This window comes from Schistocerca gregaria, chromosome 6, assembly GCF_023897955.1.
Source record: "Schistocerca gregaria isolate iqSchGreg1 chromosome 6, iqSchGreg1.2, whole genome shotgun sequence".
In the NCBI taxonomy this organism is placed as follows: Eukaryota; Metazoa; Arthropoda; class Insecta; order Orthoptera; family Acrididae; genus Schistocerca; species Schistocerca gregaria.
The window spans coordinates 390,560,076-390,848,433 of record NC_064925.1 but is presented as its reverse complement, the minus strand read 5'-3'; the positions used below and the strand labels follow the sequence as shown (position 1 = coordinate 390,848,433).

General features: G+C 44.5%; 1 protein-coding gene across 2 annotated transcripts; it reads left to right on the top strand.

The window, feature by feature from the left end:
* Positions 1–57,040: 57,040 nt before the first annotated feature.
* Positions 57,041–285,118, top strand: LOC126278149 (phospholipase A1-like). 2 transcript variants are annotated; one of them, XM_049978043.1, is made up of 8 exons: positions 57,041–57,146; positions 116,750–116,846; positions 157,682–157,830; positions 193,213–193,349; positions 211,485–211,620; positions 248,635–248,820; positions 253,711–253,888; positions 280,011–285,118. In XM_049978043.1, the coding sequence occupies exons 1-8, from the start codon at positions 57,101–57,103 to the stop codon at positions 280,138–280,140; spliced, it is 1,059 nt and encodes a 352-aa protein (XP_049834000.1). In that variant the 5' UTR covers positions 57,041–57,100; the 3' UTR covers positions 280,141–285,118. The 2 variants fall into 2 exon arrangements, with proteins under 2 accessions (XP_049834000.1, XP_049834001.1); XM_049978044.1 differs by lacking the exon at positions 248,635–248,820 and having other exon boundaries at positions 57,083–57,146; positions 280,011–283,513.
* The last annotated feature ends 3,240 nt before the right edge of the window (positions 285,119–288,358 follow it).

Below are 288,358 nucleotides of genomic sequence, written 5' to 3'. Positions count from 1 at the left end.
ATTTTCTATTGAAATTTCGGGACAACACTTTTCTGGAGAAGTCGGACAACATATTACTACCCCCACCCCCCCCACCCCCTCCACGCGCACACATACATCGCCCGTATTGACCACGAGGATAAAATTCGAGAAATTAGAACAAATACAGAGGCGTACGACAGTCATTTTTCCCACGCACTATTCGCGAATGGAACAGGGTTGGAGGAATCAGAGAGTGGTACAGAAAGTACCCTCCGCCACACACCATTAGGTGGCTTGCAGAGTAAGATGTAGATGTAAATGTATTACTTCTTTACTAATCACAACACATTTCGCAGACAGGATCCGCATGTATCACTGGATGTATCTGCAAAATGTATGATGCATAGTTCAAGTGATATAACGTTATAAACATTGAGCTGCGTGAAAATGAAGTTGCAAGGCGAAATTCGCTAGGGATACAGGTGAAATACGTGTTCAAATATGAGTGAAATATGTTAAATATGTGAAAACTGCGTACACAGACAAATCAGAAGATAAAAAGGCTCTTCCTAAACCCTGGGTCGATTCTACCTAACTTCGTATAGTGATTGTCATAACGGGAAGAGAGAATGGCAGGAGGAGATGGACATACTGAGAGGTGGTAGGAGTTAATTGACACACATGAGGAGGGGCTGATCAAGGTGGACAATGGGAGGATTAGAGAGAAAAGGATAGAGTTACGGAAGAGGAGCAGATGGATAGAGAGAGTGGGGAGCAGGAGATGGACAAATGGAAGATGTGGAGGAGATAGAGAAGGGGGAGGAGGAGATAGACAGGGAGAGGGGAGAAAGAGATAGGCAAAGAGAAGAAAGAGGAGGATATGGGCAGAGAGAGATGGGGAGGAAGAGATGGACAGAGACGGAGTGGGTAGGAGTTGACAGACAGAGGGAGGGAGACAGACAGATAGGGTGAGGAGGAGGAGGGAGCTGGACAGAGAGACAGGGGAGGTGGAGATGGTCTTAGAAGGGATGAGAAAGAGATGAACAAGGGGGAGGAGGAAATAAGAGGGAGAGTATGAGATGGACAGAGGGGGAAGGAGCAGATGGACAAAGAGAGCAGGGAGGAGATGAGGAGGGAGGGGTGGAAGGAGGGGATGGACTAATAAAAGATTGGAGTAAGCATATATAAGGAGTTTCATGTATAAATGTATAAAGGTAATGAGATCTCAGTATTCCAAACAAAAATTTTACGTATGGAGTCAAAACAAGCAAAATAACAAATGGATAATTTCAAGGGAGCCTTAGTAACAAATTTATAGGCTCGACGAAACAGGTCGCTAAAACACACACACACACACACACACACACACACACACACACACACCACCACCACCACCACCACCACCACCACCACCACCATCAAGTACCTAATCTATGATACAAAAGTTATTTATTTTCTGCTCATTGTTCTTGATATCACAATTTAGACAAATGTTTGCGTAAACGATACATTCAGTGACAATAGGTTCGAATTCTTACGAACACTTGCACATGTTGCCATTCTTACCATAGTTTTCCCTGCCGATGCGATAGAAGTAACGCTCAGGGTTTTGATTTCTGCGTTAGCTAGCCACCTGCAGATCTTAGTTGTGATGAAACCAAATTGCTCTCGGCAGTTGGGAAGTGTAGTGTTCTGGCACCACCTGCTGTCGAGCAAGTTGACCTTTTGGAGGCTCACGAAATTTCGTCAACTGCTGATGGCCGTAATAGCCAGTCGTGGGACCGGATGCTGGCCTGGTTTCGCTGTTTTTTTACTGATAACCGTCGAAGGCAACGTCGAGCGCCCGCATGTGGTTTACCTGCAGGTAATTGGACCATCATGCACTTCCACCTTCCTGTCCTGAAGCTTTGGAACTGAGTAAGAGCGAGCGTGGCACATGGCTTGGAGGGTGAGCTGCAAGGACGAAAACCTTGCCTGGCGCATGAATGCCCTGCCGATTTCGCCAAATGATCTTAAAAATGATTTCAGAGGGGCTCTTCAATTATTTCATTACGAATTGTGTACATCTACATACATAATGCACAAGCCACCATATGGTGCATGGCTAATTATTCCCTTTCCTGTTCCACTCACTAATGAAGCGAGGAGAAAACAACAATCTGAATACTTCATTAAGAGCTCTGATTTCTCTTATCTTGTCTCTGCTGACCTTTGGCGAGATTTACGTTGGTGGCAGTAAAATATTTCTGCAGCGGTTTCCTAAACTTTCCCAATTGTGTTTCGCCAAAATAATGTCTTATTCCCTCTAGGAATTGCCATTTGACCTCACGAAGCATATCCGTATTACTTGCATGGCTATAAACCTACCAGTAACCAGAACTCGAGCAGTACTCGAAAACGGATCGCACAGGTGTTCTGTATGTTGTCCTCTTTATAGATGAGGTACACTTTCCTAGAATTCTACTAATAAGCCTAAGTGAACCATTTGTTTTCCGTGCAGCCGATATTACCTGTTCATTCTATTTCATGTCACTTTGCAACAAAACGTCTTGGTATATGTGACATGACTGTATCAAGCACATCACTAATAATGTATTCTAACACTAGAGGATTGTTTTTCATATTCTTTTGCATTACGAGGTGCATTCAAGTTCTAAGGCCTCCGATTTTTTTTTCTAATTAATTACTCACCCGAAATCGATGAAACTGGCTCTTTACTTCTCGACGTAATCGCCCTGCAGACGTACACATTTTTCACAACGCTAACGCCATGATTCCATGGCAGTGGCGAAGGCTTCTTTAGGAGTCTCTTTTGACCACTGGAAAATCGCTGAGGCAATAGCAACACGGCTGGTGAATGTGCGGCCACGGAGAGTGTCTTTCATTGTTGGAAAAAGCCAAAAGTCACTAGGAGCCAGGTCAGGTGAGTAAGGAGCATAAAGAATCACTTCAAAGTTGTTATCATGAAGAAATTGTTGCGTAACGTTAGCTCAATGTGCGAGTGCGTGAAACAGCACACGCGCAGCCCTTCCTGGACGTTTTTGTTGCAGTGCAGGAAGAAATTTGTTCTTCAAAACATTATTGTAGGATGCACCTGTTACTGTAGTGGCCTTTGGAGCGTAATGGGTAAGGATTATGGCCTCGCTACCCCAGAACATGGACACCATCAGCACTGGCGGTTACCTGAAATTTTTTTGGTGGCGGTGAATCTGTGTGCTTCCATTGAGCTGACTGGCGCTTTGTTTCTGGATTGAAAAATGGCATCCACGTCTCATCCATTGTCACAACCGACGAAAAGAAAGTCCCATTCATGCTGTCGTTGTGCGTCAACATTGCTTGGCAACATGCCACACGGGCAGCCATGTGGTCGTCCGTCAACATTCGTGGCACCCACCTGGGTGACACTTTTCGCATGTTAAGGTCGTCATGCAGGATTGTGTGCTCAGAACCCACAGAAATGCCAACTCTGGAGGCGATCTGTTCAACAGTCATTCAGCGATCCCCCAAAAAAATTCTCTCCACTATCTCGATCATGTCGTCAGACCGGCTTGTGCGAGCCCGAGGTTGTTTCGGTTTGTTGTCACACGATGTTCTGTCTTCATTAAACTGTCGCACCCATGAACGCACTTTCGACACGTCCATAACTCCATCACCACATGTCTCCTTCCACTGTCGATGAATTTCAATTGGTTTCACACCACGCAAATTCAGAAAACGAATGATTGCACGCTGTTCAGGTAAGGAAAACGTCGCCATTTTAAGTATTTAAAACAGTTCTCATTCTCGCCGCTGGCGGTAAAATTCCATCTGCCGTACGGTGCTGCCATCTCTGGGACGTATTGACAATGAAGGCGGCCTCATTTTAAAACAATGCGCATGTTTCCATCTCTTTCCAGTCCAGAGAAAAAAAATCGGAGGGCTTAGAACTTGAATGCACCTCGTAAGTTACATTTTTCCATATATAGAGCAAAGTGCCATTCACCAGAACAAACAGAAAATCTGTCCTGGTAGTCTTGTATTCCCATACAGTCACTCAACGACGACACATTCACGTACACTGCAGTGTCTGCAGCAAACATTCACAGACTTATGCTGACTGTCCCTGTCAGATCGTTTATATATATTCTGTCACACTTCTCTGCCGTGCCCTTATGGTACTCCGCCTCTGAAGAAGACTCCTGTCGTGTCATAACGTAGGATAATGCTTAGCTGTGACCCTAAAAATGGCTTGTATGTAGATGTTTCCAATGTGAAAGTATCAGCCATCATTTCTTGACGCCCAGAGTACGCCCGATTGCTTTTCTCAATCGGAATCTTCGGAGAGGCTCCCTAAAGAGTGCTGTTGAAGATTTGCCAAAATGCTACAGAATGAACTACCTTGAAACAAACCCATCAAAGACAAGTGTGTACTTTACATCTGAGAAATAGGGAAACCACCTGCAAGTTAAAAATAGAATGATTAGGGCTTAAATTGGAGCACAGTGACATTCCCAAATACCTAGGAATAACACTTGACAGATCTCTAACGTTCAAAAAACACTGCATGAATTTGAAATCAAGTCTCCACCAGGAACAAACTACTGAGAAGACTGGTGGGATTGGCCAGCCGCGGTGGTCTCGCGATTCTAGGCATGCAGTCCGGAACCGCGCGACTGCTACTGTCGCAGGTTCGAATCCTGCCTCGGGCATGGATGTGTGTGATGTCCTTAGGTTAGTTAGGTTTAAGTAGTTCTAAGTTCTAGGGGACTGATGACCAAGGATGTTAAGTCCCATAGTGCTCAGAGCCATTTGAACCATTTGAACTAGTGGGATCATAGTGGGACGGTCAAGCTGAAACCATCCGAACTTCTGCAATGACGTTATGATACTTCACTGCAGAGTATGTGTGTCCTGTTTGGCACAAGTCAACACATTACAAACAGGTAGTTATTGTCCTAAACGACACGTGCAGAATTACAACAGGCTGCTTGAAGTCATCCACAGTCGAAAGGCTCTGTAATCTTGCAGGAATTGCACCGCCTTCTGTCCAAAGAGGAACAGCAGCAAAAGGAAAAGAACGAAATTGGATCAGGAAAAAACGTATCCCGTGCAACTGCAACAACCCTACCCACAACGGCTAGTGTCCAGGAAAAGTTTCGTCAGAACATCGGAGAAACTAACAACCACTGCAACTATGGAGGGCTGAGACGTCCCACCCTCCTGGTTCGAAAAGATTTTCAGACTCTTTATCCCTGGTCATGATGAGAACTGACCAGTCTGGAAGTCCTTGAATAGGCTGAGGTCAGGAGTTAGCAGATCACAGGTTAGTCTGGAAAATGGAGATACAGTGAAGAAAACAAAACCCAATGTGACTGTGGGGAAGAACAGATTGTTCAAACACATGCTTCAGTGTCCACTGCATCCAGCCACCTTCACAAAAGATGATCTTCACCAGGGAACGGAAGATCCACTCTAAGTGGCCAAATTTTGGGTAAAGATTATATAAACTTTGCTGATCTGTCAACAATCGCATTCACTTCGTTTTATATATACTTCTGACATGAGAATAATAGTAATAACATGGGATAGAGGGAAGAGAGGGTTACAGGTCAGTCTACAATTGTCGAGCGGTTAGGAGCAAATGCAGAAAGACATACTTCCGGTAATGGTAGGATGATTATTTGGATCAGCACCAAAAACTGTCTCAAGGCACCTACGAGAGGTGCGGATTCTGGTATTCGATATGGCGCTTGCAGTAGGAAATTCGAGGAACTCAGGGATCTGAATAACACTACTTACTTGCTTTTAGACTGTTACACTGAAAGCTAATTCTAAACAATAGAAACAGCAAAGGTTGCAACTGGTTGCACAACAGAAGGCAGCTTTTGAGTCCGTGGGGTGAGAGCTAACGGAAACTAACTAGCAGCACTGTAAAGTACAAACTTTGAGAGCAGCACTTCAGGTGGAAAAACGAGACTTGACAGAAACTTCCTGGTAGATTAAAACTGTGTGCCCGACCGAGACTCGAACTCGGGACCTTTGCCTTTCGCGGGCAAGTGCTCTACCATCTGAGCTACCGAAGCACGACTCACGCCCGGTACTCACAGCTTCACTTCTGCCGGTATCTCTGGTTCGCAGAAGAGCTTCTGTAAAGTTTGGAAGGTAGGAGACGAGATACTGGCAGAAGTGAAGCTGTGAGTGCTGGGCGTGAGCTGTGCTTCAGTAGCTCAGATGGTAGAGCCCTTGCCCGTGAAAGGCAAAGGTCCCGAGTTCGAATCTCGATCGGGCACACAGTTTTAATCTGCCAGGAAGTTTCATACCAGCGCGCACTCCGCTGCAGAGTGAAAATCTCATTCCGAGACTTGACAGAGTTTGCCCAAGGTTGGTGGCGAGCGACATAAAGTTGGCGTCTCAGAGGTCTGATTGAGAACTCCCTGAATAAAAAAATGGCTTTTTTAAAGGATTGTTGTGGCGGACTATTTATCCCTATCTATAGTGGGCCCGCCAGTCCACCGACACTTTATAGTCGTCGGCCAATCTGTCGTGGGGCAGTGCAACCTCCCTGATGCCCCTTGCCAACCGCGTTTAGGTACCTTCCCTCCTCCTACCCTGTAGTTGGGTATGTTTCTGGCCTTTACATTAACAAATTCCAACTTTGGTAGCAATAGCGCTTAGCTGAAAGCTAAACGTCACTACCGTTCCTACTATGGCTAGCAACAATAGCGTTTTACGTCACCTGGCCCCGTCCTGAGGTCCCTCGTGAGTGGGGACCGCCGTTGCAGCAGTTTTAACGACTTCCCATCTCAGTCTAACCTGTGTAAACCCACTGCTATGCTGCAACGGTTTTGACGGAAGAGGGAGAAATAGGTGGTACGGTAATAGGTTCCCCCCCCCCCCCCCCCCTCTACTAAAGTCGTCCATTTACATATCGCTCTACAAACGGCGCAATGGTCATAATACATCAGATGGCTTTGTGTTTTTTGTTAGAGTAGATCAGATTATCTTTGTGATATGGAATCTGTTTACAGAGTTAGTAAGTTTTTCACACTGGACAGTGAGGCAGGCTGTGAAACTATTCGAGGAGTACTTTGGTATTGCAGAAGAGCATGTTATTTATGGGCAAACAAAGCAACAGTTGACAGAAGAAGATGTTTTCATAGCAGGTTTACTACACTTTTATAGATGAAGGGGCATCAGAAGAAGAAAATGTTAGTGGCATGGCAGTGAAGGATGAAACAATGTCATCAGTAGCGGATTTAGGGACGCAGCTAGATTAGAGATTAGATTAGATTAATATTGTTTCCATAGATAATGAATACGACACATCGTAATGATGTGGAACGTGTCAGGTTAATAAAAGACGTCTGTACAAGATATTACATTACACAGAATATTGCATGACACTAATGTTTAAGTTTTTTTTTCTCCTTAATTTATATCTAAAAGTTCAGCCAATGAGTAGAAGGAGTTGTCATCTAGAAATTCTTTTAATTTATTTTTAAATGTTAGTTGGCTATCTGTCAGGCTTTTGATGCTGTTTGGTAGGTGACCAAAGACTTTTGTGGCAGCATAATTTACCCCTTTCTGTGTCAAAGTCAGATTTAACCCTGCATAGTGAAGTTCATCCTTTCCCTGGTGTTATAGCTATGCACACTGATATTACTTTTGAACTGGTTTGGATTATTAACAACAAATTTCATAAGTGAATATATATATACTGTGAGGTTACTGTGAGGATCCCTAGATCCTTAAATAGATGTCTGCAGGATGACTGTGGGTTGGCTCCAGCAATTATTCTGATTACCCGTTTTTGAGCAATGAATACTTTTCTACTCAACTATGAATTACCCCAGAATATGATGCCATACGAAAGCAGTGAATGAAAGTAGGCATAGTAAGCTGATTTACTGAGATTCTTATCACCAAAATTTGCAATAACCCTAATAGCATACGTAGCTGAACTCTGACGTTACAGCAGACCATCAATGTGTTGCTTCCAGTTTAACCTCTCATCAATTAGACACACCTAAAAATTTTAAAAGTTCTACCTTAGCTACAGACTTCTGTTCAAAGTATATATTTATTACTGGAGTTGTGCCATTTACTGTACAGAACTGTATATACTGTGTTTTATCAAAATTTAAAGAGAGTCCGTTTGCTGAGAACCACTTAATAATTTTGTGTAACACATTGTTTACAATTACCTCACTTAGTTCTTGGTTTCTGCATGTTATTACTATACTTGTATCATCAGCAAAAAGAACTAACTTTGCAACTTCATCAATGTGGAATGGTAAGTCATTAATGTATATCAAGACAGTAAAGGACCTAAGACCGAACCTTGTGGGACCCTGTACTTGATAGCCCCCCCCCCCCCCCCCCTCCCTCCAGTTTGAGGAATCAGCTGCAGCGGTTCATCTTATCAGCCATCACTTCCAAGAAAACGAATGGAATTTCCAGAAGGACATCTGTCTGGTGCGTTCAAGATACGGACAAAACAACGAAAGGAAAAATATGGAAATGTTGTTCCTCCTTGTCTCTGCCGCACTGGTTTAGCAATTGATACGAGACAGCGCCTGAAAATTACAACGATGTTGGTACAGAAAAGGACAAAAAGATAGCAAGACTTAGGTACAAAACTATGAAAACATGCTTAAACGTTGTCATTCATCAAACGTAAGACTTCTACAAGATATGACAAATCGTGAATTAGGTGAGTAAACAGACAGGAAAACGCTGTAACACATGATTGTACATTGAGACATTGGGGACTGAAAATTAAGAAGAAAATTGACCTTCACAAGTCACTGCAGTTCAAAGCTCCCAGCTCGTGTGGACAAAGAAATTTAAATGTAATAATAAAATTATTCCATGAATTTTCGTGATTGCAGCCGGATAGGGTTGACTTCTTGTGTGGCAAGAAGCCGACGTTATATAGCTGTAATCCCGAAACTTCATGAATACTTTCCTCTGGGAAAATTTCAGGAATCGCAAGATTAAAATTGTCTGTCACAAAATAACCCACAAAGTTAGCAAGAGGTTGATTGAAGGGAAAGCTAATGTCCAACAAAAAGTTATCTTTTCTCGAGAGATGTGTGTCTCCATATAAAGTAATTAATGCCGATCAATCAAGATCTGATAAGGAGTTACGATCTGAACGGACTCAAGCAGTGAAAGGAAGCAAGCATGTCTTTGGTGCGATTGGATCCATAGCGGCAGGCACACACACTTATATGATAATTCCTGGAATTGTGATGGATGATACACTGACTGCTACCCCATTGGTATGCCCTTGTAACGGAGCCTACCGGCCATTTTCCTGCAATTATGAATACAAATTTACCGAAAATCAAGACGTTTGCTAGGAATTTAAAAGTATTCGTAGACCAAGTAATATGGTCAGAAATGCAGAAGAAATAACTAAAGCTCTTCTTTTAGATGACTCCTCGACAGCCAATAGAAATGACGAACTATAACTTTTCAGTTCCTGAAGGCGGTGAATTTATCAAGAAGCCAATTCCAGGAAAGTGCGCAGGCATTGTGCAACCTGCCGATGTTTCCTTCTTTGTCCATACGAAAAATTTGTGAAGTTTATTACAGATACAATTATGGTATCTTCTGACAATGATATTAAATATGGCATAGAGATCACTTCTTAGGCCTCCAATTGTTTGCGTATTTCGAGTTCTCGGCGGCATGACGCTCCATCTTCATCAAATCTGCCTTTTTTTTCAATGCGGCTAGATCAAGGCCGTTCCTGGTGTGCTTCAAACATCCTTGGAGTATTGCTTCGGAGAACTACTAACGGAAGTGTGTTTCGAGAAGAGCTGTGACCAACCTGCTTTCATCAAATGTGCACACTGCGAGAACTTGTCTATGCACTGACCATGCTGTTATTGCTGACTTGCGTATTGCCGGCCGGAGTGGCCGTGCGGTTCTAGGCACTTCAGTCTGGAACCGCTACGGTCGTAGGTTCGAATCTTGCCTAGGGCATGGATGTGTGTGATGTCCTTAGGTTAGTTAGATTTAAGTAGTTCTATGTTCTAGGAGACTAATGACATCAGAAGTTAAGTCCCATAGTGCTCAGAGCCATTTGAACCATTTGACTTGCGTATTTTTTTGCCTCCGATAGTGTAGTCGGGTAAATAAACTCTGTTGTATGGTGTTTCACGTCATATTATTATTTGTCTCAAATAATCCATCTGTATAATAAATCATCCATACTTACAGTATTCTCATCGCAGGTTTGTCGACTGACTTCTCCTGTTCTAATAGTCCATAGCAGCTATAATTTTGTTCGTGTAATCGTATGAAAAGTCTGTTGTTGTATTAACTGCACTATCTTTGAACAGAATTTGCGCGACAACATATCGTGACTTCCCCTTGTGAGAGCGCACTCATGACGCAGCCTACCATTTATTTCGAAACTGTCCAAACTGGGCTCTTGGCACTTGCCTAGGCATGGTTGTTCGTATCTGAAGTAATGTTAGCGTGATATTCAGGTTGCGAGCTAACATCCTAAAGATGATCGGGCCCACATGCGGTTCCTCTTTGTCGAAATGTCTTGGCTCAAACTCGTCTAGGGATTGAACCGAACATGTAGCATTGCACGCCCTAAATTAGACACTTGTGAACCTTTGGTTAAATTGTCTAGCTGCTAGTAAGTTTGCGAAATTGTATGAAACATACAAAGTTAATATAACATATAATAACAGTAATAATAATATCGGGAGCAAAATTAACGACCCATAAATGATGTATGCCACACAGTTGTGATTTGGTTAGAATAATGTCTATTCAGAAAGCAAACTAATGGCGAAAGTGGTCGTATTTAGAGTTACTGTTAAACTCGAGCGCATATCCATTTGGCACAGTTCGATTCACAATCGCATCGCGAAATACAATTCCAATACTTCACCTCGTTATCTACTCGAAAAGTTAGAGTTGACACCAGGCGCGCGGCTGCTCACCGTTCAGAGACTAAGTTCCGCGATACCACACAACGCGAAATTTTCTAAGTCGTTTCACTTCCTAGTTAAGTAAAGACCGACTGTCCGCTTTCGCGTCTCAGTCCGAACTGTACCCTTTGGTGTCTAGACCAGCACTGTCTCTCTGCCCGTCTGTGGCCGCATCTCTCTCGTGCCGAGCATCGTCGCTCAACTGACTAGTGCAGTTCCCTTCCCTGAAGCCGTCCATCTGATTGGCTACAGTGTATTCTGCATTATTTTACATTTCAACATATTTAAATACTCAGAGTCTGACCACTTTCACGTTCTAAATAAAATAACAATAATATCCACTACACAATAAACGATAAATTCATTTACATAAATCCAGTACAGTTTTCTTCTTAACTTTGAATGTCATGGACTGTAGCCTTGCACCAATGTGCGTTCTGATAAATAAATAAAGAACGAAAGTAGCTATTATGTACGAAACTTTACAACAGATATACTATTACCTAATGATTCAATAAGGTGTCATACTGTCATCGTTCAATGTGTTTTGTGTGTAGGAAACGATGATCTGACGCTTAACTGAAAATACTGTTAGTTAAAATTTACTACATCTTTTAAACAAATAAATTTACAGAGCTGATATTTACAACATTTGTCATTTTAATGATACGCTTCTATATGAAATGTCGATCGTTAAGATAGACCAAAGCGTTCAGATTTTAGCATTCAGGTCTTTGTTACAAAACTTGTTAATTTCACTAAACTATTATAGATATGATCTATATTCAAGTTTTTTAGGAGCACCACGAAAAGTTAAGAAAGATGGTAGATTAAAATTACTGTGGCTTCATTCCCTGAATTACTATGTAATTAAATAGTTTTCATAAATGTTTCCCGTCATGGCCGATCTTAGGTCCGCCATATTTAACACTGTTACGCCTCACTGGGCACAAACGGCTTCTACGGGGTTTCCCTATGATGTAGGTTCTCGACCGTCTCACCTGCACACTACAGCGCTGATCAGCCTGGCCTCATTGAGCCTGTGGATTTCCACATCTCGTGGCGAATCTGCGTTCTTTGTGGCACACGGTCTTGGACGACAGGATTTGTTTCACAATTCCTGGAAGGTTGTCTCTTTCGGTCATATTCTTAAATGAGAGCGAAATACTTGTTAACTCACGAGGTCCTTCTTGCGCTCTTAAATCATGCCATACTAATGATCAAGGCAAGCGATCAAAGGCTTTCTCTGGATCAATAAATAGCTGCAACAGTTTTTGTTTCTTGCTGTCGACCTATCTTTATTACAGCGTATATCTGATTTGTTGTGCTTTTGTTTAATTTGAAACGATGTTAATTTTTAGTTATTGTTAATAATTGGAGAATTCGCTCATACATTATAACCAGCAACCAACCAACCAAGAACAAGAAGTCTCCTGGCACCCGAAGGAACGAAAGGAAAAAAGAGTGACAAAAATTGAGCAGAGATTAGGAAAAGCTACTAAAACCGATCAGTCAAATGACTTCTGTTCCCTTTTTGTCTTCTAGTAATAGTCAACATAAACAAATTAAGTCCACTGCTGCTAAACAAGACTGAACTTCTCGATTCAGTGGTATTCGAAGTACAGGTTAAAATCGCTTTTTAAATCACTCTTTTGCTGCTGATCGGTGAGAACGCCCGATGGCAGGCGATATTGCTGGCAAGAATGACAGAGACATATCGCTCGTGTGTCGGGCCTTTAATGGACTCGTCATCGGGGGACTACTTCATCTGTCAGGCCACGGGCTACCCAGATGCGTAAGAGGCCATATGCGAAATTATGCTTATTGCTAGAAATTATTTATCACCGAAATGAAACGCAGCATTAACCAGTGACGCCTATAGTGTTGTCTCTACCGTGCACAATATTGTTTGATATCCAAATTTGGCAGCAACCTTTACCTATCTAGTGCTATAGAGATGTGAATCCAACAAACGCTGGGCACACTGTTCTGGGATTGAGGATACGAACTAATTTGACAAAAATACGATAAATTTAACTAATTGTCACCAGAAGCACCAATTTCGTATCGCATGTTAACATACAGATTGAGTCAAAAGACAAATCAGCATAAAGAGAAAAATAGATCTTAAAGCATCCAATCCATTTATAATGTGTAAGAAATTCTTATGGAGATGTATTATTTCGTGTGACACGTGCACGGAAAGCGAGTATTTCAGTACACCATGGTGACATACTCAGCTGGTTGAACATTATCAATACAAGTTATACAGAAGCAGACCTGGCATGGGAATTTTATAGGAGAGTGGAGAACTAGTAGGAGTCCGATTTTCCTACACTTACAAGATTTACAAAATGCGGACTCCTCCAAGACAAACTACTTCAAACAAGGCGTAACAAACAGTTTAGATAACTGATTTGAAAATAAAATTATCCTGGATATAACTGCCAATTTAAAAGATTTGCATATTTATACGTATTTGCCCGTCGGGCGTCATCAGAAAGGTACAGCAGATTTTACTCCTGTGTTTTGAGGGTCATTGACTGGCTGAATTCACATGTTCGTTGATGACTTACCTTCTGACTGCTATCGTTTTGCAGTCCATTTACTGTATTTCACGTGTTTCCTAACCTTTGCTTACTAGGGACGGACACATTTGTGTTGCTCGCTAATCGTCTCGTCTCAAACTGATGCTAAGCAACGGCGTGGGTCGTAGCCGAGATTCCTGTATTGTTGAAAAGTTGCGGCATCTCCAAAAAAAAAAAAAAAAATGGTTCAAATGGCTCCGAGCACTATGGGACTTAACATCTGAGGTCATCAGTCCCCTAGAACTTAGAACTATTTAAATCTAAGGACATCACACACATCCACGCCCGAGGCGGGATTCGAACTTGCGACCGTAGCAGTCGCGCGGTTCCGGACTGAAGCGCCAAGAACCGCTCGGTCACCATCGGCTGGCGCGGCATCTCTCGATCTGTTGTTTATTCTAAGAGGACACCTGGAATATAATCACCGCACAGTTATGGAAAATAAACGATAATAAGACGTAAGAGAGATATATCCTGACATATGCATAACCGTTCTGACGTATCTAGCAGAGCCTACAGCTGTTGCAAAAGGAAGCGTTCTTTTTCGAAACTAAAATATTTAAAAACTAGCTTCATGGGCTTGGGGTTGTAATGAAACCGGTCAGTGATACACTTTTCTCTTTAATGTTCAGTTTCTTACATTCAATAAGGTCATTACCCAATCACTAACATTCTTTACACAATACTAAATTTTGATTTTTATTTATTTTTAAACGGATAGTCGAATATTATTTTGTTCATACTCAAACATAAACAAGCCAATGAAAAGCTATTTCAGACTATAAATTGAAATATTAAAAAAATGTGTTAAACACATTTTTACAATTCTGAAAAACCCCGGTATTTAATATTAATATAGTATTATTATTATTATTTCTATGGCCCTTTTATATTCATTTAAAAATATTTATAATGGTATGTTATATTTATTATACTAAATTTACCTTCGCTTCTATAGATCCCTGTTAAACAATATGATTTAATGATCAGTACTTCAGGGGCCAGCAGCCATCTTCTAAATCTACACCTACATGGCTACTGTTTAAATCACACTTAAATGTGTAGCGGAAGGTTCAGCGAACCACCTTCAAAATAGTTCTCTATTATCCCAATCTCGAACAGCGTGCAGAAAAAACGAACACCAATATCTTTACGTGCGAGTTATGATTTCCCTTATTTTATTATGATGATCATTTCTCCCTATACAGGTCGGCGTCAATAAAATATTTTCGTATTCGGAGGAGAAAGTAAGTGATTGAAATTTCCGGAGAACGAAAAAGCCAGCCGGAGTGGCCGAGCGGTTCTAGGCTCTACAGTCTGGAACCGCGCGACCGCTACGGTCGCAGGTTCGAATCCTGCCTCGGGCATGGATGTGTGTGATGTCCTTAGGTTAGTTAGTTTTAAGTAGTTCTAAGTTCTAGGGGACTGATGACCTCAGCAGTTAAGTCCCATAGTGCTCAGAGCCATTTGAACCAAGAACGAAAAACGCCTTTTTTCTTACTGAGGTCTGCCCCATGTCCTGTATCATGTCGGTGACACTCACTCCCTTATTTAGCGATAATACGAAACGTGCTGCGCTTTTTTGAACTTTCTCAGTGTACTTCGTTAATTCTATCTGGTAATGATTCCAGACCATGCAGCAGTACTCAGAAAGAGGACGGACAAGTGTAGTGTAGGCAGTCTCTTTAGTAGATGTACAACACTTTCTAATTGTGCTGCCAATAAAACGCAGTCTTTGATTCGCCTTCCCTACAATATTCCCTATGTGTTCTTTCCAACTTAAGTTGTTCATTATTGTAATTTTCAGGTATATAGTTGGATTTACGGTCTTTAGATTTGGCTGATTTATCATGTAAACTAAGTTTAACAGACTCCGTTTAGCACTCATCTGGATAACCTAACACTTTTCGTTATTTAGGGTCAGTTACGAATTTTCGCAGCATACAGATATCTTTTCTGAATGGTTTTGCAATTTGTTTTGATCTTCTGATGACTTTACTAGACGATAAACGACAGCATCACCTGCAAACAAGCTAAGACAGCAGCTCAAATTGTCTCCTAAATCGTTTGTGTAGATAAGGAACAACAGAAGGCCTATAAAACTATCTTGAGGAACAACAGAAATGACTTCTATTTTAGTGGCTCACTTGTTTGCAACTCTTGGTCTAGTGGCTAGCGTTGCTGCCTCTGGATCAAGGGGTCCCGGGTTCGATTCCCGGGCGGGTTGAGGATTTTGTCTGTCCAGGGACTGGGTTTTTGTGTTGTCCTCATCATTTCATCATTATTACCATCATTCATGGCATTGACCAGATTGGACTGTGAAAAAAATGGGGACTTTGTACAGGCGCTGATGACCGCGCAGTTGAGCACCCCCCAAACAAACATCATCACTCGATGACTTTCCATAAATTACTATGAACTGTGACCTCACTGACAGGAAATCACCAGTCCAGTCATATAACTGAGAAGATATTCCATTAGCACGTAATTTCACTACAAGCTGCTTGTGTGGTACACGGTCAAAAGCGTTCTGGAAATCTAAGAATAAGGAATCAATTTCAAATCCCTTGTCAATAGCAGTCAACATTTCGTGAGAGTAAAAAGCTAGCTGTGTTTCACAGGAACTATTTTTTCTAAATCATGTTGACTGTGTGTCAATAGACTGTTATCTTCGAAATAATTCATAATGTTAGAACACAATATATGTTCCAAATCGTGTAATTTAGTGGATTACTCCCACTACCTCTCTTGAATATTGGTGTGACCTATACGAATCTTTCGTCGAGCGAGAGGTTGAACATGATTGTTAACTAAGGAACTATTTCATCAGCATACTCTGAAAGGAACCTCATTGGTATACAGTCTAGACCGGAAGATTTGCTTTTATTAACTGATTTAAGTTGCTTCACTAATCAAAGAATATCTACTTCCAGTCACTCATGTTGGCAGCTGTTTTTGATTCGAATTCTGGAATATCTATTTCGTCTTCTTTGGTGAAGGAATTTCGGAAGGCTGTGATTAGTAACCCTGCTTCGGCAGCAGTGCCGTCTGTAGTATTTCCATTGCTATCGCGCTGAGAAGGCATTGATTGTGTCTTGTGCCTAGCATAATTTACATTCGACCTGAATTTCTTTCGATTTTCTGCTAGGTTTCGAGACAAAGTTTCGTTGTGGAAATTATTGTAACATCTCGCATTAAAGTCCGCGCTAAATTTCGAGCTTCTGTAAAAGATCGCCTGTCTTGGAGATTGTGCGTTCGTTTAAATTTAGCATGCTGTTTTCGTTGTTTCTACAACAATGTTCTGACCTGTTTTGTGTACCAAGGCGCAGATCCCAAAGAGCCCCATTCACAATATAGTTGGAATACGCCTAATGTAACGTGATGTAAAAATATAACAGACTGACGTTCATGGTACTTTTTATATATTTACACATTAGTTCTGTTAAACGTCTTATAAACACGAGAAATGCACACTTTTTTCAGTCATTTTTCAGTCACTTGGTAGTGTTCGCAGGATGAAAGGCTCGACATATTTGAATGCAGAAAAGAGAGATAATCTTGCAACGTACTCACTGTACTACTTGACCCGTATACCTCATGGTTAGTATACCATCGTGGTTAGTGCGTTATTCGGTTTTAAAGACTTCAGCTACCTCTTGACACCGGGATGTTTACATGTGTGGCGTCCACTCGCATGTTCATGTCTCACATTGGCACAGTGTCACGAACTTAGTACGTGATTTAGAAGCAGGATTTAAAATTTCGGGTATGCTTGCGTCGTTGCCTGTTTGGGCACCAACCTAGATCCACGAGTGACTGACTAGATTATTTTGATTATCTAAGCGATTTTATATGGATCAGAATTTTCTCTCTTTGTTTGAAATGTCTTTTGTTAATGACTGCAGTAGTGTTGTACGACTTGTTCATGACAAGTAGGTGTTGTGGGAACTGTTAACGGTCCCAGGAAAAAGGCTTTCGTGTTTCTGACTAGTACCTGGAAACTTGACACTTGTTATCGAAGCAAGGAAAATGTCCTGAAAAGCACAGGACACAGATAATGCTAAGTACTCTAGAAAAACTGTTAAGAAGCTAAATTTATCTTGTTCGTTTTAGTCGTGCTTGAAAGCGGTGAAAGCGTTTGAACAGGAGCGAATTCTTGAAGGATCACCAGGTACCCACAGCTAGTTCTCAGGTTCCAGGACATTCAGATTGAGAGTGCGAACGCTGGTGTATTAATAAATCTTTTCCTAGAGCCTAATTATTTGCCACAAATAAAAAATGTTTTCAGCCATCAAAAACATCTGGCATGCCCTACTAGTTTCTGCTTATTATTGTTATTGTCGACTTAAGTCCGAACTTGTCTGATTAAGCTTTCACCGATAATAAGGAAACTTTCCTTGCTAGATCCACGGTGTAATCAGATCCATAATTGCATTTGTCATTCAATGGATCGCATTATGAAGAAAGAAAGGCCCTCATAAGTGAATTCTGGTGTCGGTTCCTAGAAGATCATTAACGAATGATATCTGGGATATGTTATTGTCTACTGAATTCATAGTATTGCTCCAGATTAACCCCAATTGTATTTGCTCTTTGCAAACACACACACAAGGAAAAAATCTCACATTAACGAGATTAATAAAATACAGAACTAAAAGGAAATACAAGCCGTGAACATCGAGACAACTTAACTGAGTTTTATATCTGCTTGGCATGCTCACAAGGAACGGATAATCCAAGAGTGACAGACATCTCAGTAGGTTGTCCCGCTGAAACGCATAATCAAATTCGGTGCATAATGATTGCTTCCATAGTGATATAAAACAAGGTACTGGTTCCACATGTACCCATTCGGTTATGGATAATCCCTCTGTTACAAGAGGAAACATCAAGCCGTTTTATCTAAACATGTTTAAAAGAAACGAATCGAAAACACCTAGCCATTCTCTTCTCGTGACACCCAACGCAGCAAGCTATTCTCAACGGAATCGACGGCTCAGAGCGATAAGACTTGAATCTGCTACGGCCTGCTGGCAGCAACAGCTCATCAGTTATGGAGTGATGAGCTGATTCTTGCATGCAACTGTGTACCTCTTGTCCGCGTCTTCCAATCGAGTGTTTCCCTCTGCATCCCCTGACCAAGTCTCCCCAAAATGTTACATTCGTCTCCACTACAGAGACTCCCGCAATAGCCCGTACGAACTTTACTCCTTCAATGTGAAGGCTCGCCCAAATATCGTCTAGTGAAATTTGAGAAACGAAGCTTCAGCATCCCACGTAGCAGATACAGTGACGGAAAAAAAATCACAGTACCAAAAATAATTAATGTAGCATATCAAGTTTCGGGAGTACATTTGTCTAGGTAACACATTTAAATGATCAACATTGCAAGAACACAGGTTAACGTAAGCGCGAAATAAGCCATTCCAAAATGAAATGCTGGTAAATTAATAAGCCGTGTAACCGCCAGGGTGCTGCATGCAAGCGTACAAACGTGCTTGCATTGTGTTGTACAGACGCCGGATGTCAGTTTGTGGGATGGTGTTCCGTGCCCGTTACACTTGGTCGGTCAATACAGGCACGGTTAATGCTGTTTGTGGACGACGCTGGAGTTGTCGTTCGATGTTGTCCCATATTTGTTCGACTGGAGACAGATCTGGCGATAGAGAAGGTCAAGGCAAGATGTCGACACTCTGTAGAGCATGTTGCATTATAACAGCTACATATACATATATTACTCCGCTAGCCACCAAGTGGTGTGTGGCGGAAGGCACAATTCTCGCCAAAGTCATATTCCCCCCCCCCCTCCCCCCTTCCCCCCCTCCCCACTGTTCCACTTACGGATCGCGCTAGGGAAAAACAACTATCTGGACGCCTCAGTACGAGCTCTAATTTCCATTATCTTTGAATGGTGATCATTGCGCGATTTGAAAGTTGGTGGTAATAATATATGCTCTACATCTTCGGCGAAGATCGGATTTCGGAATTTGTGAGCAGCCCCTTCAGTTTAGGGCATCGTCTATCTGCAAGTGTATCCCACTTCAAACTTTCTATGAGATTTGTAACGCTCTCGCGATAGCTAAATGAACCACTGACTAATCTTGCCGCTCTCCTTTGGACCTTTTCAATCTCTTGAATGAGATCCAACTGGTAAGGGTCCCATACAAAAGAACAATATTCTAAGACTGGACGAACCAACGTATTGTAAGCAATTTCCTCTGTTGAAGGACTGCATCGCTTCAGGATTCTGCCAATAAACCTCAGTCGAGAGTTCGCCTTGCCCGTTACTTGTGTAATCTGATCATTACATTTTAGGTCATTTCGAATAGTCACGCCCAGATACTTGACAGATGTCACCGCATCCAAAGACTGGGCATTTATTTTGTACTCGTACATTAATGGGGATTTTCGGATGTTATACGCATTACGTTACACTTACTGATATCCAGAGATAACTGCCAGTCATTACAACACGCATTTATTTTCTGCAAATCCTCATTGATTTGTTCACAGCTTTCATGTGATACTGCTTTCCTGTAGGCTACATCATCATCGGCAAACAGTCTAATGCCGCTGTCAATACCATCAACCAGATCGTTTATGTAAATCGTAAACAGCAGCGGACCTATTACGCTGCCCTGGGGCACACCTGAATTTACGCTTGTTTCTGCGCGGTGTGCGGGCTATCATAATCCTGTTGGAAAACACCCCCTGGAATGCTATCCATGAATGGCAGCAAGACAGGTTGAATCACGAGACTGACGTACAAGTTTGCATTCAGATTGCGTGGGATAGCCACGGAAGTGCTCCTGCTATCATACGAAGTCACACCCCAGACCATAACTCCAGGTGTACGTTCAGTGCGTCTAGCATGCAGCCAGGTTGTTTGCAGGCCCTCAACTGTCCTCCTTCTAACCAACATACGACCACCACTGGCAATGATGGGGTCAGGGATTTTCACCTGCCTTTAGATGACTGGGTGTTTGTGCTGTCCTCATCATCATCATTCATGACAAGTGGCGAGATTGGACTGAGCAAAGGTTGGGAGCTGTCATTGAAGTAACCGATTTGTAACGGCTCGTTGCGTCGCTGTAAATGTCACTGTGATGAATATAATTGGGAGAGCCTGTCAGAATAGCAGAGACATTAAAAGCCAACTCTTAGAAATTTGGCAAAGGGAATGGGATTCATCTGAGAGAGCTAGGCGGATACATACATGATTTCTTACCTTCCATTCAAGAAAGACTTAAAATGAAGTATTTTCAGCGAGCAAAAGGGATAGTGCATTTCCTAACTGGTCACGGAACCTGACCGTTGTATATGCACAGGATGAGTAAAAGGCCAGGGCCAGCCTGTGATTGTGGAGCAGAGATGGGCATCCTGGAACGTACAGTCTCTGGGTGCCCTAACAACGCACAAGTTGCTTAGGGAGAGGCAACCCATTGAAGAAAAAGACGTTTATGGTGCTTTTCGTGATGTTGAGGAATGTAAAATTTAGCGTAATCTAAGAAAAGATTTCGATCGACGCTTGGTTAACTTATTAGAGAAAAATGTTGCAGCGCGGCGAAAGATCGGAGAGGAAAGTCGTGTGTGCTGAGAGGCATACATTGTCAGTAATTGAAATGGGTCAAAGTACGATAATGTTTTCCATCGATGAAGGCAGGCCAGTCTCTGTGGAGACCGCTCCTTCTCGGGATGGTTTTAATTACCAGACTGACTGTGAAGGTTACAGAGGCAGAGATGTAAGCGACGGAAGACTTCCCCACCTAGCGAAATCTAGGAATAGGATGGAGTCGACAGGAACGGACCTTAGTTGATGGTTTGCCTCCTCTTGACCTTCCGACTTAACCTAACTTGAGTGAATTAGTGTTTGGGGCTGCTCTTGATGGTGGGTTAGCTCAAGTGAGCACCTGTAGACTAATAATTAAATTGTTAATCTTTTGTTATTGGATATTAAAATTATTTGTTATTAGGCTGGCAGTAGTGTGTGCTAGGTGCTAAACCCCGTCTACTTCCACGTAGTCAGGGATGGGTACTGGCCTCTTCAAGGAGCTTGCTAAGAGATGGGAAATGTTGTATAGCAGAGAAAGATTGTAAAGTAGAACTGCTGTATACATTCAAATGAACTAAAAAGTAGATATGCTTAGTCGTAATACAGTTGAGAGTGTCTTCATCGTTTTCTAGAAAACAGACCAGTAGTGTTTTGTTAGACAAAAAAAAAAAAAAGATGTCAATGTGGGGTCAACTGCTGCTTAAATTGGTGCTGCAGATGTAGAGCCATGCACCAGAGCCCTGCGCTGAACCAGGTGATCTTCCCTCTCGGTAGTGCTTTGTTACCGTCTGGAGCCCGGTCTTTTGCGACCGTACATTCTTGTGTGTGCCAGTAATAGTGTAAGTGGCCACATTCGAGCTAAGTATTTCTGCAGTATCACAGCGTCTTGTAGCTCTATCACACGACATCGTGAAAACTCAGTAAGATGTTGATAATGGGGCCTTTGTCGCCTTAACTGCATTCTTGAGCGACTTCCAACTCATCACGGCCAGTTTCAAAGGTAACTAACGCTCACGGCTAATCGCTGCCACTCGTATGCGACTGACACGAAATTTCAATAGACATCATCTTTCAGATGTAGAAAGACGCCCACCAACTTTCTTTTATGTCACACATTTCCTCCTTGGTGCTGCGATATTTTTTCCGCCAGTGTATTTTTTTTCAGCCACCCAATGAGGTGCTTTCCACCGCCATGAGAGAGAAATTTGTTGTTCACGTAGTTTACGTCCGGATGGTGTCATTCCTGCCCCACAAAAGAGGAGATAAACACTTACAGCCGGCCGCGGTGGCCGAGCGTTTCTAGGAGCTTCAGTCCGGAACTGCGCGGCTGCTACGGTCGCAGGATCGAATCCTGCCTTGGGCATGGATGTGTGTGATGTCCTTAGGTTAGTTAGGTTTAAGTAGTTCTGAGTTCTAGGGACTGATGATCTCAGATGTTAAGTCCCATAGTGCTCAGAGCCATTTGAACCATTTGAACACTAACAATAACCGATACAAAGCCTTCAAACATGAAGACACCGAGATTGCTTCATTTTGGCAGGTTGACTTCCGAGAGTTTTCTCGAAAGGCCTGTCAATGAAAACGCATCAGCAAGACAATTTATTTCGCATCAGGCAGACTCACAACACTGATCCCAAACGGATGCGATGCTTTGAGTGCAGCGCCAGATGAAGTTCGCAATTCTAAGGACTTGGAGCTGTACGCGAGCTCCTGGCGCCACAGTGACCAAGTGGCGTGGCTGGCGCATCCCAGCTCTGATAAGCGGTCGGGACATTGCCCTCATCTAAGGTCGATCTCTTGTCACAAATCGCCCCAGCTCTATGGACATGCCTGCCGCCCACAAACGGTTTTCGAGGCTGCCTTTTCCATGATCCATTCATTTTTTCTACGGAGATGTATGAGGGGAAGTCAAAAAGCAAATTGACTTTTGAGAAAAGTAATATTCTTTCTAATGATAGAAAACTGAAACATACATTATTCTGCTAAATAACCTCCCTGCATTTGGACGCACTTTGTCAAACGTTTCACGAGTTTTTTGATTCCGTGGTGTAAGGTGGCTATAATTTCGCACCTTACAAGCACTCATCTACATACTTTGCCGTGATTTACAACCGGAATTAGGTATCATTTGATAGGTTGTACATTGTAGATATGAATATTTAAAGAAGACTGACATTGTCATTTGCACCTTGTAAATAATTGTTAACGCTTACTGCATGAAAGGTGACGGAGTGTCTTTATTATCAAAATGGCGTAATGAATGACTGCCTATACTAGTAGAGGTTGGAACGCCAGTGGAAATGAAATGGCTGGCGTAATTCAAGCCCTAGGTAGAAAAGCCCGCACAGGTGTGTTGGTCCTGCTTCACACAGGAAATGCCAAGACGGACGGTCAGGGACCCGAGCGCGGAAACATAATACAGCGGCGGCTGGCCGGTTTTGTAGTGATGGCCGGTAGGAAAACCAGATAACAGTTCGGAAACTCTGAAAATCTTGGACAAAGCAGAGAGGAATGAGGAAGCGTTACCTCGGAAATTGCAGGCTGGGTTATTTCCGAGGATTTTTACTCTGGGAAGCGTACCATTGGATGAATATAGGTATTTCCTCGCAAACTCTCCGCGCTGGAAGAAAAAAGATTAAAATATGGTTGGTTGGCGTTCGTTCGGAAGAATCTGTAGAGAGGGAGAATATTCTGTGGTTTCTAGAATATGATTCGCCTTTTGAGTTACGAGGGAGGGGAGCCTAGCTTTCCTGGGAAGCCAGCAGTGGAGAGAAGAGGTCTTTCGTTTTGAGCCGCCGAGTTTGACAGTCGCCCAGTATTAGCTTTTGTTGGTACAGACGGACTAGCTGTCTTTGCTCTCAGGAGATTTTATAGTTAGAACGGTTAAGCATTATACTGTTGCGAACTTATACATTCTGGACTTCTTCTTCAGGTAGGGAGTCGTCGTTGAGTATGCAGCGTTCAGTGATTGAGAGCACTTCTTCTGTCTATACTCGCTTAGAAACGCTATCTAAATTCCGACCTTGCGGCTGGGAGTTCGCGTTTCTTGCCTGCAGAACACAGAGAGCAGAAGACAGTATCAGAGTATATTAGTCAGAGGACCACCTCTTGCCGACCTAGTGTTTGAAAGAATTTATTTTGTGGCTAGGGTTCTTTCATCGTTATATGCGTGTACGAGAACCATCACTCCGAAGCACCGGACGCAGTACATACGGTGATATTGCTAATTGCTTCGGCTTATTAGGGCTGTAAGTCTAAGCACCTGTGGTCACGTAGATTTTATTTCTACTGAGTTTGCACAACACTGTAGATCATCTGAGAAAGTAGTGTCTTTTAGTGTCTGGTACATAGATGATGTCAGTCATCTCGTGGTATTTATATTAGATCACGTAGCCATAAAACGGAGCAGATTTGGGCAATTGATCAATAATATTTGTTAGGAAATTCATGTATGTCTCTTTATGTCCATGGGACATTGGTATATAAACATTTGTAATATACAAAGGGATTTTAATATACAATAAATCTACAAGCAGAAACAGCATTTATCATTTTATAGTTACTTGTTCCCTTAATCATTAATTTATGCTTATGTTGTAATTTATATGTTAAAGAGCAAGAAGGAGGAGATTTCACCATTAAGGGATCCTGAGATCTGCTCCAGCGGATAGTCAGACAGGGCCAAATCTTCATTTTCGCGTTCAATTTTCCGTTGCGCACATTCATTTTACACCCGCCTAGAGTAGCATCTCGGAGATGAAGAAAAAGTTTTTTGGTTGCACCTGTAACCAACGTTGCACTACATCAACGACTTCTTCATCGGTTGCTAATCTTCTTCCCTTCAGCCCTTCCTTCAAAGGTCCAAACGTATGGAAATACGCTCGGAGTCAGGTCTGGACTGTATGGCTGGTGTTCCAGAAATTCGAATCGCAATTCCTTTATTGTTTGTTTCGGCCGTCCATTTCGTAGAATATGGGCGAGCGTTGTCTTTCTGCAGGATGACATCTTTCCACAGTTTTCCGCGACGTTTGAATCTGATCGCAGGTTTCAATTTAGTTCGCAACACATCACTATAGTTCTCACTATTCACAGTTTCGCTTCTTTGGGTGAAATGAACGGCTACAACATCTTACATGTCCCAGAATAGTGTTAGCATAATATTAGCAGCTGGTGGTTGACGTTTAAATTTCTTAACTTCTGGTGATGATGAGTGTTTCCAAACCATGCTCGCAGCTTCACTTTTCGGTTCATGATCCCATGTTTCGTCTACTGTAACGATTTGCCGCAAAAATCAATTTCCCTCGCTATGATAACGAGTCAAATGTTTACGAGAGATGTCCATTCTTAGCGCCTTATCCTGCGCTGACAATTCTTTTGGTACCCATCTTGCACACACTTTCCGAAAGATGGAATACACTGGACCATGAATGGTATGTAAAGTATTCGCGATTTCGTCTGTTGCGATTCGTCTGTTTTCCATCACCATACCATCAGTAACTTCGAAATTATTCTCAGTTGTTGACGTCGATGGCGTGACCGATCTTTCTCGTCACACAGAGAAGTTCTTTCCTGTGTGAAGCGCTCTATCAATTCGTAGATCTTAATTCTCGATGAACAGCTGCCGCCATACACCGTTTGCATTAGACGAATAATTTCCGCAGGTTTAACACCTTGCGCAAACAGAAAGCGAATCACTGCCCTCATTTCCTTCTTGGTGCAAATAGACAATGGAGTTCTCATGTTTCACAGTCTGCTACAGTAGAACGACTAACACAGGAATAAGAGTGACACGTTATATAGAATTCTTGCGTGCAACTATTCTACAGTCCTGGATAACTAGCGTGTTACCAAGCCCTACGGCGAGAAATTGCAAAAGTTCCTTTGCATTCGGACTTACCCTAGTACATCTCATTAAATAAAGAAACGTGCAATTATATAATTAGATAAAAAATTAAATGAAGTAGATGTCAGTGGCATGGTCCTTGCAGTTCTTATCATTATGCATGATACTAACAAACAGATTTCTATACATCGGCTGGATCACCACACAGAGTTCCATAAGTCGGAACAACTATAATGAAACATGGAACTATCAGCCCAATACTAGTGTCTTCATCTCTGTATATGAATTACAACCTACATTATTTTGGAACCTAAGCCTTAGTCTTCCTCTAAAATTTTACCTTCCCTCACTTGCATCCGTTACCAAATTAGCAGTTAATTGATGTCTTAGGTTGTATCCTATCAGCCTACGCTTTCTTTTTGTCAATTTCTGTCATAAAGCTCATTTCTCTCCGATTCAATTTGGTGCCACTTCATTAATTATCTGATCTACCCATTTAATATTCAACCTTCTTCTGCAGTTCCACATTCCAAAAGTATCTCATATCTTTCTGTCCGTAGTGTTTATTGTTCACTTTTCACTTCCATGCTAGGCTACACTTAAGAAATTTATAATCTATGTTAACAAATTTTTATTTTTCAGACTGTTTTTCCTGCTATTGGCAGTCTCTGTTTTATAATGGGCGATCAAAAAGTTTCTGTTGAGGACTTTGCTGCAGCTTATGTGCAACTTAGCACGACTCCGATGCACATATACACTGAAGAGCCAAAGAAACTGGTACAGGTGCTAATAAGCATAGGGCCCCCGAGAGCACGCAGAAGTGCCTTGACACGACGTGGTATGGATTCGACTCATGTCTAAAGTAGTGCTGGAGCGAATTGACACCATGAATCCTGCAGGGCTGTCCATAAATCCGTAAGAGTACGAGGGGTTGGAGATCTCTGCTGAACAGCACGTTGCAAGGCATCCCAGATAAGCTCAGTAATGTTCATGTGTGGTGAGTCTGGTAGCCAGTGGAAGTGCTTAAACACAAAAGACTGTTCCTGGAGCCACTCTGTAGCAATTCTGGACGTGTGGGATGTCGCATTGTCCTGCTAGAATTGCCCAAGTCCATCGGAATGCACAAAGGAGATGAATGGATACAGGTGATCAGACAGAACGCTTACGTACGTGTCACCTGTGAGTCGTATCTATACCTATCAGGGATCCAATACCACTCCAACTACACACGCCCCATACCATTACAGAGCCTGCGTCAGCTTGAAGAGTCCCCTGCTGACATACAGGGTCATGTATTCATGAGGTTGTCTCCATACCCGTACACCTCCATCCGCTCGATACAATTTGATACGAGTGTCGTCCGACCAGACATGTTTCCAGCGACCAACAGTCTAATGTCGGAGATGGGCCCAGACGAGGCGTAAAGCTTTGTGTCGTGCAGTCATCAAGGGTAAACGAGTGGACCTTCGGCTCCGAAAGCCCTTATCGATGATGTTTCATTGATGGTTCGCACGCTGACACTTGTTGATGGCCCAGCATTGAAATCTTCAGCAATTTGTGGAAGAGTTGTCTTTCTGTCACGTTGAAGCGATGTCGGAGATTTGATGTCTTACCGGACTCCCGATACTCACGGTAAACTAGTGAAATGGTAATAAGGGAAAAACCCCACTTCATCGCTACCTCGGATATGCTGTGTCCCATCGCTCGTCCGCCGACTACAACACCACGTTCAAACTTACTTAAATCTTGATAATCTGCCATTGTAGCAGCAGTAACCAATCTAACAACCCTTGTTTCATTATATTCTGCCTATTTATCTGTCTCTGTATTTGAATACGCATGCCTATACCAGTTTCTTTGGCGCTTCAGTGTATAAGAACTGACATGTGCGCAAGGGATTAGCGCGCCATTCGAGTCTTTCTGACGAACATGCGGTAAACGCCGAAACGTGAAGTATGGCGACGTTATTGTCCAAATGTGTCCAAACTGCACCAATGTACTACTGTTTTTTTCTTTGCTGCCGAAGGATAAACACTGATTCACATTCATCAGAGAATGAAGACTGTCTGTGGGACAGCATGTCTGTCGCAAACCACCGTAGTGGAATGAAGCACCAAGTTCATTGCTGGTTGCGACTCGACCCAAGCCATCTGTGAAGCCGGCCTCATCCATTATGGCGACTCAAGTGGGAGAAACATGTGCAACCGCCGCATAGTCCTGATCCCTCCCGATGCGATTATCACGCCTTTGATCCCTAAAAGGCCTTGAAGAATCGACGATTCCTATCGGACGAACATGTGCAGCAGGCAGTTACGGACTTCTTCAAGCGCCACGACGCAGTGTTTTGCCAAACGGGTATCTTCAACCTGGTGCGGCGGTGGCATGATTTCCTCGATGTTCAGGCCGATTTTGTCTGACATACCGATTCTGGAGTGTCTAGTCTTCGAACAGAAACTTTTTGATTGCTCTTCATGTACAACGACGATGCCCACTTTCATTTGGATGGGTTCGTCAATAAGCAAAATTGGTGATTTGGGGGACTGAGAATCCACATTTCGCGATCGAGAAGTATCTTCGCCCTCAACGGGTGACTGTGTGGTGTGCAATGTCTAGGAATAATCGGTGCGATACTCCTTGATGGCACAGTGAGTACCGAATGATACTTGAAGGTTCTGGTTGATGGTCTCATCCCCGTTATAAAAAGTGACCCTGATTTCAACAACGTGTGGTTCATGCAAGACGGAGCTCGACCTCATCGAAGCAGGAGAGTGCTTCGGGGATCGCATTCTGCCTCTGGGGTACCCTTAGGCGACTGGCTTGGGCCTCCATTGGCCGCCATATTCTCCGGATCTGAACACGTGCGACTTCATTTTGTGGGGCTGTATTAATGACAAGGTGTACAGCAATAACGCAAAAACCATTTCTTAGCTGAAATCAACCACTCAGGTGAACGACAGCAGCGATGTTCCGACACTTCAGCGGGTCAAGCAGAATTTCGATATTTGTCTGCGCCACATCATCGCCAGTGGTGGCAGGCATATCGAACATGTCATAACTTAAATCCGAATATCTGTTGTGGCGTTTACATGTTGAATAAAATGTGTGTAGGCCGTAGCTTGTAACTAATTTCATCTTTTTGACCCATATAGTTCAATAATTGTTACCAGAATGAGACTTTCACTCTGCAGTGGAGTCTGCGCTGATATGAAACTTCCTGGCAGATTAAAACTGTGTGCCGGACCGAGACTCGATCTCGGGACTTTTACCTTTCGCGGGCAAGTGCTCCACCATCTGAAATACCCAAGCACGACTCACGCCCCGTCCTCACAGCTTCAATTCTGCCAGTACCTCGTCTCCTACCTTCCAAACTTCACAGAAGCTCTCCTGCGAACCTTGTAGAATTAGCACTCCTGGAGGGAACGATATTGCGGAGACTTTGCTTAGCCATAGCCTGAGGGATGTTTCCAGAATGAGATTTTCACTCTGCAGCGGATATGAAACTTCCTGGCAGATTAAAACTGTTTGCCGGATCGAGACTCGTACTCGGACCTTTGCCTTTCGCGGGCAAGTGCTCTACAGGTTTGGAAGGTAGGAGGCAAGCTACTGATAGAAATGAAGCTGTGGGGCTTGTAATCTCTTTTCAAGCCAATAATCGCTCTCTTCACCTTATCTCCCAGGTCGTTTGCCATCACTGACAGATATAGTGTCATCGGCGAACCTCAGAAATTATATTTTTTATTCCTGAAATTTAAACCTTTTTTCAAATTTCTTCTTGATTTCCTTTACTGCTTGCTCAATTTACGGATCGAATAACATATTGGATTTGCTACAACCCTGTCTCACCTCCTGCCTGGCTTTCACAATCTTCGAGTCATAGGATTTAGGTCCAGTTTTTACACTTACAGGCACATCTATCATCTGAGAAACCGCTATGAAGTGAATGGCAGAGGATATTTACCACTACTGCACATGTTAGGACTTTTTCCCGTCCCATTCGTGTATGGAGCGCGGGCATGTTGATTGGTAAAATGCTCATGTGCACGCTGTAATTAATCTGCGGCATATAATGGATCGGCACTTATGTCCCAGATATCTACATGATTTGTTTTATTCTTGCTGTGACTCAGTGGTATTGTATACGTATGATACTACTTTTCTTCGTTTTGTGAAGTAAACAGTTTCACATTTCTGTTCATTTATAGCAACTTGCCAATGGTTCCACCACTTCAAAAGGTTATCAAGGTCTGACTGAATATCTGTGCAGCTTTCTACATCTACAACGTCTCTCCACAGGATACCCCGTACCGGTATTATAATCCGTTCATCATAAGAATAAACCAGATGTAAACATTGCACTATGTATTCTTTCGCGTTTGCTGGAACCTAATTGGATTTCCATTTCACTTATGACTGCAGCCAAGCTGTCCGAAGTACTGTTAAGTACGATACGAAGGGTACGTTTTGTGCTGTGCGTAGTACTGTTAAGTACGATAAGAAGGGTACGTTTTGTGCTGTGCGTCACGCGCACATCGTCTTAGCGATACTACGGAACAACAGCTTCACCGCGCATTTATTTTAGACAGCACTGGCTGGTCAGTTGGAACAGATAGCCTGCAGTGAAGTGGCCATACACTGTAAATCTCCCACAATACGCTTCTTAGACGATTAGACGAAAAAGCGCAACACTTTAACGGTTTTAGCTAACATACTGTTGTAATTGAAAACAAGAATGATGAAAATTGCTGACTTAACCACAGGGTAATTTTTCTGCATAAGCTGTGTGCAACGTAAGAGAGTATTGAAGAATTCACCCTATAGTTAAATATTGAAACCACTGAAGATATTACGTACAGTCAGTCGTCTGGTAATCACTTAGCTCCTTCTTTATCCGAATTCGAGAAATACATTTCAGTTCTGGAAGTGTCACCTGCTACGTTGAAAGAGCCTATCAACAACAGAATCGACGAAGCCAACCAGCCGCAGCATTTTCTCTTCTCCTTTTATGACGAGCCGTTCGGCAGTGACGCGTGAAAAAGCTGAGTCCGTTAGTTCCAGTGCGTCTGGCAGCTTAAAAGTCTTGTTACTTCTCGGGCCAAATCCCGCAGCTTGGCTCCAGATCAGTTTCTTTGGGTCACATTGTAATGGTACAGTACCAAATGTAAAAATGCAGCATTTGTATGATGTGCTCGATGCTGCGAAAATGATTGTTTTTTATTTTTCTACGATACTTACCTACATCTGTGGTACAAAACGATGGACATAGTCCAAATAAAGAGGATTTGGTTTCTCATTTTTGCCTTAAAAATTAAATTGTTATGTTTTCTTAATTGTAACATCTGAGGTCATCAGGACCCTAGAACTTAGAACTACTTAAACCTAACTAACCTAAGGACGTCACACACATCTATGCCCGAGGCGGGATTCGAACCTGCGACCGTAGCAGTTACGCTGTTCCGGCCTGAAACGCCTAGAACCACTCGGTCACAAGCTCCAGCCTTTGTTTTTGTTGTTGTTGTTGTTGTTATTATTACTTTTTTCTTTAGGTATGACGGTATTTCATCTGCCTCTTAGTTGGTGCATATCAAGCAGAACATATTATGTCAAATAAAACTCAATTTAAGTCACTGTTTATGAGAGAATGTCGTGTGTAGGTCCTTTGTGTCAACTTTGGTCTTTCACTCCATTGAGCAACCGAGCTGACGTCTTTTCTTCATTCAGTTTTGAATCGAAACAAGTTTCTTATTTTTTTCTTATGTAGCGATTCCACGCAACAGCCTTTATCTCCACCACAACTCGTGAGACGTGCAGCTGCTAAAACTTTCATTTCAGACAGGACTCAGGGACCCACAAAACGACGTAAGTTAAGTGTATACTGGTGTCGCCGTGTCTACAGTCATATATGAAACCACTTACGTACAACTCATTCAACAAAAGGAGTGGCGCAACCCAGTGTCGTTGTGTAAACTAGGCTTAAGCAAGCTGAAATGTCGCTACAACAAACAACTTACTACAGGGAGAATTTTGATGGGTAGTACGCTACGAATCGTGTAACACGAATGTGATGAGACTTCAGTATTTTATGAGGTTAAGCACTTCACAGGGCTGCACTGTTCACATTCTGTATAATATTCCTTGAGGCCACACACAAATGCAGTCACTACAGTACACCAAATATCCGTTCGTGGCAGTATAATTAATCAAATAGTGTCATACATGCGGCGCAGGGGATGCACGCGGGTATCAGCGCGTGTTTCTCTCGATTCGATTCACCTTCATACATTTTGCGAACCCCTGTACTATTGCGTGATGTGTACATGCGAATGAACATCATTAAACACCGTCTAATACAAAAAATTGTTCAAATGGCTCTAAGCACTATGGGACTTATCTGAGGTCATCAGTCCCCTAGACTTAGAACTACTTAAACCTAACTAACTTAAGGACATCACACATATCCACGCCCGAGGCAGGATTCGAACCTGCGACCGTAGCTGCAGCACGGTTCCGGACCGAAGCGCCTAGAACCGCTAGGCTACAGCGGCCGGCATGTACAAAATTAACATCTTTTCACGACCCATTTTATTCCTTAGCTCTGTCATGTGAGCCAGCCCATCTTTCACTCCATTACTTACCGATTTCTCGTTGCCCTTGGCGCAAACCATTTCCAATAGCGCGCCAAACAAAAGGGAACTAAGTACGCTGATCCATTTGTCGCGGGTAACATTCATTCCACATTTCCTACAAACGTGATGTCATTTTGACGTCATACACAGTGTCGTCAACCGCAGGACCTGCTGTCGACTTTCGTTATCGTTCGATGCGGGCTTCTCTCGTACAGGTAACAATTCAAAAGACTTTGCGGATACATGACGTCACTTTGTCGTCGCATGCATTAACGAAGATTTGTAAAAAACACGTCTTTCTTGTTATGATTTATTATAATTGTTATTATAATTAAACGTCATATGCCACAACACAGAATCCAAAATTTCGCAACGTAAGCATAGTGTGTAATTGCGAAGCAGACCGGTGCTGGTTCGCGCCACGTCCAATTTTAGTTTTATCCTTTATACAAGATTCTGTGGCATCCTTCTTGTATGACCAACGTTCGATACCACACTTGTTAGGGGTTGCAGTTATCGACCGCGGTTCGTATTAGTATCGTTGCACCCGCGAATCGCGACCAGCGCCGCTCCGCGGCTTGTACCAAGTTTCTAGAGAGCTCTCGTCCACTCTTGTTCGGGACGTAAAGTAGTAAATTAGCATAGCCTTCAGCTGATAGGAAGCAACCTCTGACAAGGCGCTTAGCAAACGTATGGCCTGAGTGAGGCCTCAATAGCTATTTTTTTTGTAATTATATGTATGCAGCCGTGAAGAATCCTGTACAACCAGCTCAGTACAATATATATTATTTTTTATTAACGACATCCAATTATTTTAGTCGATGCAGATCCAGACCATGCAGCCAGCACCTTATCGAAGTTACTGACAAACCTGCTGTGATTTATACGTTTCTGTTTAGTATTGACAATCAGTCAACATTGGAGACGACTCGTTCGTCATCATAACACTTATCAGCTAAACAGAAGTATGTTCTGTAATATTCGATCTTTCGTACATATAAGAGTGTTCCCTCAGGAGTGAGTTGTCTTGTCAGTAATTTACAAATGAAGCATGAAACGCGCAACGACGAGTGAAAGAAACCACCACCTAATACAAAGCATAGAAAAGACTGACACATTTGCAAAAAAAAAAAAAATAAAAGGTAACTTAGTTTTAGCTATCTACAATAAGGTGACAAAACTCCTGGGATAGCAATATGCCCTTATACAGGTTGCAGTTACTACTGCGTACGCGTACGCCAGGGTAGTGGATTAGCGGAGCTGTCATTTGTACTCAGGTGATTCATGTGAAAAGGTATCTCACGTGGTTATTGCCACACGACGGGTACTGACAGACTTTGAAAGCGGTATCTTAGTTGGAGCTAGACGCATGGGATATTCCATTTCGGAAATTTTAGGGAATTGAATATTCCGAGATCCACAGTGTCAAGTGTGTGCCGACAACACCAAATTTTAGGCAGTACCTTTTACGATGAACATGATTGTGGTGACGGCCTTCACTTAACGACCAGGAGCATCGGCGTTTGCGTAGAGTTTTTAGTGTTCACAGACAAGCAACACTGCGTGAAATAATCGCAGAAATCAATGTTGGACGTACTACGAATGTATTCGGTAGGTTAGTGCGGCTAAATTCGGAGTTAATGGGTTATAGCAGCAGACGTCCGACGCGAGTGCTGACAGCACGATATCGCCTATAGCGCCTCTCCAGGGCTCGTGACCAGATCGGTTGGACGTTAGACGATTGGAAACCATGCCCTGATCAGACGATTACAAATTTCATTTGGTAAGAGATGACGGTTGGTTTAGAGTGTTGCGCAGACCCCGCGAGGCCCTGGAGCCAACTTGTCAACAGTGCACTGTGCAAACTGGCGGTGGACCCATTATGATGTGGGCTGTGTTTACATGCAATGGACGGGGTTCTCTAGTCCAAATGAATCATTGACTGGAAGTGGTGACGTTCAGCTACTTGGAGACCATTTTCAGCCGTTCATGGAATGCATGTTTCCAAACAACGATGTCATGTCCCTGAGCCACCGGTGTTCGCGATTGGTTTGAAGAACATTCTGAACAGTTCGAGCGAATGATCTGACGACCCTGTCAAATGGTTCAAATGGCTCTGAGCACTATGGGACTTAACATCTATGGTCATCAGTCCCTTAGAACTTAGAACTACTTAAATCTAACTAACCTAAGGACATCACACAACACCGAGTCATCACGAGGCAGAGAAAATCACTGACCCCGCCGGGAATCGAACCCGGGAACCCGGGCGTGGGAAGCGAGAACGCTACCTCACGACCACGAGCTGCGGACACGACCCTGTCGTGAATGCTGTCGAACATTTATGGGACATAACTGAGAGGTCACTTCCTGCACAACATCCAGCAGCAGCAACACTTTCGCACTTGTGGACAACTATAGAGGCAGCAGACGACTTCCAATGACTTGTTGAGTCCATGCTAAACCGAGACGCCGCATTCCGCGGGGCAGAAGGAGGTCCGACACGGTATTAGGAGGTATCCCATTATTTTTTTCACTTCAGTGTGAAGAGAATAAAAGGAAATTTTCGAGCAAATCCTTTTAGGACATTTATTTTTCAGACCAGAATGTCTTCAATTAAAGTGCTTATTTAACCAGCAGTATGATGGTTTTCGTTATTTTTTTGCAACAAATTGTACCAATACGGACGCGTTTTCTAGAACTCCCCAATGAGGTGATGTTTTGCAACAGCGTGTATTCATAGAATGTAAGTTAAATGAGCTGCCACTCTGATTCGTCAGCTAGAATGGCTGTCCATCCATTTTAATTACAGACCAACTCCTGAAACTAGTTTTCAAAGTTTCTAAAAATAAACTTTCGTTGTTGAGACACTTTAATGAGCAATGTTGAATATATACATAAGTGTATTCAGTGCTGGCCGGTTTCAGTTGCTATTTGCCTGTAAATCAATGTGTCGCGTCACGTTTGGGTTGATGAAGTCATATTAGGAGAAATAGTTAGCACAAATTTTTCAATAAGTTTTTGAATAATTCTTGCAAGCATTTTAATCTCTCCCTTGTCCACTGCACAATCCGCATGAATCAGAACTTTACAAAAAGAATGTTCAAATGTGTGTGAAATCTTATGGGACTTAGTTGCTAAGGTCATCCGTCCCTAAGCATACACACTACTTAACCTAAATTATCCCAAGGACAAACACACACACCCATGCCCGAGGGATGACTCGAACCTCCGCCGGGACCAGGTACACAGTCCATGACTGCAGCGCCTAAGACCGCTCGGCTAATCCCGAGCGGCCCAGAACTCTACACATTTGTAAACAACGTCACATCGAGATTAACCTAGCCAGCAGTAAAGGAAAAGCGCAACCTCCAATTCTCTCTAAGTGAAGCGAATTTTGCTGTTTTGAACGTAATGAGCGCTTTGCATGTTGTTAACGTTGCGATCAATAAGTCGATAGACTGTTCTTTCCGTCTTCGATTTACTTCGATACAGAATCAAAATACGTCACGTTTGCACGAAATCTTGTGACATGCTTGAACGCAATAAGCCGGCTGCACACACGTATCTAATGAGCCTCCACAGCTTGTGTCTTGGTGTAATGGCATCGTAAGCTACCGTTCACAGTTGCACAGCTTTCAGTATGGCGTCAATTGAAATCATATGAGCGGATATAAATGTTATGTGTAGGTTATGGCCTTAGAGCTTTGACAAGAATTAAATACAAAGAACACAAAGTCCAAATGTTGGATCCGAAAATAGATTTCGCACAGGAAAAAATCAGGGGAAACAAATACGCTCATAAAAGAAATAACACTCAGAGAAGAAAATGATGTCTGCAATGGCAAACTAACCAACAGCTGGCATGTAAATATCATCGGCAAATTCGCCGCTCTTCCAAGATTTTAGAATGTTATTATATTCCTTGCTACAGGCATTTCGAATAACTAATTTTTAGTTTACAAGCTGCTGCATCACACTCTGGAACTATTTCTTGCATAAAATCCACAATTTGTACAATGCTTGGTCTCACAATTTGCGAAGTCTATCCGACAAGCTTTTGTGGTCACATATATTAAGTTTCTTTATTCATTCAAGAATCTTTTAACACTGTGGGATACGTCATAGACTTGCACACACACACACACACACACACACACACACACACACACACACCCTTCTGCAGAAAACCATAGGTTGCTGTTCTTGTAGTTCTAGAAGTTGCAGAGGTGTATCTGCCGACCATTGTTTACACTTGTTTATAAAAAAAAACACTGAAATGGAATGGCATGCAGCAAACAGAATTCTTGTGTTTCGAAATACTGCCACCAGGGAGCAGTGGTGGTAGGTAAGCGTGGCAAGAAAGTACAACCCAGCTGAACTTTTTGTTACGCCACTAAAAACTGGGAGATGGTACATGCAACTGGAATGAAACTAGAGTATGCCACGAGCTGTGGCGACACTTCTGTTGCGTGCGTGAAGCCGTCTGTACAGCAGCAATTGTGTGTGGCATGGATTTGAGGCATCGGTGGTAGATTTCTGTAGGTATGTGGCACCTAATGTCTGTGCACAAGTCAAGTACTTCCAGTAAATTACGGATCGGTCGTTTGTGGGCGCGAATCTGCCATCTGGTAGCGTCCTAGGTGTGTTCCACTGGGTACAGATCAGGCTTATTTGTTGGCCAAGACTGTAGTATCACAGCTTATCGATACTGTCATAGCCAGCACCTCGATGAAGATCCCTGTGGGCGGCGCGAGCGGCGCTTTGAACATTGCCACTAATAGGATGACATGGTCAGTGTGGAACCTCCAGGCCGGCGACCAAAGACGGCACCAAGACGATGTTATTTGCGACGGGCACTTGGGCACTTTCTTCTAGTTCGAGATTAGTTCTGTGTTGCTAGTTGCTGCCAAACGCTACACCGAGCTGTTGCTAGCTAGCTCTGCCGGCAAACATTCGGTGAACTTGCAAGAGGAGACTACGACGTTGGGATCACGGATTTACTCCAAACTTTATATATCCTCAGTAGACCATTAAAACAACAAAATGTGCAAGTAGTAAGGTGCATTACTCTGGCAATTCCGAGAAAATCGCAAAAGATGTTTTACGCGTCTGTTATGCAACTGATGTATACGTGCATAGGTGTCGAACGTTATAACTCGTGTTGGTCAAGTGATACCGGCACAACTAGCTCAGCGTGTTCAGGCAGAGGGTTACCTGCCCTCTGTTGCAAAAAACTGAGTTAACGGTCAACGATGAACTTGAACGGGCGTCATGAGACATCCGCGCCAAACAAATGCAACGGACAAAATGAGATTTAAAAAAAAAAAAAAAAAAGTGATAGCGGTTGAGCTTCATACGACAAATGTGTATGAGGCGACGGTTCGACTCCTGCTCAAACCTTCATTTTTGTAGCACAAGTGTAAATTCTGTGATATTAAAAAAAATGCACCTACCTATTCATTCTTGCTATGTTAGCAACGGCTCACCGCTCCGCAGGTTAACTGCCAAATGGGGCCTGTCTCTGTGTCTGCAGCTCGAAGTGTCAGAGTGCAAAGTAGTTCCGGGTACCTTACCAGATCGCATGTACAAGGGATTTCGCAAATCTCAACAGGCGTATATTTTCAGGAAAACTATGCGTTTCTTCATTTACTTGTCGATAGATGTAAATATGTTTGATCCAACTATTAAATTTAATTAAAATTAGTAAGTAGTGAAGTAACACAAAATTCATTAGAACTTCATGCGAATACGCGTGTTTTTTTTCATTGTATTACCTCTCAGATGTCTTATAATTTAAATAATATGGTCAGTGATAAAAAAATATAGATAAAAAATTAAATGTGAGAGGGAGTCGAGCTGTCGCATCATACACGGCCGTCTTACAACACTTTTTTATTGCCCGCATCTCGTGGTCGTGCGGTAGCGTTCTCGCTTCCCGCGCCCGGGTTCCCGGGTTCGATTCCCGGCGGTGTCAGGGATTTTCTCTGCCTCATGATGGCTGGGTGTTGTGTGTTGTCCTTAGATTAGTTGGGTTTAAGTAGTTCTAGGGGACTGATGACCATAGATGTTAAGTCCCATAGTGCTCAGAACCATTTGAACTTTTTTCTTTTCGTGGTTGATCGTTGTATTTGGTCTTTACGGACGTCACATGACATCCGTTGAAGTCGTTGTTGATCCGTTCACTCATTTTTTTATTACAGAGGCCAACCAGCTCTCTGACCGAACACCCTGAGCTACATTTTTTTCTTAATCTCATTTTGTTCGTTTTAGTTCGTTGCATCTGCTCGGGACGGACGTCGCAAGACACACGTTTCAGCTCGTCGTTGATCCATTAACTCAGTTATTATTATTATTATTATTATTATTATTATTATTATTATTACAGAGGGCAGCTAATCCTCTGACCGAACACGCTGAGCTACCGTGCCGGCCACGCTAACTACTTGCCCGCCATGAACTCTAACGTTTTGTACCTACCCACAGATGCATCAGTTACATAACAGACGCGTAAAACTTGTCTTGCGATTTTCTCGGAATTGACAGAGCGGTGCACCTTACTATCTTCACATCGTGTTGTTTTAATAGCCGACTAAAGGTGTACAAAGTTTGAAACAAATCTGTGATCCCAACATCGTGGCTTCCCCTTGTTAGAAGCACGCCCGTGTCGGGCCTCTGCTCATAGCTAGCTACGGCTGCCACAAGCTGTCAGCTACCCACGACTGCCACAAGTTGTCAATAGTGCAGTAGTTATTCAGCAACAAGTTGAGTAAAATTTCATTTAGAGAGCACTTGCGTCAAATAATCTTTTGCTTTCCTGTACAGATTCCTGTGAGGACAGATCACTTCGGCCACCTTCAAACAATGGTTCAAATGGCTCTGAGCACTATGCGACGTAACATCTGAGGTCATCAGTCGCCTAGAACGTAGAACTAATTAAACCTAACTAACCTAAGGACATCACACACATCCATGCCCGAGGCAGGATTCGGACCTGCGACCGTAGCGGTCGCTCAGTCCCAGACTGTAGCGCCTAGAACCGCACGGCCACTCCGGCCGGCTCGGCCACCTTCCACCCATTCATCATTATTAATGAGGACATTACATTTGGCTCCTCGGAAGACGATTGCCGACTCGCATCATAACGAAGACGTCAACGTGAGTTCGCTAACGTGATCTTCAAACTGCCGTAGCAATGTTCTGGCTTTGTGATACGGCCACATGACCTTGCTGAGGGTGCTATCGCTGTCGGGGTAGACAACAAGTATGAAGGGAAGCAGGTAGTCTGCAATACTGTTTATGTAGGTCACAGCTGTCCTGTTGGCTTGTATAACTATGGGGAAACCCAAGTAAAAATGACCCTTCATTGTATAGTACTGCATCACCTTCCCTCCCGGCCTTGAACTGCGTTCATGGCGCGACTCATGTTTCGAGCAGGCACCCATCTGAACAACGGCGTATCCGGCTGACGTGGTGTAAACAGAAACGTGGTTCGTCAGACGACACACTTTCATCGATCCACGGTCCTGTGCCGACTACATTCGTAATTAAAGATGCCATTAAGTCACATTTTGCTTCCGATTTTCACGTTCTGTGAGGACGCGTGGGCGTCCAACTCCTTGTCGCCTTCGTGGTTTCACTTCCCATAGACGCTCTCGACCGTAGCTCGCGAGCATACGACCGGCTTCAATCTGCCATTGTCAAAGTCGTTCAGGTTAGTGGATATTCCCGTCTGCGGCTCGTCTCATCTTTAGAACGATTCCCCACTGGTCCCTGCTCCGCTTAGTATTTACTTCTCTAACAGCATCACGTGCCTGCAACGCCAGCAGCCGCCACTCCATTCCCGCGGTGGGCAATGGTCACCGTCTTTTGTCTCATAATTGTACTAAAGAAGTACAAGCAAACAATTGTTTTCGTTATGGAGTCTGTGGGTTGGCAATAGATGGAGACCAACACCACCTAGATGAAAAGACCACAATAGAATCCTTAAAATCAGAAAATTCTATTGGATATGATAATATATCAACAAAGATGATTGAGCAGTGTGCTTCTGAGCTTAGTGACATTTTAAATTACAAAGGGCGCTCAAAAAGTTTTGCACAGTCGTCTCTAATTTTTTTATATTTTTTGCAGGAGGAGAATGAAATTTTTTCTGAACATGCTTGGACCATGCACCTTTACTGTATGGTTAAATGATGATGGCATCCTCTTGGGTAAAATATTCCGGAGGTAAAATAGTCCCCCAATCGGATCTCCGGGCAGAGACTACTCAAGAGGACGTCATTATCAGGAAAAAGAAAACTGGCGTTCTACGGATCGGAGCATGGAATGTCAGACCCCTTAATCGGGCAGGTAGGTTAGAAAATTTAAAGGGAAATGGATAGGTTAAAGTTAAATATAGTAAGAATTAGTGCAGTTCGGTGGCAGGAGGAACAAGACTTTTGGTCAAGGTGACAGGCGTAAAATACAGGGAGGGAAAGGCTATTTACAATTTGTACGGAAACCAGATGGCAGTTATAAGAGTCGAGGAGCATGAAAGGGAAGCAGTGGTTGGGAAGGGAGTGAGCCAGGGTTGAAGCCTCTCCCCGATGTTATTCAATCTGTATATTGAGCAAGCAATAAAGGAAACCAAAGAAAAGTTCAGAGTAGGTACTAAAATCCATGGGGAAGAAATAAAAACTTTGAGGTTCGCCGATGACATAGTAATTCTGTCAGAGACAGCAAAGGACTTGGAAGAGCAGTTGAACGGAATGGACAGTGTCTTGAAAGGAGGATATAAGATGAACATCAACAAAAGCAAAACGAGGATAATGGAATGTAGTCGATTTAAGTCGGGTGATGCTGAGGGAATTAGATTAGGAAATGAGACACTTAAAGTAGTATTGCTATTTGGGGAGCAAAATAACTGATGATGGTCGAAGTAGAGAGGATATAAAATGTAGACTGGCAATGGCAAGGAAAGCGCTTCTGAAAAAGAGAAATTGGTTAACATCGAGTATACATTTAAGTGTCAGGAAGTCATTTATGAAAGTATTTGTATGGAGTGTAGCCATGTATCGAAGTGAAACATGGATGATAAATAGTTTGGACAAGAATATTAAATATCAAATATTAAATGCTCTGAATAACCGGACATCACCCATTGGTATTTTTTGTGATTTCTCAAACCATTTTCCTGGTTTTCTCCTGAGTCATAACGGGTTTGGCGTTGTCATGGTGTAGTCTGAAGGGCTGACCCTGAAGCTGTAGTCTGTGGATCTTGATGGCACGTCGCAGCTTGTCCAATGACAATCACACATCTGTCATTTTGGATGATTTGATCAATAGTCTCCTTATTCACTTCACTCACTGCTGTCGATGGTCTACCACATAGTGGATTGTCCAGTAGAGATAAATCGCCTTCTTTAAACCACCGCTGAATACTGCTGCGATCAACTGCGTCCTCTCCGTAAACAAGGCGCAACTTCCTGTGACTCGATGTGGCAGAGTCATCGCCGATCTTAACGAATAACTCCATCACCGACCGTTGTCGCAACCTGACATATACTTCACGGTCCATTATGGCTCACCTGTAAATAAAAGAAATTGCTTTTCTGTACCAACTTATAGCTAAATGTTCCAAGTATGTTCACAAAAAATTTCATTCTTCTCCTGCAAAAAATTAAAAATTTACAGACGACTGTGCAAAACTTTTTAAACTCAGAGGAACATTTCCTGAATATTTGAAATATACTGAAGTTAGCCGTTATATAATAAAGGAGATAATGAAATACCGTCAAACTTCCGTCCAATTTCACTTTTGCCCTTATTCTCAAAAACTTTAGAAAATATAATATACGGTCGTCTTCTCAACAATATGCCACATAAAAATATTATCCAAGTCACAATTCGGATTTCTAAACGATTCCGATGTTGAGAAGTCTATCTAACATACACTGAGAATGTACTTGATACTTCAATCAAAAAGTTAGAGGTTCCTGGTACATTTTGTGATCTGTCAAAGGCATTTGGCTATGCAATTCGCAATATCCTTTTAAGTTAATTAGAATATTACGGTGCAATACGAAATGCTAAAAAATGTTTCGAATCCTATAACTCTGACAGAAAACAGAGGATGTCAATAAAAAAGAGATGTATGTTAAGCTATCAGTCAGCATCCGACTGGGAAGCAATAATATTTGTGTCCCCCAAGGTTCCATCTGAGGGCCCTTACTTTTTCTGTGTATATCAGTGACCCTTCATCAGTAATATTACCAGATGGTAAATCAAGTATAGCCTCAGACAGGTGAGCAAAAAGAAATTTTAATGGAATGATTCTTAGCCAATTCTCTATCACCAAACCTTGAAAAAACATAATATATGCATTTCAGAACTTGTAAAAGGTTCCCACCTGTATATGCCTAAATATGACGACAAGCAATTCTTGGGGTTACGGTTTGATAATAAATTTAAGTGGGAGGAGGATACCACTGAACTACCAAAGAACTAAACAGTTGCTATACAACATGTTGTCAGACATAGATGATATAAAAATTAAAGCCTTCCATAATGTCATACAGGATTATTTTTTGGGGTAACTCACAAGCCAAGCTAAAATTTTCTGAGCCCAAAAACGTGCAATACGAATCATTTGTGGTATACAGTCAAGAAGTCCTGTAGAGGGCTGTTTAAGGAACTAGGGATACTAAGAAATATAAATGTGCCATTAAAATAATATCTTTTTTCATATCAACAGCTCTGGTCATGGAATCAATACTAGAAAAAAGAATAACTTTCACAAAGACTTAAAGTCACTTACTTTGGTTCAGAAAGGTGTCCACTGTTCAGCAATACACTTTTGCAATAGCATGCCAGCAGTCATAAAAAGTTTAACTAATAATAAAATTTAGCCTGAGAACAGTCTAAAGGATTTATTGGCGGCAACTCCTTCTACTCCACTGATGAATTTGTTAGGGGAGCGGATTGTTGCCTGTATGTTATTAATAATATCACATAATGTGTACAAGCTGACTTCTGTACAATCTTCGTGGAGTAATGTGATCAGTAAAAATAAGTGCTATAATTTTTTTTTAATTTTATTTTTTATTTGATTATATGTGACTGCAAGAGCCTAAGAATTACCATATGCACCTAATTGTATTGAACATTTAATATTTGGTGAAAAGTTTTACATTCTTTTAAATGTAAATATGCTTAAGATATTTTTTACTGGTTACACATGCGCAAGGGCAATTTCATTTGGGATCTGTGGTAGATACATTAGCATATCTGTCCTTATTTTGTAAATATTTATTGCATATTCTTGTTTTCTGGCATGTTCCACATCCCAGAGGATCTCTTCACTACGGATTAACTAGAATGGAAAGTATATCTAATCAAATCTACAACAACTGCGAGCATTCGAAGTTGTGATGTCAGCGAGAAGCGGCGAAAGTCAACAGCTGTCTTGTGTTGTATCAACAATTTGTTGGGTATAAAAACTTGTTAACTATGAGTTTGTTACTAGATCGTTATTTAAGTACAGTGAAGTCAAATGGAGTGTTTCAAAGCTGTGTTTGTGTGAGTTTAACACAACATAGTATACGTTTATGCAGTTTCATCTTCATTACGATTACGAATTGTTGCGCGCGAATAGCTAATGGATACTACACAGCGGGAGGCAAGATACGCGTATTCAGGATTCCTAAACACGATATAATGAGACAGAAATGGATCCATTAAATCTCAATGCAGAATCTCATAGTTACTAATCAAATCACTGATAAGTTTTGTTTTGAATGTAATTTGATAATGTGTATTTTAGGTTATGGTATATTATTATTTACTGGATCACTTGGCTACAATATATTACAAATAATATACTTTACTGCTCATTTTTGAGTGGTGTAGCAAGCATTTCAAAGCTAGCTACATTATCAGGGAAGTATCACGAGAACTGCTCCATTTTCAAAAGCACAGCATGATTCAAATTCCGTGCCAAGCGTTTTTCCGATCTGTCCAGCCTACCAATTTTCAACGGGACGACCATCCAGAAGGGACCAAAAGGAAAAGGCAGCGGTATTGCAGGGAATCACCAATATTTGTGCAGCCATCCATAATGTGCATTTAAAAAAAATAATGTAACAGCATTTATGAACTGAAAGATGATGTTAATGTGACATCTTTACAGCAGAACTGAGCGAAAGTAGTGAAACAGGAGTGTATTATTTTTATGTGTATCGCTCTATTGGCGCAGCCCCATTGTTGACTATTTATTGAGATTGATAACTTTTTATTTTTTATATTTATTATTATTATTATTATTATTATTATTGCTTGTATGTTATTAATAATATCACATAATGTGAATATTGCGTACAATCTGACTTCTGTACAAATTTCGTGCAGTAATGCTATCTCTGTAAATAAGTTCTGTAAATTTTTTTAATTATATTTTTTATTTGATGATGCATGTCTACAAGAGCCTACTAATGAGCTTACTAACGAGCTTACTATTATTATTATTATTATTATTATTATTTATTTTTTAATTGCTTTCACTTGACCAAAATCATGTCGTCTCAATTTATTCTTCTTCTTTTAAAACCTACGAACTTCTTTGGCCTAGCTACAACGATTGTATGCAATATCTTGAAACTATATCATCGACAAATTATTAATTGTGTGTGTTGTCTTACCGTATCTACCAGTTACTTACAAGGATCATGTATATAGACGTCTAGTGTAATAAGACATTTACTTTTTTCCCTTTATTTTGTTTTTTGGCATTTGGCAATTGCCAGCCAGATGCCAAAAAATCTAGTCACTGAGTTTGTTCTTGGTGTTGTACTGATAACAGAAAACTGTGTGAATAGAACCGACTATGATGTGCATGCCTCAGTATTACGTATCGTATGAAAATATTATTTTGATATGTGTGAATGTTTTACTGAAGAGCTACTGTAGGCTGCATTTAAAATGCCATAGATGTTTTAACAATTCACACGCACGGAAATATTACCTTTTTTCAAAGACGTCAGCAGTTTTACTTAAAAACGTGCAAGTAATATTGTACATACTATGTACAAAATTAATCGCACTTATGAGTTCTTAATTCTTTATGTCTCATTTCCACATAAACAGTTGTATGTGTTTTCTCTTTTAGCTAACGTTATTCAAGTAGCAAGTCACACAATTCTTTTGATGTTGGCTGCTTTATATTACGAACACCACTTGACTATGCGATACGGTAGTTTGGTCTTGTTGCTAGATGGTGTTGTGCAGACATCCAGTAAACATCTGTGAATTGCCAACAGCATCGCAGCTGCGGCCATATTTGAAAACAGTACTTTCTTTTTACCTACGTGACGTGCTGCAGAAGTTCACATGTAATCTTGTTGAGTGAATGCTGAAGGGTTCTTTCTCCTTTTTAAGGGCATTTGTGGCATTTATCCGCATTTAAATTAGGAGCCAGTACCACATGAGATGACCACAAAAATTCGCGTACATGGCAGTGTGGCGAAAACGGACATTCCATTGCGAAGACATTCTTTTGAACATTAGTAGCAACCATTTTTATCGACTATTGAATAAAAACTTCTCCACGCATTATGGTCTTTTGAACTGCAAGTAACCATATTGCTGCTAAATATTTTTTAATTACTTTCACTTGACCAACATCATGTCATCTCAATTTATTATTCTTCTTTAAAAACCTGCGAAGAACTTCTTTGGTCTAGCTACAACGATTGTATGCAACATCTTGAAACTATATCATCGACAAATTATTAATTATGTGTGTTGTCTTATCGTATCTACCAGTTACTTACAAGGATCATGTATATAGACGTCTAGTGCAATAAGACACTTACTTTTTTCCCTTTATTTCGTTTTTTGGCATTTGGCCATTGCCAGCCATATGCCAACACATTTGCATAATATAATTCTGCTATGCACTTCATTGATAGATAATTACAAAAACGTGTAATAAGTTGCTGTTGTCATTGGAAGGGGTTCATTTGGCTATTCGACCGGGTTTACTCGGTCAGCATGATGAAGTCTCTAAACATTCCGTGCCCCAAGTAAGATCTCATTTCCTAACTGACAGGTGGACCGCGCAGATCTAATTTACTGCACATTAAGGTTACTGCTCTTTGTCCCCCTACGCTTATCTCTCTGGAGACTGATGAAGAAACAAAACTGGAATAGAAAAAATAAACTTAAGAGACGAATTATGTGCGCACAGTATGTGCAATAATACCACTACGTTGCTGCTGTTGTCTTTAGCCCGAAGATTGGTTTCCTGCAGTTACCCTCGCCACTCTATCCTGTGAAAGCCCCTTCATCTCTGCATAACTACCGCAACGTAAATCCCTCTGAACTTATTACTGTATTCAAGCCTTAGTGTCCCTCTACGATTTTTATCCCTCGCACTTCCCTCCATTACCAAATTAGCAATTCCTTGACGCCTCAGGAAGTATCCTATCAACCGAGCCCTTCTTTTAGTCAAGTTGTGCGTAAATTTCTTTTTTCCCAGTTAGTACAGTAACTGTTCATTAGTTATCCGATTTACCCGTCTAGTCTTCAGAATTCTCCAGTAGCAACATATTTCAAGAACTTACATTCTCTTCTTGCCTGAACCGCCTATCGGCCACGTTGCGTACGAGGCTACACACCTTCAGAGATGACTTTAGGACACTTAAATTTGTGTCAGATGTTAACAAATTTCTCTTTCTCAGAAATGTTTTTCTTGTTATTCACAGTCAGCATTTTATACCTTCCCTAGTACGGCCATCATGAGCTATTTTGCTTCCCAAATCACATAACTCATCTATGTACTAGGTACATTTCTTCTTCTTTCTGAACTTTAATTTTCTTTCCAGATTTCTCCTTGGTTTCCTTCACAGCCTGCTCATTGTATACACTGGATGACATTAGGGGTAGGCTGCTTACGTCTGTCACGCCCTTCCCAACAATAGCGTCCCTTCTTGTCCTTCGACCCTTATAACTACAATCTGGTTTCCGCCTAAAAGCGTAAAATCGCTAAACGTATTATTACAAACAGTGTTGTAACATTTATTAAAATTTAATTTAAAATATTGCACAATATTTTTGCGACATTGCACGCGTTAAATGCTTCAGTTGATTCGCTTTTGGCAAATGTTATGTTTTAGGGGGTCACTTTCAGAAAGCTGTAGCTTTACAGCTAATCACGATTGGACACATTTGAATAAAAACTTCTTCGGTTGGTAAGTGTCCACTGTAACGTCTCTCGAATTGTCACTTCCAATGTCCCCTATACAGGTTGTAAGAGGGCGTGCTGGATAGTAACGCCTACGAATTTTTTATATGAAAATTCTGAAAGATTTTAAAATAAACTTTATTAGCATCCTGCATCAGTATTCTCCTTGTCTACGTATTTATTTCTCAACACACTCACTCTGACCGCGGACACATTTCATCTAAAGGGAGACTAATTTGTTAATACCGTCACTGTAGAATGTTCGACTTTGTTTACAGAGCCACCACCTCATCTCTGGGTGCACCTCATCATCATTATCAAAGTGGCGTCCTTTTTTCCCTTTATTGTCACACTCCTGGAAATGGAAAAAAGAACACATTGACACCGGTGTGTCAGACCCACCATACTTGCTCCGGACACTGCGAGAGGGCTGTACAAGCAATGATCACACGCACGGCACAGCGGACACGCCAAGAACCGCGGTGTTGGCCGTCGAATGGCGCTAGCTGCGCAGCATTTGTGCACCGCCGCCGTCAGTGTCAGCCAGTTTGCCGTGGCATACGGAGCTCCATCGCAGTCTTTAACACTGGTAGCATACCGCGACAGCGTGGACGTCAACCGTATGTACAGTTGACGGACTTTGAGCGAGGGCGTATAGTGGGCATGCGGGAGGCCGGGTGGACGTACCGCCGAATTGCTCAGCACGTGGGGCGTGAGGTCTCCACAGTACATCGATGTTGTCGCCAGTGGTCGGCGGAAGGTGCACGTGCCCATCGACCTGGGACCGGACCGCAGCGATGCACGGATGCACGCCAAGACCGCAGTGCCGTAGGGGACCGCACCGCCACTTCCCAGCAAATTAGGGTCACTGTTGCTTCTGGGGTATCGGCGAGGACCATTCGCAACCGTCTCGATGAAGCTGGGCTACGGTCCCGCACACCGTTAAGCCGTCTTCCGCTCACGCCCCAACATCGTGCAGCCCGCCTCCAGTGGTGTCGCGACAGGCGTGAATGGAGGGACGAATGGAGACGTGTCGTCTTCAGCGATGAGAGTCGCTTCTGCCTTGGTGCCAATGATGGTCGTATGCGTGTTTGGCGCCGTGCAGGTGAGCGCCACAATCAGGACTGCATACGACCGAGGCACACAGGGCCAACACCCAGCATCATGGTGTGGGGAGTGATCTCCTACACTGGCCGTACACCTCTGGTGATCGTCGAGGGGACACTGAATAGTGCACGGTACATCCAAACCGTCATCGAACCCATCGTTCTACCATTCCTAGACCGGCAAGAGAACTTGCTGTTCCAACAGAACAATGCACGTCCGCATGTATCCCGTGCCACCCAACGTGTTCTAGAAGGTGTAAGTCAACTACCCTGGCCAGCAAGATCTCCGGATCTGTCCCCCGTTGAGCATGTTTGGGACTGGATGAAGCGTCGTCTCACGCGGTCTGCACGTCCAGCACGAACGCTGGTCCAACTGAGGCACCAGGTGGAAATGGCATGGCAAGCCGTTCCACAGGACTACATCCAGCATCTCTACGATCGTCTCCATGGGAGAATAGCAGCCTGCATTGCTGCGAAAGGTGGATATACACTGTACTAGTGCCGACATTGTGCATGCTCTGTTGTCTGTGTCTATGTGCCTGTGGTTCTGTCAGTGTGATCATGTGATGTATCTGACCCCAGGAATGTGCCAATAAAGTGTCCCCTTCCTGGGACAATGAATTCACGGTGTTCTTATTTCAATTTCCAGGAGTGTATTTTCATACCTTACAAATTGTAGGACACCAGTGGCCTGTCACGCCGATCTTCGGCCATAGAAAAACAGACAGTGAACAGGAAGACATAAAAACAGACATACAGGAATGGTATAAAACAGGAGACATACATAAGAAACGAAACGAAGGCGTTCGCTGAAGTCACTGGTGGGACAAGTAAGTTCAGCACTGCACGAAAACGTAGACAAAACAGTTGCACACGGGAACGAAGGAGCACTGAAGAAGAAACATGGGTGACGATCTTTGGCGCAGTAGGCACACTATTGCACTAAAGAGGGGGGGGGGGGAGCTGCCACAGGGAATAGGGGAGGGTAGGAGGGAGGTGGGGAGGATGCCAGTGGGAGAGAAGAAGGGAAGGGGAGTGGAGAGGGTATGGTGGGGTGTGGAGACCTGTGGGTGGGGGAGGGAGGGGGAGGGAGGAGGGAGTGAAGGGAAAGATGGAGTCTTAGGAGGAAAAACTCAGGAGAAGGAAGGGGAGGGTAAAGTGTCGTCCTCAAACTTATTCTTTAAGTTTTGGAAACAGATGAAAATCGGATGGGAGCAAGTCAGGATTGTATGGAGGATGATCGAGGACAGTGAACCCAAGGTGTCTGATAGCTGCAGACGTCGCGGCGCTCGTGTGGTTTGGCATTCCCATGCCGAAGGAGAGTGTGCTCCATGTGTGGACAGTCAGAAACATGATTACAGCACTCCGTTTCTCACGCGCCGTCATGCCGCCAATTTACACACTACAATTAGGAGCCCTCTAGAGGCAGAGGGTTGCAACTTGCGCCAGCGCAGCGGGAAAGTCGACAGAGTAGTATGCTTGGCGGATAATACCCGAACCGATATCGAGAACAGAATAAAAAAGAAATATAGAGGCATTATTTTTCAGCTCGCGCTCGTATAATAATGAACAGCGAAAATTTACATAGGTATAAATAAGCAATAATATAAACAAAAACGTTTCTGTTATAGTGCTTCCGCAAACAGGTCGTTTGCGAGATGACTGCGATTGCGTGGTTACCAGCCACTATTCACCACAGTAGAAAATATTGCCCTAGTTATTGCTAAAATATTGAAAACGTGTACTATTCGATTCAGTCTCCATCGAATGGGATTCAAATTTCACCTACGAACCATGGTTGGGAGATCCGACAGATGCAGAACAGGGTCACAAACACATTTGCCCGCTGATGTAATTCGACATTTCTCCCTCCACTATTGTCCAGTATGGACCAGCAGAGACTGTATCTTGGTCTCCAAGGTCATGTGACATCATTCCTCTGGATTTTTATGTCTGGGGTCATCTCAGAAGTGAAGTGCACAGCACTCCCGTTGATACGGTTGGAGGGTCGGAGCAACGAAATTTAGTCTTGTCGAGATTTGTGAGATGACTGGAGGGATTCAAAGAATCTATAACTCACTGCAGAGATGAGACCAGTATTGAATCAAAATGTGAAAACAACACGTGGAAGACATTCTTTAACAGGTATGTGTGTACAGTGAACTGTGAAATATAACGTGCTGAAGTAGTATTGTACGAAGCGTGTTCAGAAAGTAACGAGAATTATTTAATTTCGATTGTTGTACTAGACTGATTAGCGCGTTTTTTTCTTTTTGTGTTTTTAGACGTGTCTGAAAAGTATCTGCACCGTGTTAACCATATCAGTCAGTCTGCTGTTACATGTCAGAAAAGGTTATATTTTTGGTAGTATAGGCGATTATACTGGACAATAGATTTTTCGAACTCTCAGTGTAGTGTCCTGCGGTCGGCAGGAAAGAACTAACAGTCAGTTTGAACACACTTTATTACGGTTAAAGAAAAGACTCCTTCTTTGCATACAGAAAGTTTTAAACGCAGAACAAACAGAAAAAAACGACAACTCTGTGGTGCCAAAACAGATAAGGAAACAAGGCAATGGAAGAAACTACTGACCAAAACTACTCTACAACATACAACGTGCTACTACAAGACTACGGTTGAGTGAATACAAGGCTATGGTCGGCTTAAGTACTGGCTGGAGCGGCTCATAGCAGTTGGTAAACACTGCCGGTCTGACGGTCTAGGCGTGCTTATAAGGCCAGGTCGGCGGAGTGCTATATCAGTCATATGAGTTCCGATTGGTGGAACACTGTCACATGTTGTCTAGCGAAGTAATTCCTTGTTTATTTGGAAAGTCTGTTATTGTTTCTGTCCGCTGGTGATGTTCCTCTCCGCGATCCTGAAAGGGGGTCGGCAACCCATCTTGCGAGTCGGTTCTGCGGGCCCTCTAACAATAAGGGGCCGCTACGACACTCATTTGCATGATATTTATTTACTGATTCTTCTACTGATTTCGGTTATATTACATACTTTTAAGAGAGATGGGACAAATATAAGATTTCAAATGGATGCTCGAGTGTTAAAAAAGATCTCCCTGTAGTGTTCCACAAACAGAAGAGCTTGAAATGAATTTCGGTCTCTCTCCAAACTTGCAGCCGAAGTGTTATACTCTACATTGCAAGAAAAAACGTGTGCTGAGCCATAGTGTAAAAGTCTCAAATTACCGAAAGCTGGAAGAGCTACAGAGAAAAATAAGTTTGTTCATGTGCACAATATCTCAGTTCTTCTCTAAGTATTACATTGTACAGTCCAGACGACTGGCGTTTATTTGTAGACGGTTCAAAACACAGTCTGAAGTGTGTTGTACTACATAATGGAAATATCTTTGCACATGTACCAATTGTTCATATATATATTTACGGGAGGAGCATAATGACATGAAGACTACGAATAACTGGTTAAGTTGCTGCTAGGTTAACAGGATTTACGAAGTATCCCTGCTTTCTTTGCTTGTGGGACAGCCGAGCAGCACTGGAGCCAGAAGGAGTGGGCCATACGTGAGACTCTACAATCCAGTATGCCAGTTGTTGTCAATGATTCAATTGTCAGTCGAGGAAAAACAATTTCCCTTGTGCTACACATCAGACTGGGTTTGATTAAACAGTTAGTTAACGCGTTAGATAGAGGCAAGGAATGCTTACAACATGTGATCTGCACTCTTCCTGCTTTGTCCCTTGAGAAGATCAGGACAGGAGTCTTTAGTGGAAGCCAGGTTCAGGCGTTTGCACGTCATAAAGATGGATACCAAAAAAAGACTGCATGGGTGTTATTCGTGGCAGTAATGGAAAACTTCCTTGGTAATAAAAATGCTGCTAACTATGGAAGTTTCATAGGTGATACGTTGTCAGCATTTCTAGTCCTGAGATGTAATATGAGTGTCAAACACTATTTCCTATAGAGTCAACTTGATAAATTCCCTGACAGCTTAAAGCAATGATACCGTGGAAAAAATGAAAGAACTGATTATGAATGATCACCGAATCAGAATAAGAGAAGTCGCTGATTATGCTAGCATGGTGATTGGCTCAGGCCACCACATTTTTTCGTGTGTTTTGGGAGCGAAACGGGTGATGGCAAATTTTCTTACAAAATTTTAAAAACTTGAATAAAAACGGTGACGAATGAAAGTTGCTCAGAAGTTGCAAGATGAAGGAAGGAAGTTTGGAGTTTAACGTCCCTTCGATTACTTGGTCATTAGAAACGGAGCGCAAGGTGGAATTTGGGCAGAAAACTGGCCGTGCCTTTTACAAAGGTACCCCTCCCAGAATTTGCCTTAAGCGATTTACAAAATCAGCGAAAAGCTTGAGGATGGCAGAACGGGGATCTCAACTGTCCGCCTCACGTAGGCGAGTCCGGTGGCCAACTCCTTCTACTCCACCGACGAATTTCTTAACAGAACCGATTAATGCGAGAGATAAAACAAAACAAAATTAAAATTCAGTGCCAAACTGCGACAACAGCGAGTACACCGCGTTACGCGGAATAAAAAGTCATTTGTATAACAGAAATTACACAAAGTACATGTAATATGTGTGTCCAGAATGCGAAAAAAAGAAGGATCAGTCACAAAAAACGTGAATAACAACAAATATTTACGCAAAACATATTGTCATACTAAAATCGCGCTTTTAAAAATCACGGGATGCTTTAACTCGAGGATAAAATTCCCTTCTACATCGTTGGTTTGCAGATGAAAGCTATCAGTGCATGACACCACACAGATGGTCCTGCAAAACCATTGAACGTAAAATCCAGGCAAGAACGAAACCGAAGAAAAATTGTCTTTAGGCCTCGTTTTGTTAAATCAGCTACAACCTAAAATACGTTCATTTTTTACAGTTTTTCATTAAACAAAACCCACTGGTGATGGCGCAGAGATGCCGAAACATGTTTGAAGAGCTGCAAATCCGAAAGATGAATATTTGAAGATTGCTATACTGAGATCTGCTTGTGCTAAGAATATTTGTAATGCCTACTTGAAGTGTCGAGTGGCTACAAAGTTATAGCCAGCAGTGTCAATCATAACCATGAAAACCAAATTAGCCAGGAGTCGAACTGACGAAAGTTGAGCAACTTACGGAAAAGAAAAGCACTCTAAGATATTTCGTGCAGGTTGGGTAAGCTGATGCGTCAAGAGCTGATGAAGAACGGTGAGATCGAAACGCTCACACAGGAGGACGAAAGCTGCATTCGATGCAAAATACATCTTGCGCAATGAACATTCTACCTAAACTTTCCCCGTAGCGAAAACGAAACGCACGACAATACAAAGCTCCTCACACTGAAGACGAGTCGTAACGAACAGTTTTTGATGACGAACGACGATGTGAACTTCTTTATATTTTCAATACCTACAAATTTGAAGGTACTGAGTGAGCCGTCGCAAATATATGTGAATAGTATGTTTAAGAATTATCCACGGTATTTCGCACAATCAATCACCATTCATGGTCTGATATATAGTGTCTACGTGCCATTTGTATTCGTCGTCCTGGCTGATAAAGGGTCATGTTCATAAAATACAGTGTTACAGCATATGTTGCGCAAAATTCTCATGGCCACGACATTCAACCTGTGGAGGTTTTTTTCGTTTTTAAAAGTGGCATTAACGAAGCAATGAACAGCACTGGATCAAATTCAAGTATCAGTGGCTGTTGGTTTCACCTTGGCCAGTCTCGGTGGTGGAGCATACAGGAGCTAGGCCTGTCGAATACGCAGCTCCCAGCACGCCAGAGAATAAATTCTGCGGTGTGCCTTTCTTGAATCTAGGTGAGTTGATGGATTGTTTCACTGATGATTTAGAGGCAATTATTCCTGATGACTCTGTGTGGGGAAGAAGGGGGGCACATGCTCAAACAGAAACCTGCAATAGTAAAATATACTGACTACATTTTCGACGCGTATTTACGCCCCTTGAAGCCTTGTTTCAACTAGCTGTCTGGGCCTAACACTCGCCCACCTGCAACGGTACCACCGACGGTTGTGAAGCTTTCTGTTCTAAACTGAAGGATCCGTTTTATTCTGTCCATCCTTCTGTCTACAGTCTTGCGGAGATTCTGCTTGATGTGCAAGCAGACGCATACGTGAAAATCAGGAGTGCGAACAGTGCCAAGCGGCGAAAACAAAACTGTTGAGAAGGAAGATTTTAATGGGAGGAGGTGGAAGACTTGAGGAAAAGAGTCAAAGATAGTTTAAAAGATCTAATAATTAAATTTTTCCGGAGACATGTAAGTCTCGATGCTATCTAAGATAATGAGGGAATCTGAAGAAGGGAACTACATTTGTGCCACGGCAGAGACTCGATCCCAGGTCTTCCTGTTTAGTAGACGGAGATGCTAACCATTACGCCACTGCGGCACTATAGTCAGCATTGTATGTACGGAGAAAATAAGCTAAAGATATGAAGTTGTGTTGGCGAGGGCATTCAACTTGGATTGTTCGTGCAGCTTTTTGCGAATAATGCTGTAGTAGATCGAGAGGTTGAAGAGTTCCTAGATAACAGAACGCAGCATGTCATTCTCAATGGAGAGAAGTCTTCCGAAGTAAGAGTTATTTCAGGTGTGTCGCAGGGTAGTGTCGTAGGACCGTTGCTATTCACAATATACATAAATGACCTTGTGGATAACATCGGAAGTTCACTGATGCTTTCTGCGGGTGATGCTGTAGTATATCGAGAGGTTGTAACAATGGAAAATTGTACTGAAATGCAGGAGGATCTGCAACGAATTGGCGCATGGTGCAGGGAATGGCAACGGAATCTCAATGTAGACAAGTGTAATGTGCTGCGAATACATAGAAAGAAACATCCTTTATCATTTAGCTACAATATAGCAGGTCAGCAACTGGAAGGAGTTAATTCCATAAATTTTCTGGGCGGTCGCATTAGGAGTGATTTAAAATGAAATGATCATGTAAAGTCGATCGTCGGTAAAGCAGATGCCAGACTGATTCGTTGGAAGAATCCTAAGGAAATGCAATCCGAAAACGAAGTAGGTTACAGTACACTTGTTCGACCACTGCTTGAATATTACTCACCAGTGTGGGATCCGTACCTGGTGGGGCTGATAGAGGAGATAGAGAAGATCCAACGGAGAGCAGCACGATTCATTATAGGATCATTTAGTAATCGGGAAAGCGTTACGGTGATAATAGATAAACTCCAGTGGAAGACTCTGTAGTAGAGAAGCTCAGTAGCTCGGTACGGGCTTTTGTTGAAGTTTCGAGAACATACCTTCACCGAGGAGTCAAGCAGTATATTGCTCCCTCCTACGTATATCTCCCGAAGAGACCATGAGGATAAAATCAGAGAGATTAGAGCCCACACACAGGCATACCGACAATCTTTCTTTCCGCGAACAATACGAGACTGGAATAGAAGGGAGAACCGATAGAGGTACTCAAAGTACCCTCCGCCACACACCGTCAGGTGGCTTGCGGAGTATGGATGTAGATGTAGATGTAGAAAATTGACTATAGCGCTACGGTGGTGTAATGGTTAGCATTTCTGTCTAGTAAGCAAGAAGATCTGGGCACGAGTCCCGGCTGTGGTACTAATCTTAGTTCATTTCTACAGCTTCCATCATTTGTCAAAAGAGATAGCTACAGGTAAGTTTTTGTCCCAAGAACAGAGGAAGAAACCGGCCGACTTATTTTTGACGATGTAATGTTTGTCTATGATGTGTCTGTTGACTATTATTTTAGTTGTATTTTCGGTCGCGGAATGGGAAACCATCAGCCAGTCTCCTCGCGATGTCTCCCTGGAACGCTAAGTGGCTGACTAATTCTCTGCCCGCCTTTCGCACGTCCCAATTTTACCCCTTTTCCGCAATAATTAAGAGGCCGAAGACCTGACTTCATTAAGTGATTTAAGCTGTTCCGCTGGTTTTGGTTCTATTATCTTCTTCTATTACTTCCGGCGGTGTCAGCTTTCGCTATTAGGGCCAATGTCCACTGTACATCGTGAGTAGTACATTTCTTTCAGACTTCCTCGAGGTGCTCGCTTATGGCGAGGATCTCACTGAGAACTCGTGATGGAGTTCTAGAATTTCGATGAGTTCTAGAATTTCACCACAGTAATGTTACGGCGTGCCTGCGGATAAAGGGGTGCGCGACCACAGCGCCGCGGACCGTACCCCCACCACAGACGCCGCCAGTGGGGACGGGGTACCTTAGCGCAGCGTCGCTGGCGGCGTGAAGCCAGTGGGCCACGGGACTGGCGCCAGTCGGTACACATGCCGGCCACCCGCCGACTACTCGCCGCGCTGCTGGCGCTCGCAGGTAAACTGTTTGACTGATTGCTTTTTACTCGCCACCTCAGTTATTGAATGTGTGTATGCATATATGTGTGGTTGAGAATGCCGTATCAAGACAAAACAAAAGAGCTACGTTGTGAGGGAATATTTCAGTGATGGAGGGGCGAGGGGTATTTCCTGTTTGCACGAATATTCTGTCTTGTTAAGCGCTATTTCTAATTTGTTCTGTTTTCTGTTATGGAAGCCGTGTTATTATCGTTATCGTATACCCATGTTTATTATCAACAAAAGAGCTACGTTGTGAGGGAACATTTCAGTGATGGAGGGGCGGGAGCATTTCCTGTTTGCACGAATATTCTGCTTGGTTTAGCGCAATTTCTAATTAATTCTATTTTCTGTTATGGAAGCCGTGTTATACCCATGTTTATTATTTTTATGACAATGTAAGTTATCAATACATGTAGACTGCCGGCGTGTGTGGCCGAGCGGTACTAGGCGCTTCAGTGTGGAACCGCGAGACCGCTACGGTCGCAGGTTCGACTCCTGCCTCGGGCATGGATGTGTGTAATGTCCTTAGGTTAGTTAGGTTTAAGTAGTTCTAAGTTCTAGGGGACTGGTGACCTCAGATGTTAAGTCCAATAGTGCTCAGAGTCATTTGATTTAGTACATGTAGATTACTCAGTAAATTACTGTTATGGGAAAAAAAGCGGTAAATCATGTACCCGGAAACCGAGAGGTCGCGGGATGGAATCTTGGCCGGACCACGGATTTTTCAATCTTCGTTTTAACCTAGCATTCACTTGTTATCGATGTGAGGGACTGCCAGAAACGACACGTGACACGTGGCTTGGACTCCACGTTAGACTGCAGTTCCCCTTTCCCCGTTTGGATAGCTGGGGTAGGTTAGGGACACGCAAGTAGCCGAAGTGGCGTCCTATAGAAGACTCATATTAGGCCACTGAGACACAAGAAAGCATTATTATCACCTCTTTAAAATGAAGCATGTATTTTGAGCTGATCGTAACTCTGAGTAATCTTAATGTCTAAAAATTTTCTGATACACGTTTGTCGTAACTTGTTGGCTGAAAAAAAAACCACCATTCAAACTTTTAATTAATTCCACGGATTATATGTTAACTGTTACATCCAGTGAAAAGAAGCTTCATGGTTTTTAGAACCAAAATTATGGTGCAAATCACCATTGTTCGCTCTCTCAATCCGTCTGTACAAACATGAAGAGATTTCTTCCACAACCCAGTGTCAAACAGAGCTCTGAAAAATAACTTTATGATGTCTATAACGTCCAGATACACTCTGGTCTTATTTCGTGGTTTCTCTGATCCTTGGTATCTCATGTATTTGCAACAAATGTATCGCCGCACTGGGCATAATCCATGTAAAGAGCCAAGATATGTGTTGTGTTCTAAATTTATAATCAAATGATGCTCTGGTTACGTACAGAAAAGGAAAAAGTATTACAGGGTGACACAGAAAAACGGAAACTTTTGAAACACCCAGTAAAAATAGAAAAAAATCCAATAGAAAAATTCTACTGAACCACCACAACTTGCCTTTTAAGAGACGGTAATCTAAATTATCAGTGTTTGAGAATTACATCCTGTAGAACATCTTGAACATATTCTGAGTTCGAATATAATAGATTTTCTAGAGATCGAAAAACTTATGTTCACGAATCAGCACGGTTTTTGAAAGCATCACTCATGCGAATCCCATTTTGCCCTTTTCTCGTATGTATACTGTGATCTATAGATGAACAGCAAAAGGCAGATTACATACTCGTATTTCAATATTTCTGGAAAGCATTTGACACGGTGTTTCACTGCAGACTTTTGACGGTACGAGCATACGGATTAGGTTCCCAGATATGTGAGTGGCTCAAAGACTTCTTAAAGAATGGAATTCAGCACATTATCCTCGACGGCGACAGTTCACCAGAGACAAGGGTATTGGCAGGAGTGCCGCTGGGAAGTGTGATAGGATTGCTATTATTTTCCATGTACATAAATGATCTGGCGGACAGGGTGAACAGCAATCTGCAGCTGTTCGGTTCAAATGGCTCTAAGCACTATGAAGCTTAACATCTGAGTTCATCAGTCCCGTAGACTTAGAACTGCTTAAACCAAACTAACCTAAGAACAACACACATATCCATGCCTGAGGCAGGATTCGATCCTGCGACCGTAGCAGGCGCATGGTTCCGGACTGAAGTGCCTACAGCCGCTCGGCCACAGTGGCCTGCCGCTGTTTGGTGAAGGCGATGTGGTGTGCAGGAAGGGGTCATCTATAAGCGACTGTAGGAGGATACTTAGACCGAATTTCTGTTTGGTGAGATGAATGGCACCTAGACGGTTCGTGGAGTTTTTGGTAGGGAAGAATTTCCCAAACTGCGTGTTTTCCGGGAAGTGAACAAGTGCTCTGCAAAAAACAATTAATACAACTTTTTCGACGTTTTGACAAAATTATTTTTTACAATTTTATTGTGATTTATACGTTATTATTTATGATTTAAAATTGAAGTAGGCATAATCACTGAATAACACAGAAAATAGAACTAATTAGGAGGAGGAGGAGATTAGTGTTTAACGTCCCGTCGACAACGAGGTCAATACAGACGGAGCGCAAGCTCAGGTTAGGGAAGGAGGGGGAAGGAAATTGGCCGTGCCCTTTCAAAGGAACCATCCCGACATTTGCCTGAAAGGATTTAGGGAAATCACGGAAAACCTAAATCAGGAACAGTAATGTAACTACCGGGATTTCCCTGTCCATTACGTCAATTAGCATCACTGTTCGTTGTGAAGAACTGTGAAAAAAAGAAGTAAGAACCTCACAAAAGTTAGCAAAAGGCAAAAATTCTAAAGTCCATATTCAGAATCGTTCTTTGGGCTGAAAACAGCTTAAATGTAAGAGCATAACAACGAATAAATAAGCATGTCTAAGATGCTCCCTCAAAAGAGTCTGTACGCCTGGACGACGGCCACACGCAACAGCTGCACCCTCGTAGCTCTGAGAAATAACTGCTTTATCTGAATTGTCCATGATATGTAGTAACGTTTCTTTAAGCCATTGTGCTAACGTGTTTGCATCATGTCCATTACGACTGTGGAACGTCTAAAACATTTCTAGAAATTTCCCCTAGATAAAACGTACCTGATAACCATGGAAAATTGCGAAATTGTTGAAATATCGGTTATGTTATCGACGATAACTGATACAAAATCAGTGGCAGCAATTTATTTTCATGCTCGGTAATGACAAACCTCCAGTATACACGAAATGCAAGCTCAAAAGTACAATAAAATTTAATACAGTCCACAGTTTTAGAGTAAACGTAAAAATATTTGTAGATCTTATCATTGTGTCTTTCAGTTGATTGTCTATAACCAACATCCAGTTGTGGTCTAATATCTTGTCTCCCTAAAAGATTGTGCTCTATCTGTGCAGTTACGTGTGATATGGACCGCTCATGTTTCTTTTATCTTCTGTGTTTAACTGTTCGAGATCGTCATCGTCTCTTAGTCTCGAAGGCTTTTCGCACCCAGCATGTTCTCTCTGTGTGTCTCTCTCTCTTTCAAACAAAAAACACGGAAACAATACAATTTGTTTCTGATATTACAGTCACATACCCAATCTACTCTCCTGTAAATGTGTGGTCTGAAATTTCTTACAGCTTCTTTACTTGTCATTTTAGTTTTCTTGAATAACTTGATTTCCGGCGTCAGGCAACCTTAAGTCCTTAATATGGAGGACATCTTGAAGCGACTGGGAAAAAAATTATTTTCCCTAAACCTTTGCGTTGAATTATCAGACATATTGACTTTTTACTGTACGCTGTCACACCTTCAAATTCACAACTGTAAGTCGAATCTTCCCGCGTGACAAACAGAGAGAGCTGCTCACAGTATTGGTAACTTAAATGCAACAAATAAGAGAAAACTTCGTTGCTGACCAGGCTCTTGTTGTTATTGCAGTCCCATGAATATAACAGCTCGCAGAGATCAACGACACAACAGATACTATAAGTTAGAGAATAGTGTTGATATGACTAGGTTGGTTCATAAGTCCATAGCGTTTTCGTTTTGCTTGTGGGTATTCCGGTTGCAATGGGTTTTTATCGTTTGTCAGTTTTTATTTATGAAATGAGTTTACATACTGCCCGTTTGTCATTTCGAGTTAGTGAATGGAGCTGTGGATGGTAGAAACTGGAGCGCCAAGTGGAGAATTCGGAACATTTCCGACACATGCTTCTGTTTGAGTTCAACAGAGGGTTGACAGCAGCGCCTTGTATGGGGATAATGCCACTGGACAGAGTACGACAAGAAAATAGTTTTCTCGTTTTAAGGAAGATCGTTTCCACATTAGTGACCCTTCACTTACAGGATGACGTTGAGGTTTCACGAAAATCGTTTGAACACATTAATCCACAATGATCCACGTCACTGTACTCGAGAACTGGAAGATGTGATGAACTGTGATTATTCCAGAATCGTGCGACATATTCATGCAGTGAGGAAGGTCCAAAGATCGGGTATGTGGGTATCACATGCTCCAAGCCAAAACCACTCGAGCGTGTGAGCATCACATGCTCTAAGCAGGTGGCCGTGTGTGCTTTTCTGCTTGCTCATCAACTGGCTCGTGAACAACATCGACCATTCCTATCTAGCTATCCATTATCGGTACTGGTGGTGAGAAATGGTGTCTTTAAGGAAACACGAGGAAATAAAGAGGACTGGTTGAGCTCAAAGAAAGCAGAAACTATCCGTACGAAGACTGAATGCATCCATAAAAGATAATGTTATGCATCACATCTACATCCACGTCTACATCTACGTGATTACTCTGCTATTCACAATAAAGTGCCTGGCAGAGGGTTCAATGAACCACCTTCAAGCCGGCCGCGGTGGCCGAGCGGTTCTAGGCGCTTCCGTCCGGAACCGCGAGACTGCTACGGTCGCAGGTTCGAATCCTGCCTCGGGCATGGATGTGTGTGATGTCCTTAGGTTTAAGTAGTTCTAAGTTCTAGGGGACTGATGACCTTTGATGTTAAGTCCCATAGTGCTCAGAGCCATTTGAACCAATTTGAACCTCCTTCAGGCTCTATCTCTACCGTTCCACTATCGAACGGCGCCCGGGAAAAACGAGCACTTAAATTTTTATGTGCGAGCCCTGATTTCTCTTATTTTATCGTGATGATCATTTCTTCCTATGTAGGTGGGTGCCAACAGAATGTTCCAGCAATCGTCGGAGAAAACTGGTGATTGAACTTTCATGAGAAGATCCCCTCGCAACGAAAAACGCCTTTGTTTTTATGATTGCCACTCCAATTCACGAATCATGTCTGTGGCACTATCTCGCCTACTTCGCGATAATACGAAATGAGCTGCCCTTCTTTGTACTTTTTCGATGTCATCTGTCAGTCCCATCTGATGCGGATCCCAAACCGCGCAGCAATACTCCAGAATGGGGTGGACAAGCGTGGTGTAAGCAGTCTCTTTAGTAGACCTGTTGCACCTTCTAAGTGTTCTGCGAATGAATCGCAGTCTATGGTTTGCTCTACCCACAACATTACCTATGTGATCGTTCCAGTTTAGGTTATTTGTAATTGTAGTCCGTAAGTATTTAGTTCAATTTACGGCCTTCAGATTTGTGTGACTTATCGCGTGATGGAAATTTAGCGGATTTCTTTTAGTACTCATGTGAATAGCTTCACACTTTTCTTTATTCAGGGTCAATTGCCTCTTTTCGCACCATACAGGTATCTAATCTAAATCATTTTGCAAGTCGTTTTGATCATCTGATGACTTTACAAGACGGTAAATGACAGCCTCATCTGCAAACAATCTAAGACGGCTACTGAGATAGTTTCCTATGTCGTTAATATAGATCAGGTACGATAGAGGGCTACAACACTTCCTTGGGGTACGCGGGATATTACTTCTGTTTTACTCAATGACTTTCCGTCTATTAGTACGAACTGCGACCTTTCTGAGAGGAAATCATGAATCCAGTAGCAGAACTGAGGCGATATTCCATAGGCACGCAGTTTGGTTAGAAGATGCTTGTGAGGAACGGTGTCGAAAGCCTTGTGGAAATCTAAAAATATGGAATCAATATGACATCCCCTGTCGATAGCAGTCATTACTTCTTGAGTATAAAGAGCTAGTTGTGTTTCGCAAGAACGATATTTTCGGAATCCGTTCTGACTGCATGTCAATAAATCGTTTTCTTCGAGGTACTTCATAATGTTTGAAGTTCGCCCCCGGTAGCTGAGAGGTCAGTGTCACAGAATGTCAAGCCTAAGGGCCGGGGTTTTATTCCCGGCTGGGTCGGAGATTTTCTCCGCACAAGGACTGGGTGTTGTGTTGTCCTAATCATCATCATTTCATCCCCATCGATGCGCAAGTCGCCGAAGTGGCGTCAAATCGAAAGACTTGCACATGGCGAGCGGTCTACCCGACGGGAGGCCCTAGTCACATGACATTTACATTTTTATAATGTTCGAATACAGTATATGTTCCAAAACCCTACTGCAAATCGACGATACTGATATGGGCCTGTAATTTAGCGGATTACTCCTACTTCCCTTTTTGGGTATTGGTGTGACTTGCACATTTTTCCAATCTTTAGGTACGCATCTTTCTGTGAGCGAGCGGTTTTATTTAATTTTCAAATATGAAGCTATTGCATCAGGTGGTCCCCGAGTTCTAATGATCACTGCTCACATTTATTGCCAACAACTACTCATCTTACAGACGCAATCCAAGAACAATGAACAGGAAGACTGCGTGAAGTGAGGCTACTCCACGCTAACGCCCGCCCTCAATCTTCTGGACTGACAAACGACACTATACAGGAGCTGAGTTGTGAAGCCATTCCGCAGCTACCTTATTGACCTGCTTTTGGGCCTTCAGATTTTTTTCCCTTTTTCGCTCTCTATAGAAAACCTTCAAAGAACTTCATTTCCGCATGAAAATGCGCTCCGAACCTAACTCGACGAGTTCTTCGCCTCAAAACCATTTGACATCTCCAGCCACGAAATCGAAACCCCAGCTTTGGAAGAATGCTGTATACAGTGAAGAGAATACACTACTGGCCATTAAAATTGCTATGCCACGAAGATGACGTGCTACAGACGCGAAATTTAACCAACAGGAAGAAGATGCTGTGAAATGCAAATGATTAGATTTTCAGAGCATTCACACAAGGTTGGCGCCGGTGTCGACAACTACAATACGCTGACATGAGGAAAGTTTCCAACCGATTTCTCATACACAAACAACAGTTGACCGGCGTTGTCTGGTGAAGCGTTGTTGTGATGCCTCGTGTAAGGAGGAGAAATGCGTACCATCACATTTAAGACTTTGATAAAGGTCGGATTGTAGCCTATGGCGATTGCGGTTTATCGTATCGCGACATTGCTGTTCGCGTTGGTCGAGATCCAATGACTGTTAGCAGAATATGAAAGCGGTGGGTTCAGGAGGGTAATACGGAACGCCATGCTGGATACCAACGGCCTCGTATCACTAGCAGTCGAGATGACAGGCATCTTATCCGCATGGCTGTAACGGATGATGCAGCCTGGTCTCGATCCCTGAGTCAACAGATGGGGACGTTTGCAAGACAACAACCATCTGCACGAACAGTTCGACGACATTTGCAGCAGCATGGGCTATAAGCTCGGAGACCATGGCTGCGATTACTCTTGATACTGCATCACAGACAGGAGCGGCTGCGAATGTGTACTCAGCGGCGAACCTGGGTGCACGAACGGCAAAACGTCATTTTTTCGCATGGATCCATGTTATGTTTACAGCATCACGATGGTCGCATCCGTGTTTGGCGACATCACGGTGAACGCACAATGGAAACTGGTATTCGTCATCGCCATACTGGCGTTATCACCCGGCGTGATGGTACGGGGTGCCATTGATTACACGTCACGGTCACCTCTTGTTCGCATTGACGGCACTTTGAACAGTGGACGTTATATTTCAGATGCGTTACGACCCGTGTCTCTATCCTTCATTCGATCCCTGCGAAACCCTACATTTCAGCAGGATAATGCACGACCGCATGTTTCAGGTCTTGTACGGGCCTTTCTGGATACAGAAAATGTTCGACTGCTGCCCTGGCCAGGACATTCTCCAGATCTCTCACCAATTGAAAACGTCTGGTCAGTGGTGGCCGAGCACAATACGCCAGTAACTAATCTTGATGAACTGTGGTATCGTGTTGAAGCTGCATGGGCAGCTGTACCTGTACACGCCATCCAAGCTCTGACTCAATGCCCAGGCATATCAGTGCCATTATTACGACCAGAGGTGGTGGTTCTGGGTACTGATGTCTCAGGATTTCTGCACCCAAACTGCGTGAAAATGTAATCACATATCAGTTCTAGTATAATACACTCCTGGAAATGGAAAAAAGAACACATTGACACCGGTGTGTCAAACCCACCATACTTGCTCCGGACACTGTGAGAGGGCTGTACAAGCAATGATCACTGTAGCACCTAGAACCGCACGGCCACTCCGGCCGGCTGTAATACAATTAAATTTACATGTGTGTGATGACCTTAGGTTCGTTAGGTTTAATTAGTTCTGAGTTCTAAGCGACTGATGACCTCAGAAGTTAAGTCGCATGGTGCTCAGAGCCATTTGGGCCATAATTGTATTACACTTAGAGTCGGTCCGGAATCTTCTTATCACAAAGCACACCAGTCACTGTCCGGCATCGATGCCATGCGTTGTTAACCCCGTTTATTATTTCATAGTTCTCTCGTTTCTGAAATCACATACTGCGTTGGCAGTGCGTGGCTTAAATGGCGGGCGAAGACTGGAGTGCTCTGTTATAAGAAGATCCCGGACCAACTCAAATCGAAAGTATACCGCTCTGCATTCCGCCCAGTTGCCTTGTATGGTGCCTAATGTTGCCCCGCAACAAAAGAAACAGGATGACTTGCTGTAATGGAAAGCAAAATGTTTCGGTGAACACCTATCCTGAAAGTTCGTGAACATGCGACGAGTGACGGAATTCGCAGGCGGTTCGGAGTGACACCTGGCGTCGAGAGGATGAGGAAAATCTGTCTACCGCGATGTGGACACGTACCTCGAACACACAGCAAAACGCAGGTTTCCGTTGAAAGTCGAAGATAAACGATATTTTCGCAAAGCGAGGCAACGTTGGTTGGATACTTAGATATCTTCCGTATACTCGTATAGTGAGTTGACAAAAGTAATGGGATACCAATATACAGGGTGGTCCATTGATGGTGACCAGGCCAAATATCTCACGAAATAAGCGTTAAACGAAAAAAACTACAAAGAACGAAACTTATCTAGCTTGAAGGGGGAAACCATTGGCGCTATGGTTGGCCCGCTAGATGGCGCTGCCGTAGGTCAAACGGATATTAACTGCGTTTTTTTTTTTTTAAATAGGAACCCACATTTTCTATGACATATTCGTGTAGCACGTAAAGAAATATGAATGTTTCAATTGGATCACGTTTTTCGCTTTGTGATAGATGGCGCTGTAATAAACACATGGCTCACAGATTTAGACGAAAAGTTGGTAACAGGTAGGTTTTTTAAATTAAAATTCAGAACGTAGGTACGTTTGAACATTTTATTTCGGTTGTTCGAATGTGATACAGGTACCTTCGTGAACTTATCATTTCTGAGAACGCATGTTGTTACAGAGTGATTACCTGTAAATACCAAATTAATGCAATAAATGCTCAAAATAATGTCCGTCAACCTCAATGCATTTGGCAATACGTGTAACGACATTCCTCTCAACAGCGAGTAGTTCGCCTTCCGTAATGTTCACACATGCATTGACAATGCGCTGACGCATGTTGTCAGGCGTTGTCGGTGGATAACGGTAGCAAATATCCTTCAACTTTCCCCACAGAAAGAACCCCGGAGACTTCAGTTCCGGTGAACGTGCGGGCCATGGTATGGTGCTTCGACGACCAATCCACCTGTCATGAAATATGTTGTGCAATACCGCTTCTACTGCACGCGGGCTATGTGCCGGACATCCATCATGTTGGAAGTACATCGCCATTCTGTCATGTAGTGAAACATCTTGTAGTAACATCGGCAGAACATTAGGGAGGAAATCTGCATACATTGCACCATTTAGATTGTCACCGATGAAATGGGTGCCAATTATCCTTCCTCCCATAATGCCGCACCATACATTAACCCGCCAAGGTCACTGATGTTCCAATTGTCGCAACCATCGTGGATTTTCCGTTGCCCAATAGTGCATTTTATATCGGTTTACGTTATCGCTGTTGGTGAATGGCGCTTCGTCGCTAAATAGAACGCGTACAAAAAATCTATCACCGTCTCGTAATTTCTTTTGTGCCCAGTGGCAGAACTGTGCACGACGCTCAAAGTCGTCGCCATGCAATTCCTGGTGCACAGACATATGGTACAGGTGCAATCGATGTTGATGTAGTATTATCAACAACAACGTTTTTGAGATTCCCGATTCTCGAGCAATTTGTCTGATACTACTTGGGCATCATCATTTGTTGCAGGTCATGGTTGACGTTTCACATATGGCTGAACACTTCCTGTTTCCTTAAATAACGTAACTATCCGGCAAACGGTCCGGACACTTGGATGATGTCGTCCATGATACCGAGCAGCATACATAGCACACGCCCGTTGGGCATTTTGATCACAATAGCCGTCCATCAACACGATATCGACATTTTCCGCAATTGGTAAACGGTCCATTTTAACACGGGTAATTATCACGAAGCAAATACCGTCCGCACTGGCGGAATGTTACATGATACCACATACTTATACGTTTGTGACTATTACAGCACCATCTATCACAAAGCGAAAAAATTGGTCCAACTAAAACATCATATTTCTTTATGAACTACACGAATATGTAATTAAAAAAATGGGGGCTCCTAATTAAAAAACGCAGTTGATATCCGTTTGACCTATGGCAGCGCCATCTAGCGGGCCAACCATAGCGCCATCTGGTTTCCTCCTTCAAGCTAGACAAGTTTCGTTCTTTGTAGTTTTTTTTCGTTTAACGCTTATTTCGTGAGATATTTGGCTCGGTAACTCAATGGACCACCCTGTATACATATATACATATACAGATAGCGGTATTGTCGCGTACATGAGGTACAAAAGAACAGTACATTGGCGGAGATGTCATCTGTACTCAGATGTTTCATATGAAAAGGTGTCCGATGTGATTATGGCCGCACACTTCGACCGCGGAACAGTGGTTGAAGGTAGACGAATGGGACATTCTGTTTCGGAAATCGTTAGGGAATTCAATACCGGAGATCCACAGTGTCAAGAGTGTCCGGAGAATGCAAAGTTTCAGGCCTTACCTCTCACCAAGGGCAACGCAGTGCCCAACTGCTTTCACTTAACGACCGAGAGCAGCGACATTAGCGTAGAAATGTCAGTGCTAACAGACAAGTAACACTGCTCGAAATAACCAGAGAAATCAATGTGGGACGTAAGATGAACGTTTAAGCTAGGGAAGGGCAGCGAAATACAGCGTTAATGGGCTATGGTAGCAGAGGACCGACGCAAGTGCCTTTGCTAACAGAACGACATCGCCTGCAGCGCCTCTCCTGGGCTCGTGACCATAATGGTTGGACCCTAGAAGCCTGCAAAACCGTGGCCTGGTCAGATGAGTCGCGATTTCAGTTGGCAAGAGCTGATTGTGGTGTGGGCTGGGTTTATATGGAATGGACTGGGTCCTCTGATTCAAGTGAAGAGATTTTTGACTGGAAATGGTTATGTTCGGCTACATGGAGACCATCTGCAGCCATTCTTGGACTTCATGACCCCGAACAACGATGGAATTTTTATTGATGACAATGCGCTATGTCATCACGCCACAATTGTTCGCGATTGGCTTGAACATTCTGGGGCGAATGATTTGGCCACCCTGATCGCCCAACATGAATTCCATCGAATATTTATGGGACATAACCGAGAGGTCAGTTCGTGCACAAAATCCTGCACCGGCAACATTTTCGCGTCGGCCGCTGTAACCGAGCGGTTCTAAGCGCTATAGTCTGGATCCGCGCGACCGCTACGGTCGCAGGCTCGAATCCTGCCTCGGACAGGAAGTGTGTGATGTACTGAGGTTACTTAGGTGTAAGTAGTTCTAAGTTCTAGGGGACTGATAACCTCAGAAGTTAAGTTCCATAGTGCTCAGAGCCATTTTGAGCAACATTTTCGCAGTTGTGGACGGCTATAGAGGCAAGGTGGCTCGTGGTTCAGTATTTCTGCAGGGGACTTTCAACGACTTGTTGAGTCGATGCCACGTAGAGTTTATGCACTGCGCCGGGAAAAAGGAGGTCCGATATGATATTAGGAGGTATCCCATGACCTCAGTGTATTTGTTTGCTGCATTGTAATCGTAGTCCACTAGAGCAGCTTTTACGGAGACGCAACCAAGTTCAGGGGGTACAGACACACAGTCTTCCGAAGCATTTTTGAGCACGTTTTCCGAAAACTGTCTTGAGCAACTAGTTTGACAGCCCACACGCAACGAAAATATTTTAGACCTTGCAGCTACAAACAGTTGACTTAATCGATGGCGTCAGAATAGAGACAGGTATTAGTGACCCTGACGTCGTGGTAGCGACTTTGCTTACTACAGATAATAAATCAGTCAAGAAAACTAGGAGAGTATTTATGCTAGAAAGAGCAGATAGACAATTGTTAGCATCCCACTGTGTGCGCCGAGAAATTGGATTAAAGACGGAAAAGACCCACCTTGGTTGAACAACGAAATTCGAAAAATGCTGAGGAAGCAAAGGCTGTTGCACTCTTGGTTCAGAAGAGAAAGCGAAAATGACAACAGCCAAAAGCTGATAGAAGTTTTTGCGTCTGTAAAAAGATCGATGCGCGAAGCAAACAACTGCCACAGTCATAGCTTAGCAAAAGATCTTGTCGAGAATCTTAGAAAATTCTGGTCCACACAAAATCGCTAAATGCATCTAAGGCTTCTATCCAGTCGCTTGTTTACCTGTCTGATGTGGCAGCAGAAAATGACAAAAAAAAAACAAAAAAAAACACGAAATTTTAAAATCGACATTTAAGTAATTGTTCACGCAGGAAAATCATACGAACATACCATCATTTACAGACACTGGTATGGAGGACATTGTAATGAGCATCCCAGATGTAGAAGAACGACTAAAAGAGTAGAAAGAAAATAAATCACCAGATCCAGATGAAATCCGAATTCGGTTTTACAAAAAATACCGTACTTAGCTTGCATTTATCGCAAATCACTCGTCCCGTGGAGGGTTCAAAGGGACTGTAAAAAGGCACAGGTGACTCCTGTGTGTAAGAAGGGTAAAAATTGGGACACACAAAATTAAAGACCAATGTCTTTAACATCGGTTTGTTGCAGAATCGTTGAACATATTCTGAGCTGTTGTTGTTGTTTTCTTCAGTCCGAAGACTGCTTTGATGCAGCTCTCCATGTTCCTCTATCCTGTGCAAACCTCATCTCTCAGTAACTACTTTAACCTACAGCCTTCTGAAACTGCTTACAGTATTCATCTATTGGTCACTCTTACGATTTTTACTCTCCACTTTGCGCTCCAGTACTAAATTTGTGATACTTTGATGTCGCAGAATGTGTCCTACCGACCGAATCTTTCTTCTACTCAGATTCTTCTACAGATTTCTTTTCTCCTCAGTTCTATTCAGTATTTTCCCAATTGTTACTTGATCTACCCATCTAATCTTTAGAATATAGCCGGCCGGGGTGGCCAAGCGGTTCTAGGCGCTACAGTCTGGAACCGCGCGGCCGCTACGGTCGCAGGTTCGAATCCTGCCTCGGGCATGGATGTGCGTGATGTTCTTAGGTTAGTTAGGTTTAAGTAGTTCTGAATTCTAGGGGACTGATGACCTAAGAAGTTGAAGTTAAGTCCCATAGTCCTCAGAGCCATTTGAACCATTTTTTTAGAATATAATAAATTTCCTTGAGAGGGAAAAGTTTCTGTCCACAAATCAGTACGGCTTTAGAAAGCATAGCTTGTGCGAATATTAGCTTGCACTTTTCTCACATAGTAGCCTGCGAACCATGCATGAAGGGCAACAGATAGATTCCATATTCCTAGATTTCCGTAAGGCATTTGAAACGGTGGCACACTCGCGACTGTTAACGAAGGTACGAGCATACGGAATAGGTTCCCAGGTATGTGACTGCCTCGAAGACTTCTTAAGTACGAGCGGTATTCCAAAACTGAGGTCCGTCTGGTCATAAAAAAATAAGATTAAGTGAAAAGTTTTCCATAGACAATAATATTTTACCACATATCTTCTTTACTTTTCCACATAATCGCCGTTTATAACTACACACTCTCTGTTCTACTGCACCAGATCAACGAAAAGTTTGAATCTTCTCGACGGTTTTGGCAACGATTTGAGGATGTTTTGTCATGGAGGAAGATTATGGCAGATTACAGTTTCCCATTGAGTGATTGTAAGAGTATACAAGGTGAATTGACAAAATTTCTACTTGGTGTGGTGAATAGCAGATAGCTTTAAATGCAGAGAAATGTAAGTTAATGCAAATGCATAGGAACAAAAAAATCCTAAATGTTCTAGTACAACAATAGTAGTGTGCTGCTTGACACAGTCATGTCGATTAAATACACTACTGGCCATTAAAGTTGCTACACTAACAAGAAATGCAGATGATAAACGGGTATTCATTGGACAAATATATTTACTAGAACTGACATGTGATTACATTTTCACGCAATTTGGGTGCATAGATGCTGAGAAATCAGTACCCAGAACAACCACCTCTGGCCGTAATAACGGCCTTGATACGCCTGGACATTGAGTCCAACAGAGCTTGGATGGGGTGTACAGGTGCAGCTGCCCATGCAGCTTCAACACGATACCACAGTTCATCAAGAGTAGTGACTGGCGTATTGTGACGAGCCAGTTGCGAGGCCACCATTGACCAGAGGGTTTCAATTGGTGAGAGATCTGGAGAATGTGCTGGCTAGGGCAGCAGTCGAACATTTTCTGTATCCAGAAAGCCCGTACACGACCTGCAACATGCGGTCGTGCGTTATCCTGCTGAAATGTAGGGTTTCGCAGGGATCGAATGTAGGGTAGAGCCACAGGTCGTAACACATCTAAAATGTAACATCCACAGTTCAATGTGCCGTCAGTGCGAACAAGAGGTGACCGAGACGTGTAGCCAATGGCACCCCATACCACCACACCAGATGATACGCCAGTGTGGCAATGATGAATATACGCTTCCAACGTGCGTTTACCGCGATGTCACCAAACACGGATGCGACCATCATGATGCGGTATACAGAATCTGGATTCATACGAAAAAATGACGTTTAGCCATTCGTGCACCCAGGTTCGTCGTCGAGTACACCATCGCAGGAGCTCCAGTCTGCGATGCAGCGTCAAGGGTAACCGCAGCCATGGTCTCCGACCTCACAGTCCATACTGCTGCAAACGTCGTCGAACAGTTCGTGCAGATGATTGTTGTCTTGCAAACGTCCCCATCTGTAGACTCAGGGATCGAGAAGTGGCTGCACGACTCGTATAGGCATACGTATAAGATGCCTGTCATCTCGACTGCTAGTGATACGAGGCCGTTGGGATCCAGCACGGCCTTCCGTATTACCCTCCTGAAGTCACCGATTCCATTTTCTGCTAACAGTCATTGGACCTCGACCAACGTGAGCAGCAATGTCACGATACGATAAACCGCAATTACGATAGGCTACAATCCGACCTTTATCAAAGTCGGAAACGTGATGGTACGCATTTCTCCTCCTTACACGAGGCATCACAACAACGTTTCACCAGGCAACGCCGGTCAAGAGCTGTTTGTGTGTGAGAAATCGGTTGGAAACTTTCCTCATGTCAGCACGTTGTAGGTGTCGCCACCGGCGCCAACCTTGTGTGAATGCTCTGAAAAGCTGGTCATTTGCATATCACAGCATATTCTTTCGGTCGGGTAAATTTCGCGTCTGTAGCACGTCATCTTCGTGGTGTAGCAATTTTAATAGCCAGTAGTGTACCTGGACGTGACGTTGCGAAGCGATATGAAGTGGAACGAGCATGTGTGCGATTCGGTAGGCAGGGCGAATGATCGACTTCGGTTTAGTGGGAGAATTTTAGGAAAGTGTGAGTCATCTGTAAAGGAAACGTATTGTTGAGTACTGTTGGAGTGTTTGGGATCCGCACCAGATCGGATTAAAGTAAGTCATCGTAGCAATTCAGAAGTTGGCTGCTGGATTTGCTACCGGCAGTTTCGAACAACGCACAAGTATTACGGAGGTGCTTTGGGAACTCCTACAGGAATCCCTGGAGGGAAGGGACGTTCTTTTCGAGGAGCACCATTGGGAAAATTTAGACGTCCGGCGTTTGAGGCTGACTGCAGAACGGTTCTACAGCCATAAAGGTACATTTCGCATAAGGACCATGAAAATAAGAGTGGAGAGATTAGGGCACGTGCGGAGCCGTATCGACAACACTTTCTCCCTCGTTCTATTTGAGAGAGGAACAGGAAAGGAAATGGCTACTAGTGCTACAGGGTATCCCTGCGACACACCATACGTGGGTTGCGGAGTTGGGTACACTCATATTTGGAGAAAACAGAACACCTCGAATAATTAGAGGCAGGCCGTTCATATTCACAGGACATGTCCATTAGTATGTTCTGCAAAAATGATTAGCATTACAGTCACCTCAGTTCAGCATGTGTCATGTTGCCTGATAGGCAGAGGGTCCGCCTTAGGCCTTAATAACTTGTTCCATGCGTGATGGCATCGAAGCGTATAAGGCGCGAATGGCGTCCTGCGGTATAACTATCCGTGCTGAATTCTCCTGGTTCCAAAGATCGTCTGTGGTTGTTGGCATTGAGTCACAGCGCTGCACCCGTCGTTTCGTCATATTCCACACATTTTCGATTGGACAAGTCTGCTGATCTGGCGGATCAGGCCAGAAGGCTGACATCCTGTGACACCAGAGAGGCACTTGTTCATGCAGCGACACGTGGTCGTGCATTGTCTTGTTGAAAAATGGCGTCCGGATGTTGTGCAGAAAGCATATGGCTACGAGTTGCAGGATGTCATTCAGTAGGCCACACTGGTTACAGTGCCCTGGACGTACACCAACTGTATTTTATATTTGTAAAAAATAGCACCCCACGCCATAAGGCCTTGATTTGGCACTATATGTATTGTGCGAATGCAGTCACTGCAATGAGCTCTCCCTATCTGCGGCGAGCCAAAATGCGGCCATCATTTTCAAACAAACAGAACCTTCATTCATCCGAAAACACTGTCTGATGCCATTCCTGTCCCCAGCGACGTAGTTCCTTACGCCATTGCCATCTAACATGTTTCTGCACATTCGTCAAAGGTAGGCGGAGAAGTGGACGACGCTCACGTAAGTGGTTCAAATGGCTCTGAACACTATGGGACTTAACATCTGAGGTCGTCAGTCCCCTAGAACATAGAGCTACTTAAACCTAACTAACCTAAGGAGATCATACACACCCATGCCCATAGCAGTCGCCCGGTTCCGGACTGAAGCGCCTAGAACCACTCGGCCACAGCGGCCGGCCACTCAAGTGACCCTTGCCGTAATAAGCGACGGACTGTCACACGTGACAGTGTACGATGTGTTACATTGTTCCACTATTGCGCCAGAGCCGAGGAGGACTCAGAGCTGTCCTGCAATGCCATTCGAATGAGGTGCTGATTTTATCGTTGGGTGGTCTGGGTGGTGCAACCTGACCCATCTCGCCATGTTCTACGGCCCTCCGTGAACCATTCTTCCCACACGTGTTGCCCTGCCGAAACACTTCGTCCCACAAGTGTAGCAGTTTTTTGGATGGATTCATCACATTCACTCATGCCAATAATGCGCCCTCTCTCAAACTCACTGATTTGACGGCACTGTTCGTGCCTACATCTGCGAGACATCCTGTACGTTTTATCAAGTCACACTGGTCCCTTACCTTCAGTTTATAGCGACAAAGAGAGCCGGATTTGGTTGTTTGTGAGAGGAGACCAGACAGCGAGGTCATCGGTCTCATCGGATTAGGGAAGAACGGGGAAGGAAGTCGGCCGCGCCCTTTCAAAGGAACCATCCCGGCATCTGCCTGGAGCGATTATGGAAATCACGGAAAACCTAAATTAGGGTGGCCGGACGCGGGATTGAACCGTCGTCCTCCCGAATGCGAGTCCAGTGTGCCAGCCACTGCTCCACCTCGCTCGGTCATGAGCCGGAGGCACATCCTACCGGTACGTTGTGTTGCGCCGTAATATCGATGTTGACCTTGAACCCTGAGGGCCGACATGGTTAAAATGCTAATCATTTCTGCAGTACATACTAATGTAGATGTCGTGTGAATATAACGTCCCACCTACAGGGAGGTCGTAAATTCCCGTTACAAACTTCTAGGACATGTAGAGGGTAGCGAGTAGATAACATTTTGAATAGGAACCCATGTCCGGAACCGTATAGTTTCCGTTCTACGACAGTTTCAATGCAGATGATTATCTCATCCACACCCACGTGAGGAATGTACTTAGGCGCGACCCAGTACAATTGTTGCAATCCATTTGCAAAGAAAACTGAGTCGTTCCGTTATTACTTACGCATTTGCATTACAACGTACACCTTATGGTTTATATTAGTCGACAACAACAAGAACCCAGATCCAACGTACCGATGCATTACAACAGCGGCTCGATGTGGCGACCACAAACATTGTTACACACATTGTACCTCCGAAGCATGTTCAGGTACACTCTCTCCATCAAACCTGGTGTCTCTTCAATGTCATGTGCAGCGGCCAGACCTCGTGCCAGCAGATCTTTCTCTGTCTCTACAGGTGTATCATAAATTAGGCTCATCATACGACCCCACCAGGGTCCATAGGGGCTAAATCCGGGGATCGTGGCGGCCACGCGGTTGAACCACCACGGCCTATCCATCTTTCACCCTACCGTCTGTTGAAGATATCTCCGGACAGCCAGTGAAAAGTGAAGTTGTGCTCCATTATGCTGAAACTACATTTCCTGACGGTCATTCAGTGGCACAGCATCCAAGAACGGGTCCATTACGTGTCGTAGGAAGACTAAATATGCGGGACCCGTGAGCTTGGATGGAAGGAGGTATGGTCCAATCACATGACCGTCCAGAATACCTGCCCACGCGTTAATTACAAACGTGCATTGAAATCCCTGAATATGTGTGGCATGAGGGTTTTCGTCCGCCCAGACATGGCTATTTCGAGCATTCAGATCACAATCCCTGATGAATCATCTGTGAAGAGAACTCGACGTGGAAACAGGGGAGCGACGATGCAACGGTGCAGGAACCACGTGCAGAAGGCGACACGTTGTAGAAAGTGTGCTAGAGCCATAGCGAGTACCCTTTGTAAGTGGTACGGATGAAATTGTTGCTCATGCAGGTCGTCCAAGATGGTAACGTGACTAACAGCCTTTGCACGCGCAATTGTTCGCGAACTCGTTGGCGGGCTATCTTCAATGCGACACAGTACACGTTCTTCTAATTCAGGAGTGCGGTGTCTCCGTGGAGAGCACCACAGTCCTGCCTCCTCACGGTGAAGGTACCCGTTTCTCGTAGGCGTTGAGGAACTTGGGTAAACAATTTGTGCGATGGAGTGTGACGGTGTGGAAAACGTTCGTGGCGGCCAGCGGTTTTAGGCGCTTCAGTCTGTAACCGCGCGACCGCAACGGTCGCAGGTTCGAATCCTGCCTCGGCCATCGATGTGCGTGATGTCCTTAGGTTAGTTAGGTTTAAGTAGTTCTAAGTTCTAGCGGATTGATGACCTCAGAAGTTAAGTGCTATAGTGCTCAGAGCCATTTTTGAAAACGTTCGTGATACTGCAGACTAGCAGCTCTTCCGTTACCTCCAGCTTCGCCATGCACCAGGAGCATGTCTGTGTATTCCGCAAACGTGTACTGCACCATGTTTCCTCTATCGGTGATGCACAGGTATCGACTCGCAGACAGTGACATCTGGGGATCGTTTGAAGAAGTACACGTCATCGTGTCTACCCTGTTGCATATCAGGACAGGGAACTCTGAGACGTTTCTCTTGCCATAAGCAGACGTTGACGAGGTACACATCTGAACTGAAACTGTCTTAGAACGGAAACGATAAGATTCCACACATGTGTTCCCACTCAAAATGTTATGTACTCACTACCCTCTACATGTCCTAGAAGTTTATAACGGTAATTTCCGATCACCCTGAACAATCGTTCAAGGTGTTCTCTTTTTTTCTGAACATGAGTGTAGGTAGAAGTAGATGTAGGTAGTTATGGTTCACGTTCATTGTCTGCCGCGCTGGCAGACGTCACTCCTAGTACTTCCGAATCACCGGAAGTCAACGGGGACTTAGTTGCGTCCACGCGGCCTTCCTTGGCAACGCGACAGCTGAAAGCGGCCTTGACGTGGCCCCACAGCCAGGTGCGCCAAGAGGTGCGCCGACAGACGACTACTGGCTGGGCGCCCGCCTCTGGCTCTGGATTTTCTGACGCAGTTACCTCTGGGTAGACAGCGTACCTTGGCTGGTAGAGGGGGGGGGGGGGGCACAGCAGCTACATTTCTTTGGAAAACATTATTAACCCATAGCGTTCGACCGGCTGCGCAGCGCCGACAGCGTAAATATCGTAACAGACTCACAAGTTGGTCATCGGCCGACACAAACTTCAATTCGCTATAACTCGTATATCGGAATTCTCACCGCCATATTTTTTTTGTACTGAAGTGTTATGACATCGGTTGGCAAGCGATGTAGCTACGAAGAAACGCATTTGTCGAACCCATGCCGCTATTGTTTCGTTTTCACGTCTCTCGTTCACTCCTAAGGACGAAGGAGGTTTTTGGAACTATAACAATAAAAGTCGCGGATTGATGTGATAATCGGAAAACAATATTGGAGACATTGTGTGAGTGATGACAACAGTAGTTCACAAAGAAGTGAGAGTGAAGGTAAAAATACAGAAATTGCTAGAGATAAACACGCATAGCTTACAAACAGTACTAGTAAAGACCAACACTGTGCTTTGTACAGCTTTATCTGCCTGTTGGAGGTAGCTGTACTGTAGTCAATCGCTTTATTCGGCAAAATCTGGATGTATCGAGGGTCATTCCGAAAAAAATGCACACTATTTTTTTAAAATCCATCATTATTCTAAATGTTTGAAATTTTTACAGTGTGTAGATACATCCTTTAGGAACAATATTTTCATTTCTCCACATAATTTCCATCCCTCTCAACTGCTTTACGCCATCTTAGAACCAGCGCCTTTATACCGGCACGGTAAAATTCTGGACCAACCTGGTGGAGCCACTGTTTGGCAGCGTGCACAAGGGAGTCACCATCTTCAAACCTTGTTCCACGAAGAGAGTCTTTCAGTTTCCTAAAGAGATGATAGGCACATGGAGCCAGGTCAGGACTGTAAGACGGGTGTTACAGTGTTGCCCATCCGAGTTTTGTGATCGCTTCCATGGTTTTTTGACTGACATGTGGCCGTGAATTGTCGTGCAACAGCAAAGCATCCTGCTTTTGCCGATGTGGTCGAACACAACTCAGCCGAGCTTGAAGTTTCTTCAGTGTCGTCACATATGCATCAGAATTTGTGGTGGTTCCACTTGGCATGATGTCCACAAGCAAGAGTCCTTCGGAATCGAGAAACACCGTAGCCATAACTTTTCCAGCAGAATGTGTGGTTTTGAATTTTTTTTCTTAGGTGAATTTGCATGATGCCACTCCATTGATTGCCTCTTCGTCTCTGGTGAAAAATGATGGAGCCATGTTTTAATCACATGTCACAATTCTTCCAAGAAATTCATCTCCACCATTCTCGTACTGTTCCAAAAGTTCGCTGCATACCGTTTTTCTTGTTCCTTTGTAAGCCACTGTCAACATCCTGGGAACCCACCTGGCACAAACCTTTTTTACGCGAACACTTTCAGTATTCTGCAAACACTTCCTTCCCCTATCCCAACGTAGCTTGACATTTATTCGTTAACTCTCTGCACATTGTCTCGAGTGTGTGCTGTACGAGGCCTGCCGCTGTGAGGACAATCCTCAATATTGCCGTGTCCGCTTTCATCACGTAACCTGCTTGCCCACCGACTAACTGTAGTGCGAGCGACAGCAGCATCTCCATACACTTTTTTCAACCTCTTGTGGATGTTTCCCACTGTCTCGTTTTCACAGCACAGGAATTCTATGACAGTACGTTGGTTCTGACGAACGTCATGTGTTGCTGCCATCTTGAACACATGCTGTGACGGCGCCACTCACGGGAACACGTTGAACTAAGTTTGAAAACAAGCGGGAAGGATGTATCTACACACTGTAAAACTTTCACACATGCAGAATGAAAACTGTATTTTTATAAAAATAGTGTGCATTTCTTTTGGAGTGACCCTCGTACTTCCAAGCAGAAACCCAACTGGAGCCACAAGGGACACAGAGTGGTAGTTCTGAAAGCCCTGGTTGGACATGTCTGGAATACAAATGGAAGAAAGAAAGGGAGACCATCTAGTATCGTTCATGAGGAGAGACTGTCGTAGAAGCCGCACTGCTAAGGTCATCAGTCCCTAAGCTTACACACTACTTAACCTAAATTATCCTAAGGACAAACACACACACCCATGCCCGAGGGAGTGGTAGTTCTGAAAGCCCTGGTTGGACATGTCTGGAATACAAATGGAAGAAAGAAAGGGAGACCATCTAGTATCGTTCATGAGGAGAGACTGTCGTAGAAGCCGCACTGCTAAGGCCATCAGTCCCTAAGCTTACACACTACTTAACCTAAATTATCCTAAGGACAAACACACACACCCATGCCCGAGGGAGGACTCGAACCTCCACCGGGACCAGCCGCACAGTCCATGACTGCAGCGCCCTAGACCGCTCGGCTAATTCCGCGCGGCTTCATTTTCTCCACTGGAAACAGTAACAGTTTGGATTTTGCTTTAACGGGAAGGTAAAAGGTGGTAGAACTCTTTACTACTGTAATAGACATTCCAGAAAACCAGAACTCCAACTGTGACAACGCATCGGGAAGTACCACACCTTGAAGAAATGTAAGGTCTAAGTAACGAAATGCCCAGAATAAAAGACGAAACATGAGATATTCAGTGTAATAATGTAAGTGTAATTAGTTTTATTGTTTATTTTGAAAGACGCTAAGCTCTCCCGGCTTGTTCCTTCCATTTTTTACCTCGATTCGACTTTTTTTCGTTAAGTTCCCGATTTGTGACGGCCAATTAAGGTCACTGGAGTAATGAAATCTGGAATGAGAGCTTTGATTTTCATTACACAGAAACTGAGTGACGGGGCTGGCACACCTTGTTTGGCGTGGGACGATGCGTGGCGCCACGGCTTCCTGTGCGACAAGAGCATACGGCCCGCTCGTCGCACCACAGGGGGATGCCCTGCGTTTTCGCCTTTTGTAGCGATGCGAGCAGGGTGTCTGGGATGCGGGCAGCGTCGGGGCCGGACACCTCGCAAATCGTTTAGTGCTCTGGGGCCCGCCGCTTTCTTACCAGACGACGCCGGATGGCAACATTGTGTGCGTCGGTTTGGAGAATTTTAATGTCTGCCTCCACGAGGAGCGAATAGAGGTCATTCTCAGTGCAAATACACTCCTGGAAATGGAAAAAAGAACACATTGACACCGGTGTGTCAGACCCACCATACTTGCTCCGGACACTGCGAGACGGCTGTACAAGCAATGATCACACGCACGGCACAGCGGACACACCAGGAACCGCGGTGTTGGCCGTCTAATGGCGCTAGCTACGCAGCATTTGTGCACCGCCGCCGTCAGTGTCAGCCAGTTTGCCGTGGCATACGGAGCTCCATCGCAGTCTTTAACACTGGTAGCATGCCGCGACAGCGTGGACGTGAACCGTATGTGCAGTTGACGGACTTTGAGCGAGGGCGTATAGTGGGCATGCGGGAGGCCGGGTGGACGTACCGCCGAATTGCTCAACACGTGGGGCGTGAGGTCTCCACAGTACATCGACGTTGTCGCCAGTGGTCGGCGGAAGGTGCACGTGCCCGTCGACCTGGGACCGGACCGCAGCGACGCACGGATGCACGCCAAGACCGTAGGATCCTACGCAGTGCCGTAGGGGACCGCACCGCCACTTCCCAGCAAATTAAGGACACTGTTGCTCCTGGGGTATCGGCGAGGACCATTCCCAACCGTCTCCATGAACCTGGGCTACGGTCCCGCACACCGTTAGGCCGTCTTCCGCTCACGCCCCAACATCGTGCAGCCCGCCTCCAGTGGTGTCGCGACAGGCGTGAATGGAGGGACGAATGGAGACGTGTCGTCTTCAGCGATGAGAGTCGCTTCTGCCTTGGTGCCAATGATGGTCGTATGCGTGTTTGGCGCCGTGCAGGTGAGCGCCACAATCAGGACTGCATACGACCGAGGCACACAGGGCCAACACTCGGCATCATGGTGTGGGGAGCGATCTCCTACACTGGCCGTACACCTCTGGTGATCGTCGAGGGGACACTGAATAGTGCACGGTACATCCAAACCGTCATCGAACCCATCGTTCTACCATTCCTAGACCGGCAAGGGAACTTGCTGTTCCAACAGGGCAATGCATGTCCGCATGTATCCCGTGCCACCCAACGTGCTCTAGAAGGTGTAAGTCAACTACCCTGGCCAGCAAGATCTCCGGATCTGTCCCCCATTGAGCATGTTTGGGACTGGATGAAGCGTCGTCTCACGCGGTCTGCACGTCCAACACGAACGCTGGTCCAACTGAGGCGCCAGGTGGAAATGGCATGGCAAGCCGTTCCACAGGACTACATCCAGCATCTCTACGATCGTCTCCATGGGAGAATAGCAGCCTGCATTGCTGCGAAAGGTGGATATACACTTTACTAGTGCCGACATTGTGCATGCTCTGTTGTCTGTGTCTATGTGCCTGTGGTTCTGTCAGTGTGATCATGTGATGTATCTGACCCCAGGAATGTGTCAATAAAGTTTCCCCTTCCTGGGACAATGAATTCACGGTGTTCTTATTTCAATTTCCAGGAGTGTATTACGACTGAAGTGGCAGTACAGAGCGAAAAAAATCGAGGGGAAAGGGTTAACATTTGTGAGAAGTAGCGTGCGTATCACAACCTTGAAGACTGTAAGAAGAGTACCAGACGCAAACTCAGTAACCTACAGTCCAGTTCATTTGTTGTTTGACCTGCTGAAGATCTGCAACTCTATGTACCGTTGTGAGCAGAGGGATTTTGAGAGATATGACATTCTAAATGTCCGTCGCAAGCAACTCTCTCCGTAATGTTCGCTTGGAAGTGGTTGAGGTGGTTCTGCTGTCACTGACGAGAATAATTACTGTTAGATTTGAAACCTATCTTCATTGACGTGGCGTCGTTCTCGTCTCTGGTCCTTGTCGATTAGTATGTTTGGAGAACCACTGTTCTTAAGCTGTGTCACGTGGCTGTGAGTGGTGCACCATTCCATGCAGACACGTTAGACAGGCTGCTTTGATACACCAACAAATCAGGCTTTTTCATTTATGACGTGGTCATGGACGCATCCAATCACGGTCCCTCTCACCGTCAATTCATATTACTGCGCTACCTTCCTTAAAACTGGCTGGCACATACGTACCACTACACTTTCATCACCTACGTTGGGGTGAAGGGTCAGTTCAACTCTATCTGCAGTGCTCTAGAGCACCAGTGTGCTCTTTAGGAGGTGACAAATGCTTTGCCCCGTGAGTTTATCAAGCAAGTCATTAAACAGCATCACTTCTTACTGTTCTAGATCCCCCCAGGAACTTCTCATGCCAGACGAGTGTAGCCCCAAATGTTTGCGTGGTAGAGTAATTACGGTCTTCACGTACGTGGAAACGGTGTTTGCGCAGCAGTCGCCGACATAGTGTAGCTGAGTCGGAATAAGGGGAACTAGCCCGCATTCGCCGAGGTGGATGGAAAACTGCCTCAAAAACCATCGACAGGCTGGCCGGCACACCGGACCTCGACACTAATCCGCCGGACTGATTCGCGCCGGGGACCGGCACTCGTTACCGCTCGGGAAGCGGCGCGTCAGACCAGGCCGCTAGCCGGCAGGGCAACTTTACCTTACTCACAATATTCTGCAATAAAGCCCGCTGCCGACATCAGTCCTCGAACGTTTGGTGCACGGACATGCCATAATCGAAGCTACTCCATTGCTCACTGATCGGCTATTCAAAGATGCGCACGAAGCTCAGAATAAGGATATCCGGCGATATCAAGACGCTTTTACAACCAAATATTTCCGTGAGAAAACTATTCATGTCGCGTTGCATCCGTTTCTGATGTTTACGGATCCAGTCATCTCTAACAGTCCAGAAAGTGGCAATTGAAGAATATAAACAGATGCCAGCTAAAGTAAAAGGTTTGTTTATCGAACCATCTCGTAGTGGACAATCCTTCTGAAAGCAGTGATGGCATAAGGGACGAACGTGACTATGATTTCGATTGGAGCCGGCCGTGGTGGCCGAGCGGTTCTAGGCACTTCAGTCCAGAACCGTGCGACTGCTACGGTCGCAGAATCGAATCTTGCCTCGGGCATGGATGTGTGTGATGTCCTTAGGTTACTTAGGTTTAAAGTAGTTTTAAGTTCTAGGGGAATGATGATCTCCGATGTTAAGTCCCATAGTGCTCAGAGCCATTTGAACCATTCCGATTGGCAACATTTCAATATGGCAATTTCGACATACCGACCTCACAATACTTTATACCCGAAGTTTTACTCGAATCCGCTAAATTTATAATTTTTGATCCGCCAAATCCGATTCGCCATTTTTAATTTTATAATGAAGACATCGGAATCTTAATCGGCCGCCCAAAGAACACAGTTTTGTAGTATTTTATATCAGTTTTTGTATTATGCCCACGTTGTGAAGCGAGTTAGCCCACTGCGTCACCAGGTTGCGAATAGGCTACCTGCTGGTCATGTAGTACCATTGTAGAGTGCTGCAGTGGTAGGCATTTCTCTTATAATGTTCCACAAGGTAGCGTACTCGATGCAACTGCATGATGAAGCATCGCCTCGAAAGTGGAATGTAAAACTGCTCCTTTCTCATCGTCGTTAGGCTCAATACCTTGCTTCGCCCTACATGTAGAACGAGTTTACATGCAAATCGTCAAGGAAAGTGTAAGAAAAAGAGCGAAAGGTCGTTTCACTGCCGGTTTATCGATACTTCGACGCTTCTTGTTGACTGGACCGTCCTGAGCATTTTTCTGGTCGCATGTGACACTTCATTATTCCAGCGACCCACTTTTGCTAGAAAAGGGACCAGTTCCTCTACATGTTCAATATCGACTCTAGTTGAACACACCAGTACCAGAGGTCTTTCTTCATCCATTGTTGTTGTTATGTTCTTCAGTCAGAAGGCTTGACTGGTACCGTTTTCACAGCTCTCTACGTAAGTCTATCCTTTGAAAGTCTTTTCGTTTTTGCATATCTACCCAACCTACACTCACTTGAATCCGCGTACTGTAGTGAAGCGTGCGTTCCCCTCTACAGTTTTCATCTCTCGCCCTTTCTTTGAGCCTCAGAATGTGTGCCATCAACCATTCTCTTCATTTGGTCACGTCGTACCGTTAATTTCTCCGCACCCCCTCCCCCTGGTCGATTCAGTACCACTATCTATTCATTCTACCCATTCTTCTATAGCACCACATTTCAGAAACTACTACTGTGTTATCTTCTAAATTGCTTGTCATTCACATTTCACACCATTCAGTAGCCAAATATATCCAGAAAAAGCTTTTTACCACTCACATTTTTATTCTATGTTAAAATATTTTTCTTTTATAGAAAATATTTTCTTTCTGTGGCAAGGCTGCATTTTATATCCTCTCTACTTCGGACATCGTCAGTTATTTTGCTACACAAACTTGGCCATTACCTTCAGTTTCTGATTTCCTAATATAAATCCTCCATCACCACCAGCTTTAATTCGGCTCTATTCCATTATCGTTTTTTTTAATGTTCATCTTATAAAAAAAAACACCTTTCAAGACAGTATCAGTTCCGTTTAATTGATCTTCCAAGTTCTGTACTGTCTCCTGGCAGATTTATGTCATCGGCAAACCTCAAAGTTTTTATTTCTTGTCCTCCAGCTTTAATTTCCCTTTCTAAATTTCTCCGTGGTTTCCTTTACTGCTAACTGTATGTATAAACTTAATAACATGGGGGTCGGAACAACCGAGCCATGAGCTGACTTTCAGTGTCACACACAATTATATCTGTATCTCTTATTTTCGGACTTGAGTAACAATAAGAGGTAAGAAGCACGGTAAGATCTTCATCAGTGATGTAATTTGACACAAAAGTAAATTAGTATTTATCCTCAATTTTATCATTTTCTTTTGTGATGTCATTATGGCCAAAGAGTGACCGGGCAGATCATTTTGGTCCATGGTAATGAAAGACGATGTGGAGTGGACATAAACTAATAGAGAGGAAAAATAATCATTTTTTTCAGTTCTTTCCTTTTTTCTTTTTCTATTCAGCTGTATTTGCTGCTGCCTGTGTCACGCTCTGGTGAGAACTGCTACGTAGTTAGTGCCAGTAGTACACGAATGGATGGAAAATAGCCTCAAATTCCTGCTACGTATAATCATCCGGTGTAAAACATGATATTATGTTGCTAGGCGATCAGATCCAAGCCTTGATGCCTACTCTGTATGAGGAAACCTTCAGATTCAACATTCGTTGTGCGCTCGGCTTCGTTACTGGGTCACTGTATTCAGGCAAATATTTCATGTGGAGGTCATTGTATTCAAGCAAACAGTTCATGTGGAGGTCACAGAAATATTTTTAACAAAGCATTACACACAGCAGCTGAGAGCCAATAGATATTACTATTTCAACGGAAGTCATTACTCGTCCACCTACCAGAAAGAGTCGCACAGGCAAAGTATTTGTTAGGTCAGTCTTATCGCGCCCTCGACGGGATAGTGTGCCCCACTGCAGGGATGACGTCATGTACGTGCGCCTATTACTGAGAAAGCGAAGTCCACATTGTCATCTATCGTTATCATGTAGCCACTAAACAGTTTTTGTACGAAAAGACGCACTATCTACTTTTTATCAGGCCGTTTGCAATCTTCTAGTTTCTAGCTTTGCAATTTTCTCACTCTACTTCCGGGAGATAGCGCGTCCCGCTTTTCCGACACAGCCGCACTTTATGATATAGTGTTCAGCCTAAATAAAAGACGCCACGTGTTCCCTATTACATGTACCTAAGCCACGTTAAAGGTGCAATACCACTCGTTATCTGGCGAAACCTAAGGTAATAACATACAGCTTTAAAACTGGCCATTACACACCAAATTTACTTTTAAAACTGGAGCGCAAGCAAATAACTCGCTCTCTTCTTACTTTAACCCATACTCGTCGAACGCTTGTTGTTGAATACGGCGACATCTTTTACTTGCTTTTCTTTGGCAGTGCTCTTACCTCTGGAATTTTTGTTGGTGACTCTTGCTCACACGTTCGTCCCCGTCGTTAGATGTCTTCTCAGCGGCCATGACGTCACTTTAGACTTCAGTAGGAAGTGGACATATGTCGATGGGAAGCCAAACACGCCACCCTTTTCTTTCACCTACAACAAGCATTTGATTGTGTGGACCATCCAATACTTCTGCATAAATTGAAGTATTAAGGCAAGATTAGGGAAAGTACTCAACGATAGCTCGCTCCAAGAATGAGATTTTCACCTTTCAGCGAAGTGTGCGCTTATATGAAACTTCCTGGCAGATTAAAACTGTCTGCCGGACCGAGACTCCAACTCGGGACATTTGCCTTTCGCGGGCAAGTGCTCTACCATCTGAGCTACCCAAGCACGGCTCAAGCCCGTCCTAGCAGCTAGTTGGTAGAGCACTTGCTCGCGAAAGGCAAATGTCCCGAGTAGGAGTCTCGGTCCGGCACACAGTTTTAATCTGCCAAGAAGTTTCATATCAGCGCACACTGCGTTGCAGAGTGAAAATGTCGTTCTCTAAACATCCTCCAGGAGGTGAAATTTGGAAGGTAGCAGACGAGGTACTGGCAGAATTGAAGCTGTGAAGATAGGGCGTGAGTCGTGCTTGGGTAACTCAGATGGTAGAGCACTTGCCCGCGAAAGGCAAAGGTCCAGAGATCGAGTCTCGGTCCGGGACACAGTTTTAATCTGCCAGGAAGTGTCAGCTCACTTCAAATCAGCAAAGTAGGAAACAGAACGTTTGCCTCCAGTGTCAACAAACAGGGCAGAGGTTTGAATCTCACTAGGGTCATGTAGAGTGGTGGTGTCACAATTTCTGTTCTGCGTCCGTTGGTTTTTTTGATACGAGTATGTATCATTGATATACAACCAAACATGGCAGATGATACAAAACAGTTACTGTTTCAAGATAAGTCTCATTGTAAATTTATAGTAGACGTGCTATGTAGTATAAATGATCTAACTAACAGAGAAGTTATTAACACCAGCATGTGGCTTTGAGAAAACAGATTAACGCTTAACTGTAACAACACGTATAACGTACTGTTTTAGACACGGACGCTTGTAAAAATTCCATGCTTGTCACACAGTCAGTGACGACGACTATTTAAAATTCTTATAAGTGAGGATAGATGCAGAGCTTTCTTGTAACTGTCATGTTCAAGATCTTGCGGAGAAACTAAATGCTGATATCATGTTAATTCACTTTTCTCTTGCTTTTTGGTAGAGCAACTTAACAATACATTCTTAAGAAGAAAAAAGAACACACACCACAAAAGGATTATTCGAATGGGACAGAAATCGGTAGACGTGATGTGCATGTAGAGACAAATAAATGATTACAATTCGAGAAAAATTGGATGATTTGTTCAAGAGACAGCTATTCACAAACTGAGCAAGTCAGCACTGCGTTGGTCTGCCTCTGGCCCTAATGCAAGCGGCCAACCAGAATGGCCGATCGGTTCTAGGCGCTACAGTCTGGAACCGCGCAATCTCTACGGTTGCAGGTTCGAATCCTGCCTCGGGCATGGATATATGTGATGTCTTTAGGTTAGTTAGGTTTAATTAGTTCTAAGTTCTAGGGGACTGATGACCTCAGCAGTTAAGTCCCATAGTGCTCAGAACCATTTTAACCCTTTGATTGGAGGAGTCGTTAGATGTCCTCCTGAGAGCTGTTGTGGGAAATTGTCCAATTGGCGTTTTATATCGTGAGAATCGCGAGTTGGTTGGAGGGCCCTGCTCGTAATGCTCCAAACATTCTCAGATTGGGAGAGATCTAGCGAACTTGCTACCCAAGGTAGGATTTGGCAAGCATGAAGACAAATAGCAAAAACTCTCGTGTGTAGGCGGGCATTATCTTGTTGAATGTAAGCCCAGGGTAGTTTGGCATGAACGGCAACAACGCAGGGTGTAGGATATCGTCGACGTACCGCTGTGCTGTAAGTATGCTGCGGACAACAAGCAAAGCGGTCTTGCTGTGAAATGAACGGCAACAACGCAGGGTGTAGGATATCGTCGACGTACCGCTGTGCTGTAAGTATGCTGCGGACAACAAGCAAAGGGGTCTTGCTGTGAAATGAAATGCCATCCCAGACCCATCACTCGTGGTTGTCAGTCCGTGTAGTGGGCAACAGTCTGGTTGGTATCTGATTACTGTCCGGGGCATCTCCAGACGCGTCTTCGGCGTGGAATCTCAATTGACAGGAGGAGAATTAACGTCAGTGATGAGTTCCGCTTCTAATAGAGCCCCGATGGCCAGAAAAGGCGTGTCTGGAGACGCCCAGCCCGGAAACCAACCTGTTTGTCGTCTGCCATCCGGCCTGACAGCCAGGAGTGATGGTCTGGACTGTTATTTCACTTCATAGCACGACCTGTCTGGTTGTCAGCCGCGGCACCTTCACTGCACAGCATTACGTTGACGATATTCTACGTCCCGTTTTGTTGCGCTAGATGGGAATTCATCTTTGGTTTACATTTCAGGAAGAGTAACCAAGCAGACACAGAGAGAACAGCAGTGAGACTGGTGCTCGGGTAGACACGGTAGATATCGAAGGGGTGATGGTTCTGGGCACACCCTGTCTAGTCCTTCGCCACGGGAAAGGCCACTCTACTTACCCTATGCTCTGTGGCTAAGTCACCGGTGCCCTCGTGGGACCTGTAGTAGTAATCAAAGGCACCCTGACAGCAGCGGACTACTTGCACATTACTGCAGGCCACCTACATCCCTTCGTGCATGACGCATTCGCTGGCGAAGATGGCATCGACGTACAAGATAGCTTACTATATAATTCTTCTCTAAAATCTAAGCTCTATTCATAAATCTGAGATTGATTGGGACCAAATCCATTGCTTCAGGTGAAAACTCCTTTACTAGTCGCCATCCCAGACCATCACTCGTGTTTATCAGTCCGTGTGGTCGGCAACAGTCTGGTTGGTATCTGATGACTGTGCGGAGCATCTCCAGACGCGTCTTTGGCGTGGAATCTCAAGTGACAGGAGGAGAATTAACGTCAGTGATGAGTTCCCTTCGTGCTTGACGCCTTCCCTGACGACGATGGCATCTTCGTACAAGATAGCTTACTATATAATTCTTCTCTCAGATCTAAGCTCTATTCATAAATCCGAGATCGATTGAGACCAATAGATCTATTCCAAATCGATTGCTTCAAATGAAAACTCCTTTGTTCGTCACAACCTAAATCCTGCATAATAATATGGTTCAAAATGGCTCTGAGCACTATGGGACTTAACATCTGAGCCCATCAGTCCCCTAGACCTTGGAACTACTTAAAGCTAACTAACCTAAGGACATCACACAAATCGATGCCCGAGACAGGATTCGAACCTGCGACCGTAGCGGTCGCGCGGTTCCAGACTGTATCGCCTAGAACCGTTCGGCCACATCGGCCTGTTGCGTAATAATATTTGCTTCTGATGTAAGGTAACACACTTTCGGTCACTACATAAAATTAACTGAAATTATCCGGCCCTTTCTCCTATCAGTCTTTTATTTATATTTATTTTATCAGCTTTCTTCGTGTGGCTGAAGTTTGTCTTTTGCAAATTATCCGCAACTTTAGTAACATGTATTGGAAACCAGAACTACATCATATTCACAGTGACATGATAGGTTTTGTGACGGATAATGTCCACTAACTAATGCTACAAAGTTTGTAACGAGAACACTAGTCATCTTACTTTTGAAACTTTTAGAGAATAGTCTTTTGAAGCAACTGATATATTTCAATCGAAGGAAAATACCTCACTTCTGGCGGCTAAGTCCACTTAGAAGACGATGTTTTAATTGCTTTTAATGTAATTTAAACCTCGGTAGAGACATATAGATAACTTTCACAATATTTTGCAGGACGAATTCCATTCATCTTTTGTAATCCTTTCATAAAACTGAGTCTTTGATATACAGGGTGATTCACGAAGATATACAAATAATTTAATACGTTATTCTACAAGTAAAACTAAAGAAAAAAGTTTATATAAAAACAGGTCCGCAAATGTTTGCTTACGGAGTTACGGCTGATAAAAGATTTTGCCTGAAATTTAGCAACTTCGGCAATATGAGGCCATTGCACAACTGTACGAGGTCAAAGAAAGGCAGAATTTCCATTTCTTTTGTTGTTATTAATCTGGTGAATGTAACAAGTCTCAAACGTGTATCTGTAGTATTTTTCCAGAACATCCAGGGAAGTAAAGATTATTATACAAGTAAATTTGTTTACTTTCCATTAAAAATTTGGAATCTGTCCTTGTTGGCAACCGTTAGTGAGTTTTTTCAGTCGTTTCCTGACCTTGAACCAATTTAGTCTTCTGTACTATTCAGTGAAAGAACATAACAACAGTGTATTATAGTGAAACCACACAGTAACTGTTGCAGTTTGTAGATTATTTATGAAATAGGGATGCCTTTCAAATTTACGACAGAGGAATACGCCGATATGGTGTTTATTTATGGTAAATGTGATGGTAATGGCCGGCCAGAGTGGCCGAGCGGTTCTAGGCGCTACAGTCTGGAACCGCGCGACCGCTACGGTCGCAGGTTCGAATCCTGCCACGGGCATGGCTGTGTGTGATGTCCTTAGGTTGGTTAGGTTTAAGTAGTTCTAAGTTCTAGGGGACTGATGACCTCAGAAGTTAAGTTCCATAGTACTCAAAGCCATTTGAACATTTGATTGTAATGCTACGGCTGCAGTTAATGAATATCTCCTACGTTGCCCAACTCGGAGGGTTCCAAATGCACAACCATTAGTGGAGTATTTCGAATGTACGGGAGACAGGTTCTCTGCCTAGCGTTCATAATCACTACAAGCGCTCGATACGCCAAGACGATTACGCGGAAATTATGGATGCTGTTCAAAGGAGCTCGTGTACCAGTACACGACGTATGTCTCAACGATTAGGCATTTCACAGTCTAAGGTATGCCGTACACTGAAGTACAATTATCTGTATCCTTACCATTTAACAAAAAGTGCATCATTTACATCCGGGAGATCCTGCCCTTCGCTTGGAGTTGTGCAACTGGTTAAATACTAATCGGCAGCTACGCAAATGCATTTTATTTACTGATAAGGCACAGTTTACTAGAGATGGTATAAACGATGTACATAACGAGCACGTATGGTCTGCAGCAAACCCACATGCAACAGTGCAGCGCAATTTCCAGCACCGGTTGAGCATGAATGTGTGGTGTGGTATAATCAACTCACACATTATTCGACCATTCATTTTCCCAGGACGTCTAACTGGCGAGACGTACTTACAATTCCTTCAAGAAGAAATGCCCCACTTGCCCGAAGATGTTCCACGTGCTACGCGACTGCAAATGTATTTTCTACATTACGGCGCGCCTCCACATTTCATCAACGCCGTTACTACACATTTAAATGAACATTTCCCCCAGAAATAGATTGGTCGTGGTGCTACACGTCTCTGGCCACCCAGATCGCCCGGTTTAACACCATTGGATTTTTATGTCTGGGAGTGGATGAAGACACAGTCAGGACAAAGCCAATGCCGGCCAAAGTGGCCGAGCGGTTCTAGGCGCTACAGTGTGGAACCACGCGACCGCTGCCTCGGGCATGAATGTGTGTGATATCTTGAGGTTAGTTAGGTTTAAGTAGTTCTAAGTTCTAGAGGACTGATTACCTCCGACGTTTTATCCCATAGTGCTCAGAGCCATTTGAACCATTTTTGACAAAGTCAATACATTTGAAACATTAGTTGCTCGTATAACGAAAGCAATAGACGAAATTAAGAACAACCCTATGAAACTAAAACGAGCAACAAAATCTGGTCATACGTGTGCAGCTAAATGAATTGAAATCGGTGGAGACATTTTTGAACACTTACTGTGAATGTGTTGTGAAATTGTATGCACTGTACGACTTCCTTAACACTGAGCTTAGTTTTTTCCGGTTTAACATGAATTCACGTGTGCTATGGTATCCATAAAAGCATATTATCTGACACTTTAATAAAGTTTCAGTTAACGTTATTACTATCAATTAAATTCTCCTCAACTTCTGTTGAAAACGTTGTGCAATTGTCTGGAAATTAAAAAAAACAAATAAGGCCAAGTAGTTAATAAAAAAATTAACGAAATGTCTTCTTTGCTTCTCTGGATGTTCTGAAAAACTACTACGGATACTCGTATGGGACATGTTTTATTAGATTCACCAGATCAATAACAACAAAATAAATGGAAATCCTGCTTTACTTCGACCTCGTACAGTTTTTCGATGTATTCATAGTATCGAAGTCGCTAAATTTCAGGCAAAATCTTTTATTAGCCGTAACTGCGCAGCTAGAAATTTTTGGACTTATGTTTTTTCTTTAGTTTTAGCTGTAGAATAACATAGTAAAACATTTGCATATCTTCGTAAATCACCCTGTATATCCTGATAATATTTTGGTATTTTTTCCTAGTGACTTCAGTTTTTATAAGTTTTTAGTCTTTCACACCCCTTTCAACCTGATTCAATTAATATATGACAAACACTATTTGCATGTGACCAGAACGGACGGATGGATTGCCAGTGACATTTGGATACACTGAAGTATCCGTAGTATTAGCCATCAATATGGTTTACACGACACTTAATTTGAATCGTTAATACGTCGTAATTCTGACTTTTCTGTCACCATGGGAATGACGTCACTAGAATAAAAGACGCAGCCTCGGCTGAAGGGCGGTCTTTTTTCGCTGCAGCCCTTTCGTGGAAGGTTGTTGTGCTGAGAGTCTTGACAGACGACAGATGATCGTATGTTTCCAAGATGGCAGTGGATTGTTTTTACCAAGGATGGAGGTAAAACTCTGACTCACTCATGCAGCAAGATACATGAAGGCATATATCTCATAATGTGCTTATGTACAGATCAATAATAAACAAAGATCAGTCGAGGATTCAGTTTCTCGTCTGTAAAGATGTAAGGTCACCTCAGACTCACGTGCGAACCTTTTTATCTGAAACCTATGACAACGAAAGACTACAAAATAATAATATGCACGGGAGTTATGCATTGGGGCTCGAATTTATACCGTTTACGATAAACAATGAGTAGCCCTGTGACACTGTATGTCACAAAGCCACAATCACACTACAGCGGTTTGAGGAGCACAATAGTGAATTCACGTTGAAGTCCTGACCAACAAATTTGCCTAATCTGAACCTGATGCAGCACATCAGGACACCAACATTCACCAGATCAGCGTCCATTAACAACCAGTCCGTAATTTACGAGAATTTCGTGACCTGTGCTTAGAAATGTGGTACTAAATTTCTCCGAAAAAAATGTAAAGGACGTATCGAATGCACGCCATGTATAATCATTGCTGCTTTGCGTTACAGAGGAGGACTATTGAGCTGTTGACAGATTGTAGTAATTTTCTGCCCTGATAATGAAATTAATGTAGTTTAGCAATTTGAGGTTAATTAGGACAAATTCTTCCCAGACAATTTATTCCAGCATTTGAACTACATTGGCATACACCAAGAGGAAGAACGAGCTAAAAACTCACTTCCGCAATGTAATGCGGAATAAACTGTTTGGGACAGTAAACATAAGCGATGATCTGACAGAAGTGCAGACGCAGACCTACCTTTAAATGCTGTATACTTTAAGTCCAGGAGTACATTCTCGACCTGTTAAAGCTACTTGTCCTTACCTATAACTCAGCTGCACTCGTGCTGCACTCACATACTCGTTTGTGCACCTAATTTAACCTTGCATGAGCACAAGAAGACTCCGGAAGGGTTTGGAATACCGTTAAAGAAAGAGCAAGCGAATCTGTAAAATCAAATATATTATTGAGGCCCTTTGTCCTCTAAGTTGGTGTACTACGTTACAGCATTTATGCAAAGCTCACAGTAATACTAATCGGAATTTAGAGAGCTTGCGAAACTGAAACCCATTAAGATTGACAATTCAACGCTATCGAATTAGCTACTTACACATAACATCACAATCACTTTGTTGCTCTGCCAAGGAGTTTTAAACATGAACCGCCAGGATAGTTTTGGAATCTTCTGGCAATGAGACTCAGGATTTCTCAAAGACAAAACACAAACTACCCTAAACCACACAGTAGCGACCAGACAACCATGATCAACATTCTACAGCAACACTGAGTAAGTACACAACTCGATAATTAGCCCTGTCTAACCTACCGACATTTGGTTGGATCTACATCTACATACATACTCCGCAATCCACCATACGGTGCGTGGCGGAGGGTACCTCGTACCACAACTAGCATCATCTCTCCCTGTTCCACTCCCACACGGAACGAGGGAAAAATGGCTGCCTATATGCCTCTGTACGAGCCCTAATCTCTCTTATCTTATCTTTGTCGTCTTTCCGCTAAATATAAGTTGGCGGCAGTAAAATTGTTCTGCAGTCAGCCTCAAATGCTAGTTCTCTACATTTCCTCAGTAGCGATTCCGAAAAGAACGCCTCCTTTCCTCTAGAGACTCCCACCCGATTTCCTGAAGCATTTCCGTAATATTCGCGTGATATCAGACCTACCAGTAACAAATCTAGCAGCCCGCCTCTGAATTGCTTCTATGTCCTTCCTCAATCCGACCTGATGGGGATCCCAAACGCTCGAGAAGTACTCAAGAATAGGTCGTATTAGTGTTTTATAAGCGGTCTCCTTTACAGATGAACCACATCTTCCCAAAATTCTACCTATGAACCGAAGACGACTATCCGCCTTCCCCACAACTGCCATTACATGCTTGTCCCACTTCATATCGCTCTGCAATGTTACGCCCAAATATTTAATCGACGTGACTGTGTCAAGCGCTACACTACTAATGGAGTATTCAAACACTATGGGATTATTTTTCTTATTCATCTGCGTTAATTTATATTTATCTATATTTAGAGTTAGCTGCCATTCTTTACACCAATCACAAATCCTGTCCAAGTTATCTTGTGTCCTCTTACAGTCACTCAACGAAGGCACCTTCCCGTACACCACAGCAACATCAGCAAAAAACCGCACATTGTTATCCACCCTATCCAAAAGATCATTTATGTAGATAGAAAACAACAGCGGACCTACCACACTTCCCTGGGGCACTCCAGATGATACCCTCACCTCCGATGAACACCCACCATCGAGGACAACGTACTGGGTTCTATTATGCGTGATACGCTTTGTTCAGTGAACCTATCTCCATCTAAGTCTGACGATATTGTTGTCAGCAAAAATGTATTTTGAAACCCCAATTAAAATCAGTGCCTACGCGAGTTTACGATTTGGGGCTTATTTAATTGAAATGAAGTAATACGAGGCTTAAGGCGGGCTGGCAGTTGACAGAGTCTGACCTCAGTCAAGTTCCGACGCGGTCTCCTTCATAAAATGGTCCATCGCTCTTACTGGTAACATTTGAGAATACTGTGTAGTTTGAGAAGCCAAATTCACGATTATTTTCCTTTCAAATTTGTGGTGTCCTAAATCGGTTTCATCAGTGGAACCTCTTCCGGGACTTTCTCTGAAATAATTCTCGGTTCATTCTTATTCTTATAAAACGTATTTTAGTGCTAGATTACTTTTCTTTCCTTGGTCGTCCATTCGTTAAAGACGCCCATCTACTGGTCTCCATGGGGAGTCTGCTCTCTGAAATTGCGCTAACTTTTAGTTTGTGCCTTTTTTATCGTTACGTTAGCCTTTCAAAAAATTTCCATAAACGTGCTGAAGCCAGCCGTGGTTACGTAGCGTCTTTCGGCGTTCTGCCGCATCACCAACGCGAAAGTGGTCGCCTCTTACCTTCAGGCAATACCACAAATTCTGATTGCAGTGTTTAATTAAAATTGAAATATGTCGTGATCTATAACTCCGATCACTATGCGGTCTTCGCCAAACTTTCTTAAATAACCGACAGTCCCAAAAACTTTCTGCTCCATCCTTTTCCTCCTGTTAATCTATTCTCACTCTTCCAGAAACAAATACTTCGCAATGAGCGTGGTCAGGGACTGCACATATTACTGTCACGTCTCAGATGTGTGTCCTGAATATCAAAGGGGGATTGCATAATGTCTTTGAGAGAGAGGATCTATTAAACTCTGTATTGTTAGACAATGCACTGAACGGTTGCAATATGCCTGTATTTCATCAGTATAGATACACTCATCAAAAAAGGGTTTGCGTCACCTCGATTTAGAGAGTTTCGGAAGGCGTACAGAAAATTGGAATAGATATCTACATAAACATCATTTCCGCTCTTCTTGTTGTTGTGGTTGTGGTCTTCAGTCCTGAGACTGCTTTGATGCAGCTCTCCATGCTACTCTATCCTGTGCAAGCTTCTTCATCTCCCAGTACCTACTGCAACCTACATCCTTCTGAATCTGCTTAGTGTAGTCATCTCTTGGTCTCCCTCTACGATTTTTACCCTCCACGCTGCCCTCCAATACGAAATTGGTGATCCCTTGATGCCTCAGAACATGTTATACCAACCGATCCCTTCTTCTGGTCAAGTTGTGCCACAAACTTCTCTTCTCCCCAATCCGATTCAATACTTCCTCATTAGTTATGTGATCTACCCATCTAATCGTCAGCATTCTTCTGTAGCACCACATTTCGAAAGCTTCTATTCTCGTCTTGTCCAAACTATTTATCGTCCATGATTCACTTCCATACATGGCCACACTCCATACAAATATTTTCAGAAATGACTTCCTGACACTTAAATCTATACTCGATGTTAACAAATATCTCTTCTTCAGAAACGCTTTCCTTGCCATTGCCAATCTACATTTTATATCTTCTCTACTTCGACCATCATCAGTTATTTTGCTCCCCAAATAGCAAAACCCTTTTACTACTTTAAGTGTCTCAGTTCCTAATCTAATTCCCTCAGCATCACCCGACTTAATTCAACTACATTCCATTATCCTCGTTTGCGTTTATTGATGTTCATCTTATATCCTCCTTTCAAGACACTGTCCATTTAGTTCAACTACTCTTCCAAGTCCTTTGCTGTCTTTGACAGAATTATAATGCCACTGGCGAACCTCAAAGTTTTTATTTCTTCTCCTGCCCTCCTTGTTGCTCATAAAAACCACACATTGCATGTTGTACCATCATACAGCGAGACCTTTAGAGGTGGTGGTCCTGATTGCTGTAACACCGGTAATATCTAGCACCACGTCATCATGCATTGATGCATGCCTGTATTCGTCGTGACATACTATCAACAAGTTCATCAAGGCACTGTTGGTCCAGATTGTCCCACTCCTCAACGGTTGATTTGGCGTAGATCCATCACAGTGGTTGATCGGTCACGTCGTCCATCAACAGCGCTTTTCAGTCTATCCCAGGCATGTTCGATAAGGTTCAAGTCTGAAGAATATGCTCGCCACTCTAGTCGATCGATGTCGTTACCCTGAAGGAAGTCATTCACTAGATGTGCACGATGGGGACTCGAATTGTCGTCCATGAAGACGAATGCCTTGCCAATATGTTGCCGATATGGTTGCACTATCGGTCGGAGGATGGCATTCACGTATCGTACAGCCGTTACGTCACCTTCCACGACCACCAGCTGCGTACGTCGGCCCCACATAATGCCACCCCAAAACAGCCTTGCTGCACTCGCTGGACAGTGTGTCTAAGGCGTTCAGCCTGACCGGGTTGCCTCCAAACTTGTATCTGACGATTGTCTGGTTGAAGGGATATGCGACACTCATCGGTGAAGAGAATGTGATGCCAATTCTGAGCGTTGTGCCCAACTGTACCGTGCTGCGTGTTGTCATGGTTGCAAAGATGGATCTCGCCATGGACGTTGGGAGTGAAGTTGCGCATCATGCAGCCTATTGCGCACAGTTTGAGTCGTAACACGACGTCCTATGGCTGTGCGAAAAGCATTATTCAACATGGTGGCGTTGCTGTCAGGGTGCCTCCGAGCTATATTCCGTAGGTAGCGGTCATCCTCTGCAGTAGTAGTCCTTGGGCGGCCTGAGCGAGGCATGTCAACGGTAGTTTCTGTCTCTCTGTATTTTCTCTATGTCCGAACAACATCGCTTTGGTTCACTCCGAGACGTCTGGACTCTTCCCTTGTTGAGAGCTCTTTGTGGCACAAAGTAACAATGTGGACGTGATCGAACCGCGGTATTGACTGTCTATGAACAGTCAAAGCGACTGTGTCTGTGATACAATATCAGCAGTCAACGTCTATCTTCAGGAGCTCTGGGAACCGGGACGATGCCAAACTTTTTTTGATGTGTGATTTTCATCGTATGAATTGATGAAGATGATATTTAAAATAAGTCAATTACCGATAGGTTGGTTTGTCTGCTCCTTTTAGGATGATGGAATCACTGCTGTGGAAGCAGGGGCATGGGCAATTCATTTAACGATTTCTTTTGTCATAAAGGGACCACTGATCATCTGTTAGCGACTACTCATCCAGAAAAAAATTGCAGTACGACATAATTGAACCTGTTCAATTTTTAAATTCCATAATTATAAAAAGCGAATCAGATAGCTCACTTTTCACATTCACAAGTGGAAATGAAAAGTGACTGCACTGTAGCAGTGATTTTATACAAACAAAGTTTTATTCGCCACATAGATATTACAATATCGTATTTATCTGTCCACTCCGGGCAAGCGACTGTCAATTAAAATGTCTCCCCTGTATGGGAATATACGTAATGGCGAATGCGGGTTGTAGACACACGATTGATGGCATACGGAAGTTTGGGTCTAACAGTGGATCGTTGTCGTCATTCCATTATACAGCAGATGATTGTCCATATTTGGAACTGTAGATACATTTCATGTACGTAGATATGTGGTGTCTTGAATACGACCACAATCATGGGCTCACGGAGCTACTGACAGCTTGTCTTGACCAACAGTTTCAGTAGCTTCCATTCTTCTGTAGATGCAGTGCTACTCAACAATCTTCAGTGCTATGAGACACATTTCCTCTCTTCCTTTTACTGTGGTTATTGTTAAGAAGCGGCTTACACCATCACCTCCTTCACAAGAGGGCTGCGATGTCACCAACAGGCATAATTTTTCTGTCACCGGTAGTGTTTTCAAATTTAATGGAGCACTATTGAATTTATTATTTTTTTATTTTAATTATTTCTGAGGCTATTATGTGCTCCGTGGCACGTTACATAGTCTCGTGGTATTGGAAGTGAAGGACTGCACAATATATCAGAAAGCAGTCTCCACAAGACAAGTGTCGCAAGAGCCCAGGTTCATCATTGTATTACTCACATACTTTCAGTAATTTAAGAATGAAAAGTTAGAGTAGTTGTAAAAAATCGTTGCTATCAATGAGGAACAAATCGCAACCAGCCATGTTATTGCTTCAGTGGTTCAAGGATGTTGCGTCGGATAATGTTGTGAAAGCTGCACACTATTTCAAAGAGACAGCTGCCCGTCGTCTTCAGGTGTCTACTGACGTGTTGCTGCAGTGGCTCGGCAGTATACACTAATGGCCATTAAAATTTGCTACACTACGAAGATAACGTGCTACAGACGCAAAATTTAACCAACATGAAGAAGATGCTGCGATATGCAAATGATTAACTTTTCAGAGCATTCACACAAGGTTGGCGCCGGTGGCGACACCTACAACGTGCTCACATGCGGAAAGTTTCCAACCGATTTCTCATACACAAACAGCAACTGACCGGCGTTGCCTGGTGAAACGTAGTTGTGATGGCTAGTGTAAGGAGGAGAAATACATACCAACACGTTTCCGACTTTGATAATGGTCGGATTGTAGCCTATCACGTTTGCGGTTTATCGTATTGCGGCATTGCTGCTCGCGTTGGTCGACATCCAATGAGTGTTAACAGAATATGGAATCGGTGGGATCCCAACAGCTTCGTATCACTAGTAGTTGAGATGACAGGCATCTTATCCGCATGGCTGTAACGGATCGTGCAGCCACGTCTCGATCCCTGAGTCAACAGATGGGGACGTTTGCAAGACAACAACCATCTGCACGAACCGTTCGACGACGTTTGCAGCAGCATGGACTATCAGCTCGGAGACCATGACTGCGGTTTCCCTTGACGCTGCATCACAGACATGAGCGCTTGCGATGGTGTACTCAACGACGAACGTGGGTGCACGAATGGCAAAACGTAAATTTTTGCGGATGAATCCAGGTTCTGTTTACAGCATCATGATGGCCGCATCCGTGTTTGGTGACATCGCGGTGAACGCACATTGGAAGCGTGTATTCGTCATCACCATACTGGCGTATCACCCGGCGTGATGGTACGGGGTGCCATTGGTTACACGTCTCGGTCACCTCTTGTTCGCATTGATGGCACTTTGAACAGTGGACGTTACATTTCAGATCTGTTACGACCCATGGTTCTACCCTTCATTCGATCTCTGCACTACTATACATTTCAGCAGGATAATGCACGACCGCATGTTGCAGGTTCTGTACGGGCCTTTTTGGGTACAGAAAAAGTTCGATGCTGCCCTGGCCAGCACATTCTCAAAATCTGTCACCATTTGCAAACGTCTGGTCAATGGTGGCCGAGCAACTGGCTCGTCGCAATACGCCAGTCACTACACTTGATGATCTGTGGTATCGTGTTGAAGCTGCATGGGCAGCTGTACCTGTGCACGCCATCCAAGCTCTGTTTGACTCAACGTCCAACCGTATCAAGGCCGTTATTACGGCCAGAGGTGGTTGTTCTGGGTACTGATGTCTCCGGATCTATGCACCCAAATTGCGTGAAAATGTAATCACATGTCAGTTCTAGTATAACATATTTGTCCAATGATAGCCCGTTTATCATATGCATTTCTTGTTGGTGTAGCAATTTTAATGGCCAGTAGTGTATGCGCTGGCTCGCCAGAACAGCTTAGTCACCAAGGGGCTGTAACGTCATAGTAGACGTGTCACAGAGGACGTCGGCATCCAGGATCCCCTGCCAGAGAAATGTGACAAAGTCTTCGTAGGTGCAACGAGGGAAAAGCCTGGCAGCAAATCGCTGTCCAGTGTGCAGTGGGCAGTGTGTTGGCACCCAAGTTAAGTGCCCAGACTCCGAATCCCCCTCTGCGTTGACTCTGATTCGTCCGTCTGCGGCCGAGTATGCGTTAATGCCGCCAGTGATGGTTAGAATGCCTTGCTCAGTTGGAATCCCGTGTGTCTTTTAATCAGATCGTTATATGTATTTCGACTGCTTCTTTAATGATGGAGTACTAGTACGCGAAGGCGGACGAAAGGATCTTTGTCTCTCCCTAGTTCGTGCTATGTCGTGTGTAAAGACATTGTCCAACAGCAGCAGCTTTTTCTGGCTGCCTTAATCTGGCGTTACATCTATGTTCAGTGCCTCTATATTTAGTCATAAAAGTCTGTTCAAGACTGGAACACTGTGTGGGACATAGCATGAACTACGGAAAGACAACGATCTTTTAATGCGGCTGCATGTACTGGAGCACACATTCCCAACACCACCGCCGGCCGGTGTGGCGGTGCGGTTCTAAGCGCTTCAGATTGTCACCACGTGACCGCTACGGTCGCAGGTTCAAATCCTGCCTCGGGCGTGGATGTGTGTTAGGTTTAAGTAATTCTAAGTTCTAGGGGACTGATGACCTCAGAAGTTAAGTCCCATAGTGCTCAGAGTCAGTTGAACCATTTTTTTGAACCCAACACCGCCTGCGCGAGCAATGGGCTGCGATTCGCGGACACGCTTTTGCCGAGTCGCGCTTGCGAATACCGTGACCCATTTCTCCGGCAGGGGGCTCTGGATGTTTACGTCCTCTATGATATGCCTACAATGACGTTACAGCCCCACCCCTTGGCGCTTGCGCTTTTCTAGCGAGCCACTGCATATATTGGTGAACCATTGCAACAACTCATCAGTAAGCATCTAAGGATATCGAGCAGCTGCCTTGTTGAAATGCTGTGCAGCTTTCACAACATTTTCCGAAGCGATGCCCACGAAACACTGAAGTAGATATTTACGCTCGGAATGTCTCAAACAACACGGCCACATTATTTTTAAACCCAGTAGTTTATTTTCTTGTAAGGACACTTCCTGCCACTATAACTACAACATTAAAAAGTGGCAATTGTTTTCTGATGACGCTGTAGTGGACAGGAATGTCTGGAGGCGGACACATGGTGGCTTGAGTAGAATTTCCATTTGGTGTGACGATAGGTAGGTTGTCCTAAATGTGGGGAAACGTAAGTTAATGAAAATGAAGGGAAAAAATATCCTTCAGTGTCTGCATACAGAATTAGCGGAATGCTGCTTTACACAGTGTACAGATCGAGAATTCAGTATCCCCTAGATTAAAGGAAATCGAGGAATTCGTAGGCAGGCTGCTAGATTTGTTACCGACAAGTTCTACCGATACATGAGTATTACAGAAACGTTGCATGAATTCAAATGTGAATCCCTGGAGGGAAGAAGTTGTTTTCTCGAAAGACTATTGACGAAGATCGGAGAAGTGGCATTTATAACAGACTGCAGAATGAGCCTACTGCCAGCAACTTATATCACACATAGGTATCCCTACGGCAAAATGAGAGAAATTCGGCATACATTATGACCACCAACCACCGCTGTGCTGGCATAAGCTGTCGCCAGTACACCAGTTGGCAAAGACGAAACGCGAAGATCCGTAAGTAGGCGCTTGATCAAGCGCGCCTATCACAAGAGAGGTCAGAGACACACCGACAAGTAATACGCTGCCATTTTCCTCTCGACAGCATGTATTTAGACCTCCGCTGCTGACCGAAGAACCTCACACAATTGCTCTACTCACTCATCCAGTTTGGCATCTGTCAGTCCACACGCAAAGCGGATTAGACCGTAACAGGCTACGACAGTACATAGTGACCAGATTAATGATTATAGTGGTACTTGCACTTTACTGTCAGTGAAACTTAGGTTTGTAATAGTAAGATTACTGATATTGTTTGCAAGAGAAGAGTATTACTGCTGAACTTGTACCACAACACATGGACTCTATTCAAGTTAAGTTTTCAGTTCATGTAAATAAAGAACCGTATTAACCCACTCGTGCGTTTGTGTTGTAGAAAGAGGATACCGGCCACCCATAACAACATCCTCTCCCTTGCTTCCTTGTGGTACAAGACTACAAACGCGATGTTGGATGCCACCTGATGATGTTGCGGACACATGATGCGCTAACGAAAGTATGTAAACTGAGCAGGCACGGATGGGGGCTGCTCTAGCGAAGATATATAGCGACTTTAACAAAGGGCGGATTATTATTCCTGTGCAGAGCCTGTGAACGAGTATCTCGAGAACGGCGAAGCTCGTCGAATGTTCACGCGCTACTGTCGTGAGCATCTATAGAAGGAGGCAGAAGGATAGCAAAACTACCGCTAGGCGCTAAATGGTTGGACACCCACGACTCTTCTCAGGAGGTGGGATTCGGAAGCTTGTCTGCTCTGTAATGTAGGACAGATGGTGATCTGTGGCCTCTCTGCCGAAAGAACACAATGCTGGTGCATGCGCAAGTGTTTCGGAAACGTGTCAGTTCTTCTAGTGAATCACATATTTGCTGCTCTTAAGTCGCTTCTCGTCCCCACAACGGTGTCATCGAGGTAAACGGCCACAGACACAGGCAGGCGGGAGCAGTATTATGCTATGGGAGACATTCTTCTGCGCTTGCATGCGACCTGTGGCGGTAATCGAAGACAAGCTGACAGCTTAGAACCACCTGCATACCTCCACACTTGATGTCTTCTCCAATGGTGATGTCATCTTTCAGCAATATAATTGTCCTTGTCCCAGAACCAGAACCGTGCTACAGTGGTTTGAGGAGCATTAAAGTGAACTCTCATGATGTCTCGGCGGCCGAATTCGCTTGATGTATATTCTACAGAATCCATCTGGGTCGCAATCAGACGCCATCACCGCGTACGCAAATCAGCGGACATTATTTATGCGAATTACGTGACCTGCGCGTAGACATCCAGTGCCACATACCTCCAAAAACCTACCAACGAACTGCGGGATCTCTGACATGCAGAATCAGTTATGTATTTCGTTCCACGCACGGACAGACAACCTGTTAAGCAGATGGTAATAATATTTTGGCCCTTCCATGTAGGCAGTCGTTGTATCCCTGCCCGAACTGGAAAGAGAATCACTAACGCTGTCACTGTGCACTCTTCGCCATGCACTGTGTGGTGTAGTCAACTAAGCTTAGATGAAATACACGGTTGAGGGATTCCTCGCGTCTCCAACTCTATTCCAGATTCCATTAATCGCCGCACGGAGTGGCCGTGCGGTCTGAGGCGCCAGGTCACGGACTGCGCAGCCCCTCCCGCCGGAGGTCCGAGTCCTCCCTCGGGCATGGGCGTGTGTGTTGTTCTTAGTATAAGATAGGTTAAGTAGTGTTTAAGTCTAAGGACCGATGACCTCAGCACTTTGGTCCCTTAGCGATTCACACACATTTGAACACTTTTTCATTAATCTTAGTGGCTGACGCATTGCGGTGTACCAGTCCGTGGGCAACCAATGATCAAATGTTCTCAGTGGGTGGGAGATCTGGAGGAAACAGACAATAGCCAGACATTCTCTATACCAAGGTACACCTGTATAGCACTGGCGACACGTAGTCTTGCGTTACCTTGTTGACTGCGAAGATAGGACACAACCACCTGCATTAAGAGTACCAAGATCTTGCTATACCGGCCACGTTAAATTTAAGGGTCATTTTCTTATACTCTGTATGCACTATGAAGATAAGTTTTGTCAAAATTATTTCAATAAATTAATTATTATTTCAAATATATATATTTTAGCTGGAAAAATTGAAAAACTTTTCACTAACTTCTGTTGGTACTTCTTTTCGTTAGGGCTTACATAGGACCACGAGGCTCGTTTGACTCTTTACATGTGTCTTCAATTTCGTCTTATGCCAAAAAGCATTCATTCTATGGCTGTGAGCAAGCTTTCTGTCCTATGTCCACTTTGTCCCCAGTTCTGTGATCTTTTTGTTGGAAAGGGACACTGGGAATACTGGTACCTCTTGTAGGGTTTTCTGAAGGAATATGGACCTGTGCTGTATGGTTTCAAGTTGATCCAGGTTGAGGTGACACATTTGTTCTTGGATGCTTTCCCTCTGCACGTCATGGTGAATATCCCATTCCTGAGTCTGCATGAGTTCATTTGGACCATAGAAGGCTAGTCACCTTTTCGTCACTGATGTGATTATGTCTTCTTGGAGATGGTACAGCTCACTGCTGTGTCTGATCCTGTAGGAGCCAACCCCATCTCTCATTGCCCCTAGTATCCTGCTTAGCATTTTCAATTCCTTGGGCTCCAGTTTCCTGAGTGGACCCTTCCTATTCATCAAGAGGCATTCAAAGGCGTACAGTATGGAGACCCTTACTGATGAGTCGAAATGTTTGAGTTTAAGGTTCTTAGAAACGTCCTTGGAGATGTAACTTCAACTTAGTACGTCTGGTATCTATCGCCAAATTCTCACCCTCATTTGCTGAAATCCATTCTCCTAAATATTTGACCATAGGGACTTCGCGAATAGTGGTGCCTTCTAGTGGAACTGCAGATGGAACTCCCTGTAGTTTAGTAATGAACTCAGTTTTATGAATTATGACCTTCGAACCGGTCTTCGCTGCTATGCTGTAGCGGGTATCTAGTAAGTGAGTAACCTCCTCTATACTGTTGGCTAGCAAGACCACGTCATCTGTAGTGACTAGATGGGTTACACTGAGGTCATGTTTCTCGTATCCAATCTTCCGTTTGCACTAATCTTTAATGTCAACATATTACAAAAAGTCTAAGGTAAAATGTGTAAATCGATTTTCTGGACTGCCCCTGAAAATGTTATGTCCTTAGCTATAAAATTTCGCCTCAAAATATTCCTTATATGACAAGAACGCACATTTTCAGTAAAGGAAATTTAAAGTTTGAAAAGAAGTTTGATGCAGTTTCGGCGGGAAGGTAGGACTTTCTGATTCACTTGATAGCTCTTTATCTCTGCTCCTTTCAGAGGCTTTCGTACTTTGTCTGGATTGTCGCTCCATATTTTTCTGTTGTCTGTCAGCCGTTCTCTTCCACTGATTGTCTATGAATGACATATCATTAGTCATATATTTTCCAGAGTACGTAACTCATAGGTGACACATAAATGCTTAGTGCCAACCATATGCTGTTGAAAGCACTGTGGAACAGGGACCTTGAGCTGTGAAGAATTAGCCATTGAGTAACAATGGATCTGTGGAACGATCAAAGATATTTTATAAAAACAGTGATGGCATGGAAAGGGCGAAGAGGGAGTTCCGACGTTTGGATTAGTACATTTTAAGGGACTGGATCTGCTCTAAAAAAAGTACCGTCAAGGCCACCGAGATGTGCACATACTCCGCAGAATATAGAAAATGTTCGCGTTTCAGTTTTATGGAGCCCACGGCATTCAGTTCATAAGGAAGCAGTGTGGGCACAGTGTCTCGAGAGAGTATTCTACGAATTCTCCATTTCCATTTAAAATTTCACCCATACAAATTGCAGATTGCGCAACTGAAGAAAAACAATTACCAATTGCGATTAGAATTTTTTTAGCAAATTGTGACGAACGTGAACGAGGACAATGGATTCCTGGACAAGCTGTGGTTGTCAGATGAGGCTCATTTTCATCTGACAATTTTCGTAAATAGGCATGTCTACCGTTATTGGGCAGACCGAAATGCTAATGAAGTTCAGGAACGCCTGTCACACGTTAGCATGTTGTGTAGTTTTGTTATACGGGGTCATCAGACCTAACTTATTCGGAAAATAGGAGTGGGTCACAGGAATTACGTTGCAACCTTTCTTTGCACCTTCATTGAACAATATTCTACAACTTCACTAAACCTGGTTTAAACGGTATGGTGCGACATCGTACACTGTAAGGCAGTCAATGACACCTGTGAGAGAACTCTTCAGTAACTGTGGCCTCTCAAGACTTGATGACATTCCTTGGCCGCTCCAAGATAACCGGATTTTTGCGTCTGTGATTTTTTTCTTATGGGGCTGACTTAAGAGTTGGCCTACACGACTCGGCCAAGAACACTGGATGAACTGAAACAAAGAATTAAGAACGAAATTCGTGGGATCCCAGCTGAGATGTAACGGTAATCGAGGAGGAACCTTAAGAGCAGATTGGAAGAATGCATAGTTACAGGAGGACACTATGTACACCTACACTGGTGTCTAATTCAAGATATATTCACACAAACTGTCAACGGATGTCCGTATGATCGTGTTCTGTGCGGAAGATGGCATTCCGGTCAATAGAAAACCACACCAGCGATGACTTCAGGGCACCTATGAAACGGGATAGTCGCACATCCACAATCGCTATGTACACATCGCTATGTACAGACGGTGCAGTATGGCACAGAGAAGACAAATGCCAGGCGTTCTGCAGTGAAGGGCCATAGGAAGAACGGAAACAAGACAGTCGCAAACTGATGTGGCCTGATGGATCAATGTGAATCATTCTGTTGTTCCTCGGATGTGGCGACAGTTTACAGAGATCGAAACTGTATCCCAAAGACCACTGCAGGGCCACCCACGTGCGACTTCAGAAAGAGAAGACCGCTATTTATGAATGGTGGGCTCCATGTGGTTCCCAAGTCGTGCAGCGTCCGTAAACCACAAAATTACCAAATATGCAGCAACCAGTCGCAAGATCATGTTTTATTTATTCACTTTTGCAAATCGATTTCAACTGATTAACAGCCATCATCGGTGCTTTCAACCAATATGTGCCTTGAGTGGTAATACTGCCTTAAGCAGAGGTCAAACATAAAGCCTTTCTGTTTGACCTCTCAGGGCACATATTGGTTGAAAGCACCGATGATGGCTGTTAATCAGTTGAAATAGATTTTCAAAAGTGAATAAATAAAACATGATCTTGCTATTGGTTTCTGCATATTTGGCAATTTTAGACCGTTATTTGGCTGTAAGGGTACGACGGTGCCGCCTTAGTACTGCACAGCAACAGCCATGTGAACTCGCAGCATCCACTCGTTGTGCTGTATCGAGGCAAACTGTGTACAGAAGGTTCTACATCTACATCTACATTTATACTGCGCAAGCCACCCAACGGTGTATGGCGGAGGGCACTTTACGTGCCACTGTCATTACCTCCCTTTTCTGTTCCAGTCGCGTATGGTTCGCGGGAAGAACGACAGTCTGAAAGCCTCTGTGCGCGCTTGAATCTCTCTAATTTTACATTCGTGATCTCCTCGGGAGGTATAAGTAGGGGGAAGCAATATATTCGATACCTCATCCAGAAACGCACCCTCTCGAAACCTGGCGAGCAAGCTACACCACGATGCAGAGCGCCTCCCTGGCAGAGTCTACCACTTGAGTTTGCTAAACATGTCCGTAACGCTATCACGGTTACCAAGTAACCCTGTGACGAAACGCGCCGCTCTTCTTTGAATCTTCTCTATCTCCTCCGTCAACCCGATCTGGTACGGATCCCACACCGATGAGCAATACTCAAGTATAGGTCGAAAGAGTGTTTTGTAAGCCACCTCCTTTGTTGATGGACTACATTTTCTAAGGACTCTCCCAATGAATCTCAACCTGGTACCTGCCTTACCAACAATTAATTTTATAATATCATTCCACTTCAAATCGTTCCGCACGCATACTCCTAGATATTTTACAGAAGTAACTGCTACCAGTGTTTGTTCCGCTAGCATATAATCATATAATAAAGGATCCTTCTTTCTATGTATTCGCAATACATTACATTTGTCTATGTTAAGGGTCAGTTGCCACTCCCTTCACCAAGTGCCTATCCGCTGCAGATCTTCCTGCATTTCGCTACAATTTTCTAATGCTGCAACTTCTCTGTATACTAAAGCATCATCCGCGAAAAGCCGCATGGAACTTCCGACACTATCTACTAGGTTCGGCAGAGTTTCCTTTTCTCTTCCTGTATGAGTACCTAAGACACATTTTAACTGAAAGGAACGACTAGGTTGGAGTCGTCGACTTGCCACCTGGACGGTCGAGTAGTGAGTGGGCCAAAGTTCTTTTCACAGATGAGTCCCAATTCGGTCTGGGGAGTGACTCTCGACAGATTCAAACCTGGAGGGAATATTGAATACGATTTCGGGACAAAACATTGTGGAAAGAGACCGATCTCGAAGAGAAACCGAAATGGTGCGGACGGGGATTATGCTGACTCGAACATCTCTACATGAACTTGTACGGTTGAATCGGCAAAGTTTAACTGCTGGCAGGTAGCGTGATGAGATCTTGAGACCTCAAGTGCGGTTGCTGCGAGGTGCTGTGGGCCCAGACTGCGTGCTGATAGACTATAATGCTCGACCTTATAGAGCCCGAGTGGATGATGGTTCCTTGGAAACGGAAGATATTGCACACATGGCGTGGCCTCCTCGCTCTCCCGATACCATACTTCATACTTGTTCCCATAGATCATATCTGAGATGCACTAGGGAGACGGCTTGCATCACGTCAGCATCCACCATCCACACCCCAAGACTAACGAGCAGTTCTGCAAGAATAATGGGCGTTATTGCCTCAACAAGGCACTGATGACATCATTCGCAGCATGTCGCATCGTTGTCAGGCCTATTCTGCTGCCAGAGGTGGTCAAACCCCATACTGAGCACATTAAAAATCGTCGGCATGTGTGTGTAAATCCGCTTGGTTGGAAAAAAACGACATTTTTGTTTACCGCTATGCATGTTGCATTAATTTACATTATGTATTCTTTACATTGTTTCTACTTTGCTATCACCTGTTTATATTATTTTGTGGCAAAATAAACGCAACTTTGAAAAATTTCCGGTTGTTGCTTTAATTTTGGACACCAGTATACATACATATTTCGCAAGCCACCGAACGGTACGTGGCGGAGGGTTCCCTGCACCACTACTAGTTATTTGCTTTCCCATTCCATTTGCAAATAGAGTGAGGAAGAAACGACTACCTGTATGCGTCCGTATGAGCCTCGATTTCTCGTGTCTTATCTTCGTGGTCCTTACTCAAAACGTGCCTTGGCGGCAGTAGAATCGACGTGCAGTTAGCTTTAAATACCGGTCCTCTAAATAATCGCCAAGCGTTTTTCTCCAGCGATATTCATTTTAGTTCCCGAAGCATCTCATTAATACTGCGTGTAGTTCGAACCTACCGGTAACACCACCTCTGAATTGCTTCGATGTCTTCCTTTAATCCGACCTGTTGCGGATCCCAAACACCCGAGGAATACTTAAAAATAGGTCTCACTGCCGTCCTGTATATGGCCTTTTTCACAGATGAAACACACTTTCCCAAAATTCTCCCACTAAACCGAAGTAGACCACACGCCTGCACTACCGCAATTTTCACATGCTCGTTCCATTTCATATCGCTTTGCAACGTTAGGCCCACATATTTAAGCTAGTTAACTGTGTCAAGCAGGACACTGCTAATGCTGTATCCGAACATTACCGGACTGTTTTTCCTACTCATGCGCATTAACGTACATTTTTGTCCACAGCTCGTGGTCTTGCGGTAGCGTTCTCGCTTCCCGGTGTTGTGTCGCCTTCGTCGTCATCATTCATCCCCATTACGGTAGAAGGGAAGGCAATGGCAAACCACCTCCACTAGAATTTTGGCTAGTCGGCGGTCTGGGTCTCCCGCATCGTTCCCTACGCTCCTCCGATTATGGGACCACATCATCATCATTTGTACATTTAGAATTAGCTGCCATGCATCACATCAACTACAACGTTGTTGTATACTCCTACACATCATCATTTGTACATTTAGAATTAGCTGCCATGCATCATATCAACTACAACGTTGTTGTATCCTCCTACACTTCATCATTTGTACATTTAGAATTAGCTGCCATGCATCATATCAACTACAACGTTGTTGTATCCTCCTACACATCATCATTTGTACATTTAGAATTAGCTGCCATACATCATATCAACTACAATGTTGTTGTATCCTCCTACACATCATCATTTGTAATTTACAATTAGCTGCCACGCATCACATCAATTACAACGTTGTTGTATCCTCCTACAGTCACTCAACCTCGACACCATCCCGTACACCAGAGTATCATCAGCAAACAATAACAGGTAGCTATCCACACTGTCCGCTAGATTATTTATGAGTATTGAAAAAAACTAGAGGCCCTATCACACTTCCATGGAACACACCTGACCATACCCTTGTCTGTGATGAACACTCGACGTCGAGGACAACGTAATAGGGTCTATTACTCAATAAGTCTTCGAGCAACTCCCATGTCTGGGAACCTTTTCCATATGCTCGTACCTTCGTTAACAGTCTGCTGTGCGGCGCTGTGTCAGATGCTTTCCAGAAATCTAGAATAGTGTGATCTGTCTGTTGCCCTTCATCCATAGTTTTCAGTATAGCATGTAAGAAAAGGACAAACTGAATTTCGCGCGCATGCTACTCTCTAAAACCGTGCTGATTCGTGAACAAAAGCTAGCTTTTCGGCCTCAAGGAAATTTATTACATTCTAACTGAGAATATGGATATAATATTCAAAATTATATAATATTATATACCGGTATATAATATTATATACGAGGTTTGGAACTTAAAATCTGCTAACGGTATACTACGCCTTCCACATCGCTAGCAACGGTTTCTAGATAACGCTGGTGACTTCTCTGAAGGGCAGTAACAGGTGCAAACATGTAACTGTTTTGTATCGGTTGTGCACAAATAGTTGCCGCTATTTAAGTTCCAGCCCTCGTAATATACACTCCTGGAAATTGAAATAAGAACACCGTGAATTCATTGTCCCAGGAAGGTGAAACTTTATTGACACATTCCTGGGGTCAGATACATCACATGATCACACTGACAGAACCACAGGCACATAGACACAGGCAACAGAGCATGCACAATGTCGGCACTAGTACAGTGTATATCCCCCTTTCGCAGCAATGCAGGCTGCTATTCTCCCATGGAGACGATCGTAGAGATGCTGGATGTAGTCCTGTGGAACGGCTTGCCATGCCATTTCCACCTGGCGCCTCAGTTGGACCAGCGTTCGTGCTGGACGTGCAGACCACGTGAGACGACGCTTCATCCAGTCCCAAACATGCTCAATGGGAGACAGATCCGGAGATCTTGCTGGCCAGGGTAGTTGACTTACACCTTCTAGAGCACGTTGGGTGGCACGGGATACATGCGGACGTGCATTGTCCTGTTGGAACAGCAAGTTCCCTTGCCGGTCTAGGAATGGTAGAACGATGGGTTCGATGACGGTTTGGATGTACCGTGCACTATTCAGTGTCCCCTCGACGATCACCAGAGGTGTACGGCCAGTGTAGGAGATCGCTCCCCACACCATGATGCCGGGTGTTGGCCCTGTGTGCCTCGGTCATATGCAGTCCTGATTGTGGCGCTCACCTGCACGGCGCCAAACACGCATACGACCATCATTGGCACCAAGGCAGAAGCGACTCTCATCGCTTAAGGTGACACGTCTCCATTCGTCCCTCCATTCACGCCTGTCGCGACACCACTGGAGGCGGGCTGCACGATGTTGGGGCGTGAGCGGAAGACGGCCTAACGGTGTGCGGGACCGTAGCCCAGCTTCATGGAGACGGTTGCGAATGGTCCTCGCCGATACCCCAGGAGCAACAGTGTCCCTAATTTGCTGGGAAGTGGCGGTGCGGTCCCCTAGGGCACTGCGTAGGATCCTACGGTCTTGGCGTGCATCCGTGCGTCGCTGCGGTCCGGTCCCAGGTCGACGGGCACGTGCACCTTCCGCCGACCACTGGCGACAACATCGATGTACTGTGGAGACCTCACGCCCCACGTGTTGAGCAATTCGGCGGTACGTCCACCCGGCCTCCCGCATGCCCACTATACGGCCTCGCTCAAAGTCCGTCAACTGCACATACGGTTCACGTCCACGCTGTCGCGGCATGCTACCAGTGTTAAAGACTGCGATGGAGCTCCGTATGCCACGGCAAACTGGCTGACACTGACGGCGGCGGTGCACAAATGCTGCGCAGCTAGCGCCATTCGACGGCCAACACCGCGGTTCCTGGTGTGTCCGCTGTGCCGTGCGTGTGATCATTGCTTGTACAGCCCTCTCGCAGTGTCCGGAGCAAGTATGGTGGGTCTGACACACCGGTGTCAATGTGTTCTTTTTTCCATTTCCAGAAGTGTATTTATTTTACGAGGGCTGGAACTTAAATAGCGGCAACTATTTGTTCACAACCGATACAAAACAGTTACATATTTGGATTACTGCCTCTTAAAAGGCAAGTTGTGATGATTCAAATGCTCTCAGCAAAAGTTTCCTCCTTTTTTTTCTATTTCTATTGGGTGTTTCAAAAGTTCCTGTTTTTCTGTTTCACCATGTAATATTTCCTTTGCTATATGTGACAATAACATAATATACTCGTAAATTCAGAATATAATCCACATCTTGCATCTTTACTTAGTTTATAACCAGTGCGACAGTACATTTGGTGCAAATATAATATATACCAAGGATACGAGAAAGCTCTACACATAACCAGAGTCTATCAACATCTGTCATGGACATCGTTATTTTTCAGAGCTCTGTCTGACGCCGGTAGTGAGTTATGGAAGAAATGTCTTCGTGGTTGTAGAGAGAATCTGACTGACAGTATGAACAACGGCGGTTTGGACAAGAATTCTGATTCTCAAAACCATGACGATCCTTTGCACTGGATGTCACAGTTGGTATATAAATTGCGGAATTATTCAAACGTTTGACTGGCAGGTTTTTTCAGGGAATATTTCGCGGCTAAATGTGTCACAATATTTTTGGAAAAAATATAAATTTCAAATATTGCTGATATGTTTATTATGGGCCTTAGGCCGTGGTCCAGGGCATAATTCTCTGCCTAAAGTTTCGTCTTCCAATGCACACACCGTCAGTGGCTGTAATGACTCAGAAAGCTGTTACAGACTCAGCCAAATTCATCAAGCTGAACAGATTATATCTACGCAATGGTCGGTTCCTGACGTCATCAGACTGCTACTACTTTAGCTGGTGGAGTCGCTCCGACATGCTCGTAATGGGGAACAGTTGGCAGTGTTTTTTTTTTTTTTTTTTTTTCGTTAGCACTAAGGCACACAACATGCCTAATTTCAATCCTTCTCCTTTTCTGTTGAAATTGTTTTTGTGCTTTGTTTATCTATGGCCTCTCTGTAGATCCTACCATAGTAAATGTTACATCTTGCTAAAACCAAGGTACTTGAGACTTAACCAACGTATTTTACAGTAATACATAAAGTATCAATACTCTCCATTCAGTTCCATCAAAAACAGTTACAACTCACAGTGGAATAATCAGAAAACTTACTGTTAATACCACCAATATCTTTCCATGCTGCATGCCTGCAAATTTCTCAAAAAGTGCTTTTTAATGTACAAGACACTGAATCCCGTCTTGTGGATCGTTGTAATTTTTCGTTCTTTTACTGTCATCTAAATATTTAAATTGTGTCTGCGTGGTATTGTAACGTCATTTCATGGCAAATAAGTACTATCGACCGCTTATGCGAATTGAGAATTGTCATCCCTCTCTTCTGTCAGTCCCATTCATTTTAAAGGATTGTGACGTTAGATCGCTAGACTGCCTCTTTTTTGTAAACAGCCACTGGACCTGTGAATGTCCTCCATACCACGAACAAATAGCAAAACAGTGCTGACACCGCGATTCTGCCGAACTCAGAGAGTTGTGCTGACTGAAAAACGCCGCACCGCAATGTTACATGAAATGTGGCGCTGTTCCGAGAACTTCCGAGAAGGGCCGAGCAAACCCGAGTGACATGCCGGGCCTTCGCCCACACGCGGCCCACAGACGCTGCACGCTCGAACTTTGACACGCCTTGGCCGGCCCTGTTGTATGACTTTCAGAGGGTTTGTCCTCAGTCCATATACTCCACATTCTTACGACTCGTAGGATGCCGGCCGTTCCGAGCAGCGACATTGCGGATCGACAAACAGCAGCTTCGACACTCGGAACGACAGCATGTGCTGGCAGGCGTCTCTCCTTCTTACACCAGGGTAGCGTCATCATCTCACCAACTACGAACACTTCAATGCGATTTCCGAATGAAAAACTGGCTGTGTAATATTTGTTTCTATAGGAAACGTCGATGGCTTCACTCCCACTGGCGTTGTGTGGTTGTGCTGGAATGCTACCCATTTGCATATGTGAGCATGTAATACATCTTACCCCAAACTGACGTTCGCTGCATTCCGCCGTCGTGGTGTTCCAATTATATAGCCCAGCAGTGTACTTAAGAAACGAACTTCAACGGAGGTCCGTTAGTCGTGACAACCTGCCACAACGTCCGCTGCCACCACCGAAAAGGGTTGTATTGTATGTATTGTATTAAGTGGGGACCTAGAAACGACGGAGAGGCTCCGTCCCCGCCGCAGCAGCAGTGATCCATAACCCCAAGACGACTACCGCAGTCCACTTCACCCCTCCGCCGCCCCACACCGAACCACTCTTTCAGGGTTACTGTGAGGTTCGGACCCCGGTGGAGGCCCCCCCCCCTCCCCCCCCCCACCCCCCCCCCCGCCCCCCACCCCACTCAGGGAACGTCCTACACCAGACGAGTGTAACCCCTATGTTTGCGTGGTAGACTGCGCTTACGTGGAGAACTTGTTTGCGCAGCAATCGCCGACATAGTGTAGCTCAGGCGGAATAAGGGGAACCAGCCCGCATTCGCCGAGGCAGATGGAAAACCGCCTAGAAACCATCAACAGACTGGCCGGCTCACCGGACCTCGACACAAGTCCGCCGGGCGGATTCGTGCCGGGGACCAGACGCTCCTTCCCAGTCCGGAAAGCCGTGCGTTAGTCTGGGTGGGCACCGAAAAGGATACTCGTTAACATTTCTGAACCTGCTAAAGGAACTCCAGCGTTCAGTTTCTTCAACGTGTTGTTATGAAAGTGCAGTAGCTAGAATAGTCTGCAAACTTGGCAGAAGATGCCAATAAAGAGGGATTGTTTGTGTTTTGGCAGCAACGGCTGGAGTGCGACCTGAATGGGTGATTGGTCCGTGCACCCTGGAGTTGTCCACCAACTGCAGCAGCAATGTCGTCTTCTACCTCTTTCACAGGTAAGCTACCGACATGTCTTTAAATCTTTGTTTTTTTATGTTGGACTCAATCGATTGTTGACGTTCCGAAGATTGGTATGGTACCGTCCTCCATCTCTCTCCAGGGTGGGGATTTTCTCCGCCTGGGGACTAGGTGTTTGAGTTGTCGTCATCATTTCATAATCATTCGTGAAAGTGGCGAGATTGGACTGTGTAAAGATTGGGAATTTGTATGCGTGCTGATAACGATGCAGCTGAGCGCCCCACAAACCAAACATCATCATCATCATCATAATCATCATTATCATCATCACCATCATCATCCATTTCTCTCTACCTTCATCCACTCTCCTCATCTCTGTGTACTTGCTACACGAATTGCTCTCTACAGGGTGAAACCAAAGCTACGGCCAGACCATCATGAAACGTTCCTCAGATGTAGAGTAAGAAAATATGTTCATGGACATGGATCGGGAAACGCTTTATTTCCGTGTTAGAGATCAGTTTCTACAAATCTTCAGCAGTTTATTCACGTGAAACACACAAGAAAAGAACAAAACAGCACTGTGTGAAACACTTTCCTAAATGAGATGTTAAAAATGCCCTCCGTTAGCGAGGATACATCCATCAACCCGTCGTTGCATTGAATCCCTGATGTGTTGGTGCCTCCATGGAGAATTGCATGTTGTTTCATAGCCTTCCACAATATGGGCACACCCTGTACATTTTTACCGTGGTTCTGTATGCATGCCCTCACAAATAAAAAAACTAGTGGGGTTGGGTCCGGAGAGGGTGGAGGCCAAGGAATTGATCCACCACCAACCATCCGTCTGTCACAGAACCTGTTATTTAGGAACCTATGAAATTAACACTCAGATAAGGAGGAGCTTCATCGTGCACGAACTGCATGTTTTGTCGCACTCATAAAGGCACAAGTCCTATTAGAACACGTGGAATATTTTTTAAGTCAGCATAGTAAGTTTATCCTTTGAGCCTGTGTGCAAGAACATGAGACTCTAACAGATAGTCATCAACAATGTTTTGTCGAAAAGCTGACAGAAACTCCTTGTTGATGACTTGATTGTAGAATTTCCTCAGGATCCTCGACAGCCCCTACATCTGCATCTACTCTCTGCAAGCCACCTTGCGGTGTGTGGCGGAGGGTGCTTTGTGTACCACTGTCGCACAAGCGCTACTGTTTATAAAGCTATTGATAATGTTACAGTTGCTGCAGGGACTATGCTTCCAAAGGATAAAGTTGGAAGACATTAGCTGTTTCACTGCTTTGGATGGACCCCGTGTTTTTGCAGGAGAGCTATTGAATTATTGAATTTTAGTGTTAATAAAGCTGATACCTTTTCACATGGTAGCGGCTGGCTGACTGCTGCCATTGTTCGGCGTGTAAGTGTTAATGAAACTGGTTGACTTGGTACAGGTCTAAACATTCATGGTGGTGTCTGTTTATTCTATATCGTGTCTCCCTACCACTTTCGCGCAACGACGTTCTGAGCGTGTTTTTTTAGGGAATTAACTAGTTTGAACCTGGGACCTGTTTCTGGTAAGGAGACGCCAGACCACACATGACATGTAGAGTTCAGAAGAGTTCAGTGAGACTAGTGATGATATAACCAAATACTTAATGATCTCAGCGTCAGCTCCACTGCACTCCCTGTAAAAGAATCTTAATACTAACTAAATTTAGTGGAAGGGGTTCAAAGCTTTCCTAATTTTAGTTAGCTGGTAAAATAACGTCGAAAAAGCAGTTAAGTTTACCATTGGAAATTTTATTCTACTCACAAAACATTGTTTATAAATTGCACATTGATAAAAGGAAATGTTTTAATACGGGATGGTAAAAAACCAACTGCGTTCAACAAAAATGTGAACGAATATTCCCTGAATGGGTTTACAAGTTCTACAATCGATCGAAGGATGACCTATACCATATCACATCTATAATCTAGGTTAAATTTAAGTTTCACAAAAGAGAAAACTATCAAAATGGTCTACAGTGACCCTCAATTATCTTTAATTACGTATCTAACTTGTCGTAAATTACAGTGGCTGATGTGGCTTCTCAATAACTATATAAAAGAAAAATCATCGCGTTTCAGATTTTTACTTCAAGTGGCAAATGTGAACACCATGAGTTTTAATTAACGATCGACACTAGTATTAAGCAAAAAAGGGGGTGTAACAGATGAGACTTCTGCAGTTCTCAGTGAAGCCTTATGCGCTCAAAAATGCGGCATCGTGTGCGTTCATTACCTTGTCGGTGTTTAGGCAGCGTCAGGGCAGCGGCGGGCAGCACAGCTACGCTCACCTCGCCATCTCGGAAGCAACTCTCCCCTAACTTCTCCTTACTACAATTTACCGAAGTTGGTTTAAAAAAACTATCTGGCTAAGTTTTCATCTGACCAATCAGGGTCTCAATGTTAACCTTAAGCTCCGCCTACAAAAATTCTGTCTATCCAATGAGAAACGTTATACTTTTCGTGGTGGGGCAATGTTTTTAAAGTTTGCAACGTAACAGAGACGCTAAAAAGTCTCACGCTAAAACCTGCAGCTGGTGTGGTCCTTTTAGCGTTATCATAAGATCTATACTGTTCTTCTGGAGGGCTCTATCTTTTAACATGGGCTGGGGAGTGGTCGTAAGGTAACAGACACTCGAAAAGGCTCACGCTAAAACTTGCGGGTGGTAGTGGCCCTTTTTGTGTTATCGTAAGATCTGTACTGTTTCTCTGGAGGTCTCTAGCTTTTAACATGGGCTGGGGGGTGGTCCTTGACGTAACAGAGACGCGAAAAAGTCTCACGCTAAAACGTGCGGGTGGTAGTCTCAGACGTAGGCTGGCGACGTGGGTGTTCAGTCCGTCCCTTATCGTAGGGCCTTCTAGCTTAACACGGCTCTGCTCTCGGCTTCTGTTCTCGTTTCTCCCCTCGGAACTGCGTCGGTCTCACGGTGGGAAGGTACGACATGCATTTAGGCATTCTTGTGTTAGTCTGTGGTATTCCATTTGCTCACTCGTTACTCGTATTACTTTGGTTAATTTAATGTCACGATTTATTCGGAGCTCTATGACATACTACTGGATTTGCTTATCAAGTCAGGGTTTTCATGGAAAGTGTTGGATTTGCCTGACACCTTACACAGGGACCACCCTTACCAAGAACACAAAACTGCCGAGTGTGAGGATCTTCACCTCCAGTCACGGTGCATGAAGGTCCTCTGTATGGTGAACGTGTCGCCGTGTGTTGTGGCTTCACGGCTACGTTCATTATTGGCACATTCTTTTTCGAACAGGTTGGCGCTTAAGGACCAAAGACGTGCAATGTGACTGGCCATCATTACTGCGATATGCTCCTCCTCGAATTAACAGTCGATAGTTTCCAAATGCTTGACCGGTGCGATCACTTAATCTCACTCCCTGTGATATCTGATTGTGGGGCTACCTAAAGGACAGGATTTACTAGATGAACATTTACACATGTCCTGAATTGAAGCCTAGCATATCAAGAGAGGTAGCCAACACACCTACGGACATGCTTCGACCTGGTGTGCAGAATGCAATCCTGCGCTTTCACTCTCTTCTGGACACTGATGATTGCCATATTGAGCCCATTTTGTAGCAGTAATGGTACCGGTATGTAATGGTATGATGTACCGTAGCAGCACATTACAAGTGTTTCAATTGAATTGATTCTGCATTATTTCTCTTCCCCATGCCCTTGACATTAATGCTGCCTAGTATGGTACTCGTACGGTAATTAGTTTCCGTGTTAAATAAGGAAAGTTTAGTTATAACCACCCCGTACATTGTGCAACATAATGGTCCTACAGTACTCATCTGCGGCACGCCCGGTGTTACTTCTACCTCTGTAGATTTCTCTCCGTTCAGATTGACGTGCTGGTCTCTCTGTTCGCTAGAAATTCTTGAATCCTGTCATACAGCTGGTCTGATATTCCACACGCCCGTGAATTTGTTCATAGGCTGCATTGCGGAACTGTATCGAGTGCCTTTCGGAAGTCATGGATCACGGTATCTACCTGTCCGCCTGCATCTGCTGCATCCTGTGTCTCCTGGACGATTTTTGTTTTCGGAACCCATGTTGGTCCCTAAAGAGGATGTTTTTGGTCTCCAGAAATTTCGTAATACACGAGCATAAAACATATTCCAGAAATGTACAGAGGACCAACGTCAGGGACATAGGCCTATATTTTTGTGTCTCTGTTCGGCGACCCTTCTTGAAAACACGAATGACCTGTGCTGTTTTCAACCATTAGGAACGCTTCGCCCGTCAAGAGACCTACGGTACACTGCCGCTGCAGAAGGGCAAGCTCTTTCGCATGATCTGTGAAGAATCGAATTGGTGTCTCGTCAGATCCAGAGGCCTTTCCTCCGTTGAGCGATTTCATTTGCTTTTCTGTCCTTTGGTCACTTATTTCTATTCTCTCATTTTGACGTTCGTGCGACAATTTAAAGGAGGAGCTAAAGTGTGATCTTCCTCTGCGAAATAGTTTTGGAATAAGACTTTTACTATTTCGGCTTTTTTGTGTTAGTCTTTGTTTCAGTGTCGCTCTGATCACGGAGTGTCTGGACAGATGGCTTCGATTGAGTCACTGATTTAACATGAGACCAGAACTCTGTCAAGTCGGTAGACAGAAGGCTCCATGCACAGCCGTCCTCTTCTGGACTTAGTTTGATTACCGTTGTCGGAACGCCGTGGATGTTTTCCATCCCTCACAATTTTGCTCGTGATATATTTGGCTGAAGCTTTTTGTACGCTGTTAGTGCTGGAGATGAAATTTTCGAGGTGATCTGTCAAGTAATCTGAAATCTCTCTCTCATCGCTTTTGCTAAACAAAAAGACCTTCCTGACTTTATTTATATTCGTATTTACAACCGTATTCAGTGTTGCTGTAACCGTCTTACGCAGGTAGTGCACTATCATATTTCTTGGACAAAGATCTTTGACATGGCACTATAAAGGGGTATTACACTATCGTCATAATTTTCGTCAGATTTCAAGAAGACGGACAACAACAACTTGTTATGCGCTGCAGTTGCTTGTGCCACAGTTGCTCTGTGTGTACATTCAGAAGAAAGAGAGGCGGAAGGAAAGGAAACATACTTGGGTGAAGCCATGGGTATTACGTCAAGATGGTAAAAGTATTTAGCAAAATTCGTTATGAGAATTCAGTGTTTCATTACTCATTAACATCTCGTTTCATCCAGATTTCTGCCTTTAGTGATACGTGTGCATTATTTATCTACTAGTTAATTTATATAGGGTGGGGCAAATAGAAGTGGTCCAGAAGAGTGAATACGACAGGACGTGAATGTATGCATATAACCACATCCCGTGACGCGCATACCACGTGTACGCCGGCCATTTGACCTACACCGGTTCAGAGCATAGTTCGGGCTGTGTAAGTGTGAAAGGAACGGTGCAAGGGGGCGATGTACTCACACTATAGCAGCAGGTGTTCGTTGTGGAAAGTTACGTGACAACAAAGTCGTGGGAACGGTGGGGTTAGTTGTTTGCTCAGAAGTTCAATGGTGTCAAAGTGCCAGCGAAGAGTGCCATGCAACGCTTAGTCCGAAAATGGCGTCAGACAGGATGTTTTTTGAAAAGGTCAAAAAAACGTTCCAAAACATGCCCGCTCACGAGTGGCTCCAGTTCACTATAAAATGTTTCAGAGTTCTACCAAATCAACCTGACGCCTGTCGCAAGATACCGACATATCACGTCGAACATGCGGACGATAATTCCACGTGGACCTGCACATGCGTCCCTGCCGCGTCTCTCAGATTTAAAACCAGCAGATGCTCGTCAGCGCCTCCTGCACAGTGAATGGCTTGGACATGTTCTTTATGCCTGATGAAGCGTGGTTTTACCTGAGTGGTTATGCCAACTCACACAATCACATGTTCTGGGCAGCGGAGAATCCGCATAACTTCCACAAAACACAACTGTATGATCAGCAGGTTGGGGTTTGGTGTTCTGTGTCTGCACGCCGCATTATTGGTCCCATCTCTTTTGATCAGACGCTGATTTCGGCGCGTTACATTGCCAGCATTTTGTAACCATTTATGGCAACATTAACGGGTAAAAGTCCCACAGTTACTTCCAGCAGGATGGACCAACTGCCCACACAGCAGGCCGAATCTTGGATCACATTTGCACAATCTTCACGCTTGACAAAGTTGTTAGCAAAGGTCAGTCTGGTCACGACCCTAACTGGCCACCCAGACCATACGATCAGTCAGTGTGTGATTATTTTGTGTGGCGAGCCCTCAAGTCTAAGGTGTATCGCAACAACCCTGATAGTCTTCAAGAACTGCAGTAGAACATTTCGGATGAGACTGCAGCGATTGCACCAGTCCAGTTTCGATCCGCCTTTGGCAGTTTGCTAACCAAGACCCAAAAGTGCCTGGAGATGAATGGTGGTCACTTTCAACACCTGCAATAGCCATGTTAGTTCTGTGTTTTCTTTCCTCCGCTGTGTTTCTTTGCACCCTGGAACTCTGTTCACCGGGCCACTTTTATACAGCGCAGGGCAGCCGCGCTTTCTTGGACGCCTTGCCACGGTTCGCGCGTCTCCTCCCGTCGGAGATTCGAGGCCTCCCTCGGCCATGGGTACGTGTGTCATCCTTAGCGTAAGTTAGTTTAAGTTACATTAACTAGAGTGTAAGCTTAGGAACGGATGACCTCAGCAGTTTGGTCCCATAGGAACTTACCACAAATTTCCAAATTTTTGCCACTTTTATTTGCCCCACCCAGTATATACTGTGGAAAATAATGGTCCTGTAACACTGTACCAGGCGATCGTCTGAACGTCCGCCGCTGCCGTAAGTAATGACAGTGACACTGATGTGTATGTAGCAGTTAATTGTATGGCAGCTGTGCAGTAAGGTGGGCCAACGTGGAGACGTGGCAGAATGCCAGAAACGAAGCACCCTGCTTGGACGTACCCACGACCACTTCTCGGTCACTTCTTGTTCGCATTGACGGCACTTTGAACAGTGGACGTTACATTTCAGATGTGTTAGGACCCGTGGCTCTATCCTTCATTCGATCCCTGCAAAACCCTACATTTCAGCAGGATAACGCAAGACCGCATGTTGCAGGTCGTGTACGGGCCTTTCTGTATACAGAAAATGTTCGACTGCTGCCCTGGCCAGCACATTCTCCAGATCTCTCACCAATTGAAAACGTCTGGTCAATGGTGGCCAAGCAACTGGCTCGTCACAATACGCCAGTCACTACTCTTGATGAACTGTGGTATCGTGGTATGCATGGGCAGCTGTACATGTACACGCCATCCTAGGTTTGACTCAATGCCCAGGCGTATCAAGGCAGTTATTACGGCCAGAGGTGGTTGTTCTGGATACTGATTTCTCAGGATCTATGCACCCAAATTGCGTGAAAATGTAATCACATGTCAGTTATAGTGTAATATATTTGTCCAATGAATACCCGTTTATCATCTTCATTTCTTCTTGGTGTGGCAATTTCTATGGCCAGTAGTGTATTTTTAGGTGTTTTATGTTTGACAATATCTGCATAAGTAATAGACAATAGGAGTAGATGGTAGGCTGTAATTGGCTGGAGGCGTGTGCCTTTTCTGCCCTTTCTTCTGCATCTTGATGACGAGTGTGCTGCGGTATGGCGGCTTCTTCGTCGACCTCACCGAGCGTGCCGCACGTCGCTCACAGCTAGAGGGAGACGGCACCTTTAAACCTCGCACCAGGGCGCCGCTGGGCGAGCTAGCTCTTCCGTCGCTTCCTGTTCTCCGAGAGGCGACTCCGCGCATACTCGCCACTACAGGACGATAGACCGACATGCCCTCACTTCTCACGACTCTGATGGGCTGTCACGACCTTTTAAACAGCCGCACTCAGTGCTTCCGCCCCAGCTTCAGTGCATCTGTTGAGTTATCAACATTAGTACGGAAAAATTGGAGTGAGGACATTACAACGAGGTTGCCCGACAATACTAGGCATTACTAATACTTAGACTCTTTTATGAGAGCGTCAGCATTACAGAGTATATGCATGTATCAAGAACATTACTCACACTGTATACAGGGTGGTCCATTGATAGTGACCGGACCAAATATCTCACGAAATAACCATCAAACGAAAAAACTACAAAGAACAAAACTCGTCTAGGTTGAAGGAGGAAACCAGATGGCGCTATGGTTGGCCCGCTGGATGGCGCTGTCATAGGTAAAACGGATATCAACTGCGGTTTTTTTTGTAAATAGGAACCCCAATTTTTATTACATATTCGTGTAGTACGTAAAGAAATACGAATGTCTTAGTTGGACCACTTTATTCGCTTTGTGATAGATGGCACTGTAATAGTCACAAACGTATAAGTATGTGGTATCACGTAACATTCCGCCAGTGCGGACGGTATTTGCTTCATGATACATTCCCCGTGTTAAACTGGCCCGTTTGCCAATTGCGGAAAAGGTCGAAATGGTGTTGATGTATGGTTATTGTGATCAAAATGCCCAACGGGCGTGTGCTATGTATGCTGCTCGGTATCCTGGGCGACATCATCCAAGTGTCCGACCCGTTCGCCGGATAGTTACGTTACGAGATTTAAGGAAACAGGAAGTGTTCACCCACATGTAAAACGTCAACCACGACCTGCAACAAATGATGATGCCCAAGAAGGTGTTTTAGCTGCTGTCGCGGCTAATCCGCACATCAGTAGCAGACAAATTTCGCGAGAATCGGGAATCTCAAAAATGTCGGTGTTGAGAATGCCACATCAATATCGATTGCACCCGTACCATATTTCTAAGCGCGAGGAATTGCATGGCGACGACTTCGAACGTCGTGTAAAGTTCTGCCACTGGGCACAAGAGAAATTGCGGGACGATGACAGATTTTTTGCACGCGTTCTATTAAGCGACGAAGCGTCATCCACCAATAGCGGTAACGTAAACCGGCAAAATATACACTATGACAGAATGGCGATGTACTTCCAACATGATGGATGTCCGGCACATAGCTCGCGTGCGGTTGAAGTGATATTGAATAGCATATTTCATGACAGGTGGATTGGTCGTCGAAGCACCATACCATGGCCCACACGTTCACCGGATCTGACGTCCCCGGATTTCTTTCTGTTGGGAAAGTTTAAGGATATTTGCTATCGTGATCCACCGCCAACGCCTGACAACATGCGTCAGCGCGTTGTCAATGCATGTGCGAACATTACGGAAGGCGAACTACTCGCTGTTGAGAGGAATGTCGTTACACGAATTGCCAAATGCATTGAGGTTGACGGACATCATTTTAAGCATTTATTGCATTAATGTGGTATTTACAGGTAATCACGCTGTAACAGCTTTCGTTCTCAGAAATGATAAGTTCACAAAGGTGCATGTAGCACATTGGAACAACCGAATTAAAATGTTCAAACGTACCTACTGTATTTTAATTTAAAAAAAAAAAAAACCTACCTGTTACCAACTGTTCGTCTAAAATTGTGAGCCATATGTTTGTGACTATTGCAGCGCCATCTATCAAAAAGCGAAAAAAGTGGTCCAACTAAAACATTCATATTTCATTACGCACTACACAAATATGCAATAAAAATAAGGGGTTCCTATTTTAAAAAACGCAGTTGATATCTGTTTGACACTTGTCAGCGCCATCTAGCGGGCCAACCACAGCACCATCTGGTTTACCCCTTCAAGCTAGACAAGTTTCGTTTTTTGTAGTGTTTTCGTTTGACGCTTATTTCATGAGATATTTGGACCTGTCACGATCAATGGACCACCCTGTATGACAGAAGAACCTACATTTATACAAAGTTATGTACGTCTCATTACGAACTCCTTGAGTGTGAAGTCGCGAAAGGTCAATGACGATTACGACATTCGATGCCCGACACATTGTCTACCATACAACCGCAATTTTGACTTTAATGATAACTGGGGTGGAGGCTGGAGGTATCAAATCGTGAGCACAGCACGAGGCTACACATCGCAGTTCAGCTGCTTTGTCGACGAGTAACTCACAACAGTGCTGGTGGTGTTGATACAAAGCAGAGTAATGGCAACGGTAAGCAAAGCAAACATTGCATTATACCGACAACAACGCTTGCTGAATTTGACATTTCGTCAGAAAGGAACCCAAGGAATTCCGCAGAGTGAGAAAGAAGTGCCAGATGAAGTATTAGCTTTTCTGCAAGTCGAGTGAGGGGAATGTGTGGTGTCCTATGCGCTCCACTGTGCGGACAACATATGTGAGGTGTACAGTGATGACGATTCGTGCTTAACAAGTGAAATTGATACTGAAACAGGCGTCGAGCCATTTAGTTCATAATCTCTGTCGGACAGGGAGCCACAATTCCCGTCTCTAGTGAAACTCAGTAAGGGATAATCGTCGACCAAGGAGCGGGTATGAAACATAACTACTCCCCCTGCGGGTCCGGGGGTTAGAATAGGCCCGAGGTATTCCTGCCTGTCGTAAGAGGCGACTAAAAGGAGTCCTTTCTTTGTTCTTCTCCATCTCGCTGTCTTACTTACTAGTTCTCCTTGCCTTCTTCTCCTTGCCTTCTTCTCCTTGCCTTCTTCTCCTTTCCTTCTTCTCCTTGCCTTCTTCTCCTTCTCTGGTCTCCGCTTCGGCGTTTGAGACAGTATGTCCTTTCTTTCCCTCTCCTTTCCTTTTCCTCTTCTTCCTTCCTCCCTGTGCGTGCCTGACGGCCGACCCACGCGTTCGCACGCGTAGCCGGTGACGGGGTAACGCGTAATTCCCCGCCCTGGGTAGACAAGTAAGGCACGCACGTACCCCCTGGTAAAGGCCAGGCCCAGGGAGGGGTGATAGCCTGAGCTGACACCTTCCGACCGTGCCGATTGGTCCCTCCGTCCGTTTCTCGGGAGGTGTGACCTGAGGTGTGAACAATCACCTAAGGCGGGAGTGCCCTCTGAGAGGGTCCCCACAAGGAAGGAGCGCGCCATCGGAGACGCTGGCAATCATGGGGGATTCCTCCGCAATGGATTTCTCTTCTTCTTCTCTCTCGACTTCTGCCCACAAACGGAAACTTGACCAGCCACCAGTGACAAAAGTACTACCGCCTGCCCCACAGTTCCTCGTAGTTTCTCGATCTGAGGACGGAAAGGATTTTTCCTCTGTCAACCCTTTCGTTATCCAGAAGGGCGTAGAAGCCATAGCCGGATCTGTCAAGTCTTGTACCAGGTTGCGTAATGGTACCTTGTTACTAGAAACTGAGAGCGCCTTTCAGGCACAAAAACTGCTTCGGGCCACACTCCTGTACACGTTCCCTGTCCGGGTGGAGGCTCACCGCACTTTGAATTCGTCTCGTGGAGTGGTCTATACTAGATCACTCGACGGATTGACTGACGAGGAGATTCAGTCTTTCCTCGCTGAGCAGGGCGTGACGGCTGTCCATAGGGTCATGTAAAAGGTCAACAATGACCTTGTACCGACCCGGACACTTTTCTTGACCTTTGACAGTGTTCAGCTGCCGTCACGCATCAAGGCGGGCTACGAGGTTATCTCTGTTCGCCCCTATGTCCCGACACCTACGCGCTGCTACCAGTGTCAGCGTTTCAATCACACTCGCCATTCTTGTTCCAATGCGGCTACATGTGTGACTTGTGGCAGGGATGCCTATGAGGGTGACTGTCCACCTCCGTCTCCTCATTGTGTGAACTGTCGCGGTGACCACGCAGCGTCCTCCCGCGACTGTCCCGTCTACAAGGAAGAACGCTGTATCCAAGAATTTCGGGTAAAAGAGAAAGTCTCCGCCTCGGCTGCTCGCAAGCTATTCGCTAGCAGGAAGCCCACGTTGCTCCCATCGGGGAAGTATAGTACTGTCCTCGCCTCTCATCGGACTACCAGGGAGGTGGCGACGCAGACATGCGATCTGACCTTCAGCTCTACGGTCGTCCGTTCGGCCAGTGCTAAGATCGCCCGGTCGACGTCTCCTCTTCCTTCCGTCGCCCCTCCGACACAAGCACTTTTATCAGCTTCTGCCAGGACGAAGACCCAGAAGTCACAAGCACGGGCCTTCAAGAAAGAACCGTCTCGTGCAGACCTTCTACGTACCTCGAACCCTCAGCCATCGACCACTCCTTCCACAAAACGGCCTTCCAAGAAGGCTCATAGGAAGCACAGTTCTCCTTCCCCGCCACGGCGCATTTCTCCTCCTGCGCCCCCCAGCGGTTGACGCCCCAGGCCGTCATCCGTTTCGCCTGGCCGCACCGCTGGTAGCCGAACATCTGGCCGTTCACCAGCGGAGGAAGCTCCCCCTTTTGGCCATCTTCACAAGATGGCCGATGAACCTCTAGAACAAATGGACGATGACTGTCCGCCTCCTGCTAGCGGCGGCAGTGCTCGCTCGAAGCCGGGCCCTCAGCGGCCTTCTCGATGACCCCTTCTTCTCACGATGACACTTATTCACTGGAATATTCGCAGCATTCGTTCCAACCGAGAGGACTTGAAATTGCTGCTCCGCTCGCACCGTCCTCTCGTCGTAGCCTTCCAGGAAACGAAGCTACGCCCATGCGATCAAATTGCCTTTGCACACTACACCTCTGAGCGTTTTGACTTACCCCCTGTGGCAGGTATTCCGGCTCATGGAGGGGTTATGTTGCTGGTCCGGGATGATATCTACTATGATCCCATCACATTGCACACCGGCCTGCAGGCAGTTGCCGTCCGCATTACTCTCCCCACTTTTACATTTTCCATTTGTACCGTTTACACTCCATCGTCGTCTACCGTTACCAGGGCAGACATGCTGCAAATTATTGCTCAGCTACCTGCACCATTTTTGTTAACTGGAGACTTCAATGCTCACCATCCTCTTTGGGGCTCTCCAGCATCCTGTCCGAGGGGCTCCCTGTTAGCAGACGTTTTCAACCAGCTCCATCTAGTCTGCCTTAATACTGGCTCCCCTACTTTCCTTTCAGACACCTCTCACGCCTATTCCCATTTGGACCTCTCTGTCTGTACTACCCAACTTGCACGCCGGTTTGAATGGTATGCGCTTTCTGATACATATTCGAGCGACCACTTCCCGTGTGTTATCCATCTCCTGCATCATACCCCCTCTCCGTGCTCAACTAGTTGGAACATCTCCAAAGCAGACTGGGGGCTCTTCACTTCCAGGGCGACCTTTCAGGATCAAACCTTCACAAGCTGCGATAGTCAGGCCGCACACCTCACGGAAGTCATTCTCACTGCTGCTAATATTCCATCCCTCACACTACTTCTTCTCCACGCCGCGTACCGGTGCTCTGGTGGACCGCAGCATGTAGAGACGCCTTACGTGCTCGTCGACGTGCTTTACGCACCTTTAAACGCCACCCTACAGTGGCGAATTGTATCACTTACAAACGATTACGTGCGCAGTGTCGTCGTATTTTTAAAGAAAGCAAGAAAGCCAGCTGGGCTGCTTTCACAAGCACATGCAACAGTTTTACTCCTTCTTCTGTTGTATGGGGTAGCCTGCGCGGGCTATCTGGAACTAAGGTCCACTCACCAGTTTCTGGCTTGACGGTCGCGAATGACGTCCTTGTGGCCCCTGAGGATGTCTCCAATGCCTTCCGCCCCCTTTTCGCAGAGGTTTCGAGCTCCATTCATTACCCCCATGCCTTCCTCCCCCGAAAACAGGCAGAGGAGGCTAGGCCACGTAACTTCCGCTCCTTGAATCGTGAAAGTTACAATGCCCCATTCACCATGCGGGCACTCGAAAATGCACTTGCCCGGTCACGGTCCTCCGCTCCAGGGCCCGATTCTATTCATATTCAGATGCTGAAGAACCTTTCTCCTACGGGTAAAGGTTTCCTTCTACGTACTTACAATTGCATCTGGATTGAGGGACATGTTCCCGCATTCTGGCGCGAGTCTATTGTTGTACCGATTCCTAAGCCGGGGAAGGACAAGCACTTGCCTTCCAGATATCGACCAATCTCGCTTACCAGCTGTGTCTGTAAGGTGATGGAGCGAATGGTTAACTCTCGATTGGTTTGGCTGCTCGAATCTCGACGCCTACTTACCAATGTCCAATGTGGATTTCGTAGGCGCCGCTCTGCTGTTGACCATCTGATTACCCTGTTGACCTTCATTATGAATAACTTCTTGCGGAAGCGCCCGACCGCAGCTGTGTTCTTTGATTTGGAGAAGGCTTACAACACATGTTGGAGGGCGGGCATTCTCCGCACCATGCATATCTACATCTACATCCATACTCCGCAAGCCACCTGACGATGTGTGGCCGAGGGTACCCTGAGTACCTCTATCGGTTCTCCCTTCTATTCCAGTCTCGTATTGTACGTGGAAAGAAGGGTTGTCGGTATGCTTCTGTGTGGGCTCTAATCTCTCTGATTTTATCCTCATGGTCTCTTCGCGAGATATACGTAGGAGGGAGCAATATACTGCTTGACTCTTCGGTGAAGGTATGTTCTCGAAACTTTAACAAAAGCCCGTACCGAGCTACTGAGCGTCTCTCCTGCAGAGTCTTCCACTGGAGTTTATCTATCATCTCCGTAACGCTTTCGCAATTACTAAATGATCCTGTAACGAAGCGCGCTGCTCTCCGTTGGATCTTCTCTATCTCTTCTATCAACCCTACCTGGTGCGGATCCCAAACTGCTGAGCAGTATTCAAGCATTGGGCGAACAAGCGTACTGTAACCTACTTCCTTTGTTGTCGGATTGAATTTCCTTAGGATTCTTCCAATGAATCTCAGTCTGGGATCTGCTTTACCGACGATCAACTTTATATGATCATTCCATTTTAAATCACTCCTAATGCGTACTCCCAGATAATTTATGGAATTAACTGCTTCCAGTTGCTGACCTGCTATTTTGTAGCTAAATAATAAGGGACCTATCTTTCTATGTATTCGCATCACATTTTCCTTGTCTACATTGAGATTCAATTGCCATTCCGTGCACCATGCGTCAATTCGCTGCAGATCTTCCTGCATTTCAGTACAATTTTCCATTGTTGCAACCTCTCGATACACCACAGCATCATCTGCAAAAAGCCTCAGTGAACTTCCGATGTCATCCACCAGGTCATTTATGTATATTGTGAATAGCAACGGTCCTATGACACTCCCCTGCGGCACACCTGAAATCACTCCTACTTCGGAAGACTTCTCTCCATTGAGAATGACATGCTGCGTTCTGTTATCTAGGAACTCCTCAATCCAATCACACAATTGATCTGATAGTCCGTATGCTCTTACTTTGTTCATTAAACGACTGAGGGGAACTGTGTCAAACGCCTTGCGGAAGTCAAGAAACACGGCATCTACCTGTGAACCCGTGTCTAAGGCCCTCTGAGTCTCGTGGACGAATAGCGCGAGCTGGGTTTCACATGACCGTCTTTTTCGAAACCCATGCTGATTCCTACAGAGTAGATTTCTAGTCTCCAGAAAAGACATTATACTCGAACATAATACGTGTTCCAAAATTCTACAACTGATCGACGTTAGAGATATAGGTCTATAGTTCTGCACATCTGTTCGACGTCCCTTCTTGAAAACGGGGATGACCTGTGCCCTTTTCCAATCCTTTGGAACGCTTCGCTCTTCCAGAGAACTACGGTACACCGCTGCAAGAAGGGGGGCAAGTTCCTTCGCGTACTCTGTGTAAAATCGGACTGGTATCCCATCAGGACCAGCGGCCTTTCCTCTTTTGAGCGATTTTAATTGTTTCTCTATCCCTCTGTCGTCTACTTCGATATCTACCATTTTGTCAACTGTGCGACAATCTAGAGAAGGAAGCACAGTGCAGTCTTCCTCTGTGAAACAGCTTTGGAAGAAGACATTTAGTATTTCGGCCTTTAGTCTGTCATCCTCTGTTTCAGTACCATTTTGGTCACAGAGTGTCTGGACATTTTGTTTTGATCCACCTACCGCTTTGACATAGGAGCAAAATTTCTTACGATTTTCTGCCAAGTCAGTACATAGAACTTTACTTTCGAATTCATTGAAAGCCTCTCGCATAGCCCTCCTCACACTGCATTTCGCTTCGCGTAATTTTTGTTTGTCTGCAAGGCTTTGGCTATGTTTATGTTTGCTGTGAAGTTCCCTTTGCTTCCGCAGCAGTTTTCTAACTCGGTTGTTCTACCTCGGTGGCTCTTTCCCATCTCTTACGATCTTGCTTGGCACATACTCATCTAACGCATATTGTACCATGGTTTTGAACTTTGTCCACTGATCCTCAACACTATCTGTACTTGAGACAAAACTTTTGTGTTGAGACGTCAGGTACTCTGTAATCTGCTTTTTGTCACTTTTGCTAAACAGAAAAATCTTCCTACCTTTTTTAATATTTCTATTTACGGCTGAAATCATCGATGCAGTAACCGCTTTATGATCGCTGATTCCCTGTTCTGCATTAACTGATTCAAATAGTTCGGGTCTGTTTGTCACCAGAAGGTCTAATATGTTATCGCCACGAGTCGGTTTTCTGTTTAACTGCTCAAGGTAGTTTTCAGATAAAGCACTTAAAAATATTTCACTGGATTCTTTGTCCCTGCCACCCATTATGAACGTTTGAGTCTCCCAGTCTATATCTGGCAAATTAAAATCTCCACCCAGAACTATAACATGGTGGGGAAATCTACTCGAAATATTTTCCAAATTATTCTTCAGGTGCTGACCCACAACAGCTGCTGAGCCTGGGGTCCTATAGAGAAATCCAATTACCATGTCTGAGCCTGATTTAACCGTGACCTTCACCCAAATCATTTCACAATTCGAATCTCCGTCAATTTCCTTCGATACTATTGTACTTCTTATCGCTATAAACACGCCTCCCCCTTCACTGTCCAGCCTATCTCTGCGGTATACATTCCAATCCGAGTTTAGGATTTCATTACTGTTTACGTCTGGTTTCAGCCAACTTTCTGTTCCTAGTACTATATGGGCGTTGTGACCGTTTATTAATGAGAGCAGTTCTGGGACCTTTCTATAGACGCTCCTGCAGTTTACTATTAGCACATTAATATTGTTATTCCTTGTTGCATTTTGCCTACTCCTGCCTTGCCGCGTCTCAGGAGGCGTCTTGTCGGGCCTAGGGAGGGAATTCTCTAACCTAAAAAAAACCCATGTGCACTCCACACGTACTCCGCTACCCTCGTAGCCGCTTCCGGCGTGTAGTGCACGCCTGACCTATTTAGGGGGACCCTACATTTCTCCACCCGATAGCGGAGGTCGAGAAATTTGCACCCCAGCTCTCCGCAGAATGGTCTGAGCCTCTGGTTTAAGCCTTCCACTCGGCTCCAAACCAGAGGACCGCGATCGGTTCTGGGAACGATACTACAAACAGTTAGCTCTGATTCCACCCCGTGAGCGAGGCTTTCCGCCTTCACCAACTCCGCCAACCGCCTGTACGAACTGAGGATGACCTCTGAACCCAGACGGCAGGAGTCATTGGTGCCGACATGAGCAACAATTTGCAGTCGGGTGCACCCAGTGCTCTCTATCGCCGCCGGTAGGGCCTCCTCCACATCTCGGATGAGACCCCCCGGCAAGCAGACAGAGTGAACACTGGCCTTCTTCCCCGATCTTTCCGCTATTTCCCTAAGGGGCTCCATCACCCGCCTAACGTTGGAGCTCCCAATAACTAATAAACCCCTCCCCCCATGTGCCTGCTCGGACGTTGCTGAAGGAGCGGCCACATGTCCACTCACAGGCAGGGCGGGCGATGCCACACGGCCAGCCTCCACATTTACCCTCCGCCTCGTGCGCCGCGAACGCCGCTGAACCCGCCACTCCCCTTGGGGAGAGGGTGGCCCAACAGCGCCCGGTACCCGCGAAGATGTCTCGACAGCAGGGACAGTGGGTGAAGCATGTAACACCTGGGGTGTACCTTGCGACGCACCAGACTCCCCACTGCCGCTACACTCCGAGGCAGCAGCCTGAAGACGGCTGACCGCGGCCATCAACACGCCCAGCTGTTCGCGAAGAGTGGCCAGCTCCTCCTGCGTCCGTACACAGCAGCCACACATCCTATCCATCCTAAGAAATCAATTTACTATGGAGTGTTAATCAACTTTTAACTAGACTGCTAATTCACTAAAGGCGATTGATTATTGACTAAACTGTGATTGCTAACCACTTCTTGTAGAAAACAAGGAAAATAGCACTACCTGTCTCTGGACAGTATTCAAAACAAACACTAGCATTACTAGCACTATGGCTGACTAAAGGGACTCTCTGACTGTATTCAAAACAAACACGAGATCTATGGAACACTTAATAGTACTCGACTATTAAAGCTTCCTAAAAGCAAAAACACGTAGAAGAAGAAGTGACAAGTAAGAAAAATACAGTTAATACTTAAGTTAAGGTAGCTCGCTGCACAGCAGACGTGAAGCAGACGGCGGTTAGGGCTTTCGCGGTCGCCTCCCTCTTTTTATTCGTTCCTTTTTAATGGATCGACAGTTCAGGGTACGTGTGGCTTCTGTCCTGTCAGACACCTTTTGCCAGGAAAATGGGATGCCACAGGGCTCCGTTTTGAGCGTCGCTCTGTTCGCCATAGCGATCAATCCAATAATGGATTGCCTCCCAGATGATGTATCAGGCTCCCTTTTCGTGGACGATTTTACCATCTATTGCAGCGCACAGCGTACATGTTTCCTGGAGCGCTCTCTTCAGCGTTCTCTTGACCGTCTTTACTCCTGGAGTGTCGCCAATGGCTTACGTTTTTCTGCCGAGAAAACGGTCTGTATTAACTTCTGGCGCTACAAAGAGTTTCTCCCACCTTCCTTACGACTCGGCCCCGTTGCTCTCCCATTCGTGGAGACAACAAAATTTTTAGTTCTTACATTTGACAGGAAACTTAGTTGGTCTCCACATGTGTCATATTTGGCTGCCCGTTGTACCCGTTCTCTAAATGTCCTTCGTGTTCTCAGTGGCACGTCGTGGGGAGCAGATCGAACCGTCCTACTTCGCCTATATCGGTCGATCGTCCGCTCCAAGCTGGATTATGGGTGCTTTGTATACTCCTCTGCACGGCCGTCCATCTTACGCCGCCTCAACTCCATACAACATCGGGGTTTACGGCTTGCGATCGGAGCGTTTTATACCAGTCCCGTCGAGAGTCTTCATGCTGAAGCCGGTGAATTGCCACTCACCTACCGGCACGATATGCTGCTTTGTCGTTACGCCTGTCGGCTACTGTCAATGCCCGACCACCCATCGTATCGTTCCTTTTTTGACGACTCTCTTGACCGTCAATATGGGTTGTATGTCTCTGCCCTGCTACCCCCTGGAGTTCGCTTTCGTCGTCTCCTTCAACACCTTGATTTTTCGCTCCCTGCAACCTTTAGAGTGGGCGAGAGCCACACGCCACCTTGGCTCCAGGCTCAGGTTCGCGTTCACCTTGACCTCTGCTCGCTCCCAAAGGAGGTTACCCCCGGTTCAGTATACCACTCCCGTTTTGTCGAACTTCGTTCGAAGTTCATTAATATGACCTTCATTTATACGGATGGCTCTAAGACCAATGACGGGGTCGGGTGTTCTTTTATTGTCGGTGCACAAAGTTTCAAATACCGGCTACATGGCCATTGTTCGGTCTTCACAGCTGAGCTCTTTGCCCTCTATCAGGCTGTTCTTTACGTCTGCCGCCACCGACATTCTGCTTATGTCACCTGCTCCGATTCTCTGAGCGCCATCCAGAGCCTCAGTGATCCGTATCCGGTTCACCCTTTCGTGCACCGGATCCAACGCTCTCTTCAGCAGCTGGTGGACGACGGGTCTCCAGTTAGCTTTATGTGGGTTCCAGGCTATGTCGGTATCCCTGGGAACGAAGCTGCTGATGCCCCGGCCAAGGCTGCGGTCCTCCAGCCTCGGACGGCTTCTTGTTGTGTCCCTTCATCAGATTGTAGCACGATCATTTGTCGGCGCATTTTATCGCTGTGGCATGCCGATTGGGCTGCACTTACGGACAACAAGCTTCGGGCCTTGAAACCTCTTCCCGCAGCTTGGACGTCCTCCTCACGTCCTTCTCGGCGGGAGGAGGTCGTTTTGGCCCGGCTACGAATTGGACACTGCCAGTTCAGCCATCGCCATCTGCTGACGGCAGCGCCGGCGCCGTTCTGTCCATGTGGGCAATTGCTGACGGTCCGCCACATTTTAACGTCCTGTCCGGATTTTACTACGCTGCGTCTTGATCTTGGCCTGCCATGTACTCTGGATGCAATTTTAGCGGATGACCCAGGAGCTGCTGCTCGCGTTCTTCGTTTTATCGACTTGACACACCTGTCTAAGGACGTTTGATTATGCTGTAGTTTTTTAATCCTATGCCTGTTAATACGTCTTTTATAGTGTAGTCCCTTTTAGTTGCTGTTTTAACCTTGTGCCTCGCGGTACATTCCTAACTTAGTCAGGGCGCTAATGACCATTGTAGTTGTGCGCCCTAAAACCACAAAAAAAAAGAGATCCTAGATAGATGAAAAACACTCACGAATCGGGCGAACAAACACCTGATAAGCCATTTCTTTCGTGGGTGAGTACGGCAGTCGCTGTCTCCGGCTGTGCAGTAGTGGATTTCTCTTCCTACGTATGCGCAATATGTTACATTTATTTACGTTCAGAGCCAACTGCCAGAGTCTGCACCATTCATCAATTCTCTCCTGGTCGTTCGGCAAATTCTTCTAGCGTTACTACTTTGGTATAAACAACTTCATCATCTGCGAATAGCCTTAAGGAGCATCCGATGCTTCCTACTAGATTATTTAGGTATATTGTGAACAGCAACGGTCCTATCTCACGTAGTTTCGTTCCGTTAAGAGCGACGTGTTGAGTTATATCTGCAAGGAAGTCTTGAATCTAATCGCAGGTCTGCTCCGATACTCCGTAAGCTCGTGTTTTTTTCATTAATCGGCAATGCCTTACTGAAATAAAGGGACACAGTATCAACCTGAGCGCCGTTGTCCACTGCGCTGTGGATCTCATGGACGAACAGAGCGAGCTGAGTTTCGCAGGATCTCTGTTTGCGGAATCCATGTTCATTTTTATAGAGGAGCTGTTCATTTTCCAAGAACGTCATAATTCTTGAGCATGTTATATGTTCCATAATTTTACAACACGTTGACGTCAACAATATAGGTCTATAATTGTGTGCATCTGTCTTACGGCCATTTTTAAAAGTGGGAATGACCTGCGCTTTTTTCCAGTCGTTATGCAACCAGAAGGCAGTTATAAGAGTCGAGGGACATGAAAGGGAAGAAGTGGTTGGGAAGGGAGTGAGACAGGGTTGTAGCCTCTCCCCGATGTTATTCAATCTGTATATCGAGCAAACAGTGAAGGGAACAAAAGAAAAATTCGGAGTAGATATTAAAATCCATGGAGAAGGAATAAAAACTTTGAGGTTTGCCGATGACATTGTAATTCTGTCAGAGACAGCAAAGGACTTGGAAGAGCAGTTGAACGGAATGGACATTGTCTTGAAAGGAGGATATAAGATGAACATCAACGAAAGCAAAACAAGGATAACGGAATGTAGTCGAATAAAGTCGGGTGATGCTGAGGGAATTAGATTAGGAAATGAGGCACTTCAAGTAGTAAAGGAGTTTTGCTATTTTGGGAGAAAGACAACTGATGATGGTCGAAGTAGAGAGGATATAAAATGTAGACTGGCAATGGCAAGGAAAGCGTTTCTGAAAAAGAGAAATTTGTTAACATCGAGTATAGATTTAAGTGTCAGGATGTCGTTTCTGAAAGTATTTGTATGGAGTGTAGCCATGTATGGAAGTGAAACACGGATGATAAATAGTTTGGACAAGAAGAGAATAGAAGCTTTCTAAATGTGGAGCTACAGAAGAATGCTGACGATTAGATGGGTAGATCACATAACTAATGAGGAGGTACTGAATAAAACTGGGGAGAAGAGGAGTTTGTGGCACAGCTTGACTACAAGAAGGGATCGGTTGGTAGGACATGTTCTGAGGCATAAAGGGATCACCAATTTAGTATTGGAGGGCAGCGTGGAGTTCAAAAATCGTAGAGGAAGACCAAGAGATGAATGCACTAAGCAGATTCAGAAGGATGATGGTACCAGTAGGTACTGGGAGATGAAGAAGCTTGCACAGGATAGAGTAGCATGGAGAGCTGCATCAAACCAGTCTCAGGACTGAAGACCACAACAACAACAACAACAACAACAACAACAACATGTTCCTTTCGTTGCTCAAGTGATCTACGATAAACTACTGCTAGAAAGGGGGCAAGTTCTTTCGCATGATCTAAATAGAATCTTATAGTTATCTCATCTAATCCTAAAGCCTTTCTACTACTAAGCGATTGTAGCTGCTTTACAGTTACGCAATCGGTTATCTCAGTATCTGCCATTTCGACGTTCGCACGACGACTGAAAGGAGGGACAGTATTAAGAGCTTCCGCGGTGAAACAACTTCGGAAGACCGAATTCAGTATTTCGACGTTCTCTCTGTTATCTTCCGTTTCTGTGCCGGTGTGGTCACTGAGAGAACGAATAGATTATTTTGACCCACTTACTGATTTTACAGACGGCCAAAATCTCTTAAGATTTTTACTCAGGTCGGTTGACAATGTCTTACTTTCGAAGTCATTGAACTCTTCTCTAATTGCTCTCCTTACGCTCATTTTCGCTTCGTTCGGATTTTGTTTGTCACCTAGTCACTGTTGCAGTTGTGTAATTGTTTTATTGATGCCAAATATGCGCGGTCAGTGCACCGTTAGACTGGAACGATAACATGACAACCGGGCCTCATACTTAACGCCCTCAGCGTCAACTAACAAAATTTTACAGTTTTTTAAAAGTTTGCTTACGTATTAGCGATATTATGATTCGCTGCTCGCTTGATTAACATACCTGAGTTGTAATTATTTGCTGAATGCTCCAGTCTGATGTGCTAACCAGGCGAAACGCGTAGTTGGAATGAATAAAACAATAACATAATTGCAACAGAGACTATCCACCCATCTGAATCATTTATCTACTGTTGCTGTATCTCTCGTAATGGAATGGAATAGAATATTTAAAAACGACACACACCAGAAAGAAACGTAAGCGAACTCTTAATTATTTCAAAAGTAATCCTTGTAACTGTTAATATATTTATCCCACCGTAAGAAACAGAGAAGTAGATATCCTCGGAATAACGAAGCAGCTTAAATCACTTAATAAAGGCGAGGCCTCCGGTCCAGATTGTATACCAGTCAGGTTCCTCTCAGAGTATGCTGATAAAATAGCTCCGTATTTATCAATTATATACAACCACTCGCTCACAGAAAGACCCATACCTAAAAACTGGAAAATTCCTCAAGTCACAACAATACCCAAGAGGGGAAGTAGGAGCAACCCGCTGAATTACAGGCCTATATCACTAACGTCGATTTGCAGTACGGTTTTGGAACATATACTGCATTCGAACATTATGAAGTACCTCGAAGAAAACGATTTATTGACACGCAGTCAGCACAGTATCAGAAAACATCGTTCTTGTGAAACACAACTAGCTAAGTGGTTCAATTGCCTCTGAGCACTATGGGACTTAACATCTATGGTCATCAGTCCCCTAGAACTTAGAACTACTTAAACCTAACTAACCTAATGACATCACACAACACCCAGCCATCACGAGGCAGAGAAAATCCCTGACCCCGCCGGGAATCGAACCCGGGAACCCGGGCGTCGGAAGGGAGAACGCTACCGCACGACCACGAGATGCGGGCCACAACTAGCTCTTCATACTCATGAAGTAATAAGTGCTATCGACAGGAGATGTCAAATTGACTCCATATTTTTAGATTTCCAGAAGGCTTTCGACACCGTTCCTCACAAGTGTCTTCTAACCAAACTGCGTGCCTATGGAATATCGCCTCAGTTCTGCTACTGGATTCATGATTTCCTCTTAGAAAGGTCGCAGTTCGTAGTAATAAGCGTAAAGTCATCGAGTAAAACAGAAGTAATATCCGGCGTTCCTCAAGAAAGTGTTATAGGCCCTCTATTGTTCCTGATCTATATTAACGACATAGGAGACAATCTGAGTAACCGTCTTAGATTGTTTGCAGGTGATGCTGTCATTTACCGTCTTGTAAAGTGATCAGATGATCAAAACGACTTGCAAAATGACTTAGATAAGATATTTGTATTGTGCGAAAAGTGGCAATTGACCCTGAAAAGGGAAAAGTGTGTAGTTATTTACGTGAGTACTAAACGAAAGCAGCTAAATTTCGATTACGCGATAAGTCACACAAATCTGAAGGCTGTAAATTCAACTAAATACTTAGGAATTACAATTACAAATAACCTAAATGGGAACGATTACATAGATAATATTGTGGGTAGAGCAAACCAAAGACTACGATTCATTGGCAGAACACTTAGAAGGTGCAACAGGTCTACTAAAGAGACTGCTTACACCACGCTTGTCCACGCTACTCTGGAGTATTGCTCAGCGGTGTGGGATCCACATCAGGTGGAACTGATGGATGACATCGAAAAAGTACAAAGAAGGGCAGCTCGTTTTGTATTATCGCAAAATAGGGGAGATAGTGTCACAGACATGATGCGTGAATTGGAGTGGAAAGCATTAAAACAAAGGCGTTTTTCGTTGCGACGGGATCTTCTCATGAAATTTCAATCACCAGTTTTCTCCTCCGATTGCGAAAACATTCTGTTGGCATCCACCTACAAAGGAAGAAATGATTATCACGCTGAAATCAGGGCTCGCACAGAAAAATTTAAGTGCTTGCTTTTCCCGCGTGCCGTTCGAGAGTGAAACGGTAGAGAGACAGCTTGAAGGTGGTTCATTGAACCCTCTGCCAGGCACTTTATTGTGAACAGCAGAGTGATCACGTAGATGTAGAGATGAGGCGGTCAATGCCTTTATGGGAAAAAAATTTGCACCCAGGCATGCCCCTCTTCGTCCGAAGCAAATCTCCGGCTACTACTGTCTTTCTTCAGGGCCCCAAAAATATGGAAATCGCATAGGGAGAAATCGGTACTGTGTGGAGGATGTGTAAGGGCTTCCCAGCGAACCTTAGCGTAGTCGAAACAACCTTGGCAAACACGTGAGCGGACATTATCCTGCAACAGAATGATATCGTTTCGACTACGTTCCTGAAGTTTCGTTCGGAAGTCCTTACAGATCCTCCACACAGTACAGATCTCTCCCTACGCGACTTTAATCCTTTTGAAGAAAGATATTCGTGCTCGTCGGTTCGCTATGGGCGAAGAGAAGCACGACTGGGTACAATATTGGTTCTGTAGACAAGCATAAATATTTTTCCATGGAGCCATTGGCCGCTTTGTCTCACAGTGAGGTAAATGTATTTACAGTTCTGAAACAACAAACAATTTACTTCCTTTTTTCCATCTGTCTCTTTTTCGTGTTACTGCCTCTTATACGTGTGGTTGTCAATTTTGTGAGATTAAATATGTGTGCTGAGATACTTTTGTATCTTGTTCAATTAAATTACTCTAATTTACGAACGATTATAGTGTGTTTACATTTAACTGCACTAATTTGATGTTTCTTTCATTCGTGATAGACTAAACTGGTCAGGAAAATAACAAATATTGAAGGATATTACACAAGTGCCACGAGTTGTTCTTTAAAACTGTACGAAATTGTCTATCATGAAGCAATGCAATAGTCAGAAATTCATTTTTCTCTTAATGCTCCGGTATTACATACAGATTTTGAATAAAAGAGTACAGCAAAGCAGTGCGTCGATCTGAAGATTCACTTGCTTATTAAGATTTAGGTATTGCTTTGCAAATACACTCCCGGAAATGGAAAAAAGAACACATTGACACTGGTATGTCAGACCCACCATACTTGCTCTGGACACTGCGAGAGGGCTGTACAATCAATGATCACACGCACGGCACAGCGGACACACCAGGAACCGCGGTGTTGGCCGTCGAATGGCGCTAGCTGCGCAGCATTTGTGCACCGCCGCCGTCAGTGTCAGCCAGTTTGCCGTGGCATACGGAGCTCCATCGCAGTCTTTAACACTGGTAGCATGCCGCGACAGCGTGGACGTGAACCGTATGTGCAGTTGACGGACTTTGAGCGAGGGCGTATAGTGGGCATGCGGGAGGCCGGGTGGACGTACCGCCGATTTGCTCAACACATGGGGCGTGAGGTCTCCACAGTACATCGATGTTGTCGCCAGTGGTCGGCGGAAGGTGCACGTGCCCGTCGACATGGGACCGGACCGCAGCGACGCACGGATGCACGCCAAGACCGTAGGATCCTACGTAGTGCCATAGGGGACCGCACCGCCACTTCCTAGCAAATTAGGGACACTGTTGCTCCTGGGGTGTCGGCGAGGACCATTCGCAACCGTCTCCATGAAGCTGGGCTACGGTCCCGCACACCGTTAGGCCGTCTTCCGCTCACGCCCCAACATCGTGCAGCCCGACTCCAGTGGTGTCGCGACAGGCGTGAATGGAGGGTCGAATGGAGACATGTCGTCTTCAGCGATGAGAGTCGCTTCTGCCTTGGTGCCAATGATGGTCGTATGCGTGTTTGGCGCCGTGCAGGTGAGCGCCACAATCAGGAATGTATACGACCGAGGCACACAGGCCCAACACCCGGCATCATGGTGTGGGGAGCGATCTCCTACACTGGCCGTACACCTCTGGTGATCGTCGAGGGGACACTGAATAGTGCACGGTACATCCAAACCGTCATCGAACCCATCGTTCTACCATTCCTAGACCGGCACGGGAACTTGCTGTTCCAACAGGACAATGCACGTCCGCATGTATCCCGTGCCACCCAACGTGCTCTAGAAGGTGTAAGTCAACTACCCTGGCCAGCAAGATCTCCGGATCTGTCCCCCATTGAGCATGTTTGGGACTGGATGAAGCGTCGTCTCACGCGGTCTGCACGTCCAGCACGAACGCTGGTCCAACTGAGGCGCCAGGTGGAAATGGCATGGCAAGCCGTTCCACAGGACTACATCCAGCATCTCTACGATCGTCTCCATGGGAGAATAGCAGCCTGCATTGCTGCGAAAGGTGGATATACACTGTACTAGTGCCGACATTGTGCATGCTCTGTTGGCTGTGTCTATGGGCCTGTGCTTCTGTCAGTGTGATCATGTGATGTATCTGACCCCAGGAATGTGTCAATAAAGTTTCCCCTTCCTGGGACAATGAATTCACGGTGTTCTTATTTCAATTTCCAGGAGTGTATATCCCGTGTTCTTACAGGGCTTGTCACCTCTCCGAAGTTACAGCTGACCATCTGTTCAAAACCTCCCACAACGCCGCAGGGACCCACAAAGAAATGGGAGAAAAACAAAGCGACGCAATATTTATCCGTCGCCTAACGTTAGATCCGAAGCCTGCAGAGACCAAGCCGTCACCGTGATGTTCCGTGATGTAGCGCGGTGTAGGACAGGCTGTAACGGAGAATCAACCTTAACAGTGACTTTATTACCCATCGGTCGCCTTATGAGGAGGCAGAGAACAGTTAGAGCTTTTGTGTCCTGTTGTAGACCGGATCATAAGTGCCGGCCCACTAGCTAAAGTGAAAGAGGACGGGAGAGAGAATTAACAGTGATTTCATAATATCAGCCATGAGCTAAGCTACTTTAAAAAACCCTAAGGAATACTCCAACTATGGTGACTGCAAAGGAAATCAGACGCCATTATTTTCACGATTTCGACAATGTCTAATACCTCGATCGCTCAGTTGCCTAATGCTCCGGCAGGAATTAACGCGCCTGGCACGAGGAGCGAATAGCGATACTCGAAGCAGTGAGAGATTTAGCAAGAGTCTGAGCGACTCTGATGTCGGTATTCCTCTCTTCATTTCATATTTTTGCATATACTCGCACAATTTCTGTTTCATCTTTTTACTGCAAATCCTTGATGGTTTTTGGATACAGGTAAACGTAAACACCACTCAGGGACCGAACGCAGTGGTTTTGCACACTGCAATCGCATTCGGGAAGACGACGGTTCAAACGCGCGTCCGGCCATTCTGATTTATTCCCTAAATCGCTTCAGGCGAATGCCGGTATTGTTTTTTTGAAATGGACGACCCCACCCTTCCCTAAACGAGACCGATGACCCCGCTGTTTGGTCCCTTTCCCCGAATCAACCACCAACCACCACTACTCAGGGGTTAGACCTTATGCCTGTTGTCACAGGCCGACTGCTGTCTACAAGGCAGTGACCGGTGATCTACCACAGTGGGGCCTGTGATCAGCATATCGCTATACCTCCAGCCGCTATTATCAGTAGATGAATTCTGATGAGTCTGCTGCTTCTTTGTTCCAGCAGCTCGTCATTTGGCCTCAAAAGACTGAGTGGGCCTCATTCAAGATCTTCATTCCTCAGAATAGATCCAAGGAGGTACCGAGAATCGAACCCAGGTCCTTTCCACCCGAATGGCAGCGACACTATTTGTCTAAGGTGGCATTTGGATATAGATAGTTCTACATATTGTTGGCGTATTGTGAAAAGGTACAAAGTCACAAATGGTAGATTTGAGATAAATGTAGTCAAAGTGTCACGGTATTTGAAACATTTTGGAGGTGGAGGAGGAAATTTGTGTTCAACGTCCGCCGACAACGAGGTCATTAGAGAAGGAGCACAAGCTCAGATTAGGGAAGGAAATCGGCCTTGCCCTTTCAAAGGAAGCATCCCAGCATTTGCCTGAAGCGATTTAGGGAAATCACAGAACAAGTTGCACTTAGTTGCTTTATTAAATTTTGTTGGAAGACAAATGATACATCTAGGACTTGGTCGGTATTCGCTGTTGATAGCAACCAACAATTTAGGTTTTCAACCTTACGTAATGATTTCTTTAAAAATTTGTGGACTAATTACTATTAGCGCTAGGCCTATGTCTACAATTTTCTTTTCGCAGTTGGGGAAAAAAGCAGTTCCTCTTGTTCATAAAGTACTTCTTGCTGGACGTGTTACAGAGCTGATTACTTCATCGTATGTTTCTGTCAACAAGTGGTTCAGTAAATTCAGTGGTCGTCCCGTGCACGTCAGGAACATCCCGTGAAGGACATAGCAAGATAGATGGCCAACAGAAGGTGTCGAGGTCATTGAGGTGACAAAGGTGTTCAACGCTGAAACTGACTGGATATTTAAAATCTTTTATCACCATTTGAGAAAGCTGTTGACATCATGGGTTAGAAGCATACCTACATTTGAGCAAAAGAGACTCATATGACCGTTTCATGCAAATAGTGTGACTGCCGTCCTGTTGTGACTGAATATGTTCGGACGCAGTTGTAATGGGTTGTTGAGGCGATTTGCAGTGGCTGATTTTTCTTTCTCCTACTTGCTCCTGTGTTTCTCGCCACCTGCAACAGGATCCGCTTATAATGGTCATCGTCAACCAACAACTGGGTAATTACGTTAATTCTGTCATCGCAAACGTGAGTTATTGCAAGGAAGGAAATTTGTGTATCTAGACAGCAACGATACCTTGTTAGATTAGAACATGTAGATGGGAGGTGGAGTGGAAAGAAAAGGAAAGGACAGAGAGTGTTGATGTCAGTTGCATAGGGACTTTATGCGTAATCAGCGGCAACAAGTGAAAATGTGTGCTAGACCAAGATTCTCCTGCTTCCTAGCGAGTTGCGTTAGTCTCTGCGCGACCTGGACACAGTGTTTTTCGCAATTTCACGAACTACCGAGGCAGGCCTCTCGGCCGACCGGTATTCCCACCTACTGTCACCTCTCCACACTTCCCGTCCCTGTACTCCGTGCTCGCAACTTTGAGATTCCCACAAGAGGTCGGATCTAATTGTGCATCCGCACTGCAGATGGTGTTCAAATGGTTCAAATGGCTCTGGGCACTATGGGACTTAACTTCTCAGGTCATCAGTCGCCTAGAACTTAGAACTAATTAAACCTAACTAACCTAAGGACATCACACACATCCATGCCCGAGGCAGGATTCGAACCTGCGACCGTAGCGGTAGCGCGGTTCCAGACTGTAGCGCCTAGAACCACTCGGCCACTACGGCCGGCCGCAGATGGAGTGTTCATTGCCATTCGAGACGACTCAGTTACATAAATGCGTGGTGGCTGTTCTTTCAGACTTGGCCGAAAGAACAGTCACCAGGCAGTCATGTAATTCAATAGTTACTCTGCTCTTCCCATAGCCTCATGCCGAGGAGTTCTTAAGGATGTGCAACGTGGAAGGAACCGGTGGTATACTAGAGTTTCTTCCTTAGAGCCTAATGAGACGGTGCTGGAAAGTGTGGAAAACAGCCAAGAATTTTAAACATTTTCATTTACACATTAATAGAAATTCACCACAAGCATGTAAATATGTGCTTACTGAAACATACAACATATGTACAGGCTACTGTGGACGAGCTTCGGGAAAATAAGGCAATATACGATGCTTATTTCAACAGATTACGATGCTGGGCTGAAGACATGTGGAAGTCGGGAACTGCAAATCATTCACGTTATGCAACGTTGTTAATAATAAGTAAGAAATTCATGTCAAAAACGTGTAATCAGAATAATTTCTGGAGCCCACCCACGGTCATCCTGCAGACATCTATTTAAGGATCTAGGGATCCTCACAGTAACCTCACAGTATATATATTCACTTATGAAATTTGTTGTTAATAATCCAACCCAGTTCAAAAGTAATAGCAGTGTGCATAGCTATAACACCAGGAGAAAGGATGATCTCCACTAAGCAAGGTTAAATCTGACTTTGGCACAGAAAGGGGTAAATTATGTTGCCACAAAAGTCTTTGGTCACCTACCAAACAGCATCAAAAGCATGACAGATAGCCAACCAACATTTAAAAATAAATTAAAAGAATTTCTAGATGACAGCTCCTTCTACTCATTGGCTGAATTTTAGATATAAATTAAGGGAGGGAAAAAAACAACTTAAACATTAGTGTCATGCAATATTTTGTGTAATGTATTATCTTGTACAGGCATATTTTATTAACCTGACACGTTCCACATCATTACGAAGTGTCGTATTCATGATCTATGGAACAAGTATTACTCTAATCTAATCTAATCCAACCTAACCTAACCTAATCAATGGAACAGAAGGAGTTGACCACCAATAAACGCTTTTGTTTCCTCTTAAACCATTATGTTATTACTGGTTGCTGGAAGGTCATTAAAGGGTGTTCCTGAATGATGGACGGCTTTATGGACAAAGTGACCGTAAGCATTTATGGAGACTTCTTATCCTTGGTATCGATACATGAACTGAGGAAAGAGAGATACAGCATTTATGACAAATGTCGTTAACGAATAAGCTACTAAGAAGCAACAGTCAGACTACACAGTTGAATGAATGGGCTTCTGCAAGACTTCTGTGAATTCACGCCACAAATGATGCGTGTTACACGTTTTTGGACCGAGAAAATTGAGGAGTTCGGTGGCAGTGTAGAGAGATGCGAGGTCACAGTACAAAAACATATTTCATACTCAAATTATCTTGTGCAAATTGTGTATAATCAACGGAATTTGTACAATAGACATCAACCTAATAGGCAGCGCATTTGTTAAGTCACTGACCTCATATCCAGGAGCCTGAAGTTTGCTTTGTCCGTCCATCTTGAGTTAGGTTTTCTGTGGGTTTCTGAATTTGTTATTTATTTATTATATTGCGCATGGCAGCAGCACGTATACAAACACAAATACAACAATAAACAAGAAAACAAACGTGCGACACATGTAGGAGAATATAAATAACGCAGGAAATACCATATAACAGACACAAAGAAATAAGGTATGTAGCATTCAAGACTCTTGAGTATCCATCGATGGCCAGATGTTGTACCCACTTCACAGCATGAGGTGCGGCATCCATTAAGACATTACTGGATGCCCCGTCATATGGCGACAGGTGAGACCATGTAATGCACCCAAGAACATTGTCGAACATGATCGATTTTGTGGTCTTAGTGTTATTGTGCGGGAAGACATAATGTTCCATTGGCATACTGATATACAAATCTTTGTTAATGCGTCAGGATTGGCCAAGAAGGGAAAGCAGTAGGCACCCGTTGAGGCGAAGAATAAAGCATAGTTTAAACTGTATGAAGTTTTAACGCCGTAAAAAAAGTCAGCTCTGGAGAAGCCACCGAGACTGAATGGGCAGCCGCCCAAGAGAGCAGGTGAGCAGGGCGTCTGATCGATTTGGAAGCTGCCAGCAGAAGAGAGCGAACGGTGTGCCCACTCCCGGCAGCTGGCCGTGGTTCCACCCCCACGTGACCACCTTCAAGCCTCCCTATTGGTAGGTCAGATCGTAAGACGCGCAGTTCGGTAGCGTTTCCTCGTCGACAACACATGAGTTTAGCTGCTGATGTTCAGCACGTATCAGGGTGGTTCTATCCGGTTTTGATCAACGTGACTGAGACGCTGCAACTTACCGCCAGGCAGAAGGCATTGACGAACATCAAGTGAAAAAATAAAAATCAGACTTTATACTAATAAATCCATTCATTATCGGTCCCCACTGTACATCTTTAAACACGGTACACTCACCAGTCAAACCTATTACGATACCGTCCTCCATCCCCATGTGCAAGTTTTCAGGCATGCATTCGGCCTGGCTCCATTTTTATGGATGACAATGCGCGACCGCATCGAACTGTGCACATGGAGAAGCTCTTCAAACGAGAGGATATTCGGCCAATGGACTGGCCTGCCCTCTCCCCACCAAGTTAAATCCCATTGGGTACATGTGCCATACATTGGATGGACGTATTGCAGCACTTCCACGTGCCCCGATGTCAACCGTACTAGTGGAGTAATGAAACGCCCTACCACAAAAACTCGTTGCCAACATTGTGGGCAGCATGGTAGCATGGTGTACAGCACACACTGGCGTCCGTGGTAATCACACACCTTATTAAGAAAGAAGTCCCGCCGTTTTTAATGTCTAGGTCACATCATGAATCTTTGTCTTTCAATAGAAGAATCATTTATGTTCGTCTCATTCATACTTTTCAGTTTTCTGTATGATATTGTAGCCATTATTTCTATGCATGGTCCAAGTTTCGTCAAGCTATGTTCCTAGCAGTGACACATCATGCGAAACTTACTTTCATCTTTAAATTTTGAACACCAGTGGGCTGGCCGCTTTGGCCGAGCGGTTCTAGGGGCTTCAGTCCGGAACCGCGTTGCTGCTACGGTCGCAGGTTCGAATCCTGCCTCGGGCATGGATGTGTGTGATGTCCTTAGGTTAGATAGGTTTAAGTAGTTCTAAGTCTAGGGAACTGAAGACCTCAGATGTTAAGTCACACAGTGCTTAGAGCCATTTGAACCATTTTAAAACCAGTGAATTTTGTGGAAATAAAATAATTGTAATTTACTGTACTGCTGCAGCTGGTGCACCAAATCCTAATATTTAGTATCAACTGCAAATGTCATACACAGTTCTAGTTACTTTGTATTAGTAAATCTAAACAAGGGGAAATACAAGGTGTACAACTTTGCTTTCGCCGTTTGCCGATAAGTGGCGACAACGGTAAGTAGCGGTCGAAAGAAACAGATCGCAGACGTCAGGCAGTCAGCTTGGCCCTCCGTCGCCATAACCCCATTCAAACATTAGTCGAATTGGGTCTGCGTCATAAAGTTGTTCTCTATTGAAAATGTCAGTTTACGAGCCTACTTCTCGTCATTTGCGGAAGGTATTATTGTTTTGTTTCAATATGAAGAAAACAGCGGCTGAGTCTATCGAATGCTCTCAAGTACATATGGTAAGGATGCTATCAGTGAAAGAACGTGTCGTAAGTGGTTTCGACGCTTCAAGAACGGTGATTTTAACGTCGTAGACCGGCATAGTGGTGGAAGAGAGAATGTTTTCGAAGATGCAGAATTGGAGACATTGCTGAGTGAAGACTCGCGTCATATTCAAGAAGAATTGGCAGGATTAGTGGGAGTGACACAGCAAGCCATTTCAAAACTTCTCAAGGCTATGGGCATGATTCAGAAAGAAGGAACTTGGGTCCCATGTGAAGTGAAACCAAGAGACGTTGAACGGCGTTTGTGTGTTTCTGAACAGTTGCTTCAGAGGCAAAAACGGAAGGGATTTGTGCATCGCATTGCGACCGGGGACGAAAAATGGGTTCATTATGATAACCCTAAACGCAAAAAATCATGGGGATATCCCAGCCATGCCTCCACGTCGACGGCAAAACCGAATATTCACGGCTCCAAGATCATGCTCTGCATTTGGTGGAACCAACTCGGTGTCATTACTATGAGATGTTAAAACCATGTGAAACAATCACAGGTGCTCGTTATCGAACACAATGAATGCGTTTGTGCAGAGCATTAAAAGACAACTGGCCGCAATACAGCGAGAGGTACGATAAAGTTATTTTGCAGCACGACGAAGCTCGGCTCCACGTTGCAAAAGACGTCAAAATGTACTTGGACACGTTGAAATGGGAAGTCCTACCCCAACCGCCGTATTCTCCAGACATTGCGCCCTCAGACTATCGCCTGTTTAGATCAATGGCGCATGGCCTGGCTGAGAAACACTTCCGATCTCATGAAGAAGTCACAAATTGGATCGACTCGTGGATCGCTTCAAAAGATGAAAAATGTTTTCGACGCGGGATTCGTACACTGCCCGAAAGAAGGGAAAAAGTAGTGGCCAGCGATAGAAAATACTTTGAATGATACGTGTGTAACCAATTTGTTTCATTAAAGCCTCAAATGTTGGGGAAACAACGGCGGAAGCAAAGTTGTACACTTTGTAGTTCCTCCAAATGGGTAATACGAGGGTCATTTTTAAATTAAGAACCGCTTTGTAATACAGTAAGATAAACTTTGTTTATGAACGTAAAATGTATCAGAAACTACATTATGCACATTTTTTTCAGTTTTCAGCATAGTCACCATGAACATTTAAACGTTTTCAAGTCGTCGCACCAGCTTTTGGGCTCCAGGATCAAATAACTCTGCTGCCTGACAGTTAAATCAGTTAGTAACAGTACCTTCAACGTGTCATCATTCTCCATGTGCTTTACACAAGGAAATTCGTTTAGTTTTGGAAACAGAATGAAGGCGTGATGGTGCTAACTCAGGGCTGTATGGTGCATGATCCACTAATTCCCGATCAAACTTGTGGAGTTGTGCCTTTGTTCCTGCCGCAACGTGACGTCGAGCATTGTCGATAAGCAGAGCGACGCCGCTACAGAGCAGTCCCCGACGGCAGTTTTAAATAGCGCCTCTAAGCTCTAATAATGTTTCGCAGTGTCTCCCAGCATTTATTGCCATTCGACTAGGAAAAGCAGAAGAATGCCTTTCCGGTCCCAAAAAATCGTGGCCATGATTTTCCGTGTTGAAGATTCTTTTTTGAATTTTCGTGGTTTCGTCGGGAAGTTTGAATGATGCGACTCACTTGATTGACGTTAATTCTCTGGAGTGTAGTGCGCAATCTATGTTTCATTACGGGTCACGATGTGACTCAAGAACTCGTCACCATCCTGGTGATAGCGCTCCAAAACCGACAAAGAATGTGCCATTCACATTGCTTTGTGTTCTTCAACATTTTTGGCACTCATCTCACACACATTTCTTGGTAGTGAAGTTTGTCAGTAACAAGGTGAAAAACCACTGATCTTATAACTTGTGGAAATTTCTGAAGCAACCCGTTAACAGCGAAGCGCCTGTTTTGGTGAACTGCCTCGTCAAATATTTGTATCAAGTCTTCATCCACGACAGTAGGTCATCCAGATCGTGTTCCAGCCTGAAGGGCCACAGCGGCCGGCTATTTGAAGTATTACCATAGTTTTATTGTTATTTATACAGATGAACCCCAGCAGGACAATGCTCTCGGTTGTTCTGTGGTTTTCTCTAATGGTGTTTTTAAAGTGCGTCTTCCAGAACAATTTACAAATTATGATGGGAAGTTATATGACATTTTTATGGCACTGGAGAGGGTTCACAGACATCACCGTACGAGTTTCCTTGTGTGTTCCGACTTTCTTAGTGCACTGCAAGAACTTCACCAAATGTATCTGGTAGACCCGCTGGGGTAACGACATGGCTGACAAAGCTGCCAAGGAAGCATTTTGGGATGGTGCTGTCCATCAATGTCCTGTCCCGTTGCACGCCATTATCTCATTTTCTGACAGATGCATCATCTGTCAGTGGGAGACTAAATGGTTGCAGGTGTCAGATAACAAACTGCGGTCACTCAAATCGACCACAAAAGCTTGGCGGACTTCGTGTCAGCCTCGCCGCTTGAAGGAGGTTTTGCTTACCAGACTGTGCATTGGGCATAGCCTTTTCACACATGGCTTCCTCCTCCGGCGGGAGGACCCACCATTCTGTGAAGTTTGTGGAATGCCACTTTCAGTTCAGCATATTGTGGCTATGTGTGTTGTATACACTCCTGGAAATTGAAATAAGAACACCGTGAATTCATTTTCCCAAGAAGGGGAAACTTTATTGACACATTCCTGGAGTCAGATACATCACATGATCACACTGACAGAACCACAGGCACATAGACACAGGCAACAGAGCATGCACAATGTCGGCACTAGTACAGTGTATATCCACCTTTCGCAGCAATGCAGGCTGCTATTCTCCCATGGAGACGATCGTAGAGATGCTGGATGTAGTCCTGTGGAACGGCTTGCCATGCCATTTCCACCTGGCGCCTCAGTTGGACCAGCGTTCGTGCTGGACGTGCAGACCGCGTGAAACGACGCTTCATCCAGTCCCAAACATGCTCAATGGGGGACAGATCCAGAGATCTTGCTGGCCAGGGTAGTTGACTTACACCTTCTAGAGCACGTTGGGTGGCACGGGATACATGCGGACGTGCATTGTCCTGTTGGAACAGCAAGTTCCCTTGCCGGTCTAGGAATGGTAGAACGATGGGTTCGATGACGGTTTGGATGTACCGTGCACTATTCAGTGTCCCCTCGACGATCACCAGAGGTGTACGGCCAGTGTAGGAGATCGCTCTGCACACCATGATGCCGGGTGTTGGCCCTGTGTGCCTCGGTCGTATGCAGTCCTGATTGTGGCACTCACCTGCACGGCGCCAAACACGCATACGACCATCATTGGCACCAAGGCAGAAGCGACTCTCATCGCTGAAGACGACACGTCTCCATTCGTCCCTCCATTCACGCCTGTCGCGACACCACTGGAGGCGGGCTGCACGATGTTGGGGCGTGAGCGGAAGACGGCCTAACGGTGTGCGGGACCGTAGCCCAGCTTCAAGGAGACGGTTGCGAATGGTCCTCGCCGATACCCCAGGAGCAACAGTGTCCCTAATTTGCTGGGAAGTGGCGGTGCGGTCCCCTACGGCACTGCGTAGGATCCTACGGTCTTGGCGTGCATCCGTGCGTCGCTGCGGTCCGGTCCCAGGTCGACGGGCACGTGCACCTTCCACCGACCACTGGCGACAACATCGATGTACTGTGGAGACCTCACGCCCCACGTGTTGAGCAATTCGGCGGTACGTCCACCCGGCCTCCCGCATGCCCACTATACGCCCTCGCTCAAAGTCCGTCAACTGCACATACGGTTCACGTCCACGCTATCGCGGCATGCTACCAGTGTTAAAGACTGCGATGGAGCTCCGTGTACCACGGAAACTGGCTGAGACTGACGGCGGCGGTGCACAAATGCCGCGGTTCCTGGTGTGTATGCTGTGCCGTGCGTGTGATCATTGCTTGTACAGCCCTCTCGCAGTGTCCGGAGCAAGTATGGTGGGTCTGACACACCGGTGTCAATGTGTTCTTTTTTCCATTTCCGGGAGTGTATTATACTGATATTAGGGCATCACTAGGTCTCGCTGGAGATCTGCCCACCATCCTTGTAGATAACGATACTAGTGTTAACAGAGTGGTGAAATTTTGTGAACTGTCAGGCCTCATCCCTAAACTGGTAGGGAAGGGCGGCAGAATTTAATACGTTATAAACTACTCCGCATGTGGAGACAGACATCGTGCCAACCCGTGAGATTTCACGTTGACTTTTCTTCAGCGCGCTGATGACCATGATGTCGAATGCCTCCTCAACTAAATCATCATCATCATACTTTGGAAAGGAACGGCCAACGTCCTTCCCCATCCTCCCTTAAACCAATGGGACAAATGAATTCCTTGTTTTCTTCCTTCCCACAAATCAACCAACCAAACAATTGTCAGTTGCTGGTAACACTGTCTCACACGAGTAAGTGTCATATCTGTGTCCATCAAAGTGAGCACAAAAAATCAGGCGCTGTTCACAGCCTTTATATACCCTACCAGGCCTGGTAACAGCACTAAACCCTAACAACACCAATGCTCTCTGGTGGGCGTTCTGTTTGTCACACAGAATTGCAACTCCAATTATTTACATACTTGTCGATGGCGTGTACGTGTACGAAGTTCCACCAATGATGTTTTCTGGGCACTTCATGTTTACGTCTGACAGTGCAGCTCTCTGTATTATAAAGTTATTTAATCAGATGTGTCCTTAGTGAAAATTTTAATAAACCTTGGTTCAGTAATGTTACTCGACAGTGTATATACACTGAGGTGACAAAAGTCATGGGACACCGCCAGATAATCGTTTTGGGCCTCCTTCTCCTCGTAAGAATGCAGCAACTCGACGTAGCATGGACTCGACAAGTCGTTGAAAGTCCATTACTGAAACATTGAACCACGCTGCCTCTATAGCCGTCCATAATTGCGAAGGTGTTGCCGGTGCAGGATTTTGTGCACAAACTGACCTTTCGATTCTGTCCCATAAAAGTTGTATGGGATTCATGTCGGGTGATTTGGATGGCCAGATTATTCGCTTGCACTGTCCAGAATGTTCTTCAAACCACTCGTAAACAACTGTGGCCCGATGACATGGCGCATTGTCACTGATGAAAATTCCGTCGTTTAGGATCATAAATCCAGAATGGACGCAAATGGTCTCCAAGTAGCCGAACGTAAACATTTCCAGTCAGTGATCGGTTCAATTGGACCAGAGGGCCCAAACACTGCCAACAACATTATGGAGCCACAACCGAGTATGTTCGTCGTACGTCCCACATTGATTTCCGTGGGTATTTCACGCAGTGTTGCTTGTCTGTTAGCACTGACAACTCGACGCTGTTCTTGATCGTTAAGTGAAGGCTGTAGGCTGCTGCGTTGTCTGTGGTAATAAGAAATTTGCTATTCTCGGTACTCTCTTGACACTGTGGATGTCAGAATATTTGAATTCCCTAACGATTTCTGAAATGGAATGTCACATGCGCTTATCTCCAAGTACCATTAGGCGTTCAAAGTAGTCGCCGTAATCACGTCGGACACCTTTCCACATCAGTCACCTGAGTACAAATGACAGCTCAGCCAATGCGCTGCCCTTTTATACACTACTGGCCATTAAAATTGCTTCACCACGAAGATGACGTGCTACAGACGCTAAATGTAACCGACAGGAAGAAGATGCTGTGATATGCAAATGATTAGCTTTTCAGAGCATTCACACAAGGATGTCGCTGGTGGCGACACCTACAACGTGCTGACATGAGGAAAATTTCCAACCGATTTCTCGTACACAAATAGCAGTTGACCGGCGTTGCCTGGTGAAACGTTGTTGTGACGCCTCGTGTAAGGAGGAGAAAAGCGTACAATCACGTTTCCGTCTTTGATAAGGGTCGGATTGTAACCTATCGCGATTGCGGTTTATCGTATCGAGTCAGTGCTGCTCGCGTTGGTAGAGATCCAATGACTGTTAACAGAATATGGAATCGTTGGGTTCAGGAACGCCGTGCTGGATCCCAACGGCCTCGTATGACTAGCAGTTGAGATGACAGGCAGGCATCTTAACGGCATGGCTGTAGCGGATCGTGCAGTCACGACTCGATCCCTGAGTCAACAGATGGGGACGTTTGCAAGACAACAACTATCTGCATGAACGGTTCGACGACGTTTGTAGCAGCATGGACTATCAGCTCGGAGACCGTGGCTGCGGTTACCCTTGACGCTACATGGCAGACAGGAGCGCCTGCGATGGTGTACTCAGCGAGGAACCTGGGTGCACGAATGGCAAAATGTAATTTTTCGGATGAACCCAGGTTCTGTTTACAGCATCACGATGGTCGCATCCGTGTTTGCCGACATCGCGGTGAACGCACATGGGAAGAGTGTATTCGTCATCTCCATACTGGTGTATCACCAGGCGCGTGGTATGAGGTGCCAATGGTTACAGGTCTCTGTCACCTCTTGTTCGCATTGACGGCACTTTGAATAGTGGGCGTTACATTTCAGACGTGTTAGGACCCGTGGCTCTACCCTTCATTCGATCCCTGCAAAACCCTACATTTCAGCAGGACAATGCACGACCGGATGTTGCAGATCCTGTACGAGCCTTTCTGGATACATAAATGTTCGACTGCTGCCCTGGCCAGCACATTCTCCAGATCTCTCACCAATTGAAAACGTCTGGTCAATGGTGGCCGAGCAACTGGCTCGTCACAATACGCCAATCACTGATCTTGATGAACTGTGGCATCGTGTTGAAGCTGCATGGGCAGCTGTACCTGTACACGCCATCCAGGCTCTGTTTGACTCATTGCCCAGGCGTATCAAGCCCATTATTACGGCCAGAGGTGGTTGCTCAGGTTACTGAGTTCTCAGTATCTATGCACTCAAATTGCGTGAAAATGTAATCACATGTCAGTTCTAGTATAATATATTTGTCCAATGAATACTGCATTTCTTCTTGGTGTAGCAATTTTAATGGCCAGTAGTGTACCTTGCGTATGCGATACTATTGCCACCTATAATCGTGCATGTCGCTGTCCCATGACTTCCGTCGCCTCATTGTTAGTGTTTATGGAGAACATTATTTCTGAAGACACGTGTCTTTGTAGCGAGCACCCGGACGAGCCGGTGGAGCTGCGCCTGGAAGACGGCGAACAGCGGCTGGACGGCGTCTTCGACCCGCGCCGCCCCACCAAGGTGATCGTGCACGGCTACGTGGGCGGCGTCGACTTCAACGTCACCAAGATGGTCCGACAAGGTGCGTCTCTGCAGTTCTCACACTCAATGCACAGTACGCCCGACTAGACAAAGAATTAATCACCTGCCATGCTGAATACCCTATTTCATTGAAAGTATCCAGACAGCATTACCGAACTATCGGTTTAATAAGCCACGGATGCGAAATACCAACACGAATTCTTTACAGACGAATGTAAAAACTGGCAGAAGCCGACCTCGGGAAAGATCAGTTTGGATTCCGTAGAAATATTGGAACACGTGAGGCAATACTGACCCCGCGACTTGTCTTAAAAAATGATTCAAATGGCTCTGAGCACTATGGGACTGAACAGCTGTGGTCCTAAGTCCCCTAGAACTTAGAGCTACTTAAACCTAACTAACCTAAGGACATCACCCACATCCATGTCCGACGCAGGATTCGAACCTGCGGACGTAGCAGTCGCGCGGTTCCGGACTGCGCACCTAGAACCGCGAGACCACCGCGGCCGACCGACTTATCTTAGAAAATAGGTTAGAAAAAGGCAGACCTACGTTTCTAACATTTGTAGACTTAGAGAAAGCTTTTGACAAAGTTGACTGTAATACGCTCTTTCAAATTCTGAAGGTGGCAGGGGTAAAATACAAGGAGCGAAAGGCTAGTTACGGTTTGCACTAAAACCAGATGGCAGTTATAAGAGCCGAGGGGTATGGCAGGGAAGCAGTGGTTGGGAAGGGAGTGAGACAGAGTTTTAGCCTATCCCCGATGTTATTCAATCTGTACCTTGAGCAAGCAGTAAGGAAACAAAAGAAAAATTCAGAGTAGGAATTAAAATCCATGGAGAAGAAATAAAAACTTTGAGGTTCGCCGATGACATTGTAATTCTGTCAGAGACAGCAAAGGACCTGGAAGAGCAGTTGAAGGGAATGGAGGATATAAGATGAACATCAACAAAAGCAAAACGAGGATAATGGAATGTAGTCGAATTAAGTCGGGTGATGCTGAGGGAATTAGATTAGGAAATGAGACACTTAAAGTAGTAAAGGAGTTTTGCTATTTGGGGAGCAAAATAACCGATGATGGACGAAGTAGGGAGGATATAAAATGTAGACTGGCAATGGCAAGGAAAGCGTTTCTGAAGAAGAGAAATTTGTTAACATCGAGTAATGATTTAAATGTCAGGAAGTCGTTTCTGAAAGTATTTGTATGGAGTGTAGCCATGTATGGAAGTGAAACGTGGACAATAAATAGTTCAGACAAGAAGAGAATAGAATCTTTCGAAATGTGGTGCTACGAAAGAATGCTGAAGGTTAGAGGGCTAGATCACATAACTAATGAGGAGGTATTGAATAAAATTGGGGAGAAGAGAAATTTGTGTCACAACTTGATTAGAAGAAGGGATAGGTTGGTAGGGCATATTCTGAGGCATCGAGGGATCACCGATTTGGTATTGGAGGGCAGCGTGGGGGGTAAAAATCGTAGAGGGAGACCAAGAGATGAACACACTAAACAGATTCAGAAGGATGTAGGTTGCAGTAGGTACTGGGAGATGAAGAAGCTTGCACAGGATAGAGAAGCATGGAGATGTGCATCAAATCAGTCTCTGGACTGAAGACCACAACAACAACATCCAGACAGTCATATGTACGAGGCGTGTTTTTTAAGTAAGGTCCGTTTTGTTGTAGGCAGTAATAGTTCGCGCGCATACCGCAACGAGAGCGTGCGTCATGTACCGGCATGCCTCGAGAACATCTGTGCTCAGTTTCAGCTCCGTAGCTAACCTGTACGGTTCTGTTCTGTGCTTTCAAAAGGTTTAAGATTATCAACTCGACCGCCACGTGTGACGTTTTTGTCAGCAAGGAACCTGTCTGCTGTAGAAATTCATCGACAGATTTGCGATACTGTTAGAAGTGAAAGGAAAGTGCGTAAGTTGGTACGAGAATTCAAAAAAGACCGTGACAACGTCCATGATGATGACCGCTCCGGTCGCCCTTCTTTGATTACGGACGATTTGGTGGCTTCAGTTCAAACGAGGATTCGTGAGAACATGTGCTTCACAATAACACGTCTCTCAAACGATTTTATTGACTTGTCGAGATCAGTGCTTTAAAACATTGTTTCTGAACACATAAAGTTTAGGAAACTGTGCTCTCGTTGGGTCCCGAAACTCCTAACAGAGGACCAAAAAAACCAAAGATTTGAGTGTGCGATCAAGTTCTTGACTCGTTATCACGGCGAAAGCGTCGGCTTCTTGAGTCTGATCGTAAATGGAGACGAAACATGGGTTTCGTATTTCACGCCCGAATTGAAGCAACAGAGCATGGAATGGATACACACACACTTGCCTGTAAAGGTGAAGGCCAAACAGACTCTCTTTCCTGCGCAAAATGAGGGCGTTGGTGTTTTGGGATAGGTATGGTGTTTTGTTGGTCAACTTCATGCAACGAGGAACCATTATCAATGCAGAAGCATATTGCCAAACCCTGAGAAAGCTACGCAGAGCGATTCAAAAGAAAAGACGCGGCACACTGACAAAGGCAGTTGTCTTTCAGCATGAGAATACAAGACCTCACAGTGCAGGTCACACCCACGACTTATTGGACTGTTTTGGCTGGGAAGTTTTAGATCACCCAGCCATCCACCCTACAGTTCTGATCTTGCGCCGAGCGATTGCCATGAGTTCCCCCACCTCAAACAACACCTCACTGTCAACGACGTGAAAACTACAGTGAACTCTTGGGTTATCGGAGCCGGCGGGAAGATTTTATGAAGAGGGTATTTTAAAATTGGTTGAGAGGTATGATACGTGTTTCAACAAACTTGGCAACTATGTCGAAACATAGAGTGAAGTATGTAGTTTCTGAAAATAAATTTACTGTTTTCAAATAATCTTTCGTTGTGTACTTATGTTCAAACGGACCTCACTTAAAAAAAAAAAAAAAACACGCCTCGTAATAGGGAATTTATCACTAGATGTCACGACAGGCAGAGCCGCCACTATAATTGGAGGTGTGGAGTATTGTAAGTAGAGAATCAGTAACAGCAGCGTGATTCGGTCATTAGAGCTCAATGACTTCTCACGTGGATTAGTCATCCGATTTCACCTGAGCAATAAGTAAATCAGGGACATTTCAATCATTCTAAGGCAGCCCTTGTCGGCTGTTGGTGATGCCATTGTGAAGTGGATACATGAAGGATCAACCATAGCTAACCCGAGCCGAGGCAGACCTCATGTACTGACGTACAGCAACCGTCGGGCATCGCGAAACGTAACTGTAAAAAAACTGCATAAAATCAACAAAAGGAATCACTCGTGAGTTCCAAGTGCTACCAGCAATCCATCTAGCACAATCGCTGTGCATAATGTGTTAAAAAGAATGGGTTACAGTGGTCAAGCAGGTCGTCATAATCGACACATTTCTGCAGTCAGTGCTAAGCGAAGCTTGAGGAGGTGTCAAGTAGAACGCCACCAGACATTGCATGACCGGAAACGAGTGATTTTGAATAATGAATCACGCTACGCCGTACGGCAATCCGACGGAAAGGTTTGAGTTGGAGAAAGTCTGAAAACATTACCTGCCCTCTTGTAGTGCCAACAGTGAGGTAGAGAGAAGGTGGTAATGATGTGGTACCCTTATTGCGCTTAATGAAACGCCAAATGCAGAAGAGTATTAACACATTTACAGCATTGTGCACTGCGTACAATAGAGAAACAGTTCGGAGATGACGACTGTGTGTGTTAGGTGATGTTTGGTTTGTGGGGCGCTCAACTGCGCGGTCATCAGCGCCCGTACAAAGTACCAATTTTTGCACAGTCCAGTCTTGCCACTATCACGAATGATGATGATGATGATGTTGATAAAAACACAAAAACTCAATCCCCGGTCAGAGAAAATTCCCAACCCGGCCAGGAATTGAACCCGGGACCCCACGTTCGAGAGCCAGCAACGATAGCCACTTTTTTTTTTTTTTGGTTGATCTCATTTTGTTTGTTAATGTTCGTTGACGCCCCATGACGCTTGTTCAAGTGCATCGTTGTCCAGATATTTTTGAGCAGATAGTGCATAATACTAACTTCTGGTAGAATATGTAACGTATGTATCATGAAAAGGAGTGATTTTCTGTCCGACAGATAACCACATTGGTCCTTTGTCTTCTGTTGAAACTAGGCAACAAGCTATTTATCTGTTCGACAAAATTCATAATAAAACGGGCTTAAAAATAAAGCTAGACCTTAGTTGCACAAAACAGTTGTTCTGTAGATTCCGAAGTCCATAACAGCGGACAGGACATCATGGAGGAACCGCATACATTTCCTGAGAAGTTGACAGCCAGTGGAGTCGTCCCTGTTAAGCTGAGCTGGTGTAGCACTTGGTGTGGGTCCAAATAGGAGTCACAAACAAATTAATAACGGAGCTCATACGATTGAAAGAAGTAAAAAGGCACTGATATATATATAGCAAAGGTGCCTAGCTGTACCATATACTTTTTACTGGAGTAGGAGACAATGTCTGGTCAGTCACACATAAGTAATGGGCGGACAAAAAATGTATAAAAATATAGCTCCTAATTGGAGGTGAGCGAGAGAGATACTCTGTAAAGACATAAAGATGCACGTAGCAGTACCATGTGGAACGCTGTCTTACTCACCATGAGGGGCTTGCAGAGTGTAGATGTAGACGTAGCTGTAGTCATAGATGTAGCCACAGCATGGGGATGTCAGTGATATGGATGCATCGTCATTATCTTATTGGTTCAACTGAGGAGAATATGAACACAACTCCACATCATGGAGTCGTTGAGCCTGGAGTACTGCAGGCTCCCCCTTGCCCAACGGACAACTCCACATGGCAACAATAACTTACTTGCAAGCCGTCTCGAAAGATTGAAGGCGTGCACGTTCGATTGCCGTGTTGCCCATCTCACATATCTGGGTAGCAGTTGCTCGCCAATTTTTTCATCACACCCTTTTAGTAACCAGAGCATTCTAAACTTGAACACGACTATTTCTTCTGAGGAACATATCATGCCATCCTTAACTCCAGGCCACAGGCTCTGATGTCAGCACCTGGCGTATCTGTATGAGAGGACCTCTGGCCACATTGACAAAACGCAACGGTAGCGGCTCCACACGGGACAGTGGCGTCCCAGGCACTATTGTGTACCCAGATGGACTGGACGGACACCCAATACATATCGTTGGTTTACAAGGTTGGAGACAATGCAATGGCCGGACCTGACAGACTGATACCTCAACAGGACATGGAGTTTGCAGATATGGCAGGAACAAATAGTACTCAAGACTCCACAGAAATGTTAGAAATACGTGTTCTTGGCGAGCGAATATGTCTATATGTGGGAAAAGAGACCATTATGCAACAGTAACCAAAGATGCTGATAATAATTCGTTTAGTAACATGAAGACACTGAGCTGTCGAATCAGATGTATGGACAGGCCAATAGCAAATTTTGTAGAATGCTAGAGGAAATTCATTCTTGTAAAGAAGAATTTCGCTTTTAGGCCTGGCGAAAGCATTTTAGCCACTACTTGGAGGTCAATCAAGACGTTTTTTCTGAGTGCACTGATAATCAGTAGGAGTCTCTACTGCAGGAGGAGGTCATTAGCTATTTGTCCAACTATTCGCCGATCTGTTATTAAACTTTATGGTATCCGTAGTACGAAGTTACACTGCGTCAACATGGCGCCTAAACGGTAGGACCATATGGTCTGGAGTCATGGAAGCGCGTCTTAATAGCAGAAGGACTCGGGTTCGAGCGAGGCAGATCTCTTGCTGTGGGGATTACTAAAACACTGGGTTTCGAAGAAAATGACCGACCGCGCAGAGGTCTCCACTTTTCTTAGCCACTCTAACTGTGCTCATCTACATAGTTTTTGGCAGTTGCTTAGCTGGATTAGGTTGCCAGACACTGACTTCTCCTAACAGGCAGAACCGCTGCACAGGCGCCTGTCTGGGACATTCATGTGAGGTGGAACTTTAAAAATTTACTGAAATATTTCTCATACAACTTGAAACGCCATCTTGGCGAAAATTACCAGTACCCGAGTTAATAGCAGTTACGACCAGCAAAAATTATGGACAGTATCTTTATACTGTGAACTTGGTATCGCTCGTTTCCTCTCGCAACACCCATAAAACCACGAATCTAATCAAGGTAGAAATTAATTAATGAAACTGTTAGCGTCAATATATCTTAATCTCTAAGTGACCTAATTCTGATTTGGCGCTAATGGTTTGTCACAGCTGGAGGGTGTAGCATCACAAGTGGTCGCATGGGATAGTCGTGTGATAACCAGTACTCGGTTCGTTGTGGGCGACACGACACTCGTCTCTGGCATATCATCACTATATTAGAATTGCTGTACGCCACCCTGGCATCACTGGAACATTCAGCTTGTTGTGCGCCGTTGCAGGAACTTTCCTCTCATATACTGGGTCTCCTGAAAGTCCTCCACACGCGAAATCATTTGCTTGTAACTTCAGTGACACTCAGTCATTTGTTCTTAACTTCCGTACGTGCACAACCGTTATTCCTGCACAGTTCAGTACATCTCCACGTCCTCCTGCTCATCCGCTTTAGTAATTGCAGTGTCATATGCTGGAAGGCTTGAGGCACACTTGATCACAGAGCGCCGTCGTCAACAGGTTGGATCAGTTACGCGGCCAGATATAAGGGACTGCTGAATTTGGAGACTCACGTCCTATCCATTGACAAGACCACAGTTCATTCAGGCGTTCACGAACACCAAGAGAGAAGTGGGCCAGAGTTCCATCGTGTTGGTAAAGCACCGTGTCACTGACGCCGGGAAGCATCAGCGAACAACTTGTTTCTAACAAAAGTTGTTCTCCATGACATAGTCTACCACTCCTAGACGTTTAACCACTGTGAAGTGCATGCCACAGGTACTTCCCATTGTACTAAGTTCTTCTTGTTCCATTTGCCTACGGAGCATGGGAAGACTGCTTAAAGAACTCTATGCACCCCTTATTAGTCTTATCTTGTCTTCGGACTCCATACGGGAATATTACGTAGGGTGGTGTAGCATATTACTAGATTCCTAGCGTAACTCTGGTTCTTATAACATTGCAAGTAGGCTTTTGCAGGGAAGTTTGCGTCTGTCTTCAAACGTCTGACAGTTCAGATTGTTTAGCTTCTAAGCTATGTGCCAAACAAAGTTGTGTTCCCGTTCGTACTACCCTTCTCTGTATACGTTCAATATTCCCTGTTAGTGATTATAAAGAATCCGTCTCTATTGCAAATACACTCCTGGAATTGAAATAAGAACACCGTGAATTCATTGTCCCAGGAAGGGGAAACTTTATTGACACATTCCTGGGGTCAGATACATCACATGATCACACTGACAGAACCACAGGCACATAGACACAGGCAACAGAGCATGCACAATGTCGGCACTAGTACAGTGTATATCCACCTTTCGCAGCAATGCAGGCTGCTATTCTCCCATGGAGACGATCGTAGAGATGTTGGATGTAGTCCTGTGGAACGGCTTGCCATGCCATTTCCACCTGGCGCCTCAGTTGGACCAGCGTTCGTGCTGGACGTGCAGACCGCGTGAGACGACGCTTCATCCAGTCCCAAACATGATCAATGGGGGACAGATCCGGAGATCTTGCTGGCCAGGGTAGTTGACTTACACCTTCTAGAGCACGTTGGGTGGCACGGGATACATGCGGACGTGCATTGTCCTGTTGGAACAGCAAGTTCCCTTGCCGGTCTAGGAATGGTAGAACGATGGGTTCGATGACGGTTTGGATGTACCGTGCACTATTCAGTGTCCCCTCGACGATCACCAGAGGTGTACGGCCAGTGTAGGAGATCGCTCCCCACACCATGATGCCGGGTGTTGGCCCTGTGTGCCTCGGTCGTATGCAGTCCTGATTGTGGCGCTCACCTGCACGGCGCCAAACACTCATACGACCATCATTGGCACTAAGGCACATGCGACTCTCATCGCTGAAGACGACACATCTCCATTCGTCCCTCCATTCACGCCTGTCGCGACACCACTGGAGGCGGGCTGCACGATGTTGGGGCGTGAGCGGAAGACGGCCTAACGGTGTGCGAGACCGTAGCCCAGCTTCATGGAGACGGTTGCGAATGGTCCTCGCCGATACCCCAGGAGCAACAGTGTCCCTAATTTGCTGGGAAGTGGCGATGCGGTCCCCTACGGCACTGCGTAGGATCCTACAGTCTTGGCGTGCATCCGTGCGTCGCTGAGGTCGGGTCCCAGGTCGACGGGCACGTGCACCTTCCACCGACCACTGGCGACAACATGGATGTACTGTGGAGACCTCACGCCCCACGTGTTGAGCAATTCGGCGGTACGTCCACCCGGCCTCCCGCATGCCCACTATACGCCCTCGCTCAAAGTCCGTCAACTGCACATACGGTTCACGTCCACGCTGTCGCGGCATGCTGCCGGTGTTAAAGACTGCGATGGAGCTCCGTATGCCACGGCAAACTGGCTGACACTGACGGCGGCGGTGCACAAATGCTGCGCAGCTAGCGCCATTCGATGGCCAACACCGCGTTTCCTGGTGTGTCCGCTGTGCCGTGCGTGTGATCATTGCTTGTACAGCGCTCTAGCAGTGTCCGGAGCAAGTATGGTGGGTCTGACACAACGGTGTCAATGTGTTCTTTTTTCCATTTCCAGGAGTGTAGAAACTGGATGTTGACCTAGGTTTCGGCGTTGATAACGACGCCTTCTTCGGAACACACTAAAACTACAAACTACCTAAAGAGGCATGGTCCAACATTGATACAGAACGCCCAAAAGGGCAAAAGACTCGCATAAAACGTAAAATAAACGGTACCTGGTTGCCATGTCAATAGCTGTACTTAGCTCAAACGTCAGAGGCGTGCTTCCTCACCCCAGCCAACGTTCGGTGGGCCGCGGACGCTCAGGTAAACTGACGCGGCGCCGGCAGCTAGGCTGTGAGAATGTCAGAAAGGAACGCGCAAGCGCGGATTGAGAAATCGTCTTCTTCCATGTGATTGGCATAAAATGTGTTACAAAAGTGATCCGATGACCGGGTCAAAGGGTCAGAAAGTTAATGCATGTATGTATAATGTCCTAGCTCGAGGACGATTTTATAGAATATAGAAGGTGGATAGGCTGAAACTATATATGTGGGATAGCAAATTCCACGGATGGTCAAAACGCATGTACGCAGGACAGACAAAATACCGTCAACTAGAAGCAAGCTCAAAATATGGGGGATGAATAATACATTTTTCAATTACTTGTGTCGGTGATAGTATTTGATGACTACGCTTGGATAAGCGTGTAAGGTTATTATATTAAATTCTAAGCGCTTTTGACCAGAAAAGGGTCAAATTATTATGTCAGGCTTAACGTAGTCGCCGTTAATAGCTCTTGACAGAAATTTTGAACAGTGCTATGGGATAGGTACCAAAATAGAGTAATAAGCACCTAAAGCGAAACTAGTTTCTTACAATCAGGTACTTGACATACTGAACCATGAATCTTAATCAAGTGAGGTCTGTGAACGCATATAGCGTGGAACAGACAAACTACCTTTATGTTCTAATAGCTGTTGACGTGCAAGGTCCAATAATGTAACGGTCTTAACATACATGCGTGGTATTTTCTGTCCTGCGTGCATGCATTTTGACCATCCGTGGAATTTGCTATCCCACATATATAGTTTCAGCCTATCCACCTTCTATAGTTCTATAAAATCGTCCTCGAGCTAGGACATTATACATACACGCATTAAATTTCTGACCCTTTGACCCGGTCATCGGATCACTTTCGTAACACATTTTATGCCAATCACATGGAAGAAGACGATTTCTCAATCTGCGCGTGCACGTTCTTTTCTGACATTCTCACACCAGCCGGCCCTGGTGGCCGGGGGATTGTAGGCGCTTCAGTACGGAACCGCGCTGCTGCTACCATCGCAGGTTCGAATCCTCTCTCGGGCATGGATGTGTGTGCTGTCCTTAGGTTAGTTAGGTTTAAGTAATTCTAAGTTCTAGAGGACTGATGACCTCAGATGTTAAGTCCCATAGTGCTCAGAGCTATTTGAACCACTCTCACTGCCTAGTTGCCGGCGCCACCTCAGTTTTCCTGAGAGGCCGCGGCCCACCGAACGTTGGCTGGGATGAGGAAGCACGCTTCTGACGTTTGAGCTAAGTACAGCTATTGACATGGTACACACATAACATTTATTTTACGTTTTATGGGAGTCCTTTGCCCTTTTGGGCGTTTGTATTAATGCCTCTTTAGGCAGTTTGTAATTTTAGTGTGTTCCGAAGAAAGCGTGGTTACCTGCGCCGAAACCTAGTTCAACATTCGGTTTCTATTTGCAGTCGAGGCGGATTCTTTATAATCATTAAATTATTCAATATTGCTGATGCGCTGCAATGTTAAAAGTTCTCACATTCCCTGTTAGTCCTATGTGGTTTGGGTCCCACCCACTTGAGCAATATTCTGTAGGGGTGCACGAGTGTTTTGTAAGCTACATGTTTTGTAGACTGACTCCAATTTGCCAATATACCATCGGTGAGCTGACGTCTGCCACCTGCTTTCCGTTTGACCGAGCCTATGTGACCATTCCCTTTCATACCCCAACAAATTTTTACACACAGACATTTGTGGTGAGTTGACTGACTCCATTTGTGAGTCACTGATACTGTAGTCATAGGCTACCAAGGTTTTCTTCGTTTTTCAAAAGGCACAGTTTTATGTTTTCGAATATTTGACGCAAGCTGCTAATGTTTGTTCCAGTATGAAATATTATCAATATCTGACAGAATATCAGTGCAGCTTTCTCATGTATTACTTTGTTAAAGATATAAAAAAAAGCTGCAATTTTAAAGTCACGTTATTAACTTTGTAGACTGCAATATTAAATTTTGCTGTTTAGTTTCACTGTCCTCCTGTTAGAGTCCGGAAAAAGTACACGTGCGTCATTTGTTTCGTGTCTGTCTGGAAACACGTTGCTACGTTTCGAAGATAATGAGCGGTGTAGGTTTCTTCGACTTTCAGAATATTGTGAATCCGCTGTCATGACCTACACTCCTGGAAATGGAAAAAAGAACACATTGAGACCGGTGTGTCAGACCCACCATACTTGCTCCGGACACTGCGAGAGCGCTGTACAAGCAATGATCACACGCACGGCACAGCGGACACACCAGGAACCGCGGTGTTGACCGTCGAATGGCGCTAGCTGCGCAGCATTTGTGCACCGCCGCCGTCAGTGTCAGCCAGTTTGCCGTGGCATACGGAGCTCCATCGCAGTCTTTAACACTGGTAGCATGCCGCGACAGCGTGGACGTGAACCGTATGTGCAGTTGACGGACTTTGAGCGAGGGCGTATAGTGGGCATGCGGGAGGCCGGGTGGACGTACCGCCGAATTGCTCAACACGTGGGGCGTGAGGTCTCCACAGTACATCGATGTTATCGCCAGTGGTCGGCGGAAGGTGCACGTGTCCGTCGACCTGGGACCGGACCGCAGCGACGCACGGATGCACGCCAAGACCGTAGGATCCTACGCAGTGCCGTAGGGGACCGCACCGCCACTTCCCAGCAAATTAGGGACACTGTTGCTCCTGGGGTATCGGCGAGGACCATTCGCAACCGTCTGCATGAAGCTGGGCTACGGTCCCGCACACCGTTAAGCCGTCTTCCGCTCACGCCCCAACATCGTGCAGCCCGCCTCCAGTGGTGTCGCGACAGGCGTGAATGGAGGGACGAATGGAGACGTGTCGTCTTCAGCGATGAGAGTCGCTTCTGCCTTGGTGCCAATGATGGTCGTATGCGTGTTTGGCGCCGTGCAGGTGAGCGCCACAATCAGGACTGCATACGACCGAGGCACACAGGGCCAACACCCGGCATCATGGTGTGGGGAGCGATCTCCTACACTGGCCGTACACCTCTGGTGATCGTCGAGGGGACACTGAATAGTGCACGGTACATCCAAACCGTCATCGAACCCATCGTTCTACCATTCCTAGACCGGCAAGGGAACTTGCTGTTCCAACAGGACAATGCACGTCCGCATGTATCCCGTGCCACCCAACGTGCTGTAGAAGGTGTAAGTCAACTACCCTGGCCAGCAAGATCTCCGGATCTGTCCCACATTGAGCATGTTTGGGACTGGATGAAGCGTCGTCTCACGCGGTCTGCACGTCCAGCACGAACGCTGGTCCAACTGAGGCGCCAGGTGGAAATGGCATGGCAAGCCGTTCCACAGGACTACATCCAGCATCTCTACGATCGTCTCCATGGGAGAATAGCAGCCTGCATTGCTGCAAAAGGTGGATATACACCGTACTAGTGCCGACATTGTGCATGCTCTGTTGCCTGTGTCTATGTGCCTGTGGTTCTGTCAGTGTGATCATGTGATGTATCTGACCCCAGGAATGTGTCAATAAAGTTTCCCCTTCCTGGGACAATGAATTCACGGTGTTCTTATTTCAATTTCCAGGAGTGTAGATTGTCATGGACCCAGTGGCCAGTGTTAAAGACGCTGAATGTTTATTCAGCGGAACGAGATTTTCATTCCCGACCAACCATGCCGATACTGATCTATACTTTAATTCTTATTCCCGGTACGCATCAGGCGATGCCGGTTAGGTTCCTTAAGAAGGTCATGTTTGCCATTTTATCCCACATTCGTCAAATCCGAGTTTGTGCTCCGTCTGTAATATCAACGTCGTCGTGGCGTCATACTCTAGCTTTGTTTTCGCATAACACGGTTATGTGTTAGAGCTAAAAGAACTCACCAGAAAACTACTCCCTTCAGAAAAACGCACGTGGTCCAGAACTGGTGCCAGGCACTCATATCAACCTTTACCCCTGACAGAAGTCGATGTGAAGATATGACAGGATGGCGGGAAGGACCTATTGCGTGCGGTTGTTATGGACTTTCCGGCCGTTGACTTTGCGACCCGTGATCTCAACATGATGTTTCGGACACAGATATTGTAGCCGTGGATTTTCCGACCCTTTTAGTTACAAGAACATTCCTGCGGGATCTTAGGAATATACCGTAAAAATTAGACCCATTTTCTGCGCATAGCTTTCTTGGCATCTGCGGCTTCGTTTTGGTACCCAAATACAGAGTTTTTCAGATGTTTCTCGACAATGGGTAAGGATTTTTAAACACAGGAAGGTGGCACATCTGCTAAATGCCTAGAGAATGTAATGTTAAAATTTTTGAAACTTGCTGCGATTGTTTGTTATTTAGATCCCGCCTCACACCGTATTTCACCTGTGCATGTAAGTTAACTTGAAGCTCTGTATCTTGGAAACGGATAAAGATGTCAATAAAATTCTCAAGGATGTTCGAATCGGGATTTTAGGAATATATCGTAAAAATTTCAGCCATTTACTGTGAACAGCCGTGTTGGAACTCACTGCTCGTTTTGGTACGATAAATGACGAAAAAATCGTTTTATTTTGAGGTTGTCTAAGGACCGCCCATGAACTAATGTTGCCGTCAGAAGCTTCTTAAGGCCCACGTAGGCTACATTAAATGCAAAAAGAACATTATATTTGCTCCATTTTCCTAAGAAGGAGGAAGTATGCAATATTCATAATTTGACCTACGCTGTAGGATAGCGCCACTAAGACGATCCTTCTGTTGGGTGACAAATGGTCCATAGTCCAAAGGGCCATCCAGAATACTTGACGCTACCTTTCTATCACCAACAGCACCCGATGTATGAGCCCCGGAGGAATCAAGTTTTTATGCACGTATTGGAACTTACTAAGTAGCGCATGATGTCGCATGCGTACCGATATTATCTATTATTCTCTTGTTAAGATTTATGTACTTCTTTTATTTTTGAAGGGGCAGGCCAATGGAGTCTTTTTTAATTTCAAACATAGCATTAACTGAATCTTTCTTCAGCTTATTTATCAGCAATTATACCTTCGGATGTTTTTGATTTATTGAGGACTTCAGTTTTCTGTAGCAACCTTGACAACGTTCGTGGTCCTGTGCCGCTGATTAAAAACATTCCACATTTGAACTGGTATACTAGGATTTTGGATTCACTGATTGCGCGTATGATCTGAGAAATGCGTGACCTTTTCTCCACCGGGCATTTCCTATATGATAACCATAAACGCTATATCAACGCTGTTTAGTGGAAAATGTGCCACTACAGCACACATGCTACAAAGTAGTCGGACCTCTTCTCTACTGCTGTATTCCTCCGTTAATCCCAGTACTTCTATTTTCTGCCATATACATCGACTGGAAGTGCTAACTGCAACCGGTAAGGGATTCAGAGAACAAGGTTTTCATTGCTTTAATTGTTACCATTTCGAAGTCTAGCACTGCAGTTTCCGGAGACCACCCGGTCATCTTATTTTGCAATCCTGAAAAGGTCTTTCATATTTATTTTGAATTTTTTCTGATGAGAAAAGCAAGTAAAACAGGAAATACTTTCTTCTCTTGTTCTGTGCTTCCGATATCGCCGTTTGTTGTGTGCAGTTGTCTGAATTGTTTCAAACAACTGTCATATGTGTCATCCATAAGAACAGTTCCATTTCCACATAAAATTTTCTCCGCTTTTCCCAACGAAAGAACAGGATTCTTCTGTGAAGAACAGACGCATCGTCAGTTTTCAGAAAGTTATTTCCTTCAGTTAATTTCAGAATGCGTTCACTCAGTAGAATCTCCGAAATAGTGCCAGGATTGTGGATCATCCCAATAGCTTCCCTTGTTGCTTTAGCAATGCACTCTGGGAGTTCCCATAATTTGTCATATTTGAGACGACGTTACAGATTTCGAAATCTCTCTTTTAAAAATCTGGGAAAACAGACAGGAATTACGTATTTGATTCGTCAGGTGGGCAAGGATGTTGATGTTAGCCTAGATTCTGCCATTAGCAATTTTCAAACGGCCTTGACACTTTCTCCGTTCAGAATTCGTGCACAACCAGTTCACTCCGTTTTCGGTACACCTGGTATTGATGATCGTCCTTGAGAAGCCAAGGCTTTCCTTTCGTTGTTGAAATTATTTCCATTACTCACGGTGTTAGACCTCAAGTATCGTAAGAATCAGCACGGAAAAGAAGGTTTTCGGCGAGAGTACTGGCCGACTAACGGTGACAACACATCGGTTGGTACTGAATGGCCACATGCAGTATGTGACGAAATGAAATAAATTTCACAATAGGATATTGAAATGAATTCAGCGGCGACAAGCGAAAATTTGAGTCGGACACGGTCTCCTATCCGGATTTCCCGCTGTAGAAAACTGGTCGCCTTCACGGATTCGGCTATCTGTGCACGCTTTCCGTCAGACCAAAAGTCCCAACTTGCAGCACACTACTTAGTTGGTCCTGCAGGCGAAAAAAGTGTTCGGATATCCGAAGAGTGAAGTTGACAGCTCGCGTAAAGCGACAACTGCGGGTTCAAGTCGAGGTTCGACACAAATTTTCACTTGTCATCGGTGTATTTAATTCAGTGACCACCTGCGGCCGGTGTCATAATTTATTTCGTTTCATCATGTATATGTACGGTTGAGGGACCAAGAATGGTGTCTGTTCTTTCGGACATGTCCTAAATAACAGACACTACACATATATCCGTACAATGGGGTAGAGAAACGTTATCATCGGAATGCCCATGTACCTGTTTGCAAGTGTGCAAATGAAGCTGCCTGATTTGTACATGTGTGAACGTGGAGGAACGTGGATCGTTCAATATGTGTACGAGGAAAGGCAATGCACTCGCATCCACGTAACATGGCGTAAAAATAACGGGCGCAGCAAGATCGAACAAGATCCAAAGGACTGTCAGGCGCTGTCAATGACAATCGGTTTCAAACCCAACAGTAACTGCTGCTGTCAGTAGGGTACCTCACAAAAAGCTGTTGTTCGTAGTGGCACGTCTTCATCGGGCCAAACAACTCAAATTGGACAGTAGATCTGTCAGCTTACAGAAAAAATGACAAAGAGCATTAGCAAACGACGATTACAGTTCTATGGTCACTACATAGAGTAGGCAGCAATAGGATCACGAATAAAAGTCTAAACTTAGATGCAAGGTGCCAGATTACCTTTACCAATCAACCGTTCATCATTAAATTCGAAAAAGAGGTACAAGAATTCAGATATCCAGGAGAAATCAATGGACTGGCAGAGCTAAATACAAATGGTAACAAAGAAAAAAATGTTAAAATACAAAGAGCCCACTAACTCACTCGGAACAGGTACAAGAAAAAAGTATTACGAAAGGAAAAATTACGACGTTATAGCACAAATTCCTAATTCATCTGAAACCATGATAATTGGTGACAGACTCCAAACGCAAATCACTGAAAAACAAGAAAGGAAAAATCTTAGGACTGAAACGTGGAAATGAAATTTGGGTGAAAAGGAAACAGAAGTTCTATCAAATGACAAACGCAGTCAAGAGAGGCTGGTTACAGCTTTACGGTCACCTGTATAGATTTGACAACTATGAGCTCATAAAAAATGTAAACTTAGCTTACATGCAAAAAATAACAACTGTGTGACAGAAGTTAATCAAGACCCAGACAAAATTGTTGTTTGTCAAGAATTGGTTCAAGGTAGAAGGAAACATAAAACAATAATTCACAAACACACATTTGCTGAGAAGCCTGTCCCACGAAGCTCGGGATGAACAAGAGAACGTACAAAGAAAAACAGTGAAGAAGTTAAGAGGTTCTGGGAGGAAAAGAAGGAAAAGTGTGCTAAACAAGTTCAAACAGCTCTATGGTTGGGCACAACGAGTAAAAAATTTTAAAATAAGACAGGCACAATTTCCAAATCACAATCCAGTACGGACGACGTAAGAATTCTTGCTAATATCACTTCACATGCTTCAGATTTCGCGTTAAACTGTTGGTCCGCTTTCCCCAGTAGGATAAATCAGCCACGCAATCAGTATAAGTCGGGTTCAGTTGAAAGACTTGCGCCAGGCCGTTTCACACTGAATTGCTATTATACAACCACTTAACAGCCTTTTAGTTCTCTGTTGGATTAGAATGATTTTCTTAGATTATCTTCTCTATACAGGGTGTTCAAAAAAAGTGTCGAATACTTTGAGAGGTGATAGTACGCATCGAGACAAAAAAAATAGTGCAGTAAACATGGGTCCAGTAATGCATACTTTCTGCGATAAACACGTGTTTACAGCAAGTGATCAACGAGGCGTCCATTCATGAAAGTACACCTGCCCTCCAGCGTAAGGAATGACGCAACCTCTGAAGTATAGCAGGTTGTTGTTGTGCCCGGTGGCACAAATTGAAGACGCGTCCCTGTAGAGTCCGCAAATGGCTGATTGGCGTGGCGTAGACCATTTTTTCAAGTGCCCCCACAATCAAAAGTCTAGGGGACTGAGGTCTGGGGAACGAGCAGGCCAAGGCGTGTAGCGCCCTAACGAATCCAGCGGTCCTGAATGTCCAGATGTTCGCACTCATGGTGACGAAAGTGTGCTATTGCGCCATCATGCATGAACCACATTTGTATTCGTTGCTATAATGGCACAGTCTGCAGCAACATAGGCAGTACATTTGTGAGAGAGTCCAGCAATGCGCCCCAGTTAACTTTTTCGGCAGCACGCATGGCCCCATTAATCTATCGTCAAGTGCGCCTGCCCATACGTTGATTGAGAATCGGTGTTGATGCCCTCCTTCCTGAATTGCTTGGGGATTTGCATCTCCTCATACAAGCTGATTATGGAAATTCACAACACCATCTCTTGTGAGCCGTGCCTCATCGGTAAATAAAATCTTGGATGTGGCCAGTGGATCTGCAGCACATGTCTGCAACAGCTATCGACAGAACAGCCGTCTGCCGTGATGATCCTGTGGCCTTACGGCCTGAACGCGCTGTAGATGATATGGGTACAGCACTTGTTAATGAAGTACCCTCCAGACAAGAGAGTGAGACAAGCCTTCTGCTGCTGCTGATCGTCGCACACTGGTCCCAGGGGTTTCCTCCAACGATCGTAGCACACGCTCCTCCCTGTCATGCGTGCTCTCTGTGCATGGGCCTTCCACTGTCAGTCTTCCGAAGTGCAAGGCTATCTGTGTAACTCAGACGCTGGAAAAGACTGCCGAACAGCTTATCAGAGGGCACCCTGCGCTGTGAATATTTTTCAGCGTAGAGGACGTGGGTTCTCAGGCTATGACCATTTTTTAAATCGTAGCGGAATATCATCTCCGCCATTTCACTTGTCGAGTGGTAGGCTTCCACTGCAAACAAGTGATCCCAATTATACGTACAAACAGCGCAATAACAGTAAAGACATAAGTGTATCCGCTTTTGGAAGAAACTAAAACACCATACACAGTGTTGACAGTACTATACAATAAGGCACACAAAGACGACGAAAACTCACTTAGCGTACAACACTACTCGAACCACACGACTGACTGCAGACCGCCTAATGGCAAATAGAGTACTGTGAGTAAGACATCAAATACCCTGCTGATACATTTGATGGAACGCCAATACAACGACTGTGCTAATATCCGCAACCAAGAGTCGCACAGCCCCTCCTATAAAACCATGTATCTTGGGAAGCACGCGTTTCAGGAGCCACGTGTATTGGAATTATTTTTATTATTTCTATGAGTACAACCACCTCCCAAAACCAGCCCAGCTAGCCGTGTGGTCTAACGCACTGCTTCCCGAGCAGGAAGGTGTGCCGGTCCCCGGCACGAATCCGCCCTGTGGATTAGTGTCGAGGTCCGGTGTGCCGGCCAGTCTCTGGATGGTTTTTAAGGCGGTTTTCCACCTGTCTTGGCGAATAGAGACTGGTTTCCCTTATTCCGCCTCAGTTACACTATGTCGGCGATTGCTGAGCAAAAACTGTCTCCATGTACGTGTACACCATAATTACTATCTATCTGTCTATCGCTTGAGCCTTGTCCCGCAGTTACGCAGGGTCGGCCATCGTTAATCGGATTTGGTATGTTAATGTTTAAGGGGTGGCCGGATGCGCTTCCTGCCGCCACCCCGTAACCCCCGGGATGGAATTAGTGTACCCCAACTGTCTGCGTCGAGTGTAATCCATGGAATAGTGTGAAAGTGTTTGGATGTCTGCTAGCTATGGAACTGAGGGGGAACATGGGGACCAGCCCGGTATTCACCTATCGGGATGTGGAAAACCGCCTAAAAACCACATCCAGGCTGGCCAGCACGTTGGCCCTCGTCGTTAATCCGCCAGGCGGATTCGAACTGGGGCCGGCTCGCCTACCTGAGTCCAGGAAGCAGCGCATTAGTGCTCTCCGCTACCCTGGCGTACACCATAATTACTGAACCACGCAAGCATTGGGGTTACACTCGTCTGGAATGAGACGTACCCGGGAGGGGGAGAGGGGGGGAGGGAAGTCCACTAGGGACCGAACCGCACAAATACCCTGCGTTCGGTAGGGGGCACCGGTGGGGTGAGTGGACTGCTGTAGCCTGTTGTGGGGTTCTGAACCACTGAGGGCAATGCGGGAACGAAGCCTCTCCGTCGTTTAGGGGTCAGTTTCAGATGTGTACTGCGCTAGCGTTGCACTAACTGGCCGCGAGTTGGCGGCTCCGTGCCCTCGGACTGTTGGCTCATGAGGCGAAGCGGTGACGCAATCGCGAGTAACGTCCATTTCTCCACGAACGGCCGAGCCCAGCGCAGACCGGCCGGCGCGGAATTTGGCTCGCTGTTCGCTTCTGCGAACGCCATCTGCCACTGAACGGCTACACTTACCGCCAAGTGCCCTGCAATCGTTCCTCGGTTTGTGCGATTACAGACTTTCTCGGCGTATTTCAGCTATGAAATCTTTACGGGTTATCAGCCGAGTGGCGTCGTCTTCTAGTCGCAACGCGTCAATGGAATGCGTATCCATCATCTTCAGGCGAAGTCGCCACTCGGCTGATAACCCGAGAAGATTTCATAGTTGCCTCGATGGTTATACATTAAAAGAGTAAAGCTGCACAATTACCCAGCCACATCCCGATAAGATGTCAAAGTTCTGCAAATTTTAGCAACTTGCTTTAAACGTACAGAAATGTAAAACTGTGCGCTTCCCAAACCGCAGAACAGTAGCACCCTTTGACGAAAATATCAGTGATGCCGCGTGATCTTAGGCGTCTTGCCACGGTTCGCGCGGCTCCCCCCCCCCCCCCCCCCCCCCTCCCCGTAGTAGGTTCGACTGGTTCCTCGGACATAGGTGTGTGTGTGTTGTCCTTAGCGTAAGTTTGTTTAAGTTAGATTAAGTAGTGTGTAAGCCTAGGGACCGGTCACCTCAGCTGTTTGGTCGCATACGAACTTACCACAAATTTCCAAACCAGTGAGTCACACCCAGCTACTCATACCAATAGGCTACCTGGGTGGGACGATTTGTGCAAATATAAAACGCAGCGATAACCTGTGGTAGGTAAGGCATATCTTAGGCTTCAGTTCACTAGGCTGATGTCGGATGGATTCCCATAGTCGTTCACACATTCATTTTTTTATTTTTTGCGATTGCAGTTTGGAGTATTATTTATCAACAAACAGAACGTTGCATCTGAGACTTCTCCCTGAAGATGGGCGTTCATTGTCGATAAAAATCATAGTCCTGTAATTCGTCCAGTACTCTATACTCACTCAATACGTTGGATAACTGTAATCGAATGATAAGAAGTTTTAATCCTAACGTTGGTGGTTTGGCCGGTCGGGGTGGCCGAGCGGTTCTAGGCGCTACAGTCTAGAGCCGCGCGACCGCTACGGGAGCAGGTTCGAATCCTGCCTCGGGCATGGATGTGTGTGATGTCCTTAGGTTAGTTAGGTTTAAGTAGTTCTAAGTTCTAGGTGACTGATGACCTCAGAAGTTAAGTCCCATAGTGCTCAGAGCCATTTTTTGTTGGTGGTTTAATTGTTTAGCTTCAACCACAGTATTAATTACTATTATGTCCAGTATTTTATCATCTAGTGGTACAGTACCTATTCTGACAAAAAGAGTTTTAATCATAATGTTGGTGGTCTAATTGTTCGGCTTCAGCCACAATATTAATTAGTATTATGACCAGTATTTTATTATCTAGCGGCACAGTACATGTTCTGACAAAAAGAGACTGGCTGCATTATTAATTATTTCTGAAGACGGATTCAACTGTAAAATGTGCCAAAGAAAACTTTTAGTTCATTGGCTGTTGGTGCGCAGTTTACCAAATACGTGGATGAATGTTTTGAGTAGTGGAAGGAACAACTGTAGACTGCGTGGACTCAAACACAAATACAGCTCTTGCCAGTTCTAACTTCGGTAAATCGAATTTCCCGATAAATCAAACAAGTTGTGGAGTCCCTTGATTTGGCGGTGATCGAATAAATCACGAGTTTTGGTACGCTGGATAAAGCGAATGGATTGTCATGACAGATCGTTCCGAAAACAGTTTATACCTCAATTCGAAATCAGCGGCTGTGTAACACTCGGTAATTCGAATCGTTTTGCGAATTGTTCAGATAGTTGCTTCGTCATGCAACTCTTTACGACACTCGTTTTTTGTCTCAATAGTGCGTAACTTACCACAGTACATAAATCAGTTGCCAAAAGACTTCAAAGAAGTTCAAGTGTTTGAAATTACACTGAAGAGAATACCCCTAGCTGCATACAGGCGTTGATGTACTTCATTGGGGACATGTTGAAAATGTGTGCCCCGACCGGGACTCGAACTCGGAATCTCCTGCTTACATGGCAGACGCTCTGTCCATCTTTTTTTTTTTTTTATTTTGTTCGTTGTATTTGGTAGTAGCGGACATCACATGACATCCGTTGAAGTTCGTTGTTGATCCTTTCACCCAGTTTTTTTTATTACAGAGACCAACCAGCTCCCTGACCGATCACTCTGACCTACCGCGCCTACCGAGGAAACAGAGGATAGAGCGAATGCAGGGACGTATCTCTGGCACACCTCCCGTGAGACCGACATTCCCAACTTATTGTCCCGCACTATATTCATAGTGCCCCTGCCCATTATACACTTTACTTTTTGCCAATTCCCATATATATACATATATATATATATATATATATATATATATATATATATATATATATATATATATATATATATATGTGTGTGTGTGTGTGTGTGTGTGTGTGTGTGTGTGTGTGTGTGTGTGTGTGTTCTTTCGGACATGTGCGAAACAACAAATACCACCTTGATATATATCAACTTTTGATGTTCCCAGAAAAAAAGAGGGTTAATGAGTCCGTGAAATGAGTAGTAAAAACAAAGGTTTGAAGAAAAAAAGGTCAGTTTTTTGCGAAATTAATTGTCAAAAATTAAGAAATTATATACATTCGAGAATCATTTAACACGCCTGTGAATGATGTTCGGAATTATCTACAGCAAATGAGACGCAGGTTGAGAAGGCACATTTCGCTTCCCAGTGTTTGAAGGATTTTCTAATCAACATATTTGAGACTGGAAAGTTGTTGGAACATTTTTACATATTTGAGTGTAGATGACAGAAATATGTCAGGGCACATACAACAGACTGCACGGTCTACATGACACACCAGACAAATATCCTCTTTCTTTCTTTTGCTTGTGCCGTTTTACCCGCGGATACGCAGGGTCGGCATGGTTAATCGGATGTGGCAATGTTAGTTGAAGGGGTGGCCGGATGCCCTTCCTGCCGTAACACCGTACCCCCCGGGAAGGAATTAGTATACCGCAACTGTCTGCGACTAGTTTAATCCATGGAATAGTTCGAAAGTGTTCAGATGTCTGCGAGCCGTTTAACTGAGGCGGGACGTGGGGAACAGCCCCGTATTCGCCTAGGGGGATGTGGGAAACCGCCTAAAAATCACATCCAGGCTGGCCGGCACATCGGCCCTCATCGTTAATCCGCCTGGGCGGATTCGATCCGGGAGTCCAGGAAACAGCGCGTTAGCGCACTCGGCTAACATGTCGGGTCACACATATATCCTCTAGCACTCTTTAAAATCATAGCATTGAAAAATTAAACACTGAACTTGAAACTCAACTGGCTCCTCATTCGCTGCACATGATTTGGAGCATTATTCAAAGGAGCATTAATAGTTTCTATAATCCATTTTATTTCCTACTTTTCTGGAGCTGTGCGACCACTATGGTCGCAGGTTCCAATCCTGCCTCGCGCGTGGATGTGTGTGTTGTCCTTAGGTTAGTTAGGTTTAAGTAGTTCTAAGTTCTAGGGGACTAATGACCTCAGAAGTTAAGTCCCATAGTGGTTCAAATGGCTCTGAGCACTATGGGACTTAACATATATGGTCATCAGTCCCCTAGAACTTAGAACTACTTAAACCTAACTAACCTAAGGACATCACACACATCCATGCCCGAGGCAGGATTCGAACCTGCGACTGTAGCGATCGCGCGGTTCCAGACTGAAGCGCCTAGGACCACACGGCCACACCGGCCGGCTAAGTCCCATAGTGCTCAGAGCCATTTGAACCATTTTCTACTTTCAAATAAATAATTTAACAAAACATACGACCGTCTTTTAGACTTTTTTCATTTGTTGATTTTGTAAGGAAAGCGTGAGCTTTTTGACCCCTCATTTAGTTTTTGTAATTAACCTGATTACTTTCAAGCAATTAAGTATGTTTTTATAAAACTAGACCTCACCCTGGTTACTTTGGTACCCCATTTGTCAATTTACCGCTCTTCGTTTGGCTACAAAAATTCGGACAAAATGCCATTGTGTGATTCATAGCACGTCTTGTTTTCGCTCAGCTGAAACATTTGACCAAAGAAGGACGTAGCGAAAACTTTCGGGATACTTTCATCCACACTATTATCAATTCTGGAACCGACCGATCTGACTGCTGAAACTTATACGGAGCGAGAAAATGGAAGTGCCAAGATGAATGTTAGTTGAAATGGCTTAGTCAATGTAGAGGCTATATGCGTTAAAAAAGATAATTCACTTGCTGTTAATCTCGGCACTGAAAGGTTCGTCGCTGGTGCGCGGTGGCAAAAGACGTAATTTGGTTCTTAAGATAGTTTGCGAAGAAACCGCGGGCGTTGATGACACAGCTTGTTTAGCATGGAGAATAGAATGAAACAGAAGTTTTCTTTAGTATTCCATGAAATTTATGTGTGACTTTAATTTCAAATGTTAAAGTAAATGAAAAATTTCTAAAAGGCAAATTTTAAGGCGGTAGCGCAAGCCGTTGAACGAATTATTAACCTGACTGCAGCTAAAGTGTAGCTTTTCTTCGCCACTGCAGTTGGAAGGGGAGGGTGGCGGGTCCATCGCCCCGATCGCCTTTTAGCCATCATGCAGCAAATGGAGCGAGGAAAAACTCCCGCCCTTATCCGGTACTGAAACCGGGACCTCCAGGGCCGGTGTCTAGCGCTCTACTCGCTAGATCACCGTGGCCTCGAAAAAAATTGAGGAATTTAAAATCAATATTCTTTTAATTATTGTTTTAGTTATTACTTTTTGCTTCCTTTTAAAAAATAAGGCAAATGTTATTTTAACTACAGCAGCGTTTTTGAACATACTCTTATTTCGACGGTTTTTCTGATTCCACTTTGGTCATTCAAGTTTCCGTTAAATCGAAATCTGAACTATTTGAACCTTTTTTTTAGATTCCTAGTTCGAGATATCGAGACTGGACTGTAGGTCGTAGTTTGAAGGCGATCGTCAATAACTGAACATATTTGGTAATTAGTAAATTCTGTAGCATCAATCTCGATTTGTTTGCTGTACGTCATATGACTGAGAGGTGTATCATAAAATTTTAATTATCTCTTCGAACAAATTGAATTAAATGATTAGTTTTTTTTGTTTTCTGGCAGGCACATTGGAACAAACCTGCTTCCTTCTGCACAAGCGTCTTCTATTCTTCTCTGTAGCTGTGCTGGCTCCAAAACTAGTTGAAAGAAGTTAGTTATACTAACAGTCAAGGAGGTGCGACTATAAAGTTCAAAATAGTTCAAATGGCTCTGAGCACTATGGGACTTAACTTCTGAGGTCATCGGTCCCCTAGAACTTAGAACTACTTAAATCTAACTAACCTAAGGACATCACACACATCCATGCCCGAGGCAGGATTCGAACCTGCGACCGTAGCGGTCGCATGGTTCCAGACTGTAGCACCTAGAACCGCTCGGCCGGCAACAATAAGGCAGTGATACTGATGTGAAATAAAATGTTGCTTATCGTTTTAGTCAAGTTTAGTGTTGTCTCCTTCAAAGTAGTTCTCTTCTGATTGCACACACTTTTTCCAACGCTTTTGCCATTGATGGCAACATTTCTGCAACTCATCTTCTGTAATATCCTCCAAGACCCTCGTCACAGCTTTTTGGAAATCTTTCTGTTGTTTGAAAATGGTGTCCCTTGACCGCCGTTTTGACTCTTGGAAATAGAAAAAAGTGGGATGGAGCGATATCTGGTGAAGAAGGTGGCTGTGATAGTACTGAAATTTGTTTTGAGGTTAAAAATTGCTGTACTGACAGAGCAGTATGGGGACTATTTTTGCACAAATCTTTCTCATACCAAGATCTTCAGTTATTGTTAGATGAACCGTTTCTCGATTGATGTTCAGTTCTTCTGCAATCATTTTCACGGACAATCTTCGATCAGATCATACGAGTTCACGCAATCTGGCCAAGTTGACGTCCGTCTGTGAGGTTGATGGTTGTCCACTGTGGTCTTCATCTTCAACATTCGTTCTACCTTCGCTAAACATTTTATGCCAACGAAAAACTTGAGTGCTTGACATGACCTCCTCTCCAAAAGCCATCTGAAGCTTACCGTAAGTTTTTGTCGCGTTCTCACCCAATTTAACGCAAAAAGAAATGTCATACCATTGAACAATATTATGCAGTTCCATTTCCGTGACGAGAGACACAAACATGTGTTAACTTATTACAGCACAACGCACGACTGAGCAGTTGCATCGATGTGCCGCTTGGACTAGATGCAGAATATAGACCAAGGTCAAAGATATTGTGCCTACGCAAGCTTGCAGGGTTGGCACATCTTGCAAAGAAAATCAGTCTCATTACTTTATTGTTCCACCTCGTATAGCAGTATCTCTTGGTTTGAAGTATTCTCTGACAGTCTCTGCTCTCACATATAGTTCGAACTAAAGGAAAGCCGATTGCTGCCTACAGCAGTAGTTCGTAAACTGTTACATGGTTGTAGTGCAGTAATCACACAGCACAATCCAGCAGTTCAAAACGGTTCGCATGTGGCAAAAATTTAAAGTATCAGTTTGTCATATCACTGTCCTCATATGCATTTAAGGTATTCGAAACAATTAAAATAGTGCACAAAAATAATCAGTAAGTCCGTCAACACGCTCTGCTAACCAGCCATTGGTGACAGAAGTCAATAATCACTCTGTTCCTCTAGTAAGATCTCCCTCGGAATTAATTAGTGATTATTGTCATAGAAGTCATGAATTAAACTCACGAACACGAACTGTATGTAGTATATGCGGATATTTCAGAATGTTAGCTATCAGACTGTGGCATATTGTTCACTACAAGAGACGTAGGTGTTGCTCGTTTTACTCGCAGCCGCAGACTGCTTGACCTCAGATGTGCTGCGTCTGTATATAGTTTCGCCTATGAACACTGCTCACTACTGACGGCAACCATCATAAATAAAATGTTTTATGACCCTCAAAATATTGAACTTGAACTTTCTAATCAGTGTTTAATTAACAAACGCTGCATCTCAAATGAAACATAAAAAATATATCAACAAAATTATAATTCCAAAGTTCAGAATCTAACAGTAATTTGTAACTGAAGTTAGCAATCGTCTAGAGCTCTAATGTTAATTACCTCGAGAGATAATTAGTTTCAGACAGTTTTAGATACTTTACGGAAAAGTCGAAGAGTTGTACTTTCAAATGACAGGCCTTAAGATGCCGAAATATGTTTCCTACTGCTCGGTAAATATGTAAGGTCGTACTGTATTAATCTTTTCAATTAACAATATTTCATAATTACGAAGTTTCTGAGTCAATTAATCAGATCATTGCAACAATATTAGGAAGCAGTACATAAGAGCAATGAAATTCAAGTGATTAAGATTGTTTATGAGTCTGAAATCACTATGTACTCACTGGGTACTAGGTACACTATCATATTGTCACTACAACAGTTTAGGAAAATATTTAGAAAATCTTGGGAGGCCGAAAAACATAGCGGATGAGACTGGATACTCAACTTGCTTCGTCTCAACATGTCCGCAATCCTGGTACACATTAAATCCATTACGTAACAGTGTCGTAGCACCGCGCTAGGAGCGCCAAAACGAAATTGTTCAGCCCACTGAGAGAGAATCCATGGTGAACTGGTGGAAGTGCATGGCAACAATGTGCCCTCAAACGGACGCAGATGTCAAGCGACACAGAAGATCCCAGAGAGGTGAAGCACCTCTGAATGCTGAAGAACAAAGTCAACGACCGTCCTGTGTGTGGAACTGTAAAGCAGAAGAGACGTGAGGATCCTGGTGCTCGAACATCATAGCATTGCAGTCGAGCCGACACTACGAGTAGAAAAGCTGGAAAACGAGTCATTGGTTACTCTGGGTGTGGCAAATGACCGCACCCATTCAAAGTCTGCCCAAGCGAGGCATCTGAGGACATGCTGCAGCTGTATCTAGATTATTTATTCAGCCCCCTGATCAGAATGAAAGAGTTCTGGGTGTATTACTTTGACCGCGAGAAAAAGGAGCAAAGAGAGCAGTGGAAACATGTGGATTCGCCACCGCTGGAAAGGGCAAAGACCCCACCATCACTGGGCAAGCTGATGCTTAGTATGTTTTGAGGCTGGCATGGTATGGTGGCAACACTTTAGTGGCAAACTGTGAGCTTCACGACAATGCTCCACCTCTTTCAACGCAGGCGTCACACATGCTGATTTTTTTGAGCTATCAAATAAGGCCTCACCATCCTATATTCAACTAAAAGGCACCCAGTCACTTCTTCTTTTTCCTGGGATCAGAAAACAACTGCGTGACAGACATTGCAGAATGAGGAGTTGGGACTATTTCTTAATCAAGCAAAATGTAGGCTTCTACAACAAGTTCTCCAGCAGGTCATCCATTGTTCATAAAATGTGTCACATTGGAGGGTGAATGCACAGAGAAAGACCAACAGCATCACCAAGTTTTGATCTATCCCAGGTGATGATTACAGCTTTATGTCTGTCCATGGGAGTCCCCAGAAATTTATCCATGGGTGGCAGAGAGTGGCGGGGAGAGAATAAAATTGTCATTTTGGTTATAGTTGAGTTGGTCACTTTCGAGATTTGGCATGCCATAAGGCTTACATTTTATAGGCCACACAGAAAAGTCTTTATATTCCATAGATCTCCGTAACGAATATAATGAATAAGAACTCTGTATTCTGTGTTCCAAGAGGGAAGGGGGGGGGGGGGGGCGGAGGCGGAAAGTGCCCTCGTGCTGCCAACCCCCCCCCCCCGCCAACCCATCCCCCCCCCCCTCCGCCACCCCCTTGCCTTGTCTTTTCCCCTTGCAGATGCCAATGTGTCCGTTGTAAACTGCTCGTCCCCTACCTTCGAGTTGATCCATTTTGATGAAACTTCTCACTACGTATAGGCTGTTCGAGGTAAACAAGTAAACGGTTAATCACTAATACAATGCAAGAAATATTTGTTTGTAATATAGTGTGTGGCAAAAAAACTGTCGGTTTTAATTCGTCTCTGAAAGTGAAATGATATTATTGGCAATACTGATAGTTTGTTGTATGTTTCAGGTAGGTGCGCCATTTACCGAGATGGGATGCTGGAGTGGGCCTGAACATGCTATGGCCGTGAAAGAATTTTACAAAACCGGTGACTGCGTTGCTGGTGCTATACAGGACTACCGCCGTCGTTTCACCCTTAGACGGAACGATCCTGTACCATCGGCACAAGCAATCAGGTTATGGGTGAAAAACTTTGAAGCAACAGGAACTGCACTTAAGCTGAACTCTCCAGGAATGTCCAGAAGTTGTCGCTCCCAGGAACGAAAAGAGGAAGCGGAAAATGTTGTAACCAACAGTCAAAGCGTACCGTGAGACAAGCTGCGTCAGTAGTGGGAATGTCCAGTCGTAGCGTGCACAGAATTTTATGGAATGATTTAAAGTTGCAGCCTTACAAGGTACATGTGTTGCAACACTTTAATCGTAAGTGAATTGCTGCTTGTTGAACTGTTGACTAAAATTAAGGGCAATTAAGGATTCTTAAATTTACCATGAGTGAATGATGAGGCACATTTTCACCCCAGTGGTAAAAAAATGTTGTTTGACTAGGGCCTCCCATTGGCTAGACCATTAGCCGGGTTCAAGTCTTTCGATTTGACGCCACTTCGGCACCTTGCGCGTCGATGGTGATGAAATGGTGATGATTAGGACAGCACTACACCCAGTCCCTGAGCGGAGAAAATCGCCAACCCAGCCGAGAATCGAACCCGGGCCCTAAGGATTGACCTTCTATCGCGCTGACCACACAGCTAGCGGGGGTGGATATCTAAAAAATGGTTCAAATGGCTCTGAGCACTATGGGACTTAACATCTGTGGTCATCAGACCCCTAGAACTTAGAACTACTTAAACCTAACTGACCTAAGGACATCACACACATCCATGCCCGAGGCAGGATTCGAACCTGCGACCGTAGCAGTCGCGCGGTTCCGGACTGAGCGCCTTAACCGCGAGACCACCGCGGCCGGCGGTGGATATCTCAGTGGTTATTTGAACAAACAAAACTGCTGTTCCTAGTTCGAGGATAATCCTCACGAACTCCATCAACGCCCCTTGTGTAGCGTGTTATGTATTAAACCGGGGACCTAGAAACTACGGAAAGGCTTCGTCCCCCCACTCACCCCACCGCTGCTCCACACCGAACCCAATAACGTCTCCTAGCAGACGAGTGTAGCCCCAAATGTTTGCGTGGTAGAGCTATGATGGTGTGGAGACAGTGTTTGCGCAGAAATCGCCGACTTAGTGTAACTGAGGCGGAATAAGGGGAACCAGCCGGCATTCGCCAAGGCAGATGAAAAACCGGCTTCAAAAACATCCCAGGTTGGCCAGCACACTAGACCTCTACACTAATCCACCGGGAGGATTCGTGCCGGGGACCGGTACACTTTCCCGCTCGAGAAGCAGGGCGTTAGATTGCGCGGCTAGCCGGCCGGGCTATCAGAATTTCAGTGAGGTGCACTGTTTCTTCAGTAGCCATAATCGGCCCTCTGTTTTTTGTGGATGAATATGGACGAGCAACCACAATCACATCTCAGCAGTAAACTGCCATGGTTGGTGCATTCCGTGCAACGCAACTTGAACAGTTTCCTGCAAATGAGTATTGGTTTGAGCGTGTGGTGCTACCTCTAATGGTGCCCACATTTCAGTGACAGCAGTGTGCAGTGTGTTTAGTAACCACATGACTCCAAGGAACGGGGACATTTTGTGGCTCCCCAGATCTGCCGTCTTATCGGTCTGTCATTGCTTCCTTTGAGGGTTCCTGAAACAGTGTTTATGCTAGACGTGCACACGTAACCGCGGTATTGAAAGACACCATTGGTGAAGAAATCAGAAACATTCCTATACAAATGCTACAACGAAAGTGCAGGGAACGATTTAAACTGCAGATTGTCACCATGTCAACGTATCAATGGTGGACATCTACAAAACATAATTTTAAAAACTTGAACAGTGCATGAAACGGCAATACCTAAGGGTTTCGCTGTTGTGATTGAAAATGTTTCACCCCTGGCCTGTTTCGCTATATGCAAATCGCCCTGTTTTTCTACCAGGCCCTGTAGAAAGAAATCAGTTTGTTTTCTGACAGACCCTGTAGTCTACTTTTTAGGTTTCGGTATCTCAGTCGTTAAAAACTGAACTCTTATAGGATCACTTTGTTTTCCATCTGCCTCTCTGTCTGTGGTTCTATTTAGATCCCTTTTCTCAAGGACGGGTGGAGGTATCAAGTTGAAATTTATGCCACACACTAAATTGTACTGTCCCTTGGTGGTGGGAAAATTTAAGCTTCTAAGCCAATGCAATCAAAAGATACGGCCATTTATGTCACATACTTGGATACTCGTAAATTCACTCATCAGAACCTACACAGGCTGAACATTAATAAAACTGACAAACTGCAGGGACAGGTTCCTGACTGGAAATGGAGGCAAAAATGTTCTATGAACATGTGTCCATAAATAGATGGCGTGTGTGCAACGACAGCAAATCGTCCTGCAACACAATAAAGAGCGGATCCCATTCACGTCACAACAGATGTTCAAAGTGTCCTCCATGGGATTGTACGTGATAGAGGTAGTATCGGTTGTCATTCTGGATACACATACTCGTGCTTTTGCTTACACCATGTTGGAAGGCCAATTGCTTGGATCTTGTACTAGGGTTTGTCGCAATATCCTGTACAACTGTGCCCTCCAGATCTGGTGTACGCACAGCCCGCTGCCTCCCTGCACGTTCGTCTGTCTGAAAGGACCTATGATCACGCAAACGCCAAAAAAAAAAGGCTTGAAATGTTGTGTAATATGGTTGGTGCCTGCGGGGGTACTCGTTTTGGTATAGCCTTGCAGCCTCTCGACTGTTTCCATCTGCTTGCTCGTACACAAACACCATCTCGGCTTTGTTACTGACTTGAATACCGGACCATTCTGTTGCTTACAGTGCGCAGTGTCAATCACATAGCCTGCAACATACAAAGAACACACAGCACCTCCTCAGAGGAACTTTCATTCGTCAGCGTCATCTAATGTGGCAAAGACGTATTTCTGGGCACATGTTCGTAGGGCTTTTTATCCTCCATTTCCAGTCAGGAATCGGTCCCTGCAGTTTGTCAGTTCTATTAATGTTCACCCTGAAGATGAACTATATACGAGGGTCACTTCAAAAGAAATGCACACTATTTTTGTAAAACTACAGTTTTCATTCTGCATGTGTGAAAGTTTTATAGTGTGTAGATACATCCTTCCCGCTTGTTTTCAAACTTAGTTCAACCTGTTCCCGTGAGTGGCGCCGTCACAGCATGTCTCCAAGATGGCTGCTACACTTGACGTTCGTCAGAAGCAACATGCTGTCATAGAATTCCTGTGCTCTAAAAACGAGACAGTGGGAAACATCCGCAAGAGGTTGTAAAAGGAGTATGGAGATGCTGCTGTCGATCGCAGTACAGTTAGTCGGTGGGCAAGCAGGTTACGTGATGAAAGCAGGCACAGCTATATTGAGGATTGTCCTCACAGCGGCAGGTCTCGTACTGCACACACTCCAGACAATGTGCAGAGAGTTAACGAATTGATGACTGCTGACAGGCGCATCACAGTGAACGAATTGTCACGCTACGTTGGGATAGGGGAAGGAAATGTTCGCAGAATACTGAAAGTGTTGGGAGTTACAAAAGGTTTGTGCCTGGTGGGTTCCCAGGATGTTGACAGTGGCTCAAAAACCAACAAGAAAAACGGTATGCAGCGAACTTTCGGAACAGTACGAGAATGGTGGAGATGAATTTCTTGGAAGAATTGTGACAGGTGATGAAACATGGCTCCATAATTTTTCACCAGAGATGAAGAGGCAATCAATGAAGTGGCATCATGCAAATTCACCCAAGAAAAAGTATTCAAAGCCACCCCTTCTGCTGGAAACGCTATGGCTACGGGGTTTTTCGATTCTGAAGGAATCTTGCTTGTGGACATCATGCCAAGTGGAACCACCATAAATTCTTATATATATGTGACCACAATCTATTGGTTATGACCTGTAGATTAAAACTGAAGAAACTGCAAAAATGTGGGAAATTAAGGAGATGGGACCTGGATAAACTGAAAGAACCAGAGGTTGTACAGAGTTTAAGGGAGAGCATAAGGGAACAATTGACAGGAATAGGGGAAAGAAATACAGTAGAAGAAGAATGGGTAGCTCTGAGGGATGTAGTAGTGAAGGCAGCAGAGTATAAAGTAGGTACAAAGACGAGGGCTGCTAGAAATCCTTGGGTAACAGAAGAAATATTGAATTTAATTGATGAAAGGAGAAAATATAAAAACGCAGTAAATGAAGCAGGCAAAAAGGAATACAAACGTCCCAAAAACGAGATCGACAGAAAGTGCAAAACGGCTAAGCAGGGATGGCTAGAGGACAAATGTAAGGTAGTATAAGCTTATCTCACTAGGGGTAAGATAGATACTGCCTACAGGAAAATTAAAGAGACCTTTGGAGAGAAGAGAACCACGTGTATGAATATCAAGAGCTCAGATGGCAGCCCAGTTCTAAGCAAAGAAGGGAAGGCAGAAAGGTGGAAGGAGTATATAGAAGGTTTATACAAGGGCGAGGTACTTGAGGACAATATTATGGAAATGGAAGATGATGTAGATGAAGACGAAATGGGAGATACGATACTGCGTGAAGAGTTTGACAGAGCACTGAAAGACCTGAGTCGAAACAAGGCCCCCGGAGTAGACAACATTCCATTAGAACTACTGACGGCCTTGGGACAACCAGTCCTGTCAAAACTCTACCAGCTGGTGAGCAAGATGTATGAGACAGGCGAAATACCCTCAGACTTCAAGAAGAATATAATAATTCCAATCCCAAAGAAAGCAGGTGTTGACAGATGTGAAAATTACCGAACTATCAGTTTAATAAGCCACGGCTGCAAAATACTAACACGAATTCTTTAGAGACGAATGGAAAAACTGGTAGATGCAGACCTCGGGGAGGATCAGTTTGGATTCCGTCGAAATGTTGGAACACGTGAGGCAATACTGACCTTACGACTTATCTTAGAAGAAAGATTAAGAAAAGGCAAACCTACGTTTCTAGCATTTGTAGACTTAGAGAAAGCTTTTGACAATATTGACTGGAATATTCTTTTTCAAATTCTAAAGGTGGCAGGGGTAAAATACAGGGAGCGAAAGGCTGTTTATAATTTGTACAGAAACCAGATGGCAGTCATAAGAGTCGAGGGGCATGAAAGGGAAGCAGTGGTTGGGAAAGGAGTGAGACAGGGTTGTAGCCTCTCCCCGATGTTATTCAATCTGTATATTGAGCAAGCAGTAAAGGAAACAAAAGAAAAATTTGGAGTAGGTATTAAAATTCATGGAGACGAAGTAAAAACTTTGAGGTTCGCCGATGACATTGTAATTCTGTCAGAGACGGCAAAGGACTTGGAAGAGCAGTTGAACGGAATGGACAGTGTCTTGAAAGGAGGATATAAGATGAACATTAACAAAAGCAAAACGAGGATAATGGAATGTAGTCAAATTAAATCGGGTGATGCTGAGGGAATTAGATTAGGAAATGAGACACTTAAAGTAGTAAAGGAATTTTGCTATTTAGGAAGTAAAATAACTGATGATGGTCGAAGTAGAGAGGATATAAAATGTAGACTGGCAATGGCAAGGAAAGCGTTTCTGAAGAAGAGAAATTTGTTAACATCGAATATAGATTTATGTATCAGGAAGTCGTTTCTGAAAGTATTTGTTTGGAGTGTAGCCATGTATGGAAGTGAAACATGGACGATAACTAGTTTGGACAAGAAGAGAATAGAAGCTTTCGAAATGTGGTGCTACAGAAGAATACTGAAGATAAGGTGGATTGATCACGTCACTAATGAGGAGGTATTGAATAGGATTGGGGAGAAGAGAAGTTTGTGGCACAACTTGACTAGAAGAAGGGATCGGTTGGTAGGACATGTTTTGAGGCATCAAGGGATCACAAATTTAGCACTGGAGGGCAGCGTGGAGGGTAAAAATCGTAGAGGGAGACCGAGAGATGAGTACACTAAGCAGATTCAGAAGGATGTAGGTTGCAGTAGGTACTGGGAGATGAAGCAGCTTGCACAGGATAGAGTAGCATGGAGAGCTGCATCAAACCAGTCTCAGGACTGAAGACAACAACAACAACAACATGTGACGGCACTGAAGAAACTTCAAGCTCGACTGAGTCGTGTTCGACCACATTGGCAAAAGCAGGATGTTTTGCTGTTGAACGACAATGCACAACCACATGTCAGTCAAAAAACCATGGAACGATCACAAAACTCGAATGGACAATACTGAAACTCAGGTTGGTCCAGAATTTTACTGTGCGGGTATACAGGCGCTGGTTCCAAGATGACGTAAGGCAGTTGAGAGGGATGGAAATTACGTGGAGAAATGAAAATATTGTTCCTAAAGGATGTATCTACACACTGTAAAACTTTCAAACATCTAGAATAAAAGATGTGTGCATTTCTTTTGGAGTGACCCTCGTACATACAATAATGAAGTTTGTTTGGGACCGTTAGAGCGCGAGTCGTTTTCGCGCTTGTGCTTTTCTTTGCACGTACACACTCATGTTACCTCGGAGTTGCCCCTGATGCTATCCTTTGCCCTACGTAAGTGGAGGAATCAGCTGACGTGTTGTTTGTTGTGCGCAGCGTACCTGCGCGCGGGCGGTCTGAACGTGCTGGTGGTGGACTGGGGCTACCTGGCGCCTTCGCCCTGCTACCTGGCCGCCGTGCTCAACACGCTGCACGCCGGACGCTGCCTCGCCGCCATGCTGCAGCGGCTCCAGGTGCGTCACCACACACTCTCCCTGGGGTACAGAGGGTTAACAGACTATGGAAACACAAAAAACACATCATGTTACCATTCCTGGGCTGGGTTGTTTGGGGGAAGAGACCAAACAGCGAGGTTATCGGTCTCATCGGATTAGAGAAGGATGGGGGAGGAAGTCGGCCGTGAACTATCAAGGGAAACATCCCAACATTTACCCGGAGCGATTTAGGGAAATCACGGAAAACCTAAATCATGATGACCGGACGCGGGATTGAACCGTCGTCCTCCCGATTGAGAGTCCAGTGTGCCAACCACTGCGCCACCTTGCTCGGTACCATTCCTGATAGGTGTAGGAAAGCCGGCGGCACTCAAAACAGCTTCTAGTCGTTTCAGAATGGGTAAATAGAAGTCCTGAATGGCTTTTGAGGGAATCTAAGTCTTTCTGCAAGATACTGGCAAGTTCAGGTAACGATTATGGAGGCGGATACTTCCTCTCCACACTAGACCACCAAGGCTCAATAATAGTGAATGTGAAAGTCGGGAGGGATGAGAAAACAAAATTCATGCCCACGAAACCAGTCCTGGACGATGCCTGCTGTGTGAAGAGGGGCTGTGCCGTCTCGGGACACAGCATCACCACTGGGGAACGAACACTGTACTTTGGGGCCGGATCATCCAAAAATGGTCTCATAATCCTTATCAGTAACATTCTCCTGACTAGCGATGGTGCCCATGGAACACCATGATATGGCTGCCCGAATCATTACCGAATCCCTGTCATGTTTCACTCTTGGGTTGGAATTGTAGCCAGAAGTTTGAAAGAGTGTGAAACAAGACTCATCCCACCAAAGTACTTTCTTCCATTCACCATAGTCCAGATTTTATGGCTTCGGCACCACGTTTTCCTAATATGGACATTTGCATCACAAATTAGTGGTTTTGGAATGCCAGCTCACCCTGCAGTTCGCTGCGTATGGAGCTCTTTCAGTGTCATGTTGCTGACAGCCTTCGGGAGCGCAACATTTGGTTCTATAGTGACTTTTGCTGTCGTCCTATATTTTTCCTCAGAATCACACACACGCACACACACACACACACACACACACACACACACACACATTCGTCCGTGTTGCATCTTATCAGACGATGTTTCTCTGGTTACACTTTATGTGGTATAAATCTTCGATACGGTGCCTCTTGAAACACCACACACTTTCGCTACCTTGGTTACTGAAGCACTCACCATACAAGCATCAAGAATCCTCCCACTTTCGAATTCGCTTAGCTCCGACATAATGCACTTACAACTACACAGAACACTGTTATGACTACGAACGAACTTATACTGTATTGAGGACATTGTACAGGTGGCATTCGTGGTCAAATACAACAGCGCCACCTGTAGGCTTGGCTAAAATCTGCAATTATGATCAGGCATGCACCTACCGTAGTCTTTTAATATTTTTGTCCTACCCTTGTACCTTTTCTGTACTACTGTGGTGTGGTGCGAGATTTATTGATGATATCGACATGAAAAGACTTGTCCTACCCGTTCTACGTCCCTATCAAGAGATAAAGGAGTCTTACCTGCGGACCATCTGTCCCTTGGCCACGGCAGCACTGGAGTTCGTCACTACAGCAGGTGTTCCCGTCAGAAAAAGTTGCATATGAGGAATACTGGGAACGCCTCAGACTCGTAACAGGCAAGGGGAAAATCAGTGGCTCTGTACTATTAAATGGTTAACTTGTGCACAGTCCCAGTTAAAACTTGCCTACCTAACAGCTACGATGGGCATCAGCAGTCTGATTTTCAATATTTCATATAACTGACAGAACTTAAAAATTTTAAGTTCTCTGGACACAAAAGAATTAAAGGCATTAGCTCCCAGTGGCCATTGATTCATAACAGTGGGACAAGTTCAAAATTTTCAGCATTATCTAAAGGTTTCCTCACTCGGAATACTTCCATGGAATCACATGTAGATGTAATCAAACTTCGAACAAGTTAGCTTCGAACACAAAACAGGCTACTGTTTCTGGTGCAGTACGACAAAAGAAAATAAACGTTCTCCAGAAATCCTTCTTAATAAAGTGAAGGAAAAGTTAGTCACTAACAACTGTTCCTCAACGAAACGAAGATAGACAATTGAGAGTGTATATTAAGTTCTCTTGACCCATGAAAAGCCTATCTTCCAAACAGAGTACGTATTCGAAATTCTATCTCACGAGCAGCGCCACTTTTCAATGGCGCAGAACAGCGAGGCTCAGAGCACAGGTCGCGGGACTCACCTCTCAGGGAGGTGTAGGCGACGTCCTATCCGAGGCAGTGTCCATCAGTCGCTGGCTGGAAAAGAGGAACTGTCTATAGCCACTGACGCTGAGGCTCCATTGGCGAGCTTTCCTTGCTCGACATGTTAAGTGGTGTAAGCTGTCCCTGTTGTTCCTAAGGGGAAGAAAAGAAAAGTCATCTATACGAATTGCCCTTGGGTGATGTAGTGATGATATCCCATGTCTTCTGCGAGAAAATTATTCTGACAGCATGTCAGGCCAACGCGTGGTTCGCCTGCGGTGTGGCTGGCGGCCCAGTTCACGGAGGAACCAGTTGATGGATTGTCGCACTTTCTCACAGAAGGATCTCGCGATGATCCTGAATCTGTCCTGCAGGAGCGGGATGACTGTGTCTTCGTGCAGCAGGCTAGTGGATTATTCCTTCGGAAGACGTAGAGCGGTATTCAGAGCTCGGTTCTGGATCCTTTACAGCGTTGCGATGAACGAATCTGCGGCCTTTGCCCACACCACAGCTGCGTATTCCAACACTAGTCGGACCGGTGTTAGATGCAGACTGGCTCCAGCAGGCTCCGCTCGGGCGGAAAACCTCGCATGGCGGAAGGTTACAATTTTCCTATTGGCTGCCGAAGTTTCGGAGGATGCAGCAAGAGGAGCACGTCTGGAGCGACCCCTCTCATCTTATGGCTGGTTACCGGGGTGCCCTCTGGAGGCTGAGCCAGATATCGTGGAAACTAGCCTGAACGCAGGGGTTGAGCTGACGATAATCCGAAAAGTGAAGATGCGTTGTGGGTTGGCGGCGTCAAAGGTGAAGCCAAGAGACACGCCAGTAGTATACAGTATCCGCATTTACCATTGAGTGAATCTGCATCATTGTACGACTCATCGTTCGGGAGATAGTATGTTCTGTACAAGGGAGTTCGATTCTTTAAACAATCGGGAGTCGTGTTTTACCGGTATGAATACATATATATACGAGGGCTATTCGGAAAGTAAGTTCCGATCAGTTGCGAAATGAAAACCAAATTCGATGAAGCTTTGCACATACGTGTTGGGCAGCATCTCTACTACGTTCGTCGATCGGTCACGTCGTTCTTTTCAGATCTGAGCACACAGTGAGCGAGTAAAGATAGCTAGAAAAGTGTGTCTTCCGCCAAGTACGAGGGCCAGTTGAGAAATTTCGTATGACGCTATTCAGCTTACATAAAATAACTGTCAAGCGTTTCCTTCTGCAGTGAGGATACTCCTGCAGCGTTTTAGATAGGAAGTGTTTGATAACTCACAATACACCACGTAATTGGCTCCCTCCAAATTTCATCTCTGCCCACATCAACAGCTGGCTATGAAGACAACATTCTGGCACTTGAGTTGTGGACGAGCGTAGAGAATTGGCGGAAACCGCTGCCAACTGCCTTCTGACGATGGTATTGGAAAGCTTATACAAAGCCACGACAAAGTCTAACTCGGAGCGGCGACTACATATACGTATGTATAGCTGGAAGTTGTACCTAGTCGACTGAAATAGAACTTGCACTTGGCGGCCGAACTTCCCCGAGTGAGGCCTCCCGGCCAACGATGCCATACGCTCACTTCCATTTTACCAGGACTGGCCAAAAATAAGGAAATAAAGCCAGAAACGCATGCGTGAAAATAAATGGAGATGCTAGTCAAGCCTGCAGATTGCATTGTTTTATTTGACCACGGAAGGCGCCTGTTCATTGTCATGAATACGTTGCAGCGTCAGTCGTTCCGTGTTGTTGCGAGTGCATCACTATGTGAGAGCTAAGTGATTTTGGTCATGGGGAAATTGTTGGTGCTTATATGGCGGCTGCTCCCGTAACCAAGGTACCCGAAGTGTGTGATGTTTCAAGAGATACCATATCGACGATTTATACCGCATACAGGGAAAGCGGAAGAACACCATCCGCTAAGTCACAAAGCGGGCGAAAGTATGTGCGTTGAGTGATCGTGACAAACGGTCATTGAAGAGGATTGTGACGTAAAATAACAGTGTGACGGAAAATAACAGGAAGATAGCTGCGAGAGTCGCAGCAAAACCTTATGCCTCTCTCGCGAACCATGTCAGCAGCAAAACAACACGAAGGGAGCTCCGTAAGCAGGGAACTGCGGGGCGAGCTGGAATTCCACAAACCACACGTTAGTGATAAAAATATCTGTAAGAGGAAAACGTGCTGCCAAAACTATAACTATGCGGTAACGGAAGAAAGTATACTACTGGCCATTAAAATTGCTACATCACGAAGATATGCTACAGACGCGAAATTTAACCGACAGGAAGCAGATGCAAATGATTAGCTTTTCAGAGCATTCACACAAGGTTGGCGCCGGTGGCGACACCTACAACGTGCTCACATGAGGAAAGTTTCCAACCGATACACAAACAGCAGTTGACCGGCGTTGCCTGGTGAAACGTTGTTCTGATGCCTCGTGTAAGGAGGAGAAATGCGTACCATCACGTTTCCGACTTTCATAAAGGTAGGATTGTAGACTATCGCGATTGCGGTTTATCGTATCGCGACAATGCTTCTCGCATTGGTCCAAATCCTATGACTGTTAGCAGAATATGGAATCGGTGTGTTCAGGGGCGTAATACGGAACGCCGTGCTGGATTCCAACGGCCTCGAAACACTAGCAGTCGAGATGACAGGCATCTTATCCGCACGGCTGTAACGGATCGTGCAGCCACGTCTCGATCCTTGAGTCTACAGATGGGGACGTTTGCAAGACAACAACCATCTTCACGAACATTTCGACGACGTTTGCAGCAGCATGGACTATCATCTCGGAGACGGTGGCTGCGGTTACCCTTCACGCCGCATCACGGACAGGAGCGCCTGCGATGGTGTACCCGACGACGAACCTGGGTGCACGAATGGCAAAACGTCATATTTTCGGATGAATCCAGGTTCTGTTTACAGCGTCATGATGGTCGCGTCCGTGTTTGGCGACATCACGGTGAACGCACATTGGAAGCGTGTATTCGTCATCGCCATACTGGCATATCACCCGGCGTGATGGTATGGGATGCCAATGGTTACACGTCTCGCTCACCTCTTGTTCGCATTGACGGCACAGTGGACGTTACATTTCAGATGTTTTACACCCATGGCTCTACCCTTCATTCGATCCCCGCGAAACCCTACATTTCAGGAGGATAATGCACGACCGCATGTTGCAGGTCCTGTACGGCCCTTTTTTGGTCACAGAAAATGTTCGACTGCTGCCCTGGACAGCACATTCTCCAGATCTCTCACCAACTGAAACCGTCTGGCCAATGGTGGCCTCGCAACTGGCTCGTCACAATACGCCAGTCACTACGCTTGATGAACTGTGGCACCGCGTTGAAGCTGCATGGACAGCTGTACCTGTACACGCCATTTAAGCTCTGTTTGACTCAATGCCCAGACGTATAAAGGCCGTTATTACGGCCAGAGGTGGTTGTTCTGGGTACTGATTTCTCAGGATCTATGCACCAAATTGCATGAAAATGTAATCACTTGTCAGTTCTAGTATAATATATCTGACCAATGAATACCCGTTTATAATCTGCATTTCTTGTTGGTGTGGCAATTTTAATGGCCAGTAGTGTATTTTGACTGGATGACTCTTATGTCACACTGTTTCGAACTTCTAGCTGAGATTACGTCCCAAGAGTGAAACATGGCACAGGTTCGGTGATGATTTGGGCTGCCATACCATAGTATTCCATGGGCTCCATGATTAGCCTGCAAAGTCACTTTACTGCCAATGACTGTGTGACAGTTTTGGCTGATCGGATCCGTCCCATGGTTCAATGTTTATTTCCGAATGTTCCAAAACGACGGGGTCTCTGCTCACACAAGGGATTTCAGATCCATTCCGTATTCCTGGATTTCCGGAAGGCTTTTGACACTGTATCACACAAGCGGCTTGTAGTGAAATTGTGTGCTCATGGAGTATCGTCTCAGTTATGTGACTGGATTTGCGACTTCCTGTCAGAGACGTCACAGTTCGTAGTAACTGACGGAAAGTCATCGAGTGAAACTGAAGCGATTTCTGGAGTTCCCCAAGGTAGTGTTATAGGCCCTTTGCTGTTCCTTATCTATATAAACGATTTGGGATACAATCTGAGCAGCCGTCTTCGGTTGTTTGCAGATGATGCTGTCGTTTATCGACTAATAAAGTCATCAGAAGATCAAAACAAACTGCAAAACGATTTAGAAGAAATATCGGAATGGTACGGAAAGTGGCAGTTGACATTACATAACGAAAAGTGTGAGATATACACATGAGTGCTAAAAAGGAATCCGTTAAACTTCGGTTACACGATAAATCAGTCTAATCTAAAACCCGTAAATTCAACTATATACCTAGGTTTTACAATTACGAACAACTTAAATTGGAAAGAACACACAGAAAATGTTGTGGGGAAGGCTAACAAAAGACTTCGTCTTATCGGCAGGACACTTAGAAAATCTAACTGACCTACTAAGGAGACTGCCTACATTGCACTTGTCCGTCCTCCTCTAGAATACAGCTGCACGGTGTGGGATGCTTACCAGATAGAACTGACGGAGTATATCGGAAAAGTTCAAAGAAAGGCAGCACGTTTTGTATTATCGCGAAATATGGGAGAGAGTGTCACAGAAATGATATAGGATTTGGGCTGGAAATCATTAAAAGAAAGACGTTTTTCGTTGCGTCGGAATCTTCTCACGAAATTCGAATAACCAACTTTCTCCTCCGAATGCAAAAATATTTTGTTGACACCGACCTACATAGGGAGGGACGATCATCAAGATAAAATAAGGGAAATCAGAGCTCGTACGGAAAGATATAGGTGTTCATTCTTTCCGCGCGCTAGACGAGATTGTAATACTAGAGAATTGTGAAGGTGGTTTAATGAACCCTCTGCCAGGCACTTAAATGTGATTTGCAGAGTATCGATGTAGATGTAGGTAGATGTAGGTGTAGCTCGCATCGTCGCGGACTGGTTTTGTGAACATGAGTCCACCAGTCACAGATCTCAGCACTACTGAGCCTTTGTAGTCTGCTTTGAGGTGAGGTGTGCGTGGTCGCTATCCACTTCCAGCTCCCTCACAGTCACAAGTACATGTCTATTTTACAGGGAGTGTGGTATTAGGTTCCCCTGGAAACCACATAGAACTTGTATTTATCCATTACGATACTAATGGAAGCGGCTTTGAATGTCAAAAGCTTTTTTCCTTTTTTTTACATCGTACTAGGCGCGGTAATGTGTTGCGTTTTTGGTGTTTCCATGTTTATGTCCAACCCGTGTATCATTATCTACAGACAGAGCCGCCTACACTGCAGTTGATGTTTTATGGATAGAGTCACATAATACGACGTGAACACACGGATAATCGTTGCTGGCCCCAGCCTGTTGTCTCCTCGTCAAAGACAAACTGCCCAACACTACCGTGCACGGTCACGTCACAGGTCATGCTGCAAGGTAGATGCAGCTCATATGGTTCCTAAGCTCGATGCTTAACTTCAACCCCCGTACGTCATCCGCTGCAATGTTTGTGTCGTAGCACGATACTAATACAAAGTCTGTAATCTACAAAAGATACAAAGGTTTCTTATAATTAGAACTTAAATTGACTGCAGGACGATTTACAATTAAATCAATACAATGAATGAATACGCTTAGCTGCATGGGGCCAGCTGAAAATTTGTGTCCCGACTGGGACTCGAACCTGGGATCTCCTGCTTACATGCAGATGCTCTATCTTCTTTTTTTTTATCGTTGGGATTGGCCGTTCCGGACGTCACATGACATCAGTTAAAGTTCGTTTGTTAATCCTTCCACTCAGTTTATATATATACACTCCTGGAAATGGAAAAAAGAACACATTGACACCGGTGTGTCAGACCCACCATACTTGCTCCGGACACTGCGAGAGGGCTGTACAAGCAATGATCACACGCACGGCACAGCGGACACACCAGGAACCGCGGTGTTGGCCGTCGAATGGCGCTAGCTGCGCAGCATTTGTGCACCGCCGCCGTCAGTGTCAGCCAGTTTACCGTGGCATACGGAGCTCCATCGCAGTCTTTAACACTGGTAGCATGCCGCGACAACGTGGACGTGAACCGTATGTGCAGTTGACGGACTTTGAGCGAGGGCGTATAGTGGGCATGCGGGAGGCCGGGTGGACGTACCGCCGAATTGCTCAACACGTGGGGCGTGAGGTCTCCACAGTACATCGATGTTGTCGCCAGTGGTCGGCGGAAGGTGCACGTGCCCGTCGACCTGGGACCGGACCGCAGCGACGCACGGATGCACGCCAAGACCGTAGGATCCTACACAGTGCCGTAGGGGACCGCACCGCCACTTCCCAGCAAATTAGGGACACTGTTGCTCCTGGAGTATCGGCGAGGACCATTCGCAACCGTCTCCATGAAGCTGGGCTACGGTCCCGCACACCGTTAGGCCGTCTTCCGCTCACGCCCCAACATCGTGCAGCCCGCCTCCAGTGGTGTCGCGACAGACGTGAATGGAGGCACGAATGGAGACGTGTCGTCTTCAGCGATGAGAGTCGCTTCTGCCTTGGTGCCAATGATGGTCGTATGCGTGCTTGGCGCCGTGCAGGTGAGCGCCAAAATCAGGACTGCATACGACCAAGGCACACAGGGCAACACTCGGCATCATGGTGTGGGAAGCGATCTCCTACACTGGCTGTACACCTCTGGTGATCGTCGAGGGGACACTGAATAGTGCACGGTACATCCAAACCGTCATCGAACCCATCGTTCTACCATTCCTAGACCGGCAAGGGAACTTGCTGTTCCAACAGGACTATTCAAGTCCGCATGTATCCCGTGCCACCCAACGTGCTCTAGAAGGTGTAAGTCAACTACCCTGGCCAGCAAGATCTCCGGATCTGTCCCCCATTGAGCATGTTTGGGACTGGATGAAGCGTCGTCTCACGCGGTCTGCAGGTTCAGCACGAACGCTGGTCCAACTGAGGCGCCAGGTGGAAATGGCATGGCAAGCCGTTCCACAGGACTACATCCAGCATCTCTACGATCGTCTCCATGGGAGAATAGCAGCCTGCATTGCTGCGAAAGGTGGATATACACTGTACTAGTGCCGACATTGTGCATGCTCTGTTGCCTGTGTCTATGTGCCTGTGGTTCTGTCAGTGTGATCATGTGATGTATCTGACCCCAGGAATGTGTCAATAAAGTTTTCCCTTCCTGGGACAATGAATTCACGGTGTTCTTATTTCAATTTCCAGGAGTATATATATATATATATATATATATATATATATATATATATATATATATATATATATATATAGACAGAGAGAGGCTAACTAGCGCTCTGAGCTCCCGTGCCGGCTTCTATCTGAGCCACCGAGGACTCAGAGCTCAGAGTATAGTGTGACTGCAGGGACTTATCCTCCCGTGAGACCCATATTCTCAACTTATTGTCGCGCCCCTGCCTATTACACTCATTACTCGCGGCTTTACCGATTCCCGTAAGTGTTCGGGCAATGTGTGTGCATCCGCACATCAGGCTCACTCACCATTAGACCATCTTCTTCTTCTGTGCGGATGCACACACATTGCCCGAACACTTACGGGAATCGGTAAAGCCGCGAGTAATGAGTGTAATGGGCAGGGACACTACGAACGTAGTGCGGGACAACAAGTTGCGAATGTGGGTCTCACGGGAGGCGTGCCAGAGATAAGTCCCTGCAGTCGCGCTATCCTCTGTGTTCTCGGTGGCTCAGATAGATAATAGAGTCTGCCATGTAAGCAGGAGATGCCGGGTTAGAGTCCCGGTTGGACCACAAATTTTCAATTGTCCCCGTTGACGTATATCAACGCCTGTATGCAGCTAAGGGTATTCGTTTCATTGAATTGATTTAATTGTAAATTCATTCTAAAGAGATGCACGATGTCTGAAAGAACAGATACCATCTTCATATAGATTTACAGACAATTAGAGTTTGACTTAACGATTAGCAGCGAATCTTCGACATAAATAAACTTATAGAGAAAGAGTATGTGTAGTAGAAGAGGTGAGATAGGAGATATCGTACTGCGAAAATAATTTGACGCAGCATTAAGTCCGCGGAGAAGACGACATTCCCTCAGAATTATTGAGATCTCTGAGAGAAATAGTCATGATAAAACTATTCCACTTGGTATGCCAAATATATGAGACAGGCGAAGTACCCTACGCTTCAGGAAGAATGTAATAATTCCTAGTGCAAAAAAGGCAGCAACCGACAGGTATGAATATTACAGAACTATCAGTTTCACAAGTCAGGGTTGCAAAATATTGGCACGAATTTTAATGCTTAACATCAATTTTAATGGTTAACTACATGTTTTACAACCACTGTGAAGTTGCATTTGCTCTTTGCTTCTTTATGCTCTGCACTTGTAACATTTTCAATTGCAAGTTTTCTCTATAACTAACGCTGTTGTGCCAGTTGTATTATCTGTAGCGCATGCGCTGCTCAGCCCACTCTGTATCTACATCTGTATTAGGCAAACCACCGCGACGTGCATGGCTAAGAGTGTACTACACACCGTTATTAGGGTTTTTTCCCGTTCCATTCACGTATGGAGCGCGAGAAAACTGATGGTTTAAATGCCTCCGTATGTGTCGTAATAGTCTAATCTTGTCCTCACAATCCTTACGATAGCGATGTGTAAGGAGTTGTAGTATATTCCTAGAGTCATCATTTAAAGCCTGTTCTTGAAAATTTGTAAGTAGTCTTTCTCGGGATAGTTCATATTTTCGCATTTTAGTGCCCAATAGGCACTTATGGGCACTCGGAACTCATTCATCGCCTCAACATGAAGATGGCTGTAAGCTTCATAGCAGAAATACCGGAAGAAACAAATGTTGCTGTTCCGGATGCGAGATCGAAGAATGATAGAGAGTTGATTCTGTATATACAGCTTCCTTTTGGGATGTATCTTCCCAGTGAGATTTGTATCGTGGATGATGTTCCGGTTATCTTAAGACCTCCCTCAAGGAAGGTTGAATGTCACAGTTTCATAAAAATTGTTTGTTTCCCTTTGGTATTATTTATTTACATGTTTCATTATTTATGATGAAGTGATACAGTATGTATCATAGACTAGCAACATTTATTTAGCATATTTTATAATATTTAGGAAGTTATCTTAATTTTTACGTAGCTTTCCGTATAAGAACGTTGCTTATATTATAAAAGTACATTATCAAATAACACGGTTTATTTAATAAAAAAAATTCTTTTACAATGTCAAAGATAGTAGAAAGTATGAACAAAATATATTATCTGACATACTGAAATAATACTGTGTATTTAATTAACATCCAAACTAAAAAAAGCTAGTTCACTATACTAAAAGAAACAATGACAAAGAAAAAATTAACTGGCGGAAAAATAAACTGAACTGTTCAGTGGGTAAACTCATCTAAAATATTCTTTATACAGGGTGGACTGGAAGAAAGTAGGATCATTAAATGGTTGTCAAGTTTTTAATATTGATGGACTAATATTGGAAATAGCGCAAACGTGCAGAACATTAAATAGGACAGTGATTTTTCGTGTCGCATAGTACCGACGGTGGCCACGAGAGGCGGTACACTCAACAACAACAACAAAGATGGCCGATCATCTTACAGTCAGAGAACGAACACAGATTACTTTACGCTATGAAGTATGGAATTCGATAGTTCTTGTGCAGAGATGGCGGCGAACGGTGAAGGGAAGGAATGTCAGAATTCGTTAGGAGGCAATAAAGAATTATCATACGGAGCTAATGGCCACAGATTCGCTAAAGGATGCAGCAAAGAAAGGTGTCCTGCGAATGTGGTGATTGTGCAGAACATGTTCAGTCGTAGTTCCGGGAAAACAACACGCCAGGCAGCTCGTGTGAGCGGACTCACAAGGCAAGTTGTGTGTCAGGTGTTGCATAAAGAATTAAACTTTCGAGCATGGAAACCCCGTTACGTGCAGCAAGTGACACCAGAAGACTGTGATCACAGAATGGGGATGGGTAGTTGATGTAGGGGGTTAGTACGAAGATTGGCCGGCCGCGGTGGTCTCGCGGTTCTAGGCGCGCAGTCCGGAACCGTGAGATTGCTGCGGTCGCAGGTTCGAATCCTGCCTCGGGCATGGATGTGTGTGATGTCCTTAGGTTAGTTAGGTTTAAGTAGTTCTAAGTTCTAGGGGACTAATGACCACAGCAGTTGAGTCTCATAGTGCTCAGAGCCATTTGAACCAGTACGAAGATTGGCCTCAATTGTTTCACAACATCCTCTGGAGTGATGCGGCCGTATTACGTGTGGGGTGGGGGGTTCGTCAGTTCGCACAACGGCCATTACTGGGTGGCACAGGATGCTGGAGTTACGGTGGAGAAGATTCATTTTCATCCTAAAGTGGCCTCGTGGTGTGGAATAACGGCTACAAAGGTCATAAGTCCTTATCTCCTGCATGACACAATGAATGGGGAATGCTACCTTCAAATGCTTCAGGATTATGTTTGGTCTACAGTAGCTGTATGGGAAAATGCCGACGACACTATCTTCATGCAAGATGGCGCACTGCCTCACTTTGCAAGTGTCATGCGGAACTGGTTGCAAGAGGAGTTTTCAGGGCGTTCGTTGGGAAGACAGGGATCTGATGAATGGCTTGCAAGAAGTCCAGAACTGACATCGTGTGCCTGACGAAACGTCGCACACTGGACGAACTGGAAGCACAGGCCTGGAAAGTTCTTATCAACATCCCACATAACTTTCTCCAAAAAGCTGTGGATTCCATTCTAAGTCTTTTGAGGAGATTGGTCGACGCCACAGGTACCTACATCGCAATTTAATGGACTTTTAACAATATTTTTTTTAGCAGGGAGCGACATATCGAAGATTCTGTGACACTCTGATGAAACTCAGGTGCATTGCAATTGTATCATCTGCATTTATATTCAATGATGTAACTTTGACACTGTTGATTGGAATACTCTCTTTCAAATTCTGAAGGTGGCAGGGTAAAATACAGGGAGCGAAGAGCTATTTACAATTTGTACAGAAACGAGATGGCAGTTATAAGAATCGAGGGGCATGAAAGGGAAGCAGTGGTTAGGAAGTGAGTGAGACAGGGTTGTATCCTAACCCTGATGTTATTCAATCTGTACCTTGAGCAAGCAGTAAAGGAAACAAAAGAAAAAATCTGAGTAGGAATTAAAATCCATGGATAAGAAATAAAGACTTTGAAGTTCGCCGATGACATTGTAATTCCTTCAGAGACAGCAAAGGACCTAGAATAGCAGTTGAACGGAATGAACAGTGTCTTGAAAGGAGGATATAAGGTGAACATCAACAAAAGCAAAATATGGACAGTGGGATGTAGTCGAATTAAGTCGGGTGATGGTGAGGGAATTAGATTAGATACTGAGACACTTAAAGTAGTAAATGAGTTTTGCTACTTGGGGAGAAAAATAACTGATGATGGTCGAATAAGAGAGGATATAAGATGTAGACTGAAAATGGCAAGGAAAGCGTTTCTGAAGAAGAGAAATTTGTTAAAATGGAGTATATAGACTTAAGTGTCAGGAGGTCGTTTCTGAAAGTATTTGTATGGAGTGTAGCTATGTTTGGAGGTGAAACATGGACGATAAATAGTTTGGACAAGAAGAGAATTGAAGCTTTCGAAATCCGGTGGTACAGAAGAATGCTGAAGATTAGATGGGTAGTTCACATAACTAATGAGGAGGTATTGAGTATTGGGGAGAAATTTGTGGCACAACTTGACTAGATGAAGGGATCGGTCGGTAGGACAAGTTCTGAGGCAACAAGGGATCACCAATTTAGTATTAGAGGGCAGCGTGGATGGCAAAAATTGCCCAGGGCGACCAAGAGATGAATTCACTAAGCAGATTCAGAATGATGTAGGTTGCAGTAGGTACTGAGAGATGAAGAAGCTTGCACAGTATTGAGTAGCATGGAGAGCTGCATCAGACCTGTCTCTGGACTGAAGACCACAACAACAACTAGTAGTATTCATGTTTGGAACAGACTTCATAATTATTTCAAGAACACTGACAGCAGTGAAATCACTCTGGCTCATTTCCTTTGTAAGGGAAGGTGTACTTAAACAAGCTTCCGCTATTGCATACTTCCATTCATAGGTAATCATGACGTTCATTACTCTTCTTTTTTCCCAGTTAATGTAACAGTGGGGCCCTAGGCAGGAAACTATGCCCCCAAACAATAAATTTAGCTCCTACTGTTCTAAAATCTCCTATCAAAACTAAGCTAGTTAAAGAAAAATATCATTGCCCAGGTTTTTTTCATTATAATGGTACAGAACTTTCTTGCATGTACCAATTTTGATGTAGTTTTTTTCAGGCACATCTCCACCAGTCGTAGAAATTTAAAATTCTCCACTTACTTTTCTTGACACTCTGCTTCCAATCTGATGCATCTGTTTCCGTTTCTATGCTTGTATTTAAGGATACAATATATTTTGCAATGAAACTTACATTAGCCACGTCCGTCATTTTCATTGATATACAACGTTCTTCCAGAGTGGTCACCTTTCCAATTACAAATAGGTCAACTTGTAAGCAGAAAAAGAGACATCCGTTGCTACGACAGCATGTCTCATGTGTTGTACCACTTTATTACAGTGAGCCAAAATGTGATATACACACATAAAAAAAGGTATGCATCACCTCGGTTCCGAGAGTTCCGGAACCTCTATAGAAAATTGGAATAGAGGTCAACATAAACATCATTTCCGCCCTTTTTTTTGCTCATGAAAACCACACATTGCATGTTGTACCACCATATAGTGACAGTACACACCGAATAGCACGTCCTCATGCCTTGATGTATGCCTGTATTCGTCGTAGTATACTATCCGCAAGTTCATCAAGGCACTGTTGGTCCAGATTGTCCCACTCCTCAACGGCGTATCGGCATAGATCGGTCAGAGTGATTGGTGGGTCACGTCGTCCATAAACAGCCCTTTTCAATCCATCCCAGGCATGTTCCATAGGGTTAATATGTGGAGAACATGCTGGCTACCCTAGTCGAGCGATGTCGTTATCCTGAAGGAAATCATTCAAAAGATGTGAGCGATGAGAGCGCGAATTGTCTTCCATGAAGACGAATGCCTCGCCAATGTGCTGCCGATATCGTTGCACTGTCTGTCGGAGGATGGCATTCACGTATCGTACAGATTTTACGGCGCCTTCCATGACCACCAGCGGCGTACGTCGGCTGCACATGAAGCCACCTCAAAACAGAAGGGAACCTCCACCTTGCTGCACTCGCTGGACAGTGTGCCTAAGGCATTCAGCTTGACCAGGTAGCCTCCAAACACGTCTCCGATGATTGTCTGGTTGAAGGCATATGCGACACTCATTAGTGAAGAGAACGTGATGCTATTCCTAAGCGGTCGATTCGGCATGTTGGGCCCATCTGTACGGCGCTGCATGGTGTCGTGGTTGAAAAAATGAACCTCGCCATGAACGTCGGGAGTGAAGTTGCCCATCATGCAGCCTACTGCGCACAGTTTGAGTCGTAACACGACGCCCTGTGGCTGCACGAAAAGCATTATTCAACACGGTGGCGTTGCTGTCGGGGTTCCTTTGAGCCATAATTCGCAGGCAGCGGGCATCCGATGCAGGAGCAGCCCTTGGGCGGCCTGAGCGAAGCGTGTCATCAACTTTTCCATGTCTCTCTTTATCTCCTCCAAGTCCAGACAATATCGCTTTGGTTCACTCCGAGAGGCCTGGACACTTCCCTTGTTGAGAGTCTGAGACGTCCGCTAAACACGCTGGGCAGAACAGGTAGTTGGATTGTGGAAAGGGCCAAGAGTTGAGGTCAGTTTCAAGGCCTTCAACAAGAAATCTTAACAAGATAAAAATCCAATTAAGATAGCAATAAAGTAATTCAAAAAAACAACATACGCAAAGTGCAATACAAATGGGTGAGGGCCACAATTAATTTCCAAAATTTTAGAATATATTACCACAGACCTTTAAAGTCAGAAGGCCAACAAGAAATCTTTAAAAAATCAAAAATTCTCTTAAGATAGCAATAAAATAATTTTAAACCCAAAAGGCAGCATATGCAAGGTGCAACATAAATGGCTGAGGGCCACAATTAAATTTCAAAACTTCAAAATATATTACCAAAGACCTTTAAAGGCAAACGGCCAGCATATTTAACAACAAGAAACCTTAAAAATCAACAAGATAGAAATCCAATTAAGATAGCAATAAAATAATTTAAAGAAACAACATATGCAAGGTGCAATACCAATGGCTGAGGGCCACAATTAAAGTTCAAAATTCCAAAATATATTACCATAATCTTTAAAGGCAGAAGGCCGCAGTTTTTAAACTTGAAAGATAAATTTAAAAATTCATTTTGCAAAATCTTAAGAAACAAACAATAACCATAAACCTAAAATTTAAAATAGCTGACAACAGATAATTAAACGCCGGTGGCATTCAGAAGGCCTCCAGGGAAGTCGGTCTGCCCTCGTTCACTTAAGTGAGACAAGTGGTGAGCCCAACTATACTTGATCCGTCGGAACCCAACCAGGGGGTAGCCACAAACCGACCGACACAACAACTTGCTTCCCGACAGTCAGTAAATGAGGACCCCAGTCGGCAATGTTATAAATGTGATAATCCACAGTGGGGTACGTATTAGCTGTCATAATTACACACCATGTTGGACAGCGACGACAGGTGAGGAAAGGACACTGCCTGAAATTACGTTAGTGGCCAATGCAAGTAACCGGAACACGACGAACGACCACTAGGCAGAAAATTCCGCTGGTACACTTGAATTAGAAAGACGGTAATAGTTAACTCGCTCAAAAGAACACTGCCTGAATTTACGTCAGTGCCCAGGGCAGGTGACCAAACACTAATGGCCACAAGACAGAAAATTCCACTGGTGCACTCAAATCTTAGTTGACCAAAATAGTTAATTGCACCGCATGGCTGCTAAATTTCAGCAGTAGAACCACTCGGTGTTGATCACCAGAAAACCTCCCCAACAGCAGACCACCGAAGCGAACCACTACAACATGAATGGACCTGGCTTGGGTAGTTGAAACCACTACTCAACTTTGACGTCCTGGGTCGGTGAACCACGACGTTCGTAGCGATCGGACAGCTCCACACACGCTCCTACACTGCGTAGGGGCTGCCAGTGGCCCCAGCCGACTGTACCGCGTGGAGATAACTTCCTTGGTCCGCAGCAATCGACCGATTCACTCCAGACCCCCTTGCCAGAAACTGTATGCACCAAAACAAAGATGGTACACGGCGCAAGTATTGATACGCATCACTGCTGCCACACGTAGAACGAAGAAGAACCACGACGTAACCGCGTCAAGGGCGGAAAACCAAACACATATAGAAAGCGAAGTTCATGAAAACGCGTAGTTGGGAGAGAGCACGGCTCAGAGTCCTTCCTGGCACAAAGTAACAATGCGGACGCTATCGAACCGCGGTATTGACCGTCTAGGCATGGTCGAACTACAGACAACACTAGCCGTGTACCTTCCCCTTGGTGGAATGATTGGAACTGATCGGTTGTCGGACCCCCTCCGTGTAATAGGCGATGCTCATGCATGACTGTTTACATCTTTGGGAGGGGTTTAGTGATATCTCTGAACAGTCAAAAGGAGTGTGCCTGTGATACAATATCCACAGTGAACGTCTGTCATCAGGAGTTCTGGGAACAGGGGTGATGCAAAACTTTTTTTAATGCGTGGTCGTCGTTTACTGAGGTGCAGCAGTTGTTTGGGTTTGGGACACGGCCGCACCCTCCCAAGTCTAACATAGCCTTGTGCGGTTGCAGCGTAGCTACGGCGGCGGCGACGGCGACGCCCCCCTGGACGTGCACCTGGTGGGGCACAGCCTGGGGGCGCACATCTCCGCCTTCGCCAGCAACCACCTGCAGGACGCCACCGGCTCCAGGGTCCGCAGGATCACAGGTCAGTGGACGGCGTCTTGGGCGCCTGTCTCTTCACTGTGTGTCCACGGACCGAAATGTGCATTTTGTCTATGGTGGACGGGTAGTTACTAACTTAGCAATACAATACTTTTACCTTTATTATTGTTTCATCCCCCTTGCCCGGTATCTCTCTTAATCAAGGCTACTGGATGAGAATTACTGCGAAATGGTTTGCGATCATTGACTTTAATTTTGCAGGTGGATTCTTTGATCAAACAAGGTGTTTTGGAAAATACACTGCACAACAGAATTAAAGGATCACCTTTTCGAAACATTGTTGTTTTCTCCCACTGCGATGCATCAGTTTGAAATTTGGCTCAAAGATGACCGCAACGTAAGACCACTTTGAAAAATTAAGAATGACAGTGCTGGTAAACCTCTGACGTTATTTGATTGTCAAACAGCTGAGCAAAACTGAACGTACTCAGACATTTCTCTCTTTACTTATTCTAATCAACAGTAAACTGACATACATTTCTTTTAAATTATTTTTTAGCGCAAGGCAATCTGACTTAATAATGCCCTCAAAAGAATGGCCCTGACTAACAATAACCTATACCTTTCATGAATCACTTACCTCACAAAAATCTTCGTTACTCAAACTATTGCAATACAGCGTGTGCCAATACTGCCAGCTAAATAAAAGATTCTAACTACTGAAGGCACTAACTACTGATAGGAATAGTTAGCAAATGAAAAATTTTGATGGAGAACAAAAACGTATTTACCTTAATAGTGTTCAAAAGTCATACATATATATAAATAATCAGTTCATGACATCCAGTCTTACAAATTTCCTTTTACTGATGGACACATGTCCAGATCGTCCGCTCTCAAAACTCTGCCATCTCTCTCCGCACATCCACAACTGATGGCGGTTCACCTCCAACTGCGCAACGCTACGCGCTGTTCACACACTTGAGGAAAAAAGGCCATAGGTCAGAGGTTCATGTGACATGCAAAGTGGGCTAAAGATGTCCCATTGGCAGCTGTGGTGTGATCACGGAGGAGTGTACGAAAATGAAGCATGCGTGACCTCAGTGACACTTCTCCCCCTTCCCCCCAACATCTATAGAGAAATTTAAAACTGTCTTTGCAGAAAAAATACTTCCGAAGCAGTACTACGCGCCTGCAGAAAGTCAACTAGCACTGGAGTTTTATCGAGTGGTTGCCTGCCTGCAGGGGTGTAGCAGTACTTCAAAGGTTTTCTCCGTAAAGGTGCGTTTTGTAATTCTCAATAAATGGGAGCAGCTGCCACCGGAGTTATTACCGAACTGGGGTCTTACAGGGACACAATTTTTGCCGTTTCATTCACGCATGTATTAATGTTGCAGCCCTCCGTGATCATATCATAGGAGGGCGAGAAATAGGAGCACTGAAAAAGCATAAGTGCCCTTTGCTGCTTTTGATCCTGTTCAAATTTCGTCGAATGGTTTTGAATGGTACCTAGTGATTCCAGCCTGTACACCAGAGCAAGAAGGAATGAGCTCGCATTCAGTTGGGTTGCTAGTCCACGATGTCTTCAGAGAAAGGTTGAAGCGTCAGGCGATGTCAGCACTGTCAACGATTGCGAAGAACGTCTTCTGTGGCGTATAACACTGCAAACTGGTTCATCCACCGAGAGATGTGTGGGAATCAACACTAAATGATTATTTCATTGACGCCCTTTACGCCACCCGCTGAGGCCTTTTCCTGTCGATTCTGAGTGGCGGTGAGTATTTTCCTCGGCCACTATGGCACTCATAAGAAAACTGCTTGATTTATACTGTGGGCGTCGCGTTTCTGACCTCCATCGCAGAGCCATCACATGAAGGGGAGAAAGGTGGGTAAGGGGTATTGTGACGACCCTCCCCTCGTGTGACACTTCCACGGCGGCATTGGCCAGATTTATGATTAAATTTGGTGCCAATGGGACATCATTAACCCGCTTTACATGTCATATGAACTTACGGGCTCTGGCCTTTTTTTCGCACTATTACAGAAGAAGGTTCATACATCGCGCTGGGAGACAGTTATTTAAATTTGTAGTTCCCTCTTCTTGTCGAAAACGCATTAACCTCACGCTGGCACACGCAGAGCTCATGTTTTTTTTGTGTGGTTTTAGGGCGCACAACTACAGTGGTCATTAACGCCCAGACTAAATTATGAATGCACTGCGAGGCACAATGTTAAAACAGCAACTAAAAGGGACAACACTATAAAAGGTACATTAACAGGCAAGGGTTTAAAGGAATACAGCACAATCAAATTCCTTAGACAGGTTTGTCAAGTGGATAAAACGAAGAACGCGAGCAGCTGCTCCTGGGTCATCCGCTAAAATTTCATCCAGAGTATATGGTAGGCCAAGATCAATGCGCAGTGTTTTAAAATTCGGACAGGACCTTAAAAGGTGGCACCCCGTCAGCAATTGCCCATTTGGGCAGAACGGCTCCGGCGCAGCAGTCAGCAGATGGCGGTGGCTGAACCGGCGTGTCCAATGCGTAATCGGGCCAAAATGACCTCCTGTCGCCGAATAGGGCTTGAAGAGGTTGTCCAAGTCCTTGGGAGAGGTTTCATGTTATCTTCACTAACATATCCCTTGACTTCCCTCCGTTATTTAACTTCACTCGAAGACAGCTTTCTTCAAAACCTATGTTACATTTAATTTCAGTTAACCAATCCATACCGAGCATTCGACTGTCTGCTTGTACTCATCTTCCTGACTTTTGAGCTTTAGTAGTGCCTGATGTTTGATGTGTTTGCTACTATTGCCTACAGCACTAACAATACGTACGCCATCATCAGAAAATGCTGCGAAGGCAACCAGATTGTCAGTACGCATGCATCGGCTTGCGCTACATGATATGTTTTCAAAACGCCACTCATAAAAACGGGATTCTCGGGTTCTGTTGGTGATGGAAAGGTAGGGCCAAGTGTTTTGGATAGCCCTTGGACTAGGGACCATTTGTATACCCAATATAAGGATCGTCTTAGTGTCATTATCCTACAGTACCGGGTCAAAGTTTGAATATTAGATACTTCCTCTAGCTTAGGCAAACAGAGCAGATCGGTTGGTTTCTTTTGAATTTGATGTGGTCTACGGTGCACCATGAGGTGCTTGTGGAGGAGGCATCATTTAGTTCATGAGCAGTATCTGAGAAACATGAAAAACACGTTTTCCACAATTTTTTCGCTGTCAGGGGCGGATATCTAAATATCTAACCGAAGCAAATTGCTCAAAATTTAGTGGTATATTCATTAGGCGTTTATCTAGAAGTGCCATGATCCAGTTTACAAAAATATTTATCCGTTATGGGGAAACAGACGAAGACATTGTTTTTGGGTACCAGTACCGATCTACGGATTACAATACGGCTATGCACAGCAAATGGCTATAACTTTCACAATAAATTCCTAAGATCCCGATCTCGGACAAACTTGAAAATTTTCTTGATATATTTATCCGTTTCTGAGGTACAGATGTTTAAAGCTACCCTACTTGTACACGTAAAATGCACACGAAGTATACGGTGTGGGACGAAAACGCTTCTTATAAAGTTACTTAGTGTCTGTCTTATCATCAGAAGGATTCTGGGAACCTCAGGTTATAGTACTGAACCACATGCAAAACTTTTGCATAAAATCTGATAAGAGGTGTAAAATTGTGCATCTTTGTTCTATCCCAATTTCATAAAAGACAACTATCAAAATTTTACTGACCCATAAAATTCTTTTCACATGTGACACGCTGTAGTGGGGTAAAGAAGGGAACCAGCGGAAAAATGCTCTTTCGGAGCATAGAAAAGACTAATAAGCTCTTGTTAATACTTTGAGTGAAGAGTCGCGTACCAGCTGCCTCATTGTACCTTGCTAAGAATCATCGAAAATTTTCCCAAAAAGTTTTAGGCTGCGAACACAGTCAACCTTTTGGCGCTGAGAGAGGAGACAGTTGTAATTGGAAAGAGCTGGAGAAGTAATAAATAGTGGAAGATATGAAACAGTGGTTGTGGTATAGAAAAAGCGAAGACGACGATGGCTGTGTGTGTGAGAAAGACAGGAGAACAGTGGCAGAGGTACATAGTTGACTGTGACAAAACAGTGCTAGGGAAAGAGTGAAGGAGATGGTGCCAGTGAGAGAAGAATAAAAAGTAACAGATAGTGGAAGTGGTTGAGAGCCAGTAATAGTGAGAGATAGTCTACGACAATGACCATGGGGAAGAGAGAGATAGTGACAGTGAAAAGAGTCAGAAGCAGTGTTAAGGAATGAATGAGATGGTAACAGTAAGTGAGAGCAAGAGGGACACAGTGATAGCGAAGGAAGGAACTTTGGGTTTAACGTCCCGTCAACATCGAGGTGATGAAAGATGGAACACAAGCTGGGATTGTGTCAAGGATGGAGAAGGAAATTGCCCGGCGATTCAGGGAAATCTCCGGAGTCTTTTAAAATAGGAGCATATTAGGCTTTTGAATAGGCTCCGGAAACAAGAGTATCAATTAAATTATCGATACACAACAATGGAAACGCTTTATGCGCTCTCAGAATAGTAATGTGTGGTATCTTTGTCTTTTGGTACAAAAGGAACGAACGATTATTGTTTAATTGCCTTCTTGGTTCTGATGTTCTAGCTGACGGACGCTTATTGTTCACGGTCTGTAACTAATTCAACTATCTCTAGTAATACTAGTAATATATTGAAGATATATAATAATAATCATTCCAGATTGTTTTTATGTCAGTAGCAAGTACCTTTCCTGCCCATGATTTAGCTGCGTAATAATTAAATGTTGCCCTCGCCATTTTGTATAGGCTCATTGCTGCAGCGACGCTATTAATAATAAAAATGTTATATCATATTGTAATAATCATTCAATTCTAAAAGTATTAAAAATAATCTCAATAAATACAAAACGGCGTCTTCTAATATTTTCCAATTCATTTTTGGCCAGAGGTACGGTTTTATGAAGAGTAGTTTCTATGAATGTGTACGCTGCCATTGCACATAGGCAACTGTCCTGGAGCATCAAGCCTCACAGAAAAAATACGCGTAATTAAGCATTGTGTTTAATTGGCTTATCGCGTAATATTAAAGAAAGATTTTTTTAAATCCATCATGAGTAAGATGGATGTCTTCACATTGCAATACGTATGATATTTCTGGCGATAGCGCTCTGAGAAAATTTAGCCGTGCCTTTTAACAAACATAAAAGAGAATTTTTAACAAAACACTTCATTCAGAATAAAAAAGAAAAAAGTTACGCGGTACTATACACAAGCATTTATCCGCTGTTTCAGTTATGAAACTAAATTTTACGATCCACTAAGGGATTCATAATTATTCCTCTTATTTCCACTTCAACAAAATCCGTTAAGATTTCTTTATCATTCCCTTCTTCATCTCTGTGTAGGTCTTCCTTCACACCTGTGATACGTTCGCATTTAATGGCTTTCATTGTGTCATCTGACGCGTTTCCCATAACATCAGAGTAGCAGCGGTCCATTACCGAAACTTTATTTAGTTTACCGTCACTCTCGGTGATAGATTCGGCGCCCCGCCTCCTGCATACGCCGATCGATTAGGCTGATGATTTGGATTAATTCCGTTCTGTGGGTCATATTCGTCCCTTAGCTGCGTGCTGTCGTCTCATCGACCTAACCTACTTGGTCGTCCATAATCCTGAAATTCTCCTCGTGTTGGGCCAGTATAGCGATTTTGGTGATCGTCTTTATTTCTCTCTCGTTGTTCTCATTCGGATGACCACTAAACACACTTGTTCCGTATCCAAATGCGGGGTGAGTGCCAACTTTTTACATACAATGAGTGGTAACTTCTGTGTTAAAACTGATACTAATTCTTTCTTTTTAACCGGTTAACTGAGGTATGCATTGTCATATCAGTTTTCTGTGTATACTCTCGCATAGTACCGTGATGGCTTGCCTAGTTCGGGTGTCTAAGAATTTTTTTTATTTTATGTCACACCGTTTCTCCCGAAAACAAAATTTATTTAAGAACGTTTTTTCCTTTTCTTTGTACGTGAAATAATTGTCGGATACACCAATACCCCAGATATGTGCTTCACCTTTCATGTGGATGATGCACGTATCTTTCTTAGTTTGCTCGTTTTAATGTTTCGGAAATGGATGTTTAAACTGTTTGTATTTCAGTTTTGAGTCCCTCACGTTTGAACTGAAGTTCATTTCAGAGTTCATCGTTCTTTTGATTAAATGTTTTACTGTGCTCCGTTCACAGACTACCAATTATATTTCATAATTTATTGCAGCCCCGTGCATTTCCCTTTTAATTTCCTGTCGAGTGAAATTATAATTAAATGGACACCCTAGCTGCAAACAGGCATTGATGTAATTCATTAGGGACATGTTGAAAATGTGTGCTCAGACCGGGACTCGAACCCGGGATCTCCTGCTTACATGGCAGACGGTCTATCCATCTGAGCCACCGAGGGCACAGAGGATAGTGTGCCTGCAGGTACTTATCCCTTGCACGCTCCCCGTGAGACCCACATTCCCAACATGTCCACACCACTACCTTCGTAGAGCGCCTAACAGATGTTTGCCCATAATACTCATTACTCGTGGCAGATTAATCTACCAAGTGCATGGGATAAGTCCCTGCAGACGCACTATCCTCTGTGCCCTCGGTGGCTCAGATGGATTTGAGACATTACCCAGTAGCTTTTTTTGACAGTTGATGAACCATTTCATTATGAATTACTCCAAGTGACATTTAATCCAAGAGAATCCTACTGCTTCACTGCACTTTCTATACGTTTTATTATTTTTGTAACAGTTTAGTTTTCTGTCTAGCTCCAGTTACTGGATTCAGGATCTTTAATTACGGACGCTGAAAGTGTCAAGATCATATTTCGTTCCAGTAATCGTCTAACAACCTCAGGTCCTATATTATAGGAATGCTATCAGCTGTAAATGTGGAAAATTCTTGACCTCGACTCTATTAATTGAGCCAGAGCTTTCGAAGGTGTATTCTTCAGTGCTACAACACATGGTTTTATACACATGTACTGAAATATGTCGAAGTTTCTAAGGTTCAAATGGCTCTGTAAAAAAAATATATATATATAAAAATAAAATAAAAATAAAAGATGGATAGAGCGTCTGCTATGTAAGCAGGAGATCCCGAGTTCGAGTCCCGGTCGGGGCACACATTTTCAACTGTCCCCGTTTACTTATATCAACGCCTGTTTGTAGCTAGGGTGTCCATTTAATTATCATGTCCTTTCTAGCAAAGCTGCATGGTCATCAACGATAACAGTTCTTTCGGGAACATATACTACCGTCATATATAGCTCCTGTCTTACATTGCTTGACGAGAGTTTTTAATGTCTTAACAAGAGTCTTTAACTTCTAGCATAATCAGTAGAATTAAATGATTGCTTGGAATGTTCGTTACTGCTTTCTGACTGACTGCTGGGGTCGAACTGTGCGTTGTTGAATGTAAATTGCAGATGCTGGTATCTTCAGTTACACAATTCGCGGTATTAACAAACTCAGAAAGTTGTTCTGTATTCATTCAAATGTTCAAGTGTCTACCACTAAATATATAGCTACGTTTTTGTTCTTTAGTAACCACTGTAACGGTTTGCACCATAGTCACCATTCGTTACAACTTAGATCCGCAGTATATGTAATTTAAAAGCTCGTTCGTGAATAAAAAATTATTAACATAATTCACACTTTCCCTCCTTTCCTATTCACTCCTGAACAACGCTGCATCCAGTTCTCCACTAGGCGCCACTGTTGCAAATAGTTATTATACTGAAACTTCCTGGCAGATTAAAACTGTGTGCCGGGCCGAGACTCGAACTCGGGACCTTTGCTTTTCGCGGGAAAGTGCTCTACTATCCAATTTTTTAATCTCATTTTGTTCGTTATTATTCGTTCTATTTGTTCGGGCGGACGTTCCATGACGCTTGTTCAGCTTCATCATTCATCCATTAACTCAGTTTTTTATTGCAGAGTGCAGCTAACCCTCGGACCGAACACGCTGAGCTACCGTATCAGCTTAGCAATCCAAGCACGACCCACGACCCGTCCCAACAGCTTTACTTCCGCCAGTACCTCGTCTCCTACCTTCCAAACCTCGCAGAAAAGTTTCTGTGAAGTTTGGAAGGTAGAAGACGAGATAATGACGGAAGTAAAGCTGTGAGGACGGATCGTCAGTCACGCTTGGATTGCTCAGATGGTAGAGCACTCTCCCGCGAAGGGCAAAGGTCCCAAGATCGAGTCTCGGTCCGGTACACAGTTTTAACCTGCCAGAAAGTTTCACATCGGCGCACACTCCGCTGCAGAGTGAAAATCTCATTCTGGAAACATCCCCCAGGTTGTGGCAAAACCATGTCTCCACAATATCCTTTCTTTCGGGAGTGCTAGTTCTGCATGGTTCGCAGGAGAGCTTCTGTTAAGTTTGGAAGGTAGGAGACGAGGTACTGGCAGAAGTAAAGCTGTGAGGACGGGGCGCGAGTCGTTCTTGGGTAGCTCAGATAGTAGAGCACTTTCCCTCGAAAGGCAAAGGTCCCTAGTTAGAGTCTCGGTCCGGCACACAGTTTTAACCTGCCAGGAAATTTCATATCAGCGCACACTCCTCTGCAGGGTGAAAATCTCATTCTGGAACTGTTATACTCACCGTTTTCTTACGCTGACTTCTAGAACTCATCCTAAGATTGCGTTGATTTTAGGGTACTGGAGCATGCGTCGCCATGACGAAACTACGTTGGCTCCTAAACACCTGTTTACTACTGTTGTGGCCTAGGATTTTTATGAATTTGTTATACAATAGCAACTTTTAGCTGTGGAAAGGGTAAATAACTTACAGAAATGTTTGATACAGCACTGAATGCAATATATCTTCAGGCTTTATCTTCAAATGTTTCATATGGCTACCTTTTGTAACACGACAAATGTCCCATCTGTAATCAGTTCCCTGCCACATTCTGTGAAGCAAGTCTTGATGTATGGTGACAACTTCTTACGTAATCCGTTGTCGCTGCCCGTCAACGTTTTCCGGAAGCGGAGGAACAAACATTATCTTTAAGGTACCCCCGTACACAGGAGTCCACTGTGGTTAAATCAGATGTACAAGGTCGCCAGGATATTGTTCCACAACGTCCAATTCATCTCGGCACATTCCTTCGGAGATACGCGATAACTTAACGATGATAATGTGGTGGCGTGCCATTTTGCTAGAAAATAAATTCTGTGCCCATTTCCTTTTGTAACTGAGGCGTTAGATAATTCTCAAGCATGTCCAGGTACAATATGCCACAGTTGACTCGGCAAAAAAGAAATGATCGTATATCTCGTTACAGCTTACAGCGCAAGGAAAATTTATCTTAGGCGAGTCCCGTACATGTTCGATTACGTGATGTGGTTTCTGCTCACCGCATATCCGAACACTGCCCATTCACTTTACCGAAGGCATGGAAGGTTTCTTCGTCACTAAACACAATTTTATTAAGAAAATCATCTTCGGTCTGAATTTGTTAAACGTTTGTACACAAAACTCAGCTTGTTTTTCTTTGTCACTTCCCCTTACAGATTGCAACAGTTCCAATTCGTACGGTTTGAATGAGAGACGTTCCGTAATACGTATTACACTGTAACACTAGGCATATTCAATTCTAAGCTGGCAGGTCTTGTTGATTTGTGCTGGCTCTGATTGTAAGACTGCCGAACTTGTTCAATTGCTGCGTCAGAGACTTCTGGCCGGCTCTGACCTGGCATCCTAAGTGATACACAGCCAGTTTCGGTGAAACGGTTGTGCCAAATAATAACAGTTTGTCTTGAAGTGGTCCTGAATTGTCTGTGAACTTTAGCAGCAGATCAGGATTCATGAAACCATAAACAACACTACGCACGATCTGCACTGTTACCTCTGAAGAGCCGCAGAAACTGGTACACCTGCCTAATAACGCGTAGGGACCTCTCGAGCATGCACAAGTGCCTTGACACCACGTAGCATGTCTGAAGTAGTGCTGGAGAGAACTCACACCATGAATCCTGCAGGGTTGTCCATAAATCCGTAAGAGTACGCGGGCGGAGATCTCTTCTGAACAGCACGTTGCAAGGAATCCCAGATATGCTTAATAATGCTCATGTCTGGGGAGTTTGGGGGCCAGCGGAAGTGTTTGGAAGTGTTTAAATTCACAAGAGAATGCACAACGGACGTGAATGGATGCAGGTGATCAGACAGGATGCTTACGTACGTGTCATCTGTCAGAGTCGTATCTAGACGTATCAGGGGTCCCATATCCCTCCAAATAAACACGCTCCACACTACTACAGAGCCTCTACCAACTTGAACAGTCCGTTGCTGACATGCAGGGTCCATGGATTGATGGATTGTCTCCATACCCGTACACATCCATCCGCTCGATACAATTTGAAACGAGACTCTTCCTACCAGGCAACATGTAGATGCTCAACAGTCCAATGTCGATGTTGAGGGGCCCAAGCGAGGCCCTTCTGTCATGCAGTCATCAAAGGTGAACGAGTAGTCCTTCGGCTCCGAAAGCCCATATCGATGATGATCCGATGAATGGTTCGCACGCTGACACTTGTTGATGGCCCAGCAATGAAATCTGCAGCAATTTGCCGAAGAGTTGCACTTCTGTCATGTTGAACGATTAAGTCTCTTACGTTGTACGGTATATTGACAATTTTTGCTTATAGACCGTCTGACAGCAACAATAAGTAAAAATTATCAATATGCCGTGATATTACACGCAACTGAGGAAGACAGGACTACAAAAGTTGAAGATGTCTCTTCAATTGTCGTTGGTCTCGTTCTTGCAGGATCTTTTTCCCGCTGCAGCGAGGTCAGAAATTTGATATTTTACCGGTTACCTGACATTCACGGTACACTCGTGAAATGGTGGTAAGGGAATACCCTCACTTTCTTCGCTACCTCGGAGACGCTGTGTCCTATCGCTCGTGCGTCGACTGTCACACCACGTTCAAACTCATCTAAATCTTGATAACCTACCATTGTAGTAGCAGTAACCGATCTACCAACTGCCCCAAACACTTGCCTTGTATAGGCGTTGCCGACCGCTACATTTTTACATATCTCTGCATCTGAATCCGCATTGCTATACCAGTTTCTTTGGCGCTTCTGTGTAAGACTCCATGTAGTCTGTTTGAATAACTCAGTCGCGCTTGCCATCTATCTGGAACGTCGGGAACTAACAGTGTTAGGTGGGAATAAAACTTGAAGGTATACTGCACTCAGTGATGTATCAAAAATCTCTGTCACTTATTTATCGCCGCCGGGGAGGTCGAGCCGTTCTAGGCGCTACAGTCTGTAATCGCGCGACCGCTACGGTCGCGGGTTCGAATCCTGCCTCGGGCATGGGTGTGTGTGATGTCCTTAGGTCAGTTAGGTTTAAGTAGTTCTAAGTTCTAGGGGACTGATGACCTCAGAAGTTAAGTCCCATAGTGCTCAGAGCCATTTGAACTTATTTACCCCTTTCGCAGTTGAAGGCTACTTTTGTGTAACTAATTTATAAACATACCATATTTATGGCTAATCTGAATGAGGTTTCTTCCACTGCTAAATTACGTAACTCACTGTTGAATTCAGTTTAAACACTGTTTATTAATATCAATCAAACCTCCACCGTATAAATATTTCAGGACACACATTCGTTGCTAATACTGTGTGCCACTAAATAAATGTACGCGAAAACTGTCTTTCTTCCGAGCCCGCCGGTGGTTCACTGCAGTTAGACGCGAACTATGGTTGCCACTAAGCATTTTTAGGGCCAGCGACTACATTACATTCAGAAAAATTTCTGGCACTACCAACAATTGAACCTGAGTGTTCTTTCCAGCCGTCCGATACAGTTATGAGTTACTTGGTCATTAAGAGTTCCTCCTTCCGCCACCCCGTTTTCCTAACCTACTCTTCATTTCCACCGTTTATTAGGCGTTGTCGTCTATCTGTCCTGACGAGAAGTGTTTCCTTTGTGAACTGAAATTAAAGTCTTCATGGTAATGGACGGTATTTAAACAGGGAGCGCTATACAAGGGTAAGTAAGAAATATGAATCCTAATGAGAAGTAAAATAAGGATTGCACATAACAGTTACATTAAAAAAAGTAATAAATTAGTAAATGAGCTACAGAAGCTGGACATTCCTCCTTATCACTTGCTAAAACGTCCGACTCCATACATCGAATAGTTTTATAGTGAGATGACGATGAGCGAGACATCTGTAGAAAAGACATGGCGGGAGCAAGTGACAGAACAAGACATCCCCACATAGCAAGCTGTAGGCAGTAAATCCATGCCTGAAGAGTGTTGAAGCTCACAATAGGGCGGCATGGGCAGGAGGATCTGGCGGGGCACGTGCGCGGAATGCTCGCTCCGGTTGGCGGCGCCGAATACTGATGGCACCAGCGCTGCGGCCCGCTTGCTTTCCCCGCCGTTGGCGCGCCGTCCGATTTCGCCAGAAGTGCTGCGTGGTGTTGAGTCGAGACGGACGTCTCTGGCCGAAGCGAGGCGAAAGCATCAAGTCTGAGCTACAAGAGCTGCGACGCAGGGGTGTAACAGGGATGGGACAACCGCTGTGTCACCCCGGGGTTCCCTACATCTGTATCTACATCTATACTCTGTGAACCACTGTCAAGTGCGTGGCAGAAGTTACTACTATTGTACCAGTTATTAAGGTTTCTTCCCGTACCATTTACGTAAAAAGTGCGACTGTCGACAATTTATCGATATTTTTTCAAAAGAAGTGACGAAATATACTGGCGATATTTTTTTCACCGATTTATCGATATACCGACGTCGTAATCTTGACAATATTTTTATTTTGTACTATATTTTTTCACAATTTTCGGTAAATATTTGAAATCCTTTTTCTGAAATTGTATTAGAACATAATTTTACTTTCACTGCGTGAAGGAGTCTTACTGCTTTTTGAGCTTTCATCGCGTCGAGTCTTTCTATTTGATTGTGTGAAGGTAGTATAGCTGACACAAAGAAGAAGTCCAATTGCGCTGTCAAAGGGAGGGGGGGTGGTGGTTTGAATGGAATAACAAGACTAGTGTAAGACTGGTCTCTGCGGCGGGCAGAGGCCTGTGGGGGGGGGGGGGGGGGGGGGGGAATGCTGATGAAATAGGCGCTGGTCGCTACCAACAGAAACTGCAACGTTTGACTTCACCACGCAATTTTGACACGACGATTGCTAGTTCGCTGGCGTTTACAGAAATAAAAAATAAAAAAACTCAGAAGTCGACATGAAATGTTCCAGAGAAATTCGATATGTGACGAAACGAACGACGGACCCATCGGACACCTCTTATTGTGCCTCTTACATGCAGTTACCAGTGTCAGCAAAGCGGTAATCGCCAAACATGAATGTGCATCGATTTCCTTTTAATTCCTGTTCTAAGGAAGATAAACAGGCTGCTAGCTTGTTGATATACAGAATATCTAATAATAAATCAATACTTAAATATACAGCTCTAAAACTGGCAGTATATATACAATGTGCAGCCGATATTTTTATAGGTCTGTACGTCGATATACTCACCTTAGTGTATCGATAGTTTTTCTCGATATTTAGAGGGCTGATAACGATATATACTTAAATATCGACATATAGTCCCCCCTCGATATTTTTAAAAATATCAACAGCTCTGTAATAGAGCGCGTGAAGAATGATTGTTTGAATGTCTGTGTGTGTGAAATAATTATACACACGACCGCTATGTGAGCGATATGTAGAGCGTTGTAGTTCTAGAGTCATCATTTAAAGCCGGTTCTTGAAGATTTGTTAACAGATATTCTTGGGATAGTTGACGTCTATCTTCAAGAGTCTTTCAGGTTATTTCCTTCAGTAGCTCTGTGACACACCACCACGGATCAAACAGACCTGTGATGAGTCGTGCTGCTCTTCTCTGTATACATTCGATATCCTCTGTTAGTCCTGTATGGTACTGGGCCCTCACACTTGAGCAGTATTCTAGTACCGGTTGCACGACTGATTTGTAAGCAATCTGCTTTGTAGACTGATTACATTCTACCAGTAAGCCTACGACTGAGCCTATGTAATCACTCCATTTCATATCCCTACAAAGTGTTACATCCAGGTATTTGTATGAGTTGGCCGGTTCTAACAGTGACTCATTGATATTATAGTCATAGGACCTACGCTTTCTGTTTTGTGAAGTGCGCAGATTTCCATTTCTGGACGTTTAAAGCAAGCTACTGATCTATGGAAGACTTTGAAATCTTAAGATCTGACTGAATATTTATGCAGCTTCTTTCAGACAGTGCTTCATATTAGATAACTGTATATCTGGAAAAAGTATGATGTTCTGTTAATATTGTCTGCAATGTCATTAACATATAACACGAACAGCAATACTCCCGACACTCTTCCCTGGCGCACACGTGAAGTTACTTCTACATCTGACGATGATTCTCCATCGAAGGTAACAGGCTGTGTCCTCCCTACCAAGAATCCCTCAATCCAGTCACAGATTTCATTTGATACTCCATATAATCGTACTTTTGACAATAAGCGTAGATGTGGTATTGAGTCAGTTGCTTTACGGAAATAACGAAATACTTCACCTACCTGACTGCCTTGATCCAATGCTTTCAGTGTGTCATGTGAGAAAAATGCGAGTTGTGTTTCACATGATCGATGTTTTAGGAATCCATTCTGTTTAGCATTGACGAGGTCATTCTATTGAAGATACCTCATTATGTTTGAGCTTAGAATATGTTCTAAGATTCTGCAACAAATCAATGTCGAGGATATTGGACGGTAGTTTTGTGAATCACTTCTGCTACCCTTCTTGTAGACGGGTGTGACCTGTGCTTTTTTCCAAGAACTGGGCACAATTTTTGTTCGCGGGATCTCCGATAGATTACAGATCAAAGATCGGCTAACTCAGCCGTGTATTCAGTATAGAGCTTGACAGCGATTCCATCGGGCTCTCGAGCTTCATTTTTAATGCTTTCAGCTGTTTCCCAACACCATTGACTCTAACACGTACTTCATTCATCTTTTCAGTGGCGTGAGAATTAACTCTGGGAATTTCTCCTGTGTTTTCCTTTGTAAAGTAACTTCTGAAAACGAAGTTAAACTTTTCGGCTTTTCAAAATATCCACGGGCCTACTGCCGGTCTATAGTGTCCAACGGGCACAATATTTCGGCGATCATACATGTCGCCATCATTAGGTGAACTGACGGACTGAGCTCCTGTGAACGTGCCGGCACGGAGATTTGTACGCTATGACTGCTCAGAGGGAACTGGGTTCGGTCGCGGCGGTCTCGGTTTTGCAGAAAGGTCTCTACTTCGCTCCCACCCCCAAGTTCACTCCGGTCGCAGAAATTGTTAGTGCTGTTGGACAGGTTGCAGCTCGACTTCCGCCTGAATCAGCTGAGGAAATACGTCGTGCGTTGACGAAATCCAAACCGATGAAGTCAAATATCACCAGTAAAGAGAGGGCGGCCATTCGTGATCTGAGGGAGCGCTCTGAAATTGTTGTCTTACCGGCTGACAAAGGCAATGCTACAGTTGTTGTCTCCCATAAGGACTACACTGATAAGATGCAGAGCCTGCTAAATGACGATTCCTACCGGAAGATCAGCGTTGACCCTACAAAGAAGGTGGAGAACAAGACGAGGGTTCTTCTCAAGGACGCAGATTTACCGGAGGGTGACGCTAAGAAATTGTTACCCCAAGGCCCGATACCGCCTAGACTATATGGACTCCTGAAGGTTCACAAAGAGGGGGTACCACTACGCCCCATTGTCAGCAACATCAGGGCACCTACATATTTGTTGGCCAAATACTTGACCGGAATATTAAGTCCTTATGTGGGTAAATGCCCTCATCACATCCGTAATTCCGAGGATTTTGTTGAACGCCTTGTTAGCTTCAGGTTGGATGAGTCAGATATCATGGTGAGTTTTGACGTCTTTTCCTTGTTTACGATGATACCCCTGCGAGAGTCACTAGAATTGATTAGTCAGAAGTTTGACGAGAAGACCACTGAACTTTTTAGGCATGTCTTGACTTCCACGCATTTTCTTTTTAATGGAGAATACTACGAACAAACGGAGGGAGTCGGCATGGGTAGTCCACTCTCACCGGTGGTTGCGAATTTATAGATGGAGAACTTCGAGGAGGAAACCCTGTCTTCATCCGAATGGAAACATACTTGCTTTTTCCGTTACGTGGAAGACACGTTAGTCATCTGGCCACATGGTATGGATAAACTCCTTGACTTCCTTACACATCTAAACTCCATACATCCCAACATCAAATTCACTATGGAGACTGAAACGGAGGGTAAATTACCTTCCCTTGACGTCTTTGTCAAGAGAAGGGCTGACGGCAACCTAGGTCATGGGGTGTATAGGAAGACAACGCACACTGATCTGTATTTGCACGCAGACAGCTGCCACCACCCTTCACAGACGAATGGGATACTTAAAACTCTAGTACATAGGGCGCGCACTATCTCTGTCGCAGAGAGTCTACTCCAGGAATTGGAACATCTGAGTACTGTATTTCGAAAAAATGGGTACTCAGAGTGGCAGATTCAACGTGCTCTCCGCCCAACCACTGCATCACAACCTGTGGAGATGGATGAAATCACGAGGGAGGAGGTAGGCACTGCGTTTATTCCATTTACAAGCGCACTCTCGGGGAAAATCGCCCGCATTTTGAAGAAACACCGGGTGGGAACTGTGTTTTGTCCTCCAAATAAAACTCGTGCACTGGTGGGGAGCGCCAAAGATGACCTCGGTTTGAGGAAGGCCGGCGTGTACCAGATTCTGTGTCAATGTGGCAAGTCGTATATTGGTCATACGATGCGTACCGTCGAGGATCGATTTCGTGAACACCAGAGGCACACTCGACTGACGTATCCGAGCATATCGGCGGTCGCTGTTTGTTTGTCGGGAAATCACGCTATGGAGTATGAACGTACGAGGATTCTCGTACAGACGTAGAGATACTGGGACAGCTTTGTTAAAGAGGCCATCGAAATTCGCACCAATGACGATCTCATAAACCTTGACTGTGGCTATAATCTTAGCAAGGCTTGGGAACCAGCGATTGGGTTAATCAAGAGTAAATCGAGTAAACGTATAATTGTGACGACCACGGCGGACAGAGCCATCACTCCGACGTCATTTCAGACGCCGTCTCAATCTGTTCCAACGCGCGACCGTGGCGCGGGGCGCGGACAGCGGAGGGAGCACGCCGCGGGCGGAGGGTATTTAAATCCCAGTTCCCTCTGAGCAGCCATAGCATACGGATCTCCGTGCCGGCACGTTCACAGGAGCTCAGTCCGTCAGTTCACCTGATGATGGCGACATGTATGATCGCCGAAATATTGTTCCTGTTGGACACTGTAGACCGGCAGTACATCCGTGGATATTTCGATTCTCAGATACGCCGGGAGAAACTCAAGAATCATTTCGGCTTTTGCTTTGCTACCCTCAATTGCAGTTCCTGGCTCATTCGCTAGGGACAGGACACTAACTTTGGTGCCTGTAACAGCCTCTACATGCGACCAGAATTTTTTTAGATTTTGTGAAACATCATTTGAAGATATTCTGCTACGGTAGTCATGAAGGGCATCACGTATTGCTCTCTTGATAGCCTAACGCGTTTCATTCAGCTTCTCCCTATCTATAGCCCTACGCGTTGTTTCACACTTATTATGCAGTAATCTTTGTTTCTTTAGAAGTTTCTTTACAGTGACCGTATACAATGAAGATTCCCTCCCATTACGAGCTGTTCTACTGGGTAAATATCTGCCCAGCGCATGGTCAACCCCGACGTTAAGGGGACCCTGGCGCCCGGAACAAAGAAACTAAAAAGACACGGAACAATGATAATTATTTAAATAAAAGTAAAATTTTAATATGACATGTTTTAAAAACTCTACTAGCCTAAAAATCAGAAAATAATTACTTAAAAAACGTTGACAGAAAGCTTTGTTAAAACGGACTGAAAAATATGAAATAATTTCTCCCAACTCCCGAAACTTTGTATTCGTGAATTTTTAATAGCTATGAAAATACTTGTAAGACTTAAAACGAGAGATGAACGTAATTACAGGCCCGTATCGTTGACTTCAGTCTGTTGTAGAATTACAGAACATGTTTTATGCTGAAGAAGTATAATGTTTTTGGGGAACGAAAATCTCGAGTATAAAAGTGGATTCTGCAGATAGAGATCACGCCAAACTCAGCAAGCACTGTTACTCCGTGAGATCCAGAGCGCTGTACACAACGGCGGTCTAGTTGATGCCGTGTCCTTTGACCTCAGGAATGCACTGTCGATTAGCGAGAGAAAAAAAAAAAGAAGGAAAACCAGATTCGCTACTGGATTCAAGACTTCCTTGATGACAGAACTCAACACGTCGTTCTTAACGCAACAAAATAGACAGCTGTAAAGGTAATTTCGGGAGTATCCGTCCACCCCCGTTAGCTGAGTTGTCAGCGCGGCGAAATTCCATTGCCAAGAGGCACAGGTTCGATTCCCGGCTGGAGCAGCAGATTTTCTCCGCTCAGGGACTGGGTGTTGTGTGGTCCTCATCCTCATGGCATCCCCATCTCCGACGCGCACGTCGCCCAATGTGGCGTCGAAGGCAACAAGTACTTGCCCTCGGCGGCCGAACTTCCCCGAATGGGGGACTCCCGGCCCACAATGCCGTGCGCTCATTTCCGTTTCCGGAATATGGTTCAAATGGTTCTGAGCACTACGGGACTTAACGTCTGAGGTCATCAGTCCCCTAGACTTAGAACTACTTAACCTAACTAACCTAAGGACAACACACACATCCATGCCCGAGGCAGGATTCGAACCTGCTACCGTAGCGGTCGCGCGGTACCAGACTGTAGCGCCTAGAACCGCTCGGCCACCCCGGCCGGCCGTCTGGATGGATAATTTGGAAGAGTCGAACCATGCATTGTTCCTGATACTCGTTCGTTTTCGGCAGTATCTGCAATGAAATTGTAACTGTATTTCAGCATCGAAACTGATCTTACGAAGTTTTACACACTTCGCACCACCCCAGTCTAAACAGTCCCTTCTATCCTCGTCCGGTAGTCTCCATATTTGAGACAAAAAATCAAACAATTTTCTACGCTGGATAAAAATGGAATTGAATTTTTCCATGTGAGAGAATCCGCCGAAGAAACATCAAGAACACCACACATCCCACCCACTAACGAAATAAATCGTCTGGGTTTCCCCAGCAACTCACAAATAATTAGCGGAGGAATGTAATTTAGAGCAAGTACGGGAACAACGGGAAACAGATACAAATGACGATCACAAATAATTGATCGCAACGCCCGCCACCGGAGTCGCAAGATCGATTTACGATCGCACTTTCGATATGTATCGTTTGGACCCAGTGACGTCGATGGGCAATCATTCTTGAAAATTACTTCTGACGAAATGTGCAGGGAAAACACCATGGTGATACACTCGATTTGTCAGACATTATCTATATGAGTGAATAATGGGAGCTCTTGGCACGGAAACCTCGTAGGAGAGTGTACTGACTATAGTATTCCGGTTTCTCGGTAATTACAAGATTTATAAAATTCGCCTTTTTACCACACATACTGCCCCAGACTGACAGTGAAATAGTGCGGATGACTGGCTTCCAAAATCAGGTAATTGTGAATATAACTGCAGTATTGAAGATATTCATCAGACACACATACCTGTAAGAATTTACGTCATGCGTCCACAGAAAGGTGCAATTGATTTGACAGCTGAGTTTTGGAAGGCACGGACTGGCAGAACGCAGATGTCTGTTGATGTCTTACCTTCTGGCTGCTATTGTGTCACGTACTTTTCCTGCGTTTCACGGGGTTAGTAAGATTCTGTTGAACAAGGACGGAAACGAACGTGTTGCCCGCCAGTCGACTTCTCTCAAACAGATGCTAAGCAACGGCGTACGTCGGTGCAGGAACTCTTCTATTGTTGAGAACTGCGGCGCGCCGCAGCATGTTGTTTGCTCTAAGAGATATGCGGAAAAGAATCACTACATGATTAAGGAAACTATCCATCGTTAACAGCAGAAGCATATCGAGTCTGGAACGACCGTATCAATGCCCCTAAGAATAAGGTACTTATTAAAAGAAAGAAAAAATGCGAAAAAATGGGGAATATGCGAAAGGGAAGTGGAGAAATTAGTGAAATAAGTCTTTCGATGCTAAAATAATGATTTATTGTCTTGGAAATCATTATGATACAAGTGTTACGCTAATCATTTACATCCTTCACTGGGGTCATAGATCAACTTCCATCAGCATAGGATTGTCACTTAACTGAAGATGTAGAACGAAAGAGACTAGATGTGAGCAAGTATTTCGGCCAAAGCTGTGACAGAGCATCCATCATGAATGGTGTGTACAATGAAGTACAAAGAAGAAGCAAATTACTATTTAAATTTACTCCTCAAAGACGCTGTAGAGGGTAGGCAATACGCTAATCAAGAAACAGCCCTGTATTTCTAAACTGTTGAGAAAATCTACAAATCTTTCGATCACAGCAGTAGTGGTATTTAAAAGCCTGTTCCGTGAATACTTGCTCGGTAGCAGTAAGCAGCCATCCGACTCCGTAGCCGAGACCGGTAACGCACGCCTGTGTAGTGGCGCTCGACTCTGAGATAAGCCGCTTCGAGACTTGGTGGTGGATGAAATTTCCCCTGCCAACATCTGCCGGCCAAGGGACACGAGAAGAGTGGCATAAAGTTCCTGCTCACAAGTCTTTGCGCCAGTGTCCTGGATTGAAGTCCAAATCTCTCCACAGTGGCTCGTAAAGGAGGGGGGGGGGGGGGGGGGGCGGGAGCCATGTGACACGGTTGACGGTGATCGGTCTGCGACCCCGTTAGTGCTGTTCGAGAGGACTACACTATGTGCCGGCACCAGATTCCATTTACTCCCTTCTCTCATCGTCGTAATCATCATACAACACACACATAACACGATATTATAAACGAATCCATTACACTCACCTACCCGCTACAATAAGACACAATTTTCACGCATCAGGAAGGAAAGAGGTCAATGTGTACGGAGGAAAGACACCCTTGCAGACAGGCGGTTATACCCACCCTGTGGGATATCATAGCCAAAAATGTCATACAGAATTTACATTTTACTAAAGATACCAAATCCGACGTGTTCGGCAGGCAGAGAAGAAACGGTCTGTACGCTTAAAAAAATCCATTGACCTTCTTAAGGCGCTGAAAAATATACTTCCTAACAGTAAGATAACGGGGACAGTTGAAAATGTGTGCCCCGACCGGGACTCGAACCCGGTATCTCCTGCTTTGTAATTTCATTCTAACGAGCTGAATGGTCACCGATGGTATCTGTTCTTTCGGACATGTCCGAATACAAGATGAGTTAGACAGTGGCTTCCATGAATGGGAGCTTGCTCTAAATGTAATGTAAGTTAATGCGGATGAGTAGGAAAAACAATCCTGTAACGCTCGAATACAACATTTGCAGGTTGTTGCGTGATCCAACCACTTCGAATAAATATCTAGGCGTAACTTAGCAAAGCGATACGAAATGAAATGAGCAAGTCAAGTTGATAGTAGGGAACGCGAATATGCGACTTCGTTTTGTTGGGAGAATCTTTGGAAAGTATAGCTCGCCCATAATAGAATAATAATGCGACGCGTTCTTGATTACTATTCGAGAGCTTGGGATCCCCACCAGGTCTAATTAAAGGCAGACTTCCAAGAAACTGAGTGTCGTGCTGATAGATTTCTTACCGGTAGGTTCGATCAGTACACAAGTATTATGGAGAAACTTCGAGAACTCCAGTGGGGATCTCTGGAGGGAAGACAACGCTCTTTCCTCAAGGCACTGTTGCGGAAATTTAGAGAACCGAGTTAGAGGTCGATTGTTGGCAACGTGCATTTCGCGTAAAGACCACGAAGATTAGATGCGAGAAATTAGGGACCGTACGGAGGCTTTTAGAAGGTTGTTTTTTCCTCGCTCTGTTTGCGAGTGGAACAGCAAAGGATATAACTAAGAGTGGTACAAAATTCCCTCCGTTTTGCATCGTACGGTGGCCTGAGGGGTAGGTATGTAGATCTACACTCCTGGAAATGGAAAAAAGAACACATTGACACCGGTGTGTCAGACCCACCATACTTGCTCCGGACACTGCGAGAGGGCTGTACAAGCAATGATCACACGCACGGCACAGCGGACACACCAGGAACCGCGGTGTTGGCCGTCGAATGGCGCTAGCTGCGCAGCATTTGTGCACCGCCGCCGTCAGTGTCAGCCAGTTTGCCGTGGCATACGGAGCTCCATCGCAGTCTTTAACACTGGTAGCATGCCGCGACAGCGTGGACGTGAACCGTATGTGCAGTTGACGGACTTTGAGCGAGGGCGTATAGTGGGCATGCGGGAGGCCGGGTGGACGTACCGCCGAATTGCTCAACACGTGGGGCGTGAGGTCTCCACAGTACATCCATGTTGTCGCCAGTGATCGGCGGAAGGTGCACGTGCCCGTCGACCTGGGACCGGACCGCAGCGACGCACGGATGCACGCCAAGACCGTAGGATCCTACGCAGTGCCGTAGGGGACAGCACCGCCACTTCCCAGCAAATTAGGGACACTGTTGCTCCTGGGGTATCGGCGAGGACCATTCGCAACCGTCTCCATGAAGCTGGGCTACGGACCCGCACACCGTTAGGCCGTCTTCCGCTCACGCCCCAACATCGTGCAGCCCGCCTCCAGTGGTGTCGCGACAGGCGTGAATGGAGGGACGAATGGAGACGTGTCGTCTTCAGCGATGAGAGTCGCCTCTGGCTTGGTGCCAATGATGGTCGTATGCGTGTTTGGCGCCGTGCAGGTGAGAGCCACAATCAGGACTGCATACGACCGAGGCACACAGGGCCAACACCCGGCATCATGGTGTGGGGAGCGATCTCCTACACTGGCCGTACACCTCTGGTGATCGTCGAGGGGACACTGAATAGTGCACGGTACATCCAAACCGTCATCGAACCCATCGTTCTACCATTCCTAGACCGGCAAGGGAACTTTCTGTTTCAACAGGACAATGCACGTCCGCATGTATCCCGTGCCACCCAACGGGCTCTAGAAGGTGTAAGTGAGCTACCCTGGCCAGCAAGATCTCCGGATCTGTCCCCCCTTGAGCATGTTTGGGACTGGATGAAGCGTCGTCTCACGAGGTCTGCACGTCCAGCACGAACGCTGGTCCAACTGAGGCGCCAGGTGGAAATGGCATGGCAAGCCGTTCCACAGGACTACATCCAGCATCTCTACGATCGTCTCCATGGGAGAATAGCAGCCTGCATTTCTGCGAAAGGTGGATATACACTGTACTAGTGCCGACATTGTGCATGATCTGTTGCCTGTGTCTATGTGCCTGTGGTTCTGTCAGTGTGATCATGTGATGTATCTGACCCCAGGAATGTGTCAATAAAGTTTCCCCTTCCTGGGACAATGAATTCACGGTGTTCTTATTTCAATTTCCAGGAGTGTAGATGTAAAGAACAGAGTGCAGCAGTAGGTCTTAAAAACATAATTATGCCTTACATGCAGGGTGACAGTTATTGAAGTATACGAAAAAAACGGAAATTAGTTACAAATTACGGCGTGCACACACTTCATTCAACATGTAAACGTCACTACAGATATTCGGATGTAGGTTATGACATGTTCGATATGCCTACCTTTGCACAAATGAATAGCAAAATTCTGCACGACCCGCTGAAGTGTAGGAACATCGATGCTTTCGATGACCTCTTGAATGGCTGTTTTTATCTCAGAAAAGGTTTTGTGGTTATTGCTGAACACCTTGTCTTTAATATAGCCCTACAGAAAGGAGTCGCATGTGTTCAGATCCGGAGAATATGGCGGCCAATCGAGATCCATAGCAGTGGCCTTTGGGTACCCCAGAGCCAGAATTCGGTCCCCAAAGTGAACCTCCAGGACATCAGAAATTCTCCTGCTTCCATGGGGACGAGCTCTGTCCTGCATGAAGCACATATTGTCGAAATCAGGGTCACGTTGGATAATGGGGATGAGATCATCTTCCAAAACCTTTACGTACCGTTCGGTAGTCACCGTGCCATCAAGGAATATCGCACCGATTATTCCGTGACTGGACTTCGCACATCACACGGTCACCCGTTCAGGTTGAAAAGACATCTCGATCGCGAAATGCGGATTCTTAGTCCCCCAAATTCGGCAATTTTGCTTATTGACGAACACATCCGAATGGAAGTGGGCTTCGTCGCTAAACCAAACCATACAGTACATACTAATTCCCAAAGTGCTCGCTCCCAGCCATGCAGCTTGAACGTCGTAACGCAAACCTCGCAGGAATTGTGACGATTTTATTTCGAATAGTTCAATAATTGTCACCCTCTACATTCACTATAAATAAAATAAATACAGCACCTAAGACCTTGCAGTCTGTGAGTATGAATGTCACAGCGGCATAGGTTTTCTTAGGCAACTGCCCCATGTGCGTTTCTCACAGCGGGATGTGAGACGGAAAAAAACGTAGCAACAATTCCTGCAAAATAGCCAAACAGAGCAGGAAAAACTGCCGGGTATTGGCGTCCGCTGGCCAAGTGTAGGTGCCGAGTACAAGCACACTATTTATTATAATGGCAATGACGTGTCGTGTGTCATATTACGGTTGCCGTGCGGGGTAGCTGTGCGGTGTGGAGCGCATTGCTACGGTTCGCGCGGCTCTTCCCCCCCCCCCCCCCCCTCCACCCAGCCGTGCGAGTCCTCCCTCAGACATGTGTTTGTGTGTGTTGTCCTTACCGTAAGTTAGATTAAGCAGCGGGTAAGCCTAGGACCTTACCACCATATTGCGGTTACGAAGTGACAAATGATATGACAGAATCGTCAGTATCCCAATCATATCTCGCACTACTTTCCGTTGAGAATTGTTCTGTTACTACAGTTTAGTTAGATCACGATGGAAGGATAGGGAGGGTGGCATCAAATACACTATGTAATTAAAATTATCCGGACACCCCAAAACAAATGTTTTTCATATTAGGTGCATTTTGCTGCCACCTACTGCCAGTAATCTATACCAGCGACCTCAGTAGTCATTAGACATCGTGAGAGAGCAGAATGGGGCGCTCCGCGAAACTCACGGACTACGAATGTGGTCAGGTGACTGGGTACACTTGTGTCATACGTCTGTACGCGAGATTTTCACACTCCTAAACGTCAGTAGGTCCACTGTTGGCGTAGTGATAATGAAGTGGAAATGTGAAGGGACACGTACAGCACAAAAGTGTACAGGCCGTCCTCGTCTGTTGACAGATGGAGACCACCGACAGTTAAAGAGGGTCATCATGTGTAATAGGCGGACATTTATCCAGATCAACACACAGGAATTGAAACGTCCCCTTTGAAAAATTTATACACGATTGTGCTTAATCTGACACACAATATTTTTAGCGCAACGCAATCTGACTTTCAATAATCCCTACAAAAGAATGGCCCTGACTAACATTATACTTTTCCCTTTCACAAATCACTTACCTCACAAAAAATCTTCGTTACTCGAACTACTGCAATACAGCGAGCACCACTACTGCCAGCTAAATAAAAGATTCTAACTACGGAAGGCACTAACTACTGATAGGTATACTTAGCAAATGAAAGATTTTAATAGAGAACAAACAGTGTATTTACCTTAATAGTCAAAATATATATGATAGTTCATGACATCCAGTCTTACAAATTACAAAACTCCGCCATCTCTCTCCCCACGTCCACCACTGCTGGCGGCTCACCTCCAACTGCGCAACGCTACGCGCTGTTAGCATCCAGCTGCCGCTGCCCAACACTACAATGGCAGACAACAATGCAAACCAGCCACAGACTGCACAAGGCACAGCCAGTGATTTTTATACAGAGCGCTACGTGGCGTTGGCGTTACCAATAAAAAAAACTGAACATCCTACTTACATAATTACAAACTGCGTTAGGATCCACTGCAAGTTCTCTGACAGTTAGGCGAGACGTGAGAAAACTTGGATTTCATGATCGAGCGGCTGCTCATAAGCCACACATCACACCGGTAAATGCCAAACGACGTCTCGCTTTGTGTAAGCAGTGTAAACATTGGACGATTGAACAGTGGGAAAACGTTGTGTGGAGTGACGAATCGCGGTACACAACGTGACGATACAATGGCAGGGTGTGGATATGGCGAATGCCCAGTGAACGTCATCTGCCAGCGTGTGTAGTGCCAACAGTGAAATCCGGAGGCGGTGGTGTTATGGTGTGGTCATGTTTTTCATGGAGGGGGCTTGCACTCCTTGTTGTTTTGTGTGGCACTATCACAGCACAGACCTACGTTGATGTTTTAAGCACCGTCTTGCTTCCCACTGTTGAAGAGCATTTCGGGGATGGCGATTGCATCTTTCAACACGATCGAGCACCTGTTCATAATGCACGGACTGTTGCGGAGTGGTTACACGACAATGATATCCATGTAATGGACTGGCCTGCTCAGAGTCCTGACCTGTATCCTGTAGAGCACCTCTGGGAGGTTTTGGAACGCTGGCTTCGTGCCAGGCGTCACCGTCTGACATCGATACGTCTCCTCAGTACAGCACTATGTGAAGAATAGGCTGCCATTACCCGAGAAACCTTCCAGCACCTGGTTCAAGGTATGCCTGCGACAGTGCAAGCTTTCATCAAGTCTAAGGGTGGGCCAATACCGTACTGAATTCCGGCGTTACCGATGGAGGACGCCACTAACGTGTAAGTCATTTTCAGACAAGTGGTCGGATACTTTTGATCAGATAGTGTACAACAGTATTGGACTGTGCTGGTGGATGTACTGATCTCTCTAAATAAGACTGCACCAACTGTAAAACTTCCACTTGAAAATCAAGATTGTCCGTTTGTCTCAATTTTTTCTTCACTGAAATCTAGGACAGTAAAAATATTTCATCTGGATCTCTATTCTGGGTCGGTCGTCGTACATTAATTTTAATTACACTGAACATTTCCTGTTCTAATGGACCTGGAGTACGGGTTAAGTATCTTTTTCTCGACTGTATTGGAGACGTTGAAACAGGTCCAGCCAAAGGTGGAGCTGAAACATTTGGCGACGATGCAGTTACTTCAAGTACTGAACTGACTGCGTACAGCTTCCTGTTGGCCTCCAAACACTTTCTACACTGCAGCGAAAAAAAGTAATGGAACGTCAACATTAATTTTTAATTTATCTCAATAAATCACTCTGTTGATTGAAAACGTGCGTGGAGATACTGGGTGCCACAGCTTCATCTTTATATTTCGGTTTCTATGCTCGGGATACCGTATGTCATAAAAATATGGATATTTTTGTAGTTTCAGAATGAGCTCACTATCGAAGTACTCCATTTTGCGTTTCATAAAACCGCGCTGTGATTAGGGACGAGCGACAGATTTAACGCCGCCAGCAAAACTGCTGGTGTAGTCACTCAGGCAGCAGGAATTCCAGCAGAAAAATGGGTCGAAGTGCATTTTGCTGTGTGCGACCTCGGAAACGCGTAGCGCCTGTACAGCAAAAAATAAGACTTAACATCTTAGGTCATCAGTCTCCTAGAACTTAGAACTACTTATAGCTAACTAACCTAAGGACATCAAACGCATCCATGCCCCAGGCAGGATTCGGAACTGCGACCGTAGCGGTCGCAAGGTTCCAGACTGAAGCGCCTAGAACCGCTCGGCCACTCCGGCCGGCACCTGTATAGCAGCTGCGCTAATTCCGGCGCTGTATGGCAGTCCTCACGCAGAAGCTGCATTTCTATTTTTCTGCCGTGTTCTTTCCGGCTCGTATCCCACTGTAAAAAAGGGCCGTAGCCTTAGGAACGGCGCTCTCAGAAGTAAAGATTAAAGATTAGGTTTTTACGTCCCGTCGACAACGAGGTCATTAGAGACGGAGCACAAGGCCGGGTAGTGGAAGGATGGGTAAGGAAATTTGCAGTATGCTTTCCCAAAGAATCGTCCTGCCATTTACCTCAAGCATTAGATGGGAGCTAAATGAATTCGGAGGTGGGCACATTTTTGGTGCTCGTATGGTGGGTGTCTCCATAAGCAAGGTAACCGAAGTGTTTGGTGTTTCAAGAGGCACCCTACCGACAATTTATGTCCCATACAGGAAAATCTGAAAGACATTATCCACTAAGTTCTAACGCAGACGAAAGTGTGTTTTGAGTGATCGTGACAGATGTTCACTGAAGACGATTTTGGCGAAAAATAATAGTACGACAGCTGCAAAACTCACTCCAGAGCTAAATGTCACACACGTGAACCCTGTCGGCAACAAAACAACACGAAGGGAGCACTGTAAGCAGCGAATAGTAGGGCGAGCTGAAATACCGAAACACTTATCAGTGACTCAAATGCCTGTAACATAAAAAACGTTATGTCGCAGCCATAAACCCTGGGATATGGTGAAAAGGAAGAAACTCATTTGGCCAGTTGAGTCTTCTTTCACACTGTTTCTTCTTCTGGCCGACATTACGCCCCAAGTGCGAAACACGGCCAGGGTTCAGTTATGATTTGAGCAGCCATATCGTGCCATTAGTCTGCAAAATCCTTTTCCTACCAAGGATTATGTGACAATTTTGGCTGATCAGGTCCATTCCGTGTTACAATGTTTGTTCGCCAATGACAGGAGGGTCCCTGTTCACACAGCTCGTAACGTCCAGGGCTGGTTCTGAGAGTATGAGGATGAATTGGAGTATCTTCCCTGGCCACCACACTCACCGGATCGAAATATTATTGAGCCTTCATGGTCTTCTTTGCATACTAGACAATGTGATGCTGTCCACCTCCATCATCGTTACGTGGTTCAAATTCAAATAGCTCTGAGCACTATGGGACTTAACTTCTGAGGTCGTCAGTCCCCTAGAACTTAGAACTACTTAAACCTAACTAACCTAAGGACATCACACATATTCATGCCAGAGGCAGGATTCGAGTTTGCGGCCATAACGGTCATGCGGTTCCAGACTGTAGCGCCTAGAGCCACTCGGCCACTCTGGCCAGCTCGTTACGTGAATTCGACACTATTTTTCAGGTAGAATATACGAGGGGTGTTTTTTAAGTAAGTACTGTTCTGAAATTAAAAAAAAGATGTGCTAAGATATCTCAGTAATTTTATTTTTACATGAAAGCCTGTACCTTAATCTACTTTTCTACATAATTTCCGTAAATATTGAGGCACTTGTCATAACATTGTACCAGTTTTTGAATACCCTCCTCATAGAAGTCTGCCGCCGGAGTGCATCACCATTGTTTTGACTTCGTCATCGTCTTGAAGCTGCTGACCATCCAGGTGTTTCTTCAAGTGCAGGAACAGATGGTAGTCACCGGGCGCAAGCTCCAAGCTGTATGGAGGATGACCTAGAATTATCAATCGAAAATATGTGATGAGATCTTTGGTCTCACACATCTCTTGTTCTGAATTGAACGGCGCAGATTGTCCAATGTTTTACGGTAGGCTGCTGCATTGATTGTCTCATTACGAGGCATAAATTCCACAAGCAATACTCTTTTTCTGTCCCAAAAAACTATGTACATGATTTCCCAGGCAGAAATTGTTTGCTTAAACTTCACTTTTCTGGGTGAATCTGAATTCCGCCATCCCATGGACTGCTGCTTTGATTCTGGTGTGACGTAGGCCACCCACATTTCATCGCCCGTAACAATTTGGCTTAAGAAATAATCACAGTCGTTGTGGTACCGCTCAAGGAAAGTCAATGCACTGTTGAAACGTTTGGTTTGGTACACATCCATCAACATTTTCGGTAGATAACATGTGCACAATTTTCGGTAATTCAAGCGCTCGGTCACAGTGCCATACACAACACTACGAAAAACATTAGGAAAATCATCCCACAAGGAGGAAATCGAAATTTGCCTGTTTTCTCTCACCTTATTGCCCACTTCCTACACCAAACTTTCATTAAAGACTAAAGGATGCCCACTCTGTTGTTCATCATGCACATTTGAGCAGCTATCTTTAAATGCTCTCACCCACTTTCTTACCATTCCATCACTCATAATGTTTTCTCCATAAACTGCACAGATCTCACGATGAATATCTATCGCTTTTAGGCCTTTAGCACTAAGAAATCTTATAACAGCCCGTACTTCACAGTCGGCAGGATTCATGATTATGGGAGGCATCTTAAACACTCAGTACACAACTTAAAACAAGAAAGAATCAGACCGTAATGGCGTCAGTTGGTAGACAGCAGATGTAGGTACCCAGTGCGCACGCGCGGACGCCGACCGCATCGCTGCGGCCGCGGTGTGGCAAAACGGTACTTACTTAAAAAACACGCCTCGTATAAATTCATTTGAAAACTACAGCGGACATATAGTTATCCATTCCGAGACGACTGGAAGCTGTTTTGAATGCCAATGAGTTCCCTACACCGTATTGTGCATAGTAACGTGTTCTGTTTTTCGTGTTTCCATACTTTTGTCCACCCTCTGTACATTTCCTTGAGATTTTTCCTGCCTTGTACTTTTCCTGCAACCGGTGCTATGTGATAGCCTCAGGTCGCTCAGGATAGCTTTTAGATATTTTACGGTAGTTACTGTTTCTATTTATTTACCGCCAAAAGCGCTGGGGACAGCAACGGATCTTTTCGCTTATATGCGCGCGTCACGCTACATTTATTTAGGTTTGTAGTCAACTGCTAGTCCCTGCGCCAATCACTGATCGTTCGCTACGGACTTCTGGTGTTACAACAGACAACAGCAGGACTTTGCTGTATTGGTCACTCAGGAGATGTTGGGAATTTAATCCACAGCAATTGATAGGCGCAAATTTTGGTGATCAGGAAGATTACACCACTGCCTCCCCACTCCTTGCTGAACAAATACTAGGACTGAAATTTTGTTGCTCTACGAGGACTTGAACTGGCTGCTTCGAAGTTGAGTGCCACAGCATGGATGTACACTTAACCGACTTCGGCTACTTTTTTGTAACCCATTTATTACACTTTTTGCTATTTTCACACACACATCATATATTTTTTAACTGTGCACAAAAAGAAGTAGAAAATTTACGTATTACACAAAATAGAAATGAACAAATTCTTATTGCAGCAGGATCTTCAACTGAATATTTTTTCATAAAGTGAAATACTCTCATCGATAACACCAAAAGTCATTTGTATTCAAATGACTTACAGCATTTCCACCTGTGCACTAACATGCACCCTTGCTGACGGGGTCCGTCATTCACCACGGTATTTCTTTTAACACAATACACACACATTTTTTTCTCTTTGCCGTAAACGGTGTAACAGTATGAAAACATATAATACAGTCCTCATAAAAGATCTATAGTGCGAGTCCGGAGGTAAAGTACAAGCTTTGAGGGGCGATAGTGTAGGTGACGCTGAATATAAAACTTCAAATGAACATATGCCTTTTATTTACCGCAGCCACATACAGCTGTTCGTAAATCACAGGCATCAGTCGCATGTCCTTCTTCACCAGAACTTACATGCGAATACAACCAAAGCGACATTATTAGACCACTTAGTGCTGCCTTCACTAATCATTTCATTGCACACTTCACAAAGGAGGAGTTTCCCGTTCTTATTTTACATGCGTGTGTCCAAGTTACAGATCGTACGATGAGCTCAGATCAGCAACACAGCATCTGTTTACAAAAGATGCAAAATGCAGTGGAACTATTAGTGGACGTTTTGAACATATTTTGTGAGAAAACTCATGTAATTAAACAGAACATTGGATCACAATCTTTCATTTACAATCACCTGCATTTGTTCTGTTACCCATTGTTTTCATTAGGTACATCGGAAGCTGGTACGAACAGGTCACATGTGAAAATGACGTTTTATTTTCAAAATCACTAGTGCTATCATCCCTCAAAACATGTACCTTTCCACCTGAATCACTCTGTAGATGGTAGCAGTTTAGTGGATAACGTTTCTCCTGAGGCTTTTGACCAATTGGCACTCCATGGAATAGCGTTTAGCCATCCGTTTCAAATCCTGCTCTTGATCACAATGTCTGTACCCGTTTCCTGAAACTGTTTAAGTTTACCAGCAATGGCTTAGGGCAGCTTTTCCCAACTTGTTCTCTGAAGTACGAGGCCGTGCTAAAAAGCAATGCGAATTTTTAATGTAAAAACACTCACAGCTTATTACATAAAACAGGCGTTATTAACATTTTACATTTTTGTTCTTTGTTGTTGTTGTTGTGGTCTTCTGTCCTGAGACTGGATTGATGCAGCGCTCCATGCTACTCTATCCTGTGCAAGCTTCTTCATCTCCCAGTACTTACTGCAACCTACATCCTTCTGAATTTGCTTAGTGTATTCATCTCTTGGTCTCCCTCTATGATTTTCACCCTTCACGTTGCCCTCCAATGCCAAATTTGTGATCCCTTGATGCCTCAGAACATGTCCTACCAACCGGTCCCTTCTTCTTGTCAAGTTGTGCCAAAAACTCCTCTTCTTTTCAATTCTATTCAACACCTCCTCATTAGTTATGTAATATACCCATCTAATCTTCATCATTCTTCTGTAGCACCACACTTTGAAAGCTTCTATTCTCTTCTTGTCCAAACTATTTATCGTCCATGTTTCACTTCCATACACGGCTACACTCCATACAAATGCTTTCAGAAATGACTTCCTGACACTCAAATCTATACTCGATGTTAACAAATTTCTCTTCTTCATAAACGCTTTCCTTGCTATTGCCAGTCTACATTTTATATCCTCTCTACTTCGACCATCATCAGTTATTTTGCTCCCCAAATAGCATAACTCCTTTACTACTTTAAGGCTACATAGTTGTTTCCCAACATAGTCACCCTGGCGAAGGTCATATTCCTCCCAACGGGAGATCAGTTTGTTGATACCGTCGCTGGCTGATTGATTGATTTGGGGGACTGACCAAACAGCGAGGTCATCGGTCCCATCGGATTGGGGAAGGAAGGAGAGAAAGTCGGCAGTGCCCTTTCAAAGGAACCAAAGGAACCATTCCGGCATTTACCTGAAGCGATTTGGGGAAATCACGGAAAACGAAAATCAAGATGGCCGCACGCGGGTTTGAACCGTCGTCCTCCCGAATGAGAATCCAGTGTGCTAACCACACCGTCACTGTAGAGTGTTTGCATGTATTGATAGAGCAGAAGCATCACCTCTGCTTGCTCCGTTGTATCACTGTCAAAGTAATATCCTGGAAGGTAATCTTTAAGTTTTGGAAACATGAAAATCGGACAGGGTTAAGTCGGGATGGTATGAAGGATGATCGACGAGAGTGAACCCAAGGCGTCGGGTCGTTACAAATGCCACAGTGTCCTTGTGTGCCCTAGCATCATCATGAGGAAGGTGAGGGGTGTCTCTATGTAGACGAACTCCTCAAATTCGAAACTCGATTACAGCACGCTGTTCCTCATGTACCGACGTAGTTCCACCAAAAAAGGTTTAAGAGTTTTCACATTAAAAATTGGGTGGTGTTACTTTTCAGCACGCCCTCGTATTTATAATCATCGTGAAACGCTTGCAGGCCAGTCCTTTGGAATCCTGAACAGTTCTTCCAGACAGACTCTTAAACCTTTTTTTGGTGGAACTACGTCGGTACATGAGGAACAGCGTGCTGTATTCGAGTTTCGAATTTGAGGAGTTCGTCTACATAGTGAGTCCATCCAATCTGAGTACACCATTCTTTGCAATGGAACCAATAAATGTTCAATGCGGAGCAGGATCCAGTTAAGTACACGCAGATTTCCACCAAAATCAAGATACAGGACGTTGTCCCACTGTTTCTGCTAGTTGGCAGGAAGTACCTTCGGTTATGTAGCACCTTGAAGTGCAACCTATGGAGGCGCGTATTTGTTCCATAATGTGTAGTGTTGTCATATATATGTAGTTTGATTTTCTCTTTTCTCTTTGTAAATTAAAGTTTAGGAGACCTTGGGTTTTATTTGTGACTGTGTTGTTTCCATCATCAAGAGATATAATTTTTCTCCGTGTCTTCAAGAGTGCTTAAAAAGTCACCGATTGTTACATGAACAGTATTGATTAAAACATGTAACCCTAACGAGCTCACCTGTTAACCACGATGGGAGTTCAATAAGTAATGCAAAACAACATTCTTTTCTGACGATTTACAAGGTGAAATGAATCCAGCGCCACTGGCGCGCCTGAGAAACTATAGACTAATTTAACGCGCATGTAAAAACATCGATATTAAAGACTGACTCTGAAGACATCTGAATATTACAAAAAAACAAGCGCGCAACCCATCTTCCACTGCCGGACAATATCACTCTCTTTTTATCTCCTGTATAATACGGACGCACCATAACATAGGCGTCATTACAAGATTTGTAATTTGTTTAAATCTATTGATAAATACCGTTATTTTGTTGAGCCTGAGACTAGTATGTGTGAAAAACACAGAGTGGTTAATGAATGGACATTTCTACGTGATTTCTAAACTTTTCAAACCACCAAGCTCTGTCATTGTTATTGAAGTAAGTGTTAACATGTTAAATGTACGTCCAAGTTCGTAATTATAGTATCAAATACTCTAAATTTGTGTTTGCTTAATCATTTACTTTCTATGTGCCAAGCGTGTCCGACGTGTCATTGTGCGACGCCGACGTTAACATACTACTTAGATTCCCTCCCACGTAATATTCGTCAAACTCAGTTTTAAACCGACCCTTAGGTACATTTTCAGAGCGAGTGACGTCCGGGAATTTCTTAGCAAACTTCTCTAATCGTACATCGCTCGCACAAAGCCTCACTGTTCCACAATGGTACGCGGCACTTCCTAAACGGTAAAGGGAGCCACGCAAATATATGTTGCTTCCCCTTCTCAATCTGATGCTTAAATAATAATTATAATATTTCCTTACTGTTGTGTTGGCAGAAGAGCCAACACCGTGTTACTAGAGGAGGCCGAAATGCACACGTTTCAGCTCACGGAGGCTGGCGTGAGGGGGGAAGAACTATACTGATGTCAGGTCTGGAACATGACAAGGAATTATAATTCAGAAAGCGGACGTAGCTAGTTTGATACTTAACTTTAATCCATTGATGATGAACGCCGCTCTTGATGGTACATGATTCTCAATATCAATAGTAACTGAATATGGCGCCTTGCTAGGTCGTAGCAAATGACGTATCTGAAGGCTATGCTAAACTATCGTCTCGGCAAATGAGAACGTATGTAGTCAGTGAACCATCGCTAGCAAAGTCGGCTGTACAACTGGGGCGAGTGCTAGGGAGTCTCTCTAGACTAGGCCTGCCGTGTGGCGGCGCTCGGTCTGCAATCACTGATAGTGACGACACGCGGGTCCTACGTATACTGACGGACCGCGGCCGATTTAAAGGCTACCACCTAGCAAGTGTGGTTTCTGGCGGTGACACCACACTTACATCAGATACCGCTTTACTGGTCCACGTCGAAGCCAATTTCTGGCTGTACCACTAACCTATCCATTGTCCACGTAATGCTTCCCACGGAGTACATCCTTCATTAGGCCAAATGTGGATGAGGAAGAATAGTCCAAGGAAGCTTCGTGAGATTCTCTTCAGGCGTTGTCATGGAGAAGGAGATCTTTTGCATTTTTGTGGAAACAAACATGCTGAAGTCGTTTCTTCAGTTTCCTGAGAGTAGCACAGTACACTTCAGAGTTAGGACATCAAAGAGAAGAGGCCATTCAGTGTCCCACCGTCGCCATTACTTCAGCGGTTGAGGGTGCGCCTTCTTTTCGGAGGAAAGGTGGTGTGGTGTCAGTCCGTGGATTGCCGTTTTGCTTCCGGTTTGAAGTAACGAACTCATGTTTCGTCATCTGTGGCGATTTTCGACAAACAATTGTCACAATCAGCTTCGTAACACGCAAACAGTTCCGGACAGATGGTCCTTCGTTGTTCTTTATAGGTTTCTGTTAGGCAACGAGAAACCGAGCCACTACACACATTTGAATTCACCAACTGGTGGATTAGGGTGCCAGCACTACCACCAGAGACGTCCAGTTGTGCAGAGAGGTGTTTCACTGTGATTCCTCGATCACCTCGAACGAGGATGTCCACACGTTCTCCCAGGACACACAGCTGCGTGCAGCCTTCTGGCATGCGGGAGTTCGGACAGGTTCGCGCGACCTTGTTTCGATGATGACAGACGCGTCGCCCAGTGGCTCACCGTGCTTTCGTTCTCTGGCAGGTCTCCGTAGACATTTTGGAAGCTCTTATGAGTGGGCATGCATTATCTTGTTGGAGCAATATTTCCGTTGGAATCTTATCCGAGCGAACACGTCGGAAGCGGTTCTTGAGTTTTTTCAGAGTCTACACGTATGCCCCTGAATTGATGCTTGAGCCGCTTGGCGTCACATTCGCGAGAATGACGCTATCACAGTCACAATCCCTGTTTTTCCATCAAAGTAATTCTCTGCTTGGGACGCACCTCTGTTACATACGCCATTTTACAGTCTACGTACAGCGGCGTCGCCTGTCTGAACTTCATGAAACTATAGAGGATGAAGTGCGAATATTCCAAGATGTCCAACAACAACTCCTCATTTATTCAACCGAAATTGTCCGAAAAAAAGTGTTGCATTACTTACTGAACGCCACCTTGATTTTAGATTCAGTGAACTTTACGTAAAAAATTTAGCTTTACTTCGGTCCATACTAACCTCCGCCCCTCCCCTCCCTTTCTACCACATTTTCGAAATATTATTGTAATCCATCGTCATATACTCTTGTAATTCTTAGTAATTTTAGTGTCATATGTCATAGTGACAAGTGTTTACTTCATAAACTGACGGAATGGGACCATCACAGCAAAAGTTCAGACTCGGATAAGCCTCCACCGTTTTTCGTTCTGTATTTGCTAACGCAACATGCAACTGAGGCGATATCTTGACGGGGGTGGCTTCGTACGCTGTGCAGGGCTGGACCCGGCGCTGCCGTTCTTCGCGACGCTCAAGTCCTCCTGGAAGCTGGACCCAAGCGACGCCGACTTCGTGGACGCCATCCACACCAACGCCGGCGTCTTCGGCAAGATCGAGCCGTCGGGCCACGCAGACTTCTACGTCAACGGCGGCACACATCAGCCCGCATGCCGAGGAGCGCGCAGTGAGTCAGTCCCTCCTCCCTCTACTAGCCACGCTTGCATTATACCTGCAGCCTCACTCGAGTTCATCCGCTCTTCAGTAACGTATCAACACGTCGCATATTTTTCTTGCTACACTACCTTACCATTTTTGGCTACAACAAAACTTGATAAGCCATTGGCCGTAGCTGAAAAAGGACCTTAACAGAGGGAGAATGCACATGTAAAATTTCGGAGCAAGTAGCTCATATGTGTCTCTTTCGATTTTTGTTCGTTTTTTATTTCATGGTTTAAATCACAAGAGAAAAAAATAAAGACATCTCGTCAAGTTAATCAATCGTTTAACGCACCAACAATAGTCGTTCGCTAACAAACCTCTCCCCATGAGCCATGGACCTTGCCGTTGGTGGGGAGGCTTGCGTGCCTCAGCGATACAGATGGCCGTACCGTAGGTGCAACCACAACGGAGGGGTAGCTGTTGAGAGGCAAGACAAACGTGTGGTTCCTGAAGAGGGGCAGCAGCCTTTTCTGTAGTTGCAGGTGCAACAGTCTGGATGATTGACTGATCTGGCCTTGTAACACTAACCAAAACGGCCTTGATGTGCTGGTACTGTGAACGGCTGAAAGCAAGGGGAAACTACAGCCGTAATTTTTCCCGAGGGCATGCAGCTTTACTGTATGGTTAAATGATGATGGCGTCCTCTTGGGTAAAATATTCCGGAGGTAAAATAGTCCCCCATTCGGATCTCCGGGCAGGGTCTACTCAAGAGGACGTCATTATCAGGAGAAAGAAAACTGGCGTTCTGCGGATCGGAGCGTGGAATGTCAGATCCCTTAATCGGGCAGATAGGTTAGAAAACTTAAAAAGGGGAATGGATAGGTTAGAGTTAGATATAGTGGGAATTAGTGAAATCTGGTGGCAGGAGGAACAAGACTTTTGGTCAGGTGAATACTGGGTTATAAATACAAAATCAAATAGGGGTAACGGAGGAGTAGGTTTAATAATGAATAAAAAAATAGGAGTGCGGGGAAGCTACTACAAACAGCATAGTGAACGCATTGTTGTGGCCAAGATAGACACAAAGCCCACGCCTACTGCAGTAGTACAAGTTTATATGCCAACTAGCTCTGCAGATGATGAAGAAATTGATGACATGTATGATGAGATAAAAGAAATTATTCAGGTAGTGAAGGGAGAGAAAAGTTTTATAGTCATGGGTCACTGGAATTCGATAGCAGGAAAAGGGAGAGAAGGAAACATAGTAGCTGAATATGGATTGGGGGTAAGAAATGAAAGAGGAAGCAGTCTGGTAAAATTTTGCACAGAGCATAACTTAATCATAGCTAACACTTGGTTCAAGAATCATAAAAGAAGGTTGTATACTTGAAATAATCCTGGAGATACTAGAAGGTATCAGATAGATTATATAATGGTAAGACAGATATTTAGGAACTAGGTTTTAAATTGTAAGACATTTCGAGGGGCAGATGTGGACTCTGACCACAATATATTGGCTATGAACTGTAGATTAAAACTGAAGAAACTGCAAAAAGGTGGAAATTTAAGGAGATGGGATCTGGATAAACTGACAGAACCACAGGTTGTACAGGGTTTCAGGGAGAGCATAAGGGAACAATTGACAAGAATGGGGGAAAGAAATACAGTAGAAAAGAATGGGTTGCTTTGAGGGATGAAGTAGTGAAGGCAGCAGAGGATCAAGTAGGTAAAAAGACGAGGGCTAGTAGAAATCCTTGGTTAACAGAAGAAATATTGAATTTAATTGATGACAGAAGAAAATATAAAAATGCAGTAAATGAAGCAGGCAAAAAGGAATACGAACATCTCAAAAACTAGATCGACAGGAAGTGCAAAATGGCTAAGCAGAGATGGCTAGAGGACTAATGTAAGGACGTAGAGGCTTATCTCACTAGGGGTAAGATAGATACTGCCTACAGAAAAATTAAAGAGGCCTTTGGAAAAAAGAGAACCACTTGTATGCATATCAAGAGCTCAGATGGAAACCCAGTTCTAAGCAAAGAAGGGAAAGCAGAAAAGTGGAAGGAGTATATAGAGGGTCTATACGAGGACGACGTACTTGAGGACAATATTATGGAAATGGAAGAGAATGTAGATGAAGATGAAATGGGAGATACGATACTGCGTGAAGAGTTTGACAGAGCACTGAAAGACCTGTGGCGAAACAAGGCCCCGGCAGTAGACAACTAGAACTACTGACGGGCTTGGGAGTGCCAGTCCTGACAAAACTCTACCATCTGGTGAGTAACATGTATGAGACAGGCGAAAAACCCTCAGACTTCAAGAAGAATATAATAATTCCAATCCCAAAGAAAGCAGGTGTTGACAGATGTGAAAATTACCGAACTATCAGTTTAATAAGTCATAACTACAAAATGCTAACACGAATTCTTTACAGACGAATGGAAAAACTGGAAGAAGCCGACCTCGGGGAAGATCGATTTGTATTCCGTAGAAATATTGGAACACGTGAGGCAATACTTATCTTAGAAGGAAGATGAAGGAAAGGCAAACCTATGTTTCTAACATAAAGAAAGCTTTTGACAACAACAAAAAAATGGTTCAAATGACTCTGACCACTATGGGACTTAACATCTGTGGTCATCAGTACCCTAGAACTTAGAACTACTTAAACCTAACCAACCTAAGGACATCGCACACATCCATGCCCCAGGCAGGATTCGAACCTGCGACCGTAGCGGTCACGCGGTTCCAGACTGAAGCGCCTAGAAACGCACGTCCACACTGGCCGGCTAAAGGTTTTGACAATGTTGACTGGAATACTCTCTTTCAAATTCTAAAGGTGGCAGGGTTTAAAATACAGGGAGCGAAAGGCTATTAACAATTTGTACAGAAATCAGATGGCAGTTATAAGAGTCGAGGGGCATGAAAGGGAGGCAGTGGTTGGGAAGGGAGTGAGACAGGGTTGTAGCCTATCCCCGATGCTATTCAATCTCTATATTGAGCAAGCAGTAAAGGAAACAAAAGAAAAATTCGGAGTAGGTATTAAAATCCATAGAGAAAAAATTACAACTTCGAGGTTCGCCGATGACATTGTTATTATGTAAGAGACAGCAAAGGACTTGGAAGAGCAGTTGAACGGAATGGACAGTGTCTTGAAAGGAGGATATAAGATGAACATCAACAAAACCAAAACGATGATAATGGAATGTCGTCGAATTAAGTCGAGGAATGCTGAGGGAATTAGATTGGAAAATGAGACACTTAAAGTAGTAAAGGAGTTCTGCTATTTGGGGAGCAAAATAACTGATGATGGTCGAAGTAGAGAAGATATGTAGCCTGCCATGCCAAGCAGGTCGATAAGGCAGGCCGATATATTCCCACTTAAAATGCCTCTTGTGCAGGAGGACATATATGGCAGGGTCTGAACACACATTTTTTTGCTCGTATTTATTGTGCAGCTAGGAGATTGCTAACTCCACAGCGCTGATATTCATGAAGTTCGCCATTTGTGTTCCAAATGTATTTGAAATCGATCCAGTGGTTTGGGGGCAGATCCCAAAAATAAATACATATGAGCTGCATTATATATATAGTAGCCATAACCCATGGATTCACCTGAATGTGGCACAAATATTGCACATATCTCTTCCTTCCCCAGCTCTCTCCTTTGCCTCCTCTGCTTCTCTCTGTCCATCACCGTTTCTCTTACCCCACTTCTCCCTACCCACCTCCTCATACCCATCTATCCATATCCTTCTCCCCCTCTGTCCATTTCCTCCTCCCCTCTTTCTACCCATCTCCTCCCCTCTCCATATCGTCTCACACTCACCCTTTTCCACTTACCTGCTCCCCCTTTCCATCTTCCACCTGCTTCTTGCAACTTACCTTCCTCCTCCTCCTCCACTCCCTGTCAATCTCATACTCTCCTCCTCTCTGTCTATCTCATCCTACACTCTCCCTGTCAGACTTCATCCCCCCCCTCTGTCCATCTCCCTCTCTCCTCTCTCTTTGTCCACCTTCTCCAACCATCTTTCTCTCTACCCATCTTCACCTCCTCTCTCTCTGCCAATCTCCCTCCACCTCTTTCAGCTAAGCTCCACGTTTTCCCTCTGTCTGCTCAAATCCTCGTTCCCTCTTTCTTTATCCATTTACTCCACCTTTTTCTGTCCCTCTACTTCTCCTTCCCTCTCTTTCTGTCCATCTTCTCCTCCTTCTCTCTCAGTCCACCTCATTAAGGTTTATATGTCACAGTTAGGTATTATTTGTCAGTTTCTTAATAGCTAAAGCATTAATTCTTTCTTCAGATAAGAATTTTTGACTCTTGCATTGTGTGCCAGCCTTTCTTTTTCTAATATTGTTTTCTGAATTCGCTGTTACTTCCAAACCTGTTCGAGTTCTTGAACGACATTTTGACTAAAGCCTTCTTGATGAGAGGTTATTTGCTGAATTGTTTTGTTAAGTGATTCGTATCTGCAAAATTTTAAGTCTCGTATGTAATTCTGGATTGTTCTTAAATTCTTAATTTTTTGAGCTGTGAGTTCAGGTAAGTGGGCTTTCTCCTGCTGAAATGAGTTAATGTCAACTGTAATAAAAGTTTCGATAAATGTTTTATGTAAAATTTATGACCAAAGCTCAATCAATTGTTCCACCTTCTTAATCCTGATAGCCCAGTACTCTGCAGTACTCTAACCATGCTCTGCTACCAAAATGATGTGATTCAGACTAGATGTGCACGGCCCAGAGTAGCGTTCTGTGTGCCGTTACATCAATGCTTAGTACGAAGTATGAAATAAAAACAGCAGTAGAGCGTAGATTGAGGTTTAGAGCTGTTAATTATTTTAAACACATGTTTTAGATGAATGAAGTGGTGGCGCTGCAAGCTGTTATCCCCAGTGTGTGGTGTATGTTGCAGATGAGCCAGTGTGCTCGCACCTCATGTCGGCGGTGTACTTCGCAGAGTCGGTGGAGAGCGATGCGGGCTTTTGGGGTGTGCCGTGCCCATCCTACTGGCAGCATACTCTGGGCTGGTGCCCGGATGGCGAGCAGGCACGCAAGCAAGCCGTCCTCATGGGGGAGCACTGCCCCACAGGGTGCGTCTCCAAACACTGTCTACTTGTTCTTCTTCTGCTCTTCACGATATACGCACATCAACAGAAGTTTTGCATCACCCCTTTCTTTCGAAATCCGTGGCACAGGAAACAAAAATTGGCTGTGAGGCATGCTTATGTATTCATCTGATGTGTGTTTAGATCACAAAATAATAAAAAAACACAAAAAAACAAAAATTTGTCTAATGACAAAATCGTCTGCTTCCCATGTGGGGCTTTTTGCAGCACTCCTGAGCAATGTCAATACATTGTGGAACTCTCCTTGCCTAGATGAAGGTTGAATACATCACTGTATACCTTTCGATGAGATCATCATGCAAGCCCTGGTACAAATTGTCTCTCTCATCAATGGCGATTCTGTGTAAATTGCACAGAGCTCATGGCTATTGTTGACATCGAGAAATCGCTTGTTTCAATTAAGCCCACAGATGTTTTATTGGGCACATTTTCAGGGAACAGGCTGGTCACTCCAATCTGGTGATCCTAGCTTGTGGAAGGAACATGTTCACGAGAACAGTAAGATGAGCAAGAAGTTATCATCCATCAAGAAGAAATTGTCACCAAAATGTTGGTGAGACGGTCTCACTATTGGTTGTAGAATCTCATCTTTGTACCATAGAGCCGTGAGATTGCCCTCAACAACCGCAAGAGGTTGGTCCCATGTAATGTCACTCCACATCACCACTCCACCACCACCTTGATGCATGTATGGGACACAGTGTTGGAGGTGTTCGATATTACGGGGTTGTCTCCAAACATGTTGTCTGGTGTTATCAGGGTGTAAACAGATCCGAGTTTTGTCCATCACAAAATACTATGCCAGTCCTGGAGTGTCCACTCTGTGTGATTTCATGCCCATGTGTAATGAAGTCCGTGATGTTGCAGTGTACAATGTGGTACATATATTGGTCGCCAGAAATGGAGATTCACATTATACAAGCGTCTCCTACAAATTTTATGTGATGCACGATATCCTGCAGCCTTCTGCAGTTATGGAGTACTGACCCCAGTGCTCTTCTGAATCAAACGTCATAGGTATCAATCATTCTGGCTCCTGTCGAACTTGGACGGCCAGTGTGGTGTAAGACCTCAACATTACCTGCCAACTGGGACCGACTCCATATTTGTACATCACTTTTGACTCTGGTGCACAGGTCAAGCAATTTCTATGGTTGTCAAGGCTTCTCCACGTAACGTGATGATGTGGGCGCAATCGTTGGTTGTCCTTTGTGGCATGATCAATGTTCTCTACACTGTTCGAGAGATGTCTCCAATGCATCCCTACTGGTGCTTTACTTTCAGATGAAGTGCTGCAATCCGTTCTACATCTACATCTACATTTATACACCGCAAGCCACCCAACGGTGTGTGGCGGAGAGCACTTTACGTGCCACTGTCATTACCTCCCTTTCCTGTTCCAGTCGCGTATGGTTCGCGGGAAGAACGACTGCCGGAAAGGCTCCGTGCGCGCTCGAATCTCTATAATTTTACATTCGTGATCTCCTCGAGAGGTATAAGTAGAGGGAAGCAATATATTCGATACCTCATCCAGAAATGCACCCTCTCGAAACTTGGACAGCAAACCTGTTTCTAGTGGAGCGTTGTATTCACAGGTAGCCCTCATAGTAACAGTGCACACCACGTTTACAAATAGCATCAGGGGTGACATTCTGATTGGTACAGGAACAGTCAAAATAGCAACACACCTGCAAGATATGTGGGGTGAGGCAACACTTTTATTGATACGCACTGGTAAGATGACTGTTCTGGCTTCAGCCACAGATTTGTTGCCCTCTTTCCGAGGTTACGTCACCTCCTCACTCATTTGGTCCGAACTTGGTATTAGTTTAGAAAATCTCTTCTCATCTGTACTCTTAATATAATCTTTGCACCTCTTCCTGTTTCCTACTATTGTTGTTCTAATTAGAATACCATTTACTTTTGCTGGTATTTCATGCTAATTTATCCAGACCAACCTAAGTATTCGATAACCTTCTTCGAAATCTTATTTCCGCTGTTTGGATATTGTTTTAGTATTCAGTAAGAAACCCTCGCCTGGCCCCATATGTTACAATTGACACCATCATTATCCCGTAAATGTTTAATCTTTAATCTTTCCTTGTCTTGTTATTCTGTGTTTTGATCGTATACATGCTCAAAGGCTTACACCGTTATTTCTATGTGTACATTCTTACTTACGCCAACCTCTAGATAACAGGTTCAGTATTAGTATTACTAATAACTGTCTTTGCTTGAATATTTAAATTGGAGAGCTATTGTTTCCGATTCGTGGATTTCATAAATGATTTACCTAGAGTCTTTACAGTGTGCTCTAATTTGTAGAAGGGTCATAGAAGTTCGCCATCTGTTTTTTTGTCTGTTTTTAAATTAGTAATATTCGCAACATATTATTAAAAGCTGTTTACAGCTGTATCTTCACCTATTTTTATTCCTGAGTTTACCTCTTTCTTTCATTCTTTTACGGTATAGTCTATGTATACAGGGTGGTCCACTGATAGTGACAGGGCCAAATATCTCACGAAATAAGCATCAAATGAAAAAAAAAAAAACTACAAAGAACGAAACTCGACTAGCTTGAAGGGGGAAACCAGATGGCGGTATGGTTGGTCCGTTAGATGACGCTGCCATAGGTCAAACGGATATCAACTGCGGTTTTTTAAATAGGAACCCCCATTTTTTGTTACATATTGGTGTAGTACATATAGAAATATGAATGTTTTAGTTGGACTACTTTTTTCGCTTTGTGATAGATGGCACTGTAAAAGTCACAAACGTACAAGTAAGTGGTATCATGTAACATTCCGTCAGTGCGGACGGTATTTGCTTCGTGATACATTACCCTTCCTAAAATAGACTGTTTACCAATTTCGGAAAAGGTCGATATCATGTTGATGTATGACTATTGTGATCAAAATGCCCAACGGGCGTGTGCTATGTATGCTGCTCGGTATCGTGGACGACATCATCCAAGTGTCCGGACCGTTAACTGGATAGTTACTTTATGCAAGGAAACAGGAAGTCTTCAGCCACATGTGAAACGTCAACCATGACCTGCAACAGATGATGATGCCCAAGTAGGTGTTTTAGCTGCTGTCGCGGCTAGTCCGCACATCAGTAGCAGACAAATTGGCCGATAATCGGGAATCTCAAAAACGTCGGTGCTGAGAATGCCACATCAACATCGATTGCACCCGTACCATATTTCTATGCACCAGGAACTGCATGGCGACGACTTCGAACGTAGTGTACAGTTCTACCATTGGGCACAAGATGTATTACGGGACGAAGCGTCATTCACCAACAGCGGTAACGTAAACCGGCATAATATGCACTATTGGGCAACGGAAAATCCACGATGGCTGCGACAAGTGGAACATCAGTGACCTTGGCGGGTAAATGTATTGTGCGGCATTATGGGAGGAAGGATAATTGGCCCCCATTTTATCGATGGCACTCTAAATGATGCAATGTATACTGATTTCCTACGTAATGTTCTACTGATGTTACTACAAGATGTTTCACTGCATGACAGAATGGCATTGTACTTCCAACATGATGGATGTCCGGGACATAGCTCGTGTGTGGTTGAAGCTGTATTGAATAGCATATTTCATGACAGATGGATTGATCATCGAAGCACTATACCATGGCCCGCACATTCACCGGATCTGACGTCGCCGGATTTCTTTCTGTGGGGAGAGTTGAAGGATATTTGCTATCGTTATCCACCGACAACGCCTGTCGACATGCGTCAGCGCATTGTCAATGCATCTGCGAACATTACGGAAGGCGAACTACTTGCTGTTGAGAGGAATGTCGTGACACGTATTGCCAAATGCATTGAGGTTGACATACATCATTTTGAGCATTTATTGCATTAATGTGGTATTTACAGGTAAGCAAGCTGTAACAAAAAATGGCTCTGAGCACTATGGGACTCAACTGCTGTGGTCATCAGTCCCCTAGAACTTAGAACTACTTAAACCTAACTAACCTAAGGACATCACACACATCCATGCCCGAGGCAGGATTCGAACCTGCGACCGTAGCAGGCGTACGGTTCCGGACTGCGCGCCTAGAACCGCGAGACCAAGCTGTAACAGCATGCGTTTTCAGAAGTGATAAGTTCACAAAGGTACATGTATCACATTGGAACAACAGAAATAAAATGTTCAAACGTACCTATGTTCTGTATTTTAATTTAAAAAAACTTCCTGTTACCAACTGTTCGTCTAAAATTGCGAGCCATATGTTTGTGACTATAACAACGCCATCTATAATAAACTAAAAATGTTGTCCAACTAAAACATTCATATTTCTTTACGTACTACACGAATATGTAATAAAAATAGGGGTTCCTATTTTTAAAAAATGCAGTTGATATCCGTTTGACCTATGACAGCACCATCTAGCGGGCCAACCGTAGCGCCATCTGGTTTCCCCCTTCAATCTAGACAAGTTTCGTTCTTTGTAATTTTTTCGTTTGACGCTTATTTCGTGAGATATTTGGCCCAGTCGCGATCAATGGACCACCTTGTATATCAAAAAGAGTGGCGGGTATACTGTAGGTTTGTCATACGCCATATGATACCAGTAATACAAATATGGCTTTATTCATAAACCTTTGATTAATAACAGAAATGAGCATCTTGTGACTCCACATGTAGCAAGATAAAAGAATCGTACAGAAGGTGCAACATAAGTGATACAAAGACAAACTGATGTAAGCGGTACAGACTAGAAGAACATAGTGGTTGTGAGTGAGCACTGCTCCGCATGTATAAAAGCACGAGTCACTGGCAGTCTGCACAGTGGAGACTATGCCATGTGCATACTTCCTACGGGCGGCCTCTAGTGGCTGGGAGTGGCTGGCCCATGCTGATACAGCTGACAGTTGATTAAAATACACATGAAGGGTAACACTACCCTCAGGGCACTCACACACACTAGTAGCATGGTACAGCACACCTCTCCCTCTTGCAAAAGGGTACCCAGGAGACAGAGGAGATGCCAGCGTCCTGACAGGAGTAACATCTATTGTATCCGGAGTGCCGGCACCTGGTGCCAACCAGGGAGGAGGGTGCCATAACCATCTCTGTTTCGTCATGTGAGCAGGCAGGTCCAAGTGTGAAGGAGGTGTGGCTGGACTCACCAGCGATGGTTGTTGAGGTGATGATGGCAAGGGGGCCAGTGGAGGCAATCGAACTGGAACAGCAGGTTTCGCCAATGGACGAGAGGCCAGAGACGGACTGGCAACTGGTGCTGGTGGAACCCCTGGCCACTACACATGAAGGAGGCAGCCAGTGGGACGGGAGTGCCTCTACAGCAGGCAATGATGGGATCAAGGCGGAGGCTGTCAGGACAGGCTACGGCAACCGGGCCACACTTGCAAACCGGTAGCTTCCGGAAGCGAGCAAGGGCACAACCGATCAAAGTGGCATGCCACCGGCACATCGGCCATACAGACATCACAAAAACGACATCCCCATCAACCGTGTAGGCCAGGACCAAACCCTCGTGCCCACAGTGGCGATCCCGGTACAAAGGGATCAGACGAACCCGACTGTGGCAGGTTCAGTGCAGGATGCAGAATGTGGAAGAGTGTGCATAGCTGTGAAGCAACTCAGCCAGGCTGTGTGCGATAGGTGCTCAGAAAATGGACAAGGGTGTCATCCGGTCAAGAATCCCCAACAACTTGTTTTTCATGTGGGTCTTGAACATGTGCACTGTTCAGTCCGCCTCACCATGTGATTGAAGGCGATGAAATGATGGAGCAGTAACATGACAAATGCCATGATGGAAACAAAATAACTGAAAAATGTCAGAAACGAACTGGGGTCCATTGTCGGAAACTAAGGTACAAGGCAACCCCTCAGTAGAAAAAACCCTCAACTACCTACAAATTGTGACTTCAGTCGATGTTATAGCACACCAGATAATGTAAGGAAACTGGGAAAATATATCCACAACCAAGAACCAATAGGAATTCAAGAAGGGAACCGCAAAGTGTACATTTAAGCGTTCTATCTCCGCTTTTATATCAATGCCTCACTCCTCGTCCATGAAGGAGCTTCAGGCCTTCCTAAGGAAGGTAGGCTACTACTATAAATTCCTGCCAGGGGCGGCCACATTGGTCTACCCGTTGCAGATCTCGTTACGTGGTGGGGAGCGGCCTGGAGGACAGACGCCCTGTTGTCGAACACACTGCTCACAAGCTGAGACAAAACAGACAATTTTGCCATCAAACTTTGACCAAAAAATATGTCTTTTAGCTAACAGTTTAGTGCCTGTGAAAAACTTCCCAATTCTCCTGGTGGAGAACCTCGCGTCATAACGAGCGGGAATGACTATTCTGGGAGAGAGATCTTCTGTGAACAACAGCAAAACACCATAAAAAACAGAGAGACGATGCCATAAGGAAAAATACTTGCACAGAGGGTCCGAAGCCTGCAGCGACGGCTTATCTGGTCAGAGCAGTTGAACAAACTAAACCAGCTGGTGGAGAACTGGGTTGGCGACAACAGAGGTTGCCATGTACGAGCTCGTAACTGAGAAATGCTTGACCAAGGCCTGTGTTTCAGTACCAAGATGGAAGCTAGACAGTTCTTCATTATCAAAGTCAGGATTAGAACAAACAGTAAGGCGGGACAAGGCGTCCACATTGGCACATTTAGATGCAGTTGGAAAATGGATTTCGTAATTGTAGCGTGAAATCGTTGCGGGTGGTGTGCTGCTTTGTCAGGCAAGGAAATGTGAGAGTCAAACGCTGGTCAATGTGGTCGAGCGGTTCTAGGCGCTTCAGTCTGGAACCGCGCGACCGCTAAGGTCGCAGGTTCGAATCCTGCCTCGGGCATGGATGTTTGTGATGTTCTTAGGTTGGTTAGGTTTAAGTAGTTCTAAGTTCTAGGGGACTGATGACCTCAGATGTTAAGTCCCATAGTGCTAGAGCCATTTGAACCATTTTGAGAGTCAAACAACGAAGCCAAGGACTTGTGGTCAGTAACTTCAAACATATAAAAAAAAATCACGAAGTTTCTGGAGAGTATAGACTAAGGCAAGAGCCTCTCTTTGCACTCAAGAATAATGTTGCTGGGCCGGAATGAGAGATTTGGAGGCAAAAGCAGCAGGTCATTCAGAACTGCTGGCATATTGGTGCGCTAGGACCGCGCCAAGGCCGTACTGTGTCAGTCACCAAAATTATGTGCTGGTCTGGAGACAACGTAGCTAAATAACGGGTCGAGTATAGTTTGGATTTCAACATTCGAAAAGAGTGTTTCAATACAGGCTCCAGCAAAATGGTACAGTCTTGTGTAACGAGATCTGTAACGAGTAGACCAATGTGGCCACCTCTGGCAGGAATTTATGGTAGTAGCCTACCTTCCTTAGGAAGGCCTGAAGCTCCTTCATGGACGAGGAGTGAGGCATTGATGTAAAAGCGGAGATGTGGTCTTGCAAAGGACAAATTCCACCCTGCGAGCCCTCAAACCCCAAATAAACAATAGAAGGCTGAAAAGACAGATTTCATGAGGTTACACCGTGAGCCTGTGGACTGTAAGAGAGAAAAAAGTTCGTATATCTTTCTAGTGATCGACCATGGAGGAACCTGTGACAAAAGTATCATCGAGATAATTAACGCAACCTACGACAGGCATAGTAAATTGGTCTAAAAATCGTTGGAAAATAACAGGGGCGGTAGCCACACCAAAAGGAAGGCACAGATATACACTCCTGGAAATTGAAATAAGAACACCGTGAATTCATTGTCCCAGGAAGGGGAAACTTTATTGACACATTCCTGGGGTCAGATACATGACATGATCACACTGACAGAACCACAGGCACATAGACACAGGCAACAGAGCATGCACAATGTCGGCACTAGTACAGTGTATATCCACCTTTCGCGGCAATGCAGGCAGCTATTCTCCCATGGAGACGATCGTAGAGATGCTGGATGTAGTCCTGTGGAACGGCTTGCCATGCCATTTCCACGTGGCGCCTCAGTTGGACCAGCGTTCGTGCTGGACGTGCAGACCGCGTGAGACGACGCTTCATCCAGTCCCAAACATGCTCAATGGGGGACAGATCCGGAGATCTTGCTGGCCAGGGTAGTTGACTTACACCTTCTAGAGCACGTTGGGTGGCACGGGATACATGCGGACGTGCATTGTCCTGTTGGAACAGAAAGTTCCCTTGCCGGTCTAGGAATGGTAGAACGATGGGTTCGATGACGGTTTGGATGTACCGTGCACTATTCAGTGTTCCCTCGACGATCACCAGAGGTGTACAGCCAGTGTAGGAGATCGCTCCCCACACCATGATGCCGGGTGTTGGCCCTGTGTGCCTCGGTCGTATGCAGTCCTGATTGTGGCGCTCACCTGCACGGCGCCAAACACGCATACGACCATCATTGGCACCAAGGCAGAAGCGACTCTCATCGCTGAAGACGACACGTCTCCATTCGTCCCTCCATTCACGCCTGTCGCGACACCACTGGAAGCGGGCTGCACGATGTTGGGGCGTGAGCGGAAGACGGCCTAACGGTGTGCGGGAGCGTAGCCCAGGTTCATGGAGACGGTTGCGAATGGTCCTCGCCGATACCCCAGGAGCAACAGTGTCCCTAATTTGCTGGGAAGTGGCGGTGCGGTCCCCTACGGCACTGCGTAGGATCCTACGGTCTTGGCGTGCATCCGTGCGTCGCTGCGGTCCGGTCCCAAGTCGACGGGCACGTGCACCTTCCGCCGACCACTGGCGACAACATCGATGTACTGTGGAGACCTCACGCCCCACGTGTTGAGCAATTCGGCGGTACGTCCACCCGGCCTCCCGCATGCCCACTATACGCCCTCGCTCAAAGTCCGTCAACTGCACATACGGTTCACGTCCACGCTGTCGCGGCATGCTACCAGTGTTAAAGACTGCGATGGAGCTCCGTATGCCACGGCAAACTGGCTGACACTGACGGCGGCGGTGCACAAATGCTGCGCAGCTAGCGCCATTCGACGGCCAACACCGCGGTTCCTGGTGTGTCCGCTGTGCCGTGCGTGTGATCATTGCTTGTACAGCCCTCTCGCAGTGTCCAGAGCAAGTATGGTGGGTCTGACACACCGGTGTCAATGTGTTCTTTTTTCCATTTCCAGGAGTGTAGTAAGAGACCAAAAGGAGTACCCAAACCAGAAGTAGCTGTCTCTTCGTCCACAGGAACCGTCAGATACCCTTCAGACAAAACAATTTTGAAAAAGTACTGGCCTCCCGATATTTTTGGCAACAGCTCCTCCTGGCAGAGGAGAGAGTACATACACACAGTCAACTGTGCATTGACAGTAGTACTGAGGTTGCCACAGAGAAGAAGTTTCCCTGACGGTTTCCGAACTACAACCAGCAGAGACGACCATTCACCAGCCATAACACATTGCACCACTCCTAGAGATTAAAGTCTGTCCAATTCTGCACGATGAAAATGCCGAGCCATGGATTTCGAAGAAATATGAGGAGAAAAATTTGTAGCACACCCTTTACCCGAAAACCCACACAGTGTTTCCAATTGAGAATACAGTAACTGATCGACACAAGATGAACAGCATTGCTGATGGGAAATCTAAATGCCTGAAATGCATTCGTCCCGACAAGTTCTCAATAACGGCATCAACAACCACCACAGTGTAACGAACCACGGACTTGTAAGAGGCAGATGCCATAAATTGTCCCAACAGCACAATGTACTGTTTGTTATAACTGACCAGCTTCCACGACCAGTGTCAACAGCTGCGAGGCTATAGGTTTGAGAATTCAATAACTTCTCTGTAGCACCTTTGTCTACCTGTAGCCGTGGCACTTAGCAAAAAACACTTAACTCCATAAACAATTTGGGAGAAGTTATGAGCACTTGACTCATACAGTTTACGTCCATGACCATATCCTGAGCAAACTTGAGCGAACGACATTTGGAGGCGATGTGGACTTTCTACTTGCAAGCATTATGAGTGGCCAAGCACTTAGAGTATGCCGTACGTTCATGCTGAACAAGACAGAAAGGACAAGATGGAAACAAAAAATGCTGTGGTGATCGTGGCTGCTTGGGCAGCCCTTGCTCTGCTCGGCGCTAGGTGCACATGTTTACTGCCACTGTCACCTCCTTGTGTCGTCTTAGTGGATACCTCGGCCACCTAGGCCCACACTTTAGGTTTAATCACCCTTCCCAAGAAACTTCAAAAGATTGTTCTGTTTGCAAAACTTCTGCCAGTGTGGTGCTTTCAAAGAGTGAAGCCTTCTGGCACAGCTTCATGGGTTTGTGTGTGTGTGTGTGTGTGTGTGTGTGTGTGTGTGTGTGTGTGTGTGTGTGTGTGTGTGTGTGTGTGTGTCATCGTTAGTGTAAGTTAGTTTAAGATAGAATAAATAGTGGGTTAGCTTAGGGACCGATGACCTCAGCAGTTTGATCCTATAAGACCTTACCACAAATTTCCAAATTTCCTTCTGGAGCTAAAGAGGTAATTGTTTCATGCACCGTAGAGTCTGCATAAGAGTCAGTATGGGCATCAACAGTGAACTGACACTTATGGCTAAAGCTGCGAAGTTTGGCTGCCCAGGCCCTGTATGACTGGTTTGGTTTCTTGTGGCATCAATACAACTCTACTCGTGCCGTATGACATTCATTTGGTTACAATGGTATTTAGACAATAAACTGCACATATGAACAAAAGTACGAGCTGCAGGTTCCCGTAATGGCACAAGTTGACACAGTAAGTGATACATCTCAGATGGAATCCATGAGAGCAAATAAGACTTTGCACAAATTTGAGTCTGTCACATTGAAAGCCAAAAAATGCTGAGATTTTTTCCGTGATGTTCCAGTCCTTGGGTGAATCATCATATGGAGGAAAAGTGGATAGATAGACTGGTGGAGTAATGCCATGTCTGTTAATGGAAACCGATAAAGTGATCACTGCCGAAGCAAGCTGTTCAATCATGGCCAGTAGCAGAGCATGCATAATGAGTAAACCTGTTGAAACAACACTTAAAGACTGCACACAAAGAAACCATTCCAAACTCATTGCCAGTTGTGTAGTAACCAAATAATACATGAAACTAATCAAAGTACTACGAATATGGCTTTATTCATAAGCCTCTGAACAATAACGGAAATAAGTCTCTCGTGACTCCACATATAAGCGATACACAGAAGACTGATGTCAGCTGTACAAACTAAAAGAACGGTGTGGGAGTGAGTCAGAACTGCTCTGTATATATATATATATATATATATATATATATATATATATATATATATATATAGGTGCAAGTCCCCAGTAGGCGGTGTGCCAGAGACTCTGCCATGTGCAAGCTTCTTACAGGTGGTTGCGAGTGGTTGGCCCACACTGATACAGTTGGTCTTTGATTTAAGTACACAGGTGTGGCAACACTACACTCGATGCACTCACACTCACACGTACAGGTAGTGGGATACAGCAGTTACTTCTTCCTGAGTTAAGAATGTGTAAACATGTCTATAGGCTGAAATGCTTTTTATTTTTAACTCGAATGGGATGTGCGGGATATCCTTTTCCATACATTATGTCTCATAATCTAGTCCTCTTCAGCTCATCAAAAGCATTTTTTTTTAAATTCTTTATGTGCAAAATGTGTTTATAAATTGTAACCTTGACATTTTCTATGATAGAGTTTACAGTAAAATGTTATCTATAGTGGATCAGTTTTATTGAACCCATCTTCCTGACTTCATCTAGCTTCCCCCAGGGGCTCAGCATTCACTTGCTGAGTACGGGCTTGGCGACCCCGGGGTCCTGAGCTGGGGACTGGTCTGCGCCGCCAGTCTCCTCTCACCGTAACCCCCGGACATGCTTCAGCGACCACCGTACGGCGCGACGGTGAAATGTTGTGTGCTGCGGGGAATGGTAATCTTGGCTTGACCGCCTGGATAGCGAGGAAGGCCAAACTCTATAAAAAAACCCTCAATCTTTCGGTGTGCTCCGCGCCTAGAAGATGCGTGGCTGTTGGGGTGGAACAGTCGCAAGCGGGCAACCTCTGGGGCACCTGCCGCACCCCAGTTGTATAAGGCTTACTCAGGCACGCGGGGCTCTGTCTGAGCGGACCTTTAGTTCCCTAGCTGCTCGTGGGACCGCAATGGACCCTTCGACCTCTACATTTTCCCCTACCAGTGGCTTGGGTGGGCCGCTGGTAGGAAAACACACCCCATCGAAGAAGCGGCTACGCGCTGCGAGTCCTCCAGCGCCTGGTGTTGCTAGAGGTTTAACAGAATGTAGTAACGGAGCACATGCTGATAATTAGAATGTGTTTTTGATTATTAAAAGGAAGGAAGGTAGCTTTGAGAGGGTTTCTCCCTTTTACATCCACAAGGGTCTTGAGGGAATTGCAGGAACACTGAAATCTGTAAAGCGACTGCGCAATGGGACTATGTTAGTTGAGACTTCTAGTTCCCGTCAAGTCGCTGCCCTTCGGAAAGCAACCTGTCTAGGAGAGTACGCTATCGAGAGCGAGCTCCACTACACTTTGAATTAGAGTAAGGGTGTTGTGACGTGTAGGGACTTGGTGGATATCCCCATAGACGAATTAAAATCTGAGTGAGCTGACGAAGGTATTGTTGACGTGCAGCATATTATGAAACGAGTCGATGGGGACCTCGTGAAATCTGACTCGTTTATTCGCACGTTCAGTTGCTCGAGACTCCCAGAGCATGTTAAAGCGGGGTTCTTACGTTTGCCAGTACGGCCATATTTCGCCAACCCAATGCGCTGTTTTAAATGTCAGCGCTTTTGGCATACTACTTTGGGGTGCAATGGGATAGCCACTTGTGGTAAATGTGGTCAGCCTGCCCATGACGGAGCCGATTGTTCATCGCCTGTGAAGTGCGTGAATTGCTCTGGGAGTCACCCTGTCTGAAGCCGGATCTGCACCATCTATCTCGAAGAACGGAAGGTACAGGAGATTAAAACATCTAAGCGCATCCCCTATGGTGAGGCCAAGAAGCTCTTTAAGGCCATGCAACCTCCTGTGTTTTCAACATCTTTCGCTTCCGCTCTCAAAAAACCGGTACAACTGGCCACTGTTGCTACGCAAACGGAGGTTGCTAGTGTTAGCACTAATACCTGCGCTTGCCAGTGCACTTGTGCTGCAGCGGTTGTTTTGCAATCTGCGGCTCTCCCCGCTACATCAGAAAAGGCCGTGGTTGCTGACATGGAGGTACTTCCTGCCTCTCCCCATATGGCTCCTTCTGCCCAGGCGAGTAAACCTCCAACTGTTGACAAGGCTCTGCATTCCAAGCCCCCCAAGACAAAGCCTCAGAAGGTGAAGGTTCTGCCACCTGAGGAGACTAGTCAGCGTCGGTCCGATGACGAGGCCATCGTACTGTCTGACATCTCCCGTGGGTCGTCATCGGAGCTTATGGACATTGATGTCGTCCGGGGGCGATCTTCTCGCCCCAGGAATAAATCTCCGGCCAGTACGGTCTCTCCTCCAAAGCACAGAGGCAGGGTGAAAGTTCAGCCACCCTGATCACTGGCTCCCATATTACAGTGGAACCTGAATGGGTTCAGGACGCATGTGGCCGAATTACAACTCCTTATACGAGAGTGCCCCTTGTGCTTATGTCTCCAAGAGACACATTTTCGGGCCACTGATGCTCCTTCTTTACGGGGCTATACCGTATATCGAAAAGATGATCTGACGGGGGAAAGGGCAAAGCGTGGTGTTGCGGTTTTTGTCCGTGACATGCACCCCTCATCTGAGCTCCCTCTCGTCACCGACTTGCAAGCAGTTGCAGTTGGCATTCTTGTGGGTCGGAGGCTCACAGTCTGTTCAGTTTATTTACCACCTCCGGATGCGATAGACTCTGAGGCTCTCACGGACCTTATTAGCCAACTCCTCCGCCCATTTCTTCTTCTGGGGGACTTCAACGCTCATAATGTCTTATGGGGCTCTCCGACTACTTGCCCCAGGGGTCGCATTCTGGAAAGCCTCATGATGTCTGAAGAACTATGCCTCCTCAACTCTGGTGCTCCCACTCGTTTTTGTACTGCTTCCGGGTCGTCATCGGCTATTGACCTTTCCTTTTGCTCTTCAGCACTCGCGGATTCTTCTCTGTGGGAGGCTGCAGCTGACCTCCATTCTAGTGACCACTTCCCCCTTTGGATTCGCCTCCTGGATGAGGCTGTGGCATTACCAGTGCCGCCCCGGTGGCACCTCTGCAGAGCTGACTGGACACTTTTCAGCCAACTGGCTGTTTTGGAACACCGTGCCAGCGTCCACGAGTGGGTAGACCATTTTACAGCCGTGATCTCCCATGCTGCTGAATTGTCAATCCCACGGCCAACCGGTCATCCCAAGAGGCGTCCTGTCCCTTGGTGGACCACTGAGTGCCGCTCAGCCATCCGAGCCCGCCGTGCAGCTCTGCGCCGCTTCAAGTGCCGTCCCTCAGCTGACAATCTTGCGGCCTTTCGGGTGGAAAGGGCCAGAGCGCGGCGAGTGATTAAAGAGAGCAAACGACGGTCATGGCAATCGTTCTTGAACTCCATCTCTCGCTCCACTAGTTCTACGAAAGTATGGGAAGCCATCAGGAGGATTTCCGGGAAACTTAACCAGCTACCTGTCACGGCATTGCTGCATCAGGGATATCTCCTCACGGCGCCGAGAGACATTGCCCAGACACTGGCCATGCATTTTGCGGACTCCACCGCCACTATTAACTGTGATCCAGATTTCTGACGCTACCGCACTGCCATCGAAAGGGGTCACTTGGACTTCCGGTCTCTAAATTCTGAACCCTATAACTGCCCCTTCACAATGTGGGAACTGGATTCTGCACTGTCTGTGGCTCATGATACTGCGCCTGGTCATGATCAAATCCGGTACAGCATGCTGCGGCACTTGTTGCTGCTATCCAAGGAAGTTCTACTGAACTGTTTCAATATGATATGGTTATCCAGCACGTACCCTGACTCGTGGAGGGAGGCAATTTTGATTCCCCTCCTCAAACCAGGGAAGGACCGAACGCATCACAGTAGTTATCGGAGTATTGCTTTGACGAGCTGTGTTGGGAAGACGTTGGAACTCATGGTCAACCGCCGCCTGGTTTGGCTGCTCGAGACCAGGCAGCTCCTTAGCCCCTCTCAGTGTGGCTTTCGGAGATGTCGTTCCACTATAGACAACTTGACCCTGCTTGAGGCCGCCATTCAGCAGGCCTTCCTACGTAGCCAGCATTGTCTAGGGGTCTTCTTTGACATTAATAAGGCGTATGACACTACTTGGCGCCGCCTTATCCTCAATCAACTCCATGAGTGGGGCTTTCGTGGCCGTTTCCCCATCTTCATTCGGTCCTTTCTTTCTCACCGCCTCTTTCGGTATCGGGTTGGTAATGTGCTATCTGATTTGTACGTGCAGGAGAATGGTGTTCCTCAGGGCAGCGTTTTAAGTGTCACCCTCTTTGCCGTCGCTATTAACAGTATCACGTCCACTATCCGGAGTCCTGCCCAATGCTCCTTGTTTGTGGACGATTTTGCTGTTTTCTGTTCTTCCTCCAGTCTTGTCACTGCTAGTCGGCAGTTGCAGCTTACGATAAAGCGCTTAGAGGCATGGACTGCAAAGACGGGTTTTACCTTTTCTGCAGACAAATCTGTGTGTTCATTTTAATCGTTCTCGGCGTCTTTTTACCTCCCCTGGATTGCGTCTGAGGGACACCGTTCTTCCTTTTAGAGACACTGTGAGGTTCCTGGGCCTCACTTTTGATTCCAAGTTGTCGTGGTTCCTCACCTTAAAGACCTCAAGGTGCGGGCCCTGAAGGCACTGAATATTTTGAAGTGTCTGAGCCATCGGTCCTGGGGAGCAGATCGGGCGCGTCTGCTGCAGTTTTATAGGGCTTTCGTCCGATCGCGTCTTGACTATGCTTGCACCGTGTATGGGTCAGCAAGGCCTTCGTATCTGAAGATCCTTGACGCAGTACACCATGAGGGTATCAGGCTGGCCACTGGTGCCTTCCGTACCAGTCCCATCCCCAGCCTGTGTGCTCAGGCAGGGGAACCGCCGCTCGCCATCCGGCGGAAACTCCTCATGGTGCGACGGGTGTGTTATTTCCTTGCCTGTCCTACCTCCCCTGCGTACCCTACCGTTGCCCGACCGCCTATGGAACGTCTCTTTTCCAGTCGTCCCAGGGCAACGAGACCATTTGGGATTCGTGCCAAGCATTTCCTTGAGTCCCTTGGTGTGGAGCGTGAGGCCCCCCAACGACAAGGTTTTACTCGCCTGCCTCTCTGGTTGCTCCAGAAGCCCAGCATCCTTCTAGACTTGTCGGAGAACCGGAGGAACTGCACTCCGGCGTTTGTTTTTATCTCCTTATTTTACGATATTTTAAACCAGCATCCGGACCATGTACCTGTATTCACAGATGGCTCTAAACAGGGGGACTCTGTTGGTTGTGCTGTTGTTTTCCCTGATCGAGTCGTCAAGTTACGGCTTCCTGCGGCGTTTACCATCCTCGATGCCGAATTGTTTGCAATCTTGCGGGCATTGGAGCAGATGAGATGTGTTCCCAGTCTTAAGTTCCTCATCTGTTCTGACTCCCTGAGTGCCCTTCAGACCATGCAACACTTGATCCCCAGCGGATACGGTCGTCCAGAACATCCATGATGCCCTACTCCACCTGCAACGGCAGGGGAAGGAGGTTTCTTTCTGCTGGGTGCCGGGGCACGTGGGTATTAGGGGAAACGAACTGGCGGATGTGGCTGCCAAAGATGCATGTTCCCTCCCTCACGTTGTTGAATGTGCCGTCCCCCTCCATGCTGTAACCTCCCTTTTGCGTTTTCGTGTTATGCATCAATGGGAAGAGGAGTGGCTGGCAGTTTCTGACAATAAGCTGCGTCTGGTAAAGGCCACTACGCGACCATGGCGTACGTCCTACCAGTCATACAGGCGGGATGAGGTTATCCTCACTCGCCTCCGCATCGGGCACAGTCCCTTAACGCATGGTTTTTTACTCCGGCGGGAGGACCCACCAATCTGCAGTGCTTGTGGCGTCCAGATTACTGTCCGCCACATTTTACTTGACTGTCTTTTATTCTCTGACCAGAGGGCGGTGGTTTCCTTGCCACCGGATTTGCCCTCTATTTTGCAAGACGACGCAGCGACTGTGGTTAAGGTCTTACGGTTTTGTGTCCTGTCCAATCTGTTGCCTCTGATCTTAGGGAGAGGGTTTTAATGTGCTGCTGGGTGACTGGCTCACCCAGGTTTTAGGTAACAGGTCCGCCAGTCACGATTATCTCCTTGTTTCCCTTCGATTTCTGTTCTCTTTTCCTTGTGTTTCCTTTCCTTTTTTAGTGTGTTTCCTCTCCTCTTGTTTTGCCTCTGTATGTGAGCATTTGGAACTGCGTCAGGCCTGTGTCTTTTAGCCGTTCTCCTTGTTCAGTGTCCGTCTTCGTCCCTTCACCGCATGTGTTCCTGTTTCTATGCGTTTGGGCGCTGATGACCACGCTGTTTAGCGCCCGTAAACCTCAAATACACACACCTTCATCTAGCTTTACCATTGGTAATGTCACTACTCTGTTGTTTATTATATTTCAATACATTTTATAGGCAGGATAAACAAAGCAGTCCTTCGATAATTTTCACGTTTTCGTCTGTCGCCATTTTTAAAAAAGAAATAACCTCGGCTATTTGTCATAGATGGAATATTACATTGGTCTGCTTAATATACATGGTGTCCCATTTATCTTGAGCACCCCAAATAACTGTTTGCCCAGATCCAAATTACAAAATGTTTCAAGTAAATGTTCTTTAGCCATCTGGGGGACATCAATCAGCATGATTGCCTTCATTGCAGCTTTGTTCTTTTTACAAAGATAAGACTTCTTTAAATGGTACCCGGTATTTTTTATTTGGTAATTCATTTCCTGTCCTAAAGACCTATTTGAAAATGTATCACTGTGTACATTCACTAAAACACAAAGTTGTTAATTACATAACACAACATTGACATTGAGCAGAGGATCACAAACTCGTCCACTTGCTGGAGTTGTCAGTAAAGAAATGAAAACCAAGTGAAAACATAACACAAAATTGACTTTGATTCGCCTGTACCATTGCCCAGGAGTAGTACATTCAAAGGTGGTCAAAGTGGTGACCCTGGACACCGATACACTGGTGTACTCATTGATGAAAGAATTATTTACTGCTTCCAGTGTTGCCTGCTGAAGAGAACTACATGCAAGCATGATATGTTCCTGCATGTCCTCTGGAGTAGTTGGAATATTGTGATAGACAATGTCTTTAATGCATCCCCAAAGAAAAAGGTCCAGAGGATTTAAATCAGGAACCTATTAGGGCAAGTAACTGTTCCTCCTCGACAAATCCATCTGGCAGGATACCTTCAGTTCATAACACGGCATGCATGCAAGGCATTATGTGCTGGACATCCATCATGTTCACACCACATAAGCATTTTGGTTCTTAGTGGCACTTCATCCAGAAGAGGAGGAAGAATTCGTCTGAGGAAGCTGGCATATGCTGTGCCGTTTAGACTACCATTGATCAAATAAGGGACAATAATTGTAGTTCCAAGCATCCCACACCAGACGTTAACTCCATTGACGCAGATGTTCCACCTGTGTAAGCAAAAAAAAAAAAAAAAAAAAAAAAAAAAAAAAAAAAAAAAAAAAAAAGTTCAAATGGCTCTGAGCACTATGGGACTTAACATCTATGGCCATCAGTCCCCTAGAACTTAGAACTACTTAAACCTAACTAACCTAAGGACATCACACAACACCCAGCCATCACGAGGCAGAGAAAATCTTTGACCCCGCTGGGAATCGAACCTGGGAACCCGGGCGTGGGTAGCGAGAGCGCTACCGCACGACCACGAGACGCGGGCCCACCTGTCAGAGCCATCGTGGGTTGTCGCTGGACCTATAATACATGTTCCTTGTATTTACCTGCCCTTTGTTTAAGAAGGAACATTCATCAGTGAATAGAACTTTGGAGAAGTAGTTCAAGTTGGCAAGGATTTGCTGCTGTGCCCACTTGCCCACTGACAGAACAGTACATGATTCTGGAAATCATTTCCATGCAATTCTTGATGTAGGTGTACATGGTGAGGATGGAACTGGTGACATGTAAGGATACAATGTACACTGGTTTTAAGAATGCCTATCTCATGTACAAGATGTTGTGTGCTCACATGTGGATTCATAGCAATGGAAGCAAGAACAGTAACTTCGGCAGCTTCATCTGGTGCAACTGCTATGATGATTGCGTTGCTATGGGTTGACATTGATGGAATGATGGGTGTGCAATCTACTTACATTTACATTTGTCCTCTGACAGTGTCAGCACATGGATGTGTTCCATTATCCCAAGTACCTGCATTAAGCACTGGGAACGTCAACGTCAGTGTTGTTTTGTAATTAATAATGTTGTGTTTCAGTGAATGGTACACTGTGATACATTTTTGAATAGGTCTGTAGGAGAGGAAATGAATTACCAAATAAAAAATACAGGGTGCCATTTAAAAAAATCATACCACTGTTCATAATGTTGTAAAAAACAAAGCTACAATGAAGGCAATCATGCTGATTGATGTCCCTCAGATTGATAAAGGACATTTTCTTCAAACATTTTGTAATTTGCATCTGGACAAACAGTTATTTAGGGTGGTCAAGATAATGGGACACCCTGTATGTATGAGGCAAAGTATGTGATAGGATGATAGTTGCACTTTTGGTGCATTTGTCACTAGTGATTTTGTCTCTTTTGGGCAAGTAGGAGGCTTACCTTCTGTTTCACACTTTATAGGAAATGCAATTGCTCTACACGCTTTCTGTGTTCCAATATTTGTCTTAGAAGTATTGTTTACCCTTTATTGTACCGGTGTGTCCCTGTCCCTTGTAATAATTTCTCATATAACATACTATTGATTCCATGTATGAATTACCTCCACCCTCCCCCCCTCCTCCCCCCCCCCCCTCCACACCACCCTGTGAAGCATGGGCCATGCTGAGCTGGGGTGGCTTGCGTCCATCAACAATATAGCAATACAGAGGGCTGTACCTTAGAGGCAACCATAATTGAGGGTTACCTGTCAAGAGGCCAGACTAATTTGTAGTTCCTGAAGAGGGTAAGGAGTCTTTTGATTAATTACAAGTGTAACAGTCTGGATGATTGGCTGATCTGGTCTTGTAACATTAATTAAAATGGCCTTACTATCTTGGTACTGTGAAAGGCTAAAAGCAAAGGGAAACTACATTGTTGTATATGGTGAGGACATGCAGCTCTACTGTGTCATTAAATGATGATGGCATCCTCTTGGGTAAAGTATTTTGTAGGTGAAATAATCCCCCAGTCAGATCTCTGGGCAGGGTTACTCAGGGGGATGTCAACATCTATAGAAACAAAACTGTCATTCTATGGGTTATATTGTGGAATGTTAGATTCCTTAGTTGGGTGGGTAGGTTAAAAAATTTAAATAGGTAAATGGATAGGCTGAACTTAGATGTAGTGAAAATTACCAAAGTGCTGTGACAGGAAGAACAGGACTTCTGCTCACATTAGTACAGGGAAGGGGACAAGGTGGAAAAATAGTAGAATATGGACTGGGGGAAAGGAATGAAAGAAGAAGTCATCTGGTAGAATTTTGCACAGAGCATAATTTAATCATTGTTAACTCTTGTTTTAAGACATGAAAGAAAGTTGTATACATGGAAGAGAATGGAAGAGACCTGGGGACACTGGAAGGTTCCAGAATGATTATAAGATGATGGCACAGAGATATTGAAACCACATTTTAAACTGTAAGCTGTTTCCAGGGGTACTCACTTTGAGCATAATTTGTTGGATGTAACCTGCAAATTAAAACTGAAGATATTGTGAAAAGGTAAGAATTTAAGGAGATGGGACTGGGATAAACTGAAAAAAAGAAAAAAAACAGACGTTGTTGAGGGTTTCAGAGGGAGAACTAGGCACTGTTGGGCTGGAACAGAAGAAAGAAATACAATAGAAGACGAATGAGTTGCTGTGATTAGGCAGCAGAGAATCACATGGGTAAAAAGAGAAGGCCTAGCAGAAATATTTGGACACCAAAGGAGAATTTAACTTATGAGAGGTGAAAATATAAAAATGCAAGAACTCAAAGAAATTAAAAAACATGGCAAAATTATTTTCCTAGACAGTCTATATAAAGGTGTGTGATGCTCTGATAATGATCTTATGTAGTATACAACCTGTACAATGCATGAAGTAGATGTCTTGCAAGTGTAAAGATTCCCATCCATCCCAGTTTTTCCGAATATCTCCTATTTTTGAACAAACTGTTAATTTGTCCCAGATCACATTCAGTATTCAATGAAATATCCTGGATTTTCTTCTTGTGAAGTGTTTTTTTTTTATTATTGCACTTTATAATAAGTCCTTATAGGTTGTTTGTTTCAGTATGCTGGACACTTGTCCCTGGTGTTACTTCAGTCATTGTGTCAATTTGGGGAAGCTGAAATTTGAAAAACTAAGCTTTGTCAATCTTGATTTCAATACATAATTCTGATTTTACATGCTTTTGTGTTCATTTACCACAGCAGTATTGCTGTTTCTGTGCAATACATCATACTGTTATATTATACTGCAGTTTAACACATACTTGCATACAGCACTAACTGTATCGATTTTTGCGAACACTATTGTAACATTTCCTGCAGTTTTTATGGGGGGACATAAGTGCAAAGTAAACATGAAGTTAGTGCAAGTCCCTGATCATAAAAGGCAGATTGAAAATGTTGAATATACAGTTTGTGATGCAAAATTTAGTGCTGGACGTGGAGGATGAACTGACATTGCAACTTATGTGACATAAAACAAACATGATCCTCATTAAAATACATCATTGAGACTTAAAATTAATAACTAACTACCACTGAAGTCAGTTACAGAATTTGAAAATCAAGTTGTCAGGCTAGGAGCTACATTTGCATACCACTCATAAGACTGAAGCATTTCTCAATCAGAAGCTTTCATGCTCTCAAACTAAAACATAACTGTTTATTGTGAATGTAGTTACACCATTTGTTATAGAACAAATAATCAATAGTTTTAAAGAAGCACAATTTATTTAAGGCATTTATTTTTCAGTCCTGTTCATTTATTCTGTTTTTTTATTGGTATAAAATTATTGGTCTCATAGTTCATGCCATGAGCCTTCTCCAACAGCTTATATTCAGAACATGTAATATTTGTGTTGATACTGAAGTTTAACGCTGAGTAATGACACCAATCTCTTATTTTGCCAAAATAAATAAGTAGTAGGCCTATGGCAGTATGGCTCAAAATTGATTCATTTTTATTAATTTCACTCACTTGCTCTGGATTTTTTGTGCAGTATTTTGGAAATACCACAATTTTGCTTAAAAATAATTTGAGCATCCTATTCCTAGATAAGTATTAGTTCAAGATGTCATTTTTCTTTAGTTTTAATGTATAAAATAGATAGCACACAATTCTTTAGTTTTTGGGATTGCCTATGTATCAACTTTCCCAATTATCTGCCTGCCTGAAGCACTTTATCTGATGGAACACAAAATGTGGCTTTAAAGAGCCAACTTTGAGTGTTTTTGATAGAGTGAAACAAGAAAAATTATTGTTTTGGTGTATATTGTGACCTTGCCAAAACCTGTGGATGTGTGGTCCAAAAAGGCCTACAGTACTTGATAAGCTAAAGTGTTGTTGCATTAATGCTTTGGCGGAATCTTACCTTTGTAAAAGAAAGCAGTGGGTCCGACTGGCAGATTGTGTCACAGACACAGAATGGGGGAGCAGAACACATAGGATGGCACGGTGATCAAAACTGAGTTCATACATGTTCTTAATCTCCTTATACGATTGCCCAATAACTTTAAAGGGTGATTCAAAAACTGTAATATTTGCTGATCACACAAGCATATCAACCAATGGCTCAAACTGAATCCTAGCACCTACAGCTCAGATGATGGTTGAGCAGATCCACGGGTGGTTCACAACTAGAAGATTAAATCTTAATCTAACAAAGACCCACATTGTGTGATTTCAATGAAGCAGTAATGGCCTTACATGTAGAAGACAGTAATAGCGACACTCTACATGAAAGAAAGTGTGTAAAATTCCTTGACACACAGATAAACAAATGGAGGACCTCAGTTCCACATTATTGACCATTAGTAGCATCTATCATTGTGTTGAGTGGTAACAATATTGTGTAAAATAGCTAATCATACATCTTGTGGAAACCTTTTTTTAAGAATATTTGAATTCTTGCATTCACTTTCCAACACATTTACATTTCAACTTTTTTTGTTGCTGACTGAAATTTGATCTACACAAGTGCAATAAAAAACATCAAAACAGTTTTCATGTAGACATTACATTCCTGTCTAGTGTTTGACTTGTACAAAAGGTATTCAACAAGTTTCCATCTAAAATAAACCAAGAAATTGGGAATTCCAAACATTTCAAAAAAATTGAAAATCAATCTCATTGGCCACTCATTCTAAAAAAATTGTCATAATATCTAGAATAAATGATTGGAAATTTCTGCTAGATAATGGCACATACAGTGTTTTTTTGTAATGTTGTGCAGTGTTACTCGTGGGTTTCTAGTTGCTACTCCTCACTAGTGTATCCCTTTCAATACAAACAATTACAATGCAGTAATAAGTTCCACCAGAGTGATGACAATGTACAGCTAATAACTTTAAGCATGGCTCGTTATTATCAATAGGGGGAGGCCATACATTGTTGCTCTATAGCACAACAACATACATAATTATATTTATATCAAAGTCTTATACTAGCAATGGGACATTAGCAAATAAGTTAATAAAAGTTGTACTGAGGATGGATCTGTTCTTTGAAATCACTTAGGATAGTAAAATAAAACAGATTTATTTTAACTCTGAAATAAATCTCATTTATTCTTCAGAAAAATACAATGTATGCAAGTGGTGGCCACATACAAATAATTCATTGAATAACTGTTCAGTGTCTATCAGCAGGTAAAATTTTGAATTGCGTTGTACATACACAGCATTTACACTCAGCAGCATGCAGTAAATAATAAAGTAAATCAGTGCAATCAACTCTCAAAAACCAGATTCATCCCTCAACATTCACTAGCATAAGTTTTATCATCTCCAGCGAATCTAAATTTTATAGTCATTAATGTTAATCCAACAAAATTAGTTCAAGTTCATCACAATATAAATCTGTTAAACCACAAATCTTTACTAGTTCACAATGGCACACAATAGCAACTTAAGTTGCTGAAGTGAGATCTCATCACTAACTTGCCCAGATTGAAATCAGAGTCCCGAGATTCATAAGTTATCACACATGACCAAGCTTATTCTAAGTCCTCTACACAAAAGTAACATTCGAGGCATAAACACTGCCCATAACTTAATTCCAGATAAAAACACCTCACCAAAACTCCGTGCATAAGATGACTGATGAAAGCCCACAAGCTTTGCCTTGCATGGTTAAAAAAAGGTTCAGTCAGATGACCTCTCCTTGATTTAGTGCAGATGCTTTCATCCTGACCACCATTCATAATATTCACAATAATTTTGTAATACTTATCATAAAACATATAGAAATTTTTGTGGTTGTTTTGCAACCTCTTAGTAAACTCACTTATGTGTTACTTCAACAATTTTAAACAAATCTCAGACATACTGCTGCTTCCAGCCCTCAAGTCAAAATGCTAACTTGAACTATTGCATAAATCACAAATACAATTAAATGTACATTGAAAGTTATTGGAATATTAAAGAAAGAAACTAATGCTGATAAGATCATTTGTGCCTCTGTGGAGGATTCCATAGTTACGGCACTATTTATATAAACAAACTAAATTGTTTATGACATTTTTGTATATTTGTTTAATTGGAAAAGTAATCTGTTCATTGTATTGTTGGCATTATTCTATTTCATCTAGTGTATCATAAGTGTCACTTTTGTAATGGGTTCAGTTGTTACAATTTATTAAAGACAATAATTGTTATAATATTAATAATTTTTAATTATTAAAGCTTCAGGTACGGATTTATGTTCAGTGAGCTCTTCCCATTATCATGGTCCCAAAGCTGCCATTGTCTTTTCTCTAGCATGTTCGTAACATATTTTACACATTTTCACTAAAATTATGTTATTGTGATATCCCAAGTCACTGGCCTGTCCACCTTAGCTCATCCTGTGACCATGTCAACTGAACAGATTTCTCTTTCAGCCCGGGAAAACCCTGATGACTGCTGTCCCGAGTGGCTAGCTAGCAGCCTTTACTAGCACTCACAGTCCATCTGACAGCTGGCCGCCCCAACAGACATTCACGCTGTCCCACAGCCAACCTGTTAGATTCAGTCTGTCCTTCAGCAGTCAAACCAGCTGCTTGTAACATTACAGCTGACATTGCAGTTAACAGTTTATAATGTACTGTAAACTGGGCTCATTATTTACATATTTAGGAAGCTAAATAAGTATTAATCTACAAATAGCAGTTATTTAATGCAACTGAGGAAGTAACAGCTTTTTTGAATGTAGCAGCTATGTTTCTAATTTAGTTGATTGTTTAGATGGTATAAGCATGAAAAATATCAAGCACTAATGATAGTTAAGGTAGGTAAAGTTCCACATTCTAGCCCTAAATGAGCCAGTTGCAGCCAACCATCCACTGTCTCATCCTCTACCATTCGTGTCACGGGATGTACTGTGGAGGGACATGTGGACAACACACCATTCTCCCAGTCTTTGTCAGGTTTCTTGACCTTGGAAACTCTACTGTTCATTCAAGTAACTCCTCAATTGGCTTCACAAGGCAGACTGCACCCCATTCCAGGAAAAATCCCTGGTAATACTAGGAATTGAACACGGGTTCTCTGCATGACAGTCATCTACTTTGACCTTTGAGCTACCAAGACTGACAGTAAGCAGTATAATGATAGATTATTGTTAATATGGTATACAGATTAGATTTCAACAATTTTTTTGTCTTTTGTAATGTGTAAATGGACTTGTCCACATCCCTGAAGGTTCTCCTTCTTTTTGTGTACAGGACCCGAGGGGTATTCATTGTGGAGACAGCAGAAACACCACCTTTCGCATTGGGAAACCAGCCGGCAACAACTACGACAACAGTGGCACCAGAGACAGCGGCTGACACTGACTATGTGGCACAATCCTAGCACTGTGACACCATCCTGCATGTGAGGACTTAATCTGATAAGACATTATGTTCCACCAGCAGATATGCTATCTCGGTCTTCTTGTGACGGTGAGATGTGGCAAGCTAACAGAAATGGAAGTAGCATCACTGTGACTGGTATGCTTACACATCAACACATCCAATAGAGGGAAAGCACTTTTCTCTTTTACCATGTCATAAAGGTTTATTTCTTCTAATGTCTGATAATTTCCATCCTCACCTCTCACATCCTTACTTCTCCTTTTTAGTTTTCTACTATCTGTGCTCCCCCTACACATAAAATGCAGCAAAAAGGGATTGTCAGGACTAACAATACACAATAGCCAAATGAAACAACCTTACACTTATTATTTATAATTTGTAAATACGTGATCTTCTTTTTCATCCCCAGTGTTTGTCCCACAGTGTACAGAAGTCTGCCTTTTTTGCTCTCTGGCTCCAGTAGGCATAACCTTGAGCTTGGTCTTGGTGGAGACTCACTGGAGGATATCTAGCCAACATTGTCTTGGTATTCCCATAGGTCATTTACGATTGACTTTCAATGAAAACCAAAGACTTGCTATTGTTTCTTGATCTACTTGAAGAAAGCATCCATATCGTCATTGACATCTTTCTCCCATCTTCTTAACAACAGGTGCATTTGGTACTGACTGTGAATTCCATCTTTGGTCACACAATCATGAAGTGTCAATACACAGTCACCAGTAATTTTTGATAGATCTGTCATGTAATTCATTATGGAAATTAAAATGCATTTAAAGATCCAATATTTTATTCACCTGTAATTCCTTTATCTTTTTAGGTTGTCAGTCTTCTGAGTCCTGCCACAATCTCTTCTTCTGTGCCAGTCTCTTAATCTCAGCACCTGCACCAAACATCCTCAATTACACGTTGTATGTATTCCAGTCTCTGTCTTCCAGTAAACAATTTTTCCTTTATAGCTTCCTCTGGAATCATTCACATTATACTCTGATATCTTAATACATGCCCTGTCATCCTGATCCTAGTGTTTTCCATACATTCCTCTCTTTATCACTTCTGTGGAGAATCTCCTCATTTCTTATCCTAACAATCTACTCCATTTTCAGCATCCTTTCTTAACATCGTGTACCAAATGATTGGATTCTTTTCTATCCCAATTTTATTACACCCAATAATTCATTTCCATGCTTTATAATACCTCTGAGTGACACTCTCAGAAATTTCTTTCTTAAGTTAACACCTAGGTTTCATACCAGCAGACTTATTTTATGGAGAATGCTCTTTTTTCTTGTGCTCATTTGCTACTTAAATCCTCATTGCATTATTCATCATGTTTCCAAGGAGGCAAAGTTTCTTTACTTTGTCTACAGTGAGACATGTTCCATGCTGACTTACTCTCTCTCCCCCCTCCCGCTCTCTCTCTCTCTCTCTCTCTCTCTCTCTCTCTCTCTCTCTCTCTCTCTCTCTCTCTCACACACACACACACACACACACACACACACACACACACACACACTCTCTCTCTCTCTCTCTCTCTCTCTCACTCACTCACTAAGAACCTGTATGCCTCAGTAGACACTTGCATTACCTCAATATAGTCTCCATTAAGCTGCACACATTTGCGTCTCTGATATAGGTTCTCTGTAGGCCCTCCTAGGGGTATGTTGTACCCACCACAGGTCAGCTGCTAACTGTTCCTGGGAATTTGTGAAATGGTGTCTATTCTGAGGTTTCTTTGTGCCCCATTCTGGCCATTTCTTTTGAATTGCATGATGTGAACTCCAAAGGGTCTCACTGTGCATTCCAAAAGAAATGGCCAGGAAAATGGGTGAAGTGAATGCTCTTTCAGCACAATAACATTCATCCCCATATGACTGGAGCAATCATAGCTGTCGTTATTGACATGGGGTTCTAGGTGCTGCCACACTCTCCATATTCTCCTGACTTGTCCATTATGATTACCAACTATTCAGTGCTACAAAGAAACTCCTGCATGGACATCATATCACAGATGTTCAAAAGACTGAGCAGCTGTCTGACGGTGATGTGACAGACTCCAAAAACATGATTCGAAAATGTCCGACACATAAAGGTTTTTAATAAGCATAAAAATAGTGTAAATCAGTGTAAAATGCCCCTCATACATGGTCCCAAATTTCAATATAGTTTATCAGTGATTCAACATCTGCTGGCTCCCTGATACTTTCATCTTTTTGGTTTATTCTTGGTCCTTGTTCTTCTTACTTTAACTGCTCATTCCATTAAACATGCCTTGTAATCCTTCCTCACCTTAACATAGAATAAAAATGTTGTCAAAAAGTTTTATTATTGACATTCTTTCATCCTGAATTTTAATTCTACTTCTGAATCCTTATTTTATTTCCTTCATTGCTTCTTTTATATATAGAGTATGCAGCTGCACAGGAAGACTGTGTACCTGTCTTATGCCCTTTTTAATCTGAATGCTTCTCTCTTCGTCCCATATTAATATGCCATAACTGATTACAAAAACACCTAAGGAAAATATGAAGCATGTTTTAGGATTCCACTGACAAAGTTTTAAGTATGACAGCCTCCACACACAAGCTCATGAACCAATGGTTCATGAGTTATGTACATAAGGTGACTGTAAAGTTCTGAGAATGAATAATGAGAATTGTGTACGTATTATGTTTCATTAAAGACATATTCAGATAAAGTCAAAACAGGTGTTCAAAATGTTTTCTCAGAAACTCGTCACATAATTGTTACTTTTGCTGCAATCCTCTATCGAGGATAGCAGTATTCTGTTTCATGTCATCAAATACATGGCTGATTTGAGAAATCAATCAGCTATGGTGACAATAGGAGTAATGTAAACAACTGTTTTGGCAGCCACCAAAGAAATGAATCAAGATACAATAAATCAGGTGAAGACACTGACCAGGTAACAGATCCTGCTTGACTTTCCCATCGTTCCTAAGGTTTGCAGTTAGTTGTTCTCACACATCAGCAATGTAAATAGAGATAGCTGTGCAAAGAAAGTGGTATTATGACTAGCTGATTTGTAATTTTGGTGTGCAGAATCTTGTAGTAAGATTCTCCAATTAAATAAGGCTAAAAGAAGAACACTACCAAAAATCGTTATGAAAATCTTTGTTAGTGACAACAAACAGTAATTTACACATAGGATCTCATTCTACAACTTATAACCATTCTGTTAAAATAGCTGACTACTACAAATTATGCCTCTTCTGTGAATAATAGTATTGCTGGAAAGCCAACACCATTACTATTATTTTGATGAAAAAACAAATGCACAAATGCCACACCAGATTTGTAGTTGGATCATCCTAATGTGACACGATATAGGTTATACTCTTGAAGACCCTCTAAATGATCTATGCCCATAATTTTTTACAAAGTGATGAAGTGGCTAAGAGGTTGGACCCACATTTAGGAGGACATAGTTCAAGTCCAGAATGAGATTTTCACTCTGCAGCAGAGTGTGCACTGATATGAAACTTCCTGGAAGATTAAAGATTTAAACTGCGTGCCGGACCGAGACTTGAACTCAGTACCTTTGCCTTTTGCAGGCAGGTGCTCTACCATTGCAGGAGAGCTTCTGTGAAGTTTGGAAAGTAGGAGATGAGGTACTGGCGGAAGTGAAGCTGTGAGGTTGGGGCATGAGTCATGATTGGGTAGATCAGATGGTAGAGCACTTGCCCACAGAAGGCAAAGGTCACGAGTTTGAGTCTCGGTCTGGCATACAGTTTTAATCTGTCAGGAAGTTTCATGGTTCAAGTCACCACCCAGTCAGCCAGATTAAATTGTTTAAGGCAAATGTTGTGATTGTCCCTTTGAGATGTACACTGTTGATTTCCTTTCCTTTCAATGTCCTGTGTAAGCTTTTGCTCCAACTCTGACAACACGAAGATGGCTAAGATGTTAAATTCTAATCTTCCTTTATCAATGCACCAATTACTTATGCTACAGCATGCATACCAATTGGAACTGCATTGCTAAAGCTATCGATCAAAATCTAGTGTTATCACAGCATCCTTTCCACTGCCAAGATGCCTATGGTGAAGACTGTCAGTTTTGCAAAGGTGTTGAAACGTATAACAGTTGTGCTGCATTCAAGAAGCCAGTCCATGTACTTGCAACAAGAATATCTTCAATTACATATTATCTCATCATGATTCATTCCCATACAAGTGAGATAAAACAGTTCATAATCTAAGTGGACACAACCCCACAACCAAACAACTGGTAAGGCACAGTTGAAGTTTAGAAGCAGAACAACTCACTACAAGCTGGCTATGATTAGTTTTGTGCCATTATCAAGGCACTACACTCATGCTCATAACTTATAGGAAAGACGTTATGCTTGTTAATAAAAAAAGAAATTGTACACTTGTTAATACAAAAAAAATTGTACATGTTGCTGTATAGTTTAATAATGACATAATTGAAACTTTCACTACAAACTCCTACAATTTGTATTTAGCCTTAAATAGAAATAATTTTTTTTAAATAAAAAGAATGTATGATGGAAAATTTCATAAAACAAGATTATCTCAGTTATTTAAATCTTCCTTGTGTGCCATGTATAGAACAGCTGGTACCAAAATTAAATTTACGCCAACCAACACTTCATTGATAAGGGTTAATGGAATTATACAGAGTTCACACCTGTAATGAAAAACAAATCAATATTCATAAATGCAAGAGTGAAGTTATTATTTCTTGTAACTATCTCAGTTTTAGATACATAAACAGGAGGTTGGATTAGCAACAGAAATTTCAACCAGTGTATAACTTCTGAAGCATAGCTATGTAACATTGCACATGATCATTGATAATGGATAAATGATACCTAGCTTAAATTATGATCACATATATTTAAAAAGCTATGTTGTACAATATTGTAACACTAATAAATAAAATTTGTGGTTACAAATGTATTCTGTTCAATAAATTGAATAAGTGAGTTAGTTACCAGTATTTATTAAAAAGTAAATACTCACAATAAGAAAAATAGCTACTGAGGTAATAAATAACCCTAGTCTTTAATACATATCACATGTTAATTACAAAATAATCCTATTCCCAGAATGTTCCTAGATATGACTGACTGCAAGAGGAACACTGCCAACCATATCATTTTAATTTTCCTAGTGGAATCTTATGATCTACACAACCTTAGAAAGATCGCAGAAAATGACAGCTGAGTAATTTCTGTTGTTTAGAGTTACCATGACTTACTTCATGGGATCATATATTTCTTCCTCAGTAAAGGAGCTTTAAATGAAGCAAAACTGAGCAGCTACTAAAATATTATTCTCAGATAGGTGGTTCAATATTCTGTTGTAAGCCACATTCGCTGTCATCTTTAGAACTCTCCAGTTGGTAGATGGGTCTATAATTTGGGGCACTTGTTTAACTCTATTTTTATAAATGAGTGTTACTATGAAATTATTTGTTATTCAAGAAATTCAACTTGTCACATTGACTGGTTACATGACCTAGTGATTATGTGATTAGACAGAACTGGTCTTTGGTGCTGGTGTATGCAATGCCTGTCTAAGTATGTCTAATGAATATGCTTTTGATTATCCTTTATTGTCCTTGTACTTTCAAGTACCGTTAGGAAGAATTCATTGAATTTAGTAACAAATGATTTGAATTCAGTACTATCTAGTTGACTGCTACTGCCGTCAGTGAACTGAAGGGCACTTAGAATTATGAACTGATCTCTACAGTAAATTCCAAACAAGCAAAGAACATAGTGCAACAGCATTTTAGAATTTATTCCTAAATTCAGTTGTATTTTATGAAACAGATAACAAATGGTTATCTGGCCATGATTATCAAACAGCAGTGATACAGCACCCTCCACCAATAGAGTAAGAATTCGCATTGGCTTTGTTTAGGCCTTTGTTCGTTCTGCTTGGCCATATCCTGCTGTGCCATATATATCAAAGCTTCTGAATCTACAATGGGACATTTCATCACTTAAGCACCATCTAGGTTCTACAACACATTTCCTGCAGTTTCATCACCTCAACACTTTCTCTACTTGACAGTGCAGCATGTGGCTGCAGACTGAGGTTTTGCCTCTCCAGCGAGTGTACATCGACAGGTGCATTTTGAAAATGATAACAAGGAGAGCAAAGTAGCTATATTTCATCATGCTGACATGGATTCTGCATTTCATGCACAAACTATGTATTAGATGCTGGCCACCCAGGCGACCATTACAATAGTGCCGTGTGCAACCTTGCCTTTTTAGGACAGACCACATGTACCGATCGTGCTCCTGTGATGCCTGAGTGCTTTACTGTTTCATCAGTTTACAAAGTGGACAATGCCCAATGTATATCATTGACATTTCCAGGCCAGTTTCTGCCACCAGTGACCGTTCGGCCCCTCAGTGCACTTTACTGGCCCTCACCTGATGTGAACAATGTGCAGCATAGTGATACTTACTGTGGTTTCTGCCACTCTGAACATGCCCCAGATCGTCATGTCAACAGTCTGGTGGGAACATTTTGTTGTGCTGCTCCACACACATCTGCTCTTCCACCCTCCCCCCCCCCCCACCCCCCACCCCCTCCACAAGTAAACTCGCAGGAGGTTTTGGCTGCAGCCATCCACCCATTTGTTTTTCACATGACACCAGCCATGCCTTCCACAACAGACTTCCATGCATGCGCGCACAGACCTGGTTTGCGACCTACTTCTGATGCTGCCACTAACTTCAAAGTAAAATTTTGCAAAACAGACTATCATCGACAGCCTCTTGTATTCCCCACAAGAGGTTATTCTACAAATACTGTTCAAGCAACATCTTGGCGACTGCACACCAACCCAATTTTGGTGCTGGCTATGCCTTCTGGTCAGTGAGCAGATGATGCCAGACAAAACTCTGTAGTCACTGTAGTTATCGAAGCCACCTACAGATCACCAGATTCATCTCCTCCCCCATGCTCTGAAATCCATAAGCTCGTGTCTGCGGATGGCTGACCAGACCTATTCGTTCAGACACCAGTGCCACCAGCAGCAGGAGTTCACGCAACAGGTTGGCACTCCTGCACTGGTAGCTTGCCCAGCTTCAGGCAGGGCAGGCCACACTCTGCCCCCCCCCCCCCTCCCTCCCCAGACAGCTGTGCCATCTGGCACTCAGCAAGCACACTCTATGCCCACCGAGCCACTGCATATCATTCCTGTGCCAACCATCCTGGTATATGAAGCAGAACACATAGAGGACGATTGGCCACTTCCTCTCCCAACATAGCCTCACTGTTGGTACCATACCATATTTGGCAATGACACAAAAAAGTGCCACACCCCATGGAAGCATCCAAAAAGCCAATCGTCTAATAAGCACCAACCCACGCTACATTCTGCCCATGCCTCCATCCCATCAAATGGCAACCTTTATGTCAAAGACTATTCTTACAGTTGCAGATTCCTTGAGGACACCAGCACTGACTTTTCAATCATACTTAAACCAATGGTCACACACCCTCTGACACAGACATGCTCTCTCCTGCAATTCGTGAACTCATCTGCACTCCAGACGTGTGGCTCCATCAAACTTCAACTCCGCCTCTCTAACTGACTCTTCTCCGCCTGGATTTTCCACATGGTGAACATTGCAGATCCAATACTGGGAATCAACTTCTTATCACACCACCACCTGTCTCCAAATGTTGTTTGATGTTCTCTGTTTCACCACACCTCTAACTCTCATGTCCCAAGTGCTCATGCTCCACCACCTGCTCTGAGAGTAAATGCCGTTAACTGTTTAGTGTATCAATGCATGGCTCTCGCAAACAGGACTTATGCAACCGTGAATCATGTCCTGGCAGAAAGTGCCAAGACATGAGCCCTCCTCTGTAAGAACGCCATTTTGAAATATCGCATTGCATGCACCAAGGACGAGCTTACTGTGATCACTGCACACATTGATTCACAACGCTTGGCAGTGACAACACCTGAGCCTTCATCTGCCACACCTGACCAACAGCACACAGGTTAGCAACACCACACCTATCTCGTGTGTCTTCAGTCTCAACCACACAGTGTTACCCCCACCTCCCCCGGCCCCATTAAGTGTGTTCTGTTCAGTCTCTCTCTCTCTCTCTCTCTCTCTCTCTCTCTCTCTCTCTCTCTCTCTCTCTCTCTCTCTCTCTCTCTCTCTCCCTCTCCCTCTACCTCTCCCTCTCTCT

What these genes read in the sequence shown, in the direction of transcription:
- LOC126278149 (XM_049978043.1), top strand. Translation starts at nt 57,101, where the DNA reads ATGCCGGCCACCCGCCGACTACTCGCCGCGCTGCTGGCGCTCGCAG. An exon ending in CACCAAGATGGTCCGACAAG is followed by an intron (nt 157,831 to 193,212) that starts GTGCGTCTCTGC and finishes TGTTGTGCGCAG; the next exon opens with CGTACCTGCGCGCGGGCGGT. An exon ending in GGGGAGCACTGCCCCACAGG is followed by an intron (nt 253,889 to 280,010) that starts GTGCGTCTCCAA and finishes TTTTGTGTACAG; the next exon opens with GACCCGAGGGGTATTCATTG.